General features: G+C 39.6%; 1 protein-coding gene across 11 annotated transcripts; it reads left to right on the top strand.

Moving 5' to 3' along the window:
* Nucleotides 1–50471: 50471 nt before the first annotated feature.
* Nucleotides 50472–223880, top strand: RSPO2 (R-spondin 2). Of its 11 annotated transcripts, none has more exons than XM_044928613.2 (6): nucleotides 50789–51309; nucleotides 51680–51935; nucleotides 135896–136084; nucleotides 164740–164883; nucleotides 167288–167476; nucleotides 174292–175016. In XM_044928613.2, exons 2-6 carry the CDS (start codon nucleotides 51842–51844, stop codon nucleotides 174594–174596), a joined length of 921 nt encoding a protein of 306 aa, XP_044784548.2. In that variant the 5' UTR covers nucleotides 50789–51309; nucleotides 51680–51841; the 3' UTR covers nucleotides 174597–175016. The 11 variants fall into 11 exon arrangements, with proteins under 11 accessions (XP_044784551.2, XP_044784548.2, XP_044784550.2 ...); XM_044928615.2 differs by having other exon boundaries at nucleotides 50790–51296; nucleotides 174295–175016; XM_044928612.2 differs by having other exon boundaries at nucleotides 50790–51296.
* The last annotated feature ends 64478 nt before the right edge of the window (nucleotides 223881–288358 follow it).

The raw sequence follows: 288358 nt of genomic DNA, 5'->3' as shown, positions 1-288358 counted from the left end.
TTGGTATGTTTTCTCATTTGACTCTCACAACTCTATGACATAGATGTTATTATTCTTATTTTACAAATGAGGAAACTGGCTTAGAAATGTTAAGTAACATTTCCAAAAGTGATGGGTTTGTCATTCAAATTCAAGTGCTTGGGCTCCAGATTCCAGGTCTTTACACTCTGTTACCCAAACAATAACTCTTTCTGAATTCCTTATTTCTCACTCTGGCTCTAATTAATTTTTTCTTTATCCTCTTTACTTTTATTATATTGTCCACCAGCCTGTATATATTTCCCTCATTTCTCCTTTTGGTAGTCTCTTAATATCTTCTTTTAATGACTATATTTTTAGTTTCATTTCTCATCTCCTACAGCTTTAGCCATTGTTATCTTTCCTGGACCAATGTATTAATTTACTAACTGATCTCATATTTATTCTTTCTCCTCTGGATCTCTTCTTCATACATGATTATCTTAAAAGAAATAACTAAATTATGCTACTGCTTTGTTCAAAATCCTGAGATGGGTTCACATCACAGTTTAGAGTAAAATCCTCGCTTCTGATGACCAAGACAGCTCTGTGGAATCTGGCCTCCACCTTTCTCTCTCATTGTGTCTCCTGCTACTGCTCCCCAGGCTCCCATAACTCCAGCCACACTGGTTTATCTACAGGAGCTTGCATCCAAGTTCATTCCTGCTTTTGTCCCTGGTGTTCCTTTGCCTTCCTCTGACCTTTCTTGGCTCATTCTCTTACTTCATTTAGGTCTCTGATCAAACTTATATCCTTGAAAACTTCAGAGAGGTCTTCCTTGACAATTCTAAAATAACTACCAACTAGTAGGCAATGGCACCCCACTCCAGTACTCTTGCCTGGAAAATCCCGTGGATGGATGAGCCTGGTGGGCTGCAGTCCATGGGGTCGCTAAGAGTCGGGCATGACTGAGTGACTTCACTTTCACTTTTCACTTTCATGCCCAGGAGAAGGAAATGGCAACCCACTCCAGTGTTCTTGCCTGGAGAATCCCAGGGACGGGGGAGCCTTGTGGGCTGCCGTCCATTGGGTCGCACAGAGTCGGACACGACTGAAGTGACTTAGCAGCAGCAGCAGCAGTCCTACTTTGGGGTTTCCCTGGTGGCTCAGATGGTAAAGAATCTGCCTGCAATGCAGGAGACTCAGGTTCAATCCCTGGGTCTGGAAGATTCTCTGGAGAAGGGAAAGGCAACCCACTTCAATATTCTTGCCTGAAGAGTTCCATGGACAGAGGAGCCTGGTGGGTACAGTCCATAGGGTCGCAAAGAGTTGGACACAACTGAGTGACTAATGCACACAGTCCTACGTTAATGCATTACCCTAGAATTTACCACTCACTACCTGGAATTATATTAGTCATGAACACAAAGTTATTCTCTTTGTCTTTCTCCTGCTGTGAGAATATAGGCTCCATGGTAACAGGAACCTTTTCTGTCTTGTTTATCACTGCATCCCAGAGCCTAGTAGAGTCCCTGCTTATACTCAGGGACTCAGGAAATATTTGTTGAGTGAATAAAGATATACTTTTACAAGTGCCTCAGGAATTTTCAGGGTGATCTTAGCAAACTGCTTTTCTGAACTCTAAATTATTTCTTCATTTCCCTTATTTATTTATTTTTAAATTAAACTCTTACTTTGGCATTTGATCTCATACTGCCTTATGATATATATTGTATTATTACTTAAATAATGTCTGTACAATATTATTATAGTTTGTTTTTCAATAGTAGCTTAAGGTACTACTCTTAGTATTGTCCAGAGTAGCACAGTTATTAATACCACATAGTAGGAAATCATAAATGCCTTATTATTTATTGACTGAATTAATGACATGTTATTAAATCCCAAAACAATATTCTAATGCTTTAGAATACTATTTCTTTTATCCTTATAAAGATTTATAGAAATATATTTCTTTTCTCCTTTATATCCTTCATTACTAAAAGTAGAAAATTCTTATTCTCTTGCAAATAAAACCATGGTTCAGAAAGGAGAAATGAAATGCTTCATTAAGGTTGTACATCTAAGAAAAGATGAAGTGGGTCTTAAACATAGATACTGACTTGAAAACAAATGATCCTTCCACTAGAGGCTATAACTTTGCAGTAAATCTCTATTAATGTAATTTCATTCATATGGCATAATGACTCCCAAATCCTACTGAGCTGCCTTGTCTATTGTGGGTGAAAAGGAAGAGGAGGATGTATTGCTCTTGATTACCAACTTTATGCCATGTACTTATGGTGTAGTGTGAAGAAAGACTAGAAAGGCAACTGAGTCTACTCAAAAGAAAGGTGTTTAAAAACGTAAAACAAATGGGCACAAAGGCTAAAGTACAATCTTGACCCAATCATACTGTGTTGCTTCCCCTTTTCCCTCCCATGACCATTATTCCTAACCAGGCCTGAGACACACAAGATAGTATTCAGTTCAGTTCAGTTCAGTCGCTCAGTCGTGTCCGACTCTTTGCAACCCCATGAATCGCAGCACGCCAGGCCTCCCTGTCCATCACCAACTCCCAGAGTTCACTCAGACTCACATCCATCGAGTCAGTGATGCCATCCAGCCATCTCATCCTCTGTTGTCCCCTTCTCCTCCTGCCCTCAATCCCTCCCAGCATCAGAGTCTTTGCCAATGAGTCAACTCTTCGCATGAGGTGGCCAAAGTACTAGAGTTTCAGCTTTAGCATCATTCCTTCCAAAGAAATCCCAGGGCTGATCTCCTTCAGAATGGACTGGTTGGATCTCCTTGCAGTCCAAGGGACTCTCAAGAGTCTTCTCCAACACCACAGGTCAAAAGCATCAATTATTAGGCGTTCAGCCTTCTTCACAGTCCAACTCTCACATCCATACATGACCACAGGAAAAACCATAGCCTTGACTAGACAGACCTTTGTTGGCAAAGTAATGTCTCTGCTTTTGAATATGCTATCTAGGTTGGTCATAACTGTCCTTCCAAGGAGTAAGTGTCTTTTAATTTCATGGCTTCAGTCACCATCTGCAGTGATTTTGGAGCCCCCAAAAATAAAGTCTGACACTGTTTCCCCATCTATTTCCCATGAAGTGAAGGGACCGGATGCCATGATCTTCGTTTTCTGAATGTTGAGCTTCAAGCCAACTTTTTCACTCTCCACTTTCACTTTCATCAAGAGGCTTTTTAGTTCCTCTTCACTTTCTGCCATAAGGGTGGTGTCATCTGCATATCTGAGGTTATTGATATTTCTCCCAGCAATCTTGATTCCAGCTTGTGTTTCTTCCAGTACAGCGTTTCTCATGATGTACTCTGCATATAAGTTAAATAAACAGGGTGACAATATACAGCCTTGATGTACTCCTTTTCCTATTTGGAACCAGTCTTTTGTTCCATGTCCAGTTCTAACTGTTGCTTCCTAACCTGCATACAAATTTCTCAAGAGGCAGATCAGGTGGTCTGGTATTCCCATCTCTTTCAGAATTTCCCACAGTTTATTGTGATCCACACAGTCAAAGGCTTTGGCATAGTCAATAAAGCAGAAATAGATGCTTTTCTGGAACTCTCTTGCTTTTTCCATGACCCAGAGGATGGATGTTGGCAATTTGATCTCTGGTTCCTCTGCCTTTTCTAAAACCAGCTTGAACATCAGGAAGTTCACGTTTCACATTTGCTGAAGCCTGGCTTGGAGAATTTTGAGCATTACTTTACTAGCATGTGAGATGAGTGCAATTGAGCGGTAGTTTGAGCATTCTTTGGCATTGCCTTTCTTTGGGATTGGAATGAAAACTGACCTTTTCCAGTCCTGTGGCCACTGCTGAGTTTTCCAAATTTGCTGGCATATTGAGTGCAGCCCTTTCACAGCATCATCTTTCAGGATTTGAAAGAGCGCAACTGAAATTCCATCACCTCCACTAGCTTTGTTTGTAGTGATGCTTTCTAAGGCCCACTTGATTTCACATTCCAGGATGTCTGGCTCTAGGTGAGTAATCACACCATCGTGATTACGTGGGTCATGAAGATCTTTTTTGTACAGTTCTTCTGTGTATTCCTGCCACCTCTTCTTAATATCTTCTGCTTCTGTTAGGTCCATACCATTTCTGTCCTTTATCGAGCTCATCTTTGCATGAAATGTTCCTTTGGTATCTCTGATTTTCTTGAAGAGATCTCTAGTCTTTCCCATTCTGTTGTTTTCCTCTATTTCTTTGCATTGATCGCTGAAGAAGGCTTTCTATCTCTCCTTGCTATTCTTTGGAACTCTGCATTCAGATGTTTATATCTTTCCTTTTCTCCTTTGCTTTTCGCTTCACTTCTTTTCACAGCTATTTGTAAGGCCTCCCCAGACAGCCATTTGCTTTTTTGCATTTCTTTCCCATGGGGATGGTCTTGATCCCTGTCTCCTGTACAATGTCACAAACCTCATTCCATAGTTCATCAGGCACTCTATCTATCAGATCTAGGCCCTTAAATCTATTTCTCACTTCCACTGTATAATGATAAGGGATTTGATTTAGGTCATACCTGAATGGTCTAGTGGTTTTCCCTACTCTCTTCAATTTCAGTCTGAATTTGGCAATAAGGAGTTCATGATCTGTGCCACAGTCAGCTCCTGGTCTTGTTTTTGCTGACTGTATAGAGCTTCTCCATCTTTGGCTGCAAAGAATATAATCAATCTGATTTCGGTGTTGACCATCTGGTGATGTCCATGTATAGAGTCTTCTCTTGTGTTGTTGGAAGAGGGTGTTTGTTATGACCAGTGCATTTTCTTGGCAAAACTCTATTAGTCTTTGCCCTGCTTCATTCTGTACTCCAAGGCCAAATTTGCCTGTTACTCCAGGTGTTTCTTGAGTTCCTACTTTTGCATTCCAGTCCCCACTAATGAAAAGGACATCTTTTTGGGGTGTTAGTTCTAAAAGGTCTTGTAGGTCTACTTAAAACTGGGACACTTAAAGTATCAGTTCAGTTCAGTTCAGTCGCTCAGTCATGTCCGACTCTTTGCAACCCCATGAATCTCAGTACGCCAGGCCTCCCTGTCCATCACCATCTCCCAGAGTTCCCTCAAACTCACGTCCATTGAATCGGTGATGCCATCCAGCCATGTATAGCCTAAGGGAAAAATTTCAGTCACTGCTGCTGCTGCTGCTAAGTCGCTTCAGTCGTGTCCAACTCTGTGTGACCCCAGAGATGGCAGCCCACCAGGCTCCCCTGTCCCTGGGATTCTCCAGGCAAGAACACTGGAGTGGGTTGCCATTTCCTTCTCCATTCAGTCACTAGCTGACCATATTTCAGTTCTCCATAGTTGTCCAAAGCTATATCCTTGGCAATTTTGCAAGCATGACATTGTGCAAGATACCTGGCAAAACCCAAAATTCCTGCCTGAAGAGCACATGAGAGGGAAGCAGCACACCTTAGGGGTTTGGTGATTTGAGAAGCTTGACATTTTATGTCATGATCTTTACATTTACTGCACTTTCTCATTCAAGCTGAATTTCATGAATATTATCATGAATCACTGGCAAGGTTTCAAACACAAGAACCACCACGGCATCCTATATGACAAAGCAGATTCCAGGGTCCTTGCTGCTAGAGATTCTCATTTAATTGACCTTGAGTGAACTTGAGAACCCATCTTAAACAAGCAGTTCCAGGTGATTCTGATAACACATTATCTGCAGAGATATATCCGTGTAGGAAAACCTTTCTCCCACTCAGATATTTTAACTCTGGAATTGTATTTTATGTCTCTGAATAATTTATTATTCTCCATATGAACATGAAGGACAAGTGAATATTGTTAAATATATTAATATTAGAGACTAAAATCCAAAATGATAATCAGCCAAGAGATTGTTCTTATAATGATTTATTCAAGCCTTTTTTTTTTTTTTTTTGGTCTTGTAGGGCTTTTAATGCACAATCTTTTAAATTAGACATTGGCCAAGTGTTAGCTCACAATCTATATTACTAAGTCCTGAAAGCTGGCCCAGAATTCTGGCAAGAAGGATGAACTGTGAACAGTGAGGCCTGACAACCAAAATGGTGTGAAGTGCTTAGATCACCTTGTGGGGAAATCTTGGCACTAATACTAATCCGTATTTCCCAGAAGATTCCTCTAAGTGTCACACAGTGGGGAAACCATTAGCAGACACACTGTGAGAGGATTTTGATTGCTTTGATACGTACGTGCTGCATCTTCTGGGTATTTTTGTACTGCTTTCATTATATTAACTTCTCTAAATAGTTATTGAAAACTTATATTAGACTCTATAAAGTTATATAGTCACATTCCTTGCTCAATTTACCCCATAAGATATGGATAGAAGCAGACCTGGACGTTATTAATTGCGTTAGACTATGAAAAGCACTACACAAAGGGTATGAACAAAGTGCTCAGAGTTTGGAGGCTATGAAGAAGTGGAGAGATGATATCTGAGCTAGACCATCGAGTGTAAGTAGCCTTTCAGTTGGAAGAGAAGGGAACAAAACCCTTTCCAAAGAGAAGGGCTGCTTTAGGACAGAATAATAGCAACTAATATTTATGGAGAACTTATTATTTGCTAGACACTGTTATGAGCATTTGCGTTTTATCTCATTTAATTCTCAAAAAACTATGCAATGGGTGCTGTTAGTATCTTCCATGTGTAAATAAGGAGACCCATCTGTGTGCACAGATTTGCAATATTCTTGGGTGGCAAATGGCATGGTGTGACCTGAGCCAACAGAGGAGGACTCAAGGTAGGTTGGGGCCAGGCAATGAAGTGCGTCTGTTAGATGCTTTCATTACACAGAGGATTTTGTTTTTACTTTTTTAAATTAGTGTTTCTAATTACAAAGGTGATGTCTGCATATGATTTTAAAATGTACAAAGAGCACACAATAAAAAGAATCTTTGGCACCCTTGATCTTCAGTTCCACTGCCTTCCTCCTGGGAAGCAACCATGATCACTGACGACGTGTGTATCTTTGTGGACACAGTGTGTGTAACGTCTCTTGTCTTTGCCCTTTGTTGCACACTCTAGTACACACTATACAGACCTTGCTTTGTATCTTGAGATTGTTCTGTATCAGCACATTTGGCACATTTGGCTCTCTCTCATTCTTTTCCACAGCTCCGTGTTTCCCAATTATGTGGTTGGACCATGGTTTATTTAACCAGTCCACTAATGATAGACATTAAATATGTTGCTAGTCAATACACAATGCTGATTTGAATATTCTTGTCTTTGAAAACATTCACGTTTTACTTATAGGAGATGCTCCTCAAGGTGAAATTTCTGTGCCCCAGGAATAACTGTAAACAGGGGAGTGGCATGAACAAGTTGGGCTTTTAGAGCAGTCCATCTGGCCCTTGTGTGGTGGATACAGTGGTGGGAGGAGCAACTGGAAGCAAGGAGGTTGCGAGGCTTGCTTTTCTTCAGGAGTGAGGCAGTGAGAGCTGTGGAAAGCACTGACAAGGAGTCCTGGGAGTGGAGGACAGATTGGAGTAATAGTTTCTGGATACAGTCATTGAGAGAGTTTGAACTGACCATCTGACTTTTCCTCTCCTTTACTCCTTTCTGTTTTCCACTGAATTCTTTACAGCAGATATCCGGAGCCCGTGATCAGAAAGTATTTGTACCAACATCACCACCTCTATCTTTGGGGGTAAAGCATTTTGAAATTAGTAACCACAGATAATTTAAGGATCCAACAAGCAGTGGGAGGAAACTGTTCTTAAAAATGAATTCCCAAAGGGACCGTCCAGTTACCTTCCTGGGCAGTGCATGCTCCCAACTCTGCCAAAGGATTGCAGATGGAGCTGTGTATCTGTGTATCTTTTATTGCCATCTTTCCTTTCAGTTCAGTTCAGTTCAGTCGTTCAGTTGTGTCTGACTCTTTGTGACCCCATGGATTGCAGCATGCCAGGTTTCCCTGTTCATCTTTCCTTTAAAAAATTTTTTTTCTCCTACACATAAAAGCAAACTTGTTATCTTTTTCATTTGCGTACCATACCCTACCATACCCTCATTAAGCCCCATGATTTCTTCATTTGTTGTCTAGTCATAATCTTAATTACCCCCGCTTAAAAAAGCTTAACCTACTTAAAGGAGAAATAACAAACTAATCCTAGTTTGACAACACATGTACCTTGCATCTGGCATTGGAAGCAACAAGGTTTACCCAGCATCTATCACTGTGCAGCTTCCAAGGGGAAAATGCAAAGAAGCGAAGGCTCACAGTTATCATCTTTTCTCTCTGTCTCTTGCACAGAGTCAGCTTTGGAAATGGACTCACTCACTCCAAGCCTGAGCACCAGAGAACTCCACAGCCCTTGTGCCCTAGGGCTATCCAGCTTTATGTAACAGAGAAATGGACAGAACTCCTCCTGGTGTGGTTGCAAATCAATTAGAATTTGAGAAACATGACACTGAAAGCCAGAGAGGACTGGCTGCCAGTCACACAGCATGCCTTTCTGCCAGGGCATTCCTGCGCCCAGTGACTTGGTGTGGCTCACCGTTTTGGCTAGGAAGGAACCCAGCACCCTCACAGGCCCATGCTGCTCGTCCGGCAGGCAGGTTTGATGATGGACATTGCAGGACAGTAGTTGTTGTTCATGGGGTGGGGGGCAGTGGAATCTGCAGCTCGTTGTCTTCCAGGCAAATGGCATTCACAGTGAGCTCAGGGCTTCCTAACGCTTCCGTTTTAATTACTATTGTTCGGTTTCCCTGGAGGAAGAAGAAAGGAAAAGGAAAGTTGTAACTGGGATTTTTCAGGTGGTGGGGCCTTTTTATTTGGTTTTAGTGGTGAACCTGACTTTATTCAGCACATTTCTCTCTCTATATACATATTTTTGGCTGTTCGTTGCTGTATGTGGGCTTTCTCTAGCTGCGGTGCGTGGGCTTCTCATTGCAGTGGCCTCTCATTGCAGAGCAGGGCTCTAGGGCAGGAGGGCTCGGTAGTTGTGGAGCATGGGCTTAGTTGCTCTGAGGCATGTGGTATCTTCGAGGACCAGGGATCGAACCTGTGTTCCCTATACTGGCAGGTGGATTCTTAACCACTGTACCACCAGGGAAGTCCAGCACATTTCTTTTTATTCCTGAAGACACTGAAGTTCAGAGTAGGTGGAGAAACGGAAACAGTAGAGATGAGAAGGAGGGAACATGGGGTAAGTTTTCAATTCATTTCCTGCTTATGTGCCTGGAACAACTTCTCAAATAGAACCTCTCAAACTTCTCAAAATTTAAGGATTCCAAAATATTGATCCGTTCAGCTCACAGGTGGCAGAACAAGGCCTTAAAAGGGACTTCAGCAGCCTTCTCTATGTATCTCAAGTCATTTTCAAATATAGTCCTTTTGTGCACATGTGACATATTTAGAGGTACTAAGAAAAGCTGTCTTGGAACCTAACAGTCCTAAATTCTTGGAGAGAAACACAAGATGGCTATTTGACCCCATCAAAGCTCTGGTTTGCTAGGCTGTGTGGATGTGGATGTGTGTTTACATATATATGCATCATGTACATATGTGTGTCTGTACATATATCTATATCAATAGAGAGAATTAGAGAGTTAAACATGATATATCCATATCTATAGAGAGAATTAGAGAGTTAATCAATCAAGTTAATCAAGAATTAGAGAATTAATCAAGCATATGTTCCAACAGCATATGCTTTGGAGTCCAGAAGATTTGGTTTAAAATTTCACTTCACCATTTTCTCATTGTATGTGAACTTGAGCAGGTTACTAAACCCTTTTGAACCTTGGTTTCCTGGGAAATAAATACCTACCTTTCAGGGTCATGATCTTGAGCAAGTCAAATTCTTTGTTCTTCAGTTTCCTCATGTGTAAAATGGGATAATAATAGTATCTATCTCAAACTTCTGTTCTAAGGATTAATATGTGAACTCATGTCTTAGTATATGAGTTAATATGTATATAAATTGGTTAGAACATTGCCTGGTATGTGATTCACTCTGAAGTTGTGAGTCTTCATTATCACCAACCACCATGATCAAGTAAAATGATGGGTCTCATAGACAGGATGGCTATCATTGTCATTACTGTAGGTAGCTTTGGGGAAGAAAATGGTTTTTGTTTCCATCATAGAAAACCAAAATGTGTGGAGCTCTGACAATGTGGAAAAAGCTGCTGAGAATATAGGAGATAAGGCTCTTTCTGAGTGAGTGTAACGTAGACATCATCTTTGCAGCCTAGAAGATGAGCTCAACACTGGCCTCTTATCTTGTCAAAGGTCTCTTATCTTTATTCATTCCTTCCCAGCTTCCCTCTGTCCTATTCCCATCTTTGTTAAAGCACTTATCCATTAATCCTGCCAAAAAGAAAAATGGGAATATTTGTGTTCTTTGGAATCCCTGCCTGTCCTTGCCAAATCAAAAACCCGGCTGCCAAGGAAGCCTTGCCCGGGGGCTCCCTGGCTTCCCTTTGGCGTTCCCATTCTGCTGATCTCCACATTGGCAGCTGAAGGAAACAATGCTCATGGGAAGGAGTGTGAAGAGTCAGCAAAAGCTGAGCTGAGCTAAAGTATTATTAGAAACAAAAGAATAATCAACAAACTGAGCTTTCAAACAGGAAAATGGAGACAACGGAGAACAAGTCCAGGTGGGTACCTCACAGGGCCAGGAGTCGTGGGTCACATATATTGTGGAGGGGTGTGGCATGGCAAAATGAGCCCCATGTGTAGACTTCTTGTTGCTCCCTGTCATTCCATCTTAATCCACCCCATCTCTAAGAATCTGAGCAGAGAGCAGCCCCTAGGAGAGGGAGAAAGCAGTAGTCGCCTCCCTGGTTCATTCTGCACACCCCCGCCTTTTCTCTGTGCATGCTGGATTGTCAGGGAGCTGGAAGAAGGAGGGCATGAGTCAGAACTGGAATACTCCAACTATAGTTCAGTCCAAAGCTCCCAGGATGGCAGTCCCGCCCAGGGGTTCGGACAGCCACATGGAAGTCACACGGACCTGAGTTCAAATCATAGCTCTTCTCTGTAACTGAATGAGCATGCTCAAGTTATTCATTTCTCTAAGCCTTGGGACCCACATCTGAGAGAATTAAAGGCAGTTGCACATATTACATTGTGACTGAACAAGCTAAAGTATGGAAAGAATTGCCACAGTGGGCATCACAGGTGCTTAAGAAATGCTGCTGCTGCTGCTAAGTCACGTCAGTCGTGTCTGACTCTGTGCGACTCCATAGACGGCAGCCCACCAGGCTCCCCCATAAGAAATGCTAGCTATCATTATTATCATTAACATTAAAGTCACATATTAACTGCTCTTCAATGAGTCTGTCCACTGCCACCCCTGAGACAAAATCTTTTTCCTTTTTTTGCTCACATCTGCTGACAGCTTCCTGTTTCCCTTCTTGACTCCATTTCCTCTTTGAATACTGCAACTGATGTTGCTTTAATCTGGTTTTACTTGCATGTACGCGTTCAGTCTTTGAGATAGTCCCAGGACTCTGAGCTCTCCTTGAGCCACCCTGATCGGGGAGTTAAGGTCGGAGAGGGCTCAAGTCTCAGATCTCATCTCCTGCTCTGATCCCACCGAAATCTTTCCCTGACACATCCAATCTGACTGAGGAGTCTTACAAACTGCAGATGCATTCATGTGGCACTTGCTAGGAGCAGGAGAAGGGAAACGATCCCTCCCAGTGGAATGATCTTTGGGAGGGAAGGTGGAACGGAGACTGGGTTACACAAAAGGGAAATATCTTGCTGTCAGTAGGTTCTTGCTGGCAGTTATTTTGGTTTCTGGGTTTCAAACTGCTGTGCAAAGTCAGCTACTGACAGTTTGGGTCGCCACTTGTTGATGCAAGAAGATCATAAGCCAATCCAAGGTTCCCCCAAGCCTCCTCCATGGGATTGTTTCAAGGAAAAATAAAGAGAAAAAGTGCCATTGGTATCTTGTCTCTCTGAAGCTTTGATAGTCTCTCCAGTTATCATTCTGAAAAGCACTCTGATCCAGTATTTCACAAGAAAACCTAAAGAAGCATGTAAAAATAATCTTCTGTGGACTCCCAGGGGGGATGGCATTAGATGCTACAGATGGAAATGTTGGCTCAAAGGAACTGAGCTTCAGAACGAACAGGGCCTGTTGGATGCTTGTAGACATGGGGTGTCCCCACATGTTGGAATGGGGGGAAGGTGGTTCATCCCCTTAATTGGCATGCAAAGAGGGCATCAAGATACTTACAGAGTGACCCTTCAGTCCCAGGGTTCTAAGCCTTACAAATCTAACTGATGTCTTTGGTAGAGAATTTGGTCGGCTTTGAAAAGCAGCAGAGGAAGAGTTTTCACTCAGTGTGAGGACTCAGTATTTGAAGGCTTATGAAACGAATACCTGGGTGATACTGGGTGTTTGAGACACTTTCCTTTCTTTGTTTCTGAATCCATTTTCAAGCAATGCTATCTGAGAACTTATTGAAATGGCTCAGGATATAATTATTTCTGTCTTCTTGGCCTGACCTGAGGGATTTGTTCTTTTCCATCTCCTATGTCTAATGAATTCTTGTCACTAAGTTCAATTTCTGGAGTAATCTAGTTGACAATCATCTATAAAGTTTAGTGTGTCCTGGACATATCTAGTTAAAGAATCATACCTGAATTCTTATTTGCTGTGTTGCACAGCAGAGCTGAGATCTGTATGCCCACACTAGAGGGGGTAAAACAATGCAGTGCAATGAAATAAGGTATTCTATCCTTTTAAAGACAATTTCTTGTCCAACTTAGGCACCTTAACTTTGGTGAGCTAAGGACCATCTACTTTTTTCTTGTCCCTCCCCTAACAAGGGGGACCAATTCATCCATCCAGTCACTCAACAAATATTTATTGAACATCTGCTGTGTGATAGGAACTCTTCTGGATACTGGGGATGGAGTAGAGAATAAAACCAAGTTAATGCTCTCATGGAATTATACTTTACTAGAAGATTAAAGACCAATAACCCAATGACTATGTTATTAATGCTGGTGGAGATAAGTGCTACGATGAAAAACAAATCAGGCTATCTAGCAGAAGACGTGTTTGGAAAGCAAACTACTTGACTAGAGAGAAAGTAAAGCTTTAACACTTTAGATATCATCCATTCTGTACAGTTTACCCACTTGAAAGCCTCAGGACTCTCAAATGATGTCAGTGACACTCAGCAAAAAATATACATCTTTGTGCAGACATAGAGATATGTGTACTTGCCATAAAGAGGGAACCATGTATCAAGGTCAGGTTTCACTGCCCCATGAACACCAGCACTTACCTCAGAAATGAACTGGGCATAAATAGGCCTGTGGTGCTGAACTTGACACATTCACTTTATTTCCTCTTCTTTTTTTGGCTTTAATTCTGCATTTTAAAAATCATTAACTATATGCACATTATCTACAGCAGCTCTCTAGAATTATTTCATCTTGCATCACTAAAACTCTATATCCATCAACAGCAATTCCCTGTTTCCCCCTCCCAACAGTCCTTGGCAACTAACCACCATTCTACTTTCTGTTCCTATGAGTTTATGTTGGATACTTCATAGAAGTAGAATTATACAACATTTGTCCTTTTGTGACTTATTTCACTTAGCATAATGTTCTCAAATTTCACCCATGTTGTAGCATGTGGCAGGATTTCCTTTTCTAAGGCTGAATAACATTCAGCAAATTCACATACACATACAAATATACTTTATTTTCACTGTACATATAATATACATATTTTTACTGTATATATATCTATATAATATATATACACCACATTTTCTTCATCCATTCATTCATCAGTGGACATTTAGGTTATTTCTATATTCGCATGGTGGATCCAAATTTGGATTTGTGGACTGTGCTGCAGTGACCACGAGTAACCAAATATCTCTTTGGCATCTTTTTGCAACTTTTTTGGGGACCAATTTAGCCATTCTTGAGCCTCTATGTGATGTGTTGTCCCTGAATAAAATGCATGGATCACTTTCCTCCAGCCCGCGTGCATCAAGCACCAGCTATCTCCCAGGCTCTGGAGTCACAGAGGAGAACAGTAATACAAGATGGCACTTCTGTGATGCTGTGCGCCCTTTTAAGAACCTTGGGAGGCAGGTAATATTATTGTCACTCAGAGAGAATACAGAGGCACACAGTTAACTAGCAGAAAGAGAAACAGGTTTAGTCTCAGGCAGTTTGGCCCCAGAGACTGTGCTTGTAACCCTCACACTGAAAAATCTCCTCTTTGCCTCTCAAGTGTTCAGAGTACTGCAGGACTGGGCTGACAGACAAGGAAATGACTATATTGAACCATGCAGGAACTGCAGTTGTGTAGATGCTCAAACAATTTGCTTTGGAAATAAGGAGCAAAAAGCACTGAACTCTTTGAAGTTGGGCAGGACTTTTCTCGGGGCAGAGAGGTTTAGGTTAAATCCTGACAGGTGAGCAGGAGGAACAAATCAACACAGGCACACTTAAGGCCCCTTCCAGGTAAAATAAAATCTAGGTGTTTTTTCACATCTGTTTTGTGCATACACCTGTATTCAATCCCTGCTGTTCAAGTTGTGTGTTAGACTTGACTGTAAGTATTCTATGTATTATCTTATTAATCCCAAACCCTTGTCACTGAAGGGCAAGTATAATAATCTTCATTTTACAGGTGAGGAAACAAGTTCAGAGAGGTGACGTATGGTGCCCAAGAATATCCAGCCAAAGTCAAGTTCACTGTGTTGGACTCAAGCTGGTTCTCCTGACACTGCAAAATAAAAAGGACAGATGAGGTGGAAGTCAAGCTCTTCACCCTGGGAGACCCCTGAGGGTGCAATTGCCCAAGCAAAGGTGTGGTGTGAGCTGATCCAACTTGGTCCACTGACTGATACACCTGCCTGGAGTACACAGCAGAAAAGGAAAGGCTAAGAACAAGGGCAAGATAGCGAGCTCTTTCTTTAGAGAGAAGAAAGGACGGCCGGCCCCTCCCCCAGCCTGGCACTTGGGCCGGTGGTTGCAGCGGGTGTTTGGTTGCCTCGCAGCCTCTGTTCTCCCGGGTCTAAGGTTGCAGCGCAAGGCTCCGTTCACCTGACACTATTGAAAAGTGGGGCGAGAGAAACAGTGGCTTATCACGAGGAGCAGAGGCCTCTGTCCTGCTGCGTTCTGTCGTGCACTTGGCATTCTGAAAGCACTTGTAGACGGACTGCCAAAATGCCAGCTTTTTTTTTTTTTTTTTTTAAATCCAAGGTAGGGTCAGATTTTCTCTCCATCCACCCCCCTCCCCCTCTTCCAAGGTGGTAATCGCATCACAGGGAAACCTGAGCTCTTTTTTTTTTTTTTTTGCCGCTTGTTCCTATTTGCCTGGAAAATACATTTGCTGGAGAAGAGTATGGGAGGAGCTGCCTCCTGATTTATTGCTCTTTCCCTGTGAAGTTTTCTCTTCTGAGAATCCTATTTTGTCAGAACTGGGGTGGGATTTAGGTCTTGTTCCGAAGGGATTGAGTCTTGGTAATGAGATTAATAAAGGGTATATTCTGGTCTTTTAAGTGCTGTGATGTGGCAACTTACTAAGGAGAACAGAGAAGGGACGGTTTGTTAAATTGCTTTGCTGTTCCTGTAGAACTTTAAATACTGCCCCAATGGGCAGACCCAGGTTGGAGGCTGTCTCACAGGTCCTCCTTGGAACTCTGTAGCACAGTCTCTTAATTTCCTCATTTCCTCCCACACATCAAGGCAAAATGCCTTTGACAAGGGGATGGGAAGAGGAATGAGTGTGGTTTGCCTTCAGTTCAAAGCATCCTTAGTGATACAGGTTCTCCATGAATGTGTGTTAAATGAGTGAGTTGGGATTTAGAAAAGAGTGGGTCATGGCGGAAATAGGGGCAATGGTTGCAGAGAGTGAGGAAGAGAATGGTGGTCCACAGTGGGGACACAGAGCTGGTGTTCTAACCTCCTATGCTTTCTCTACCATCAGAATGCTTCACAGTCCTGGCATGAGAAATCCAAATATGCTCAATGTGTTCACATAGAAGAGAAATTTTCTCTGTGAAAACAATAGTTGGGGAGTATTTTTAATAGAACTTATATCTGGTTTTACCTTGGGTTCGAAGAGCGACTCACACCCAGTGACATTTCCTCTTTTGTGAAACAATCATGTAGTTGAGCACTAGTCACCAGGGGCCCCGGGATGGGTTCTTTTTTGTAATTACCCCAAAGGGTTTGAAGGGAAAGGGTTTTCTTGTTTCTTTTTAAAAATCATTTCTCAAGTCCAGAAACCATATTTTGGTAGACATGGAAGAAAGGATATTTTTGATAAATACACAGGAAGATGAAACAAAGATTACCTTGATTTTAATTATTAAAATAATCCAACTGCTTTGTGTGTGATTTTTAAAACCACTTTATTGATACATAATTTACAGTCCATAAACTTCACTATGTAAACAATTCAGTGGACTTTAGTTTACTTACAGGTCGCTACTATCACCATAATCTAAGTTCTTAACATCTTCATTCCCTAAATAGAAACTCTGTACCCAGCAGCGCTCTTCATTCCTTTCAGCCCCCAGCCCTAGGCAACCACTATCCTATCGATTTGTCTCTCTGGTTTTGTCACCTTTGGACTTTTCATAAAAGTGGAATTATCTAATATGTGGTCTTTCATGTGACTTCTTCCACTTTGCATAAGGTTTTCAAGGTTCATCTGAACCATGTTGTGGCTGGTATCAGTACTTCATTCCTTTTTATGGCTGAATAATGTTATGTTGTGTGGCTATACCACATTAATTAATGTGTTTTTACTTTTAAAAATGATTTATTAAAAAAATTTTATTTATATTGGAATGTAGTTGATTTACAATATTGTATGAGTTTCAAGTGTATAGCAAAGTGATTTAGTTATACATACACAGGTATCTGGGCTTCCCAGGTATCTCAGTGGTAAAAGAATCTGCCTGCCAATGCAGGAGACACAGGAGACATGGGTTTGATCCCTGGGTCAGAAAGATCCATTGGAGGAGGAAATGGTAACTGAGTCCAGTATTCTTGCCTGGGAAATCTGATAGACAGAGGAGCTTGGCTGGCTACAGTGCATGGGGTAGCAAAAAGTCAGACACGACTAAGCATGCTTGCACATACAGGTATCTATTCTTTTTCAGATTCTTTTCCCATATAGGTTATTACAGAGTACTGAGTACAGTTCCCTGTGCTACGTAGGTCCTTGTTGATTGTCTGAAAATAATCCAATTTCTTTTAAATGACAAAATACAAAGTTATAAGCAGTTGGGATCATAATTTCTGAATGTGTGAGGTAATTATGTACATTTTAAGTGGAGTTGGACTTAACTCCTGAATTCTAATTTACTTGTGATAGAGTGTTATTTTGCAACCTTTTACTAAATTGGGGATGAGAATAAGTTGAAACACAGTAGTACCTAAATAGTTCCATGGGGGGAGGAGGGAAGAGATTAAAATGCTGCCAATTCACTGTGTGACATCACTTATATGTGGAATCTGCAAAATACAACAAACTAGTGAATATAACAAAAAGAAACAGATCACAGGTGCAGAGAACAATCTAGTGGTTGCCAGTGGGGAGGGACTATAAGGGCAGGGGATTAAGAGGTACACACTACTATGAATAAATAAGCTACAAGGATATATTATACAGCACAGGGAATGTAACCAGTATTTTATAATAACTATAAGAGGAGTATGACCTTTTAAAATTGTGAATCACTATATTCTACACTTGTAACTTCTATAATATTGTATATCAACGATAATATCAAAAAAAAACAAAGAGAGAGAAGAGTCTGAAAAAGACAAAATCAATGGTGAGACCTTGTTCCACATTGCTTATAATGACTCTTGAGGCTAAAGAAGATGGGTTCTACTTGAATAGGTTGAGGCCTAGAGGAGCAAAAATTGGATTCAGAATCCTAGTGACTTCACTGGATAGCAACGCATGCTTAGAAGATTTCCTGGTGAGACCCTGGGACCCTAAAAGAGCTCCAGTGGTCAAGGGCAATGTCTCTCCTGTTCATAGCTCTATTCAGAACCCCTAATAAAGACTTGTTCTCCAAACCAGGCTTCAGCAATACATGAACTGTGAACTTCAGATGTTCAAGCTGGTTTTAGAAAAGGCAGAGGAACCAGAGATCAAATTGCCAACATCTGCTGGATCATGGAAAAAGCAAGAGAGTTCCAGAAAAACATCTTTTTCTGCTTTATTGACTATGCCAAAGCCTTTGTGTGGATCACAATAAACTGTGGAAAATTCTGAAAGAGATGGGAATACCAGACCACCTGACCTGCTCCTTGAGAAACCTGTATGCAGGTCAGGAAGCAACGGTTAGAACTGGACACGGAACAACAGACTGGTTCCAAATAGGAAAAGGAGTACGTCAAGGTATTGTAAAGTATCGTCACCCAGCTTATTTAACTTATATGCAGAGTACATCATGAGAAATGCTGGGTTGGAGGAAGCACAAGTTGGAATCAAGATTGCCAGGAGAAATGTCAATAACCTCAGATATGCAGATGACACCACCCTTATGGCAGAAAGTGAAGAACTAAAGAGAAGAAGAACTCTTGATGAAAGTGAAAGAGGAGAGTGAAAAAGTTGGCTTAAAGCTCAACATTCAGAGAACTAAGATCATGGCATCCGGTCCCATCACCTCATTGCAAATAGATGGGGAAACAGTGGAAACAGTGGCTGATTTTATTTTTCTGGGCTCCAAAATCATGGCAGATGGTGGTTGCAGCCATGAAATTAAAAGACACGTACTCCTTGGAAGGACAGTTATGACCAACCTAGACAGCATATTAAAAAGCAGAGACATTACTTTGCCAACAAAGGTCTGTCTAGTCAAGGCTATGGTTTTTCCAGTGGTCATGTATGGATGCGAGAGTTGGACTGTGAAGAAAGCTAAGCGCTGAAGAATTGATGCTTTTGAACTGTGGTGTTGGAGAAGACTCTTGAGAGTCCCTTGGACTGCAAGGAGATCCAACCAGTCCATTCTGAAGGAGATCAGTCCTGAGTGTTCATTGGAAGGACTGATGCTGAAGCTGAAACTGAAATACTTTGGCCACCTGATGCAAAGAGCTGACTCATTTGAAAAGACCCTGATGCTGGGAAAGATTAAGGGCAGGAGGAGAGGGGGACAATGTAATTTGAGATGGTTGGATGGCATCACCGACTTGATGGACATGGGTTTGGGTGGACTCTGGGAGTTGGTGATGGACAGGGAGACCTGGCGTGCTGCGATTCATGGGGTCGCAAAGAGTTAGACACGACTGAGTGACCGAACTGAACTGAACTGAAATAATTACCGAGTTGGCTGAATGAAATAAAATGGAAATGGAAATCTGAGACTTTATTGGGTTAAGTGCTGATGATTCAGCAGTGGATAAGACTAAGTTCCTACACCAAAGGTGCTTCTGTTCTCACACAACAGTGTCGGTTGTCATCACAATCATTCCACAGGAAATATATATTTTTATTGAGAAACTATTTTTCCAGAGTAACTTGTACCAAGTCAGTTTCATTCCTTGTTGATTCCTATAGCATACAGTTAAACATTTCTAATATTTCCATTTTCATTCTTATTTAATTAACTTATTTTATTATTTTTACTGAGACTTTTTTTTTCCTGTGAGAACTTTGCAGTGAAATTTGATTCCTTGGTTAGTTTTTTTGCCCATATAGAGTATACCAGTTATGACTTAGTCTATTTGTAATTTTTGGACTTCCTTTTGATTCCTGTTTTTTAATAAGTCTAACTGTCCCAGGTCAAACTGAAGTCCTCACAATGTGGTTGTTGCCAATCTTACTTTATGTTGATTGGTTCTACCATTTGTTATAAATGAGATAAGAGATCACTAGTTTGTGTTTATGTTCCTACTAACTCTTGACATACTGCAGGATGACTCTACTGTCTGGAATTAGTCTCCCGCATTGTAAACACATTTCCTCTGATCACTTTGCATATTCTGTTCTCTCTGTCAGCAGAACAGAGTGTCACCATGTCCTGTTTCATCTCTAACTTTATCTCCTCCAGTGACACTTGAGGCATTGTGAGTTTCAGCCAAATGGATTTCCCACTGAATGTTGCTTTAACTTCTTTGTTCTTTCCAACTTGAGAGGTTTTGCTTATGTCAATTTTACCAAACTCTTTAGGTCTGTGAAAGATGTTTCCGAATCTTCCAATCAAAGGTAAAATTTTTTACTTCTTTGATGGCACAGATATTATGTTATTAGGCTATGTTACATTATATATTAAGATATGTATAGTACATATACACCATGACATATAACGACCTTGTCTTATTTTCCATAGTTATCTTGAAATTCCTTGAAGGCAGTGTTTGTGCCTTATTTATAGCTATGTTATCTAGGATTACTTAGAAAACCAAACTGAATCCCTCTTTGAACCCCTATCACAGTAGGCTGGAGGGATAATCAGTATCATTCTTGTTGCTTCCCCTCCCGTTGTAGGTCCACACTGCTACTATTGAGACAGCTTCATCCAAGCTGGAAGGGTCCTTCCATTTTTTGTAGCTGTGTACCTTCTGTACCGTATGTGGGGGTGGGAAACAGGCATGGAGGTTCCTGGGCCTGGGTTCCTTGGTAACTCATACAGACAAATCTCTGAAGCCTTGTCAGCCCCAGGGTACTCCCCTGAGATGGTCCTGTGTCCTCATCCTTTTTTTTCTGTAGAATACACATTTCTTTGTTCTACCCATTTAATATAAGCTCTTCAGTAAGTTTTTCCCAAAGGTCTTCCCTGGTGGCTCACTGGTAAAGAATCCGCTTGCCAATTTAGGAGATGCAGGTTCGCTCCCTGGCTGGTAAGATCCCCTGGAGAAGGAAATGCCACCCACTTTAGTATTCTTGCCTGGGAAATCCCATGGAGAGAAGAGCCTGGAGGGCTACAGTCCATGGGGTTGCACGAAGCAGACATGACCTAGCTAGCAACTCAACAACAACAAGTTTTTTCCAAAAGACAAAAAAAAAAAAAAAAAAAAAAAAGCCATCTTCTTTAAGTGGCTTCTGCCTTCTTAGCACAATTCTCTGCATCTCAGAATTACTAAGAGCCTGGTTACTTGCTTGGAATGGAAGGGGAAGGGAAAAACATAAAGAATAAAAATGTATTAATATTTTAGGGAAAAATCCTTCCACATTAAAAAGCTGAAAGACCGGCTCAGAGATGTGAACCTGAATAAAAATAAAGGACTAATCTGAATCAGGGTCTTAGTCAGTTGTTCAACAAACTTGACTCAGGAGACCAGTCAAATCTCAGCCATAGGAAACAGGAGAAAATAAGTATTGGCAGGTGAGCTGATGGGGATTTGGTTACGAGAAAGAGTTAGAAATGTCAACAAGAAGAGAAGAAGCATCAGAAAGGTTTAGCAAAGAGAGAGGAGGGCATTGAGACTCAAGGTTAGGACACTGGCCTTAAGGAGGACCCACGGGAGCCAGCAGAACCTTAGCTCTGGAGAGGTGGGCATTGGGTCAGGCAGTCACAACAGGGTGTTCAATAAGGAAAAACAAAACTAGAACCCAGTCACCAGAAAGGGATTCAAAGGTTAACCAGAAACAAGGCTGACTTCATGCTGGGTTGCTGAGTCATTGAGCTAGGTGATTATGGTTCCAGAATTTACCCTCTAAAAGGAGAGAGGAAGATAGAGGGTGGGCTAAGTTTCAGCCTGCTGTAGAAATATGAGTTGCCCAAGGGATGGAGAATGAGGGATGGGAAAGGAATGGAGAGTGAGTCAGGCAGGCCATTAAACCAGGGTTTCCTGCACAGCATTTGAAAAAGACACTGGCATAAAAATTAGTCTTCACACACTTCTCCACACATGGATGCTGTCAACACGTCTAAACATGTTGACCAAAATAAAAATGGCCTTCTTTTAAAAGATTACCACTTGCATTTCCTTCTCAAAAATTTCCAATTGCCACAATTCCAAGGTAGAGAATGTCTCATATGTTGAAAAATATAGTGACAATATTGTTCTGATAGTGACTGTTTAGTGAAGACTCCAGTACGAATAGCACATTTTCTGGGAGGATCAGAGAACATGTAATGGATGATTGCCAGTTTGTGAACTATTAGTCAGGAAACACTTGTGTCAAGGAAACTCCAAGACCTTCAGTTGGGCAACCACTCTAATTGATGCAGTGAAGGCCGTTGAATGTTATTCAGTGACTTCATAAGCAAATATGTCCAATCTCTTTCCACTTTTATCTGTACCACATTCTGCAACCACAAAAAGTTTTCTCAAACTATTAGTTAAACACATTCTTTCTCTTGCTTCAAAACTTTCCATAGATCCTTAATACATGTGCACACTAAGTTACTTCAGTGATGTCCAACTCTTTGCGACCCCATGGCCTATAGCCCACAAGGCTCCTCTGTCCATGGGATTCTCCAGACAAGAAAACTGGAGTGGGTTGCTGTGTCCCCCTCCAAGGGATCTTCCCAAACCAGGGATCAAACCCATGTCTCCTGCGGCTCCTGCATTGCAGGTAGATTCTTTACCACTGAGTCACCAGGGGATGCCCAAACCTTAATAGGTTCCATGTCAATTCCAAAGCCTTCACAAAGATCTCCACAACTTGAATCTCCACATCAATGTTCTCTCATTGTTCCCAGGCATAGTCTTTCCTCAATCTCTTCTCTGAATATGTCAGGCTAATCAGGCAAATCTGCCCTCCACTTCTGGTCATGTTGTTCCTGCCACTGGAGCAAACTTCTGTCTTCTTTGGGATAACCAGATCCTGACATCTTTCAAGATCAAGGACTTGTTTCACTTCCTCCATGAAGCCATTTCAAGAATTTCCTCTGTTCTTTCAATTCTCAATATTGCAGAAACAAATAGTCATCTACTTACATCAACCCTGCTTTTCCTTTTCTTTTATAGAATCCCAGTTTTGTTCTGTGGAGAAGGGAGTGGCAGCCCACTCCAGTACTCTTGCCTGGAAAATCCCATGGCCAGATAAGCATGGGGGGGCTACAGTCTATAGCGTCACAGTCAGACATGACTGAATGACAGCGTGCAAGCAGTTTTGTTCTGGACAGCTCTTTTGTGGCAAGGAGTGATAATATTCTGCCTAGTGAGACAGAAATGAATTTCCAGGAATTGCTTTCCCAGTTTAGACATGGTATCACCTTTTCCTCCTGGTGCTTCTTTCATGTTTTTTCCAGCTTTATTGGGAAAAAATTGACATATAACATTTTGTAAGTAAGAGATACATATACACATAAGTGATTCTACCATTGAAAGTGAAAGTGAAGTCACTCAGTCGTGTCCGACTCTTTGTGACCCCATAGACTGTAAGCCTACCAGGCTCCTCCCTCCATGGGATTCTCCAGGCAAGAATACTGGAGTGGATTGCCATTTCCTTCTCCAGGGGATCTTCCCAACCCAGGGATTGAACCCAGGTCTCCCGCATTCCAGGCAAACGCTTTAACCTCTGAGCCACTAGGGAAGCCCTTAATGTTACTTATATCTTTTACCTCATATAGTTACCTTTTGTGTGTCTTTTTGTGTGGTAAGAACAATTAAGATCTACTCTCTTAGCAATTTTCAAGTATACAATTATATAACATAGTCAACTATAATCATCATGCTGAATATAATTTCTATAACCAATTCATTTTATATTTGGAAATTTATTCCTTTGACCAGCATCTCTTTTCCTCAACCTTCCAGGCCCTGGAACCACCAATCAACTCTCAGTTACTCTAAGTTCAGCATCTTTAGATTCCGTACATGTGATACCAGTATATGTCCTTCTCTGACTTACCTGACTTAGCATAATGCCCTCAAGTTTTATCTATGTTGTTGCAAATGGCAAGACTTCCTTCTTTCTCATGGCTGAATAATATTCCATTGTTTATATACATCACATTTTCTTTATGCATTCACATGAAGGTTGTTGTTATCTCTTGGATATTGTGAATAAGACTGCAATGTGCATGGGAGTGCAGTATCTCTTCCAGATGGTGATTTCATCTCCTTTAACTTATACCTATAGCCAATCTTACTTTTATACTTAGGAATAGGATTGCTGTATCAAATGGTAGTTCTAGTTTTAATTGTTTTCCCTAGTGGCCATACCAATTTACGATTCTTTCAATAATGCACCAGACTTCCCTTTTTTCCACACCCTTGCCAACACTTGTCATTTCTTGTCTTTTGATACTAACCATTCTGACAGGTATGAGGTTTATCATTTATCACAAATATCATCATGATTTGCATTATCCTGATGATTAGTGATGTTGAGCACCTTTCTATGGCCATTTTTATGTCTTGGGAAAATGTCTATTCAGGTTCTTTGCCCACTTTTTAATCAAATTATGGTTTTTTTTTTTTGAGTTGTATGTGTTTCCCTCTCTGTTTTAAATATTAACCCCTTAGCTATTTGGTTTGCAATATTTTCTCTCATTCTATATGTTGCCTTTTCATTTTGTTGATTGTTTCTTTTGCTGTGCAGACATTTTTTAGTTTAGTATAGTCCTACTTGTTTATTTTTGCCTTTGTTGCTTGTGTTTTTGGTGGCATATAAAAAGAATCATTACCAAGACTGATGTCAAAGAGGTTTTCCCTACGTTTTATTCTAGGAGTTTTGTGGCTTCACATCTTCCATTTAGGCCTTTAATCTATTTTGAGTTAATTTCTGTGATTGGTATTAGATAGGGGTCCATTTTCATTATTTTGTATGGTGACTATCCAGTTTCCCTAGCACCATTTATTGAAGAGGCTATTCTGTTCTGAAAATATTCTTGGCTCCTTTGTCAAATACTAGTTCCCTGTATATGCATAGGTCTATTTGGGGCTCTTCATTCTGTTTCATTGATCTATGTTTGTTTTTATGACAATACCATACTGTTTTGGTTACCAAAGCTTTGTAGCACAGTATAGTTTGAAATCAGGAAGTGCAATGCTCACAGCTTTGCTCTGTTTTCTCAAGATTGTTTAGACTATCGAGTGTCTTTTGTAGTTCCACACAAATTATAGGAAAATGACATTGAATTTTGATAGAGGATACATTGAATCTACAGATGGTTTGGGGTAGCATGGACATTTTAACAGTTAATGTCCATTATGGATTAATGCTTTTAATCCATAAGCAAAAAATCTTTGTGTCTTTTTCAACTTCTTTCATCAGTGTTTTATAGTTTTCAGTATATAAATCTTTCACCTCCTTGGTTAAATTTATTCTTAAGTATTTTATTGATTTTGATGCTATTGTAAATGGGGGTTTTTTAAAAATTTCTTTTTCAGATAGTTCAATGTCAGTGTATAGAAACATGATTGATTTTTTTATCCAGCAGCTTTACTGAATTTATTTATTAGTTCTGACAGTTTTTCAGCTTTATTGAAATATAATTGACAAATAATAAGATATTTAAAGTGTACCTTGTGGTGATGTGATACGTGTATATATTGTGAAAAGATTCCTCCAATCTAGTTAAACACATCATCACCTCACATATTATTAACGAGAACATTTAAATTCTACTCTCTTAGCAAATTTCAATTATATAATACAGTTTTATCAACTAGAGTTGTCATGGTATACAGTATACATGTGTGTGTACTTAGTCATTCACTTGTGTCTTACTCTTTGCTACCCCATGGACTGTGGCCTGCCAGGCTCCTCTGTTCATGGGATTCTCCAGGCAAGAACACTGGAATGGGTAGCCATTCCCTATTCCAGGGGATCTTCCTGACCCAGGAATTGAATCTCCTGCATTGCAGGTGGACTCTTTACTGTCTGAACCTTATAAGGGGGAAACCCTTATTCTTCTTATAATTGAAAGTTTGTAGTCTTTTGCCAATCCTTCCCTATTTTCCTTATGTCCAAGCCCCTGGGACCATTTTTCTATTCTCTCCAAGAGGTTTTTTTTTTTTTTTGGAGAGGGATAAAGTCTTCAGGATTTTCCCTATCACCTGCAAACAGAGGTGATATGATCTTATCATCTTATCTTTCTCGCTGGTTTGGAGGTTTTCTATTTATTTTTCTTACCTACTTGCTCTGGCTGAAACTTCCAGTACCATGTTGAATAGCAATGATGGGGGGGGCACCCTTGTCTTGTTTCTGATCTTAGGGAGAAAGCCTTCAGCCTTTCAACTGTTGGGTATGGTGTTAGCTGTGCTTGTCATAAATGACCTTTATTACATTCCTCTTATACCTAAATGTTGAGAATTCTTATCATGAAAGAATGTTGAATTTTGTCAAATGCTTTTTCTGTATCTACTGATAAATGGTGTGATTTTTTTCTCTTTCATCTTCTCTCTAGAACTTGAATTATAAGTTGCAAGTGTAGCAGTCATCTCCTGGTTACAAAATAACCAAAGTAATAAAAAAAAAATGCTAAAGATGGCACAGCATGAAAAGGGAAGTAGACTGGGATGTTGGTAATATCATGGGGCTGTTGCGGCAGCAGCTCTACACTGCCTCTCTATAGCCATAGTTTTCTCTTGCACGACAATGTAATCCCCCATTCGGATAATTCAGAATAGGTTAGTGGATGATATGTATAAAATCAATTATTTATTCCCTTTATCTCTTTATCTTTTCTAATTTTCTCTCTTCAATTAGATAATGATTTCCTTGTGGATGGGTATGGTTTTATATTATTTATCAGTAGTTTATTACTATGCTTAGATACTATTAGCAGCATCTAGTAAATAAGTGCAAATAACATGCCATGTTGATTGTATAAATCAGCCAATAACTATATAATAATATAAACTATGCATCCAGCATAATAGAGATCATGTGAGCTGGGGGAGTTTGCATTCTGAAGTAGTTTTATTGTGATACTAGAAGTCAGATGTTTGCATATGGGTTTTTAATGTGCCTGCTTAAAAAGGGTCATTAAGAGTCTTTCACATATTAGATTATTATATTTCAGTATTTAATTTCATTATATTTCATTATTAAAGGAATGCTTATAATTTCAGTAAGCAGTGTTAAAAATAGAATAATTAGATGACAGAGTCAGGCAACCTTATATAACCTATTTAAACTATATCTTAATGTAGTACTTATTATGCGATGAATGATATAATACTATGAGAATATTCTTGCATTTCCATGCAAATTAGAAATTCTTACATTTCCAATGTTAATAGGATAGAAATATTCTTTCATTAGCTGTGTAACAAGCCATCCCTGCAATTCAAGAAGTCAAGAAACTGAAAGACCTAGGCGTTGATGAATTATCTATTTAAAGTTAAGTTCACCAAGATGATTAGAAGAGTGGGATGGGAGATGGGAGGGAGGCTTAAGAGAGAGGGGATATATGTATCCATATAGCTGACTTACTTTATTGTACAGCAGAAACCAACACAATATTATAAAGCAATTGTGAAAGTTTTGGTCACTCAGTCATGTGCGAATCTGTGACCCTAAGGACTGTAGCCCACCAAGCTACTCTGTCCATGGAATTCTCCAGGCAAGAATACTGGAGTGGGTTGCCATTTCCTTCTCCAGTGGATCTTCCCAACCCAGGGATTGAACCTGGCTCTCCCTCATTGCAGGCAGACTCTTTATCAACTGAGACTCCAAAAATAAAATTTTAAAAAAGATGATAGGAATAAGTGATGGAGAGAGAAACAGTGAGTCAGGTACTAAAGTGATGATGAATAAAGAAGATTGATCAAGAAGTAAATGACAGCATAAAGGAAAGTCAGTAAGGGATATTCTCAAATGATTATGTGTTGGTATCAAGTATTATTAAAATAATTGGCCCTGGAATGCTTCAGGGGACTCTTTCATTTAGAGTCTCTGTTACCACACAGATGAACAGAGTTCATCTTCTGGAAATGTGGTAACATTAATGAGTAATAGTAAGAATTAAATTATTAAATTAGCAAAAATTCTCTAACATAGTACCTGAAACATAAAAGATGCTCAATAAACACCAGTTATTCCAGGGAATGTCAATAACTTGTCTTGACTTGTTGATTTTCATCTGTGTAGAGACCCCCAAAATCCAGCTATAAATTACACAGAAAAAAAATAATCCCCAAACATCAGAAAACCCTTCTATTCTAATGCCATTCCTCAGTCCTGGGTATTTGGATGTCTATTTACATTTTAGGGTGAGATGTCTCTAAGAGCAAATGATGTACTTTTTAAAGAGAGATTAAGCTTTATTACTTTATTTTCTAGTGGCTGAAACTCTTGCCAGGCGTTTTGCTATATTCTTTTTTTTTATTATATTCTATCTTTATATGTGAAATGAATATTAGAGTAAAGGGATTGGGGGTGTAAAAGTAAGAGAGAAGTCAGGAGGAGAAAAGAACAAGAAATACCCTTTCTCTCTTAAGTTATATTAGCCCATTTGCATATGCAGGGTATCTAAGAGGGTGGTTGGTAACTGATTTCTTGATATGCACAATTTGGTAGAGTTATGGAGTTTAATGAGTGTGAAGCAGCCAGCAAACACACCCAACTCCTTCAGCATATACAGTAATTAGTATATATGAGAGAAGAGTGGGTGAAGTGGGATGAGCTCGGTGTGGAAGATTGGGGGAAGACAGAGTGGCACTGTATTTTAAGAACTGATTTAAAAAAACACTGTGGTAGTTTATCTCTTTGCATTCAACAAATTCCTATTATAGGATGTTAATAGTCGTACTACTTTAGTTTATATGTCAGACCTCCTAGGTAGTTTGTAAGCTCCTTGAAGGCAGGTACTATGTCTTATTTCTCTATACAGCCACGCCCTAGCATAGGTATTCCATAAATGCTTGATGGGTAAATGAATAAATAAATGAATGATCACAAAGTTAAATAGACTGAAGTTATTGAGGTGAATGTCCTAAGGAGGACACTGTCCTGCTGTCTGAAAAGCTGAGACTGGAACTTCAGTGAATTATTTTAAGAGGCTAACTCTGTCCATTTACTCGTCTAGAGAAATACTGTCACTCACTATCACAAACTGGAGGCCCACAGACTTAATTTGGTAAGTTATGCATGTATGCATGTATGTATATTTAAAATTTAAGTTTGTTAGCTATAGGTAGAAGTTGGGATATAACATAGCATAAAAAATTGGATTTGTGTGGTTTTCTTCATTGGCTGTACAGAGTCCATCAAGACTTGTATATTGTCACCCTGCTTATTTAACTTATATGCAGAGTACATCATGAGAAATGCTGGGCTGGATGAAGCACTAGCTGGAATCAAGATTGCTGGGAGAAATATCAATAATGTTAGATATGCAGATGACACCATCCTTATGGCAGAAAGTGAAGAGGAACTAAAGAACCTCTTAGAAATAAAGAAAGATAGCACTAAGTCATATCTGACTCTTGTGATCCCATGAACTGTAGCCTGCCAGACTCCTCTGTCCATGGGATTCTCAAGGCAAGAATACTGGAGTGGGTAGCCATTCCTTCTCCAGCGTATCTTCCCAGCCTAGGATATAAACCCAGGTCTCCTGCATTGCAGGCAGATTCTTTACCAATTGAGCCACAAGGGAAGCCCTTAATGGAAACAGTGTCAGACTTTATTTTCTTGGGCCCCCAAATCACTGCAAATGGTGACTGCAGCCACAAAATTAAAAGATGGTTGCTCCTTGGAAGAAATGCTATGACAAACCTAGACAGCATATTAAAAAGCAAAGACATTACTTCACCCATGAAGGTCCTTACAGTCAAAGCTATGGTTTTTCCAGTAGTCATGTATGGATGTGAGAGTTGGACCATGAAGAGAGCTGAACACTAAAGAATTGATGCTTTTGAACTTTGGTGTTGGAAAAGACTCTTGAGAGTCCCTTGTGCTGAAAGGACTGGGACCTTGTAAATCCTAATTGGGAAATCAATCCTGAATATTCACTGAAGGACTGATGCTGAAGCACCAATACTTTGTCCACCTGATGCGAAGAGCCGACTCATTAGAAAAGACCCTGATGCTGGGAAAGATTGAAGGCGGGAGGAGAAGGGGACAGCAGAAGATGAGATGGTTGGATGGCATCACTGACTCAATGGACATGAGTTTGAGCAAGCTCTGGGAGTTGATGAAGGACAGGGAAGCCTGGCGTGCTCTAGTCCATGGTGTCCCAAAGAGTTGGACATGACTGAGTGACTGAACAACAACAAAAAAATTCGATTTGTGTGGTTTTCTTGATTGGCTGTAGACTGATAAACCATTTCTCTTGGAAAAAGGAAAGACTTGGCTTTGATAAATCAAATGCTTATGTGAAAAAATTTGGCCAGAACTAAGTAGTGACTCTGGATGGGACATGGAACCTGTAATTCACCATAGTCCCTGTCCACTCACTTTATTCATTTATGTTACCTATTTGATCCAGAATAACTGGTTGAGTTTGTGATTTTGGCAACATGTGATTGCCTGGTTAAAAGGCAGGGGGCATCCAAGGAAGAAGGGGTTGCCTCATTGTTTTCCAAAAATACCGTGAGAAGTGTGATTGGACCTGATGAAGAGGTGTCTGGTTAGGGTTGGAAGGAATCAACACCTGCAGAGCAGTTGCATGTGGGGGCAAAGCTGATACAGCTATTTGTACACTGAGAAATGGAGGGGAAAGAAAAGAAAGATTCCAAATTCCATTTCACTAGGCTGCATAAAGATCTTTCATGATCAACAAGACCAGCCTTTCAGCAGGCAGGGGATTGCAGTTAAAGAACTTGGTTTCTGAAGGGGGAGGAGCAGAGGTGGGCTGAGATTGTGCTCAGTCTAAAGCACTACATACAACTCTCTGGTTCTTAGAAGTCAGCCAATTCAATTTACTTGCATTTGGCTTCCCCTTTCAAAAACCCATACATTGGATGACACAATCTGTTATATTAGATTTACTAATATTTTACAGTGATGCAGCAAAGAGCAGGCCAAGTCCCTTAAACACATGAGATTTATGGCCAGTGATTAATCTTGTAAAAATAATGAATTGCCACCAAAAAGGGGGAAAGAACAGATTCTTCCCCAAACAGGAAAGGAAATCTAACCCCTTTGTTTGATGGATGAGTATTTCTTAAAAAAAAAACAAAAAACTAACAAATAGGAAACGTTTAGAATCTAAAAAATCTCTTTCTGAACACCCAACCATCAGCATCTTCCAAAACCAACTTGGTGTACAGTTGGCAGACTGAATTTGCCCTCTCACCTTAAGAATATTAGCAAATTGCAATGGGTCCCCACCAGAAGAAATATAATATTCTCGTGCTAGGACTTTCCAGCAGGAATACAGCTTCTACAGTTGGCAGGCTCTAACTGACACTCACAAATAGGTCCAGTTTGAAAGATGAGGATTCAGATGCAGTGAACAGCATATTTTTCTTATTATTTTTTATGCATATCTAGCTTTTCAGAAAAAAAAATTTAAAAAGTCCCTGAAACTGAAACTCAAAAGGCTTATAAAAGCCATTCCTTTAGTTTTTTTTCTCTAATTGTTACTTTCTTTTTTCCTGTGACTTGGAAAGAAACTGGGTGTGGGGTGGGGGATAAAATTTAATATGTTTTATATTTAAAGGAAAAGGAATTTTGATTTTTTTGAAGAGGAGGACTGTGTAAGCAGGTTGGCTAAATCTATACATACTCACATATATACTGTATTCCTGGTAGTACTCTTGCTCATTATTATCACATTTTTAAATGAAAAGCTCACCTTTTCTGAAGTGGTATTACACAGTTCATTACCCTTTTTTTGAGCTTTATATAAAAATTCAGGGTAGTCTTGCTTCACTGGTTTTTCACGAAAGAAAACATTTCCTTTGCAGCTTGGAATTTTAAAATGCAACTATTGGAGTTGTTTTCCTTTTCCTTCCTCTAAAACCAAGAAACATATTTTTCTTTCTGCACTGAGATGATTACTGAACTATCAGATGACCAGTGGGTCCTGAAACCAAGATATTTATAGTCTGTAAATATTTTTATGGTGGTAGTGGTGAAGAAAGAGGTGGTCTTCTCTATACACACAGACTGCCTTATAATTTTTTTTTCTAACATTTATAAGTAACCTATTTTTCCTGCAATGAGCAAAGAAACCTAGGAAAATATATGATTATTCTCTTTTATTGCTTTCTCAGACATTGTAGATCTGTGAATTTTACAGATTATGGATTGATTTTTGTGGTTCTCTTTCATGTACAATATAGATATTGAGAAATAAAAAAGGTTTATAAACATATACACATTTATATTTCAAACATTGCCTTTTTTTTCCTGAATCAGTTTTGTCTCAGAGCATATGTACCTCTGGAAACAAAGTAACTCAGGCATTTGTTTTTAAAAAAAAAAAACAAAAAACTTTAGTTTGCACATCAAAGACAATGATGTATAAGTCAGCTCTGCTTTGGTAACAAACTGTCCCTCAATCCCAGTTGATTAGAACAACAGAGGTATCTGAAGATCAGCTATGGCTCTGCTGCCCCTGTCCTCTTATTCTAGGATTCAGGATAAGGGAGCAGCTCTTATTTGAAACATAATTTTCTTTCTTTTCTTTTTAAACTTTTTGTTTTGGATTGTGGTATAGCCGATTAACGATGTTGTGATAGTTTCAGGTGGACGGCAAAGGGACTCCGCCATATTCACGTGTATTCATTCTCCCCCAGGAAATGTCTCCCAGGTGGCGCTAGTGCTTTAAGAACCCGCCTGCTAATTTAGGAGGCAAAAGAGACACAGGTCCGTTCCCTGGGTCGGGAAGATCCCCTGGAGTGGGCATGACAACCCACTCCAGTATTCATCCCTGGAGAATTCCATGGACAGAGGAGTAGAGTCAGACACGACTGAAGCAACTCAGCACGCATGAAATGTCATTTTCACATCTAAAGAAAAAGAACAAGACAAACCATGGCTCTTAAAGCTTCTGCTTGGATGTGGCATGGGTCATACATCATGTTGACAAAATCAAATTCTATGGCCAAGACGAATATCAGTGGGCCAGGGAGGTGTGTTTCTCCCACAAGAAGTCACTGCAGACTCCATGGCAATGGGTGAGATAACTGTCCTAAAGGAAAGGGGAAGCAAATCATTGAAAACCACAGTCTCATCTAACAGGATAATCCAGAGGAGCTTACATACACTCATCATCAGTCAGGCCAGGGTGCTTCCACTTTCCATGCTACTTCCACGATTTAAATGAGGGCTCCCCCTGCCATGAAGAGTGCATCCACAGTTCATTCCTCTTGTCATTTAATGTGCACTCGGGATATTCAGAAATAAATTTTATTATTTGTGAAAGCAGAGAAAACTCAGAAGGGTCAAGATTCTAAAAGAAAGCATCATAACGTAGCTCACAACTGGCGATGCCCAGAAGTATTGCTTAATGTTTCTAATTTCTTGTATCTTCTCTTATTCTTTTTCTCTTTATTCTGTGTCTTCCAAACTCTTCTTCTCCTTTTTCCAAAGTACAGAGGTAGGTTTAGTTGCCAAGTCATGTCTGACTCTTGTGACCCCATGGACTGTGTAGCCCGCCAGGCTCCTCTGTCCATGGAATCATTCTCCAGGGGATCTTCCTGATCCAGGGATTGAACGTGGATCTTCTTCACTGCAGGCAAACTCTTTACCGACTGAGCCACCAAGGAAGACCTCCAAAGTACATAAATTTCATTCAGTATGTCTCTTTTTTCCCCCTTAATTTCTCTTCTTTATTATTGCCTTCCCTTTTTTCATTTCAACTCATTCTTTCAATTATTATTACTTCCTAAATCTATCTAAGATACCGAGATAAAATATAGTTCCTACCTCAAGTTTTATTTATTTATTTTTGGCTGCATGTTACTGCCCACCAGCTTTCTCTAGCTGTGGCAGCTGGGGGCTACTCTTTATTACTGTGTGTGAGCTTCTTATGGCAGTGGCTTTGCTTGTTGCTGAACACAAGCTCTAGGTGTTCAGGCTTCAGGAGTTACAGCACTGGGGCTCAGTAATTGCAGCTCACAGGCTCTAGAGCAGCTGGCTAAGGAGTCATGGCTCATGGACTTAGATGTCCTGCGGCATGTTGAATCTTCCTGGACCAGGGATGGAACTTGTGTTCCCTGCACTGGCAGGAGGATTCTTATCCACTGCACCACCTGGGAAGTCCTCCTTACTTCAATTTATGAAACAAGAAGTTTCTTCTAAAGCTGTCCAAGGTACTTTCTTTCTCTGAAATTCTATATGATTGTTTCCTCCACAGGTATGCAGATTTATAGAAGAGATCAGATCAGATCAGATCAGTTGCTCAGTCGTGTCCGACTCTTTGCGACCCCATGAATCCCAGCACACCAGGCCTCCCTGTCCATCACCAACTCCCGGAGTTCACTGAGACTCACGTCCAACGAGTCAGTGATGCCATCCAGCCATCTCATCCTTTGTCGTCCCCTTCTCCTCTTGCCCCCAATCCCTCCCAGCATCAGAGTCTTTTCCAATGAGTCAACTCTTCCCATGAGGTGGCCAAAGTACTGGAGTTTCAGCTTTAGCATCATTCCTTCCAAAGAAATCCCAGGGCTGATCTCCTTCAGAATGGACTGGTTGGATCTCCTTGCAGTCCAAGGGACTCTCAAGAGTCTTCTCCAACACCACAGTTCAAAAGCATCAATTCTTCAGCGCTCAGCCTTCTTCACAGTCCAACTCTCACATCCATACATGACCACAGGAAAAACCATAGCCTTGACTAGATGAACCTTTGTTGGCAAAGTAATGTCTCTGCTTTTGAATATGCTGTCTAGGTTGGTCATAACTTTCCTTCCAAGGAGTAAGCGTCTTTGAATTTCATGGCTGCAGTCACCATCTGTAGTGATTTTGGAGCCCAGAACTTTATTTTTAAATTTAAACTCTCATATAGAAGAGATAAAGATATACAAAGTTTGCTACAATACCAAGTAAAATGTTTTGAGTGCTGGGATCAGGTAATTGATAAAATGCTATGAAAATCAGTAGAAAGAGATTATTTTTAGGATGCATTGGCAATAGATAAGTCTCATTACCTGAATTTTTAAATCATATTCTCTTTTAAAAATTTCCATTCCAAGACCAACTCTCCTTCTTTCAGATATTTCATCCTTGGTGACCAGTCCAGGGCTCTGAATACTGTTCTTATATACCAGGACTCTAATTTGCAAGTTATAGAAGCACAACTCTAACTGACTTAAGCATAAAAAGGGAATGTATTACCTGGTATAAGAAATGGAGATGTTTCTGGCCTATAGGCATAGAATCTATATGTTTAAAGGATATCATCAGGAATCTATTTCTCTTTCTTCACTTCTCTTTTCTTGGTGTTGGCTCTGTCTACAGGCAGACTGTCTCCTCAAGGTCCTAAGACAGCCCTCAGACTTCCAGCCTACCAGGTTAGCAACCTCAGCAGTTCCAGCTAACCCAGGAGTTCCAGCAAAAGTCCTATGTTCATTGGTCTTTCTCAGAAAACAGTCCCACTCCTGAATCAATTACAGTCACCAGGTGAAGGGAGTGGTTCAGTTGGTCAGTCTGTGGTCTCACTGCCGCTCTTGGAGCCTGAAAGAAGGTGAGTCTTCTTTGTGGTATGTATGTTTCCTTATTAAGGAAAATAAGATTGCTACTTGAGAGGAAGGGAGTGGAAAATAGACAAGCAAAAACCACAGAGATCGGCTACATCAGTTCAGTTCAGTCGCTCAGTCATGTCCGACTCTGCGACCCCATGAATCGCAGCACGCCAGGCCTCCCTGTCCATCACCAACTCCTGGAGTTCACTCAAACTCATATCCATCGAGTCGGTGATGCCATCCAGCCATCTCATCCTCTGTCGTCCCCTTCTCCTCCTGCCGCCAATCCCTCCCAGCATCAGAGTCTTTGCCAATGAGTCAACTCTTCACATGAGGTGGCCAAAGTACTGGAGCTTCAGCTTTAGCATCATTCCCTCCAAAGAACACCCAGGGCTGATCTCCTTCAGAATGGACTGGCTGGATCTCCTTGCAGTCCAAGGGACTCTCAAGAGTCTTCTACAACACCACAGTTCAAAAGCATCAATTCTTCAGTGCTCAGCTTTCTTCACAGTCCAACTCTCACATCCATACATGACTACTGGAAAAACCATAGCCTTGACTAGACAGACCTTTGTTGGCAAAGTAATGTCTCTGCTTTTGAATATGCTATCTAGGTTGGTCATGACTTTCCTTCAAAGGAGTAAGCATCTTTTAATTTCATGGCTGCACTCACCATCTGCAGTGATTTTGGAGCCCCCAAAAATAAAGTCTGACACCGTTTCCACTGTTTCCCCATCTATTTGCCATGAAGTGATGGGACCAGATGCCATGATCTTCGTTTTCTCAATGTTGAGCTTCAAGCCAACTTTTTCACTCTCCTCTTTCACTTTCATCAAGAGGCTTTTTAGTTCCTCTTCACTTTCTGCCATAAAGGTGGTGTCATCTGCATATCTGAGGTTATTGATATTTCTCCCGGCAATCTTGATTCCAGCTTGTGCTTCTTCCAGCCCAGTGTTTCTCATGATGTTCTCTGCATATAAGTCAAATAAGCAGGGTGACAATATACAGCCTTGCCGTACTCCTTTTCCTATTTGGAACCAGTCTGTTGTTCCATGTCCAGTTCTAACTGTTGCTTCCTGACCTGCATATAGGTTTCTCAAGAGGCAGGTCAGGTGGTCTGGTATTCCCATCTCTTTCAGAATTTTCCACAGTTTATTGTGATCCACACAGTCAAAGGCTTTGGCATAGTCAATAAAGCAGAAATAGATGTTTTTCTAGAAGTCTATCTGCTACATAGTGGGGGCTTAATAGCACTTTGATGAAAGTGATGGTACTGTTATTGATTTTCTTCATTAGATTAGTATGTATGCAAATATAATCTTCCAAGTTTTCTCCCCAAAACTTTGTTGTCCTTAGCCTTGTCTCCCTACCTCATTCATAGTCAGTCCTATTCCCTGCAGATATTATCAAGCTTGTTTTTAGTATTTCTTTAAATACACTAAAGCATAATTGCTTTATAGTTTGTTTGATTGATTGTACCAATATTTATAATCTTTGTTGCTCTTTTGTCCATTGTTTATTGTCCATAGTGACTTTTTTGTGTGTGTACACTTGGTTCTCTTGTCTTTTGTTTTTCTATTCGAAAAATTATTCATAGAAATAATGTGAATTCAGGATGAATGTATTTTATTTTATTCCCTGGGCAGGTTATTTACTTATTTATGTAGTTTTTCGGTTGTGCTGGGTCTTCACTGTTGTGTGCGAACTTTCTCTAGTGGCAGCAAGCAGAAGCTACTCTTTGTAGTGGATAGGTGTCTCGTTGCAGTGGCTTCTGATGTTGCAGAGCACAGGCTCTTGGTGCATGAGCTTCAGCAGTTGCAGCACGTGGGCTCAGTAGCTGTGGCTCATAGGGCTTAGTTGCTCCGTGGCATGCGGGATCATCCCAGACCAGGGATTGAACTCATGTTCCCTGCATGGCCAGGCAGATTCCTATCCACTACCATCAGGGAGGTCCCCTGGATAGGTTTAGAATTTGCTTCTGCCAGCAGCCACAGACACTCTCAGTCCAGGATCATCTTAATGCAAATTAAATTCTGAGGGTCTGTAGACTGCTCAGGTAATGTAAATCTGAGATGCAAGAAGTGGTGGGGGCTGGTTTGCTACTGAGTCACCCTGACTCCAAGGGTGTAGCTGGAGTACCAACTTATTGAGAGGAGGGTCTCCTATTTAATTTCTCAACTAATATGTACCTTGCTTTGAATTTCTATTTCCCTTCCTACAAGACACTCTCCATCCTGAGAAAACAAAAACTCACATTTTCATGTTGGGCAAATATTTTCAGGTTGAAAGTGGCTTTTGTGTTCACTTACCATCCTGGGTTCTTGTTTGGCTTGTTATTTCTTAATATCTTCTTAGTTCTTTGTACCTATTAGAAAGATGTTTATTATATCTGGCATTTTTAGTTGGTTTCAGCAGGAGAGTTGTTCAAATAACCCAGCCTGCCATTCCCAGGAAATGGAAGTCTTCTCTCTGAAAACTCTGGTTAATGCTTCAATATTCCTGGTTTTTTCTTTCTGAAGTCTGCTCTCCTGATTTTTCTGCTCCTGTTCTTTCCTTATAGATAAGCCTTACTGCAATGGGATAGAAAAACCTGTTTCTTGACATGACATCATGGATCAGCTTTTCATTATTTTTGGTTCATATACTTTCTCTGTCGTGAGATTGATGGTACAAGTTGTTTCCAATTTTTCCAAAAAACTATTATCTTGGTCCATTTGGACTCTGGTGTATTTGTGGGATATCTACCTTTCTCCAATCTTACATCATTTCTAACATCTGAAAACATGATAAAAATTAGAGTGTGACACAGGCAAGGGGCACCAAATATACAAAGAATGTTGCATATTTAGAATTGTATAACATACATGTTTAGACATGTATTTCCTTTATTTCCTGTTCTGCTTGGGGATCATTTGCTAGCCTTTTTAGTTGTTTTTGTTCTTTTAATCCCCTTGGTTTAGTTGCTAAGTCGTGTCCGACTTGTGCGACCCCATGGACTGTAGCCTGCCAGGTTCCTCTGTCCATGGGATTCTCCAGGCAAGAATACTGGAGTGGGTTGCTATTTCCTTCTCCAGGGGATTTTCTGACCCAGGAATCGAACCCAGGTCTCCTGCATTGCAGGCAGATTCTTTACCAACTGAGTTACAAGGAAAACTTATGTAATCCCCTTAGATTTGAGTTTTTCCCCCACAATCTTCTTGGCTCTTTCATTGGTTCTCTTCCTCTAGACACCTTAATTTTTTAGTACATTTTTCAAGGTTCTATCATGGATTTTTTTGCTTCTTACCTAAGTAATCTCTTGTAGTCCTAACACTTCAATTGTATTCTATATGTAACCAATAATCAAATTTTATATCTAGCTATGGCCTCTGTTTTGTGCTTCAGTTCCGTATCATCATAATTACTGTCTATCTCTGCCAGGATGTTATCCTTGTTCTAAAATTCTATATTTCCAAAATTTTATTATCTTTCTCCTCCAGTCTCTTTTTCAGGATTATATTTTTTGGAAATAGCATTAATATTCACCCAGTCTTTCAAAATAGAAACTTCAGCATCATCTTTGCCTTCTCTCTCTCCCCATTCCCACATTTAGTTGATCAAATCCTTCATTTTTGTTTCCACTAACATTGCACTGATTTACTTTTATACATACGTAGGTATATTGGAGAAGACTCTTGAGAGTCCCTTGGACTGCAAGGAGATCCAACCAGTGCATTCTAAAGGAGATCAGCCCTGGGTGTTCTTTGGAGGGAATGATGCTAAAGCTGAAACTCCAGTACTTTGGCCACCTCATGCGAAGAGCTGACTCACTGGAAAAGACTCTGATGCTGGGAGGGACTGGGGGCAGGAGGAGAGGGGATGTCAGAGGATGAGATGGCTGGAAAGCATCACCAACTCGATGGACGTGAGTTTGAGTGAACCCCGGGGGTTGGTGATGGACAGGGAGGCCTGGCGTGCTGCGATTCATGGGGTCACAAAGAATCGGACACGACTGAGCAACTGAACAGAACTGAACTGAGGTATGTAGTCGATACTCATTATCCACAGATTCTGCTTTTTCAAATTTTCCTATTCATTAAAATTTATTTGTAGCCTCAAAATCAATATTCCTGGTGCTTTCATGGTCACTCATGGACATGTACAGAGTGGCAAAAATTTGAGTCACATGACATTTATATTCCCAGCTGAGGTTGAATGAGGTGGCATTCCGCCTTCTTCTTTCAGCTCTCATACTGTAAACAAGTATCCTTTTTGTGATCTATTTAGGGCCGGATTTTTCACATTTTGGATTGTTGTTGGTAATTTCAGTTATAAAGGTCCCCGAGTGTAGTGTTGAAGTGTTGTCTAGTGTCCCCCAGCTGGGATGTGCCTTTCAGGAAAAAATATGTTAAATAAACTTCATTCAGATGTGAATTTACAGTGCTGTTGCTGTGATTAGGATGTTAGTGAATTAATAATATATATTAAGTAAGGTGTCTTTAAACAGAAACATATATAAAACAAGGTTATGTATTGATGGGTTGATGGAAAAAGACCAGAGGCTTACAGGAATCTTACCCTGTATTTCTCTAAGGAGCAATGGGTCAGTATTCACTAATTCATTGTTGACTTTGTAGAATACCACTACCATGGAAATGAGAATCAACTGTGTGCATGTGTATGTGTGTGTGTGTATATATATATATATATCATATATATATATATGATATATATAAAATTATATATATCATATATATATCATATATAATATAGTCATAGTAATTAACCTCTGAACTGGTTTCCCTTCAATGCATTTTCAGTGCTACCAAAGTAATTATCTTCCTAAGGTAGAACTGCATGGCTTAGTGGTAAAGAATCTGCCAATGCAGGAGACACGAGAGACGTGGGTTCAATTTTTTGGAGTGCAGAACCCAGCTTAATATTCTCCACAGGCCAAATCTGAGAAAACTGAGATGGAAAATAAGTGTAATAACACAGTATAACACATTGAGCAAAATAAGAATCTGTGGGTCCGTATGATTTCCATCTACTGATCAGGGAAAAGAGAAAACTTTTCCCTACAAAATAACAACTAATAAATGTGGAAGAAATTTTGAAGTTAGAAAAATCACCATTTGACAACCATCAGAGTAATGATTTATTAATTATCAGTTAATAAACCATTAATATATGACAAAATTAGGGTGAAAGTTTGATGAGAAAGAGGGTATTTCCATAATCTCAAAGTGTTTCCTATAAGTTCAGTTCAGTTCAGTTTAGTGGCTCAGTCGTCTCCGACTCTTTGCGACCCCATGAACTGCAGCATGCCAGGCCTCCCTGTCCATCACCAACTCCCAGAGTTTACCCAAACTCATGTCCATTGAGTTGGTGATACCATCCAACCATCTCAGCCTCTGTCGTCCCCTTCTCCCATCTTCAAGCTTTCCGAGCATCAGGGTCTTTTCAAATGAGTCAGTTCTTCACATCAGGTGGCCAAAGTATTGGAGTTCAGCTTCAGCATCAGTCCTTTCAATGAATATTCAGGACTGATCTCCTTTAGGATGGACTGGTTAGATCTCCTTGCAGTCCAAGGGACTCTGAAGAGTCTTCTTCAACACCACAGTTCAAAAGCATCAATTCTTCGGCATTCAGCTTCCTCTGTAGTCCAACTCTCACATCCATACATGACTACTGGAAAAACTATAGCCTTGACTAGATGGACCTTTGTTGGCAAAGTAATGTCTCTGCTTTTGAATATGCTATCTAGGTTGGTCATAACTTTTCTTCCAAGGAGTAAGCATCTTTTAATTTCATGGCTGCAGTCACCATCTGTAGTGATTATGGAGCCCAAAAGTCTCTCACCATTTCCATTGTTTCCCTATTTTCTATGAAGTGATGGGACCAGATGCCATGATCTCAGTTTTCTGAATGTTGAGCCTCAAGCCAACTTTTAAATTCTCCTCTTTCACCTTCATCAAGAGGCTCTTTATTTCCTCTTCACTTTCTGCCATAAGGGTGGTGTCATCTGCTATTGATAGTTCTCCCGGCAGTCTTGATTCCAGTTTGTTTCATCCAGCCTGGCATTTCGCATGATGTATTCAGCATATAAGTTAAATAAGCAGGGTGACAATATACAGCCTTGACATACTCCTTTCTCGATTTGGAACCAGTCTGTTGTTCCATGTCCAGTTCTAACTGTTGCTTCTTGACCTGCAAACAGATTTCTTAGGAGGCAAAATATAATGTGTTCTTCAAAAATATCAAGGCCATCAATGAGAAAGAAAAACTGAGAAAGAGCTCCAGGCTAAAGGGGACAATGACACATGACAAGTAAATGTAATGTGTGATCCTGGATTCAAGCCCATGCTGGGGAATCAGCAGCTATAAAGGTACATTGGATAACTGAGAAAATCTGAATACAGAGTATGAATTAAGTAACAATATATTATCAATGTTAAACTTCTTAATTTTGATAATGTTGAGGTTATATAAGTGGATGCTCTTGTTCTCAAGGAGTATACATTGAGGTATTTAGGACTAACAGACCATGTTTAAAACTTACACATCAGTGGTTCAGAAAAATATACATAGCTGTAGAGGTAAAGTGAAAAGTGAATGATAAAGTCAATGCAGCAAAATTTAAATTATTAGTCGTGTTTGGGAAAGTGTATGTGTAAGGTTTTTGAATTTGCATCAAGATAAATGTACAAAAATAAACACTTTTTATTTATTAAGACAATCCCCATGTATTTAGTTTTTATCATTTAACTCTCTTCCCACTTAAGATATAGTCTCTATAAGGATCTCATCTTCCTTTCTCATGGCTGTATTCTCAGCGCCCATAACTGTGTCAATATATAGGACTTCAATTATTATTTGTTGAGTGAATAAAGGAAAAACATACAAAGGCAAGTAATAATACAATGGATTTCCATGCCTTTCATTTTTCTCTCTTCTGAAGTCTTATGAAATCTTAAGTAAAATAACTTTTTCATAAGGGGAGAAAATCACAGAGAAGGGAAGAATTAAAGACAAGACAACAACTGCCTCCCTTCAACCCTCCATCTTTGCAGAATATTGGAAAACTTTTCTCTGAGAAATCTGACCAACCCTAGTGAAAATATTTAAATAAATTGCATTTTGATTCCTTCCAATAAATTCCTCGTTCAGGTTACTTATGTTCTGTTTTTACCACACAGGAAAGTTCAAGTTGGCAAGCATCACCAAAGTGGTAAGAATTTTTTTTAAAAAGATTGGCTTGTTAATCTCTCACTTTTAAATATAAACAAATAGCCAAGAATTATAAAATATCAAGAAAAGTCTCTAAGATGAAAGATAAAGACCAAAACAAACCACAACTTGAAAATAATAAGACTATGCACAGTAAAGACAACTTTAAAATGAAAGCGAGCTCCTGAAATTAAAAAAAAAAATAAAGTGAGAAGAGCAATGAAAACTAACCAGAAGACAAGAAGGATGAAGTTGAGGGAATATTCCAGAAAGTAGAGGAAAAATGCAAAGACATGAAAAGTAGGAGAGAAAATATGGGAAAATTAGAGGGCCACTCTAGGATTCTCAAAAAAAAAAAAAAAAAAAGGAGGAAAGAAAAATGTGTGTATGGGCTTGAGAGGAATCATACACCAAGTAATTAAAGAACATTTATAGAACTAAAAAACATACATTTTCAGGGTTAAAAGGGCCATCAAACTTCTAACAAAATCAATAAAAAAATATCCATGACAAAGTAGTATCAGTGAAATTTCAGCCCTTCAATCTTCTGGGAGTGGGCTACAGAGAGGAACATGAGAAAGAATCAGTGATTAGAAAGGTTTGACCTTCTCAAAGCATTATGGCAAAGTAAAAAGCAATGGAGTCCTGTTTTCAAACTACTAAAGAAAAATGATTTCAACATGAAATTTTATACCTTATCCAAATAGTTGTGAGAGTAAAATGAGGACACTTTGGACATAGAAAAGTCTCAAAAAATGTTTACCCTTATACAAAAAGTTTCAGGAAACTCCTGGAGAATATCCTCCACCACAATGAAAATTAACTTGGAAAAAGGAAGACATGGGTCATAGGAAACAAAAAACCCACTAGAGGTGAGAGAAAAGAATTCCCAGGCACTTAGTGAAGGGACATAATGGCAATCATGTATCAGGCACAAAGGGAACCAGTTGAGCAGAAGTACTCTAGAGCCTTCAGGAGGAACTTGAAGAAGATGAAACTGATGGTCTACATGGGAAGAAGGAACATATTAAGAGGTGATTAAGATAAATGTTTGGGTTCAATTTCTGGTAAGCTATGGAAAACTCTGCAGAGGAGACAAGGTAATGATAGTTTTAGAGAAAACAGAGTTGCCCAGGAAAGCAACAGTAGTCCAGTTTACACATGACTGGGCTCTGGAAAACATAGTCAGACACAGCAACATAGCCATTCGATATTGATCTGGCCATACTTGCTGAGGCGGGCAGAGGATAGTGTTTAGGGGAGAAGCAGGAAGAAAAGGGAATAAGTTCTCATATTTAACAGTGGAAAAATCAACAGATAATACTTACGTCAGCCATGGTTCAAGCAAGAGAGTAAAGTCACTGGGTGTTACAGATGGAACTATTAGAAGAATTAGACTTTATGTGATTGGGAGAGGACCTGAAGAAGGGAAGTTCTGGAAGGGGGATTGGAGGGTTGGAGGGGCAGAGGAGTCACTAATACGTTTGGGAAGCCAAGTGTACCCCACCACCAGAGTGTGATGGCAAAGGGGGAATTTGTGGGTGGCTTCTGGAAATACACTGCCTCTGCAGCTGGTCATCTAGTAGTAGGACTAGGGGTTCTGGGTAAGCAGGGTCAGAATTCAGAAGAAAAGCAGGACATAGAGTAGACTGAGTTTCAAGCTCGTACCCACTGCATACCTTCTGTCCATCACTGGATCTTGCTGATAAAAGACCTCTGGGAAGTCGTGACCACTGTTTAATTTCTGTCCCCCAAATCCCATGTAAATTCCTCTCTTGTTGTTAAATCACAAAATCAATTTGTGTGACCCCGTGGACTGCAGCCTGCCAGGCTCCTCTGTCCATGGGATTTCACAGGCAAGAACACTGGAACTGGTTGTCATTTCCTTCTCCAGGGGATCTTCCTGACCCAGGAATCGAACTAGAGTCTCCTGCATTGACTGGCAGATTCTTTATGACTGAGTTACCCTAGAAGCTCAAATTCCTCTTTAAGCCAGCTGCAATTCAGTATCATTGCATAGCAGAGGATTTGAGAAATACAGTTCCCAACTTAACACAAGTGATAGCATAAACTACAACAATCCAGCTGTTGACAATCTGGCACCCACTACACATGTCTTTTAACCACATTTAACTTACAAATAAAGATAAACACAAATTTATGTTTCCACAGTACTTGGCACAGCTATCCACACAAAAACATATAGACCTGCTTCCCAAAAGAGGATACTCAAAGTCTCATGTGTCCCTTTATTCATCTTGGGGTGACAGTCATTCTTTTAGCTGAGTCATACTCACAGTTCTGTACTCTGTAGCTTAAATACAGATATAAGGTTGCTGCTAAGTCGCTTCAGTCGTGTCTGACTGTGTGTGACCCCATAGACGGCAGCCCACCAGGCTTCCCCGTCCCTGGGATTCTCCAGGCAAGAACACTGGAGTGGGTTGCCATTTCCTTCTCCAATGCATGAAAGTGAAAAGTGAAAGTGAAGTTGGTCAGTCCTCTCTGACTCTAGCAACCCCATGGACTGCAGCCTACCAGGCTCCTCTGTCCATGGGATTTTCTAGGCAAAAGTACTGGAGTGGGGTGCCATTGCCTTCTCCAGATATAAGGCTAGCTGCAATTTATACATTTTATGTTAAATAGTAGAGGAATGAAATTGAAAGTGAAAGTCGCTCAGTCGTGTCTGACTCTTTGCAACCCTATGGGCTGTCCATGGAATTCTCCAGGCCAGAATACTGGAGTGGGTAGCCTTTCACTTCTCCAGGGGATCTTCCCAACCCAGGGACTGAACCCAGGTCTCCCACATTGCACGCGGATTCTTTACCAGCTCTAAATAGGAATAGGAGATGACAAAATATTGATATTTGACATTTATATCAAATCAAGAAAGAAGTACTTATTGCTGCAGTATGTTTCTTCAGCTAGTTATGTGATTGTAGTTGGTATTTATAACTTACTTTTTCCTAGGACTGAGGTAGACAGGACAGACTACTGAAGTGTTATATACAAGAAAAACCTTAGTTTTGGCTTATAGAAGTATAATCTGAGTCACCACAATGGTCACCGCCTCTTCTTTTATTTAAAATAATTTTTTATTTTTTTTTGGCTGTGCTGGGTCTTCATTGCTGCAAGGACTTCTCTAGTTGCAGTGCACACGGGCCTCTCATTGCGGTGGCTTCTCTTGTTGCAAAGTTCGGGCTCTAGGGCTTCCGTAGTTGCGGCTCTTCGGCTCTAGAGTACAGGATCAGTAGTTGTGGTCCAGGGGTTAGCTGCTCTGAGGCATGTGGATCTTCCTGGATCAGGGATAGAACCCGTGTCTTCTGCATTGGCAGGTGGATTCTTTACCACTGAGCCACCAGGGAAGCCCCAGCCTCTTATCCAGCCAAGACTTGAGCCAGTTGAGAACCATAAAATGAAGAGAACTCCTTGAATGAAGAGAAGGTAAGGTCTCTTGAGGAAGGACTCTCACCATAAATCTTTTTCCTGGTCTTCCCCCACAGGACCTGGAGCCATTTACTCGGATGACTATGTTTTGGGGAAGGAGAAGTAACTAGACTTTGGTTAATTTTTTGACACCCAAAATGTCAAGAGAAGTGGCTTATGAGGACTGGGTAATTAATAGAGTCTGGGTTTGGGTTCACCTCTCAATGGGCCTAGTGGATCCCATGATTCATGTCATGGTTATTTCCTCAGTTCTAGAGTGAACAATTGGAATAGACATAGTCAGCAGCTAGAACCCCTATGTTGAACTAGAACCCCTATGGTCTTCAACCTACATATATATATTATATATATACAATATTTATATAAAATTATCTGGTGTGCTGCAATTCATGGGGTTGCAAAGAGTCGGACACGACTGAGTGACTGAACTGAACTGAATCATGTGTATAAGGTATGTATTATTATTTTTAAATTTTCTGTATTGTTCCAAAGTTAAAGCAGCTTATAAGGATGCAAATAATACTGAAAAAATACAACATTAAAAATAGGTGCAAAAAACACAGCAAAGGGAAAATAAGAGTAGAAATATAAAATGGACCAAGAAATGAGATTAGTACATAAAGTGTCTGACCACAAATTTGCTCCTGAGCAGCAACAGAGCTCATTATAACCATAAGTTAAAGACAGGCCAAATGCTTAGGAGAGGCAAGTCTATTTGTGACATGCGTACTGAAAAAAGTTCTAAGAAGCGTATTTCCTGCTCTTAGGGATTACTTGTTCTATTGTTCATCTCAATTAGCATAACTAATTGAATGTCCACAAAGAGCAAAAAGAGACATTCTCTTCTGTTAATGAAAACTGTCTCATTCTTAAAATGGCTGAGAATCTTTATCTCTTGTTATTAACCAAGTGTAGTAACACTTCCTTCCAGCAACCACATTCATACAAAAAAGAATGGAAATGACACTATTTTAGTTCAAAAGAGTTCAGAGTGCACAAGATTAAATAAAGGGAATAATTTTAAAACTTCAGGTCAAATCTCATGCTTTTTTTCTTTATGAGCTGGTCTGAGTTAGACTTCCTTTGAAGAGAGCCTCCTGGATCTCTTCCATGAGGATGGAGAACAAAATGAGAAATGGGCCTTATCACATGAGTCTACAGAAGAGTTCTCAAGTGGCAGGACATAGTATTAATATTTGGAGGAGTCAAATATTTACACATTTTTCAAATGTTAAATAAGTGATTATGATGTGGCTTTTAAAAACAACACATTAGCCTGGATAAGAACTGGTCAGTGACCTGGTTGAAGATCTTTTGTATTAATTAATTTAATTATCTCATACAAAATATAATAAATGAACATAGGCTATCACATGTAACTAGCAAAATGGACATTCAGCTTATATTTAACAGAAAAAAAATATACTATCAATATTAATACAATGGCAAAAATGCCATAATTTGTTCCAAAGTAAATAATGGATAAATTCTAGAGTGGAAGAGTAAGTATGACACCAACTAATTTCAACAATCAATAAGAAGATTGTGGGAAACTTAACTCTGAGAATATGAATATCTGATAACAGAAAAGATAAGAAGACTCTAAATCAATTAGATGATGAAAATGAGAGTCAGAGCCAAAATCAACCAAATCTGTGAACATAAATACTTAGCAAAAATTTAGAAAATGTAAACTCTATTCTAATGTAGCCACATCATACAGTCATGAAACCACTAACATCTTACAGTTTTTAACATTGAAAAAAGTGTCTTAGAAAACTCCCAAATAAAAACTAAAAAGAATGGCATGAAGAAGAGCTTTTTACAAGTGTAACACAAAGAAATTATAAAGATAAGACTGACAAATTTTACATAAAATTATTTTTAAAATTTAAGTAAAGAGACAAATGATAAACCTGGAAAAAGCATTTGCAACCCAAATAGCAAAAGATAATATATTTATATATATTTATAGTATATTGTACAAAATAAAATTAAGTGAGCAAGAGCAGAAAAAAAGGTAAATGATATCTTTGAAAAGTTGATAAAAAAAGAAATATAAATTGCCTAAGCATATTAAAGGTGCATAATTTCATTTAAAAGAAATAAAAATTAAAACCATTGATATATCATATTTTGCCTAGGAGTGCTAAAGATCAAAACACATTGGCTGGTTTATAGGGAGATGAGCACTTTCATACACTGTAATTGGATAGAATCTCTGTGGAAGGCATTCCCTCACACTCGGTTAACCTTCTCTATCACCAGTGAGTGGGATGATGTCAACCTCCTCAGTATGGTTCTCTGTAAACATACACCAGACACATGTCTGTTTATAAAGCGAGTTTAATGAAACCACCATCTAAACTCAGTTTAAAGAAAAAGTCCATTGAGTCTCTACGATGGAGAAACTGAGCACTGAGCCTCATCAACAACACTTTCACAGTTTAGAAATGAAAGGATGCAGAAATATGGGATTAAAGTTAATGATAGTTTAGGATCTGCTAGGGGTGTATTTTTTAGTAGCAAAAACATTCCTGGGTTCTTGAAATCAGGAAAAATATTCAGTGAATGGCAAAAAAGGAAAAAAAAAAATTCTGCTTTATCAACAAACTAGTCCAAAGAGATTAAGTGTGAGATCCTAAGTACCCTAAGAACAAAGTGTGAAAGATTTTTGAAGTTCCTTGGTGTCCTTTAGAGACAGACCAGGAGAGAGCACAAGGAGAAAGGAATTAGGAATCTTCTTGGCTTCCAGGGTCCGTTCTTGTCTTAACAGCATTAACCAATATTCAGCAGAAGTGATACTATTAAAATTCTTTTTTATGTGTGAAATGGATTTAGGAGTTCACTAAGCTGAAAAGTATCTCTGGTTTTAAAAATGCCAACAGTGCAATACAAATGATTAAAATTTTGGAAAGTAACCTTTAAAGACAGAAGATTGAAAGTGGTCTGTAAATTTAAGGATGACAGTGGCTAATTCTCATCTTTCTACAATGAAAACTCATCAACGATGAGTTTGTCCTCACGCTGTTGGACTCACTTCTTGACAGAAATAGAAAATTGACTGTAAATCAGAACATGGTAGGGGTAAAAGAGTTCGTGTTCTAATTTCCTAAAAGTACCGACAAGGAAAAAGATCCAGAGATGTGTCTAAAACAACCCACGTGGAGCTAGATCTACTTGGTCTTGTACTTATTTTTGTCTTTAAATATTTTAAAAGACACTGATGATCTCAAATCTTGAATGGATCCCAAGGCTATAAAGGCAGAGGGTTTATTTAGACAGGAGTTTGTTGTGTCATGGATTGAATTCCTTTGCAAGTGCAATGAATTTGGTGTGTGTATTTGTGAGTCTGTGGAAGAAATGGTATTTATGATGCTTAGGGGGTAGTCACTGCAATATCATGCCAAATACCAGGCCACTCCCTAAACTGAAATGTTTCCAATCACTTCCAAATTCTGTGAAAAAATCAAAGGTTCTGAAAGCTAAGAAACAAATCCTCTCTAGCCATTATGTGCATAACTCTGTTTGTGCCCTATGGGCCAATCTCAGGGGCTGAATTTTCTTATCTGGGAAATGGGACCAGGGACTTCAACTCAGATGACTTGGATGTTCTCAGACATACATAAAATGAATAACACTAAAATTCGTAGTCACATAAATGCTGCTATATAAATAGTAATGTCTATAAAAATAGTTACGGATAGGTATTAATGGGACAATTAATAATTGTGCTATTTTAATAGCCTTATTGTTTCTATATGATTGTTTCAAATCTCCAAACTTCTGAACATCTTAAACTGAAGGCATAGAGAAATTCAAATGGTACAAAATGCTAGCATAATAATATGGTACTTGTGGTCATATTTGCAAACATTCCTAAACCCCTGGTTAGCAGTATAAATTCTTATCTTTTGCCTAGGCAGTAAATTCATTCCTACAGTAATGACTTCAGAACCTAAGATTTCACCAGAATGAAATCTAATAGCATCAAGAGTATGTAGCACTTCGTTAAACAGAGTATTCCCTAAACTCAAGGCACCTAAAAGTTCAATTAAGGAGACTGCGAGGGTGGGGAAGGGAGGAGGATTATGAATAAGAAGTGTTTCAGTAAGACCTGAACTTCTCTTTGAAGAAGCAAGGCCCTAATTTCTAGAATACTGCAAGCAAGGGATCAAAGGTTTTTGGAAGTTTTTCTGGAGGAGACACAAAGTCAAGAAAGACTTCTAAGGGTAAGCAAAGGATTGGAACACCCCTTTCCCTCCCTAAACCGAGGACGCGTTTTAGATTCAGCTGTGCTAAGACATCTTCCTATAAAACAAAGCCAAGGCGTAAATGTAAGAGTATCAGAGGTGTGGCATCTTTCGGGCTGAGGCTCAAGTTTAAACTCCGCTTTAGAAACAGCAGTCCCGGCTCAGAGCTCGGAAAGGAAGGTCTAGGAGAAGCCATCAGTCGGGTCTTCCCGCAGGAAGGTCGGCGCTGAGGTTGGAACCGGCCCTAGAGCACCAGAGCAGACGCCCTGGGGGTGAAGACAGCTGGGCTGTAGGGCTGGCACAGCCTAGGGGTACGCCTCCATCTCATCCACTCTTCAGTTTAGCTCCCTACTCCAGGAAAGCGCAGAGGGGTCTCGCCTGGGGGTAGGCTCTCTGGAGGCTGTCAGCGCTCTTTAGGACCTCAGGGAAACCCGAGAGATTCTGGCTTTAGGACCCAGGAACGCCAAGGCAGCCCTGACTTAGTTGCCTTGGACCACAGCACCACCTACTTATAGAAGCATCCCAAGCCTGGGCCCGGCTGCATCTCCATCGGAAAGTGCGCTCGCCATCCCTTCGCCCTCCCAGGAGCGTTCTGTCTCCCACAGCTTGAAAGAGAGAAATCTTAGCTGAAAAGTGGCTGTGGAGAGAGCTCTGGAAACCGCACAATTGGATACGGATCCAGAGAGTGAGAGCGGGCGTGCCCCTCGCCTGAGGATTGCACTCACCGGCGGGGACGCAGCATCCCAGAGGCTGTGGTCCCGCCCGCCCAGCCGCGCTCCTGCTAGGCGCAGTCAGTCCGGAGGAACCTCCGCGCGCTTCGAACCCACCGCGGCCGCCCGCACCCCAGAGCTGCCACGCGCTCCCTGCGGGTCTCGGCAAACTTTTCCCCAGCCCACGTGCTAGCGAGGTGTCTCGCTTCGCGATCCCGGGATGGAGCGCCGCGCCTAGGCACGCCGCGCAGCCTGAGACGTGAGTGCTCATGGTAGGCGACCCGCGCCCGCCACCGTGGCCACAGCGCCTGGGTACCCCACTGCTGGGCCAGAGGATCTAAGAGCGCGCCTTTAACCCTGCACCCTCGGGGACCGTGGAGGTCTTTTCCCGAAGCGCCCGCGCAACGTCCCTTCCCCGGGGTCGCAGCCTGTAGGTCCGCAGAGGTTGCTAATTCACTGATTGTAATCACCTTGCTCTCCAAGTTGCCTGCAGCTGTGCGCTCCGGGTTAAGCCGCTCCGCGGCTCGCGCCAGGCAGTGAGTTCGCTTTCCCCCCTCCCTTCCCTTCTTAAATTGGGACGCGTGAAAAGGCAGCTGCCTCCCTGGGCCTCTCTCCACCCGGCTTTTCCTCCTCGTCTCGCAGGTTCAAGGCGGAGAGATGCCGAACTGACCCGCGCGGCCCCCCTGGCTAGTGGAGGCTCCCCCCTCGGCGTCTTCCCCAGCAGCGCCGTCTGCGCCGGCTCCTCGGATGAGCCCTCCAGTTTCCCTACTTTGAGAGGCGTCTCTCCCCCGCCCGACCGCCCAGATGCAGTTTCGTCTTTTCTCCTTTGCCCTCATCATCCTGAACTGTATGGATTACAGCCACTGCCAAGGCAATCGATGGAGACGCAGTAAGAGAGGTGGGTTCTACTCTGCCGGAGCCGCGTGGGGTCGGGGGCGCCGGCGGCGGCACTCGCCCCCGGGCTCAGGTGGGCAGGGCCGTGCTCTCCACCCGGCCTTTGGGCTCCTCACTTTCCGGGCCCCGGGGCGCTGCCGAGAGCTCGGTCTTTTCTGTCCTCAGGAGGCACGGCGAGCCGGGTGAGCCGGGCTTCCTGCGGGCGCTCCGGGCTGAGAGGTGCGGTCCGCACCCACGTTAGCTGTCGAGCTTCTACTTCTGAACTCTTCTCTTTAGGTCTTTTTTTTTTTTTTTTTAATCTGGCATCCTTTTTTTTCCTTGTTGTTTTTTGTCTTTTTCTCTTTTTAGTCCTCTCAACTATCTCCCCTGCTCTCATTTTTCTCTACCCTCGCCACCCACGTGCGCCCCAAACCCTGTCCCCAGATGGTTTTCGACCGGCCTACCTACAACTGTGTGTATGTGTGTCTGTGCTGTGTCTGTGTCTGCGCGCGCGCGTGGGCCAGAAAGCACGAGCGAGAGGGCTGGGGAGGGGTACCAAGTTGTCGTGGAGGATCTGCATTTCCAGGAAAAGAGCAATACTGTCTTCCTCTGGACCTTAAGACGAGGTGGAAGGACTCACTGAACTTGGTACACTGAACAGCAGCTCGTGCGCAGGTTGTTTTGGGGGGAACGCTCGCTGGCAGAATGATACTTTGGGGACAGGCCCGAGTTTGCCCTCTGCGTTTACTTCCCTCACAAGCAGCTATTTCTGAGGTTCCTGGCCTCGGTGACACTCACTTGTGGCTTTTTAGCCGCCCCTCCCTCTCCATCACATGTGTGCGCTGCCGGAAGGCCAGTGGAAGCCTCCAGAAAGGTTTCAGAGAGCTAGCTTCCCCGAAGATTTAGTGCGCCCGTGTTTGAGTCCTGCTGCGGCTGCAGCTAATCTAACTTCATTTTAGGGGAAGGGCCGCTAAACACAATGAAGTCTCCTGAAGGATTTAAACACAAACCACAACACTCCCACCGCCAACACACACGCTCACCTTGCACTACTGCCTCGCGGAAGGTGGACAGCAGCTCCCCAGAGTTTATCCATCTTGGTCTAGCAATTTGGACTTCTGCGCAGTTAGAATTTGTCCTGAGGTTGACAGATTTGGATTTTTCTGGGATGTGAACGTCTTGCTCGACCTGTGATGTGGGTTGTTTCTGACTCGTTTTATGGAATCTCCAGTCCTGCATCCAGATTTTGGAGAGAGCTTTTTGCGCCTTTATTTTTTCAAAGCTTTTTAGGACGTCGTTAAGCTGTTCTCACCTAAACGCGGGGCTGGTTGGTCTCTCATTTCTGACATTTCGAAAATGCTTATCTTCACAAGTTTTTCTGAATAAATACATTAGGGAGGAATTTCTTCCCAGAGGCTGTGAAAGTTTAATATTGTTATGTCTTGCAAAAGTCCCTTTCCATCTGCTTCACCTTCCTTTTCCTTTCTCCACCCCAGTATTTTCTTTCCAGGTATCACTTGGTAGAGCTGGCAGGTTTTGATTACACTGTGGTCAAAGTGTTTGGAGAGGTTCCCCCCACCCTCCTCCTTATAAATAGAGGTTACAGCCTATTTAATTGAAAAGACTAACATTCAACATACAGAAAGAGCTAAAACCCCTTGCCAAATTCTTGTTTATTAAATGACTTGCTAATTCAGCGATGTCTTTCTGATCCGCACTGCTTGTTGTATTGTGGTTGAATGGGGAGGAATCGAGCTTGTTGCTCTAGTAGAACTTAACACATAGATGCTGTTTGGTGGAGCATGGCTTTACAGCACCCCTGCGGCCAGAAGCGATACTGCATGCTTTTATTTGCAGTGCCATCTCCAAAGTTCTGCCTATGCCTCCTTAAGTGTCTGATGCAAAACCTATTTGTTTCAAAGCTGCTTTAGCAAAATCTCAAGGCAATTACTGCTACATCCCCAAGTGCTGACCTTTAGAAACCCAATTCTAAACTGTGCAACTTTTGCCACTGTAGTAACTTTTGCCAGACAAACCTTTCAATTTAATAAACTTCAAATGCTTTCAAACTACATATAAACTAGTAAGGTTGTTAAGGAAAAAAAAAAAAAATCAAAGTGTGTGTGTTTCCCTTAACAGATGTCCCTTCCCAAACCTCAAGCTGCTGGCTAAAATAACTTCGGTCCTTAAAAGTGACCACACTATCTGTGCCAACAAAAGGCATACTGTGTTTTTAATTAAAAGTGGAACTACTTAAAGGGCTGGCTAGACAGTGTAGGGTGATAGTAGCTTTTCTGCTTTGCAAGAAAGCTTAAGGATTGCATTGTGAGAGTATTGAAATGAATAGAGATCTAACTCAGGTTGTGTGAATTGTCCCTCTTCACAGGCTTAAGCTGGTTTTAATTGATCTCATGTCCGCTGATTGATCATACACCAATTGTTGCGCATACCAAACAATTGGCTTTCCCAAAGGAGATTGATTTAAATTAGTTCCTTGGTGAATGCTTGAGTACTAGCCAAATCATGTCAGTAGTGACAGTTGACATGCTAGAGCCTGTTGTGGTACCAACATTTCCCCTTTTCCCTTTGTTTTGGATGGTGGCAGTTAAGTATTACTTTGTAGGAAGAAAAGTGATTAGTACCGTAAAAAAAAGGTGCTCTGGCTTAGAAGACCAGTTATTTTCTTGACTTTGTGCTGTGATGTCGGCAGCAGTGATATCAGGATTGGTTAGGCTAATGCCTGGGATCTGATTCTTTTCCTTTTTTTCATATTCCATCTGCAAATAATCAAACCTTCACTGTGGAGCATTCTCAGAACTCCTTTGGCATTATGTTTAGTCTGCTCTATGATCTCAGATGCTCTATAATATCATTTTCTTAATGAAATAAAATTCTTGGCAGAGATCAGATAATTTAGTCAGTTAAAATCAATTGCATCCAGTGTAGAATAGAGAGCAAATATATCATTTAACTCTATGCTTTATTTCAAAATATGGCCAGAGGATTAGAGACTAGAATATCAGATAAAACTTAAGGGGAGACCATCATAAACAACGCTAGCCACCTACGAGTCTTTTGTCTGCTTATTTAGAAAACAACCAGACAATAGAAATGCATTTGATAGTGACTGCTGGGGCCTGGCAGCAATATATTTGAAAGTAAGGCACAAACACAATAGTGTGGATGGATTTCTTATAGAGGGGAGACACATGCCAATGTTTTGAAAAGCTGATTGACAACTTGTGTTTTGTCTATGTGGTAACAGTCATAACTCATTGGCCCTCTCACTCTCCAGTCCCTTTTGAAAATATAGTCATTATTAGCTACTGTTAACCCCTATAGCCTGAATCTGTCTTGGGCCGCTTATGATTTATTTGCATGGTAAACTGGGTTATTCAATTTGTTTTATTTGGGGAGTTGGTTGTAAGTCACATTTCAGGCTGAATTACTGAAAAGTGGATAGATATCATGACTTTATTATGGTATTCCTAGGACTTCTTGAGTTTAGTATGTAGTGATTTCATTTTATATATCTTTTGTCCCAGTGATTTTTACCAGTCACAAATTTACCAGGGATTTATGAAGACTGCTTCATGAAACTCTTAAAAGCAGCAAGGCTCCCAGACATGTAATTGTGTTTCTGGTGGTCTGATGGTAGGGGGCGCGATATGACAAGTGTTTCCTGCTATAGGCTTTTCCCTACTGAAGCTTCAGCTTCTCCCTCCATAACTGCGCATTTTCCTATGATTAGACTTGGCTTCTTCCATGAAACAAATGTTTATCACAAATAGTGTGGTATGTTTCTGGCAACTTTGGTTAAAAAAAAAAAAAAGACTCATGCTTTCTCTTAAAACTTGTAGCGCTGAATTAATTTGTATTTTTAAAAATTGAATGAAAAGATGTGGAGATATTTGCAAGTTTCACAAGTACTTTTAATGATAGCTTATTTCTCACAGTATTCTTTGAAAATAAAAATGGCACATGGAACATATTAACCTACTCTTAAAAGCTTCAAAATACATTTTGTATGCTTGCTTTTTTAAGTTCCAGAGTGTTTCAGAAAAGCTCGGTGTGATGTTTAACTTTGTAGCATAAATACATTCTTTCTTTTCTTCTGTTGTTAATGGGCTTTTCTTTCAACATAATTCTGAGTTTTTCTGGCTAGTATCTTACCAATGCACAGAGGTTAGAAAGTTGCCATGTCCCAACCAACATCTTACTCTGCTCCTGAAATTTGGAAGTGATTAAGAATAGGTGACATTTCGTCAGGCCTCCACTTAATTCTGGCTTTGTTAACTGTTTATAAATTCAGCCTGGGTAGAATCCAATGTTTGCAGAAATCACAAGTTGGAAATGACACTTCTAATTTCTTAATGAACAGCCGCCTCTTGATTTATTCGGAGACTAACTGGCCAGTTTATAGATTGTCCCGGCCACTTTTTATTCCTTTTCTCCCAACTGACTGCCGTTTGAACCACTTTTTTTTTTTTTTTTTTCCTGGAAATAAGCACTTTTACACCTCACAAGTTCAGGAAATAGATGACGGACAAATCATTCGACATAATACTTCAGAACCACCCTGCTAAAAGGAGGTAGTAAGCTCAAAATATTCTTTTTTCAAAATGTTGTGATGTTCGTTCCCCTCCCCCTCCATTATCTGCCACAGTCAAGGACTGACCATTAGATAAAGAGTGTTGCGTGTCATATTGGTAAGTTTTCACATTTTGAGCTGGAATGCATATGGAAGGCACTAATTAATAAAGTACATAATATATAATCATATATGATAGGGAAGGCATATCTATTACATGCTTATACGTGTGTGTATATGTAGGTGTGTGTGGAGGGGGGACAGTATGACCATGGATGGTTGGCTTTTTGTAACTAAAAAGGGCTTTTGCTCATCTTTCCCGTTTTTCATCTTGTTCTCAGGAGCAGGACACGGGTCAGAGGAAAGCTGTAGGTGAGGGGTTGAGGACTAGGAGAGGGAATGGGTAAGGACACAGTGTTCTTACTCTTTCCAAGGCCCACCCCTCCCCGTCTTTCTCGCCTCTAGGACCTTTCTGTATGAGTAGCCCTCTTTTCAAGCATGCTGCTATCCCTCTTGTCCTGAAATTTCCTTCTTTCTCATATTTCTTTCCAGTCTTTTGCTTCACTTCAGCCCTTCTCTTGTCTTGCCTTATGATCCTCTTTCATTCACTCACTCTGCAATCTGTCACAACCTGGCTTCTTCCTCTGTTTTATGGGAAGGATTTTCTTAGTGGTCATCCATGCTCAATACTCGCCTCAACGCCAACCCCGCCTATGTTGTTCCGGTCCTCCCGTCACTAGGATGATCACTCCTTTCCAAGGTTTTTTTTTTTTTTTTAGTGACACGGCACTCTAGTTTTGCCTCCCATATTCTGTGCATTTTCCTTCTTTGGTCTCCTTATTCACAGTCGTAATATGCTAGTATTTCCTTACTTATCTTCTTTCCCTTGGAGGATTTTATCCATCCCTGTATGCTCAACTGCTTTTTCCATGTAAAGTCCTTGAGCTCTATCCCCCATTTTTTTGAGCTTCAGGTTATATTACTTTCTGATTTCCCAGCTACTGCCATATGGATAGATACTTCACACACCCTCATATGTAGATAGATTCCATTCCGTGCACACTAAGCTTGACAACACATTCCCTCTTCTATGCTCTCTCCCAAATATGTTCCTCTGCTTGTGTTCCTTTTTCCTGTTCACGGGTTTCTGTGTGTCAAGGCTGGAAGCCTCACTACAGTCTTTGGCTTGCCTGTTGTCTCTGTTATTGGTTTATTCAGTCTTGGTAGGAGGCATCAGAAATGTTGCTTGTATCTACCCCACACTTTCCATCCCCAAAGGTATTTCCTAGTTCAGATTCTCATTCACTCCTCATCTCTCATCATCCACTTCCTCCTCACTCCATCCTTGACAATGCTGCCACACTGAATTTTTCTCAATGTGATCCACAGATCTGAGCATGTTACTTCTTTGCTAATAAACCTCAAACCTCCCAGGTCTCCATATTGACCTAAGAATAAGTCCCAGCTTCTTTCACTTTACATTCAAGGGTGCTCCACCATCTGATCGCAGCCTTTTTCTAATCTTCCACCACCATGAAAGTACTGTATGCTCTAGCTATACTAAATTATTTCATTTTCAACCATACCATTATATGTTCATGCTTTTGTGTTGTTGAGCATGCGGTGGTGCCCAGCTAAATAAAATGTCATTGCCTCTGTGAAGCCTTCCTGGAATTTTCCCTAAAAGCTTGCTTAACTTTTCATGCTACTCCTAAAAGACTCTCATTTTACCTTTATTCTGGTTACTTTGCCATATGTGCCATCTTTTCTATATATTGAGCTCCTCTAGGGCAGAACATTCATCTTCAGTTCAGTTCAGTCGCTCAGTCGTGTCCGACTCTTTGCAACCCCATGAATCGCAGCACGCCAGGCCTCCCTGTCCATCACCAACTCCTGGAGTTCACTGAGACTCACGTCCATCGAGTCAGTGATGTCATCCAGCCATCTCATCCTCTGTTGTCCCCTTCTCCTCCTGACCCCAATCCCTCCCAGCATCAGAGTCTTTTCCAATGAGTCAACTCTTCACATGAGGTGATTTTGGAGCCCCCAAAAATAAAGTCTGACACTGTTTCCACTGTTTCCCCATCTATTTCCCATGAAGTGATGGGACCAGATGCCATGATCTTAGTTTTCTGAACGTTGAGCTTTAAGCCAACTTTTTCACTCTCCTCTTTCACTTTCATCAAGAGGCTTTTTAGTTCCTCTTCACTTTCTGCCATACGGGTGGTGTCATACTTCTCAAACCAGGCCAAATAGAGTGCTTCCTCCACAAGTTGTGCCTGAACAAAACATCATTGAGATTTTGTTGTTTGCTCTTAAAATAATGCTAAAGACTTAATGAGAAATGTTTTTCTTTTTTGGGGGGTCAGCTTCCACCTTTTTGTTTTGTCTTGGGTATAGCTGATTAACAGTGATGTGATAGTTTCCGGTGAACAGTGAAGGGACTCAGTCGTACATATACATGTATCCATTCTCCCCCGACTCCCCACCGTCCAGGCTGCCACACGACACTGAGCAGAGTTACCTGTGCTTTACAGTAGGTCCTTGTTGGTTATCCATTGAAAGTATAGCCGTGTGTACGTGTCCATCCCAGACTCCCTAACTGTCCCTTCCCCCAAGAAACTATACCTTTGTTCTCTAAGTCTGTGAATCTCTCTTTGTTTTATAAGTTAATTTGTGTCATTTCTTCTTAGATTCCACATATCAGGGGTTTCATGCAATGTATCTCCTTCTCTGTCTGACTATTTTACTCAGTATGACAATCTCTAGGTCCATCCATGTTGCTGCAAATGGCATTAGAAATGTTTTTTCTTTTAAATTCAAAGTTCTTTGCACATAGTTGAAGTTTGAATGAATAATTAGATAATAGATATAATTTCAATATTTACTGTTCTTCTTTAGAGTTTAAAGATAAGCAGTGCTGACATATGACAGCATCCCCAGTCTGGCCTTATTCTGAAGCCTCTGATGGTCCTCAGCATTTCACAGAATACATGAGTGCCCTTGTGTGTTCTCCTATATCTGTTTATTATGTGGATGATAGAGGATGAGTTGGGGCAAGGGAGGGGAAACCGGGAGTAACCTGTATCTAAAGGTACTTCTAGAAAAACAAAAAAACAAATAAAAAAATTAGAAATAAATAAAAATACTTCTAAAGAAAGGGCCAAAAGGGATTTTCATTTCCAAACTCTTTGTCTGTATGAATAATTATTTAGACCAAAAAGAAAGTAGTTTTTATCTTCTTAAAAGGCAATCACATTAATAACATAAATTAGTGCAGGCAGACATTCAATCTTATATTTATGACTTTAGACTAATATAGCTATGTAGACATATCTATGAGAGACAGATGTGTGTGTGTGCGTGTGTGTGTGTGTGTGTGTGTGTGTGTATTACAACAAGTTTTGGTGTAGATGCGAATAGACTACGTAGTTTTTGTCCAGTGCCTACCAGGAGAACAGAGACATTTTGCTGCCTTTTGAAGGAAGTGAGACTGGCTTGACTGAAGAAGAAGCTGAGGTGCTTACTGAAATGTGTTATTTAAAAAAATCAATAGTTAAGTGAAAGAGAGCTAGAACTAGAACCCAGCCCTCCTGAACTCACTGACTTTTCCTGAACAAAGTACACTTTCAACATAAGCATTCATTTTAAAAAAAGAAATCACCTTTAAAATCATTCAGATATTCTTTAGATCCAGAGTTTCACTGAACCTCAGAACTTGCTGCAACTCAATAATGCTAACATAACTGGTGTTAAGGAACTTAAGGCTGAGGGGGTGAAATAACTGAGGTTTAGGACCGTAAAAGACCCTGATGCTGGGAAAGATTGAAAACAGGAGGAGAAGGGGACAACAGAGGATGAGATGGTTGGATGGCATCACCTATTCAATGGACAGGAGTTTGAGCAAGCTCCAGGAGATAGTAAAGGACAGGGAGGCCTGGTGTGCTGCAGTCCATGAGGTCGAAAAGAGTCAGACATGACTGAACTGACTGACTGAAGATTATAGTGTGATCTGGTAAAAGCTTGCATGCTTGTGTTGCTAATTTTTTAAATCATCATTCTTGAATATGAATTATAGGAACTTTAATTTCGGGTACTCTAGTAGCCAGAACCGGAGAAGGCAATGGCACCCCACTCCAGTACTCTTTCCTGGAAAATCCCATGGGCGGAGGAGCCTGGTAGGCTGCAGTCCATGGGGTCACTAAGAGTTGGACACCACTGAACGACTTCACTTTCACTTTTCACTGTCATGCGTTGGAGAAGGAAATGGCAACCCACTCCAGTGTTCTAGCCTGGAGAATCCCAGGGACGGGGGAGCCTGGTGGGCTGCTGTCTATGGGGTCGCACAGAGTCGGACACAACTGAAGCAACTTAGCAGCAGCAGCAGTAGCCAGAACAATTACGTACGTGTCTCTGAGGGTGTGCTTGTGCATTTGTATATAAATATGTGTGTTGTAGGTGTGTGTGTATGTGTATATGTATATAATATATACATATAGTTTATACATACACATTTATATCATGAAACCATCATATGATCAGAATAGCCAATCAAGGTTAGAGGAAAGCTAGTAAGTATTATTTTTACTCTTAAATGTTAAGCAACTATAATTCTAGGTAGTTCTTCACCTTATCTAGTCATTTTGGGGAAAACCTTTACAATTAAAGCCATTTGATTTTTTCGTTACCTGCTGAAATATACTAAAAGCACTTATAAAACAACTGGCTCTGTACATTTCTTTTGAGCAAAGCTTCTTGGGGTCCAGAGATGGGGCCAGGGATTTTGTGAGTCTTCAAATATTTTCTTTCTTTCCTTCTTTCTTTTTTTTTTTGAGTGTAAAGAGAGATTCTAGAGCTTTCATTGCAGTCTTAAAGTGGCCATGGTTATCTTTCCTTAAAGAAGTTAAGAAGCATTGGTTAAAGAAATAGAAGTAGACAGTATTAACGAGCATGATGCCCGTTGGCTGCTTCAGATTCACATAGACATTTGTTTCCTAAAAGTTTATTTTCAGTGTGTGGGTTTCCAGCCATTTGCCATGTGTGTACTTCATAATATGAGGACACATTGGAAACACTACCTCAAGACTTATTTCAGTAAGTAATTACTTGGCTAATAATCCCTTTCTCAAAGGCAATAGTTGTTATATTGTCTCTATTCCCTAAAAAGTTTATAAAAGTACAAAATAAACAAAATAAGGGGCTCTGTTAAAACTTCTCGTATGGTCTAATTTTTATCTCGTTAACTAAACAGTAATATAAAGTTTTAGAAATCAGTGTTGCAATTTTCCAGCTGACGATGTGCAGTGCTGGCATTGATGGGATTTGTATGTATCACGCTGCCAGTTCACAGACCGGTCAGAACCAGGCAGAGCACTCTTGACTTCTGACCAAGCATGCTTTTACTAGATTTTTGCTGCTGGGTCACCACACTTAGAATTTTCCTACTCTGATGGCCTTGGTCTCTTAACCTATCTATGGATTCAGCGATCCAACCAGCCACCAGCTTTTAAAATAGACCGATAGAGGGCGCACTTTGCATTCTTTTCCTCGTGCTTTGTTCTAGGAAGTTCTGTAGGTTTTGTACTTGCCTTGCTCTCTCTGTCCAGTAGGTTCAGGTGGCAAACCTGTGCTACAATTTCCAGTAAGACTGCTGCTGTGAATAACTTGACTTCCTCATGGAGAGGAAGGGAAAAAGAATCATAAAGAGAGCTTTCAGTTTTACTGAAATGTCTGGTTTTGGTCCCTAGAGTCCTTATGACAAGACCTTCTCACCAAAAGGCAAACTTAACCAACCTCACAATTTTAATGACTGTGAGGCAGATATTAAGCCTAGATAGAGATTGTGTTAACCTGGAAGTGCATTACAGCTTCTGTAGCTACTTTGGAAAACATTAGTTTTTATTTTTTTAAGAAGAAGGTTTACCATAAGCTACAATCCTAAAAGTGTAAGCAGCTGGTAAAATTTGGAGTTGACCAAACGACTTCAAGTTAATACTTCTCAACTGTTTGTCAAATTCTGTAGTCTTTATGTAGAGACCCATTTCATTCAACAGATCTCTCACGTTGTAACCCTTTGAAAATGGTAAAAATTGTCTGACCTTATCTTGAAAATCCAAAGTTTAATTTTTTTTCGGTTCTCTTTCCCCTTCATGTAATAAAGTCTGATAGAGAACTTAATTCTGTCCCCTTGTTGCTGGTCACCTTCCATTTGTATTTTTTCTTTTTGTAATCTATTTCATTTTGTAATGCCTTTTTCTTGTAGTCAAAAGCTAGCTTTTGAAATTCCTTGGCAGCCCAGTTGTTAGGGCTAGGAGACTAATTTGAAAAACCAAATGTTGTTTGATAGTGGACAGCGGTGGTTCCCAGAATCGTGATTAGTGGGTTGAGGTTAGTTTGGCTGCGGAGCATGGGCAGCTATTCACACCACTCCCGGTGGTCAGTAAGTCATGTAGTGACTGATGTGATTCTTGAAAGATTTCTCTGTCCCCTCTTTAAATAATACTATCCTGAAAATTGATCTAGGGCTGAGCAATTGTCCCTTGAAAATCGATTGTTTAAAGTTATGAATTTTGTGCGATTTAATCGTTCTTACGTAGAAGTGAAAGTAACTAGTTCTTCGCAGCTGCTGTGGGTGATCTCAGTGTGATTTTGACTCAAAAGTGACTCAACGTAAATAACTGTTCTAAAGGCTTTGGCAAGCTTGGAGTCGTCATCTTTTTTGTTGTTGTTGTTGAATTCTGAGGGAGTTCTGAAGAAATGGGAGAGCCTGGACCTAGAGAGAGGAGGAAAGAGCAGAAATAGGATCAGTTCTTTCCAGGACTTGAGACGTGTCATGTAGAGGCTTTATCAGAGCCTTCCTGCAAAGTGTGTTTCAATCCATTACCACTCTGTCAAATGTAATTTAAATAAAAGGATGTGATTCATTCTTTTGGGACTCAGGCAAAATGAAGGAGGCTCACAGGGAGGAAGAGTATGGGTTATATTTAAGAAACTATCCATTCATGTAAAAGACCCCTTCTTGATGCCCTGAGTCATTGGAAATGGCCCTTCTCCAACAGTAGAGCATATCTTTAAAGGGTGTTGTCAAAACAGTGGCTGTACTGAGCGTAGAGAAATGTTGGAGGGCCACTCACACTGTAAGAGCTATGGTGAGCACACTTGTAATGCATCTGATGTCTAAGAGGTGTGTATAGAAATTCGTGCTGGCAATTATTTGGATTCAAATTATTATAAGACCTAACTCTGTCCTTCCTAAATAGAGGACACTAAACAAAATTCTTTAGATTCTGCATCTCATTCCTCTGAGTTATGATTCTAAGTTTCAATGATAAATATCATCCATGTTGAAGTTTAATCTGAATTCTCAAAAAGCAAAAGATATTTCTCAATCGGTACATGACCATGATGTCAGTTTTGAGAACATTTCATTGTAAGACAGTCAGATTTCAATGCAGCTATAACCAGCATGGGTTTTACCATACCAATACTTTGCTTTCTTTAATGGGGTGACTAGACTGGAAGATAAAGAAGCATTTGACAAACAATTTATTAATCATACTACTTTGCACTTATGAAAGCATACTAGGCTTAAAAATTCTTTTGGAACACAGAAATGCATGCTTATGCAATATTAAGATTATGTTACTTGAATTACATTAGACAGAGTGGTGAGTAATGGGTTGATACACACTCTGTTACAATAAAGGACCTCTCTTCAGTCTTGTTTGGAACACTATTTTCTTAATGATTTGGTTGAATACAGATGACATGTCAACCACAGTTTTGCATAATATGAAGTTGAAGAGGACATTAAATGTTGGTTGGTTATAAAAAGATCCTGATGGCTGGGAATAATAGCAGGAGGAACTTATGAATAAAATCTTTAAAAAGTTAGTGAATTTGACTCCATCAGGTCTCAGTTGTAGTACTCGAGATCTTCAGTTTTTAGTTGTGGCATGCAGGATCTCAACTTAGGTTCAGCAGGTGGGATCTAGTTCTCTGAGAAGGGGATCGAATCTGGGCCCCCTGCATTGGGAACGCAGAGTCTTAGCCACTGGACCACCAAGGGAGTCCCTGAATGAAATCTGAACAAGAAAAATACAGAGTTTAGATCTTAAGTTGAAGACATCGACTATGGAAGAAAAGGATGTGGGAGAGACGGGGTTATCGTTCATTTTTGACTGATCCTGAGGTGACAGAGGCATATAGTAATGATATAGTTGCAAAAACGAGTCGGTTGCATTAAGAGAAATGTTTACCTACATTAAAGAATGAGGTAGGTGGAGGTCCTCAGCCCTCACCAATGTCCTTCTCTAGATGTCACCACTTTCAGAATTGGCAGCACACGTTATAATACTGCATCGATTTCCTAGGGCTCCTGTAGCAAACTACCACAAACTAGGTAACTTAAAAAGCAAAAATTAATTTTCTTACAGTTCTAGAAGCTAGAAGCACAGTATTAAGGTGTCATCAGGTCTATGCCCACTTTGAGACTACCGGGGAGGACACTTCCTTGCCTCTTCTAGCTTCTGGGAGCCTTAGATATATTCCTTAGTTTGCGGTGGCCTAACTCCAATCACCTCCTTCATCTTCACAAGGCTGTCATCCCTCTGTGTTTGGTTTCTCATCTCTTCTTACAACAATACCATTTATGTTGGAGGATACCCCATATTCTCTTAATTACAGCCGCAAAGATAATATTTCAAAAGAAACTCACATTCATGGGTACTGAGGTATATGGCTTCAGCATATATTTTAGCGAGTACCACACAACCAATAGGTCCTAAACTGTGTCAGACCTTTTAGGTTCTTTAAATCCTCATTTTCAAAACTCTGAAATAAGTATTATTAATTGTACCATAACAAGAGTATTAAAAGATAAAGTATTGGCAATAGAGGTATAATATTAATAACTAGAGTTGAGACCACTGTATGTAGACTGTGTACTACGTATAAAGCGTGATATTAATGACACCTCTGGACTTGTGCACACAGTGGCCCTGGGTGTGGGGATGCTTTAGACATGGTTTATAAGTGTATAGGTTTTGAAATGGGACCCGCAAATTCCTTTTTGCCGCTAAAATTCCATGAAATTGCATAAATCCATCTGAGTGTGTTGATTTACATTTTCAAATAAATACATGAATCAAGTTGACTTCTTGTTCAGCTAAAACTGAGAAAGAACGTGAAAGGTCGCTCAGTTGTGTCTGACTCTTTGTGACTCCATGGACTGTAGCCTACCAGGCTCCTCCATCCATGGGATTCTCCAGGCAAGAATACTGGAGTGGGTTGTCATTTCCTTCTCCAGGGGGTCTTCCCAACCGAGGGATTGAACCCAGGTCTCCTGCATTGCACAGAGATGTTTTCCCTCTGAGCCACCAGGGAAGCCAAAAAACCCCTGAGAATTCTCAACTGCCTTCTTTTTGAAATTTACAGAACTCCAGGAGCTGTTAGCCTCCTTTATGAAGTAATGTTTTCAATTACTCAAATATCAACATGGTCAACATGCTTTTGGTATTAGGGGTATCTTAAATTAGTTCCCTCTGATTTTGAGTAGTATCTGATATTGGCACTACCTGGGAGCTTCCCAGGTGGTACTAGTGGTAAAGAACCTGCCTGCCAATGTGAGGAGCCTGGTAGGTTACAGTCCATGGAGCTGCAAAGAGTGGGACATGACTGAGCAACTGAGCCCACACACGGGAGCTGCATCTGTTCATACTTGTGTGCTCTAGATAAAGGGCTAGAAGGAACATACTTAAATGTTCTCACGTTTTGAATGTGATAAGTTTTAAACATACACAAAAGCAGAGAGGGTGGCATAATGACTGCCTGTTACCCAGGTTGAACAAACATTGAGATTTCATCACACTGGTTTCATCTATTCTTCATATCCTTAAGTTTTTATTGCTATATGTTATAAAGCAAATCTTAGATATTACACCGTTTTATCTTATTTCTGAATGCATTTCTTACAAATACGAACATTTTCTTAGCAAACCATGATGTTATTAACGTACGTGACTAAATTTCTTATTCCTTGGTAACACCTCGTAATCAGTATGTCATCAGGCTTCATCAGTTGGCCCAGCAATGTCGTTATACAGCTGATATGCATGAATCGGCATTGACAGAACACCCACTCACTGTACTCGGTATGTTCCTCAAGTTCCTTTGATTCTAGAGCAGTACTTTCTTCCCACTTAGTTTTCCATATCACTGACTTACCGAAAAGATCAGATCTGTTTTCTACAGAATAGCTGACATTTCGAATTTTTCCTTTTGCTCCCTTGTGGGGGTAATTTTACATCCTCTATCTGCCATGTTTTTGTAGTCTAGAAGTTCTCCTTCAAGGTTTAATTACAGTCAGGCTCAACTCTTTTGACTAGAATGCTTGCAGCTGCTGCTGTGGACCTCGTATTATAATATGTCAGGAAGCACACAACATCCCATGCTTAGTGAGGCTAAGGTTAACCAGTAGCTTCATGTGGTAACAGCCTGATTCTTCCATACTGAGCTTCCTATTAACTTTTCATGTAATAGTTTCTCCCATTGATCTTTGTGTGAATTATCAATTACTTTAGGGGTTGTAAAATGGCTTTTTTGTTTTCTACTTTTATTCCTTCCACAATTATTACGTGAAATTCAATAGAAAGAACTGTTCCTTTTCAACCATAGTTATTTTGTTAATTATGAAACAGTTCTTAGAGCAGGCAGTACTTAATTCTTCCTCTTTAATTGCAGAGTAATGTTCAGAGTAAGGAGTCGATGCATGTTTGACTGGCCAATGGGTCAGCTTTGATTTGTGTCGAGCCATGGCCTGTCAGATGGGGGAGGTGAAGTCTTCCAGTAGTTTCTGCTTACTTGAAACATTAGGGCTGGATGACATTTAAAAAAAAAGCACCTCTTTTTTGGCTTCTGCTAACAGAAATGAAATGCAAGCCTTCTGCAAACCTGAATTCTATTAGACATCTCCTGATAATGTTCTCTGTTAACAGCTTTCAGAGAAGGTAGTGAGTGAACATACAGCAGCGTCAGCCTAATGTAATCTGACACTCATTGGGTAGAAAAACAGTACTTTGTGCTACTTAAACACTCGCTGGAAGGCTTAGGGAGGGGAGGAAGGAAAGTATTTGAGGAGATCAACTGGATATTGTAGAATAGAAGTAATGTCACCTGAGAAGGATTAAAGTTTCCTCAAAGGTTGATCTGAATGGCTGCATGCAGCTTAGAATGGGTGCCCCACACCCATCGGTGGCTAAGTTTTAGCTGTGCAGTCTTTAACTTGAAGGTATGTGAAGGAAGGATCTAGAGATTGTCTTCAGCACTTAAGTGGCAGTAAAAGTTGTAGGAAAACAATTCCTCCTACTTATCAGCTGCAGCTATTTCTTGATAATTACAGAAATCTTTCCTTTATCCATTTAAAAACCTAGCTCGTTGCTACAAATTAAGTTACCATTGGTATCATTTTTGTATTACCTGTTAAAAAATACTATAATATCTACATTTCCTAATTTTATTTAGTGAAATTGAAGATTTACTCCCACAAATGTCTATTGGGAAGAGTAGATACGAGCATGCTAAAAAGTTTTTTGAATATAAATATAAACACATTTAGAGCGTGGCTAGCAAAACAACTTGGTAGGTATGTGGTTTTCTTAGAGGTAAAGTGCCTTCACAGTGTTAAGAGAACAGAAAGTGTTATGAGCTGAAGAAGGTTATGAGCTGGTTATATTGCGAGTCAGGGAAACAGAACTGGCAAGGTGCTTCACTTCAATCTGTGTAAAGCAGGAAAAAATGAGCTATATCCACTAATTAGGGCCAGTAGTTCATGTCCCATTTTCTTCATTTGATTTGCGATTTATTTTGGTATGAAATCCCCATCTTATTGAGATATTTAGGTGTTTTGTCTTGGAAGCAAGTGGTAAAGACTTTATATTATGTTCATGTAAGTCATTCATTTAAAAACCACCAACTGCAGAGTTTATTATAGATATAATTCCAACATTAATTTATTGATGGAAATATGGAAAATAGAGAATAAAACAATAAGGAAAACAAAGCTACCAGTCATCTTTCCACTTAGCAATAATCACTGTTAACATTTTGATTTTTCTCCTTCAAGATGTTTCCTCACCTTGTACATAAATAAAAGGTTTTCAAATTTAATACATCAAGTACACAGTCATAATTATTTTAATATGTTTACTTCATAAGTCATTGTTCATCGTGACATTTTATTTATTTTTAAATTAATTAACTTTAATTGGAGGGTAATTGCTTTACAATATTATGGTGGTTTTGCCTTGCATTGACATGAATCAGCCACAGGTGTACATGTGTCCCCCATCCTGAACCCCCCTCCCGCCTTCCTCCCCACGCCATCCCTCTGGGTTGTCCCAGAGCACCGGCTTGGGGTGCCCTGCTTCATGCACTGAACTTGCACTGGTCACCTGTTTTACATATGGTAACATACATGTTTCAATACTACTCCATCATGACATTTTAAAATACATTTCCTTATAATTAGACAGTTAAACAACTTAAGTTTTCTGCGTTAGTAACACTACTGTGAACATCTTTGTCTTTTTCCACATCTTTTTTCCTTGGGAGTCATTCACAGAATGAGATATAACAATTCTTTAACCATGACATTTATCGAGCACCTACTATGTGCCAGTCACAGATCTTTGTGCTACATGTTATCTTATTTAATCCTCAAATGACCTTGGGAGGTAGGCTCTATTTTTCTCTCCATTTTACAAAGGAAGAGTTGGAGGAACAGGGGAGGAAATAATTTGCCAAAAGTTACAGCACTCACTAATCGAGCTGGCATCCATCTAGGGATTTTGACTCAGCCGTGCCCTTAACCACAAGATGGAAAGGTGAAGCTTGTGATCTTATTGCCAGTTGTTCTCCAGGATAGGATACTGATTCTTATTCTGTAGACGGGACATGGTGTGCATCCTGTCTTGAGCCTTCGATACTCTATTTTTAAAAAACATCTTGTTGGCAATACTGTAAAGCAATTATCCTTCAATTAAAAAATAATTTTAAAAAATCTTGTTGGATTATTCCTACAACTGAGAATAGAAAGAAACATCTCCCTTACTCTCAAGAAGCTCACTATTTAGAATAGATAAAACATTTTCTTTCATTCCCTCTGGAACATTATTATCCACTTAGTTGCATAAACTCTTATTTTCTTCTCAGCAATGCTTATGATTTCTTTACTCCTCTCCAGTATATTTTGAATCCTTCTTCTGTATCTTTTGCCGCTTGTTAGACTGTCACTCTTGTTATGCCACTTGCTATCACCATCTCTCTTCCGAACCACACGTATATCCTTCCAGTTCTCTCCCAGTGATCCATTCTCCACTGGCAGTCGGAGCAAGTGCTTGTAAAACAAAAGTCGGAGCATCTGATTCTGCCATAGAAATGCTTCAGTGCATTTCTGTTGTATTTGAAATAAAACCCAAATTCGACTCAGCTGGAAAGTCTATGTGTGAGCTGGTCACTTTTTATTTCTCCAGCTCTCCGTTTGTTATCTCAGTCCGGTCGGACTCTTCCTGTTTCTCAGACACCATCAACTGGTTCCTGACTCGGGCCTTGCATTTGCTGTGTACTCTGACTAACAAGTTCTTTTCTCATCCTCTTCGTGACAAATTCCTGTCCAGTGACTGTTTCTAAAGCAGCGTGGTTATCTATTTTCTGCAGTTAAACCATCAGGGCCAGGATACAGTGAGGCAAGAGGGGCACCCACAGCATGGATCCAAAGAGTGTACTTGCCTGAGACTGAGAGAGAGCGACTTTCAGTGTCTCCCGTCAGAGCCTTGCTCACCTCACTTGAGTCCCAGCCCTACTCTGTTATATCAGCTATTTATTTCTTAAACACAGTAGAATTTTCTTTGCTCCTGTGGCAGTGAACACTCCACATTCATCATTTCTATTTCTTTTGCCTCTTGGGCGTCCGTAGCTAGACTATATTTTCCAGCCTCCTTTGGAGTTGGGTGTGGCCGTGGCCTCAGTTTGTCCTGGAAAATGCGCAGAAGGGATGTTCTTCCTGCCTCTGGACTTGTTTCCCAAGCCTCCTGCCAGAGGGGCACTCTTTCTCATCTTGAGTTGGCCAACTTGGTGCAGAGGACCCAGCCCCCTTCTCTGAGCCCCCGGGGGGTGGCGGGACCACCAGGTGCATGGAGCTTAGGTCCTTGAGTGACCCCCTGTGAGCCTCTCTACTGCACATCTGCACCTGACCCCGTGTCAGCAAGAAACAAACTCCTTTTGTGTTAAAGCCACCAAGACTCTGACATTTGACACAACGTGGATGAATCTGGAGGGTATTATGCTAAGTGAAATAATCAGCCAGAGACAAAGACTGCCTGGTAGCAGTTATATGTGGAATCAAAAGAAAAATTCAGGTTCATAGGAACAGAGTACAAAAGTGGATGCCAGGGGCTGAGGGGTGGGGGAAATAGGGAGAGGTTGGTAAAGGGTTCAAACTTTCGGCTATAAGATGAATAAGACCCAGAGGGCTGGGATAGGGGAGGGGAGGGAGGCTCACAAGGAAGGGGATATATGCCTAGTTATGGATGATTTGAGTTGTACTGCAAAAACCAACACAGCATTGTAAAAAGTTTTTTAAAAGAACTAAATATGAAAAAAAAATGAAGATGTTCTAAGGGGATAATGTATAATGTGACTATAGTTGGTAACACTGTACTGTTACTGAGATTTCCTAGAACTTAAAGAGTCTCACCAAAAAAAAAAGTAAATGTGAGATGTGTAAATTAAATGTGTTAATTAACTTGATTGGGGGAATCCTTTCACACTGTATACATATATCAAAACATCACATTGTATACTTTATATTACAAATTTGTCAATTATACTTTAAGCTGGAAAAAACCAAACCAAGAAAAAGGGAGGGGCTAGCATTTCTTGTCTTAACTGATACAAGCTCCCTTACTCACACAGGAGCTTTTGAAGCATGCTCCAAATTATGGTGACCTTGTTCACATTGTATCAGTAGTACCCAGTACAGTGCTTAGGCTGTGGGTATCAAAGAAATGTTTTTTGAACAAATAAATGCAGACTATCAATAGCAGTATACAAGAAATTCAGGACAGAATGCTGAAAGGAGAATACAGATGGGAAACATCTTCTGGGTTCACAGGGGGAGGAATGGATGATGCTCTAGGAAAAGATCTCTTGGAATCTTAAACATAAGAGTCACAATTTATAAAGTGGTCCTTATATTTCTTAGTCATAGGGATTTTGGAAACTTAAATGTACAGCACAGTGTGCTCACATAAAAAGTATAAAATTTAACAACAGCTTACGATATCTAATCATTTTTACATAAACATAATTTTTATATATTACATAATTTATGTAATTTTTATATGTTTCATTTAATATAACTGGAAAATATTGAAAATTTCTTGTCTTTATTTCTTACTGATTATACCTGATGGCTCAGATGGTAAAGAATCTGCCTGCAATGCAGGAGACCTGGGTTTGATCCCTGGGTCAGGATGATCCCTGGAGAAGGGATTAGCTAGGCACTCCAGTATTCATGCCAGGAAAATCCCATGGACAGAGAAGCCTGGTGGGACACAGTCCATGGGGTCGCAAAGAGTTAGGCATGACTGAGGAGCTAACACTTTCACTTTTCCTGCCCAATATATATTTGAACTTTTGGGAATTTAAAATGCAACCGAGAAGGAATGTCTGCTTTTATTATGGATACAGGGAAATTCCTTAATGTTAAAGGTTCAGTAGATTATTTTGCTTGCCTTGTGATAAACATCAGTTTAGGGTTAGGATCTGGTGGCATTCCTTGCAGAAATGTCTATAGGCTCTGGGGAAGGGCATTGTGTTGCCTTGTACTGTTGATAATGGGAAGGATTTTTGGTCAAGATTAACGGTTTCTTTAAACCCTTTTAAGAAGAGAATGTGTTTTTATTTTCTGGGAAGTCTTGAGATTGTGGATGTGAAGGAGGACAGGTAAGAGAAGACTGATGATTGCTGCTAATGAAGTTTCCAGGCAGGCAGTGGGGATGGAAGGAGTTTTGTACCACTCGCTGTGGACACCTTTCCACCAAGAAGCCCACCCTGCGAGCCCCTGAGTACAGGATAAGCTGATGGCAGTAGATGGCTCAGGATTTATGATCCATTAGAAGATTCTGGTATAAGGCTGTGTACCAGAGTTAAGACCATTGTTTCATTGCTAAGAAGTCATGTCTGACCCTTGTGACCCCATGGACTGTAGCCTGCCAGGCTTCTTTGTCCATGGGATTCTCCAGGCAAGAATACTGAAGTGGGTTACTATTTCCTTCTCCAGGAGATCTTCCCAACCTAGGGATTGAACCTGTCTGCATTGCAGGCAAATCCTTTACTGCTGAGCCACTGGGGAAGCCCCGAATTAAGACTAGGATATATAAAATCTGAGGCTTTTATTCCTACTTTTATTCTAAAGTCACTGGTAAGTCACACTCTCCGGTGGGAATGGCTGTGAAGGTCTCTCTGCCCTACCTGAATTAGCCCTGACAACTAACTCTTCACTGCTGCTGCTGCTGCTGCTAAGTTGCTTCAGTCGTGTCCGACTCTGTGCGACCCCATAGACGGCAGCCCACCAGGCTCCCCTGTCCCTGGGATTCTCCAGGCAAGAATACTGGAGTGGGTTGCCATTTCCTTCTCCAATGCATTAAGGTGAAAAGTCAAAGTGAAGTCGCTCAGTCGTGTCCGACTCTTAGCGACCTCATAGACTGCAGCCTACCAGGCTCCTCCATCCATGGGATTTTCCAGGCAAGAGTACTGGAGTGGGGTGCCATTGCCTTCTCCTAGCTCGGCCACAAACTCTGTGTGTAAGAGACAGACCTTAAATTTACCTTTTGACCAGACATCTTGCCTATTTAAAATACAAGATTTAGACTAAATAGTCCCCAGAATCTTTTCAACAATAAAATTCATTTTTCTATCCTTCCTTTGGTCCAAATTTTTGCACTTGCAGTTCTTCCATTTCTTAATTACCTTGTAACATCAATCATATTTCATGTCTCTACCTCAGTATTGCTGTTTGTAAAGAGGAGGAAATGGGAGTTACCTAGCTGATGATTTTGTTGTAAGAATTAGAGGGTCCATGTTGAGCCACTGGCAGTAAGCAGTGACCCCTTGCTGCTGCTGGTTATGTTTCCTCCCTGCTTACTCAATGCATCTTTGCTCATATTTGCTCCCATCCTAGGTCTCTAACAAATTCTCCATTCATGGTTTTGAAAAACTCCCTGAAATGATGTCTTTTAAAAATTCATTCTAGATACTAAGAAAGAATTAATAAAATACCATTGGCTAGCTATGACCAAAAAATAAAATAATAAAAATTCATTCTAATGAATTTTCAAGGAATACATTCCTGTTGGAAGTTTGTTCAGAATCATAAGTTTAAATTTCTCAAAGGAAGGAGCTTTTTCTTTTAAACTGACAGATTTTGGTGAAGAACAGAAAATGTACATGGCTTAGAGATACCAAATGTGAGCTAAAGTGCAAAGGTCACCTTTCAAAATGTAACGAGTTCAGAGAAACTCCTTAATCTAGAACCCTAAGTCAGCATGTGGTTTATTTGCTGGCTTTCTGTATGATCTCGATACTGCTTGATCCAGTTTATATAAATAGTTTTTTCAATTTGAAAATGAGTCACATTTGAAATACTTCCCCAGCTGAAAAAGCTAAAATTTTCCTTCTTTATATTAACAGAACTTTTACTTTTTAAAAGTTATACATAAGCATGTACATTTTAACAGGTACGTTTTTTAAATTTTTTAACATTTTTTTAAAATTTTATGTACATTTCTTTAGTTTGATAAAGGTTACCAAAGAACATGGGAATGCCCAGGAAAATACTTAAAGAAAAAAAATTAAATCGACTTAACCTTGGGTGTGTATGTAATTTTAAAAACTTTTTGTTGAGACGTAATTGACATGTGAGAAGTTGTACTTGGGGAGAAGTATGTTGTGAAACCATCAAGGCCATAAAGATACACATCATCTCCCAAAGTTCCCTCCCATCTGTATCGTTATTATTATTTTGTGACAAGAGCACTTAGCATAAGATCTACCCTCTTAGTGAACTGTTAAGCATAGGATGCAGGGCTGTTAGATATAACTACTGTGCTAACGATAGGTTTCCGGAGCTTGCTGATGTGCCTGAGATTTGAATTCTTTGGAGATAGTTTAGTAGAAAACCACTGGCTTAAGAGTCAGGAGTCCTGGGTTAGAGTTCCAGTGCAGTGTCAGCTCTCACCACGACTATAGTCCTTGAATCTTTTTGGGCCTTGTGTTCAAAGACTGAATTTGAGTTCGTAAATGTTCTCCACCTTTGTCTCTAAAGACTTAACTCCCTATTAAGACTTAACTCCCTGTCTGTCTTCATTTACTGGGATAATATTCAAATTTACTTAGTTCAGCTGTTCCACTTGTCCTTTCAAAAGCTCTAATAAGGGACTTCCCAAGCACTGGGGCGGGGGAGTGGGGGGTGGCGGGGGGAGGTTGTCCTGTGGTTAAGACGTTGCTTTTCCAATGCAAGGGGTACAGGTTTGACCCTGGTCAGGAAGCTAAGATCACACATGCCTAATGGCCTAAAAAACAAAACATAAAACAGAAGCAATATTGTAACAAATTCAATAAAGACTTTAAACATGGTCCACATAAAAAAATCTTGGAAATAAAAACAAAATTTAAAAAGATATCAGACATATTAAAAACAAGTCCTGATGAGATCAGGACTCTTCTGTACCAGTCTTGAAACATTCATGCGTTTTCTCTGCATTGCTATCTAAATTGACAAGGTTTTCAGGCAACAGCTGGTAAGTATTTAAAAATTTTCTTTTAAATCATTTGACATCTCTTAGTACTCATACTTTCTGTCCAGTGAAAGAAGCCGCTTCAAAAGAAAACTTGTTTCTTTGCAGGTTTTTTTTTTTTTTTTTTCCTGCTGATGGAGCCCTTCAACCCAAATCTCAACTGGGCAGAATTTGAAGTCCTGATTTTTGCTCCCACACCCAAAACTGCTTTTGCAGTGCTCACTCTCAACTTGTTGACTGCCAGTGAGACAAGTCACAGCATCTATTGTAGTATTTAGATGAGCTTAAAAAAATCAACTACCAGTTTTGATTCTCTCCTTTCACATTTCAATGAGTTTTCTTTTTCTTCACCACGCTTATTCTTGGCGGCATAGTGGTGCAGTGGGGCTGGTGATGCTTGCTCGTTGCTGAAAGCCCCAAGGCCTTCTTCAGCTCTTGCACACAATCCTTCCATGTGGTTTTGATTTTATGGTGTAAGAGGGTACTTCACTTCTGATTCATTTGTGGTATGTTGCTGTAGCTGTTACTGTAATTAATCTCCCAGCAAGAAATCGGAAGGTTCAAGTCAGTAAAAAGGAACCCTGGACAAAGCAGCAGAGCATCAGTTTTGTTTTTTTTTGTTTTTTTTTTGTTTTGGTGATTCTTCCATGCTTGGGGATGTAGATAACGTACTCTCCTCCCTGATCTCATAGACTGTATGTGCGGCTGGTCCCCTCTCCAGCCGCAGAGGGTGATGAGATGGGAACTGGTGATCAACCCAGCCAGGTTTCAGGTCCTGTTTAACACAGACCAGGGAGTGGCAGCATTTTCCCCTGGAGCTTGTTTTATTCATGCTTGCAATTTATTTGTTTTGTTCATTCCAAATGAGATGTATTAATTCTGCCTTATAGCTTTTGTTACTTGAAAAATATATTTTTCACTTTTAATTTTGATAAACTGGAAATAATTAGAAACATAGGAATAGTAAACATCTCCATACCCACAGACGAAAATAAAGTTACCGTTTTGTTATCTCTGCTTCATTATTTCTGTATATACATATTTTTGTTACTAATTTTTAATAGATAAATGGAGCTGTTTAGTTCCATGCTCTGAAAGAAGTGACGAATTACCCAAAAGGATGGATCTTACTCTTGCATAAACTCTTAAATTTAAGCATTATTCTGATTAACTGATCTATACCTTAAGTCCAAAATCTTAAGAAAGCAAACATTCTAGCACTTAAATATGTATAAGTAAAAGGCAATTTGTTTTCATTGGAAAGCCTTTTTTTCTGGCCTGTGGAAATTGTTTAAAAATGCAATAGATTTAAAACAAATATATCCTGGAAACACAAGTGGTTTGGAGGGTTCTGAAGGTTTCCCAATGCTGACTAACTGGAGTAGAAAAAGAGCAGTGAGTGGTCTAGTGTTTTCTTTTTTATTTTGAGATTATGGAATTATGTACCAGATAGATGTTTAAAAAAACTTTATAATTACCAGCTTGGGGTAAAAAAATGTGAATAGGATGAGTTTTATGGTTCTTTCTAAACATTAGGATTTTAAAGGTACAGCAGAGAATAAGTCAGTCTAGAAAGCCAAGGTTCCAAATAAATGAAAATAATTATTTTAAGTGTTGGAACTTAGAAAAATCGACGTCCTTCTTTCTATTTTCCTGACTCTAGTAGATTTTCTGTAATTTCACGGTTTGTTTGTGGCTGTTATTTCTAAGTTTAACTATTGGGTTATCATGAAGCCTAGTGTGGGATATTAATGTGAATAAATGTTGACGGGTCAGTCCCAATCCCTTTCCCAGTGGCCCTGGAATTTACTTTCTTAAAGTTCCTTAGGAATTTGCTTTTTAAAAATTTCCTTTCTCATAATTTGACATGAGGCATTTAAAGAGAGGCAGGGTGCTTAATGGATAGCACCCTAGGGTCTAAGCTGTGTGTCTTCTTCAAGTTGTTCAACCTCTTGGGCCTCAGTTTTTCTGTCTGTTAAATGGACATTAAGAGTACCTGCCTCCTTAGGACTGGATAGCGATACTTAAAAAGTGCTTAACATAGTATCCAGCACATAGTTAAGGACAAAAAAATGTTCTGGCTATCATTAATCTTAAGCAGAAATATTTAGCAACTATGCAGAAGCAGTTCCCTTGTATATAGAAATTTTCTTTTTACAATAAAGAAATCTTTAGGGTGTCAGTCCCTTATCTATCCCATTACTTTGGGTGAATGTTATAAACACAATGAATTACAGGCTTCCTCTCTAATTGCAGGCACTTTTTTATTTTACCAAGTTATTCACTGAGTTAGAAGAACCTACCTTTGAAGAATTTTCCTGAAGTGTTTTGAAGAGCATGTTGCAATAAAATGTTCAGATTTTTCATTGGCATTGGAATATAATACTTCTGCTGACAAGACATGAGGTCACAAATTCCCCAAAGTTCCCCTTAAATGTGCTTGGCCTGGCCTCTGTCATGCACGGTGTTATAGACTACAATTCAGATACTTATAATATGCGAAAGCTTCAGATGATGTTTTCTGGTACATGATTAAATTTCACATTCATTAGTAATATTTCATGTCCTAGATAACGCCTATAGTTTATATTAAGTAGTACTGGAGAGCAGGAAGGTGGTTAAAGTCATTCCCAGTTGCTTGCCCTGCTTCTATGGGTGACCACTGGAAAAGAAATGGCTTTCTGGCTGTGGGTGGAGTCCTGCTGAACACTCAGTCTCTACGTCCTACTCTGTGATCCTGACTTATGCAGTTTCCAGTCTCCATCTTTGCTATTTTCCTTTTTTCCTCTTTTTTTCTTTTAACCTTTCTTGATTTTTTTTTTGTCCCTTAGTATTTTGTCTGCACACCCAAATGGTTTATATTATTTCTAGAAAGGTTAATGAGTATTTCCCTTGACAATTGTATTGGGAGAGGGGGTTTATAGGATGAATATTAAAGTTTTTGTCCATTTCATGTATAAGTTGGCAGAATTGCATTAACACACTGGGCCAGGCTTGAATTATGGGCTGGAAGAACACAGTGTTTCAGGTCACTGACAAACCATGAAGCTAAAGAGATGTATTTTGCAAATGATGTTTTTTGTCCCTAGGTGCCAATTTTGACCCAAGAGAAAAGTTTGCATGGCTGGATATGACTGTTCCTTCCCTAAAGGGTGAAAAAAATGACCAATGATCTTTTTCGCTGCTAGTCTCGGTTCTCTTTGTTTTTCTTCTGTACATCATATTGTATTGCCATCTTACTGGTTTTGACTGCCACTGAATAGACAATTTTCTTTCTAATCTTTTGAGTAGTCTAACAGAAGTATTTGTTAAATCTTTCATGGTGAATGTGGTGTGAGAAAAATCTATAATGGTTCTTGATTTGGACTTCTCTCAAGGCAGTCAGACCCCAGATAGTTTAATCCAAGATAAATGATAGCACGTTTTATCTTTGCATTTGTGAGATCTCATTATGCTGTTCTGCAAATGTATAAACGTTTTCTTTTCATAAGGCCTTAGGCCTAAATTATGGCTTCTCATTAACAAATGGTTTCCATATTCTGTGCAATGTGTGCAGGGGAGCCTTCTTTAAGCAGCCACTGGCATCATTCACACTGTCTGGAAAAAGCAGGCATTTAGCATTTAACTCTACCTGCGTTGGCTTTTTGCTTCTCCAAGATAAGAAGCATTTCATGTTTTATTGAATATTGACTTATGTGAACCTGAGATACAGGGATTCTTCACTTTAGTGACTAAAGATGGTGAGGTAGGAGGACAGATTAAAAACATAGCTGTGTTTTATATTACACAGCTTAATTCCAACCATATCTATGTCTCCTGGAGTGCCGACTCTATGGCGGTCTGAGTGGAGTAAGCAGTTAGCAAATTGTTCACGTTTCCCCCTGAAACTTCACTTAAGTAGATGTAGTTTGAAAAGCTCTTTTACTGTTTAAGATGTATATATCAGTGTAACACACACAGACAAGATGGCTATCTTCTAATCTCTAGAAAAGACGACTGTGATTCAGCAAGCTTGTGTTGTAGCTACACGTGAAACTGATGTTGCTTGCCACTACCCAGTGCCCCCTGCCCACCAAAAAATGTTAATGCTTGGGAGTTTTGGTATTTTTGTGAATAGTGAATGAAAGTTACTTTAGAATATTGAATGTGTCATGTTATATAATAAAGGGAGAAGGGAATTAATGTTCTGAGTGTTTGGATTTTGAATCCAGGTGTCTAACGTGTGGGCTTTATGATCAAGAGAAACATTTGTGTTTAAAATTAATCTTTTATTAGCTTTTTGAGGAATTAGAGGTGTAGATACTAGTGATACTTCTTGACCTCTAAAATCAGTTTTTCCTTTCTTGAGCACGTTGTAAATATCCAGAGTTTGTTTTTCTGGACTGCAGAATCAGTGGCATTTGTGACAGTAGGTAAGCCCATTTTAGAAGTGTGGTGTAATCATTGGGATGGATCCACTCTTCCATGGGACATGGAATCACTGAGAAAAGGTCTTTTGAGTTCCTGCTGAGTGTCAGGTGTTGTGAGAAATGATTTGTTGTCAGTCAGTAAAAACATTGCTTTTATATTAAAAAAAAATTTAGTGGAAATAAGCATTATTTTCCCTCTAAAAGCTCCTATCGGTGACAATTCAAATATAGTTCTATTCCTGTAACATCCCTTAAAATTCCTGGTTGTCAAAGAAATGATCCGCACAGTGACTCTTTCATTTCACTTTTCTCTGGAGCATCCGTGCCCATCAGAGACTCCCTTCCTGTCCTTACCTCTGTTGGGATAACCCTGGCTGGCTGCAGAGCTTCCGGATGCTTGTGCTTCTTGATTGGCTTTCACAGTTATAAATTCAGCCAAGATGTCATGGGTATATCTGTAATTTTCTTTTAAATTAAATGTGGGATGAGAGAATGTTGGCATGCTCCGGGGTGTGAGGTACTGACACTATTTTATTTTTTTTCCAAGATGCTACTCCCCACCCCCACCAAAGTATCTTGGTAAAAAGTATAACCAAATAAAAATAGCTATTCTCCTATAGTAATTTAGCAAAAAGAGTAGCATAGTGTTTTAGACACAACTTAAATACTTTCTTTCATTCCTTAATAGGACTGAAATATTATTACTTATTTGGCACCATTAGAGACTCAGAGTGGATGAAACATAATCCTTACCTTGCTGAAATGAGAAGAGACATCAGTGGCAGTCTCACCACCCACTGCCTAGATCTCTCTAAGACTTAGACAAGAAGGATTTTAGAGTGCAAAATCTTCAAGTGATGAAGCATTAACATTACCTGTAAACAGAGCAAGGGTTTTCATCAAAACGAACTCCCTGCTGCAAATTGAGTGCACTCACCATTAAGGTTTAAAAGCTCTCCTTATCAAGGCACTTGCTGTCATGCATTCACTCTCATCTTCTTCTGTCCTTCATCCACAGTCTGCCCGAGGCTGTTTTCACTTTTCACAGCCTCTGTATGAGACTATTCAGTGCCTCTTTCCTTCTCATAACGATAGTTGTCATTTATTTTTACTGCTTTTGTGTACGTAGTTTGTTTCAGCTGTGTACTTAACAAGTACTCATTATTTCATTTATGGCTTGCAACTGCCACATGAGGTTGGAATGGATTTTGGAAACTCAGAGACTAGGAGTTTAAGGGAGCAAAGAGGTAAGAGAAGTTCTTAAAGCTTACATGTCATGGAACCAGGATCTGAGGCTGGGCCTGACTCCAAAGTGTTTGACCCCCCCACCCCCTCCATTTCCAAGTTTGTGCTGCCCCCTGGTCTGCTGCTTTCATACTTCCTTCATCTGTTATCCATCACCGTTGCCCTAGACACGAAGTTTATCTTGCATCCACCGCTGTGCTAGTCATCATCTTCAAGAACCCAGAATCTTCTTCTTCCGTGCTCCCCATTTTGTCACTGTGGTTCTCCAGGTGTCAGGAGAAAGCTATGTTAATAGGGAAGTTGCTTCTGTTTCTTTACAATGACTCCTTCCATCTTCTTGCCATTCATGAACTCAACATTTAATGAGCTGTAAGGAAATCTGGGTAAAGCATACTGCCTCTTTTCTGGAGCCTGCCTCCTGTGGAGGGCCCACCCTCCTCCACCTTTCTAGATTTCCTTGGAAAAGGAAGGCCTGCTTCTCATTTCTGTGCTTCATCTTCACCACTGTTTCTGACCATGGTTATTTAACAGTCTCCTTCTTTGTAGTCTACTACATTCATTGCTTTCTGCACATTATCACCATGCCTGTAGATTCAGGATCTTCCTTCCCCATCTTTCATTAGCTGCTTCAAACTGGGATCACATGAGGTTCCTCTAAATTCAGCACCAGTAGGTATCATGTTGGTAACCCATGAGAGCTTGTCCTTGATCTTATTTTATCCTCAATTACCTGTTGAAGTGACTGCATCTCAAAACCCTTCTAACTCCTAGTTCTCAAATGTGTGTCTTCTCTTGCTTACAACTTATATAGCTTAACCTTTTCTTACCATAAAGTAATTGAGCCTGTTCTTTGACCTTTGGTAAACACAGGTCTAAAAACTGCTAATAGTCCAAAAGTTCATTTTTCTTGGACTGTCAACGTATTGGTAAACTCAGAATTCTGACTGGATTTATGGTCATTGTCCTAGTCCATTTGGGCTGCTATATCAGAATACCATAGAGAAGGTGGCTTACAAGCAACTGAAATTTATTTCTCACAGTTCTGGAGGCTGGAGGTCTGAGATCAGGGTGACAGCATGATTGGGTTTGGCAAGGATCTTCTTCCAGTGTTTCTTGTTGTATCCTCACTTGATGGAGAGAAGAGTAGCCAAGTCTCTGCTGCTTTTAAGGGCACCAGTCCTATTCTTGAGGGCTGCACTCTTATGATCTTACATCCACCACCCCCCACCCCACCCCCGCCCCCGCAAAGCTCTACCTTCAAATACTGTCACACTGGGATTACAGTTTCAACATAGGAATTTTGAGACAACATAAACATTCAATCCCTCCAAAATGCTGTCTTTATTGTCTTAATGCTTTTCGCCTTTGCCTTTTTGTGGTGTGAATCTCATGCAGCTATGGGGTATTTGGTATGCTCTTTGCCCACAGGTGGGATTTCCTACTCCATGGAAACTCTCTTCATTACTCCTTTGGGACTCTTCATTGCAGTCCTTTTAATAGTAACTCTTTCAAATGTGTTTCTGCAATCCTGGTCTTTTTGTCCATGCGTTGGAGGAAGGAGGACCTTTTTCGGGGCCCGAAAGTGGGCTCTTGTCTAACACTCAGAAATGAACTGTCCAAGGAGATGCATGTGCTAACAAAGCAAGAGACTTTATTAGGAAGGGGTGCCTGGGCAGAGAGCAGGAGGGTAAGGGAACCCAGGAGAACTGCTCTGCCATGTGCTTGCAGTCTTGGGTTTTATGGTGATGGGATTAGTTTCTGGGTTGTCTCTGGCCAATCGTTCTGACTCGGGGTCCTTCCTGGGGGTGCTCACATTGCTCAGCCAAGATGGATTCCAGGGAGAAGGATTCTGGGAGGTTGGTAGGATGCATGGAGTCTCCTTTTGACCTTTCCTGAACTCTTCCAGTTGGTGGCAGCGTATTAGTTCCATGTTCTTTACCAGGACGTCCTGTTGTAAAACAGTTCATGCAAATGGTTCCTATGGTGCCTGGCCAGGGCGGGGGGTTTCAGTCAGTTTCCCCTAACACGTGCAGTCTCTTATCACTCAGATAACAACCTCACCACTTAATTTACTGAGGAAAATCAAAGTTGTCCAATGAGAGCTCACTAATCTTTTCTCTCATTCTCACCTTATTGTACCTTTCTGTTACCATACCCTACTCTGCTTAAAACCTTCTTTTAAAAATGTAACCCTTTCTTTCATATATATATTTTCCTCCTATCTCAGATGAGTAGCTTTTGGCACTTCTACTTGTACTTTAGGGTTTCCCTTAAGCTCAGTCGGTAAAGAATCTGCCTGCAATGCAGGAAACATGAGTTCGATTCCTGGGTCAGGAAGATCCCCTGGAGAAGGAAACGGCAACCCACTCCAGTATTCTTGCCTGGAGAATCCATGGACAGAGGAGCCTGGCAGGCTACAGTCCATAGGGTCGCAAGAGTCGGACACAGCTGAGTAGCTTTCACTACTTGTACTTTTGGCCTTGTGTCCCCTTTTTGGAGTTTTTTTCCGAAAGGATCTCTTACATTTGACCTTCCATCTGTCTCTCACTCCTCCTTGACACTGTCTCCTTTTACTTATCAAAAGTCTTTAGATATCCTCCATATTACATATAAAATAAAAATACCTTTGATTCTACAATCCTTAAAATGGCCCCCTTTGCCACTTCATTTTGTATTCTTTTCATTGTTCAACCTTTGGGAAAAAAATCTTTTGCAGTCCCTGTCAGATTCTTCTTTCTTGTCACACGTTCAGGGTTTATCTGGTTCTAAAATGTTGCACCTTCCCAGGTGGCTCAGATGGTAAAGAATACTCATGCAATGTGGGAGACCCAGGTTCAGTCCCTGGGTTGGGAAGATCCCCTGGAGCAGGGAATGGCAACCAACTCCAGTATTCTTGTCTGGAGAATTCTATGGACAGAGGAGCCTGGTGGGCTATAGTTCAGGGGTCACAAAGAATAGGACACGACTGAGTGAAAAAGACCTGAATTTAGTTCATGCTTTGGGGTTCCCCTCCTAAATTGCTCCATAACTTTAAAATCTCTGTAGACAAGCCCCGTGTTTTCATTTGCATCCTGGGGAGCGTCATTTTCATGGTCAACTTAACTTCTCCTAAAAGGTGAAGTCTCTGTACCTCCTCCCCTGGTCAGAATTAAACCAATGAAATCCACACTGTACTCACCTAGCTTGTCACTGACTTTGCTGCTGTTTTTAGTGATACCTCCATTCTCTTCCCCAGGTTGAAAATTTTGACTACATCTTCAAATATTCTGTCTCCTTCTGTCTCCTTCCACACTCATCTGTTATCTTTGTTAGTTTTAGTTCATAACAAATCAAGTCCAAAATTCAGCTCACTGGTGCTCTGGCCCAAATCAGTGTTTTAGTCATGATTGTTGCAAAAGTCTCTTAACTGATCCTTGTCTCCATTCATCACCCATGTCCGTCTGTTAAGTTTTAGACATCAGACTGGATTAGTCCTTCTATTACTTCCCTTTGATCATATAATTTTCCTGCTCAGATTTTTAAGGACTTATCAGTGTCTGAATACTAATTTTCTTACCCAGTGTGATATTCCATGTCTGTTTGGTCGGTACTCAACCTACCTTTTCAGCTGTCTTCTGAGACCATTTGTGCTTCCGCTGAATTGCAGGATGGATTGTTTCCATGCATTTGCTTACATTTTTTTTTTCTGTTTAAAATACCTTAATTTCCCTTTACCTTCCTTCTGTTTGAAGTCTAGCCCACCAGACCCAGTTCAGATGCATTCAGTGATCATCCCAGTTGAGGAGTTAGTGGATTAAAGCAGGAAATTTCTGTTACAACACTTACCGCCTATTAGGACAGTAGACGATCTAATGCCTGTTCATACAGCCCTTTAGACTGGATGCTTTTCAAGGACTTCAGTTATGTCTTATATTCTTCTATTCCTCGGAGTCTTCTAGCAACAGGTGCTCAGTATTAGTTTCTTGATTAATCCCTTGTTTATACTATTTATTATTTGGCCAGCAGTGAGAAAGGGTAAATGCGCTTGGCAGCTCGGTAGTTACTGGGGCTCTTGAGATTGATGGAGGCGAGAGGAGCTGGGCTGGCCCAGTGTGGTGCTGCATGGATGATCTCAGACCTCTTCATTACCAGCTCATTCTTTTCTTTTGGAAAGGAAACTTATGAGAAATGCTCATTTTATTCATTTGTTTTTAAATACACAAGAAAACACACTTGAAGCACTGAAGCCAGGCTGCCTGGGTTTGAATCCTGGCTTCATCTCTTAGTGACTGAATGATCTTGGGCAAGATATTGGGCTGGCCAAAAAGTTTGTTTGGATTTTTCTGTCACATCTTGCCAAAAACCTCTAACAAACATTTTGGCTAACCCAATAGATAACCTTTTCTGTGCTTTACTTTAACTCTGTATAATTGGAATAATAATATATTCATAATGTACTTAAAAATAATGAGTTAATACATGCAGAGCATATTAAATATGGCAAATAGAATATTCTCAAATGCTGGCAATTAATATTACTACTATTAAGCAATGAGGGAATTGGTACAAGCAATGGATATGTTAGAATTCATTTCTGTGTACTTTCTTTTTGAAAATGAGTAGAATTTTCTCTTTGCTGCCAGTGTTCAGAAAATGCAAGATAATAGACATTGCTGCTGCTAAGTTGCTTCAGTTGTGTCCGACTCTTCGCAACCCCATGGACTGCAGCCTACCAGGCTCCTCTGTCCATGGGATTTTCCAGGCAAGAGTACTGGAGTGGGTTACCTAATAGACATTAATATGGATCTATTTTTTTCCAGTGTGCTAAGGCATTATACAGTGCTTCCCTGGTGGCTCAGATGGTAAAGAATCTGTCTGCCAATGAAGGTGACAGGGTTTCCATCCCTGGGTTAGGAAGATCCCCTGGAGAAGGAAGTGGCAACCTACTCGAGTATTCTTGCCTGGGAAATCCCATGGACAGAGGAGCCTGACAAGGCTACAGTCTATGAGGTCACAAAAGTGTCAGACATGACTTGGCGACTAAACAGCAACAAGATGATTTTAACATATGAGGATAAGAACCCTTAAGATCTAAAATCTCTTAAGATATGGAGCATAGTGAAGGAGCAGATGAATGGAAATATCAGAGAAAATTAAGGAATCCAGCCTCGTATTGGTTTGTCATATACACCGAGGGACCGAGTGCAGTGAAAGTTGCTCAGTTGTGTCCAACTCTTTGCAACCCCATGGCCTATACAGTCCACGGACTTCTCCAGGCCACAGTACTGGAGTGGATAGCCTATCCCTTCTCCAGGGGATCTTCTCAACCCAGGGATTGAGTCTAGGTCTCCCGCATCGCAGGCGGATTCTCTACCAGCTGAAGACTGTCGTATACACCAAGGGACCAAGCAACTGAGTTAATTACTTAAATCATTCTAGAACATGGATGATTATTTATGTACCACCTAGTAGACACTGAGCAAAGCATTGGCGCAGTACTTCCTAGATACTGGTAGTGTGAAGATGAGCAACACGTTGCTTTTATTTTGTGGATGCTCAGCTCTTTAGGATAAACTGTTAAATAACCACAGTTCAATGTTAAGTGCTGTGGACACAGATATATAGGATGTGCCATAGGCTTCTATGGTGTCCGAGGAGGTGTCGGAGGAGCTGAGTCTTAAAAGCGGTCAGACTTTTAGAGAGGGGACAGAGTGCATCTTTTGCTATAGACCTCAGTGATGTCAGGTGGGATTTTTTGTTTTGTTTGCTTTACCAAGATCTGTGAGGACAGCAAAGTGCCAGTTGTGCTTGACTTGATATGAAAGGAATGCTAATTGTACCACATATTCTGGGATTTTGTTGTTGTTACATAAAATATCTTTGGTTTTAGTACAAACTTTTAAAAAGTTGCTTTTTAATACTTGGAGGACAGTATGCACATATTCACAGGATGCCCTTGTATCTCTGTCTTTTTAATATGTTTAACAAAATCAAGAAAAAGTTTTCCATATTAGGCAATCCATGCAAAGATTTTTGTCTGTGGTTCCTAAACTTGATAATGGTGGGAATCATCTGGGGAACATTTAATGATGGGGGAGCCTGGGCCTCCCTCCAGATAAACTGAAGCAGACTCTCTGAGGAAAAACTCGGACTCTGCATCCAGGAATCACAGGTGCTGAAGAATTGTGGGGGAAGCCAGTGGTCACTGTGAGCTTGTGCTGTTGACATGGAAACTACTCACTGTGTCTGTGATACTAAGGAATACTCAGAAGTGAAATGAAACACAGGAAGAAGACAGAGTTGGAACTCAGTCGGAAGTATCATGAAGTCTTTGACTTGTACTTACCTGGCGTGTGCATGCATGCTAAGTCACTTCAGCCGTGTCTGACTCTTAGCAACCCTATGGACCACTCCTCTGTCCATGGGATTCTCCAGGCAAGAATACTGGAGTGGGTTACCCTGCCCTTCCCCAGGGATCTTGCCAACTCAGATATTGAATCCCTCATCTCTTTTATCTCCTGCATTGGCAGGTGGATTCTTTACCTCTGGTGCCACCTGGGAAGCCCACTTATCTGGTACCTTTTCTTAGGAAGCAGCTTCAAGAGGCAGTGATTTGCAATATCATTCAGAAAAGAGACTGAGATTTCTAAAGTTCTCTTGCTAATGCCACAGCCTCAGGTAATCATTTGGTCTTTTGTGTCCACCTTATTATTTTCTTGGAAAAGGATCTAATCTTGTCCCTTCCCATCACCTCTTTTTTTTCCCCTCCCTACTGAGCAGTGGTCAAAACTTGGAAGGTGTGTTTACCTGGAGGCACTTTTCAGTAGGTTTCAATTATTTAATGTAAAACACATACATGATGGTTGGGGAGGGGAAACCAAAGCAAATGCTTGGAGGAAAGTTAGTAATTTCATTCAAAACATGAAAATAGCTCTTCACCTCTGTGTAGGAGTCTGCTTGGTCATGTGAGGCCATGGCAAGATTGTTACATGTTCTGTGTACACGTGCACATCTTGCCTAGACTTTCTGTTTAGGACACTTCCTGCACTGATCTTCACATGACTTTAGCCACAGCCTGGTCACCCCAAATCTTCTCTGCTTTGCTGCTGCTGTGGCCTAATACCTTCTCCACTGGGTCACTGCACTCATTCCTCTGAGTTCTACACAAAACAGAAAGATAACTTTACAAACTTTTTTATTATGTACATTACAAACATTTTTATTATGAATTTTTCCTATCAAACCACAAATAGGGAATACCCCCTATAGTCATTGTTCAGACTCAATGTTAATTAATATATATATATATATTCTTTTTCTTTTTTATCTGATAAAGTATTTTAAATAAAATTTGATCACATGTATGTTAACATACCTCATCATTTAATAAAATGAGGTTATTTTATAATCACAGTGCCATTTCCAGAGTTAGCAAAATTAACACTTCGTCAGCATCATTTATTACTTACTGCAATCAGATTTCTCAGATTATTTCAAAAATGGCTTTTTACAGTTTGCTTATTTGAATTGGGAACCTGGTTTGGGAACAGGACACTTTTAGGAGTAGTACTAAGGACATGCATGAAGAACGTTTTACTCCTGATGTAATTAGAACAAGTGGGGGGAAAACCCAGAACCTCATGGGATTTCTTAAGTATTTTGTGGCAGGAACTAATACTTTCTTTAAATTTTCTGTCCTTAAGGAGCACTATGATCTATCCCCTGAGAATGAGCGACCCAAGGCAGTTTTTAAACACTGTAAACCACAGTTTCTGGTTTAATGAGAGATTACTTTTCACATTGCATTCCATGTTGGTGCAGAAACAGTGATTTCATATTCTAAAGTTAGTTCTGCAATTACCATTTTGATTGCTCTTAGAAAAATGCACACACAAAATACTGTGACTCAGCGAAGGGTGTTGCCAGTGGGTTGTCATTTTTAGCTCTCCAATTATGATGGAATTGCATAAGGAATGTTCAACTTGGTGCTGCATTTCTCTGCTCCCATGCCTTTCTTTCCACACCACATCCAGCCTCCTTTTCTTCATCTTGTTTGTTTATTTTTGTGACTTAACAAGAGTCTGAGAAGCACAGTACACAGGTGAGTAGTAATACAGGTGAATATAGATAATCTATAGCAAGAGCTGCTTCCTAATAAGTAAATGATCTCTTCCCTTGCAATTACAAAGATTCATAAGACTCTACATAAAATAATGAGTTCAAAGAAGTCTAATTTTAAATATACATTGATGTTCATGTGGTACCTTGGTCGATGAGGCACTGGAAAGTTTTTATTGCAAACATGTGAAAGGGGCACTGAGTTGGTAAGACATGGCACCTGCCTTCCAGGCATGAGTGTCTTCCAGGAGGGATAGAAGTGGGGCATGGGGAAGACGGGTGGTTTGGAGGGGAGGAAGCTGAATCAGGGAGGTTACCTGAAAGTTCTTGCTGTAAGTGCAGCACAAGTTAATTAGCAGCTGGATGAGAGTCCTAGCATTGGGCCACAAGAACAGATGCTAGAAAGGTTTAGAAGTATCCTTACACCTTGGTGGGCTTCCTTGGTGGTTCTGATGGTAAAGAATCTGCCTACTATGTGGGAGACCCAGGTTTGAACCCTGGATTGGGAAGATCCTCTGGAAGAGGGAGTGGCTACCCACTCCAGTATTCTTGCCTGGCGAATCTCATGGATAGAGGAGCCTGGCGGGCTAAAGTCTGTGGGGTTGCAAAGAGGTGGCATACAACTGAGCGACCAACACTCACTTTTGCCTTGGTAACTTACTGGATCTGAGGAATGGAAGAACAGGGTGACCAAGAATTTGTGTTGTAGTCCACAATAATATATTTACTTTGTTTTTGAGAAGAAACATGAAAACTGATGCAGGAGCTTTTTTTTTTTTTCTTTAACTTCGATGCCCTCACTTTGAAACCAGAGTCAGCCAAGAAGAAATGTTCCCTATATATCTAGGAAGTGTGACCAGGACACATGATAGATCAACTGATTATCTGATCAACCCTCATGTAATAGAGACTTTATTAAGGTGTCAGTGACACAAATTGAAGAGTGTCTGCCCCCAAGAAGTTCCTACTTGATCAGGAATGAAGATGAATGAGTAGGGAGAGGGATAGACTACATGTGAATTATGTAATTGTTAAATGTTTATAATTAGGCCTAGATATGATAAAACCAGTTTTGTTCTATAATATCCTGTCTACCTTTCTCTCCTGTTTTTGTTTTCCTTTAGAAAACATCTTAACTTTAGAGTTCGAACAGGAGTGTGCAAGATAGTCTATTGAAGTCGTTGAAGAGGCAGGATGGGGGTCCGCACTTCTATCTGTACTCCATGCCTGCGGCCTAGTCATAGTTCCTGGGCTGGGGCAGCCTCCTGTACAAGCTGGGTGCTGGTGCTTGGTGACAACTTTCCCTCTGTCCCCTCCCGCTCACTGGTCTCTGCCAGTCTAAGCCACCATCGTGGCGGCTGGGCCAGTTGGGTTATGAGTGTGGTGTGGGGCACCAATCCTTTTTTCATTCTATCACCTTTCTTAGTGCCCAAAATTGGAGACACTAGTTGCTGTCTACAAAAGATTGCCAACAACCTTGGCAGCTTAATGGATCTCTTGGTTTAAGGTCAAGGTCACTTTTTTTCTCTTTTCCATTTACAGAGCAAGGGAAAAAAATGCAGAAACAAAAGCCTAACCAAAGGTTCAGTCTTGAGCATTCCTAGCATCAGTAAATATTTTTACATTTTCACTCATGGTTGATCTTGAATTTTTCTGTATAAAATTATGGTCTTTTATTCTCCAGTTTTTGTTATTTCTTATTCTCATCCAGGTGACACTTAATACGTGTATTCCATTTATTCTGAAAAGGTGCTTACAAACATTGAAGATTTGGATTGACAGTCTACTCTCTATTTTTCAAAATGCATGGTGTTTTTAATAATCAGTAATTAACATGACAATTTATTTTTTCAACTTGGTAGCATAATAAGGCCCTTCAGTTACACCACAAGAAAGGAAAGCTTATAATGGACCCCATCTGCTGACTCTTACAATTTCCTGAGTCACGTTTTCTGCACCATGTAATGGTGATCCATTAGTGATGCAAGGTCTTTCGGATCTTTTAAGTACCCTCTTTACAGCCATCATTTGAAGAAAGATTAATCTGGTGGTAGGTTTAATCCTATAATACCATGATTTTTTAAGAGGCTAGTTCAAGTTATACTTGTTCCAGTTTGAAAATATACCTTAGATGCATATCCTGTGAGACACAAGAATAATTTAACAATGGAATTGGTCGTGTCTGAAAGAACTCAATAAATGGGAAACACTAAGTCTCTCTGAGAGCATTAAGAGTCATCTTGAGCCTCAAAAGTACTAACACAGGTGTATAATCATCAGTGGCGAAATGCTTGCCAGTTCTTTAGGGACCTCATGCAAGGATTTCAATGGAAGATACAGTTGGTGAAATATATCCCATTGTCACACTGTTCTCTTTGGAAGAAAGGAAACTGAATACCTGACAGAAATGTGGAAAGAGAATCATTTCACAATAAGCAATGGCTCTCCTTATTACATTTTTAAGAACACAACTGATCTTCCTCTGAGTTCTTTTTGACTTGCCTCCACTGGTTGAATTTGCAACCCCTCCTCTGGATTCCCACAGGAGCTCATGCAGACCTCTATCATAGCACTTAGTGCAATGCGCTAGTTTTATTTTCATTTGTATCCTAAATGAGTGGGTACATTTAAGCCAGCAGGGGAGTGACTAAAGGATTGTGGGTTTCACCCCCTATCAATTTGTCCAGTTATTTCTGGGTATCATTGGTCATCACCGTATAGCATCCTATATTAGGGCTTTCTTCTCTTAGACAGGATTAGTCAATGTCTGTGGTTTATGAAGTCATTTGAAGGAGCCTCACCACGGTCACTGCTTAGGGCAGTGCAGGTACCAGGCAAGACCAAAGACTTGCTTCTGAAACATCTCAAGTTGCCAACCTGTAGAGTTCTGGAGCCATGCTGGTTTCCATGCATAGCCAGAGAGACTGGCACTCTCCCAAACCCTAAGTTACACTTCGATCGTGTAAATGAATACTGTCTCTCCACAGTCTTCTCTGCCAGCCCATCTGGCTAGGATTTCTCTCTCCTACTTCAGGAACTAAAATCCAGTCCAAGGGGCTGGCCAGCATCACAAGCTTAGCTGTCTTGTCTTTTTGCCTGTCCTAGGACCCTTCCTTGCAAAATTCTTCCCTTTCATCCCTGATGCCAAACAAAACCAATACAGAGTTGAGAAAGTGCTTTCTTAGCTTAGCACTGAACTCCAGCTTGGAGAGTTTAGATAACTTTATTAAATGCACATTTGTGTTCCTCACTGGACTTTGAATTCTGCAAGGGCCAGGACTATCTATTCATGGCACTTCACACAAAGTTAAAGAAGTCAAAGTTAATTGGAGGAAGAATTATTGCAGTGTCTTGGTCAGACTTAATAGCTTTCACAACTTATTCTAAGCTGGAATAACTCTCATCAGTACCCTTTGCTTCTCATCCACTAAAGAATACTAAATATGTAAATATTCTTGTTGCTCAAGTTCTATTCCAAGATTCCCTTTTAGTGGAAAAAATGTTTAGTGTATCTTTTATTTCTCTTGAGTCATCATCGTTCTTGGGAACACAGTGATAAATGTTTTAGATGCTTTGCAGTGTAAGAGTTTTGTGGTCAGTAATGCTTCCTGAGCCCCATAATTTGTAGCAAATTAAAAATGATGATTCTTATGGTCTGTTTTACCCTCTTTTAGATGTGGACTCTCTGAGTATAGCATGTTTGAGCTGTTAATGTTGTATGTGCATAGAGATTTTCTTTTAAAAATATTACTTTAAATATTACCATGGCATTTAAATTGGTAACAGCCAAAAATATGCTAGGCACTACCAGTAAATAACATCTGGTCTGTAATCCTCACATCATTTCTTAGAAGAGGATTGGCTAACTTTATCTGTACACAGCCAAAGAGTAAATATTTTAGGCTTTATGGCTCATAAGTTTCTATAACAACTCCTTAATTGGGGAGAAAATGGGACTCTGATGATGAGATTTACCCAAGACCACCTTGCTAAGAAGTACCAATCCTGTTGATTGTTTTAATTGAAGGATAGTTGCTGTACAATATTATAGAATTTACTAGTACACAATATAGTGGTTCACAATTTTTTAAAGGTCATATTCCATTTATAGTTATTTTAAATATTGACCATATTCCTCATGTTTTTACAATGTATCCTTATAGCTCATTGTATATCTAATAGTTTGAAACTTTTTAATTTTATTTTATTTTAAAACCTGAAACACTGTATTAGTTTTCATTTTGAAGTTTGAAACTTTTAATCCTCTTTCCCTAAATTGATCCTTCCCTACTTCCCTCTTGAAACTAGTAACTACTAATTTGTTCTCCATATACATGAGTCTGCTTTTCTGTCGTTGTTGTGTTCACTAGTCCGTTGTACTTTTTAGATCCCACGTATAATGATATACAGTATTTGTCTTTCTCTATTTCACTTAGCATAAATTGACTTCACTCTGTCGGTAGTGAAGAACTTCAATAATGAGAGGTTATTATCTACCCATTTGGTTAGGAATGTCCACTACATGCAAGGCACTGTCCAGTATGTTATGGAGACGATACAGGCCCAGTTACAGGAACCTACAATTTAGAGGAGGTGGAAGTTGATGAATAACATTGCTTTTACCTGCCTAAGTTGTGAATGATAACAAGAGAGACTGGGATTTTCAGTAGACAAATTAAGTATCATTTTGTTAATGGTAAAGCTTACTGGAGAGCATGGCTTTGATGTTCAGCAAAAATGAACTTCCCAATCCCATACCTTGGATTTGAATGAGTCCATCTGGCTAGACGCAGGCAGCGTACGCAACCACAGGACTCCACAAAGAGGCCACTGCTGGAACACTTTGGCAACGCAAGACAATTCCAAAGAGGAAAGATGGACAAGGGTGCATGGTTTCTTGTCCCAAATTCCCCATCCAGAGGACTTCCTCTTCATTTCTTGGTAAAGAATTAGTGAAAAGGTGGAGAACGTGCACAGTATTCTATATAAAGATATTCTGCCCCCTACCCTGTGAAAAAGGGAACACCAGATGTAGGGAGTAAGCAACTCAACTCTTCCTCCCCCAACAGAGTACAAGCTCCACAAGGGTCTCAACAGTTGAGATACTTTGAAATTTATAGTGAAGAGAAATTACCTCCAGGATAGGAGAGAAGGAAACGTTTGACCAAGAAGGTGGCATTTAGACAAGTATGTGAATAATTTTCACTTTGATATGTGGAAATGCCAGGGAAGGATGAGCCAGAGAAAGGGAATATAAGAAGCAGGGGGGCACGTGGGATATCTGGAGGGCAGTTGCTAGGTCACAGAGCTAGCATCACCTAACACCTTGATTTGTCTGAGACACCTTGAAGTCTAGAATCCCAGGAAACCCCTCAGTTCTATACAAACGGGATGGCTGTTCTCTTGAGTGTCTGGCTAGGCACTTAAGTTTGTCGGATGGTACGATATATAGGAAATGGCAGCCGTATTCTTGCCTAGAGAATCCCACAGACGGGAGCCGGGTGGGCTACAGTCCATAGGGTTGCAAAGAGTCAGACACGACTGAAGCGACTTACCACACACACATGCACAGTATATGGAATGGCTATGTGTTTGGCAGGTCGTACAGTTGCTTCCTTAAGGGACTCGCTAGGCTGAAAATGAAAGGCTATCAGTAGATGTTAAGAACCAATGAAGAATTTTTGAAGGATATGGGGGTTACATTGAATCTTAGAGTATGGCAAATATGTAGAAAGGAGTTTGCAAACTATTGAATATAAACTAGATGAGAATATTTTAGAGAGTAAACTGAAACATCAAGAAGGATTCTGTTTTTGAGAAGGATGAAATTCTAAGAGCTGTATGATCCATTTGTATTGTTCGTGTTCAGAGCTACTTAGAATTCACTTCCCAAAACTACATCCATCCTGATCTGTCCGTTCTAATGGATAGAGGTTTATGTGATGTCATGGTGGTGTTAGCTAACTCAGTGGTGGTAATTACACTGCAGTATATAAATGTAGAAAATCAATGCATTGGACACCTTAACTTGCACAATGTTTTATGTCAGTTACATCACAATTAAAAAATCGAATGAATTGTGACTAGGAATGAATTGTTGTATATAATGAATTGTTGTATATAATGGATTGTTTGTTATTGTTGTTTTTAAATGCAAGCTCTCTACTGTTGTATTTTCCTGGATAAAAATGCATTGAAGGATGCATTTCTAGTAAATTCCTTGAAATTATTATTCAAGAATAGCTTTATTATCATGACTGTATTGAATGTTCTGCTGGCATGTGGTAGTCCTACCAGATTGACCAGACTGATTCATTTGGCAAAGACAGCGGGGTAACACGTGTATGGTCATTTGTTGTCCCAGAACTGGATGAGCCAGATGTAGATGTTATCTGCTTAAGCATCTAGAAAGTGTCTCTCATTCAATAACTATTTGTTAATCAGGTACATAACTCCCGCCACTGAAAAATCTAAGACGAAACTGCAATGTTAGAGTATTCTAGTCTTTTCAAGTAATAAGCTTTATTATCTAAGAAATATCAGAGATGGTTTTTATGAGTTACTCAAGAACTCCAGGAAATATAGACGTGAAATAGAGATCTGGTTCCCTGGAAAACTGGAAGTAGTTTCATAAAACTTCTTTGTATTAATTGCTATAGTTTTTTAATAGGTAATTATTATGTTAATTATTTTGAAATGAATTGGTAATTGCTATTTCTGCCTAACTTTGAATCTTTATATTGTTTAACTTATTTTAAATAATTTCAGTTATAGAAAAGATTAAAAATTGTACAAAGAAATCTTATATACCTTTACCCAGCTTCCTTAAGTGTGATCTTACCACACTTTATAATTGCTATATCATATTATCTATTTTTTCTGAAACTGAGTAAACTAGAGACATGAAGCTCCTTAAAAGACATCCAAAAAACCTCGAATAGCCAAAGCAATCTTGAGAAAGAAGAATGGAACTGGAGGAATCAACCTGCCTGACTTCAGGCTCTACTACAAAGCCACAGTCATCAAGACAGTATGGTACTGGCACAAAGACAGAAATATAGATCAATGGAACAAAATAGAAAGCCCAGAGATAAATCCACGCACCTATGGACACCTTATCACACAAAGGAGGCAAGAATATACAATGGATTAAAGACAATCTCTTTAACAAGTGGTGCTGGGAAAACTGGTCAACCACTTGTAAAAGAATGAAACTAGAACACTTTCTAACACCATACACAAAAATAAACTCAAAATGGATTAAAGATCTAAACATAAGACCAGAAACTATAAAACTCCTAGAGGAGAACATAGGCAAAACTCTCCGACATCACAGCAGGATCCTCTATGACCCACCTCCCATAATATTGGAAATAAAAGCAAAAATAAACAACTGGGACCTAATTAACCGTAAAAGCTTCTGCACAACAAAGGAAACTATAAGCAAGGTGAAAAGACAGCCTTCAGAATGGGAGAAGATAATAGCAAATGAAGCAACTGACAAACAACTAATCTCAAAAATATACAAGCAACTCCTACAGCTCAATTCCAGAAAAATAAATGACCCAATCAAAAAATGGGCCAAAGAACTAAATAGACATTTCTCCAAAGAAGACATACATATGGCTAACAAACACATGAAAAGATGCTCAACATCACTCATTATCAGAGAAATGCAAATCAAAACCACTATGAGGTACCATTTCACGCCAGTCAGAATGGCTGCGATCCAAAAGTCTACAAGCAATAAATGCTGGAGAGGGTGTGGAGAAAAGGGAACCCCCTTACACTGTTGGTGGGAATGCAAACTAGTACAGCCACTATGGAGAACAGTGTGGAGATTCCTTAAAAAACTGGAAATAGAACTGCCTTATGACCCAGCAATCCCACTGCTGGGTATACACACCGAGGAAACCAGTATTGAAAGAGACACGTGTACCCCAATGTTCATCGCAGCACTGCTTATAATAGCCAGGACATGGAAGCAACCTAGATGTCCATCAGCAGATGAATGGATAAGAAAGCGGTGGTACATATACACAATGGAGTATTACTCAGCCATTAAAAATAATACATTTGAATCAGTTCTAATGAGGTGGATGAAACTGGAGCCTATTATACAGAGTGAAGTAAGCCAGAAAGAAAAACACCAATACAGTGTACTAACGCATATATATGGAATTTAGAAAGATGGTAGCAATAACCCTGTGTACGAGACAGCAAAAGAGACACTGATGTATAGAACAGTCTTTTGGACTCTGTGGGAGAGGGAGAGGGTGGGAAGATTTGGGAGAATGGCATTGAAACATGTATAATATCATATATGAAATGAGTCACCAGTCCAGGTTCGAGGGATGATACTGGATGCTTGGGGCTGGTGCACTGGGACAACCCAGAGGGATGGTACGAGGAGGGAGGAGGGTTCAGGATGGGGAATATGTGTATACCTGTGGCAGATTCATGTTGATATATGGCAAAACCAATACAATATTGTAAAATTATAAAATAAATTGCATAAAAAAATAAAAAAACGGGGAAAAAAGACATAATTTCATTCTTAAAAATGAAAACCCAATTTATAACAACAGTGCACTTATTAAAATAAAATAGCACTGGAATACACTGTTACCTAGTTTATAGGGCTTATTCAAACTTTCCCAATTGTCCCACTATTGTGTTATGTAGTAAAAGAAGAGAAGTCTGTTTCAGATCCAATCTGGGATCACACATTACTTTATGTTTATTTGCTTTTTAATCTGGACCAACTCTTCAGCCTTTCACAACATGACCTTGACAATTTTGAAAAGTATTGGTTGGTTATTCTATATAAAATTCCTAGTATTGATAGTCTGATGTGGTCTCATGAATACATTGAAGTTCTATGTTTTTGCCAGGGCTATGACAGAAATGATGTATTTTTATTTTTCAGTGCATCATATCAAGAAGCACTGGGTACTGATTTGTCCCATTTTTGGTGATACTAGTTTTGATCACTAAGGTGTCTTGTCTGTAAAGTTACAATATCTCTCTCTGAAATAAGTGTTTTGTTGGAAATGCTTTGATGCTATAAAATCTTTTACTCATCAATTATGTACTTGATATCATTAACTAGTGCCTAAAAAAACGAAGATCATGGCATCCGGTCCCATCACTTCATGGGAAATAGATGGGGAAACAGTGGAAACAGTGTCAGACTTTATTTTTCTGGGCTCCAAAATCACTGCAGATGGTGACTGCAGCTATGAAATTAAAAGACGCTTACTCCTTGGAAGGAACGTTATGACCAACCTAGATAGCATATTCTAAAGCAGAGACATTACTTTGCCAACAAACGTCCGTCTAGTCAAGGCTATGGTTTTTCCTGTGGTCATGTACGGATGTGAGAGTTGGACTGTGTAGAAGGCTGAGCACCGAAGAATTGATGCTTTTGAACTGTGGTGTTGGAGAAGACTCTTGAGAGTCCCTTGGACTGCAAGGAGATCCAACCAGTCCATTCTGAAGGAGATCAGCCCTGGGATTTCTTTGGAAGGAATGATGCTAAAGCTGAAAGTCCAGTACTTTGGCCACCTCATGCGAAGAGTTGACTCATTGGAAAAGACTCTGATGCTGGGAGGGATTGGGGGCAGGAGGAGAAGGGGACGACAGAGGATGAGATGGCTGGATGGCATCACTGACTCGATGGACGTGAGTCTGAGTGAACTCCGGGAGTTGGTGATGGACAGGAGGCCTGGCGTGCTGTGATTCATGGGGTCGCAAAGAGTCGGACATGACTGAGCGACTGATCTGATCTAAAATGATTATTACTACGGTGATTTCCAAGTAGGGGAAATCTCCTAATTCCTTACGTATTTTATTTTAGTTAGAATTCTACAAAGAAGAGCTTCTCTTCTCCCTCATTCATTCATTGATTCTTAGCCGTGTAGATTCATGGTTTGTTGTTTTCTTCTATGTATTATAATCTATTAATTACAATTCTGTTGCTCAAATTGTCCTAGATTGGGCCACTGGGAGATCTTTTAATCTTCTGTATTTCTGACATGTTTCCAACATTCCTTGAAGACTTCTCTGCTTTCTGGCACAAGGTGTCTCAGGCTGATTTTGTACTCTGCCTGACCTCACCTTTGAATCAGCCATTTCTCCAGGAGGCTACAGCTTCTTTTAGTTGAGAATGTGCTGTGTGCTTAGTCACTCAGTTGCATCTGACTCTTTGTGACTCCATGCACTGTAGCCTGCCAGGCTCCTCTCTCCATGGGGATTCTCCAAGCAAGAATACTAGAGTGGGTTGCTATGCCCTCCTCCAGGGGATCTTCCCAACCGGGGGATCGAACCCAAGTCTCCTGCATTGCAGGCAGATTCTTTACCATCTGAGTCACCAGGGAATCCCAATAATACTGGAGTAGGTAGCCTATCCCTTCTCCAGGGGAACTTCCCAGCCCAGGAATTGAACCGGAGTCTCCTGCATTACAGGCTGATTCTTTACCAGCTGAGTTACCCGGGGAAGTTTAATTGAGAATAGAATTTGGAAAACAGAATCTGGACACTTGGTATGTTCATTGCTATTGGGAATGGCATTAACCCTAGAATTTCTCAGTAAACAAAGCTATAAAACATGTGCATGTATTTTTGTGTCTGTGTGTATACCTGTTTATACATATATAATCTATCTCTATGAACATATTAAAAATGACCTCGTGATGCAGTAGCCTCTAGTTCCAACCCAACATTACAGGGTTCATTTTAGTGTGAACTTTTTCCATATTTCGAACTCATTTCTAGCAATGAAAAACCTCTCATCTGCAATATATTTACTCATCTGTTCAATTTGAGAATCTGCATAGAAGGCTTTTAGAGATGCTAACCTGTACGGCTGTGAAACACAACCTGCTCAGAGTCAGTGTTTGTTTACAGTTTTCTTTGTCTTTTGCTTAACAATATAGAGTCAAAATATTATGTTCAAAAGTTACTTAGGTTAGATCTCTCATTTCAGTGTGGTTCTGTTCATCTGAAATTCAGTTAGATTGGGCTTTTTTGGTGGGAGGAGTCCCTCTTCCCCCTCCATACTGTTGGCATTTATTTTTTGAGTATGTCAAATATTAACATGATTATTAAATTCAGAACAGTATAAAAGAGGTGTCTGCCTTTCTCATACCCTACCCCTTCTAACCTACTTACATTCCCCTATCTTTTTAACTCCATTTCACCTGTCTAATGCAGTGACCTGTTCCTCTAGCTTCTAGTTTATCTTATGTGTATGTTGCACAAGTGAGTGGACATTTAAAAATTTTCTTATTTAGTTCCTTTCCCCTGAAATAAAAGGTAACATGCATTAGTTACCCTGTTGCACTTTGATTTCTTTCTTCTTCTTCTTTTTTTTTTTTACTTAACAGTACATTCTGGAAATCATTCCATTTAAGTTTAGAGTTCTTCCTCCCTCTTTTTATGGATGTGCTCTATCCTGTCCTGTGGCTGTGTCCTCATTTATCCACTTACTCTTCTGTGTGTAGACAATTAGGTTGTTTCCAGTATTTTGCAGGGAAGAACAATGCTACAGAGAATAACCTTGTGCAAATATATTTTCAGATTGATATAATTTTTATTTCATTGAAGCAATTTAATCCAAGTATTGCCTAAGTTTTCTGTAATGAAGAGAATTTTGGAGTTACGTATTTGTTTTTTTTCCCCTTTGGAAGCATCTTCAGTATATAAAATTGTTAAATTCTCCTACTTTTAAACACAGAAACACACCATATTGGGACTACTCACCATGAAATTTCAGTAATTTAATTCATGTTTAATGTGTGGTCAAAAGAGCCCTTATGCTTCCTGGCTTTTTATTATCTTAGGTAATCTGAGTAGCTTCTAACGAGAGGTTCTCAAAGAATTTGGGGAGCTGGTTTTATAGCTGTAATTGAGACACAGCTCTGCATAACTCCTTCCATCCACCACTTCCTCCTCCTTGTACAGGATGCAGGCCTTAAAGACCACAAGCAGGGCCATGTGCTTTTCCGAATTAATAGTTGTTCTTTTATTATCAGTAGTCTCCCAAAGAGTGTACTTTCTAAACACTTGGTTATCTAATATCTCTTATCTGTGACCATAATACAATGTCTCAAGTAGAACTCTCTACATTGTGGATTTACAAGTAAAGATGTTTTTAGGGCTGCTCTGTAGCACTTTTTACTGTTACCATTTTCCTGTTCAACTGTCACCCTGTAAGAGGAAGCCAGTCTTAATTTTATTTGTGCATCCTTTCTCTTAAGGGTTCACATTCGGCTGATTTCTTAACGTCTAATCTAAAATCAAAGCATAGCATTTTAGCTCAGATGCCATGTGTTGCGTTTTATGTGATCCTCACGCACTTGAACTCGGGTTTCCTTGACAAAGACGCTGTTGTTTCTGAGTTGATTGACTTTAACCAGAAGCTGGTGCTTCCTAAGCTTCGTGTTTGAATGGGCTCTAGAGCTAATGTGGTGTACTCCTCAGGGATGTTCAAATCCTATGAAGTTTTCCTTAATTCTGAATTTGTCATATTTGATTAAGATGATGTAATTTTATTTGTTTGCAGTAACCACAAAGAAGAATTGTTCTCACTATTTCTGAAGAGTAAATTAATAAATAGCAATGTGAACACAAAGAGTTTAACTCGAAAATTTGATCATTGAGTCATTTCATTATAAGGAAGCAATCAATCTATCTCCTTAATTTCCTCTCTTCCTCTTTCTCTCCTTTCATCCTCATTTAGTTACACTTGTATACAGATACATCTTTATTATTAAAGAAAAAAGAAAATGAAGAAAACAAAGTAAAAAGCTTGTCTCCAGTGTTGTTACCCTTCTGTACATGCAACTATTATTTTATGTCAATTTCTTATATTTTCTATACATTTGTACCCTCACAATATAAACTCTTAAAGTTGGCAAGCTTGAGGATGAAGATCCCGTGGAGAAGGGAATGGCAACCCACTCCAGTATCCTTGCCTGGAGAATTCCATGGACAGAGGAGCCTGGTGGGCTGCAGTCCATGGGGCCTTAAAGAGCTGGACATGGCTGAGTCACTAACACAGACAACAACATATAAACTCTTAAAGTTTGGGAGCTCGAGGATGAAGGGGCAGTGACTCCCCAAAGACAAGGGTGGGGGCTTTTAGAAAATCGTTCCTAAATTTTGTTGCTACTGTCAGAAAGGGGAGAATGAATTTTCCCTCCTTTGCTGGAAGCTGTTTAGACATTTCACTATTGCTGTCTTTCTGTCTGAAGAAGAGAAAGGAGACTGGGAGATGGGAACACTAAAGACACAGCCTGCATGTTTGGTTACAGAGTGGATGGGACTAGGATTATGGTCTTGATGGGACCTTTGCAGCATGGTTGGGAGGGGGTCAGGTAAAGCTTGTATTGAGGGGACACAGTGTGGACAGTGTCAGCCGGAAGGCCCAGTGAGATTTGTAAAGGAACACCTAGGGACGTTGCTCTGGGCATGAGGCCCTCCCTGACAAGGTGGCTGTTGATGAAGATGGTCTCCTCACTCTTCCATCCTGAGCCCATCGGCAATGAGACAACTAAGGCCAGCTGATGAGAGGGATGAAACTCTGTCCTTTAAGAGAAAGACAGGTCTTTTTCCTCTGTAGCTCAATGGGAAGTTCATGAAACCAGTCCCTGTGTACCCCAAGATGTTGGGGAATTAGACTTTTCCTGCCTGTTTGTGTGGAATGGAGGAAAGGCTTTGGTTTAATATCCAATTTAAATTGATTTTTAAAATAAAAAGGAACAGGTCTTAAAAATTCAAGAACTGCCATAATAAATTTATTTTGCTTTCATTTATGGACTCTGTTCAGCATGCCTAGGGAACTGATGGGGCTTCCCTGGTGGCTCCGAGCTTAAAGCGTCTGCCTGTGATGCGGGAGACCTGGGTTCCATCCCTGGGTTGGGAAGATCCCCTGGAGAAGAAAATAGCAACCTATTCCAGTAGTCTTGCCTGGAGAATCCCATGGACGGAGGAGCTGATACCCAACTAGAAAGTGAGTGTTCAGGGTAACACGATGGCAGCCACCTTGGCGGGTGGTTTATTTACGTGTCAGTCAGAGGCAATGTCACCCCACTCCAGTACTCTTGCCTGGAAAATCCCATGGATGGAGGAGCCTGGTGGGCTGCAGTCCATGGGGTCACTAAGAGTCGGACACGACTGAGCGACTTCACTTTGACTTTTCACTTTCATGCGTTGGAGAAAGAAATGGCAACCCACTCCAGTGTTCTTGCCTGGAGAATCCCAGGGACAGGGGAGCCTGGTGGGCTGCCGTCTAAGGGGTCGCACAGAGTCGGACACAACTGAGGTGACTTAGCAGCAGCAGCAGACTGTCTTAGGAAGTGGGTTAATATTTTGTTTGGAAAAGAGATACAGCTGATGTGTTTTTCAAATCTGTGATCTATCAAACACTGTTGTAAGATTGTTCAAAATGATTGAGACCAAACCTTAGAGATTTTTCTCTTTATTATTTCAGTTCAGTTCAGTTGCTCAGTTGTGTCCAACTCTTTGCGACCCCATGAATTGCAGCACGCCAGGCTCCCTGTCACCAACTCCCGGAGTTCACCCAAACTCATGTCCATTGAGTCAGTGATGCCATCCAGCCATCTCATCCTCTGTCATCCCCTTCTCCTCCTGCTCCCAATCCCTCCCAGCATCAGAGTCTTTTCCAATGAGTCAACTCTTCGCCTGAGGTGGCCAAAGTACTGGACTTTCAGCTTTAGCATCATTCCTTCCAAAGAAATCCCAGGGTTGATCTCCTTCAGAATGGACTGGTTTGATCTCCTTGCAGTCCAAGGGACTCTCAAGAGTCTTCTCCAATACCACAGTTCAAAAGCATCAATTCTTCAGCACTCAGCCTTTTTTATTGTCCAGCTTTCACGTCTGTACATGACAACTAGAAAACCATAACTTTGACTATATAGACCTTTGTCAGCAAAGTAATGTCTCTGCTTTCTAATATGCTATCTGCGTTTGTCATTGCTTTTCTTTCAAGGAACAAGTGTCTTTTAATTTCATGGCTGCAGTCACCATCTACAGTGATTTTGGAGCCCAAGAAAATAGTCTGTCACTGTTTCCATTTTTTCCCATCTATTTCCCATGAAGTGATGGGACCATATGCCATGATCTTAGTTTTTTGAATGTTGAGTTTTAAACCAGATTTTTCTCTCTCCTCTTTCACCTTCATCAAGAAGCTCTTTAGTTCCTCTTCACTTTCTGCCATAGCAGTGGTGTCAACTGCATATCTGAGGTTGTTGATATTTCTTCTTGCATCTTGATTCCAGCTTGTGCTTCATCCAGCCTGGCATTTCACATGATGTACCCTGCATATAAGTTAAATAAGCAGGGTGACAATATACAGCCTTGTTGTACTCTTCCAATTTTGAACCAGTTGATTGTTCCATGTCCGGTTTCTAACTGTTGCTTCTTGACCTGCATGCAGGTTTCTCAGGAGGCAGGTAAGGTGGTCTGACATTCTCATCCCTTTAAGAATTTTCCATAGTTTGTTGTGATCTATACAGTCAAAGACTTTAGTGTAGTCAATGAAGCAGAAGTAGATATTTTTCTGGAATTCTCTAACTTTTTCTATTATCCAACAGATGTCAGCAATTTGATCTCTGGTTCTGCTGCCTTTTCTAAATCCAGTTTGTACATCCGGAGGTTTTCGGTTCATGTACTTTTGAAGCCTAGCTTAAAGGGTTTTTTTGGGTTTTACTTTGCTAGCATGTGAAATGAGTGCAATTGTGCGGTCATTGGAACTCTCTTTGGCATTGCCCTTCTTTGGGAATGGCATGAAAACTGACCTTTTCCAGTCCTGTGGCTACTGCTTTGTTTTCCAAATTTGCTGACATATAGAGCACAACACTTTAACAACATCATCTTTTAGGACTTGAAATAGCTCAGCTGGAATTCCATCACCTCCACTAGATTTGTTTGTAGTGATGCTTCCTAAGATCCACTTGACTTATCACTCCAGCATGTCTGGCTCTAGGTGAGTGATCTCATCATTGAGGTTGTCTGGGTCATTAACATCTAGTTCTTCTCTGTATTCTTGCCACCTCTTCTTAATATCTTCTGCTTCTGTTAGGTCCCTACCGTTTCTGTCCTTTATTGTGCTGATCTTTGCATGAAATGTTCCCTTGGCATTTCTGATTTTCTTGAAGAGATCTCTAGTCTTTCCCATTCTATTGTTTTCCTCTATTTCTTTGCATTGTTCACTTAAAGAGGCTTTCTTATCCCTCCTTGCTATTCTCGGAAACTCTGCATTCAGATGGATATATCATTTCTTTTCTCTTTTGCCTTTCACTTCTCTTCTTTTCTTAGCTGTTTTTAAGGCATCCTCAGACAACCATTTTCCCTTTTTGCATTTACTCTTCTGGGGGATGGTTTTGATCACTGCCTCCTGTACAATGTTACCAACCTCTATCCATAATTCTTCAGGCACTCTATCAGATCTAAACCCTTGAATTATTTGTCACTTCCACTGTATAATTATAAGGGATTTAATTTAGGTCATACCTCAATGGCCTAGTGGTTTTCCCTACATTCTTCAATTTAAATCTGAATTTTGCAATAAGGAGTTCATGATCTGAGCCACAGTCAGCTCCCGGTCTTGTTTTTGCTGACTATATAGAGCTTCTCCATCTTCACTACAAAGAATATAATCAAACTGATTTCAGTATTGACCATCTGGTGATGTTCAAGTGTAGAGTCATCTCTTGTGTTATTGGTAGAGGGTGTTTTCTATGACCAGCACATTCTCTTGGCAGAACTCTATTAGCGTTTGTCCTGCCTCATTTTGTATTCCAAGGCCGAACTTGCCTGTTACTCCAGGTGTCTCTTCAGGCTTCCCAGCTGGCCCTAGTGGTAAAGAACCTGCCTGCCAATTTAGGAGACATAAGAGACTTGGGTTCCATCCCTGGGTTGGGAAGATCCCCTGAAGGAGTTCATGGCAACCCACTCCAGTATTCTTGTTTGGAGACTCCTCATGGACAGAGGAGCCTGGTAGGCTGCAGTCCACAGTGTCACAAAGAGTTGGACACGACTGAAGCAATTGAGCATGCGCATGCATACCAGGTATCTCTTGACTTCCTACTTTTGCATTCCAGTCCCCTATAATGAAAAGGAATTATTTTTTGAGTGTTAGTTCTAGAAGGTCTTGTAGGTCTTCATAGAACCGTTCAACTTCAGCTTCTTCAGCGTTAGTGGTTGGCGCATAGACTTGGATTACTGTGATACTGAATGGTTTACCTTGGAAACGAACCGGGATCTTTGTTATTTTTGAGATTGCACCCAAGTACTTCATTTTGGACTCTTTCATTGACTATGAGGACTACTCCATTTCTTCCAAGGGATTTTTGCCCGCAGTGGTAGATAAAATGGTCATCGGTATTAAATTTGACCATTCCTGTCCATTTTAGTTCACTGATTCCTCAAGCTCTCAATGTTCACTCTTACTATCTCCTGTCTGATCACTTCCAATACCTTGATTCATGGACCTAACATTACAGGTTCCTATGCAATAATGTTCTTTACAGCATCGGACTTTACTTTCACCACCAGACACATCCACAACTAGGCATTGTTTCCACTTTGGCTCAGCCTCTTCATTCCTTCTGGAACTATTTCTCCACTGTTTTCCAGTAGTATATTAGACACCTACCAACCTAAGCGTTCATCTGTCACTGTTATATCTTTTTGCCTTTTCATACTGTTCATGTTGTTCTTAAGGCAAGAATGCTGATGTGGTTTGCCATTCCCTTCTCCTGTGGATCACGTTTTGTCAGAACTCTCCACCATGACTCATCTGTCCTGGGTGGCCCCACATGCCGTGGCTCATAGTTTCATTGAGTTAGGCAAGATTGTGGTCCATGTGTTCACAGCTTGGTTAGTTTTCTGTGACTGTGGTTTCATTCTGTCTGCCCTCTGATGGAAGAGGATAAGAGGCTTGTGCAAGATTCCTGATGGAAGGGACTGGCTCTGGGGAAAACTGGGTCTTGTTCTGGTGGGCAAGGGCATGCTCAGTAAGTCTTTAATCCAATTTTCTGCTGATGGGTGGGGCTGTGTTCCCTCCTGCAGTCTGGCCTGAGGCCAAACCGTGGTGGGGGTAATGGTCATCTTCTTCAGAAAAAGGACTTATGCCAGCATGCTGGGCCTCCCAGGACTGTTGTAGTCAGTGTCCCTGACCCCGTGACAGGCTGCTGTCAACCCATGCCTCCGCCAGAGACTCCCAAGCACGCACAGGCAAGCCTGGCTCAGTCTCTTGTGGGGTCACAGCTCCTTTCTCCTGGGTCCTGGTGTGCACATGATTTTGTTTGTGTCCTCCAAGAGTCCCTGTTTCCCCAGTCCTGTGGAGGTTCTATAATCAAATCTGCTGACCTTCCGAGTCAGGTTCCCTGGAGATTCTCAGTCCCTTTGGGAAGTCTGTTATGGGGCCTAGAATTTTCATAGCAGTGTGAGAACTTCTTTGGTATAATTGTTTTCCAGTTTGTGACTTGCCTGCCCAGCAGCTCTATAATGGGGCTAATGGCGACCTCCTTCAAGAGGACTCATGCCACACACTGTGCCTCCCAGGACTGCTGTTGCCATAGCCTCTGTCCCCGCGCTAGACCACCGCTGACTCATGCCTCTGTAGGAGACTCTCAGACGCTCACGGGCAGGTCTGTTCCAGTCTCTTGTGGGGGTCACTGCTCCTTTCTTTTGGTTTTGGTATACACCAGGTTTTGTTTGTGCCCTCCAAGCATCTCTGGCGGGTATGATTGCACCCCTCCTACCATCTTGTTGTGGCTTCTCCTTTGCCCTTGATCATGGGATATCTTTTTTTGGTGGTTCCAACATTCTCCAGTCGATGGTTGTTCAGCAGTTCCTTGCAATTTTGTTGTTCTCGCAGGAGAAGGTGACCATACGTCCTTCTACTCCACGTCTTATGGGGGGAGTTTATTGTCAATTTTGTTGAATTAATGAATAAACTAGAACCTGATATAAGACTTGAATAACAAATATAAAGTAACTAGAAAAATAAGGGCAGATGGCGGGGTAAAGGTATTCTGGGGGTGGATGGTGAACAGTGGAAACAAACTCAAGAGTTTGGGACTGGAGCTTTGTGGAGGGTTGAGGCATAGCTCAGAGATGCAACTGGACTTGTTCTTTGGGTAGTAGAGACCATAGTGGATTTTTAAACAGGTGGAGTGACAGGATTTTAATTTAATTTAATTTTTAAAAGTCCCTCTGAAAGTTTCATGGAGAAGGGATTAGATGGAGGGGGGTGAGAGGTGGAAGCTTGAAAGTTTGTAGGCTGTTGGAATGGCACAAGTGGTACAGTTAGAAATATGGTAATAGATATGTTAAAGAGGGACTGGAGTGCAGGATGTACTGGAAAGTAAAGATTGGGCTTCCCAGGTGGTGCTAGTGGTAAAGAACCTGTTTGCCAATGCAGGAGACATAAAAGACGCACATTCAATCCCTGGGTTGGGAAGATTCCCCTGGAAGAAGGCATGGCAACCCACTCCAGTATTCTTGCCTGGAGAATCCCATGGACAGAGGAGTTTGGCAGGCTACAGTCCATAGGGTTACAAAGAATCAGACCTGACTGAAGTGACTTAGCACGTGGTAAGTGAAAATTAGGAATTGGTAACTGACTGTGGTGAGGGGATGGGCGTCTAGGATGGATAAAGGTTTTGGTCTCTGAGATATAAGCAGAAATCTCCTGGATAGGGCTTCTGGGAAAAGCTGTTGTTTTCCTGTTAAAAATAAGAGAGACTCGAATGGCATATACCTTTGTCCCTGCCTAGATGTGGTGCTAGTGATAAAGAACCTGCCTGCCAATGCATGAGACATAAGAGATGTGGGTTCGATTCCTAGGTGAGGAAGATCCCCTGGAAGAGGGCATGGAAACCCACTCCAGTATTCTTGCCTGGAGAATCCCATGGACAGAGAAGCTTGGCAGGCTACAGTCCATAGGGTTGCAAAGAGTTGGACATGACTGAAGTGACTTAGCATGCACCCATGCATAATGTGCCATGTAACAAATGCCTCCTAACTACCAGAAGGTCTGGGAAGGAATTTTTTTTTTACCGAGCATATTGCCTTCCTAAAGAGAATTGGGATCCTGAAACAAGGGTAGGTAGCTAATTAATAATGTCTGACAGGTGGTGAGTGACCTGTTCATTTTCCTAATGTCAGTATTAAACAAAGAAGCACCAAGTCTATTCTTTCAAAGAACATTTTGAGAAAAACATCCTGTACCAGTGGGGGATTACTATATTAGCAAGAAAAATGTGACTGTCATATTTTTAACATGTACTCAATCAACAGGGACTTTCACCCTTCCTAAGACAGAAAAACAAAAAAGAAAGGAGGAGATTATGGTCTTTGTCACCCAGCTTGCTTTGAATGAAAAGTAAAAAACAAAAAACCCCGAGAAAACAAAGAAACTTCCAAATGAATGTTAAAAGTAGCATGTAAATATATGATTATTATGTGGCTCAGACCAAAAGGCTGAGGGAAGCCCACCAAAAGGGAAGCTTGGGTCAGCTTTGTAGAAAATGTAATAAAGATATAAAATGGAAAGGTTTGTATGGGTTATATATATATTTTTAATAACAAGAGTCAGTGTTGGGTAGTTCACAGTAACATTTTGAATTGAATTCATTTTGTTAGGCTTGAAAATATTAGAGACTATGAGGTCCATAGACTGGGAATAAAATAATAAATCTTCCATCAAGTTTGCTTTTATATACACCTCTCTTGTATTTATAATTTATACTGTATTGGCTACACTTAACTCTACCACCATATGTCAGTTTTCAAAACTATTTCAAACGTATATGCAATAGCATATGTGCACTTCTTGGGCTGGCATAAAGTTTGTTTTCTTAAAGAATGAATTGTTAATTTGAAAACCAAATTCACTAAAAGATCATAAAGGCATGAAATTCAGAGTACTGGCACTTTGAGATTCTTCATGTTTTACAGAAAAGAAACTTCACATTTGGTGATACATGCATTTACTTTTAATGCTTTATCTGGATTTTCTATCACATCTTTACCCCCTTTCCATTTCTATTTAAGACTTTGAGACATCTTGGCAAAGAGGAACAAAGACGCTTAATTCTTACTGAATATGAAACTCCTTAGGCCTGGATAATGTCTGTATTTTTGCTAAGTCTGGAAAGATGTAAGTTTTAGCCAACACTGGAACAGCTTGAGAAACTATTGAAATCATACATGTATTGTTTTGTCTCTTATGTAGGAAAGTACTCCTGTGTGGCCTGGTTTTACTTGATGTGGCCCTAGTTAATCGGGTTGGCTGTTTGAGGTCTCTTGTGTTGACCTAAGGGAGTTTTGGGAAATACTGGTTAATACACCACAGTGTGAGAGGGATTTATTACAAATGCCATGTGTCATTAGTACAGGCATTCTTTCCTTGTAAACCCAATATTTTATATAAGAACACACACAATAACTTGGCTTCATTCCCTCTGAGTAAAATAGGAGACACCCCCTCTAAAATGGTTCATCACAGAATGAGATGAACTTTGTGTTCATCTTGAGATTTGCTTTCTGCCAAGATTTCTCCTTTAGTAGGGAAATATAAATGTGAATTAAGGGTATAATTTATCCATAATTAAATAAAAACATTATGGCAAATAATACTTTTCTCTACATCAAATAAATTGTTCAATTGCTGAATGAAGGAAGACACTGTACAACGAGACTTGAGATGCTGAAGTCTTTTTGTTACTTGCTAGCAGTTAGAACAAATCTGGGAATTTGGATATTGTGGTATTAACTGCTGACAACCCACAAAATATTACCATTCAGCTATGTATTTATTTCTCTTTGACTTTGTAAGTGCTATGTAATTAAATCTTTAGCTTGTAATTTCTTCTAATTTAATTGCATACATTTAAAAAATTCCTAAGTAGAGATAAATTACTCATTACTAATATCACAAGGAAATACCATGTCTTTTATCTTTTACCAGAGTTAAACACACATATGGTTTAGAGTCAGATAGTTCTACCAAGGTTGTCATGAAAAACTACTGTCCTTGTCCCAGTTCCCTCCTCCTAACTCTCTCTTGACTAATTTCAGTGTCTTTAGAATCTCTGGGTGTTTATGGTCCTAACTGTCCAGCACATGCTCCTATTGCTCCTGCTATACACTTTAGTTTGGGGCACTGTCTGGGGCATAATTCCGCTACAGGAGATAAGGATTTAGCCCACTTTCCTTACTGCCCTTCCTCACTATGAACAAGCTCGCTTCTCCTCCCTATCCTCCCATATGGTTATAGAATAATTTTAGAAGGATGAGTAACCGGTGTCTATATTATTATAACCATGCAAACACAGCTGACTCACATAATATGAATATATATATTTATCACATCTTGTTTCCTGCAGAACTTGTTTTTTTCTGGAGATGGTTTTTCCTTTGTATATGCATCCCTAATTCAACTCTTCTCTTCAGCTTGCCTGAATCTCTTCCTAGTATGTTAGAATATATTAACTATTTTCTTAATTGTATCCTTTGAAGAAACTTTGGAGTCTCTGATATGGTACAGTCTAAACTGATTGCTATATATGCTGCTTCACAGGTAATTGTTCTGGCGATTCCTTCTGCCTCTCATTAGTGTTTAATGTGCTGTTTCCTGGATTCTATCTTTTCCTTTCTTTCTCCTTTTTTAACTTACTCGCCTGTTTTTGTGGTTTCCCTGGTGGCTCAAATGGTAAAGAATCTCCCTGCAATGCAGGAGACTGGGGTTCTATCTCTAGGTCAGGAAGATCCCCTGAGGGAAGAAATGGCAACCCACTCCAGTATTCTTGCCTGGAAAATTCCATGGACAGAGGAGCCTGGCAGGCTACAGTTCATGGGGTCACAATGAGTCAGACACGACTGAGTGACTAACACTTTCACTTTTTCCCATTTTTGTAGAGCATATCCTTCAATAACTTACTGAGAAAAGGTGCATGCAATATATATTTTGGGGACCTTACATGCCAGAAAATGTTTTTATTCTTCTTCAAAGTTGATTGCTTTGGGTGATTCTGGATACTTTCTATAGCCATCTCCTCACTCCCATATTTGAACCTCAGGCTAGGCTCTGTGGTAGCACTCATTGTATCTAACTCTCATAATTTCCTCTCTAGTTCTTCTCTAGCACCCAGGTGGATGGTGGAAGTTAGGAGAATGTGCTTCTACTCTTGGAGAAGGGTATCTTTTCTTTCTCTGCACCCTCACCTTCAAAAGTTACCATGGTTTAGTTGCTAAGTTATTTCCAACTCTTGCAACCCCATAGACTTTAGCCCACCAGGCTCCTCTGTCCATGGGATTTTCCAGGCAAGACAATGGGTGAGTTGTCATTTCCTTCTCCAGAGGATCTTCCCAAGCCAGGGATTGAACCTGATGTCCTGCACTGCGGATAGATTATTTATGGGCTGAGCCCACCAGAGAAGCCCTTAAAAGTTACCATAGCTGCCTGTTCTTGGCATCTTTTTCTTTTCTTTGTGGTTGTCAAAGAAAACTAGAACTGGACAGTAAAGTGGTAAAAGCAGATTTTATTTAGGAACTTTTGCTATGTGACAAAAGAGACCTCAGTTTAGAACTAGGCTCAATTTTAAAGTCTGTGCCAAGCTGGGTGTCTTAAAAATTGATGGTCAATGTAACTTACTATTTTTAAAGGGTATGCAAGTTCTACTTCTTGCTGCCAATGCTCATGTCTGCCAGATACTATGAGGTCGAGCCATACAAGAAGAGAAATTTTTGCACATTAACTCATTTCTCAAGAGGTTACCTGAGAAACAGAAACAGGTGGATGAATTTATGTTCACAGTGGTGGGCAAATATAAGAGAGAAGCTCCCCAATGCCACCGGGAAAAACCAACAAACAAAAAAATTAACAAAGAAGGAAAATTGTCAGTATGGGAAGTTAAGTTTCTAGTTTGTTTGCTTCTAATTTTGATGACGGGTTACAGCATCTCTAAGAATTTGAGCTTAGTCGTAAGTTATCAGGAAATGAATTTTGAAATCAAGTGGAGAGCATTCTCTTGTCTGTGAACAAATTAGCAGTATACTGGTTCCTTGTAATCGACTGATACTCTTCTCAAAAGATCTATAATGAAATTGGAAAAGATACAAGGAATCTAAAATGGTCACAATAGAAAATGCCTGCCCATGGAGAGAGAAGAAAACAAAACAAAACAATAGGAATCAATGGACACAATTGCTGTGAGGACACGTGGCCATTTTCCATTCACATCATGGAAGATGTGAATAATATTGATAGTATGGACACTGCCTTATTCTGTTTTGTTGAGCAGTAGGACTAGAAAACACCACCTTACCCATCTAGTTACAAACTTATGGAACTGATTTCTCTAAGAGGAAGTAGGGGTAGAAAATATAAATAACCTCAAAAATGATTTAACTAACTTTGTGGATGACAGCTTCATAATGGGTTATTACAGGGAGTTAGGATGTTTTGGGTACACTCCTAACCTTTGAGGCTGACATCAAAGAACAGCCATTCTTCCCACAGCATGTCCCTTGGTGCCATCATCAGAATCCTGGACAGGAAGAAGTGTGAGTCTGATCCAATGTGGCAAGACCCAGTAGACTCTGTGCCAGGTTTGTGTGGGTTGTAAATTTAGGGTAAATTCCAATATGAGGGTTGTAAATTTCAGTGAATGAAAACTTGAAAATCTTAACTTCTATATTTCCTAATCGTTGTTACTTCTTCTTTATATAATGTACTCTTAAACCTCATTTTTCAGCTGTTTGAGAGATCTCTTATTATCTAGCTTTTATTTGACGAGGATGGTACCTGGTAACCAAATAGTTTCCTATCCTGAGGGTTGAATAGGGTCAACAAATAACCTTGGAAAATAAATCTTACACCCACGTTTCTTTTGCACATTAACCCATTTTTAATTGGCAGTTTAAGATTGAAAAACTACGATGGAAAGATTTTACTTTAATTATGATTTTCAATTTTTCTGAGAGATAAAATTCCCCTTTGAATTGATTATAATCTATGTACAAAAAGCAGGTTTAGGGTTAGGGTTAATTAATCTCTCTGAGATTAATTTTCTTTATTATAACTTTTATTTTGGAGGGAGGTGCTACATTCAAAACTTGGATCTGAATGCATTAAAGTAATGTGTAGGAGTCAAGGGAGGATCTTGTTTTGAAATGGATTTGCATTCAGTAGGTGTAGGGGGAGGCCTGAGATTCTGCTTCCAGAGGGTGCTGCTGCCTGGAGTCTAGGGACCACATTTTGCAGAGCAGGACTTGAAAGGAGTACTTGCTAATATAGCACTGTAGTTTGAAAAACCAATCTTGGTTTCAGCTTTCCCACTAAATGTTTTTGGAAAGTTTAGGGAATAATTAAAACAAATAACTTATATGAGCATGATCCAAATACTACATTTATTTGGATGTTGAACTAATCTAGAAAGTCCTTTTCCACCTCGTGTGAATTCTTCCCATCTCTCTTCCCTTTCCTTCTTGAATATTTCAGTTCAGTATTGAAAAGTGGGGGCTAAATGATACAAATGTTTCTTGATTCTATTAAGTTAAACACACACAAACACACACACACACTCCTTAGTTCTGTGTACTTTGCCTAATTACTAGCAATAAAACTCAGTAAAGAGATTTAAGGCTTATGAATGTTCTACTTGGAGGAAATTGTAATTATGGTTATTAAGGCCTTTGGGTTTCTCTGTGTATTTTAAGCAAATTAAAATTTTTATTTTTTCTAAAGAGACAGTAACACTTCCCTGAAAAATTATGACCTTTGCTGGGGTATGCATGTGCGTTCAGTGCCTATGGTGCAAACGGCACATGGGCAACTTTGTTCTTGTAGATGAATCACAGACATTAAGGACTGTTTTTCTCCACTCCACATGTGAAAGTAGGATAATGAAAAGTAGAAACTAAGAAGTGGAGAAAAGTAGTCCATTGTATTTTGCTACCAAAATTATTTTTAAAACGTAATTATTACTTTCAATTCTTGAAAACATTTTAAGGCAGAATAATTGTCACTTAACTTTTATTTCCAAAGTAATTTTGTTTTCTCTTAAGGTAACATGGGTTTATTGTAAGACTTGATGAAATGCCAAAGAGTGTACAGAAAAATGATGGATTCATTCTCCTTCCTTGCATTAACCACTGTTAATGTTGTTGCATCTGTATTTCTAAGATATTTTTTCTGTGTGTATTTAGAATATAGACATTTCCTAAGACCCATGCCCAGGGGTGCAGCAAAGTTGCTTTATTTTCTACACTTGAGTTTGGTGTCTGTCTCAAAGCCTTGTTCTTCTTAGTAGTGGAAAATTAATCCTGGTAAATTCGAGTACTCTGTCAATTAAGTGTTTTTCCATTTTCATCCCCAGATGAGCTCTGCCCTTTCCTCCTCCTCACCACTGGCTTCTCAGCAAGGTTTGCATCAGGCTTGTCTGGGGAGAAGAAGCAGTGGGGGGGCCTCTGTCATCCCAGCGCCACTCTGCACTGTTGTGCAAGGTCAGCGTTGGTCTTGACTCTTCCATGGCTAGCCCTGCACACTACTGCCAGGACCTCAGTTCATGCCCGCAAGGCCTCTGCCCTCTGGCCCTAACCTGTGGACTCTATCAGCCCCATCTGAGCTCTTCTTGGCATGTGAGGTAATTTCGGATGGTCTCCTAGACTGCTTTGGGCGTGAGAGGCCTTCGCAGGCTCTCCATACCTCACTCCCATGTCTCCATCTCGTGGCTCTTAAGTGTCCAGCTTGGAAGCACACATCTAGATATGCCTACATTCTTGGGTTTCACATATATCTTCTGGTCTGACTCTCTAGCTTATCTGGACAAGATATGAATATTAAGATTAGGGCATATGACCCTTGGTAGAGACACACTCCGCCTAAACTGAGTGTTCTCTTCTTCCTCCCCAACCTGGCAATTCATGGGGTCTTTATCCTGTCTAAGCAGGTAATTGGCTCTGATCATCTTTCATGCTTATTTAGGACACAAACTTTTGTTCTCTGTGAATTTTGCCTCCTGTTTTTGAAAGTCAAAACTCAGTGTCTCATAACATGGTGAAATTAAAGGAATGGGAAGGTTTTGTTTCTTTTAAGGGTTTTAAAATCTCATTTGGAAACTTAAAATTTGAGTATATGCACTTCTTTCTTTGAGAAACTCTTCCCTGAGCCAGTGAATTCCACGTGTTTATTTGAATAAAGAAAAATCTAAGGACTAAGAATGAACTTAAAAGAAAAAAAATCAGTTATACTCCAGAATATAATGCCATTATACACATGTATGTGTTTTTAAATCCAATGAGTCCTGTATCATTTTTATAATTTGCCTTCTCACATTTTTCTGTATCAAAAGAGCCTTCTTTGCATGATAACATTGCTATATATGACAAACGATCTTTAAAGTCGGTATTTTAGATCTAATATAAACTATTCAGTATATTCTGTTTCTGCACATTTTGGCAGTTTACCACCTTTTCGCTATAAAAACAAATGCTGTGATGTGAATTTTATACCTTTATGTGTTTGTCCATTTCTTTCTGTAGGATTCCTGAAAGTTACATTGCTGGGTCAAAGGAAAACTACAGTATTGCTAAATTATACTCTAGAAGATCTGTACTAATTCACGTTACTACCAGGAGTATATGAGGTCATCGTTTTCTAAATCCTTAAAGATAGTTTTTAATCAGCCAACTCCTAAACTTTAATATATGATGAGGTTGACTGCTTGTTTTAATTTGCATATTTTTTGTCACTAGTGAGGTTGAACATATTTTCATGTACATTTTTCCATTTCTTTGATCAATGTTTAGCAGTTTAAGTTCCCTGCTTCCTCTTCTAAGAGAACCATTCTCCATGTTGATCTACAGGTATTGAGTACACAAAAAATTGTACTCTTTTTGTGTGTTGCTATAATTTTTTTCCAATTTGTTTCTTTGTTTAATAAGTTTTTTTTTTGCAATTTCTGACTTTATCACACAGCCTTTCAGGAGATTCTTTTGCTCTGAAAACATAGATTTTAAAACAGGTAAGCCTTTTTTTTTAATTTTATTTTATTTTTAAACCTCAAACACTGTATTAGTTTTGCCAAACATCAAAATGAATCAGCCTTTTTACCTTTCACTTTTCACTTTCGTGCATTGGAGAAGGAAATGGCAACCCCCTCCAGTGTTCTTGCCTGGAGAATCCCAGGAACGGGGGTCTCACAGAGTCGGACACGACTGAAGTGACTTAGCAGCAGCAGCAGCAAGCCATTTTACAAAGTGATTATTTTTTTTTTATCACATATGTGTGAAATTTAGGTACATTTAAATGTTTATAGTAGTTTAATACTTAAATCTAATTTTGTTTTTCACTGATATTTCTTATGTAATAATACTATTTTTCTTTATGCCAACTGGTCTCTACTAGGCTACAGTGAAAAAGTTGCTATTTCATGATTATTAACTCACAGAGAGGAAGTTACAGTGGTTTGTGAGATGCTGTACATCTCCCAGGCAGTAAGTGAATTGAATGTTATGAAAATGTTATCAATGAGAGCATGAATTTGAGTGTCTTATCTCTTTTATGGAAGGTGATCCTTGAGGCCAGTTGGCTGCTCTGTGTGAAGCTGGTCACATGCTAGATCATGGAGAGTGATGAGCTGAAGTGGACAGGACATGTCTGTTTGATGGAGGCAACTGCCATATACCTCAGTTGATGGTTATTAAGCAGGAATGATGGTATGATGCCCATACCATCTGATTATTCAAGAAAAAACAAGAAAGCTGAATTTCCATAAAAAAAATTTAGGGGGAAAACAGAGTACTTCTATAGTCTGCCTAGGGCTCATGGCCATCAGGTGGGAATCTCTGCTTTATATTCTTTGGAGGCAGAACTGCTATATGTAAATAGTGTCCCCTAGAGCTTTGTAGTGTACGACTTCATGTGGTGGCCTTAGAAATGCTTCTATTCCACAATGATAGACTGGTTTTCCCAAAAAGTACCTAATGTCACCCCAGCCCACTTGCTTGGGGTGTATGGGCATGTATATATGTGTCTGTGCTTGCACAAGTGCCTGTGTGTATGGGCCTGATTAATTGCTTCTTTATTTTATTTTATTTTTATTTATTTTTTTACTTTACAATATTGTATTGGTTTTGCCATACATCAACATGCATCCGCCACGGGTGTACATGTGTTCCCCATCCTGAACCCCCCTCCCACATCCCTCCCCATACCATCCCTCTGGGTCATCCCAGTGCACCAGCCCCAAGCTTCCTGTACAATGGAGTATTACTCAGCCATTAAAAAGAATTCATTTGAATCAGTTCTAATGAGGTGGATGAAACTGGAGCCTACTATACAGAGTGAAGTAAGCCAGAAAGAAAAACACCAATACAGTATGCTATGCTATGCTATGCTATGCTAAGTCACTTCAGTCGTGTCCGACTCTGTGCGACCCCATAGACGGCAGCCCACCAGGCTCCCCCGTCCCTGGGATTCTCCAGGCAAGAACACTGGAGTGGGTTGCCATTTCCTTCTCCAATGCATGAAAGTGAAAAGTGAAAGTGAAGTCGCTCAGTCGTGTCTGACTCTTAGCGACCCCATGGATTGCAGCCTAACAGGCTCCTCCGTTCATGGAATTTTATACTAATGCATATATATGGAATTTAGAAAGATGGTAATGACAACCCTGTATGTGAGACAGCAAAAGAGACAGATGTATAGAACAGTCTTTTGAACTCTGTGGGAGAGGGAGAGGGGATGATTTGGGAGAATGGCATTAAAACATGTATAATATCATATAAAGAATGAATCTCCAGTCCAGGTTCTTTGCAGGATACAGGAAGCTTGGGGCTGGTGCACTGATAATTGCTTCTTAATGATATTGAGCAGACAATCCTTCATCATCTGTCTACTAGCTCCTTATCTTCCTCTTTGGCTCCACTTCTTTTTGAAATATGTTGCTCTCAGAGTACTATGAGTAACAATGAAAAGAATAAAGAGGAAGAAACGTGTCTCTGCAATATCAAGTTGAGCATCCCTGAAAATGAAATGGAGACTTAGTGATTACAAAGTGATTAGAAGAAGTATCTGTTGACAAAAATTCTTGACAAATATGACTCCCCATTTCACCACATCAGGAAGCACATAAGGCAACTTGTTCTGTTTTTGGTGGTGATACTCAGTTTGATCCCTTGGTTAATGTGGATTTGACCAAATCTCCTCACTATAAAGGCAACTTCCCCCTTTGGAATTAGTAAGTAATCTCCTGGGTGATATTTTTTTCCCAATAAACTTTTACCTAATGGTATTAGTTGATGATGGTCCCTGCCTGAATTAAATGATTGTATCAATGATGGAAAAATGGCATGTCTAATTGTATAGCCTGCCAGGCTCCTCTGTCCATGGAATTTTCCAGGCAAGAATACTGGAGTGGGTTGCCTCCCGGGGATAGTCCAGGCCCAGAGATTGAACCTACATTTCCTGTGTCTCCTGCATTGCAGGCAGATTCTTTACCCTCTGAGCCATCGAGGAGGAAGCCCAAATTATATGACCATAGTCATTCAAATGCAGATTAAAGGATATTCCATAAGAAAACTGGTTTTGATTCTAAAAATCTGAATGTCAAGAAAGACAAAAAATAGTGGGGAAGGTGTTCCAAATTAAAAGGACTAAAGAAACAACCAAATGCAGCCCACAGTTCTTAATTAGTTTCTGGATAGATGGAAAAACAGAACATTGGGGATGGCTGACAAAGGATGGATATAGACAGCATATTAATAATAATGTTTTGTCCATGCTAAATTTCTGAGGTCTGACAATGATATTGTGAATATGTAAGACAATGTTCTTATTCTCCGAAGGTACATGCAGGATAATTGCATGTGAGGTATTGTGGTGTCTGCAACTTACTAGTAAAATAATTTACCAAATATGAGTGTATTATTCCTGTATCTTTCTATCTGTGGATCTCTGTGTATATAGAAAGAGACAATGATGCATAGGTAGGGAGAGAAAGCAAGGGATATTATGATGTTTTTAAATAATTAGGTTAATTTTGAAATAACTTGTTCTTAGTGACTTATAAATACCAAGATAGGTGTTTATATTAATTATTTTAAGCTGTAAGTGCTTACAATGCTAGTGTCCTAAAGCATCTTCTAGAATCTGGAGTTCTTGAAATTCAGTTTTCCCAACTTATTGAAAATGAGACATTTATTCATGTCCCGTCTTTAAAGCCCTCCATTTCTTTTCAGGAATCAATTTCTTAATATTAAAAAAAGATTTACTAGGATCTTCTTGCCTATCCCATATTCACTATTTTTTCTTAATCTGTGATATTTTCTCTCTTCATGTCTTTATTTTTAATAAATATAAAATGCAAGCAGAAAATAAGTTTTCTGTCTCTTTCATCTGTTGTTACATTATATCTTAAAAGTTGAGCTTAACAATGTCATCTTGTTAATTTTGATCTTAAAAAATGTTTCCCATAAACCTTAGGAAACTTTAGCCTTCTTCACATTTCTTTGTGATTTTTCTGTTTTTCTCATGAATATATCCTTTTGTACATGTTGCTTAAATGTTTAAATTCATCAGAGGACTTCCTATGAAACCTTATTGAATTCTATAGAATATCATATCGTTCATTTTTTTCCTCATTGAGATTATGTAAGTAGAGTTTTATTTTGAAAATATCCTCTTAATTCCTTTTCTAACTTAGAAATGTTGGCTGCAAAGCCAATCCTGTATCCTTCCAAACTTAAAAAAGAAATACATTCTTAAAGTCTTGGATTTCACTTCTACTGTTGCAGTTTCTATATATTCTATACTTATAAATCCCTGAACTGTGAACTTCCAGATGTTCAAGCTGGTTTTAGAAAAGGCAGAGGAACCAGAGATCAAATTGCCAACATCCGCTGGATCGTGGAAAAAGAAGAGAGTTCCAGGAAAACATCTATTTCTGCTTTATTGACTATGCCAAAGCCTTTGACTGTGTGGATCACAATAAACTGTGGGAAATTCTTCAAGAGATGGGAATACTAGATCACCTGACCTGCCTCTTGAGAAACCTATATGCAGGTCAGGAAGCAACAGTTGGAACTGGACATGGAACAACAGACTGGTTCCAAATAGGAAAAGGAGTACGTCAAGGCTGTATATTGTCACCCTGCTTATTTAACTTATAGGCAGAGTACATCATGAGAAACGCTGGGCTGGAGGAAGCACAAGCTGGAATCAAGATTGCCGGGAGAAATATCAATCACCTCAGATATGCAGATGACACCACCCTTATGGCAGAAAGTGAAGAGGAACTAAAGAGCCTCTTGATGAAAGTGAAAGAGGAGAGTGAGAAAGTTGGCTTAAAGCTCAACATTCAGAAAACGAAGATCATGGCATCTGGTCCCATCACTTCATGGCAAATAGATGGGGAAACAGTGTCAGATTTAATTTTTTTGGGCTACAAAATCACTGCAGATGGTGATTGCAGCCATGAAATTAAAAGACGCTTACTCCTTGGAAGGAAAGTTATGACCAACCTAGATAGCATATTAAAAAGCAGAGACGTTACTTTGCCAACAAAGGTCCGTCTAGTCAAGGCTATAGTTTTTCCAGTGTCATGTATGGATATGAGAGTTGGACTGTGAAGGAAGCTGAGCACTGAAGAATTGATGCTTTTGAACTGTGGTGTTGGAGAAGACTCTTGAGAGTCCCTTGGACTGCAAGGCTATCCAACCAGTCCATTTTGAAGGAGATCAGTCCTGGGTGTTCATTGGAGGGACTGATGCTAAAGCTGAAACTCCAATACTTTGGCCACCTGATGTGAAGAGTTGACTCATTGGAAAAGGCCCTGATGCTGGGAGGGATTGGGGGCAGGAGGAGAAGAGGATGACAGAGGATGAGATGGCTGGATGGCATCACTAACTCAATGGACATGAGTTTGGGTGAACTCTGGGAGTTGGTGATGGACAGGGAGGCCTGGCGTGCTGCAGTTCATGGGGTTGCAAAGAGTTGGACACGACTGAGCGACTAACTGAACTGAACATTATAATTCTCAGCAGATGCTTCCTTGTATTCCAGTTAAGTATTGAGTGTCTCCTTTTGCTGTTTCTGCTGTTGTCTGAAAGGTAGATTGTCAATAAGATAGGCCAAGGTTTATCTGACATACAAGGACAAAGAGTTCAGCCTCCTCCAACCGTGTACAGATACCTGCACTTGTCCTGTTTCTCTCCTTTGGATATTCTCCTCCAGCTCACAAACTCCTGGTCTCTCTTCAAGACCCAGGTCTTCTTACCACCTGTATCTTAGCTCTCTAGGATGAATCTCTTTCTTCTCTACCCCTAAGCACTTGGCAGTGTGCACAGAAAATACAACTTAAAATCCACAGCACCTTAGTGAATGAACAACAACACCTTTAAAGGCTCTCAGTGAACAAATCTAGGATAAGTTGAGCACAAACATAACATATGATAGTACAATGAACAAAATCTGTGATTCCCTATGGATATAAACAAACAAGCAGACCAACAAATGAGGGAGAAGGGAAAGCTCATTCCAACGCCAGAATGCCCCCTGATAAATGGAGACGAATGATGGAGTTAGAGAATCACCTTTGAGAGTAATCCAAAGAATAGTTGATTCAGGCAGGAATCATTGGGCTACACAGGTGGATCGGTGGCAAAGAATCCACCTGCAATGCATGAGACACAAGTTCAGTCCCTGGGTCAAGAAGATCCCCTGGAGGAGGAAATGGCAAACCACTCCAGTATTTTTTGCCTGGAGAATCCCATGGACAGAGGGGCCTGGTGGGCTACAGTGCGTGGGGTTGCAAAGAGCTGGACACAACTTAGTGACTGCACAGGCATGCACATCAAGCTAGTTCAGTTCAGTCACTCAGTCATGTCCGACTCTTTGGCACCCCATGGACTGCAGCACACCAGGCCTCCCTGTCCATCACCAACACCCAGAGTCTACTCAAACTCGTTTCCATTGAGTCGGTCATGCCATCCAACCATCTCATCCTCTGTCGTCCCCTTCTCCTCCCACCTTCAGTCTTTCCCAGCATCAGGGTCTTCCCCATCATCAGAGCTGATGAGTCAGCTCTTCTCATCAGGTGGCCACATATTGGAGTTTCAGCTTCAACATCAGTCCTTCCAGTGAATATTCAGGACTTATTTCCTTTAGGATAGACTTGTTGGATCTTCTTGCAGTCCAAGGGACTCTCAAGAGTCTTCTCCAACACCACAGTTCAAAAGCATCAATTCTTCGGCGCTCAGCCTTCTTCACAGTCCAACTCTCACATCCATACCTAACCACAGGAAAAACCATAGCCTTGACTAGATGAAACTTTGTTGGCAAAGTAATGTGTCTGCTTTTGAATATGCTATCTAGGTTGGTCATAACATTCCTTCCAAGGAGTAAGCGTCTTTTAATTTCATGGCTCCTCATCAAGGAATACTAAAACCAGTGTGGAAGTTTGAAGAACAGGATGGGTACTTAGTCTCACTATATCTCCTAAAAAAATATGTCTTCCGGAGCATCAGTTCCCAAGCTTTTTGGCACCAGGGACCAGTTTCATGGAAGACAGTTTGTCCAGTGGGGGGAGGTGGGATGGTTCAGGCAGTAATGCCAGCAGTGTGGAGGGGGATGGTGCAGGTAACATGACTGATGTTTCAGGCAATGTGAGCGATAAAGTGAAAGTGAAAGCTGTTAGCCTGCTCAGCTGTGTCCTACTCTTTGTAACCCCATAGACTGTAGCCTGCCAGGCTCCTCTACATGGAATTCTCCAGACAAGAATACTGGAATGGGTTGTTATTTCCTTCTCAAGGGCAACTTCCTGATCCAACCCAGGGATGGAACCTGGTCTCCTTCCTGTATTACAGGCAGATCCTGTACCACCAGGGAGCTGCAGATGAAGCTTCTATCATTTCCTAACAGGTCTGGAGCCAGTATCAGCCCTGGGGTTGGGGCCCCTGTTACAGAGGATAAAATAGTGACCTTATAGAAACCTGGCAGGTACAACTTTAGCCAAGGGATCAAAATTAGTATCACCAGTATTGCAACCAGATTCATCAAGTGCTTCTTGATCAGCACAGAAAAGGCCATACCATCAGTTCCTACATTATTCCCCAAATGTGAGATCAGTCACTCAAATAGATATCCTGTAAATAACTGACTTGTTCTCTTCCAAAACATCAAACTCACAAAAAGGGAACTGTTCCAGAATAAGGGAGACTGATAGGTATGCCAGCCTATTGCAATGCATAATCTTGGATGGGATTCTAGTCTAGGAAGAAAGTAGATAAAAGGAACAGTATTGGGATAACTGAATATGGACTGCAGTTAGAACATAGTATTGCATTATATCAATATGGAAGATATTATAAGACAATGTCTTGTTTTAGAAATATATACTGAACACTGAAATTTCAGTGTAGAGTGTAATTTCAGTGTAGAATGTAACATCTACAACCTGTACTCAAATGGTTCAGAAAACAGTATATGAATATATTTATATATACAGGCATAAATGTGGGACTCTATATACAAATCTATATTTGCAAATGGGCTTCCCAGTTGGCGCTAGTGGTAAAGAATCTGCCTGTCGATGCAGGAGATGCCAGAGACACAGGTTCGATCCCGGGGTCAGAAAGATATTCTGGAGAAGGAAAGGGCAGCCCACCCCAGTATTTTTGCCTGGAAAGTTCCATGGACAGAGGAGCCTGGTGGGCTACAGTCTATGGGGTCTCAAGGAGTTGGACACGACTGAGTGAGCTCATGTCTGTAACGTGCACACATCCAGTTTTGCCACTTTTTGAGAGTGACCAGCTAGTATTGACAGTTTTCCAGTGGGGCATGTGCAGTTTGCTTGGAGGAGGAAAGGAGAATTGTGGCTGGGAGCAGGGGCAACCGGCTCTTGAACCCTGTCGGTCTGTCAGTCCGTACCCTTCATTGCAGTGCATCTTGAAAGTCTAGTTTGACTCATTTGGATGGCGTACAGAGCCGCTCTAATTACATAGGTACACTTGCTGTGTTACATCAAAGGCTCCTTGTCCAGGGCGGGATTTGTCTTCAAAGACAGTGCGGAGAGTGGCCCATTTGCAGGAAATTGCATGGTTTGGGGGTGATGTGTTTTTGAACTTGTCAATTGGAGATTCCAGTTTTTAAAGTGCTGGCCTTTTGCTGTATGCCCAAACTGTTAAAAGACTTTCCATTTATAATTTTGAGGATTTCTCTTTAACTTCTGCCAGAAGAAACCTGTAACTCAGTTTCCCTTATTATCCTTCTTGCTATATCAGCAGTTTGACTCTGAAGTGTTCTTGGGGATGACATCCTAATTTTGTTGATTTATGGGACTTAGTATAGTCCTAGTTACGTTAGGAAAGAATTAGCTTAGTACTCTTAGTGACTAATCATCAAAAGGATGCTTGATTATTTCCCTGTAGCTAAAAACAGAGCATGGGGCAGTGAGCAAATTACAAGGGCACAGCCTAATTTGAAAGAAACTTCTCACAGTTTTAATCTTGGTACAATGTATTTTATCCCTAGGTGCTGTACATATATCTTTTAATGAGGAAATTAAAAGCTTGGCTTTTGAAATCAGAGGTCAGAGCTGGATTTAAATTTGTCACTAACAAAGTGTATGACTTTGGAAAGGTTTCTTAAACTCTCTAATCTGTTTATTCACTTCTGATAAACAGAAATTATGAGTAATAAGCACTGCTTTCAAAAATGATGAAAGCATATAGCCTGCAATTCGTCACATAGTGTGTTCCTCTGGTTCATTTTCTTCTCCTCCCATATTGATTTTCCTCATTTTCATTTCTTCTTGTTCTGAATACACATAACTTCTTAGAACAAGAACAATTAAGTAGCTAGATTTCAAACTAAGGTATTGATTGCTATAAACTTAGCACTGACAAAGCATGTTAAAATGAACTTTGATAAATGTTAAATGCAGGTGATTGATTAAAAATTACTGAGAACTAGGAAATGGCAACCCACTCCAGTGTTCTTGCCTGGAGAATCCCAGGGACGGGGGAGCCTGGTGGGCTGCCGTCTATAGGGTCGCACAGAGTCGGACATGACTGATGTGACTTAGTAGCAGCAGCAAACCCTGTGTAGGTCTGAAGATTTAATAGTGAATCTTTCTAATTTTAATTAAGTCTGTGTGGTATTTCACCCACAGTGACCTAGACGGAGTGTAATAAAGCGTTCACTTGTTATTTTTGCATAATCGTGTATTCCTGAATAATTGTTAGGCAATAATGCTTGTCAGCCCTAAGGGTTTGCTAGTGTGGTTTTCATTAAGACAATTAAAACTTTTTTTTATTATCTTCATTTGAAGAGACCTGTCTCTAGGACAGTGTAGCTAACAGTATTCATTCTCTATTTTAAAACACAGTGGTAGAATCCACATCTAAAACACATGGATCCTTTAATCTGGTTAGTTTTGATACTGGTGGTTCTTGAGGGCTGTGTTTATGACACCAAATAAGCTATCCAGTTGACTTTCCATTTATTGTCTTAAAATTAAAATACCGAAATAAGCAGGAGTCAGTCTAGGAAGCATGTGGTCCATGAGAGACAGTTGAGTAACTTGTACACAGTGAGAATTCCATCATACCCTGTTTCCCCTTTTAAAAAACCAATTTAATCTTTGGATAGAGGGGACGTTTTTTCCTATAGGCAGTTGGGTAGGTCAGGCACCATGGCACTTAGCTTATAGTACTTAGGAAGTATGCAGAACTTATTTTGAAATACTGTTAGTATAAGAAGTATTTAAGTACTTCATGGAATAGAAGTCCAGCTCTGTTTATGAGCAGTTTGTTTTTTTCTATTTAAATAATTGGATTATCTCCTTGTGTAAACTTGGACTCATGTGAAAGTGGTGGTTTCACAATCTTCATAAATGTATATATTTAGATCTGCTCATGTTTGAGTTACCATTAGCACCAACACTCTGTCAACATTTCCACAGGGTCTTTTAAGTATGTTGAGAAAGTCCCAGCCAACCCTTGACGTGAGTAATCTATATTACACAGCAGTTTCTAGGCACGGCTCAGAGGATCCCACACATTCTAACTTTAAACTTACATATCTTCTGGCATTAGAACAGTTTGATGGAGTGATTTTTTTTTTATTCTGTCCCAGATTCAAGCTGGTGGCTTATTTTATACAATGTAAAATATATGTCTTCCTTTGTTTCAAAACATCATATAACTTTGGGCAAATGAGCAATCTCAAAGCATCTTATATTGTTCTCTGACTTCATCACCTAATGAATGTTAATGGCCATAGCTGTTGTAGAAACTGAAGAGCTTATGCCTTTGACCATGTTAATAGTTTAGTTTTGGGATGAGCATCTTAAGATCCTTAATTGTACATTTTCCCCCGTTACCTGTCAGAGTTAACATTTAGCCTCGGAATATGCATTAAGATTTTTGTGTCAGAGTTGGTGGTGGGAGTGAGGGGAAGAGGAATAATTCTTAAAGGGCTTGACTTCGACAGTGAGTGTTCATTCTGAGAAATACTTCACTCTTTGGGGAATTGTATATGCTTACTTGAGGGCTAGTGATTTTAATTTTTCGCTAGCATCTATACGTAGCTACTTTCATATTTGCTTGGGTCTTTTTACTTGATGTTGGGTGTTAATGACTGTTTTTGGAAAAATGTTTCTGGGTCTCATTTAATTCATTCAAATTCTTACTTTCTACTTGATGGTTAGTTGATGAGTGCATAGAACTGGCACATCAGAGTGCTCATTTCAACCTTCCTTGAGCTTCTAGAACTCCGTGGTGCCAAACTCTCAGGATCAGGACCTGATGGGTACTGATTAAAAACAAACAAAAACACTTAGGTACCTTGCATTGCAAAGTAACATGTGCATTCAGAAGCTCTTTTGGGAAATCTGTGGCTCACATCACCAGATGTGTAACCTGCATCTGCTTCAGCTGCTTACATTTAGGGTGAACTATGTTGAAAGGATACTGCTTTGTCTCAAAGTAAAATGTGTTGAACCAAAGTAATTTATCCTGATGATTGCAGTGACTGCTTTGGTGCAACCTTTCAATTTCCTCCAGTTTTGGCAGACTGCCTTGAATATTAATGATGATTTGTTAAATTAGAAGGGGAATGTGTTTATTGTTTTCTGAATAGGTCCATTGTGCCCTCAAACAAACCCATGTAAGATTCCATCCAGATTTATTTTGCAACCATATCTTAGCTCATCATCTTTGTTTTTGACCTGCCTTCTGAGTATTCTGGGCTTCCCTGGGACATCTCAGTTAATTCAGACTTGAAGCACTCATGACACATGCCTCATACACGCTTTCTGCTTCCTTGTAATGTGTTTTTTAAAAAATATCCCATCTGGTTAACCACACAACAGCCATGGCTAATCTTGGTTGTAAATGTATTGCTGAGGTGCCAGTCTATGAGGATTATGACTCATGTGGTGCGAGCACTCGAGAGGAATTAGCAGCTTACAGTTGTGGTCCTTTTCCTCATTTTTTTGTGACGATATTAGCACTTCATGTGTTAAAATAAACCTGTAACTCTACTTAAATTCCTCCCTCCATATTTTAAAATCTTCTAGTAGATTTGAATTTTTTTTACAGTAAGATACATACTTTGGTAGGAGCAGAAACATCATCTAATTAAATTCCTTTAATCCTGATGTCATTAAGAATATTACCTGGTATCTCAGTTGGTAAAGAATCTGCCTGCAATGTAGGAGACCTTGATTCAATTCCTGGGTCAGGAAGATCCCCTGAAGAAGGGATAGGCTACCCACTCCAGGATTCTTGGGCTTCTCTGGGTGGCTCAGATGGTAAAGAATCCGCCTGCAATGTGGGAGACCTGGGTTGGGAAGATCCTCTGGAGAAATGAATGGCTACCCACTCCAGTGTTCTGGCCCAGAGAATTCCATGGACAGAGGAGCCTGGCAGACTACAGTCCATGAGATCACAAAGAGTCAGACATGACTTTCAGAAGGTGAAAGTATAAAGTGAAAGTGAAGTTGCTCAGTCATGTTGGACTCTGCAACCCCATGAACTGTAGCCTACCAGCCTTCTCTGTCCATGGGATTTTTCAGGCAAGAATACTGGAATGGGTTGCCATTTCCTTCTCCAGAAGATCTTCCTGACCCAGGGATTGAACCCGGGTCTCCCGCATTATAGGCAGACACTTTATTGTCTGAGCCACCAGGGAAGTCCTTAGGGAAGTCATCACTTTCAGAGATGATTTCAATATTTTGGGAGGCTTAGAAAATTTTAGAAGTATTGTTTTCCTAAGGAATACTTCTGAAGTTAGGGATATATCCAGTCTTTCATTCTTAAAAGACATGTTTTAGGTGGATAAACAATGATATTATTAATTATCAACTAATAACATTTTCAGACACCCAATGAACATGGGTTTCTCAAAGCTAATACTTCTTGGAGAAGCTAAAAGTTTCATAAGTCTTTTTCCTAAAAATATTGGTATCTATTGAAGCACTCATAACAAAAGATAAAAAATGATTCTGAGAAGGTGTGTTTCAATTCTACAGGTTATGAAACTTTTGAATTCTTGGCACAAGTTTGCCCTTCTCATTTTTTTTCCCTAGACTAAACTCATGTTATTTTAGCTCCTCTAAAACTTCAGTGGACATTTAGAAACTTACCTGTGTCAGAGCTTTATTAAAATTGTTCATTTTAACATCTGTTTTCTAAGGCATGATTATAATGGTGAATATCTAGCATGTTAAAATCTGTTGTCTTTGCATCAAAGATCAGATTACATATTTCATTTTTATCAATATTTAAAATTTAATGTAAAATAAAGTAGTCTGAAAGATGGGTATTTCTCATTTTGGTCAAATTTTGCATGGCTTGATCATTCATAATCTTGATGGCTTAGTCAGGTTTGAGCTTGGTAGTATACATGATTACAGGATTTTTTATCCCAGTGATGCCAAGTTCTAGTGGAAGGATCTATGCCCAACTTGATTTGTATAGGATCTGACAGGCAAGTTCTCTATTATTGGTGCCAGAGATAGGGTTTTTGTTTCCAAATATGTATCTTGAATTTGGAATTGGGTGGAGATAAATATTAGCAATTTTGTGATAGGATGGATCAATGAAGTTAATAATAAATGTTCATTTTTTTAAAAAAGTTGTTGGACTTGTAACATTATTTAACTTGAAAATATAGAATGAGGCTGATGCTATGCTAACAGGATATTGTTCAGTCTCATTATTTTCAGAATTAGAAATCTATACTCTTTGTCAGGAATGGATGCCTTCAGCTAGTAAGAATTTAGATTTCTTCTTGTTTGGCAGGGCTTACAACAGAAACAGGGGAACACTTTTAAGAAGTATTAGGAGTATATTAGAAACAGATGGGCATTCAGCACCTACATAAAATGTTCTATGGGATAAAATGTGCATAACTGGGTTTGATTTAACAAAGGATCAAACTTAAAATATCAGGATTCGTAAAAAACCAAACTTACTTTACAATTTAAGAGGAATATAAATCACGTGACTAGAATTAAGAGTAAAGAGTTTTACTTAAGCTGTTTTTTTTCTCCTTGTGTACTTATTAGTGATATAAGGAATTGTTACCCGGTTTCTGCCTCGTGATTTTTTGTTTTCTATACCCATATGTTCCTTTTCCCGTCAAGGAGATATGTGTGGATTTGTGTTAATACCACTGTCTAACACCTTTTAGAGGATTTTTAATGTTTTATGTGATATATTTCATCTTTAGAATTTTGGGTGGGTCTAGATTTAGAAAAGTGTTTTGGTTGGAATGATGAGGCCCTGGATCTCAGCAGGCTTCAGGGTTGGAAAAGTTGAAGCTTACGGGGGAGAGCAAATAAACACGGTCTTCAAAGCTGGGAATTAAGATCTGTTTATTCACCTGCACACTTGAATTAAATCTCATAGAAATACGCTGAGCCATTTGACTTATTAAGATCCTGACAAAATAAATTACTCTAGTCATGTTTAAAGGTCTAGTTTTTGCTTGGCTTTAGATATATAGAGATTGGGGTGTGTGTGTGTTAGTCGCTCAATCATGTCTTACTTTTTGCGACCCTGTGGACTATAGCCTGCCAGTCTCCTCTGTCCATGGAATTCTCCAGGCAAGAGTACTGGAGTGGCTTGCCATGTCCTCCTCCAGGGGATCTTACCGACCCAGGGATTGAACCCAGGCCTCCTGCATTGCAGGCAGATGCTTTACCATCTGAGCTACTAGGGAAGCCCAGAGATTGGTATGCTGCTGCTGCTGCTGCTAAGTCGCTTCAGTCGTGTCCGACTCTGTGCGACCCCATAGACGGAAGCCCACCAGGCTCCCCCGTCCCTGGGATTCTCCAGGCAAGAACACTGGAGTGGGTTGCCATTTCCTACTCTGATGCATGAAAGTGAAAAGTGAAAGTGAAGTTGCTCAGTTGTGTCCGACTCTTTGCGACCCCATGGACTGCAGCCTACCAGGCTTCTCTGTCCATGGGATTCTCCAGGCAAAAGTACTGGAGTGGGGTGCCATTGCCTTCTCCAAGAGATTGGTATAGTCACCATATAATGGATGAAGAAGTTCTTGTTGAATTTAGCTTCTGATTTACAACATAGAGGAGACCAGGATAGTTGACACTGGACAGGGGTTAATTAAACTGAAAAATTTGTTTGAGGTTTGGGCCATGAAGCTTCAAACTGCAAAAATTACATGTGTTCTTATCCTTCAGCTTTGAGGAGCACTGCTGAAGGTTGGGGCAAGGGAAGAGACAGCACTCAAGGCTGGGTGTGGCTCACATCACTTTTGTTTTAAGAGGATTCCTCTTATGTAGGGTTATAAAGATATCTAAGATATGGACTCAGGTAAGTATTCCTTACTTCATTTTCATTGTCAGTTAAAGTTCAAGTAAATAAAGCAATGCATTTACTGATTTTAAGAAAACCTTTTTAAAAATGTGGAGTACACTTTGTTGACTCTGAAATCTTTGTGGTCAAGATGAAAGTTGACTTCTGATACATAAAAACAAAACAAAACAAAAAGCCTTTAATTTATAATGAGTCTCTTAGCTCTGTAATTCTCTTCTCTCCATCCTCCTTACTGTGGAGTGTGATTTATAGTGATAGCTCTGGGTTTAACTTTTGAACTTTAAGTATAGCTTCACTTAACTTTGTGATGACTGGGGTCCAGAGAACCTTCTCCTTAAACTATTTTGCTACATATGTAAATCTCCCAAGTTCTCTTTTTACTTATGAAGCTAAGTCTGGGATATGGATAACCTTGATATTACGTGTTCATATTTGTAGTTAAGTTGCAGAGCAAAAGGCAGCAGTGAACCACTGCAGAGCGCTCTGCGGTGTGCGGCTGCCTTTTGCTGAGCTCCAGCCAGCAGCTCCTGTCTTTGTCTTAGTCTCCTGGTTGTTCCTACTTAAAGGCTTTTTTTTTTCCCCCCACAAAAGAGTCATGAGAGTCATAAATTACATCTCCAAATATCATGTCATAAGGGTCTTTCTGCTTAAGGTGGGTTATGTTCTTAGACAGCCCTGAAAATTAAATGAGTTGGGTTCTCCCCAGTCACCACTTCCTCTGCCAAAGCCATTTCATCCATCATAGAGCTGCTGAGTCTTTCTAATTCTGTTCCCTTCACTCATGTTCTACACCCCACCCACCCTACTCTGTCTTTATCTCCTCCTTGCATGGAAGTTAGTCTGTGTCCCAGTTTTTGAAACTTATATACTGATTCCTTACACCCTGCTCTGAACAATAATAACAAAATCTTATAATAAAACCTCTTCAGAGGCATCTGGGAGAATTGTAAATAGTCTAGGCTTATTTCCAGGGGCTTCACTGATGGCTCAGATGGTAAAGAATCCATTTGCAATATAGGAGATCTGGGTTTGATCCCTGGATTGGGAAGATTCCCTGGAGAAGGGAAAGGCTACCCACTCCAGTATTCTTGCCTGGAGAATTCCATGGATAGAAGAGCCTGGCGGGCTACAGTCTATGGGGTGTCAAAGAGTCAGACACGACTGAGCAACTAATACATTTTTATTTCCAGTCAGCTATGTGAAAACATTTTATAAATTGTAATTATTTCATGAGAGTAAGGCATAATAGAAATCTTATAATGAGAATAAAAGCAGAAAAACTGACCCTACAGTAGAATGGAGAGAGAAGTAGAGAAAGATAGGTGGGGCAGAGGGTAGGGTGGTTAGGGTGTCTAAGCTAGAGGTAGAAAGGGCCTCTAGATAAGATTAGTGGAAATCACAAGAGTAAGGGTTCAGATTACATCTTCAGAAGATATTATCATGGGAGCTACAAGAGGAATAAAACTTTTAGTAATGGCCCAGACACAGGAGTTGAGAGGACCAGAGACTGAGAATGAGGTCTTGAATCGAGGCTCTAAAAACTGGTTGTGGTCTTCATAAAAACAGTGTTGGGCATAATTGAATGAATGGTGTTGGTGGGTAGAGGCTACAGATAAAACTGACATTTCCAAGAAACATGAGTGATATTAGTCTGGTTCATTGGTAGGAGAGGATGCTCACGACCTGATGAAATTTGAGCAAGTTATCATACTTCATGCAAAGTCTGATCACAGTTATGAAAAATCCCAGTTACATATTTTAACTGTTGTATAAGTGTACATATATAAAGGGGTATCTGGAAAGTTTGTTATGATTTTATTAGGAACTTTATATGAGGAAGTGATTTTCCATTTGATTTGATTCCTTTTTGCTCCACAGTTGCAGGTTAAAGAAAATAAGTGGTAAATAAGAAATTAGTTGGGAAGCATAGATAGGCTTGCAAGCAAGAAAAAGTCCATAAAATAGATTCACTATGTAGATAAAAGCAGTTGAACAGTTGATAGGACGAAGTCCTAGAATAGGTGGGAAGAAGCAGACCTCAATGGCCAATGCAAAGGGTTATCTTGGCCTTGGTTTCTGATCCTGAGTACCTTAGCTCTTTTTTGGCTCCTTCTCTGAAATGTTAGGTTAAGACCTTGTTTTGGGGATCTCTCTGGAGGAGAGACTGTAAGAACAATCAGGGAACCCAGGAGAAGTGGGGAGAGAGTGTTTGTGGAACTGAAACCTAGGAAGAACTGCTCCGAGTAGAGGTACACATATTGGATACTGAAACATTTTAAGGAAAGGACGGGTGTGGTATACAGCATACTTCGGGGTATTGCTGCTAGTCTGAATACTGAATGTTTATTTCTTATGCAATAAAGATTATATGTAGGGCAAATAGGATTGTAGTCTCAAAGTAAAGTTTCAATAATTGATGAATTTTCTATTCCTTATTAAGATTTTCGTGGGCTAACTCAGTAAAATGAAGTCAGTGTGGCCTTATATATCTTGTATTTATGACCTTGCTTGGTGTAAGGATAACTAAAAGTTAACATGACTTTTTCATATTTTAGAAATTGTACTGGGATTTCAGGTTGTATCATTTTTTAATTTTATACCAGGACTAGAAACGGAATGTTTTCTTTTAATTATCCTTTTTGTCACTAACTGTAGTGAACTTCATGAGGTTTATATATCTCAGATGCTATTTTTTTTCTTACATGTGTCTTACCTTTTGTGGTACAGCTCTTTAAAACTATTTTCTAGCTAAGTCCCTCTCCCAGTCTACCATTCAACTTGTCCATAAAATTTTTTTCAGCTTTAGAGTTTTAATTTCTTTCTCATTTGCATATTTTATGATACTGTTTCTTCCTGCACGTGATTTCTAGTCATTCCATCCCTTCCAATGTGCTAAAGATACTCACTTTAAGGTTATTTTCATATTGTTCTTTCTTATTCTTTAGGTATGAAATCTCTTACTCAGACTGACTGTTCCTCACGGGGGTTTGCTTGCACATGTGATTTGTTCGTTTTGATGTTAAGGTGGTTTTCCTTAAGTCCCAGGTGTCAGGGTTGTAGAAAATTTCTGTAGGGTCATTTCATACTTTTGTTTTCTTTGTGGATATTCCTGGATCTAACCTCTTGACTTAGAAACCCCATACTACATTGATTTGAACTTGGATCCCACACTCGGATGTCTCGTAAATTTGGTGTAGTTATTTCTCATGGGTTATATTTTTCTCTCCTCCTGTATGCCCCCTAATCCAGGGTTGGAAATGTTTTCTCTGGCCAGTTGGAGTTGGGGCTTCTAATACTTGTTTCATGGAAAAACAGCCTTCATCACTCCACTCTCAGTTCAGTTCAGTCACTCAGTCGTGTCCGACTCTTTGCGACCCCATGAATCGCAGCACGCCAGGCCTCCCTGTCCATCACCAACTCCCAGAGTTCACTGAGACTCACGTCCATCGAGTCAGTGATGCCATCCAGCCATCTCATCCTCTGTCGTCCCCTTCTCCTCACAGAGACAAATGTTAACTCTTTACATGCACACTTCTTTACTTATTTATATTGAAGTATAGTTGACTCACAATACTGTTGGCTTCATGTTTACAGCAATGTGATTTGTCATGCATGCTTCCTTGCTTTGGACTCAGGACCCTGCCATGAGGTCTGCCTCTGTCTGCTTCAACATCTCCAGCCATTTAGTTTGAGCTTTCAGCCTCAAGTCTGCCTCTGGGTTTCTTCTTTGTTGCTAAGTTTAGTTGTGTTTTAACCTTTTTGTTTTTTCTAAATGGCAAAGGTTATTTTGTTTAGCATTTCTATATGATTAGAGCAAAAGGAAAAGAGATACTTGTCTTTTCAGCATGTTGCGCTGACCAGAAGTCTGACCATATGCATATTTAAGCATGTATTCTTTTTTCTTTTACAGCTAGTTATGTATCAAATCCCATTTGCAAGGGTTGCTTGTCTTGTTCAAAGGACAATGGGTGCAGCCGATGTCAACAGAAGTTATTCTTCTTTCTTCGAAGAGAAGGCATGCGCCAGTATGGAGAATGTCTGCATTCCTGCCCATCCGGGTACTATGGACATCGAGCCCCAGATATGAACAGATGTGCAAGTAAGCAGTTGACTTTTGTCCACCCTATTTTACGCTTATGCAACTTAAGGGGAGTTAAAAGTTGAAAATTTTGATTAAGTATGTTTTCAATGTACTACAGAAATAGTTTAAGCTTAAACTTAAAAAAAAAAAATGAGTGGGGTGGGATAAGAACACTTTTACTTTATCTTTTGTATAGAAATGTATTGTCCATGGGGCTTCTCTGGTGGCTCCGTGGTAGAGAATCCACCTGGCAAAGCAGGAGACATGAGTTAGATCCCTGGGTTGGGAAGATTCCCTGGAGAAGGAAATGGCAACCCACTCCAGTATTCTTGCCTGGAAAATTCCATGGACAGAGGAGCCTGGCGGGCTATACAGTTCATGGGGTCGCAAAAGAGTTGGACACAACTCAGCAACTAAACAACAGCGAATATTGTACCTACACTTTTAAGAGTACGTAAGTACTTTTTCATAACATGTATTTTGGACACAAACATGGTAGGCAGATTTTTGTAAGACATACTTGCTTAGTACTTATAAAAAAATAAAGAACTTTAAATACCTTTATACTGGGAATATCCTCTTGAGTTTTACCACAGTGTCTGAAGTTTCTTTTTCCTCTTATACTTAAGTTTGTAATACCTGAATTAGTCTAATCTTTAATACATTAATTTAAAGCACCATTACTGATAAAAGATGTAATGAAAATACTTAGTTTACTTCAAAGTATTCTAAGTTTAGCAACTACAAAAAGATCATTAGGGAATGTCATTCTATGGAAAGGAATGCAAGTACAATTTTTTAATCCAAAAATCATTTATCATTTTGGCATGATTCTCAACTTCTAGTGTAGAAATTGGAGTTAAAAAATGCAATAACAAAGGAACATCCCCTTTTTTAAAGAGCTCAAATTTTAGAGGATAGAATGGGTAAGGAGAAGGGGCACATGGAGTGAAATGACAGATGGGTAAGAAGTTTAATCATAATTCAATGTACTAAGCACTAGATCAGCAGGCAACCAGTGTGTTATGGGAGTGACTTAATTACCTCTAATACATTGTGCATGACTATTAAATCAGCTGAGGTCTTTAGTTAGAAAGAGTGTTGGAGTTTTATCATCCAGGGACAATGTTATTTTGGAAGGAGGCACAACTAATAGAGGAAGATTAAATAGAATCTGGGAGGAAGAAACAACACGTTTGAAAAAATAATGTGGGCAATGAGAAGTCTCATTTATGGTGCTGTTGGCATCTTGACAAGGCACAAGTCCTGCACTGCTGGTCACTGAGCATTCTTAGTCCTTGCTCCTTAAATGATCTTCATTCCCCCAAATCACCATGGCAATAAAAATTATCCCCAGACATTGCCCAACACCTCCTAGGGGAGCAGTACCATCCCTGGAGGAGAACCACTGAGTAGTACGTGCTTTGTGTGAGGTATGGTTGGAATTGAGGATGAAAAGGGAGGCTTGAGTGCAAATAATAAAGGTCTTGAGTGCCATGTTAAGAAGTTTGGATGTTATCTGAGGGTTTTGAGCAGGCTGTGAACTAGAGAAATTGCTTTATTTAATTCTTGCAGAAGTGCAGGAGATGAGTTGGAGAAGCCTACTGTAACAATTGCAGATGTGAAATCTTGTTCTGATGAGAAGTTTGTGCGCAGTGAATTTCAGAGATTTAGAATCAATGAGATAGTAACTAAATAATTTCACAGAGTGCAGAGAAAATCAAATTTGATCATAGGGTTTCTGGCTAAGGTGATTGGGTGAATAGTTTTGCTATTAGCACAGATAGAAATATATAGTCTTACAGGAAATTTGCCTGTATTGATACTTCCATTTTATAGAATTATTTGGATTAAAAACTAGACAGACACAGCTCCCCCAAAGTATCAATACATTGATCAAATTTTTCAAATATGCACGTTATCCTTAAAGTGTATGATTTGAGGTAGCTAATAATGTGTATTCTCATAGTTTTTGAACCACCCATAGGAGAATGGGGCCAACTTGAACTGGATTCCTGTTTAGATTGCTTTAGACCATCTATGTGGTGGCGGTGGGGATTTGAGCACATGAATGGTCTGTGTGGGTGCTTATTCTAGACTAACAGTGTACAGGGAAGATGAGACAAGAGTTCAGATGGCTCGGCATTTATTCCACGTTCTATGCTTAGCATTCTATACACTGTGTATGGACAGGAGGGTGGCCATTAATGTTTTGCTCCATCTGGGACATTGGGGACTGAAAGTGGCTGCTCTTAAGAACTGTGCAGGGACATGGGGCATAAACCAGGACTGTCTTGGGCAAACTGGAATGGCTAGTCATTCAGCAATATCCCGGGCTATGAACAGGGTCTTCCTTAGAGAGACACTCTGAGACAGGGCTTAACATTTACATCTTGGCTAAGGTGATCCCTTTTCTCAGAATCGGAGAGGAGAGCAGTGACTGTAAATCAGCCTTAGAAAGAGAATCTCCATGTGAAAATGGGTTTGCCATGGTTATACTTATTGTAAGTGAATGCAATCAATGTTGCAATTTACTGACCTAGAAATCATTACTTATTTGGTACAAGCGGGAAGTGCTTATTAACAAGGCTCCTGTGAAGCAAAGTGAAAGTGGAAGATTATTTCTTAATTCTCAGTATATGACTGAGGATGACCATGGTTCATTCTTAGTAATATTGGCTCTTTTTCATAGGTACTTGGCATATGTTGCATGTTATTTATATTTTATATAGACGATGATACACTCCACTCTTTTTTATTAGATTATTTTGCCATACATAGGCCATTACAGTTTTGAGAACAGTGTCCTGTGCTATAAATAGGTTCTTATTAAATAGGTTCTTATTGGTTATCTATTTCATATATAGTAGTGTGTATATGTCCATCCTAATCTCCCAATTTATTCCTCCCCCTACTTATCTGCTGGTAACCATGAATTTGTTCTCCACATCTGTGACTCTACTTCTGGTTTGTAACTCACTGCATTTGTAGCCTTTTCTAAGTTTGCACATACACGCCGTATCATATGACACTTGTCTTTCCGAGTCTGACTTCGGTCAGTACGACAGTCTCTAGGTCCATCCATGCTACGGCAAGTGGCATTCTTTTGTTCTTTTCTATGGCTGACTCATATTCTGGCTTCTTTTCTTGACATTTTCTTTCTGTGCATATTTATGTCTTTCTTTCCTTACACATGTTTCATCCTGTCTTGTAATTTGTTTTTACTTGATGTGCTATGAACATTTTTCCTTGTCATTTAATATGAGTGCATGTTTTCTACTGAATAGATAACCATAATACATCTAGCTGATTACCTATTGAAAATTTGCGTTCAGTTTTTACCATCATAAGCAGTTATATGAAGCATTTCCTTGTATATAAATTATTTTGCTTAAACACACATATGTAGTTTTATGCATTTTTCTGATTTATTTTCATAAGATAAACTTTTAAACATAGCACATATTCCCAGCTTTATTGAGATATAATTGAGATACAAGCATAATGCAAATTTCAAAGATTTTTTTCGTATATATTGCCAAATGGTCTTCTGGGAATGTTGTGCCTGTTTACATATTTACTGATAGCAGACATTTTCCCTTCTCACCAACAAAGGGTACTAGTGACAAAAAGTATAAAACATACTTTTTCCTTTTAATATGCTTTTCTATGATACAAATGCTTAGAAAACTAATATGATGGCATCCGATCCCATCACTTCATGGGAAATAGATGGGGAAACAGCGGCAGACTTTATTTTTCTGGGCTCCAAAATCACTGCAGATGGTGATTGCAGCCATGAAATTAAAAGACACTTACTCCTTGGAAGGAAAGTTATGACCAACCTAGATAGCATATTCAAAAGCAGAGACATTACTTTGCCAACAAAGGTTCGTCTAGTCAAGGCTATGGTTTTTCCAGTGGTCACGTATGGATGTGAGAGTTGGACTGTGAAGAAAGCTGAGGACCAAAGAATTGATGCTTTTGATCTGTGGTGTTGTAGAAGACTCTTGAGAGTCCCTTGGACTGCAGGGAGATCCAACCAGCCCATCCTAAAGATCAGTCCTGGGTGTTCATTGGAGGGACTGATGCTAAAGCTGAAACTCCAATACTCTGGCCACCTCATGCGAAGAGTTGATTCATTGGAAAAGACTCTGATGCTGGGAGGGATTGGGGGCGGGAGGAGAAGGGGACGACAGAGGATGAGATGGCTGGATGGCATCACCGACTCGATGGATATGAGTCTGAGTGAACTCCAGGAGTTGGTGATGGACAGGGAGGCTTGGCATGCTGCGATTCATGGGGTTGCAAAGAGTCGGACACGACTGAGTGACTGAACTGAACTGATGACACAAATGAAGGTAAACATTTATTTTTCACATGAATATTGGCATTGTAGAATATTCACCAGAATCTTTGGCCTTCTTTTTCCATCTATTTACACAACTGTTTCCTTAGTAATATAAATAAAAACTTCAAATGAAGTGTAAAAGAGAATGATATATTCACAGATCATAAATGGAGCATTCAATGAATTTCCACAAAGTGGACACATATATGGTACTACTACTCGAGAATAAATGTTAACAGCACCCCCAGGAATCCTCATTGTATCCTTACCAATTACTCCCCTTTTTCCTCCTTCAACAAAACTGGTATCCTGACTTGTAACCAAAACCATGCAAAAGGTTATTCATGACAACACTAATTATACTAGCTACAAATTGGAAACAACTCAAGTATCCAAACGATAGCGTCTAAAAAAGTATATGGAGAACTCGAGATGAACTGCAACATGAAGCATCATAAATACATCCCATAATCTGACATTGAATGAAGGAGGCTATAAAATAATATGTACATTTACATGCTTTTCAAAAAATAGGTAAAATTCATCTATGGTGCTAGAGATATGCATTTATTGAATACTTACTGTATGCTGACTTCAATCCTAGATACCCAGAGACAAAATAACGAGTAATAATTAGTTTCTGTCCTTCGAGTTGCTTATGGTATAGTGCAGTGATTCTCTACCAGAGATGATTTTTGCCCACTAGAGAATATTTTAGTAGTGTTTGGAGACATTTTGGCTTTTACAGTGCTCCTGGCATCTAGTGGACACAGGCCATGGGTACCACTCAATGCTGTGCTGTGCAAAGGGCAGCCTCCTGCAACAAAGAACTACCTGGCCCAAAATGTCAGTACTTGTGATGTTGAGAAAGCCTGGTCTAGTGGAAAGACAGGTAGTTAATAAGGTGTATTATGTGGTAGAGGCTGCCAACTATTTAGCTTCCATCCTGTGCCAACTATGCTATTAGATGTACTTTTTCTCATTTTATCTTTCAAATAAATGTGGAAAGTAGGTTATAGTGTTTCTATTTTATGAATGAAGTTACCAACTGAGTAAAATACACTTTCTAATGTTTGGGGTGGATTTTAACAATGAAGGAGATGCCACTTATAAAGACTGTGTGTTTCCAGAATTATTAGGATTAAGTATTATAGGAAGAAAAAAAGGGGAAAAATACATGGAAAGGTATGGAGTTGCACCAAAAAAATCATTCATTTTGAAGTAAGATGCAGGAGGTTGAGTACATTTCTACTGTAAAACCAGAAATGGTGCTAGTTAGGTTGGTGGGGGCTAGGTCAGTGCAAAACTTATGTGCTAAATTTAGGTAGTAGAAATATCCTGAAAGCCACAAGCTGTTAATGAAGCATGACAAGTAAGGGAACGATAAGCTTATGATTTGGGGAAATATTTTTCTTTCAGTTGGAAAATGGGCTAGAAGAGAGTCTGCAATGAAGGTAGCAAGATCAAGCATCTGGGTTAAAAAAACAAACAAAAAAATCAGCTGCATCCTTGTTAGACTCTCCCTGGCCAATCTATATAAAATTTAACCTTCCCTATTGCAATATTTCCTTTTCTTTATCCCTTCTACTCTTCTTTGCTCCCTCTTTCAGTCATTCTTTCCCTCCCTTCTTCGCTTAGCACTTATGGGTAACTAACACACGGTATATTTTGCTTATCTGTTATATTCACCTCTCCCGCTAGTATGTAAGTTCCAAGAAGGAAGGGATTTTTAGTCTGTATTGTTCAGGCTCATGTTGTGTATAATTGTGTCTGACGTATTGTGGGTGTTTAGTAAATACATTGAATGAATAAATGACCTAAGTTAATTATAGTGGAAGTGGAGGAGTGGAGAGAGATATTGAGGAATAATCAATAGGACTTCTTAATCAATTGGAGGGTGTTGGCCAAAGGCGAAGGGAGAAATTAAGATTACTCTTATGACTCTGACTTGAGAGCTGGAGAGTAAAATTCATCGAGGTACACAATATAGGAAGAGGAGTATATTTGCTCGAGAGAAGGATGGTGGTGGAGAATGGTTGATTTGAGGCATGTTGAGCTTGGAGAAGGAAATGTTCTTGTCTGGAGAATCCCAGGGACAGGGGAGCCTGGTGGGCTGCCGTCTATGGGGTCGCACAGAGTCAGACACGACTGAAGTGACTTAGCAGCAGCAGGAGCTTGAGAGGACATCCTGGGGAGGATGTCCAATAAGCATTTAGATGTCGGGGGCTGGAGCTGTCAAAGGAGAAAGAACTGAATTATTGACAAGAAGAAAAGAATATCAACAGAGGGAAAGAGTTCTGAGGATTGAAGCCTGAAGAGTGTGGACCTCTTACAGCAAGCAAAGCAAAGCCTGTAGTGGAGGCTCGGACAGAAATACCAGGAAAATGGGAAATTAGAGAATGATGTCCCAGAAGCAGGTAGGGAGACTTGAAGTATCAAGGGGTCAATGCCAAAATTGTGCCGTTGAAACAACAGTCGTTGACCTTGGTGGAGGTTGTTTCACTGTTGTTGTTGGAGTGCTAGCCTAATTACTGTGGTTTTAGGGAGTACATGGAGCCTTAGGGAGGAGCCACGATTATAGGACACTTTCTCTTTCCCTCACCACTAAGCTTGTTGAAAAAGACTCTCTGATGATAGGTAGAAGGTTTACAAATTAGGAAATCGCGTGTGTCTGGGAGGGGGAAGGTGGAGAGAGGTTTGAACAGAATATAGCCAGTTGAGATGGAGAAAGGGATGATTAAGGAAAACAAGATCATTTAAGAGACAGAAGAACTTAGGATCTAAAACCTAAGTGAGGAAATTAGCCTTGAACAGAACAGTTGTTTAATCAGCAGTCTACAAAGAATCTATCTACCTCAGTGCGAGGAAGGGGATCAAAAATGCACCAAAGTGAAAGAAAAAGCACTAGTAAATATTTTTATGTATAAGAAAATAATATACGTGTTTGTATTGCCAGGGACTATATGTTTTAACAAAATCATTTGCAAACAAAAATTACAGAATTGAGATTTCAACTTTTGTATCCAGTAAACTGGCTACTTTTTTTTCACTCTATTTTATGATTCCGTCCTTGTTTTGACACTTTGTGAAAAATGTGTTATGGGCTGGGAGAATGTTATAGTTTGTTTCTAAAATGAAAAGACACAAGTTTAAAAAACAGGTAATTTTGAATGTATAAGCATCCCTTAATTGATTAACCCTAAGGTCAGCATTTCAGTTCAGTTCAGTTGGGTCCAACTCTCTGAGACACCTGGACTGCAGTATGCCAGGCTTCCCTGTCCACCACCAACTCCTGGAGCTTGCTCAAACTCATGTCTATCGAGTCAATGATGCCATCAAACCACCTTATCTTCTGTTGTCCCCTTCTCCTCCTGCCTTAAATCTTCCCCAGCATCAGGGTCTTTTCCAAAGACTCAGTTCTTTGCATCAGGTGGCCAAAGTACTGGAGTTTCCGCTTCAGCATCAGTCCTTCCAATGAATATTCAGGGTTGATTTCCTTTAGGATGGACTGGTTGGATCTCCTTGCAGTCCAAGGGATTCTCAAGAGTCTTCTCCAACACTACAGTTCAAAAGCATCAATTCTTTGGTGCTCAGCTTTCTTTCTAGTCCAACTCTCACATCCATACATGACTACTGGAAAAACCATAGCTTTGACTGTTTAGACCTTTGTTGGCAAAGTAATGTCTCTGTTTTTTAATATGCTGTCTAGGTTGGTCATAACTTTTCTTCCAAGAAGCAACCATCTTTTAATTTCATGGCTTCAGTCACCATTTACAGTGATTTTGGAGCCCAAGAAAATAAAATCTGTCACTGTTTCCATTGTTTCTTTATCTGTTTGCTATGAAGTGATGGGACCAGATGCCATGGTGTTAGCTTTATGAATGTTGAGTTTTAAGCCAACTTTTTCACTCTCCTCTTTCACTTTCATCAAGAGGCTCTTTCATTCTTCTTCACTTTCTGCCATAAGGGTGGTGTCATCTGCATATCTGAGGTTATTGATAGTTCTTCTGGCAATCTTGATTCCAGCTTGTGCTTTGTCCAGCCCAGCATTTTGCATGATGTACTCTGCATATAAGTTAAATAAGCAGGGTGACAATATACAGCCTTGACGTACACCTTTCCCAATTTGGATCCAGTCTGTTGTACCATATCCAGTTCTAACTGTTGCTTCTTGACCTGAATACAGATTTCTCAGGAGACAGGTAAGGTCGTCTCGTATTCCCATCTCTTTAAGCATTTCCCACAGTTTGTTGTGATCTGCACAGTATAAGGCTTTGGAATAATCAATAAAGCAGAAGTAAGTGACTTTTTTGGAATTTTCTTGCTTTTTCGATGATCCAATGGATGTTGGCAATTTGATCTCTGGTTCCTCTGCCTTTTCTAAATCCAACTTAAACATATGGAATTTTATGGTTCATGTACTGTTGAAGCATGGCTTGGAGAATTTTGAGCATTACTTTGCTAGTGTGTGAGATGAGTGCAATTGTGCGGTAGTTTGAGCATTCTTTGGCATTGCCTTTCTTTGGGACTGGAATGAATGCTGACCTTTTCCAGTCCTGTGGCCACTGCTGAGTTTTCCAAATTTGCTGGCATATTGAGTGCAGCACTTTCACAGCATCATCTTTCAGGATTTGAAATAGCTCAACTGGAATTCCATCACCTCCACTAGCTTTGTTCATAGTGATGCTTTCTAAGGCCCACTTGACTTCACATTCCAGGATGTCTGGCTCTAGGTCAGTGATCACACCATCATGATTATCTGGGTCATGAAGATCTTTTTTTTTTAATAATTCTTCTGTGTATTCTTGCCACCTCTTCTTAATATCTTCTGCTTCTGTTAGGTCCATACCATTTCTGTCCTTTATTGTGCCCATCTTGCATGAAATGTTCCCTTGGTATCTCTAATTTTCCTGAAGAGATCTCTAGTCTTTCCCATTCTGTTGTTTTCCTCTATTTCTTTGCATTGATCACTGAGGAAGGCTTTCTTATCTCTCCTGCTATTCTTTGGAACTCTGCATTCAAATGGGTATCTCTTTCCTTTTCTCCTTTGCCTTTCCAGTCTCTTCTTTTCTGAGCTATTTTTAAGGCCTACTCAGACAACCATTTTGCCTTTTTGCATTTCTTTTTCTTGGGGATGGTCTTGATCACTGCTGCTGTACAGTGTCATGAACTTCCGCCCATACTTCTTCAGGTACTCTATCAGATCTAATCCCTTGAATCTATTTGTCACTTCCATTGTATAATTGTAAGGGATTTGATTGAGGTCATACCTGAATGGTCTAGTGGTTTTCCCTACTTTCTTCAATTTAAGTCTGAATTTGGCAATAAGCAATTCATGATCTGAGCCACAGGCTGCTCAGCATTTAGGTATTTTAAAAAAATTACTACATTGTCAAGTTTCAGTCATTTTGGAAACTCCTGCCATTCTTGAATCATACAGTGTAATGATGCATTTGAAAAAAAAAAAGTCAAGGTATTAGAAAAATGGTTAGAATGTTTTTTAAAAAATCTGGATAACAACTATAAATAAGGGGATATAGATATTACTTTGAGTACCATAAAGGCTTTATAATTGTTCAATGATCTGTGAAGATGCAGACCTCTAGCAGATATGTTGGTGTAACCTCAGTGTTTGTGGGATTACAGGAGAAATAAAATAAAGTTAAAGTCTTTATTTGGAAAATACTTACAAATTGTCTGAATGTACAATTGGGCTGCACATGTGAAATTGATACAGAGTTAGACAGTAGTAATATACAGCAGCATTACCTAAAGTGCTGCTGATGCACACAGACAAGTAGGGTTGGTGTGTCATGTAACAGAGGATAGAGAAAGGAAGGCTTCCCAGGTGAAAAGTGAAAGTGAAGTCGCTCAGTTGTGTTCGACTCTTTGCGACCCCGTGGACTGTGTAGCCCACCAGGCTCCTCCATCCATGGGATTCTCCAAGCAAGAATCCTGGAGTGGGTTGCCATTTCCTTCTCCAGGGGAATCTTCCTGACCCAGGGATCAAACCCAGGTCTCCCACATTGTGGGCAGACGCTTTAATCTCTGAGCCAGCAGGGAAGCCCCTCCCAGGTGGGACAGTGGTAAAAAATCTACCTGCAATGCAGGCAACCCGAGTTCAATCACTAAATGTGGAAAATCTCCTGGAATAGGTAATGGCAATCCTCTCCAGTATTCTTGCTTGGGAACTCCCAGAGAGCCTGGTGGAATATAGTCCATGGGGTTGCAAACTTAGCAACAGAAAAGAGAGAAGTCAGTGGTTAGGTGAGAACAGTCATGAAAAGCTCCGTAAATTGTGACTTAGGTATATTCTCTCCTTCTGTCACCATCTAGCCTGGGTGGTTAGATCAGTAGTGAAGAGCTAGGAGGAGTTCAGAGGACATACATGAGCATGAAGTATGAAAGGGCCAGTAATGAGACCTTGATGTGAAATCTGGAGATAAGTGATATAGCTCCAACTAAAAATGATATTCAAATTTAGGGACTGAAATTCTGATTATATACTTAAATGAAACCAGAAATGTCCTACCACAACTATTGTGTTAGAGTTGTTTTGCTTTGGGTTTGATCTTCAGCAAACTAGCAAGTGGATTAAGGATACACTGAAGGAGTCTCTCATAGTCTTTATTTTGGAGTAGAGGCTGTGCTAGAGTCAAGGAAGCGTAATAATAAAGGAAGGACTTCAGTAATTTTCCTAGTGCTAATAGTAGGTATTTATCTGGTGAGGAAAGAGGGCACACTGTAATTTGGGAGTTGGTTTAGGCTGTGTAAAAAAGTGTGCAAATGTAGCAAACACTTGATGCTTACCTTATATACACTATACAAGGGCAATGTGTGTTTTTAGGGAAAAAGTGCAAGGGAATACAATGTGGTAAGAACCTCGATAGTGATGCCCTGGGTGCTCAGGGAACCCATGGACATCAGCTAACATGCACTTGGACGTGGGTAAGTCTCAAGATTCTGTAGAGAGTGTATCGTCTGAAATGATCCCAAAGGAGGAGCAGGGTAAGTAAGAGCAAGAGAAAAAAGGGCATTCACAGCGGGAGTCCACTGAGAGTTGGAGAAAGTTTGAGAGTGGAATCCTAGAAAATGAGGATGGAGGATCCATAAGTTGGGCAGGCAGTCTACTTGTTTGAATTTTCTCTAGTGACAGCAAGGAGTTAAGTGAGGTGATTCTTAAACTGCAATGTACATCAGAATCATCTATAAAAACAGAGGTTGCAGGGTCCTCCCCTAGAGTTTCTGCTTAGGTAGATTGGACGTGGTGCCCTAGAACTTGCCTTTTCAATGAGGTTCCAGGTCATACTGCCATGGCTGGCTTCGGGAATCACTGCTACAGTGTAATAATTACGTTGTCTCTATCACTGATTATGGAAGAGAAGGCTTTGATTTAGTAAAAGACACATTTTAATATGCATAAACACATAAGGATATTGTGATGGGTATTCTTCCCCGCATCCCTCATTAATCATCAGTGTATTAAAATCAGTGATCATATATCTGATTGTGGATTCTACTAAGTTGACCATGGTGGAATACACTGACTTTTGGATCAGGCTTCCAATGCTCCTGACTCTGTGCTGGCTCCCTTCTCTGCCTCCTCCACTTTGTCATAATTCCCTCTTCCTAATTCTCTACGATTCCAATAGTGTATGTATTCTGGCACATATGGTATTCGAATTTATAATTGTGTTTTACTGTCTAGGAATCTGATTCCCATATGCTTTGATTTTGTGGACAGAGTTTCTGACAAAAGATTCTGATTTAAAGTAGCTTTTCTTTTAAAAAAAGACTGAGTCCCTAGCTTTTCTAGGGACTCAGACAGTAAAGAATCTGCCTGCAATGAGGGAGACCCAGGTTTGATCCCTGGGTCAGGAAGATCCCCTGGAAAAGGAAATGGCAACCCACTCCAGTACTCTTGCCTGAAGAATTCCATGTATAGAGGAGACTGGCCTGGGCTCGCAAAGAATGGGACATGACTGAGCAACTAACACCTTCACTTCTACTGCACTAGTAGAAGCATTATAAACTTTTATTTTGGACCAGACTTTAAAGGGAAGAGCAGGGGAGTGTTAACTGGCAGAAAAGCAGGATCATGGTGACTACCCAGGTAGAGAGGGGCCTTCTGTGGGCCTTGTCTACAGCTGGCTCAAGAATGGAGATGGATCAGGTATTACAACTTTACTCTTTGACAATGGATGACCCTCATATTGTGAGCTCCAGTGTCCTTATCTATAAAAACCAGGGGAGTCTATGAAAAGTTTACTCTAACATGCTGGGATTCTGAATGCCTTCATAAATCCCTTTTGTTAGTTTATAGAAATTCAACAGATTCTGTGTATTCATTTTGTATCCTGTGACTTTACCAAATTCATTGATGAACGTTAGTAGTTTTCTGGTAGCGTCTTTAGGAATTTTCTGTGTATAGTATCGTGTCATCTACTCAATAATGACAGTTTTACTTCTTTTTCAATTTGGATTTCTTTTTTTTCTTCTCTGATTGTTGTGGTTAGGGTTTATAAAACTATGTTGAATAAAAATGGCAAGAATAGATACCTTTGTTTTCTTTCTGATCTTGAGAAGAAATGCTTTCAGCTTTTCACCACTGAATATGTTGTTAGCTGTGAGTTCTTTTCTATTCCTTTAAACTGGGTATACTGTGAAGACATTTCCTATCTTTTCATTCTGTAAACAAAGTTCAGATAAAGATAAGCAATAGCTTATTGTGCTGTGCTGAGGAAAGCAGGTAATAACAGCATATTTCTAATAGTTCTTAAAGGAGAGGATGTTTTATTCAATTAATAAACACTTTCACTGATTAATCTGTGTGTGTTCACAACCCTACAAGGCCTTTGGCAAGCATGTAGAAGTTCCTTTAAACTAATTAAAAACTACACATAGATCTGGAAGAAACCTAATTGATTCTGTTCCCTCTCCCCCTTCTCCCCCCAACCCCAATAAATGTGCATATTGAGGCTTATGAAAGAAGTGTTTCCCTAAAGTCACACAATTTGTCAGTAGCAGAGTGGCCTCAGTGTCTGAGATAGACTCCAATGGAATATTCTTTCCATTATACTATTCCTTAAAAATAAACCATGTAATATAGATAAAACTATTATGTATAGTTACAAACCTGAGCATTATAGAAAGATATCAAAGTTTCTTTGACTAGTTTTTAAAATTAATGGTTAGTTTAAATGTTTTAAATCCCATTGACAGTTGCAAGACATTTGGTTTTTCTAAAAGAAATCAATTTGTGGAAAATCACTTTAAAAGAACACTGTATTACAAGGAACTCCTGGGCTCTGATTGGGCTTTTGCAGTAAGTTTGTAGCTTTGCAAGCTTAGACAAATTATGTAACACACTCTGAAATAATAACCTTCTAGTTCATAGTAACCTTCTAATTTGTAATTCTAATAACAAACTTCTAATTCATAATAATTCTCATATCTATAAAAAACTTGGTAATGGAGTACTACCTGGTATTGGCCATTCACTTCTCTAATATTGATTTCTCTGTGACCTTATATATATTTTAAGTCTATTTTCTGCTGTGTTCAGTCTCTCCTTCCAAACCTTATCTTTACTTGGTTTACACGAATATGCATACTTTTATTTCTTAAAGACAGAAAATGAAACATAGGCGCTTCAGTGTAGTTTGTAATAAATTGATGCCTAATTTGGAAAAGGAGCTCTTTATTATTTAAGTATTTTTGTTTGTAACAAAATCATGTTATTGCATTAAAGTTCATGAGGTGGATTCTGCTTCAGTGTCTATTCTAACCTGAAAGAGATTCAGTTATATTTGTTAGTCATTCAGCAGATACGTCTGTAGTCATCTGTTGTGTCAAGCACCTGTATCCTGTGAATACTGAATAGAATAAGACATGCTCTGTCTTCTTCGGGGCTCTCCATTTAATTGGGTGATTATAGTGAAGAGTCGGACACGACTGAGCGACTTCACTTTCAGTTTTCACTTTCATGCACTGGAGAAGGAAATGGCAACCCACTCCAGTGTTCTTGCCTGGAGAATCCCAGGGACGGGGGAGCCTGGTGGGCTGCCGTCTATGGGGTCGCACAGAGTCGGACACGACTGAAGCGACTTAGCAGCAGCAGCAGCATAGTGAACATAGTTATTAACAATAATGAAAAGAATTACCATCATGGGTATCTTGGTGCTGGGAGACTTGAGGGGTTTTGTGGAAACTTCATGGCTTGGGTGAAAGGTACACACGTGATGAATGAAAGTAGTACTAATAGATGGGTATGTCTAGCAAGAAGGATCTTGTGTTTGAAAACTGAAGGTTTGAACTGATTCCAGAAGTGAAGGAGAGCCACTGAAAAATTTTAAAGCAAGAAAATGACATGACTAACTTGTGTTTTTGAAAGATCACAGATGTCCTCAGGTAGCTGCAGTCAAACAGTCTTAGTTTGATCATTGTGATCTGAAACACCAGTATGGTTACACCATCAAGGATTTAAGACGTAGGCCAGACTGGAGACACTATTAACAACTCCAGTTATGGTTATTCAGCTTCACGCTGCAGTTGTTTACTATGCCGACCTAGGGTAGCCATGCTGTGACTACTTATAGCAAGAGAGACTCTGCTGTAGTGGTATCAGATAACCTCTAGAGAAAACTCAAGGGGTGCTCTTTCTTGCTATTTGATCTGGAAGACAGATTACATTAAATAGATATTCTAAGAGCTTCCTCTCTGCGGCAAACATGGCTATGTGATTTTCAATACTACTTATAAAATATTTAAAAATTTTAAAGTATGGTAGCAAGGTTTGGAAAGAGCCTATCCTGATATTTAACAGAAGAGCTCTTTTTCAAGCTTACATTTAATTTTCTTGTGGGTTTTGCAGCTCTCTTGAATGAGCCTATTATTTCAGGATACACCCAAGTCCGACAATATCATTCTCTGTTAAAGACAGATGCTACCTTGCACTATTTCCCTTTGTGTATGGCACCTCTTTTGCACTTTCATTTTTAAAGTGCTTTCCAGTACATTCTTTGATTTGTTCTCAACAATCCTATGATGGTGATAGTATTATTCCTACTTAAAGAGCAAGGTTAGTCCACTGACAAGCCTAAGGGTTGGCTGCCACCGCATGGCACAGCAAAGACCATATCTACTTTTATCATCAAACGAGGTAGCAGACATGACAAGGCTACTTTCACAAACAGAGCTGGGTAAATATATCAGATCACTAGATACAAACACGATGCAGGTTTTAGCCAAAATCTTGTTTCGTAAAAGTATCCTTTTTTGTCCTCTTCAGTCAACCCCTTCACTGACAAGTGAATTCCACACATAATTGAGAAAGTAAAAGCTTATTAAAATAGGGTGGAATTTTGACCTGTTGCAAACTGATAAGTAGTCGTCCTTTTAAATTTATCAATATAGTGTGTTGAACATTGAAGTAATATTGTCCCATGCTGAAATAACTAAACTGTAGCATCCTTATATTTGTTTGATACTGTATTTGTGTTACACAGCCAGTGTGTATAAGACATCTCTATGTCTCTCTAAGCTTAAGTGCTTTCATTTGGTGTTTTAAAAATGAAATTCTTTTATTTTTTTCCCCCTTTCTAATGTGCCCATGAATTTCCATCATTTTCTAGCTTTCATAGTCAGCATCATATGACCAGCAGCAAAATCAGGCCTGTCACCTTTTTGGTAGGACCCTTCAGGTGAGAATAATTTTCAGATTTTTTTATTGGTTGGAGAAAGTCAGAAAAATGGTATTTTATGACACATAAAAATGATACTGTAAGGTTTGGGGTTCATGAATAAAGTTTTATTGGAAAACAGTCATGTGTAATCATCTAATCTAATCATGTATAGACAGAGACTGTAGGGCCCACTACACCTGGAATACCTACTGTCTGGCCTTTCACAGGAAAAGGTGAAAGGCTTTTACCTCTTTGGAGTGTGAAGGAATTGAGAGATTCTTCCTATTTTCCTTGGATGGAGGTTGAGTGGAGTACAAGGCAGATATTAGCTTACATATGCTTTTCCATTTAGTTGGGTGGAGAGATCTGCATTTTCCAACATTTGGAAAAGTTCAACTAAGTCTCAGGTCTGAAATTTATTAAACTGCTTTGGTTCCACCTTAATATAAAAGGGTAACAAGCTACCAAAAAAAGAAAAGCACAAGGAGTAACCTACATGAGAGGTTGGCTACTGGCAGGAATTTAAAATCTGAAAAGAGATACTCATTTAGTTTATAATTTTTGAAACTTCATTCACTGTTATCACATTCCTTTTCTAATTTATTTTGAGGTAGTGTCCTTTTCTTTCATAATCTTTAAATGGGAAAAAAAGCCCTTTAAACATCTAGCTATGTATTCCCATTGTTTTTTTTTCCCTATTGTTTTGAGAGTTATTTCAAGTATCCATCACTTGAACATATGAGAAATGAAACCAACACTTTTATAGTTCCTTATTATTTGACCACATGATTTTACACAAGGCTCAATGTTTCTTCAGATTTCTTTGTGTGGGTGGGCAAGATATAATTTTTAAATAGTCAGATGTTGCAGTGAAGGTACCAGCAACATATTTTACAAATTTGAGGGTTTTTCAAAAGAAGTGTTGTAACACTTTAAATCAGGAGAAAACAATTTTTGACAACATATATATACTCTGAAGTTTAAATAAGGCTTCAATTCTGATATTGGGCTTCACTCATGGCTCAGCTGGTAAAGAATCTGCCTGCAATGCAGGAGACTTGGGTTGGGAAGATCCCCTGGAGGAGGAAATGGCAACCCACTCCACTATTCTTACCTGGAGAATTCCATGGACAGAGGAGCCTAGCAGGCTACAGTTCATGGGGTTGCAAAGAGTCAGACACAACTGAGTAACTAACAACACACTTTGTTAAAAAGCATATAAAACAGAAACACATGAAAAGATGCTCAACATCACTCATTATCAGAGAAATGCAAATCAAAACCACTATGAAGTACCATTTCACGCCAGTCAGAATGGCTGTGATCCAAAAGTCTACAAGCAATAAATGCTGGAGAGGGTGTGGAGAAAAGGGAACCCTCTTACACTGTTGGTGGGAATGCAAACTAGTACAGCCACTATGGAGAACAGTGTGGAGATTCCTTAAAAAACTGGAAATAGAACTGCCTTATGATCCAGCAATCCCACTGCTGGGCATACACACTGAGGAAATAAGAAGGGAAAGAGACACGTGTACCCCAATGTTCATCGTAGCACTGTTTATAATAGCCAGGACATGGAAGCAACCTAGATGTCCATCAGCAGATGAACGGATAAGAAAGCTGTGGTACATATACACAATGGAGTATTACTCAGCCATTAAAAAGAATACATTTGAATCAGTTCTAATGAGGTGGATGAAACTGGAGCCTATTATACAGAGTGAAGTAAGCCAGAAAGAAAAACACCAATACAGTATACTAACGCATATATATGGAATTTAGAAAGATGGTAACAATAACCCTGTGTACGAGACAGCAAAAGAGACACTGATGTATAGAACAGTCTTTTGGACTCTGTGGGAGAGGGAGAGGGTGGGATGATTTGGGAGAATGGCATTGAAATACGTATAATATCATATATGGAACTAGTTCCCAGTCCAGGTTCGATGCACGATACTGGATGCTTGGGGCTGGTGCACTGGGACAACCCAGAGGGATGGTATGGGAAGGGAGGAGGGAGGAGGGTTCAGGATGGGGAACACATGTATACCTGTGGCGGATTCATTTCGATATTTGGCAAAACCAATACAATATTGTAAAGTTTAAAAATAAAATAAAATAAAAGCATATAAAACAGAATTCTGTAGTTACCTGAAAAAACAGTGTATACATTTTTGGACTGAATCCATTCATTCTACCAAATTGCAATTTGAGGATTAAAATTGCTGTCAGGGCAAGATTTTTCCCATCCTTGTCACTGCTCCAAAGGCCATGCCATCTTTAATGCACTTCATAAACTGAACATCTTTATAGTGCTTAGAAAGGGATGCTGAGTATTTGAAGCAATCTGCTGAAGGTTAGGTTTATTTGGCTGTAGAATGTAATGCAGATTTAATGTGGTATCTTTTAACCTTTTGTGTTCTGATCTTTATCTTGATACTCTGATATAGGTAAGTCAGATATTTTCTCCTTGTATTTTATAAGTGAAGGGACCAGGGCACAAAGAGGATGTAACTTTCCCCCCACCAAATTCACAATTACATTTAGATCTCAATTTCCCTAAATCCTGGCTCTGAATGTTTGAAGTAGATGACTTCCCATGTCGATACTCAGCAAATGATCAAATTCAGTGTGTTTAGCTGTGTGACCTAAACAAGAGTAAGGATATACTATGTTTATTATAGACAGTGGTCTTTGGATAATGCCTTTCATTTGAGTAGTACATATATATGGAGAAGGCAATGGCACCCGACTCCAGTACTCTTGCTTGGAAAATCCCATGGATGGAGAAGTCTGGTGGGCTGCAGTCCATGGGGTCGCTAAGAGTCGGACACGACTGAGCAACTTCACTTTCACTTTTCACTTTCATGCATTGGAGAAGGAAATGGCAACCCACTCCAGTGTTCTTGCCTGGAGAATCCCAGGGACGGCGGAGCCTGGTGGGCTGCCGTCTCTGGGGTCACACAGAGTCGGACACGACTGAGCGACTTAGCAGCAGCAGCAGTACATATATATACATATATACTCACAGGTATATAGTTAAAATTTATATGAATGTATAGGATATATAATTAAAATATATACACATATACCCATACACACAGTATGCTGATATCTTATTTGAGCTTCCTTCCACATGACATCTTAAACTATCCTTGTTGGCAAGTTTTTACACTTATAATAGTTCACATTCTTTTCTTAGATATTGTGCTGAGATCTTTGCCTCTGTTAAACCTCTGACTCTTCTCAACTCTGAGATAGGGCCTGATGTTACCTGCTTTTTAAAGGTGAGGATACTGAGGCAAAGAGAGCTTTACTGACTTGTTGACAGTCACACAATGGTAAGGGAGCCAAGATTGTAACCTCAGCTCTGCTAACCACTGTACAATTTGCAAGAACACTATATTCTCAGCATAGTTCTTATTTTCTGCCTTTGGTTCTTGTTCAAAGTGTCCTCTTCTGCACTTGACACAGTTGAATTTCACTCTGTTTTAACTCGCCTAAATAATAAATACACTCTTGACTTAAATCCATTCTGGTGGGCTTTACACAGACTTCTATCCTGGATCTTCTCTTAATTTAGTGAAATTAATGCTGGGTTTCTGCATCATCATTCAAATAGCACAGTTGTAAGTATCAAACACTGAGTCCTGAAGCCTCTGAATCTGTCCTTTTTTTTACTTTAGGTTGATCTATAATGAAGTTTCTCATGAGCTATGTGTAACTAGACCTTACCAGAAAAAATTTAATTTTAGATTTTAAGTCATAAGTGTTCATCAGCCCCTACTCGAATGGGATCACTGCAATAGTGCACATTGCAGAGGAGTGACCTGGGTAACATAAAGCTGAAGAGCTTTATTTAGGGATATTTATAAACCATTGCATGTTTTGAGAAGGAATTTTAAACAGCAGTATTTGAAGTTGTTAGAGAAGCCTAAAAATATTTAAACAATTTTAAGAAACCTCATATGAAGTCGCACAGTCTACTACTTTCCATGTGAAACAGCTGCTTAAAGTCTAATTTCAAATGTCTTTTGAAACAACCTGTTCCTTTAATTTCTGTTCAAAGTTGAGTGAAAACTGAGCCTAGAAACCTCTAGTTTTCCAGGGGTTGACTTGATGTTCTTTGATCCTTGCAACTGCAACCTGAAGACCAAATGCCCTTACCCCCTGCACCCTGTTTCTGTGTGGGTGTGTCTGCCAGGTTCTGAATCGAGGTGCCAACACTAAAGGATGATTAGAGAACCATACGCGATCGGATACTCATGACGTACTGAGGAGCCTGAGGCCCACAGCCCTGGTGACCAAGAAATAACAGGTTCCTCAATGTGTGTCTGAGGTCCTCTCTACCTCACTGATTCCTCCCTTTCTCCAATAATTGATTGTAACCTATAGAATTACGAATTATATTTTCCACAGTTGAGTTGAGCAAAGGTTGATTTTTTTGTTTTTCATTTAAGGTTTTCATTTTTCTGTTTATATTGTTAGCCACACCGTGATATTCAAATAAGAGATGGTTTTTGTCATCTAGATTTTGCTGGGGAGATAGTAAACCCTCTCGGGGTGTCAAGGCCCTGAGTAGTGAGGCACCAATGGAAGAGGAGAGGGGTGGGGGGGATCACCTTCTCCTCCACCCGGTTTGTTGGTTCTGTTGATTCATTGTAACTCCTTTTCCCGTGACTGTTAGCTCTTAGAGTATGAACCTCTCAGTGGTTTTTCCTTACTTCCACACTCTTCCTGCTTTCAAGAAGCTTGTATGCACGCGTGCTAAGTTGCTTCAGTCATGTCTGACTTCTCACGACCCTATGGACCATAGCCTGCCAGGCTCCTCTGTCCATGGGATTTTCCAGGCAAGAATCCTGGAATGGGTTGCCATGCCCTCCTCCAGGGGATCTTCCCAACCCAGGGACTGAACCTGCATCTCTTATGTCTCCTGCATTGGCAGGCAAGTTCTTTAATTCTAGCACCACCTGGTTAGCTGAAAATAAGCTCTCCCCAGCTCACCCTGTATAAACTTAAGCATAGTTACATTATTTCCTTGTTGCCTGTCTGGGTACCTTTTCTATTAGTAGACAGAAGATCCTGAAGTGCAGGAACTTTGCTTTTTTATCTATGCCTCTAGGTTGCAAAGAGTTGGACACAACTGAAGCAATTTAGCACGCATGCACTAGCTACCATCCTGATGTCTGGCCCTGAGGGGCTCTTATCTGTTGAAGTGAGGGGATAAAACAGCCATGCGCAGTCTATGGGGACCTCTTACATCTAGTTAGATGAAGACCTAATCTGGAACTTCATTTTTCTTCATTTGTTACTCAAATACTTAAAACCACACAAAGTAGAGGTAGTTTACAATTTTACCTCCTTTTTTGAAACTAAACAAAATAAGAGGTGAAATTCCCCACCCAGATCCATCTAAACTCAAGTAACCCCCTCCATCTAACCTGCAGTTCATTCTCGCCCTCCTTCAGGGACCATCACACACCATGGGAACCATTTCCAATATGTTTTATAGATGGAGTTGCCCTCTTTGGATTCTTCTCTCCCCTTTATCTCACACCTGCTCAGCAGAGGTTCCAACGTCCATAGCTCCTATGACCTGCCACACTTGCATATTTACGTTCTCATTATAATTGTTTTCAGATGTTGGACTATTTGTTCCTCCAATACGATTTGTAGTCTTTTACTAGCAGCCATGGTTTTTATTTTTATATTAAAGACATTTACAGTGCATGTGCAAGCCATCTCATATTAAACATTCAAATGAGTTTTTAAATATAAAGGAATTGAGTTTTTAAATGGCATTCTCTTGGCAAGCACTAAAACTCAACCATGTGTCCGGCACTGTGTTAGAAACAAGGAATTCAGAGACTGGAAAAAAAAAATCAAGTTTGTAATAGCAGAAGAGAAATGGATCTTTCTTCTCTGCCTCTAATGTACCCAGCACATGCTTCTGATATCTCAGGCTATGTTGCAATGCCCTGAAAGTGCCACATGGCCCCTTCTCTTTAGCTTTTGCACCTTCAGGACAGGGAACGAGTCTTATAATTTTATGTTCTCATAAAATGGCACAATGCCTGGCACATTCTCCCATTTTTTTGAGAATGTTTGGAATGAACTATTGAACTGAACTAGAGCATAATTTGAGAACTGTTATAATGGAGCCAGTATGGATACTGTGGGAGGACAGAAGGGATACCCGGGCTATTTTTCTGTTTCTTGGCTGGAGCGAGCCTCCCTTGCCAAATGACAGCCCTATCAGTTAGCATTTGGACACAGTTTTACTTGGACAGTGTTTTACTTAAACCGACACTGGCAGTCCTCCTTCGGTGGATTACATTTTTGAGGAGGCACTGTAATTTAGAAACGTGTACGTTGGATAAAGCAGGGTCTTGTATTTCTGAACAGGGACTTAAAGCCCAGATTTTTATAGACAAGACTCATGTTTAGTCAAGTTTGATAAACCTATTTTCTTAGGCAGTATGAAGTTTTATAAAGCTTACCAGTGTATTGAATGATCCCATTGGTATTTTGAAACTCACTTGTTTACAAAATGGACATAAAGATTTTCCTGAAGTTTTAATACAGAGGCTATTTCTGGGGAGTAGACATGGTGTGTCATTCAGGTAAGAAAGAATATTTCTGTATTTTCTGTTAAAGCTTCTGTATTGTTTTGAATTTTTATTTGTAATGAGGATGTTTTACTTTTATATAAAAATATACTTTTGTATAAAAATGAGTTAATAGAATTGACGTGAATATGAGCTGTTTAAAGCTTAAGAATTTTGGGGAGAGGCTTCTGGCTGGAGGGGAAAGGACAGATCTATGAGGCTGCACAAATGGTGGTTTTCTAGAACGCGCTTCAGTTTCAAGACAAGTGGCTGACCTGGGCAAGGGGTTGTGGATGGACCTGAAGCCAGGGAGCAAAGGCTTTCAGGGGCTGAGGTGTGTTATGCAGTTGTTAGCTTTAAAAAAAACTTTCGATTCCAAGGTGTTCACGATTAAATTACTTGTGTCAGTTCAGGTTGCTCAATGTGTAGCTGACCTGCTTTGGTTTTATGTTATGGCAAAGAGTGACTGAGACCAGGAAGGTGTGAAGGTCAGAGGAGCTTTGGATCACATTACAACTTCAGTTCAGTTCAGCTCAGTCATGTCTGACTCTTTGCAACCCCATGGACTGCACCATGCCAGGCAGGGGTGATGCATCCAGCCATCTCATCCTCTGCCGTCCCCTTCTCCTCCCACCTTCAATCTTTCCAGCAACAGAGTCTTTTCCAATGAGTCAGTTCTTCACATCAGGTGGCCAAAGTATTGGAGTTTTAGCTTCAACATCAGTCCTTCCAATGAGCACTCAGGACTGATCTCCTTCAGGATGGACTGGTGGGATCTCCTTGCAGTCCAAGGGATTCTCAAGAGTCTTCTCCAACACCACAGTTCAAAAGCATCAATGCTTTGGCACTCAGCTTTCTTTATGGTCCAACTCTCACATCCATATATGACCACTGGAAAAACCATAGCTTTGACTAGATGGACCTTTGTTGGTAAAGTAATGTCTCTGCTTTTTAATATGCTGCCTAGGTTGGTCATAACTTTCCTTCCAAGGAGTAAGCATCTTTTAATTTCATGGCTGCAGTCACCATCTGCAGTGATTTTGGAGCCCAGAAAAATAAAGTCAGCCACTTTTTCCACTGTTTCCCCATCTATTTGCCATGAAGTGATGAGACCAGATGCTATGATCTTAGTTTTTTGAATGTTGAGTTTTAAGCCAACTTTTTCACTCTCCTCTTTCACTTTCATCAAGAGGCTTTTCAGTTCCTCTTCTCTTTCTGCCATACGGCTGGTGTCATCTACTTATCTGACGTTACTGATATTTCTCCCGGCAATCTTGATTCCAGCTTGTGCTTCATCCAGTCCAGCATTTTGCATGATGTACTCTGCATATAAGTTAAATAAGCAGGGTGACAATATACAGCCTTGATGTACTCCTTTCCCGATTTGGAACCATTACAACTTGGCACCAATCAAAAGTTAAAAGTGAAAGTGTTAGTTATTCAGTCATGTCCAGCTCTTTATTTCCTCATGGACTGCAGCCTGCCAAGCTCACCTGTCCATGGAATTCTCCAGGCAAGGATACTGGAGTAGATAACCATTTCCATCTCCACAGGATTTCCCCTACCCAGGAATCGAACCCAATCTCCTATATTGCAGGAAGATTCTTCAACATCTTAGCCACCAGGGAAGCCTGTAGTTCTAGCAAAGGCTGTTATTGGATTCATGCTCAGTCCCTCAGTCATGTCTGACTCTTTGCAACTCATGGACTGTAGCCTGCCAGGCTCCTCTGTCCATGGGATTCTCCAGGCAAGCATACTGGAGTCAGTTGCCATTCCCTTCTCCAGGGGATCTTCTGGACCTACGAACTGAGCCTGTATCTCCCTCATTGCAGGTGGATTCTTTCAGTTCAGTTCAGTCGCTCAGTCATGTCCAACTCTTTGCAACCCCATGAATCGCAGCATGCCAGGCCTCCCTGTCCATCACCAATTCCCAGAGTTCACTCAAACTCATGTCCATCGAGTTGGTGATGCCATCCAGCCATCTCATCCTCTGTCATCCCCTTCTCCTCCTGCCCCCAATCCCTCCCAGCATCAGGGTCTTTTCCAATGAGTCGACTCTTCACATCAGGTGGCCAAAGTATTGGAGTTTCAGCCTCAGCATCAGTCCTTCCAATGAACACCCAGGACTGATCTCCTTTAGGATGGACTGGTTGGATCTCCTTGCAGTCCAAGGGACTCTCAAGAGTCTTCTCCAACACCACAGTTCAAAACCATCAATTCTTCGGCACTCAGCTTTCCTCACAGTCCAACTCTCGCATCCATACATGACCACTGGAAAAACCATAGCCTTGACTAGATGGACCTTTGTTGGCAAAGTGATGTCTCTGCTTTTGAATATGCTATCTAGGTTGGTCATAACTTTCCTTCCAATGCATAAGCGTCTTTTAATTTCATGGCTGCAATCACCATCTGCAGTGATTTTGGAGCCCCCCCAAAATAAAGTCAGCCACTGTTTCCACTATTTCCCCATCTATTTCCCATGAAGTGATGGGACCAGATGCCATGATCTTCGTTTTCTGAATGTTGAGCTTTAAGCCAACTTTTTCACTCTCCTCTTTCACTTTTTTTTTACTTTACAATATTGTATTGGTTTTGCCATACATCAACATGAATCCACAATGGAATATTACTCAGCCATTAAAAAGAATATATTTGAATCAGTTCTAATGAGGTGGATGAAACTGGAGCCAATTATACAGAGTGAAGTAAGCCAGAAAGAAAAACACCAATGCAGTATACTAACGCATATATATGGTATTTAGAAAGATGGTAACGATAACCCTGTATGGGAGACAGCAAAAGAGACATAGATGTATAGAACAGTCCTCTTTCACTTTTATCAAGAGGATTTTTAGTTCCTCTTCACTTTCTGCCATAAGGGTGGATTCTTTACCACCAATCAAGCCTATTATTTAAATGCTTCAGTGAATAAACAAATATTTAGCTTTTTTCCTAATGATTTAGAAAGCACTGCTGAACATGTGAAAACAAAGGATACTGGCAGGAGATGGTCAAATGATTATTTGGAAGGCTAAGGCAGGTTTACCGTTATCATATACAAGATCCTTTCCTGATCGTTACTGTTACCTGTAGGTCCCTATCATATATAGCTTCCCTCGTGGCTCACATGGTAAAAGCATCTGTTTGCAATGTGGGAGACCTGAGTTCGATCCCTGGGTGGGGAGGATCCTTTGGAGAAGGAAATGGCAACCCACTCCAGTACTCTTGCCTGGAAAACTCCATGGATGGAGGAGCCTGGTGGGCTACAGTCCATTGGGTCGCAACGAGTTGGACATGACTGAGAGACTTCACTTTCACTTTATAAGGGGTATAATTTCATGCTCCCAAATCTGAAAAAAAAAAAAAAATTGGCACTGAATAATTTTTTATTCAGTCTTTCCTGGTAAAAATCAAAAGAATTTCATTTGGAATGTTAATATAGTGGTATTTTCTGTATATTTAAGTAGGTCACAAGTATGTATTGAAATATCATTTTTGTTTTACTTTTAGTACATAAATATATTACAATTAAAAAATTCATAGCTCAGAAATATAACTTTTAACATTTCAAAATTCCACTATTCCCAGTCCCAAATTAACTTCTCTAAGCTACTCCATACAGACATACATAGTCTCGTGTCATGGTTTTATTGCATCGTATTCTATATACCCTGCACTTGCCTTTTTCATTTAATGATGTGGCTTAGAGCTTATTCTCAGTCATTGCTTATAATTCACCTTGTGCTTTTTCATGGTTGAAGTGTTTTACAATTTGAATGCATCAATATTTTATTGTACTTATATTTGAGAACAAATAATTAAACTTTCTTTTAGCCAGATTTACACCTGAAAAAGGGACTTTAGAGAGAATGTGGAATTTCTGGAATACCTATCATTCTATGGACTGGTATTAGGAGCATGGGATGAAATGAGGAAAGGGACCTACACGTAACAGTAATGATTAGGAAAGGATCTTGTAAAATTATTTCCAAATGCATACTGTTATAACTTTTTGGCCAAAAGGCTTGTTGGTGCAGACCACGTTAGAATCAGATCTTATAGATAACAGCTGATTTATGAAGTGTACAGTCTTCTCTTTTTTAAAATACAATGCATTGTTCTCTTCACCATTTAGTTCTCTTTTATACTTTGGAATGTTTATCATTACTTCTTGGAAAATAATACTGCTAACAAGAAAGGCAGCTTGCTTTAAAAAAAAATGTAGCAAGAAAGCCAACAATTTGTGGACAGGCTGGTCATGTATTTTGACCATGGTTAAGAAGCTACTGACCAGCAATAGATCACTGTTCTATTAAAATATAGGTTACAGCATTTAAAACTACAAATGAACATTTTATAGGGTGATAAACTGTTCTTCTATGCCCACCATCCTCTCCGAAAAGAGCAATAGTATAATTTGACTATGGACTTTCACCCACACATAGTTGGTTTTCCAATTGTAAATTTGTGTAACATTTTAGAAGTTGAATTAGCTGCTTCAGGGTGGTCATTTAATACATAAAGTCCTGTTTAGACTCAAAATTAAAAGGTGATGAGTTGCCACTGTCTTTTTATAAGTCTAGAAACTGTCATTATTTATATTGTAATTGTTTTAACAGAAACTTTTTTTAGTGTTTATAGTCCACATTCTGGCTTTGCCTTCTTAATTTTTAAAATTTTGGAATTCAATGATTTCATGTTTTGGTTACATTTTTTTATTCAATTGTATCTTTGGTTGCAGAAACTAGATTTGAAAGCTTTTCTGAATCATTAAATCACCAAATACAGTTACTCAGAGGCTTGTTAAATGAGTAAAAGGGTTGCCAGGGAGTTTTCATAGAGCTTTATGTGCTGTTAATTGCCAGCAATTAAATCAGTTACAAGTAATAATGTACTGTAATCTGTTGAAAACCTCACCTTTCAATTAACCAATTCTCCAACCTTTCCTTCCTTCTCCTTGAAGAGTAGTTGAGAGTCTATTTATTTTCACTTATACATGCCAATTACCTCTGGCCCAGATGTTACTGGCATACCAGGGAATCTGCTCTTGAGTACAAGTCTAAATTATTGCTTCTCTTTATACCTTGTTGTAATGTGAATGGTTTGATGGAAAAATACATGTTTCTAATCCACTGGTGCAGACCACCTATTATAAGCTAGTCAATTTACATGTGTTATTTCAAATCCTCACAACAGCCTTACAAAGTTAGTGACACCCCTGTTTTATACAGAGGAAATAGAGACACAGAGAGGCATGTATAAATAGCTGTTCAAAGTCAAGAACTGGGAAGGTCAGAACTGGGAGTCAAGGTCAAAACCATACCTGGCAGACGTGAAAGCACTTCTTTTTCATCAACTGTTTCCAACGAAATGCAGCTAATGTGTTATAGAGAACAGATTTAGAAGGCAGTCTGTGTAGGGCTCTCAGCACCGACTCAGCCACTACCAACTTCTTGACTTCGTCTCAGGCTTCTTATTTGCAAAATAGGAGTACTACCGCTCACCCTGACAGACTGTCGTGAAGTGGAAATGTATGGCACATTGTGGGTCTTCCACAAAATGACCTACAGTCCCCCTCCTGGTTGACACCCGCTGATGAAAGCAAATTCATTACAGAATTTTAATTAACTGTCTTGGACCAGAAGAGACTGATTAGATTGTTTCCATTGCATTTTTCATAGTACGTCTTTGGAAGAGCAGAACAGACGACAATCCCAGCAGCAGTGTCATTTGTAGTGGGGGTGTTTTTCTTTTTAATCTTTATTTTAATCCCATTTATAGTTGCAAAAATTTCTGCAGGATCTCATGCTGCCTAGGGCCCCGGGCTGCAATTTTTTCTCAGCCTATTGATGTGGTGAGCTGTTGGAAGAGGTAGGAGTGATGTAGAAGGAGATGGCATCAGGAAACTAATGAGCTAAACACATATTTCTCTGACCACTAGAATTCCAATGGTGAGTTTATGAAAGTTTTACTTGCAAAACCAGTAAATTGTTTGACTGAAATTTTCTTTCTCTTTAAAATTGTTTTTAGGATGCAGAATAGAAAACTGTGATTCTTGCTTTAGCAAAGACTTTTGTACCAAGTGCAAAGTAGGCTTTTATTTGCATAGAGGCCGTTGCTTTGAGGAATGTCCAGATGGTTTTGCAGCATTAGATGAAACCATGGAATGTGTGGGTGAGTAGTGTTTCATGTAACTTTCAAATTTCCACTTTTATTTTAACACCTGTTTCTTGGGGGAAAAAAATGCATGCTGGATGTATCCATCCTAAAAACGAATTGGTTCTCAAGTTATTAATTAGAACTGAAAATTATTGAAGTTCTATGCTATTGAGTTCTTTAGTCATTCTGCCATTGGGTAGTATCATAAATTACATTTTGCTACAAAATTTGCTGGTAGAACATTAGGTTAAACTACTGAAATGTTTAGAATAATGTTTTTATGATCTGTGTAATATATCCATTTCTTAACTATCTTTTTAGTAACTGTTAGAGAAGAACATTTTGTTTAGAAGGAACTTTTTAAGCAGGGTCATGTGGTTAGTCTATCATTTTCATTATGTGTATTAATTTTGTATTTTCTTGCTTAGCCACACATTTGTATTAAAAAAATCAATTAGGAAGAGATTTTTTTTGTGCCACATATACTTTGTTGATGATTAACTGCATGTTGCAAAGTGCATTAAAACAAGTTTGCTAAATTTAGGTATGTAGAATGCATAATTTAATCTGCACATATATGCTGTTTGTAAATAATAATTAGGAATACATATTTTTACAAATTTTGGGGGGGGGTTTGTGTTTAAAAAACCTTTTGGCACTTTTTAATGCCACTGATTAAAATGTAAAGCTCTGTCAGTACCTACGTTTTGATAAATGGCTAAATCTAATCAAGTGTAATGGCATCTTCACCACCCCCACCCCCAACATGCCTGAATTTTATTTGCCATGTTTTATATCTGGTATGGTGTACAACAGAGCAATGTATTATGAATGAGACTTTCCATCTTTTTAAAATGGAGACTTCAGTTGAGAACTTTTTTCCTGCATAAATACCAAAGTAGTCTGTAACTATATTTGAAAGCTTGCAGAGAACACATTTAAATGAGAGATTTTTGAAGAAATGTGTGCTTATGTTCCTATATATGTGTGAATTAATACATGCATATAAGCAACACTCTATTAAAAAATATAGAAAAGTCACCAAAAGAGCACATTCAAAATGTTGGATTTGTTTTTGAGAGGCGAGACTCATAGCAATTATTGAAGTCCAGAGGAAATTCTTATGAAACTTTTAAGCATTAACAAATTAACACCCTGTGTACAAGACAGCAAAAGAGACACTGATGTATAGAACAGTCTTATGGACTCTGTGGGAGAGGGAGAGGGTGGGAAGATTTGGGAAAATGGCACTGAAACATGTAAAATATCATGTATGAAACGAGTTGCCAGTCCAGGTTCGATGCACGATACTGGATGCTTGGGGCTGGTGCACTGGGACGACCCAGAGGGATGGTATGGGGAGGGAGGGGCAGGAGGGTTCAGGATGGGGAACACATGTATACCTGTGGCGGATTCATTTTGATGTTTGGCAAAACTAATACAATTATGTAAAGTTTAAAAATAAAATAAAATTAAAAAAAATAAAATAAAATAAAATAAAATAAATAAACAAAAAACCAAATTAACAGTAGTCCTAACAAATTAACAGCAGTCCTATGCATTCCCCTGGATAAAAATCTTAAATAGCTTTGAAAAACCTTAGAGTCACCATGATGCCTTATAAGATCTGGATGAAGAAATATTCATTGTGTGTGGATTCTGTGCCTGCGTCCTCTTCTGCTATTACACTAGCGGCTTTTAATGGTGAATTTGATGAGGTTTAACTCTGTATATTTTTATTCTTTTATCCCAGGGGAGTTGCAGAGTAGCCTACTTTTTCATTATATGAAGTTAAAAAAGGAGGATGCTAAAAGTTTTTACATACCTGGGAAAACATACATTTTCAAATATCTGATATTTGTTTACTTTTTAAACTATGGCATCAATTTAGGGAATAAGAAATACCTACTGTGGTTTCCAGACACCTATTAAAGGAAATGAGATAATCAGAAAATGCGAAAACATTCCCTATCCTTTTCATAAAGTATTAATATTTACTTCTAACTAAAACTAACACACTTGTGAATTTCAGTGGGGGCATGGAGAATTTACCTGTAAAATTTTGTCTCCTCTTCATGGTATGAAAACAGTATATTTTACTGTAGGTTTTAGCTGTTGAATCTTTTAAAGATAATATACTCAGTGTCTTTAGAGTGGACCAGTTAGCATCCCATCAAAAAATGAACCAGGACAAAAAGAAAGTAATAGTTTTTAAATTACTTATGTGGCAGTTTTTTACTTCCATCTGTAACTCCATAATGCCAACATTTCCCAAAAGGTATATATAGATCTTGTGGGCTGTACAGCTTAATTTTTGGTATCTGAAAGTGAAGGAGTAGAGAAATACTGCTATATAAATTTTGTAACAATGGAGAAATGTATACCAAATTGTTACCTGTGTTTGTTTTTTCTCTCTTAGAAGGATGTGAGGTTGGCCACTGGAGTGAATGGGGAACCTGTAGCAGAAATAATCGCACATGTGGATTTAAGTGGGGTCTGGAAACCAGAACACGGCAAATTGTTAAAAAGCCAGCAAAAGACACGATACCCTGTCCAACCATTGCCGAATCCAGGAGATGTAAGATGGCCATGAGGCATTGTCCAGGAGGTGAGTTCAGATAATCCCTATTGTGGACTATGTGCTTTCTGGATTTTCCTCCTCCCTAATCACCCTTGCTCCCAATAAAGAGTATTTATCCAAGAAGGAAACCTGATAATAACATTGGCAAGAGGGTAAAATTCCACATCGAGCTTCCTTAGAGACAAATGCTTAAATTGTGAAGAATATAAAATGACTGTTTAATTTCATGATACCTTGAAAGTAATTTAGAAGACAACTTTACAAATCAACTTTCAAAACGAGATTTCTAAAAGTGTGTGTATGTGTGTGTCAGTGTTTTTCTTTTTCTTTTTTTCACTAATGTACCATAAAAGCCAGTTCTTATGAAATCAGGCCTTTGCAGATGTTGCTCTAAGAGAAGCAGCCAACTTTCAGTTGAGAAGAGTTTAGATTAGAAAAGTTTATGGAATCCGTAAAATCATCTGTATCACTACTAGTTGAAGATGACAACTTAAAATAAACTTGCCCAAACACTGGGAGGAATAAACATTGTCTTAATGTTGCCACAATTAGCCGGTTCTCTGTTTTGGTAATAATTTGTGGAAAACAGCTACTAGTATGTGTATGTTTATTTGTGTCTTTGTAGTAATTGTGCTGATTTGCAGTAATTATTCTGTAATAACAGGATTAGGCCCACTTACAAATTGGGAGAAGTGTACATAGCTCAGGTGCTGGCTGGAGCCGAGTCAGTATGTTGAAATGCAGTTCTTAGCACTGATGCTGTGCTTCTGAAAGCATAATCTCTTGTTACTGTTTATTTTATCACTAGCGGATGCCGCATTGCCAAAAATGAAGTTAGGATTTTTCAAGTGCACAAAATAGAAGAGCAAAAAAAGAAAGCTGCATGTAGAAAATTGCCCTATGAAACAATCAAAACTTTCGTTTGCCTTCATTCTTGCTGTTGGGGCATAGCTTTCAGCTTTGTGGCTGTAGGCCAGAGAAGAATATATATATCTGCTTAGATGGATTTATATCCATATTCTGCTGCCTCCTAGAGAATGTCTGTGATCCATGGAGGAAGACAAAACTTTTAAGACTTGAAGACTCCAGTCGGCCTTTTGAGAACTATTAGATCCAGATTCAGAAGCTACTATTAGGAAAGCAGCTTTTCCTCTTGAATTAGTTTTGCTTTTCTTTGCTGAGTCTTTGAAACAAAGTTTTTTTGGGTCTGCTTTGCACTAACAAGGATGGTTTTGTTCAGTTAAACTGGGTATTTTTCAGTCAAAATAAAAGAAAATATTTTCTTACAAAACTAATAAGCCACTTCTTGGATAGCTGAGAGCATTTAACCTGCAACCTTGTGCCTAAAAACAAACCTGATGTATTCAGGTATTGGGAATAAAGGCTTTCTTTGTTGTATATTGTTTATATAACTACCCCCCACTTCTTTTCCAGCAACATGGTCCCCCAATTGTGGTTTACGTTAATAGCAAAAATTAACCTGAAAATGCTCCTATAACAAACATGCTTATGTGTAACAAGAACCAGCATGCCCCCCTCCCCTCAGAAACTATTTTGACTTAGCCCTGGTCTTGCTGAGAATTTTGTAGATAACAGCTAGATTTTTAACCTATAATGCTTATTGCATTTTTTTTATGCTTCCAAAAGCAGTGTACTGTCTTAAGAGATATAACCTGACACTGTCAGCAATTAAAATCATGTCAAAACAAAAGTTTATGTATCATCTGTTAATATTTTCTTTGACAAGTGAACCAGTAATGAACTCTTATTTAATTTACATTTAGGTTTTGCCAAATATTATTTATTAGGATAGACATTTGCAGAGATAAGCTATTGTCTAATCCCTGAATCAACATATTCAGCTTAATAAATTCAATTTTTAAGTAACCTTTACAGTTAGTAGGTTTAAAAGTTATACTGGAATTTGTTTTCTGTTTTATAAAAAAGAAACTAACATAAAATTGATAGAAATGGAAAATGACTCTGCAATAAAATAACTTCTATTTACAAATGTAGAAAATGAAAACTAGAAAATTAATTTTGGAACTTGAGCACCAATTGATAAAAATTGGCATAACTTTCAGTGGAGTATCCCACCTTGCCTCAGGTGAGAGAGGAAAAGGTTCCTTTCTTCTGTAGGTCATGGTGATTAATGGAAGAATGGAGAAGAAAACCACTTTATCCCATTTTACATCTTGACTTGATTTTAGTGATCTGCTTTGACAAACCATGCAAAAATGTAAGTCGTAATCAGGTTGGGAATACAGGCATTTTTCAGATCTTTTCAACATATGTATGGATTTTCCTCCTGTTGGAGCCAGTCTTAACCTGATTGCACACAAACGCAGCCTTAACCTCCTTCACACTAGAGCACGGACACATTAAAATCAGCTGCTTTTCATTACTGGAAGGCATAAGTTAGAGGTCAGCAAAATGGAGTAGTCCTAAGTAAATATATAAGATATTACCCTAAGAACTATTACAAATGAAACAATAAATGGCTGTAAGATTTAAAAACAACAATGTAATGCTTTAGCCTATTTTTCCTTAACTATCAGTGCTTATTTGCTTTAAAACAATGAAAGGATATTTGAAAATATCTTAAGTCATGAACTGATATATGACATGAAGTAAGCGTCCATTTCCAAACTTTTCTTGATCAGTTATCTTCTCTTTCATTTCTGATGATGTAATCTGTAGAGTTCCTTGGGCTTTTCTGACACTCATTCTTCAGGATTCTGGTCAGGTGATCAGACGATCTGGGTCTCTGCACCCTGTCAGCTCATTAATTCTATGATCCTTGGCAAGTCACTTAACCTCTCCTGGCCTCTATTTCCTATTTTAAATTGAGGGTATTGGGGTAGGCAATCCTGAAGATCCAGTCCAGTTCTAAAATCCAATGATTCTAAGACTAATTGCCAAAAATGACATGGATATATTTTGTGGTTGTCATGTGAAGGGTGAGGAAGAGAATCGTAAGCCCAGGAATATTGTTTTATGACCGAGAACTGAACACTTTTCCAATAGCTACAACTGTGCGTTCACGCAGCCTTTTCCATCTGGCAGCTCACACTCTTCCTCTTTCCTCCTTCCTTTTCTAAGACTCTCAAAGAATGAGCAAGATTCTTGTAAAATCTTCAAATGACTTATAGTTTAGTTAGTGGGAGATATGGAGAAAGAGAGAGGAGGATGGAGAAGGAAAGAGGAGGGGATCATAAAAAGATAATGGGAAAGGGTGACAATGAGTTAGAGGGAAAAAACTGAACAATGAGGATAGGAAGCAAGGGATAAAAGAACAGACTACCAAAAATGAAGACTTGGCCTCTAGCAGATGTAACTGTCTTCACTTCTGTCCCTCCCACCCTGAGCTCACTAATAGAATTAATCATGTTGGGACCAAGTTATCCTATTCATATATAACCTGCAGCTTTAAATGGAATAAATTTAAAGTCTGCACTATGTTGTACATTAGGCAATATATTAATAGAAAAATATGCAATTATCATATTTAAGTGATAAATGGAAGAACAAAATCATGGCTACTCAGCTACAAAGTTGGGAGACGTTCATGTATGGTGGGGGGAAATGTCATTTGCAGGGGACAGTAGTCTTTCACAGGATTGACCAATGCCCCCTCAACCTGAAATAGTCTGTCCTATTGGTCAAGTCCCATGACAACTAATTTTAATTTATTCATCAGGTGTTTACTGAGCAGTGCTGTGTACCAATCATCAGTACACAGTCCTAACAGTGTTTTTCCTAGTGGGTATCATGGCATTAGAGAAGTGGATGAGTGCCTTATTTCATGTGGAGGTGGGAGCCATGGGAAGAAAAGCAAAGCAGGATAAGGAGCGAGTGAAAGATTGGATTGAGGGTGTTCAGGGAAATTGAGGGAGTAACATTTGATCACAAATCTGAATGAAGGACATCTTTTGAAGACCTAAGGAAAAATTTCTTCTTCTTCTTTTTTTTTTTTTAGCTCTTGACTTAATGGCTATGTTTTTTGAACATCATTGATTTTCCCATTACCTATTAGAGAAGAGCAAGGAACTGAGATCTAGAATTCTTTTCCTGGGCCACAGAGATGTAGCAAGTTATTAATGGTAAAGCCAAGAGTGGGAAGCTCATGTTTACTTGTACCTTTCCCTTGTTCCTTATTATAAAATGCAAAGATAAACCCATAGTTGTCTAACATCAAAGTAGCTGACTTTATTTCTCCCTCCACCTCAATGCATCATTTTATTTTTATTTTACTAAATGTTTCTTAAAAACATGACACTCTGCCATCACTATCACCTCCCAACATCTTCCCGCTTGAGATAGCTAGTGAAACATACCTCAAAGGTCATTTTATAAATGCAAAGTGTTGAGTCACTGGCTTTGTTTCGATTCCACCGTTCCTACTTACAGCCATTCCTGTAAGCCATTCCTACCTTACAGGAGAAGGCCATCTTCTTCCCTAATTTTAGTATCATTGACCCTCAGTTTGTTGGGGGGAAAAGTGCGAGTGCAAGATTGTTCTTTCCATCCTTAGTCTTTCAAGGTCGCCCTCCCATTGAGGCTGTCCCCACAGAACCATACCGAGCACTCTTCTCTGCCCCTTTGCTTCCTGGCCTGCCCAGAAGCCCTGGGATCTGAACCCAACCCCACTTCTAGTAGCTCGGTGCCTGGAATGGCTTCTCTCTTTCTGACACATCTAAGCAATCAGGTGGTTAAAGTAATTTAGGTAATGCTTGGACAGATGCACAGATGGCCTTCTGTCTTTTGTTTACGGCAGCCTCAGCATACCATACTGCAGCTGTTAGTAACAATATGGAGCAATTCTTTAAGCCCTCGGTCATATTTTCTCAGGACTGTGCTAAAATTTAAATATAAAAACTGCTACTACTTAGGATTTCAACTTGAAAATAACTCACTCCTCCTCTTATGTGACATTATTTGACCAGCATCTACTTTGTGTTTTTAAGTGGCTTTTAACTTTGTTGTTCTTTAGTCACTAAGTGGTGTCTGACTCTTTTGCAACCCCATGGACGGTAGCCCACCAGGCTCCTCTGTCCATTGGATTTCCCAGGCAAGAACACTGGAGTGAGTTGCCATTTCCTTGTCTAGGGCATCTTCCCACATCAGGGATCAAACCCACATCTCCTGAATTACAGGCAGGTTTTTTACTGCTGAGCCACTGGGGAAGCCCTGGCTTTTAACTTGATAGGGTCTAAAAGAAAATACTATTTAGCAAGCTAGAACTAGAATCTCATGCAAACATCTACTTTTTAAAGGCAATATTAATAAGACCTCTTTAGTTTTTGTTTTCTGTGTATGAACTGACAGCAACATGTGGATTAGGTATTAGATACTATAACTAAAGATGATTGTAGATTGTGATGGATTAAACCAAGAGCAGGAAATAAGCACATTTTCAGTAGATGGGGTCAAGAAAATATGCTTTAGACATATGTTCTTTATTTCTGTACATTTTGTTTACATTTGAGTTGCAATTTATGTGGTCTGTTTTATACATGCCAACCTCAAAAGTAGTTTGGAGGAGAGAGGATAAGAGAAAAACCTCTTTTCTTTTGAAACTTTCAGAGTTGTCAAGAATGTAGATATTGACATTTTTATATGAAGAAGGGAGCATCTAGAAAAGGAATTCTTTTTGCCCCTTTGTTTGCTATGCTAAATTGTTTCTTTTAAAATCAGTGATTTGTGTTAGTCGCCTTAAGAAACTTGTACTATTTCCTGGCTACTCTGGGCACACGGCAGCAAATGGTAATGTTTATTTTGATTATAAGTTGGGGTGGTCACTCATAAGCAGCCACATCTTAAATGTAAATGTATGCTTATCATATAAAATTGACATTTAACAAAGATCCACCTGCTTCCCAAACATTTCTCTCAGTAAAGTATCTGTAAGTCCTGCTTCATTTGTCTTAACAATGAGCCTTCAGGCTGTCTCTTGGGGTGTATCCCCTCTCGCTGCTGTCCCCACGCCCACACACTATTTTTACATTTTTAAACTTATTTCTGGAAAAGTGGGTAGGGGATAACCAATGCACCTGGTGGTGGGTGGTGGTGGTGGTGGTTTTTGTTCTTCCTTGTCTGGGCTTTTTTCTGGGTGTGGGGGGCAATGATTTTTTTTTTTTTTTTTCAGATTTTTCAGTTCTCACATTTCAGAAGGTAAGGGTCTGAGGAATGGGGGAGCAGAAAAGTGGGGCCTGGTGTGCTGTGCACGGGAGCTCATGCAAAGTCCAGAGAGGGTGAGATGCAGTGCAGCCTTGGACTCAGACACAGAAATTCAGGGGCATGACCAGTGCCCCTCACATGGAGTGAGCGAGGGGATTTAGGACAGCCTCTTCTCCCAGCTGCATTTTGAGCCTGTCCTGGGGCCAGGCTTGCTTGCCCGAGGGGTCAAGGAGCGAGTGAGTGAACCCACACCTCTGTGCCATTCTCTGCAGCTTCCCGTCTGGAATCTCTATGAGCCCCATGTAATTAGAGTCTGGAGCAACATGTACTAGTCTCTTTTATGGGCGCTCGTAAAAAGGATTTCTCAACTACGTATGCCACTGAAGGTCTATGTGTGACAAGGCAAGGATAGGAACGTTTTGGAGGAGGCTTTCTTTTATGAATTCTACCCAGCAGTAAGCTATTCTGATCTTAATGTAAAATATATAAAACAATTTTTACAACACTCTAAAATAAAAACACCTTTAATAGGACACACATGGTGTCAGTGGTAGATTTTCTTTTTTTCCCCTTCTTACAGACTTTTTTTTCCCCCTTATGAGATAAGGGAGTCTCAAGTATAAATCCCCTAATGGTTTCTTGGAACAACTTATTTTCCTCAGCAGACACCTCTCTGGGCTCTTTAAACGGTGTTGATAAAAAGAGCACAGGCGGGTCGCTCGGTGAGATTTCCTGTAAATGCTCCAGCTACTGGATTGACCTCCAGTTGGACTCATGGATCTCCTCCAGGATTAGGACGCAGAAAGAAAACATTTTCATGGAAACGATGACAGAGTTCTACTCAAATCCCAGCGTGGTTCATGTTGTCATCGTACAGAAGTGGTTAAGACGACAGAATTACTTGGTGCAGCAGAGGGGGCAAAGTTCAGGTGGAAAACTTGATTCCAGTTTAAACTCAAAATGTTAAGGGCAGTAGATTTTGCTTTACAGTTGACTTGTTTGTGTAATATTTGGACCTAATATTCTGTGTAGCAGCCTTATTTTCTTGTTTTTAAGGACTTTGGAAATGAGTAAAATTAATTGAACTGGTGTCGTGCAGAGACGTTAATAACTGGTGTCATACCCTACAGCCTGCCCATTATGCAAAGGATTTAATGATAACTTAATGTAAAAAGTATTGATAACATCCTAAAACAAGACAAATTTTTAAAGATCAGAACTAGGAAAAACTTAGAATAAGAGCTCAGGACTGACAAGGAGAATGGACCATATGAATGTGTTGGGTGAAATAATTAGGCCAAAAATTTGACCTTGGGTTTCCTACCAGGTAGTGGGAAAATGTGGCTATGATTCTATCTTAATTAAAAATAAATGGTTACTTATAAAATATAGTGTCAATTTAATAACAGCTTTTGGAGAGAAAATCACCACACGTACACATATGTATATACATACAGCACATATGTACCTATACATATACACAAACACATGAATATATACACATGCCCACATACTGTTGCTCCTAAGTCACTTCAGTAGTGTCCGACTCTGTGTGACCCCAGAGATGGCAGCCCATCAGGCTCCCCCGTCCCTGGGATTCTCCAGGCAAGAACACTGGAGTGGGTTGCCATTTCCTTCTCCAATGCATGAAAGTGAAAAGTGAAAGTGAAGTCGCTCAGTCATGTCTGACTCTTCACGAGCCCATGGACTGCAGCCCACCAGGCTCCTCTGTCCATGGGATTTTCCAGGCAAGAGTACTGGAGTGGGGTGCCATTGCCTTCTCCGTTCATGTATACATGAATGTATATGCATATTCACACATTTATACATGACACACACACATGTATGTATACTTCACCTTCAGACACATTATGGTGTGCACAGGGGGTGAGACTTACATTGTAGAATTAAGGAAACTAATAATTCTCACAGTAAAGGGAATATTCTAGTTCCATGAGAAGGTAAACACTAAACAGATTTGTCAAGTGGGAAATCATACCAAGAGCAAGGAGTAGTACGGCAGACAGTGTCTTCAACAACACACATGTCAAACATATGTATGTTTCTGGAGGTGGAGGGCAACTTGGGAGTGTGTATCCCTCAGTGAAGGGAGAAGGTTTAATAGTGAAATATGAGTCTACAGAGGAACAGGCATCATGGAATCAGGACTTTCTGACTTAGCAGTTACATTTGAATACAGTCACCCAGTAGGATCTTTTAGGGAATATTGAATCTGCTGAGAACTTCATGGTATCCAGAGAATCTAGAAAGTGTGCATTTGTACTGAGGGCCAACTATGCTTTGAGCTTGTTCAATGAGCCAAGTGTCTTTTCTACCTGGTAAGATGTTCTTAACTAAGTTCAGAAGTCGTGTACTTAGATGCTGAGTTACTTCTGGTGATTACCTCAGGCCCCACACTAACATTTTAAATACCTTTTTGTGATATTTGTTCTCTAAGCCTGGCCTGCAATTAGTTTAACCTTTAAACGTGGTTTGACATGAGAGAACCACGTGGATTTTGAGTAAATTCTTACTGAGTTGACTTTATTTTTAAAGATTTTTAAAAATATATTTATTTGACTGTGTTGGGCCCTAATTGTGGCATGCGGGATCTTCTTCATTGCATCATGCAATGCATGGACTCTAGTTTGTTTGCTGTTTATCTCTCTATGGAACTATACAATCAATCAAGATTTAGCGGTCCCATGGCATGTGGGATCTGAGTTCCCAACCAGTGATTGAACCCATGTCTCCTGCATTGCAAGGCAGATTCTTAACCACTAGACCACCAGGGAAGTTCTGAATTGTTAAATTCTGAATTATTAAAATATGTTACAAGCTACCTTCTAATGCTTCTTTCAGGTTTACTTCCCTTATATAATTCAGGTATTAAGTGGTGGAGCTGAGTTTCGAATGCTGTGATTTTCCCCTACCTATGTCTATAGGTTCATCAAATCAATTATTTAAATCTTATGTTTTAAAGAAATGGGCAAATTGGGAGTGGGAGGTGATAGAAACAAAAGCTTATAGTCTAGTTGTGGATGAAGAAAATGCACATTACAAAATAATATAAAGAAACATGTAATGTAAAGTAACCAAAGAAATAAAATTGAATTTGTAAATATAAGTATTATTATAGGCCCTGAAATGATAGGAAACATATCCTGTTTTAGCTATTGTGCAAGGGAATGCTTCCTGAGGAGCAAAACATATAGGAGAGGTGGGGGGAAAACATGTTTGAATAGGGAAATCGTTTGAGACAGAACATTGTAGGAAAAAGATACAGATGCCAACGAGTACCTCTTGTGTCCAAGGGAGGCTGAGCAGAAGAGCCTGGCTGGAGTTCAGATATCGAGGATGGCAGTCGTAGGCAGCTCACAGCAAAAATACAGGTTGTAAGCTGAGTGTGTGAGGCACCTCTTTGGAAAGAACAGGATTTTGAATTTTATCTTGAACAAAGGGAAGTCCTAGGGGACTTCTGAGTGTGGGAGTATTTTGGCAGAACGCTGATTGAACGTGGCAGTGGCTGAGGGTGTGTGGGTACAGTGCAGTGGGCTTCCCAGGTGGCGCTAGTGGTAAAGAATCTGCCTGCCAATGCAGGAGATCCAAGAGATGAGGGTTTGATTCCTGTGTGGGGAAGATCTCCTGGAGGAGGGCATGGCAACCCACTCCAGTATTCTTGCCTGGAAAATCCCATGGACAGAGAAGCCTGGTGGGCCACATTCCATGGGGCTGCGAAGAGTCAGACACAACGGAGCACATACACACAGAAGAAGGTAAACCGCATGTCTCGACTTGGGGCGGGGCATCACGCAGAGTCTGAGTTTGGGAGAATTCCCAGAGAATACTTCTGGGTTCTGATGTTTATGCATTTTTCTGTGATGCTTGCTTCTCTAAAGAGCACAGGATTTTGCCTTGACTCGCCGTCCACTGTGACCCTTAAATCTTTTTCTGCCAACTTTCTAAGCCAAGCCGTTCCCCAGTTTGTATTAGTGTGGTTTATTTTTTTAAGATCTAGACACATTTTGCATTCGCCTTAACTGAACTATGGGCTTCCCTGGTGGCTCAGATGGTAAAGATTCCACCTGCAAAGCAAGGAGACCCCAGTTCGATCCCTCAGTTGGGAAAATCCCCTGAAGAAAGGAATGGCTACCCACTCCAATAGTCTTGCCTGGAGAATTCCATGGACAGAGGAACCTGGCAGGCTATAGTCCATGGGATTGCAACTTTAACTGAACTAGATTTGCTTTCTAACTGCCACTTCCATTTGCCACTTACCAAGACCCTTGGATGTATTTTTCCCTATTTTCTAATTTATGATATTACTCTTCAAATGGATGTCCCTTACCAGCCATCTTGGAGTATTCTGAGAGTTTAAAGTATGCAAATCAAATATTACTCAGGGCAAGGATAAAATGATTCTGCCGGATCCTGTTTCAATTGTATAATCTAAGATGGTTTTATCTAGCATGTTTACTAGCAGCTGCCTGGAATGCTGGGTTGAGAAGGAATCTGAGTTAAATGCTGTTTAGGAGAAAAGTGTATAGTTATCAATTTGCACTGTTTGTGGTGTGGGATGGAAAATAATGTTGTATTTGTTCCCACCAATTCTCTAACCCTCCAAGCCCCCAACACAAACTTGGCTATCTTTGATAAATAGCCATCAACCTTCTATCTTATACCTTCAATGGTAGTGAATGAGTGTATATTGGAAAAAAGCAGTATGAAAAACTAGTGAAAAGAGTTGTAAATTTGGTTTATACTGGTCTTGGTCCCATATTGGTTGAATGGCATTAGTCAAATTACTTAATTTCCTAAAACTTGGTCATTTATGAACTGGGGATATTATGTCAAGGGATTGTTGTAGGAGTAAATGAGCATACATGCAAGTTGATGAATTCTTATTATTCTCTACATTTTGTTGTAATTTCCTTGTTAATTCTGCTGTATTTTCCATTCTCCCCAGGGTTTACTCTTACCTAGTCATGCTCTCATTCAACATGAATCATCCGTCTCCCGTTGAGCCCCAAACCCACAGATCTGGCCATTGATGCTTCCTTAGATATCCTTCCAGCATGTCAAACTAAGCACAGCTGAAACCTACCTTACTATCCTTGCAAAACCTTGTTTTTCTGGGAATGGCATCACTAGCTTCCCACTTACCTAGGACCTCAGCCCTGCCTTTAAATCTCTTCCTCATATTCACACAAATCAAGCTCAGATCTTTGCTCAGCCACCTAAAAAGTTTGAAAACTTGAAAAGTTTACTTAATCTTTCTACGCTTCAGCATGTATTATATTTGGAATATAATAATAGATGCCTGCTGCCTAGGATTTCTAAGAGGATTAAACATCATTTGTACCTGGCTTTGCATGGGATCAAGGATCAGAAAATATGGGTTGTTATTATTTCATCTTTTTAAAATAACTGCTTATCCAGTTCTGTTTCTCCACTGTTCCTTTTTTTTTTTTTTTTTTATTTTATTTTATTTTTTAAACTTTACATAACTGTATTAGATTTGCCAAATATCAAAATGAATCCACCACTGTTCCTTTTTATTTCTGTCATCTCTACTCAACTTAAACCCTTTTTACTCTCTTTACCTAGAAGATTGTAATATCCTTTGGTAGTCGGAGAGAATGTAGGTTAATTTGCATTTCAGTTAACAGTGGTTTCAGCATATTCAACATTAAACTCTCTTAACCTCATTTTGGCAACCCACTCCAGTATTCTTTCCAGGATAATCCCATGGACAGAGGAGCCTGGTGGGCTACAGTCCATAGCGTCACAAGGAGTCAGACACAACTGAGCAACTGAGCATCCGTGCGCACATAGTGTAATCTAGGTGGTAAAACTGAAACAGTTCTAGAAGTGGCTGGGACAGCCACTGAGAGTCCTGATTAGCACAGGGCCTAGGACAGAGCAAGCCTCAAATGTTGAAAGGGATGAAGGTTGCAGTATAACTAGGAAAGGTTAACAGTGGCTGAAAAGGTGATACATTCAGAATATAGATATGGAGTCATGGGGGGATTTGAGTAAGTAAAATTGAGTACAGGGAGAAGATCAAATGAGCAAAAACATAAAAAATGGATGTACCATATAAGTAGACATGGGGCATCTACTTGATATAATGTATGTGTCAGGAAGCAAAAACAGGAAAAACTGGGGCAAAATGAATAGAAAGTGAACTCAGTATGTAAAGTTTAAAAATAAAATAAAATTAAAAAAAAAAAGCAAGCTGCATCAGATGTAAAACTATTTAAAAAAAAATTGACTTAGACAAAAAAAAAAAGTGAACTCAGTAAATTCTTCAAAATTAATGTTACCAAATTGAGCCTCATGGATTGACTGCTGCCAGAAAAAAATTGAGACTAACTGAAGAATTAACACAAGGAACAGAGTTTCTGCTGATTTATGATAATCCATTTAGAAACCTCAAAGCTCATCCTCAGAAAGAAGGATGGGTACAGGGTGTGGATGTATAACAGACACGGTAATGTGTGTTGCTTCACTGACCTAAAGACATTTTTGCTATGGGAATTCAATTTCTTCAACCCATTATGTATCAGTCATTTAATCTTGAGAGAGTAAGATCCATAGGTTGAGGGGAGGATGGGATCCATAGAAGGGAAGAAATCTCTAGACATAGATCCAGGAGCAGCCAAACTAGATTCTCTGCAGGATTTCACAGGACGTGGGTTGCTTCATGGCTTGTGAGGAGGAGGCCCGGCAAGGAAGTATCTGGTCTCTCACCCTGGCTAAGAGAGAATAGCTTTACTTTTTTCCTTTTTATGTTTTGGGTTTTTTTTTTTTTTTTTAATGAGCTTTCCTTTGGCGGTGGGGTAGGGGGTGGGAACTTGTCTCTCTAAAACAAGTTTAAGTTGCATTCATTCACATCCCTTCCTTTACATGGCAGAAGCTAAGGTGCAGAGAGGATGAGTGAACTCCCCAGGGTAATAGAGGATAAGGGCAAAGCTTGGTTCTGGCTTAGACACCAAACCTAGAGCTCTTGCTTCCATACAGCCTCCTTTTTTTTTAAAAAAAAAAAAAAAGTGGAGTCGAGTTTCTTTACAATGTTAAGTTAAGTTTCTGCAGTACAACAGAGTGAATCAGCTATAAGTACATATATATCCCCTCCCGCTTGAGCCTCCCTCCCATCCCACCCCTCTAGGTCATCACAGACACCCACACAGCCTCTTTTCTGTTCAGCATATAGTTATCTCTGGGAATTCCTCAGAGGTGCTGTGACTAGGGTTTTAATGTTCTTGCATACATACATCTCCTGTATTGATTGGCACTTTATTTTTGCAGTGTTTTCTCTCCAAATAGTGGTATAAAACTCAGCTCAGGCTGATTCAATAAAATATGTGCTTTTCATTAAGGTGGACTGTGCAAGATTTTGTGATGGACCAATAAGACAGTCCCAATCCTGCCTTTAGCTAGTTTACAGTTTTTCAACTGGGTGTGCAAATTACATAGAGTTAAATACGCTTTTAGATGGACAAGCACATGATATGCTCCAAACACAACTTTATTTCATCTTTAGCAGCCTCTCTAACATTTTTGCTCCGTAGGTATTATCTTCCCTTGTTCCTAGGGGAAAATCCTGGTAGGTCTTACATCTTTTCTGCTCACTTTTTGGTGAAAAACTCCTATGATCATTTGTCATTGATATAGCCTTGATTTAATTATTAGATAATAACCAAAAACTAGAAACTTGAATTCATAATAAGCCTTTGATTATTATCTTGGAGAAAATGTACAACAGACTTTGGCTGATACAAAGAGCCTATTTTTAAAAATATCTACGTATATTAAAAAAATCTACTTTCCAAACTATCCCTTTCTTGAAAACTCTAAAGGAAATAAACCTCTGGTGAAAATGAAATGGTAAAAAGTAACTAATGCTAATTCCTGTAAGATGTATACTGTGTAGACTCCTGTTCCTTTCGTCTCTTTTCATTTTGCATCAAAACCATAGGAGGAAACCACACGCATGTCTTACATGTGTGCAAAGATTTCTTGTAGTAGTCTTGTATTTTCATGTTGAGAGTGGTATTGATGACCTTAGTAATTTAAAGTAATTTCTGCTTCAAATGTCAAGTGTCAGTAGCATTTCAGATCTTCCTCTATTTGGTGTAATTGTCAGCTCTAAGCTCACAGACTGACCTAATACAGTCATCAGATATGCTTTGAATTAAGAGTTATTTGGCTAACTTCTGTAGCCCTGTTTGAAGCTGTGCAGTGTGTTGCCGTTACCAGTTTGCTTCTGCTTTATCAGAAACATAAGACCTGTATATCCCAAGAAGCACTATGTGAAATTTTCCACCAGGTGGATGACATGTGAGCATATCTGGTTGCAAAACTATAACATCGGTAGTAGCCTAATTTGAACCATGCCTTTTATAATAGCTTACATTTATTAAGAACTTGCTTAAAGGAGTTCAAACAAGGGTGGTGACCTCTTGGACACCCATATTTTAAAACCCTTTTTTTTCAATCGGACAGTCTTAAGTTGTTCATCTCTTATGCAACTTTTAGTATTTGGTAACCAATGATTCCACAATCAGTGTTATGCAATGAATGCCCGATGAAAGATAGATTGAAAATTCAAAACTTTTGGTCATTTATTCTTGTACACACACTTATGTGTGTGTGTGTGTGCGTGTGTGTGTGCATGTGGCGGGGATGAGAGCTAGTGCTTTCTGTGCCGCATTCAGGGAAATGTTCAATGTTGCGCTCGGCATTTTGTTTGACACTTGTCACGTTGTTTTCATTGTCTCTCCATTTTGTTTATTTCCCGGCTTCTTAAGCAGCCTGATGAAATCGCATCAGCTAACTGGGATTGAATTTTGATGAGTGCCAAGTTGCTTTGATGAAATCTAGTGTGCTTATCTTAAACTCGACTTTATTTGGCTTTAATGCTGGCATTTTCCATATTGAGAAGATTAGAGCTTTTGTCTGCTACTGGAGATAGAAGCCCTGTAGGAAACAAAGGTAGCTCAAACACAAAAAGGAACGACAGGAGAAGTTCATCTTATACCTTCGTTCCAGAACTACTGTTCACACATTCAGACTTCTTTTAAAAGAAGTGTTAGCATCCATTCCTTTTAATAGTGATAAAATCAGAATTAGCTCTTAGCCAAAACTACCCTCCCCTGTGAACTTAGAGAAATAGTTTTCTTGTTGACCAAGAAAAAAGCTTTCGTGTCCCATTATCTGGATTTTCCCAAGGGGGACAAAAATATTTTGTATATTAAATACAAGATGATATTCCCTTTTGTCAACCAAGGAAACAACTGAGCTTTTAAATTGTACCTCCTAGTGATATTTTAGGCTACAAAGCCAGTACTATAAAGGAATTAAAGAATTTAGGAGTCAAAAGACTCCTAAATTTAAATCTTATTTTCTGTCTTATCACATAGAGGAAATTAAACTTGCTGAACTTTTGTGTGATTAAATTAGGTGATTCCATTGTTACCAATGTCTCTTTTTGGAGTCTACGGCCATACCACTCTGAATGGTGCCCAACCTCATCTGATCTCAGAAGCTAAGCAGGGTTGGGCCTGGTTAGTACTTGAATGGGAGACCAGTGTATCTCTGGAGATCATTATAATGCCAGAATTTCAAGAGGTTTAGGCCACGATTGTACAATAGGATCTTCAGAATGTTCACAGAGTCTGAAATAGGACATTTAGCTCTTCAGCTAATATATCTTCCCCTTTTGCATAGGATGCCAGCAGCTTCTGGTGTCCCCAAGGCTTCTAAATCTAACGTGTATTGGTTGTAGAATTGGAAGAGATAGCTGCTTTTATTCCGTAACCATGGACAATGAAGCCACCCTCATTAATTCTTAAAAAGACTGGGGCTGCTCTTTGGACACTTGGAGATACTTATCTCAGTTTTCTGATTTGAGTTGATTCCCTAAAGTGATTTTAGAATTTTGACTTGCAAAATCTGGCACAGAACATGCCCACTCAAAAATGCTTATAGATGGTGACAGTTTAATGGAAGACAGATAATTAGTGGTAGATAATTCAAGGCAGTTCTATAGCCCTGAAAGAAAGTTACGTATGTTACGTTTCTTCAAAATCATCTGTTTCTGTACCTTCGCATAACCTAATTCAAATTATTTCCTTTTTCATGTTTTTTCTCTGGGTCAGTTTTCAGTGGGCATAACCTACCTGATCTATTAAACACTAACTATAAAGAGTTCACTTCTTAGTTTTACTACATTGTATATAGAGTGTTCAATCAAGGACCACTTCAGAGTTACAGAATTACTGGGTTCTGCCAACTGTGAAACCAGGCTGCTTTTCTATTTAAAAACAGAATGTGTGTGTTAGTTGCTCAGTCATGTCTGATTCTTTGAGAGCCCATGGACTGTAGCCCACCAGACTCCTCTGTCCATGGAATTCTCCAGGCAAGAATACTGGAGTGGGTTGCCATTTCCTTCTCCAGGGGATCTTCCCAACCCAGGGATCAAACCCAGGTCTCCTGCATTGCAGGTGGATGCTTGACCATTTGAGCTACTACTGCTAAGTCGCTTCAGTCATGTCCGACTCTGTGGTACCCCATAGACGGCAGCCCACCAGGCTCCTCTGTCCCTGGGATTCTCCAGGCAAGAATACTGGAGTGGGTTGCCATTTCCTAGCCACTAAAAACAGGATAGGATCACCTAAATGCCAACTCCTCACTTGTTAAATTTACTCGTGGTCTGACTGATTTCCATTCTGATGGAAATAAGCCTTTATCAGAGTGGTATCTTATGGTGGAGTAAATTTCATTGCATTTAATATTTTAAGTAATATATGAATTATCTGGCAAGGGTTATCTTAGTGGATTTTACAGATGTAGCCCCAAAACACAAAATAAAAATGTTCCATATTTATTTATGTACCACGTACAGAAATTACCTCTGTATACATGATTTCAATGTACTCTTTATTATACTGATTTTTTTTTTTTGTACTCATTTATTTAGCTGTTGTAGGCTTTTCTGGTGGCTCAGATGGTAAAGAATCCTCCTGCAGTACAGGAGATCGGAGTTTGATCCCTGGGTCAGGAAGATCCCCTGGAGAAGGGAATGGCTACCCACTCCAGTGTTCTTGCCTGGAGAATCCCATGGATAGAGGAGCCTGGCAGGCTGCAGTCCATGGGGTCGCTAGAGTCGGACACGACCGAGTAACTAACACATTTAGTTGTTGCAGCTGTTACTCTTATCACCATAATCTAGACCAAAGATCTGGTGAAGCTTCTGTATACCCAAGTCCTAGACTTCCATGCAGCTTGATTTAGAGAAAGCCACAACAGAAGATAATTTCTAGATGAAGAATATAAGAGAGTGAATTGTAGCAGCTCTGTTCTCAGGCTCTTTAATGGGTTTTCTGACCGTGGTCTACGCCACAGCTCCAGATGAGTTGAAAATAGTGACTCTGGAGTCTGAATACAATTGCTGTCTTCTCGGTGTAAGGGTTTGTTGATCAACAGGCTTGAAAGAAATTAACAAAATATGCATTTTTTGTAAGATGCATGGTTTCTCATTATAATAGATATTCTACAAACCATGAGCCGTGTTAGCAATGTGATTCAAGATTTGAGAAGTTTGAAAGCGGCTACAGCTGAAATTATAAAGCAAGAACCAAATGCTGAAAGAAGGGAACAGGCACCATAGAAAAATGTTGATGGCAATTTGCTTGAGGTTCATAAAGGAGGTATATTATACCTTTTTTTTTTTTTAATTGGAGGATAATTGCTTTCCAATGTTGTGTTAGTTTCTGCTGTACAGCAACATGAATCAGCTGTAAGTAAACATATATCCCCTCCCTTTTAAGCCTCCCCCCCCCACAACAATGGTGCTCTTTCAATTCACTCCCTCTAACCCTAAAAAAAAAAAAAAAAATTATCATAAGGGACATATAATTGGTGTTTTCATCAATAGCTAAAACAGTTCAGTGTATTTGATTCTTTTTCATCTGTTAAAATTTTTCAAGTTGCTTTTTCTATATAATGACTCTCCTTTCAAAACTGTGCTTACGTTCTTCAGATCTCCAAGTTCTTTTAAAATACATTTTAAAAATTATGATAAAACAGTACATATTTCAGGTATACAAATCTTCGTTGATATCCTGACTCTCCATTTGAGAGACCCAACTTCAGGAAGGGGCTTGTTGAGGCAGATCATAAATGGCTTTGGGCCAAGAGACCATGAGCAAAACACCCACAGGCACATACTGGGAACTGAAGCTTTTCTCAGAGAAACAGACCATCTGACTTTTTAATTAGAAAACCATCTAAGTCTACACCTCGGTGTCATCTCTTGGGACTTCTAAACCAGAAACTAGGGTATCTTTACTAGTGTTTTTCTTTTATAAAACATGCCATAAAAATGTAGAACCATAGCCAGGGGAGAGATCAGGGGTAAGGGGGTGTGTCTCAAGGGATTGATAACAGGATTAAAACTTTACAGAAATCCTTTGCATTTCTGGCTAGCATCTGTTATAAAGCACACATACTTAACTTGGCTGGAGCTGTGAAACCTGGTGTTTCACATTTCAGGTTCCTTTTAGGCAAAATTCAACACTTGACCTTCTAAGCAGAAACGACCACCTCTGTGAAAATTTAAGAACTAGCCCTTAGCTCAGGAAAGGGTAGACCAAAGTGAGGGGAAACCCCCTTGGGACAAAGTGGTTTCTTTAGCCAGGTCAGTGGCAAAAGGCAGGATGCCTTTCAAACTGGTTGAAATCGAATATGATGTTATGATAGCAAAATGAAAAGGGTTTGGGGGTTACAAGCTATGAGGTTGAGGAAGCTGTGTTCTGCTGTGTTGAGTTCTGAAAGGTCAGTTTGGATCTGTTGGTATCAGAGATTTCCTTAAAGTTATCTCTAGTTCAAAGATGATATTAAGCATTGTAGTTTGTTTTGTTTTGTTTTGGGGAGAGATGATGTTTAGAGAAAAACACCCCAAATAGGCACTTTATTTTTAAAACAGCTGCAGAAAAATCAAGGATTTTTTTTTTTTTTTTTTTTTTTATTACCAAGGTTGTAGCCCACACTGAAGCAACTTAGCAGCAGCAGCAGCAGATGCTGCTCATCTCCTCATCACCTTTCCACACTGGCCTTTGAGATTCTAGATTTTTTTTTTTCTTATTATGTTCAAAGGACATAATACTTGGCATTTAACTTACTTGGCATCTTTTACTTCATGTTTCTGTACAGATGAGCATGTGCTTCATGGAGGTCAGTAACGTGAGGAAGATTACAACAAATTTATTTTACTTCTTTATGTTCAGTGTTCCAGGCTGTGCTCTTGCAAATGTTCTCTGTTTTGTGTGACTGAACAGCAAAACAGAGGCTAAGGCACAACAGAGACAGTCTTAATGCTCATAATTAAACTGCTGTTCCGTGTAGCTGTCCCAGAATAACTTTTAAATCATTGTGCCCTTTGGTCTAGTAACTTTCTAGGTACCTTCTCTGCCACCTCATTCTCCCTACTAAACAGTTTGTGAGGGATCAGCTGTACTACCAGGCCATCAAATGTATTCAATTTTGGAAGCAAACACTTCATGGTTGTTTAAAAATCCAAAGTATTCACATGGGGGAAAGTGTGGGAGGTTTCAAGTTTCTGAAACATTCTGCAGAAAATGAAGTGATAACAGTTCCTGCCGGTGGCCATATGACTCAATAATAACTGGAAGAAAAAAAAATGTTTGTTTAGGCTTGGCCAGAGTTAATAACAAGAGTTGTAATCTTATTTTTGCTCACAAACATGTTTCCTTTCTCCACAACACCTTTCCTCATCTTCTGTAGACACATCGGTCTTTGCTGAGACCTGGCTTCCCTCTTTGAGAGATGTGTTCAGCATGCATTCTGTGCTGATTCAAAGCTTTGTTTTGATTCCCACCATTCATTAAAAACATAATAACAGCAGAACCTCAAATCTCTTGCCACAGTACAATGTTAGCCTGTGTTATGGCAAAATGCGGGGAGCATTTGTGGCCGGCAGGCAGGGGTAGGTGCTTAGAAGGTTTTCATTTCAAGTCCATGACTTACAGCCTCAGTTCATCAAAATGCTTTTACTCACAAAGATTTCAGAATACATTTGGCACCAACATGTGCTAACGTGAGTTTTTGTTGTGTTTAAATTCCTTCTCAGCTTGGTCAGCCAGATCTTGATTTTATTTTGGTGCACAGACACATCTGTCACCCGTCTCCTCAGAGACTCTATGCCTCTTGGGAGGGGCTCCTTCTTCCTGAACCCATGCTTTGTGTTTAGCTTCCAAATACATTTAACATTGCTAGAGCCACAATCAGGTGAGTTAACCCAATTTTTAATCCATTTGGTGGATAGGCTGGGGTGTTATGGTCTGTTTTATTGTATTTATTTATTTTCACTAAGTGGGTGGGATATTACAGCTTTAATAAATGACCTTTTGTGCTGATAGTGTTGTGGGCAAAGAGACTGTATATTTTGAAAAGAAAACCTTTAACTTCAATACATTAAGTAATTCTGCAGGAATTCATAACTGGAAGGTTTAAGAGAATGTATTTTAAAGAGGGCTCCAAGAGCATTGCCTCGGAAAATGGTGGGTAGTTGTGAGCTGTCACAAGAATGAAATTACTTGGACCTTTCTGGGTTAATCTTAATTTCTTAATATATTCAAGCTCTGAATTCATATACACTTGACAACAGAAGTCAAATATTTGATTCAATAAACATGCCAAGAAATGCAGCAAAGCTAACATTTTTATTTGTAACAATAAAACTGCTGAGTCTATTAAATGTCTTAATCTCTTCTAACTTGACATTTAGACTCTAAAGGACACTAAATTTTTATGTTACGAGAATGTTGCCTGAAAAAGCCCTATTAGGTTGCAATTTCAAGAATCCTATTGTGGACAGGTTCAGGATTTTTAGTGAACATACAAGAAATATCAGTATTTATATACCTCATTCATTCATATTCCCTCTGTATGTGTATATATGACCAAGATGTATATTTTCTTAAGTGGTCTGCTGAAAACATGGAGGGGGAACTCTCCCTGTAATATGGATCAAATCCATTTGGTAAAATACTCAGTTACTAAAAGGCTTGGTGATAAAACTATCCAGAAAAGTCATAATGTAGAATTGCAGCTTACATATCCAGGGGTAAATATTTTGGTGTTCCACGTGTGAACCGTCTTGCTTCTCGATGGCCTGGCATCTCCAGTTGGTGTCACCCTTTTCAGCCTTGATGCCACCACCACCTGGGCTTCCACTGTGGGGCCACCTGCTATTTCTGTTTCTATGTTTTGCAGCCCTCAAATGATGAGAGGCAGAAAGAGCAAAGGAGTAAAGAGAGCAAAGGCTTTGCAGTTGCACATCCGGAGACTGTCTCACCAGGGCTACCACTCATTAACTATTTGCCCTTGGACCCATGTCTGAAACTCTTGTTCTTTTCCGTGAAGTGGGACCTTTCAGGCTTTAGGGAGAGAGAGCACATAGTGTCTGTGTATAGCTCGTGTTTCCCGATGCTTACTGTTTGTTAGTGTGGGTCTGTCAACTCCTCCAGCTGACCCTGCATGACTTGCTAGGATGCTAGAGAGCTTCAGCTTCTAGAAAGCAGTAATACTATTCCAGATTCCTAGTCCTTCTCTCAGACACATGAACCTAGGTCATTTATTCATGAGGCTCAGGGCACCTTCTGCCACTAAGTATTCAGTACTATTTTGTGGCTCTGATGCAGCACTCCTACGCCTTTATGTCTTCCGATTCTGCCCACTTAGTCGGGCAATTGTCTTTAATTCAGACCTGGTCACGGTTTCCCCCAATCTTGACTATCTTCCCACAGGTGTAAGGACTTCCCACAAATCCAGGACTCAGCAGGAAGCCAGGAGATGGCAAAATTCAAAGATGAATATTCAGATTATATCCACTTTGAGCCTTATCTCATGATAGGTATCTTTTGTACTACTACTATGTTTTCTGAAACAAGTTTTAAAATTACTAGCTTATAGATTTGCAGTAGTACATAATTTATGTGTATCTGGACATTTTTATCCATATTAAAGTCTGACTATTGTGTAAAATATATATTAAATTATATATCTAATTACTTTACACATATTACATATAAGTATCATAGGAAGATATGATATAATCATAAGAATAAGAAGACACCTTGCAGGTAAAATCCTTTTTTTTTTTTTTTTTACCATATCTAAATATAAATTTGAGCACTTAAGATTTTCCTGCATTTGGGGAGAGTTCTTTTTTTTTTTGGTCAACAAGGCTCCTAAACAAAAAAAGAGTTGTCATGAAAAAAATCAATAGCATCCCTAGTTACAAGTATTAGTCAATCAACCATAAGCCAACATGGTTTATGTTTCTGATGGAAAGGATTGTCACACCCACTTCTCAGTCCTCAGTGTTTAATTAAAGTGAAAGTCACTCAGTCGCGTCCAGCTCTTTGCGACCCCATGGACCATACAGTCCATGGAATTCTCCAGGTCAGAATACTGGAGTGGGTAGCCTTTCCCTTCTCCAGGGGATCTGCCCAACCCAGGGGTCAAATCCAGGTCTCCCACATTGCAGGTGGATTTTTTTTTTTACCAGCTGAGCCACCAGGGAAGCCCAAGAATACTGGAGTGGATAGCCTATCCCTTCTCCAGTGGATCTTCCTGACCCAGGAATCAACCCAGGGTCTCCTGCATTGCAGGCAGATTCTTTACTGAGCTATCAGGAAAGCCCTATATAAGTAGGAGTCAGTAAATATCTGAATGAATGTAGCTATGTAAAATGTTCCTCCTTTTTACTTTTTTGAAGTTTTAAAATTTTGTATGAATAACATTATCTTAGTATTATAATCAGGAAAAAATACCCTAAAGTTATTTTACAAGAAAATATTTTTGTGATTATTATTATAAACGTACTAATATTTTGAACTATTTTCTTAGATCAAGTAGTAGAATTACTATATCAAAGAATGTTTTTTTAGCCAAAATTCATATTGCCAAATGTCTTTCCAAAGGACTTGTGTGTATTATTGTGCTACTGGCAAAATAGTATTAGCCTTGTGCTACAACTTGCCAGAACTACGTGTTCTATTTTAAAACAGTTATGTTTTGAAAAATATTTCATCTGTTTTCAGTTGTATTCATTTATTAACGAGGGGGCTCCCTCTTCTACTCCTTTGTTTACCAGCTGCGCTTCGTCTTCTGTGAATTGTCTTTGGAACCTTTGCCCATGATAGGCAACGAGCATAAGAAGCTTAGGAAAAAAGAGGTATAAAGAATTATGTGGTCGTTTTATTTTTTAAGATGAAGGTCTAAAACCTGCACAATGGAAAAGAGTTTTGAAATGATCACAGCTGGTTTATGACTAGATTGTCCAGTCTAAGTATAAAGTTTTTAACTTTTAGATGGATTGAAATGAGTACAAAGTTGCATTAAAATGTTGAATTTCTAATCTTTTGTGTTGTACAATGATAGTTTTAGCTTCTGCTCTTGTCTTCTAAGCTTTCTAAGTCTTGAGTAGTGCCGATTAAAACAAACAGAATTAAGGGGCTAAATTAAGCGGCTAAAACAAAAAGAATTGAGCTTTTCTTTTGAAAAATTGTTCTAAGAAAATGAATTTTAAAATATTCCTTTGAGGTAAAATTTGGCATATGTGCTCCCCCAGAAATCTGTTCACAGGTTTCAACATTTTTTAGAATTGTTCATGTGATGGTACTTACAATTTTTTTTTTTTTAACACCAATTTGTATTATTTATGTGGGTGATAAATTGGAGATCCGCATTTCTTTTAGGAGCACTGATGTAAAGGAAAGAGATTGGATCATTTCAATAAATGTATATTTCATATGTATTTGAAATATACATGGCAGAGGATGAGATGGTTAGATAGCATCACCAATTCAATGGACATGATTTTGAGCAAACTCCGGGAGATAGTGGAGGATAGGGAAGCCTGGAGAGCTGCAGTCCATGGGGTTACAAAGAGTCAGACATGACTTAGAGACTGAACAACAACAATATTTCATATGAACAAATATGCAGTCTTTTTGGCCAGTTTCTTTTCAAAAGTTGACTGTTTTATGTGAGCTTAAGTTTACTTTTACAGCAGACTTAACATGTATGTGGGTTTGGTTGTAATACTGGAAAAATTATGCCATCTTTTTCATGTTGATAGTGACAATGTTCACTTAAACTCAGCATCAGATCAGAGAGGCATGTAATATATAAGTAATATATATTATAATATATATATTATTATATATAAGTAATATATGAGAGGTATATATATATAAGTGGAAACTCCATGAGGCAGTGTTCTGAGGAGGTTGCATAACGGCTGTTAGTCTTTCTGTGACTGAACAACAGGCTCAGTGGGATAGGCTGGAACTTAGCCTCATCTTCTAATGCTTCCCTGGTAGCTCAGATGGTAAAGCGTCTGCCTACAATGCAGGAGACCTGGGTTCGATCCCTGGGTCGGGAAGATCCCCTGGAGAAGGAAATGGCAACCCACTCCAGTATTCTTGCCTGGAGAACCTCATGGATGGAGGAGCCTGGTGGGCTACAGTCCATGGGGTCGCAAAGAGTCGGACACGACTGAGCGACTTCACTTCACTTCACTTCTAATGCTTCAGAATCCTCCAAACCTGATTCAGTCTAAGGTTGAGGAAATCACAAGCCATGTGGACAGAAGACCTCACAATCCTAGTGAATTCCTCAGCCCAGCTGGAAGACCCTATTACCTCTTAGTCTCTAAGCTCTTTCTCATTTTTTACAGAAGTTATTCCTAATCTTGACTCTTCAGATGACAATATCTTCCCTTTAGGACAGACAGTTAAACTTCCTTACCTTTCTTTCCATGTGTATATTTTCAAATACTGTACCTACTCAACTTGTATTTTCTCATGAAAAAGACAAACCTTTTTCTTTCCAGGCTACCCCAGTATTCCTGAGTCTTGGCCCTTCTCCTCAAGGTGTTATTTGTCTGTTATGACCTTTTCTTTATTATACCTTCCCTCTCAGTGACTTCATCACCCAATACATTTCTACATGTATTGACGTACTTCAAATTTTAAACATTTAAAATGACTTCTAATTCTTCTTTCAAATAAGCTCTGCCACCTACTATGTCCTATTTTAGAGACTGGAATCACCTCCTGACTCATTTTGGCCTGGAAATCATCCGACTCCTCTGTTATCCTTATTTTCCATATTCATTTGGTCACTGATTCTACTTGATTTGAGCTTCCTTTGTGGCTCAGTTGGTAAAGAATCTGCCTGCAGTGCAGGGGACCTGAGTTCAATCCCTGGGCTGGGAAGATCTCCTGGAGAAGGGAACGGCTGGGTACCCACTCCAGTATTCTGGCCTGGAGAATTTCACAGACGGTAGTCCATGGGATCACAAAGAGTCGGACATGACTGAGTGATTTTCACTTTCTATTTGATTCTACCACCTCAACAACTTATTGAGCACTCCTTGTCTTTGTTCAGTCCCACTCTTCCTTCGTCTTTCCCACCTTGACTACTTTAGTAGTTTCTTGACTGGTCTTTTCCCCTCTCTAACTTTAGAAGAGTACCTATTTAGTATGTGAAATTAGAATCTAATTTCATCCAGGTATTACCTTGAAACAAATATACACATTTTTAAAATGTTGCTGACATTTTTAGATTAACTATTATTTAATGATAGTCTTTTTTAAAAAATACATGTTGCATTTATTCTGTTAGTATCACCTTACTTTAAATTTTAGCCAACATCTTGTTTCATATTCATTGTTAGTTCCTAGTTTTATGTAACTGGACTTTTGTAAGGTTTATGTTGCTTTTCTATTTTTGGTATAATATTTGTTTCTGTAACTTGACACCAAAAATGATTCAATTCGTTTTGGGAGCACCAGGCATCCAAACATAAGTAATGTGGAGTGATAACATTCATGTGTTTTGACAGCATTTAAAGGGAAAATAAAGGAGGCTGTGTCAAAAGTGTACTACAGATCTCAAATTACCAAGGGCATTACAGGACTTTGGCTATCTTGGAGCTATAAGTGTTGCAAAGCTATGATTTGGAGGGTATGTGAAGAATAAAGACCTACTTTATATTAACATTTCTTTTTACTATAAAGGAAGTAGCATTAATTTGAAGAGAGTTAGTTTACACAAAGTAACTCTTGTCTATTGTTAGCTTCAATTTTCAGTGTAAGATTAATAAGAATTATTAAGTAGTTTAAACCTTAAGTTTGCATCTCGTAATTAGCTTAATTTTGTGTCACAGGTTTTAATGGGAGCCATCTCAGCTTTTTTATTCCCTGGCAAAGTGCTATCACGTTTCTAGCCTGGGTAGAGGAATGCTGGATTTTATGTATGTCCTGAAACAAGTTAGCACAGTTTGGTTAAAACAGCTGCCTGAATGATGAGCAGCAAATTGGATTATAAAATCCTACTTGGTGGTTTAGCATGTCAGGATTTGAACCATATCATAGTCACACAGTGGTCAGGACCAGTCTGGTAACAGTTCAACCTCAGTGCATGGCTCCGCTATTGATGTAGGGGATGGTGTTTGGGCCCCTGACAGGAAGCAGTTTCTCCAAGTGCAAGATCAGAGTTGTGTGTTTTCAATAAGGCTTTGTTGAGTGCCTGCCATGAGTTAGATGACTTATTTAGAGATGAAGCAACATTCTTCAAAATCATTACAAAACCAAGACTACATAATTTTGGGTGTTTTTCTTTATCATGGTTCAGACTGCTTCTGTCATTCACGAGAAATCCTGGTGGCAACATGGTGGCCAACATGAAGGACATTTATTAGGTCAGATGTCTGATGGACTCACCATGTTCATCAACTGAGCAATTGAAAGATTCATGGTCCTTCAGAACCGGAGACAGTGGGACAGTACAGCAATTAGAGTGACAGAGATTGGGCTAACAGAGCCTGGAAAGTTGAAACCCTCTTCTTTTATCTTTGTTATTCTTTCAAATCTGGTTTCCTATTCTCCACTCCTACTGTATTTCGAACTCTTGAAACTTTCACTTAACCAGGCATGATGACATATTGTTGAAGCTTTGGAATTTAGGTCCTGGTTCCTTTACTTGTAGCTGCTTAACTTCAAGTCCTTCGTTTACTCATTTGTAAAATGATAACACCCACCTCCAAAGTTGTAATGAAAACGAAGTGGATCAATACATGTGAAATGCCTGGCATAGTATAACCTCACATGGATGTTAACTAATAAGGATATTGGTAATATCAGTCCAATTAAAGAAGACAGATAAAACAATTTTAATGGCACTCATCTAGAGAGAGGATCCAATATAAGGAGAGCACAGCAGAATCATCCAGATGACTTAAAATAGGTAGCAAAATAGACACACAGATTTTTTTCTATGAATACCCTAGCTGAAAAGAGATCGCATAATCCCCACTGGCAAAATTTTCCTCGCTGGTAGATACTCTGCCTTACAGCTTCTTAAAAAAATCAGAGTTAATAGTATAGACAGAATGGCTTCGCGTTTCCCTTCAGAGTGGGAAAACTATTTGGGTGGGTAGAAAAAAGTAGAAGAAAAAGCAGCTATTTAAAATACTAAATTTATCTAAATTTCCTACAACCTACCTTAGCTAGTTGTAAGATGGGAGAGACAAAGCAAGAGAAGAGAGTTTTAAGGCATCCTTTAGAGATTTTGAAAACTTAATTGAATGTTTCTACCTTGGCAAAACTGAACCCATTTATCTATATAATCTCTTCAAGCTTGGAGTTATTGAAAAACTTCTGTCTTTTCTCTCTATTCTTAGCCGAAAGCAGTTTGCATGTTATTTGCTTCCTTGGGTGCAGTTCTGCAAGTCCGTGTATTTAAAGTTTGTGAGGGAGCCAAGCCGCAGGACCTGGCTGCCTTTCAGCTGCTAGACAGGGGGCGCATAGCTTGCCATCGGCCCCAGCTGCGGGAACTGTGCATGTATCTCTTTTTGGTCGTCCATCCTGAAGTGAGTTTATCTCCTCTACACTTCTGTTTTCCTTTGGGTGTTTGCCTTTTGTTGCGTGATCCTCACTTTGTTGAACCCAAGTACTTCTGTAGGGTTACTTATCCTCTCAAAACAAGGAAAAATTACTTTTGCAAAGCTGTTTAAGTCAGAGGATGTAACGTAAATCCCATCCAAAGCAGCAGTTCCCATCCATCCAGAGGTGGGAGGAAGAGCAACTTCTAATACAAGTCAGAAAGCTAACAGTCCATCCGAGCTGGAGCAGAAGGGCCCTGACGGGCTTATGGCAGTGTTGGGCATGTGATCAAACCTCCCCTGTGGTTTGGCTGTGAGTCAGCTTGTTGCACGTGGCTGGTTTAAGGGATGCTAAGGAGATTTCTTCCTATCTGTCTCATGAATAGTCTTTTTGTTATTATCATCATCATCACCATCACCACCACCACTACTAACATACATTCAGCGCTTACTATTTGCATGGCCAAGAGTTTGTTCTGGTTTCCCTCCCCCCCCCCCCCCCCCCCCATAATATCTTATGAAAAAACCCAAATAAACTTTCTGGGCAGCCCAGTACTTGCCATGAACTGGGCTAAAACTTTATTTCCTTGTTTAATCATAACCCCAACTTTATTTGGTAGGAACAACTATTTCTTACATTTTAAAAATGAGAAACTGAGGCTTAGAAGACACCAGGTATGAGGCTGTGGATGAATGAAAGTGGCAGAGTGAAGATTTACGTTGGGTTTCTCAGTCTCTAAGGAGCATGTTCTTAACCTCCTAGGCAATGTTGCTTTCCTGAACTCAGATGACTGTTGGAAAGTATCCACTTAACAAACTTATCACTTTTAAATGCTGTATACATAAAACTTTGGAATGGCATTTCTCCCAGTTCCCTTACTTTTATATAATGTAAGTACCTCCAGTAAAAGGAATCAAAAGGTGAGGCTAGAAACAGTGTTGGAGAAATCTTTACATAATTTGGCAAGACTAAACTTTTAGTTTCTTGTTACAATAAATAAGAGATTTCCAAAGAAGAATGGGTGGTATTTACATAAGCCTAATTATTTATGCAAACTTTCTCAGTTAAGCAGTGCCTCTGTTAACTATCTGGAGAAGGAAATGGCAACCCATTCCAGTATTCTTGCCTGGAAAATCCCATGGACGGAGGAGCCTGGGTGGCTACTGTCCATGGGGTCGCAAAGAGCTGGACATGACTGAGCGACTTCACTTTAAGTGACTGTTAACTATATACTTGAGAAAAATGGCAGTAAAGAATGATAAGGTTTAAAGAACATAAAGATTACACAGAACCTGGTGGCCAACTATTTTTCTTTCTGAAAAACGGTACTTTTATAACCATAGGAGAAGGCTTAGAATTCACATAATCAAGAGCTCCTTGGTACTTAAGGTTTTTAAGAATACTTAAGTATTCCTTTGGGTCTCCAATATGCTTTTTTCCAGGATAAATGGATATAGACACATTTTAAGGCAGATTGATGGAGTAGATACGTTCTCCATGTCCTGGCCAGCACTGTGATATTTTTAGGGTCCACATTTAATAATTCTGATTACTGAGAGGTGGTTTTTAGAATTTGACATCTGCCATTGGTGTAAACATAAAAGAGTTGGACTTGAGAGCTGCCCTTAGTTATGTAAACTTGAGGTTTTAGCATTTGAACATATTTAGGATTAATGATCAATGGCCTCTGGTTTAGAATGGTATCTAAATGGATTTGCCTTTGCGACCCCCCTCCTGACTTCTCCCTAAAACCCTGATAAGGATGAAATGGATGACACTGTAAACTAAAACCAACCATCAGCTTGTCATCAGAATCCAGAGGGAAGTTTCAGTAAGAACCAAAAGGACTATATTTAAAAACATAAGTGGAGGGTCATTTACATTATGCTGCTGATGACTGTGTCTCCCTGAAAGCTAGAAATACTTTCTGCACTTGCAACCAACTGGCTCCTGGGTCAGAAATGAAAGTTTTGTGTCAATTAGAAAACTGGAGGGATGTCCTTTTGTTCTGTGGCCTCAGCTTAAAAACAACAAAATGATAATTGTAACTAATAGTGATATACCTAATAGTGAATACTTACAATAGTCCATTAAATACATTAGCTTGTTTAATTACTATAATAATTGTGTGAGTTAGATTCTGTTGTTGTTCTTGATTTCCAGATGAGGAAATAGAGGCACAGAGATGATCAGCATTAACTGTGTGGTTTGAGCAAGTTGACTAATGAGGCCACAATTTGAATCTGCACTGTCTGGTTTCAGGGCCTCTGCTCCTAGTGACAAGGATAAACTGCCTATGAAGCCAGATTCCTCTTCCCTACATCTTTCTCTCTAAAGTCTATTGGTATTGCTCTTCTTACAAATACCAGTTCCCAGAAAATAAGCATTTACATAAGCATGCACATTGTGTCCTGGAAAACGTGGTTCCTTTAACTTCGGTAAGTCAGAGGGTGCCGGGAACCTGATGGGAGTGATTGTTAAAGATCATAATTTAATGTGTTTCTCTTTATTGTGTCTGAAATCCAGACAGTCATTTAGAGAAGGTTCCATTTTAGTTCAGCTAGTCATAGCAGAGAACAAATGCCTAAGCATTGGATTAGGTTGTGTGTGTGTGCTCAGTCATGTCTGATGACTCTTTGTGATATGGACTGTAGCCCGCCAGTCTCCTCTGTCCATGGAATTTTCCAGGCAAGAGTACTGGAATGGGTTGCCATTTCCTTTTACAGGGGATCTTCCCAACCTAGGGATCAAATCTGTATCTTCTGCATCTCCTGCATTGGCAGGCAGATTCTTTACCACTGGCACCACCTGGGAAGCACAGATTAGGTTGTTGTTCAGTCGCTCAGTCGTGTCCAACTCTTTGTGATCCCCTGGACAGCAGCACACCAGGCTTCCCTGTCCTTCACCATCTCCTTGAGCTTGCTCAAACTCATGTCCATTGAGTCAGTGATGCCATCCAGCCATCTCATCCTCTGTCGTCCCCTTCTCCTCCTGCCCTCAATCTTTACCAGCATCAGGGTCTTTTCCAATGAGTCAGCTCTTTGCAACAGGTGACCAAAGGATTGGAGCTTCAGCTTCAGCATCAGTCCTTCCAATGAATATTCAAAACTGATTTCTTTTAGGATTGACTGGTTTGATGATCTTGCTATCCAAGGGACTCTCAGGAGTCTTCTCCAAAAGCACAGTTTGAAGGCATCAATTCTTTGGTGCACAGCCTTTTTAGGCTGATTAGGTTGGGAGCTGGCTAAATCAAGTGTTGTTTAAGAGTTGAGATGAATATGGAATTTAATCAACACCAAGATGGGCAAAGAGAGGCTCTAAAGGCAGTCCCACCAATTCATCCCTTAAATCTGAGTAGACTATACTTTTTTGGAGGAAAATGTGAATTTATGGAATAATTACAGTACAATAAGAGGGAAATCATTCTAAAACTTAGCAAAGTTCAGATTCCTGATATTGTATTATAAGACAGAGGAAAAAATTAGGGGGAAAGTTTGTCCTCAAAAAGATAAAGGGAAAACATAATATTCATAAAATAGGTTAGAAAGTAATAGCAAATAGACTGAGATAAACAGAGGTCAGGCAAGATAAAAAGTTGAAGCAAACTGAACACAGAATGGTCATATTAACATGTTCATTGGAGAGTGTCAGGTACCGAATTGATCATTTGGGAAATAGAATAATTATATAGGGGAGAAACTTGGGAAGTGAATAGAATTTTAGCAGATAAGGACAAATTGCTAAAAATGGTGATGGAAAAGATGATAGATATTAACAGTAAAAAATCTGAGTTGAAAAGTGGCCTGGTTTTATAGAGACAAATAACTTAGTCTGTTAAAGAGAGATCTACCTATAGTCATAGCGGCAAAAACATGACTGATTCATGTTGAGGTTTGACAGAAAACAACAAAATTCTGTAAAGCCATTATCCTTCAATAAAAAATAATTTTAAAAAAAGGATAAAAAGAAAATTCTAAAGAAAGTACTTTACATCCAAAGGACAAAAATCAAAGTCTAGCTGTCCTCAAGCTTCCAGTGTTGGTGTTTTATTTTGTTTTTTAAGTAGTGGAAATAGCATTTAAAATTTGAAAGATGAAGAATCTAACCCTATAATCTTGTAACCCAGCTAAGTTATCTTTACTGACATATCGTGTTACCTTAGTGACAGTCATGAATTGTCACTAAGGGGATATTTCTGTAACTTGCAAAAGTTTTACTCCAAATTTATGAGTCAAACTCTGTCATAATGGATTCACATGCACTTGCCAGCAAAAAGATTTCAATGATGTGACTCCAAGCAAGGAGTGCCTTTCAATCCTACCTCAGTTAGTCTTCTCAATAGGATAGTGCATTGCTGCATGACAAACATTCCAAAATTTAGTAGCTAACAATCAAGAAGTTTATTATAATTTTGCATGGATCCAAGCATAGACAGGTTGCAGTGAGGAGGCTCTCATTTGAGGGGGTGCTCATTCTGTTGTATCAAGTCACTCCTGAGGGTGCATCCATCTGAAGGCTTCTTACTCTCATGTTTGAGTCCTAGGCTGGTGTCGTCAGAACAGTTGGTATTAACTGATGTCTCTCTATCCACATAGTCTCTCCACATGATTAGCTTGGGTTTCCTTACAGGATGGCAGACCTAGAATGGAGCTGTAATGATTCTAGTGAAAGAAGTTCCAGAATACCATGTCTGTCATGCAAGTCCAGATTCAAAGGGAGTGGAGGATCAGACTCCTGTGGGTGAGAGGATGGCATATGGGTATAAAAAAGGAAGAAAATGACGGCAGCTATCTTGGGGTCACACCACTATCCTGTTTCTTGCTGCTCACTTCATGTCCCAATGTAGAAGGCTTTCAGCACTATACATGATAGACATGAGTTTGAGTAAGCTCCAGGAGTTGGTGATGGACAGGGAAGCCTGGTGTGCTGCAGTCCATGGGACCACAAAGAGTTGGACATGACTGAGCAACTGAACTGAAGTGAACTCAGCACTATGCAGCATCATTGCTTGGATAACACAAACACATTAAAGAGTTTGTTGGATTTTATTAAACAAGTCGTTAGGTTATTTTTTTTTAATACAGAAAGCCTTGGCTGGATTGTTACACAGATATTTTCAAGGATTTTAGAGATATTCTGGGAAAGTATTTGGGATATTTTCATAAACTGGGAATAAATTACTTTATCCATTTCAAAAATGGAAGACTGGCCCCCACTATCCAAAAATTTGCCATCCAGCCTGTTTTTCAGAAATGAATTAGATTCAGATAGTGAGGATTACTGTAGTGACTGGACAGCGATACACTTAAATGTACGACAATTACAAAGTATAATGCCAGTGTATTCATTTCTTGAAAACACATTGCAAAACACTGTAAGAAACCAGGTGGTTGATTAGCATTTATGAATGGCAACACTTTTGTTTACAGAATGTGTGTGTGTGTGTATATACAGATACATACACTTTTGGTTAACAACGGTTATTTCTGAGGGTTGTTTTTCTATTTTGGGGGGATATTTTATGGTGATTTTGTATTTTTTTAGAGAAATATTATACCTACTGAAAAGTGCATGTAACCTCTATGTACAATTTAAAGAACAATGGTAAAGTCATCCTTGCGCTCTACCGTTCTGTTTATAAAGTAGAGAGTTATCAGCGATTTCACTAAGATGGCAGAGTAGGAGATCCCCAGCCTCCATCCCTCCACAAAAATCAATCAAGTAGAGAGCTATCCACAAACAAAAACAGCACTGGGAGAGCTCTGGAATCAGAGAAACTTCAGCAACTCAGTTGACTAAAACAACTTGAGAACCCAACCCCACAAAAAGGGAAGGAAGAACGTTTCTTTTCTGCCTTCATCATCCTGGCCCCCAAGGCCACATTCTTGGCACCAAAGGAGACTCCCCAGCTGGAAAGAGTTCCCCCCACAGGGAGAGAAAGAGTGGGCTGAGTGACCAGCTCCCCTGCCCTTTGGGGGTACTACTCGAAGGACCCACTTCAGTCACCCCCACCAGAGACCAGCAGAGCTGGGGCGTGACCCTCAGATGGCTGCCAGTGTTCCAGTGTCAGATCCACAGAGGAAGAAAGCACAGTGCCCAGTGGCCTGTCCTGCGGATGAGAACAGCAGCTTTCACTACCAAAGAAACCAGGGCCCCGCACAGTCACCACTGGGCTGTCACCCCCAGGTTTTCGTGTTTGCTGACACCAGCCACCTGAGTCACTCCTCACTCCCCTAGCCCCTCCCACCCCAGCAAAAGCCTGGGACCCTCTGTGGCTGTGTGCCTGGCTGACGCCAGCCTGGAGCCCCCCAGCTGACCTCTGCTCTGTGTGCTCTCTGGGCTAGCCCCTCCTGCTGTGCACTTGCACACTGCTTTTCTCACACCCATCTTCGGCCTCCATGGCCATATGTGCATGTGATGAGGTCTTACAGCCATGCACGTGCACGCTGATAGCCAAGACCTCCAAGGCTGCTTGTCCTGGATCTGGCCTGGTCACTGGCCTGAACCACTTGGGTGGGCTCATCTGCAGCTAGCCCCTCCAGCTGCACAGCTGCATACCTCTGGCCCAGCCTCCATCACTGGCCTCTACTGCTGTGTGCACACCCACGGAGAGACCACGCAGTCAGGGAGGATGAGCTGATAGCACGGCCCCTACAGCTGCTTGTGGATCTGGATCTAGCCCTGTCTGCGATCACTGGCCTGCACCACTGCACACCTGCAGCTAGTCACTCCAGCGGTATGTCACATGCTGCCAGCTTGACTCCTGACATCAGGCTCTACTCCTGTGCCCTAGAGACCAGAGTCAGCAGCTGGGACGGTCACACTGACAGCCAGACCCCTCACAGCTGCTGGTGCACCTGCAGCTGCGACCGCAGCCCCTCCGCCTGCCCTGGCTCCACCACTGTGTGTGTGTTTGCAGCTGGCCCCGCCACAGCCGAGTGTGTGTTCACAACAGGCTCCAGCCACTACTGCTGCCTGCCTTGGTCCCTAGCCTCTGAACTGGGCTCACCTCTGAGAACCCCAACTGCCCTTGTGGCCACTGAAGATATTCTTCCTGCAGCATCACTAAAGACCATGCGGTTGAGACTGTGCTTCCTTGCCCCACCCCTGTTCAACATATTACTGGAATTCCTAGCCAGAGCAATCCATTAGACAAGGAAAATAAATAAAAGGCATCCAAATTGGGAATGAAGAAGTAAAATTGGCTGTTTGCTGATTGTATGATCTTGCTCCTAGAAAAAATTTAAAACTCCACCGAAAATTTTTTTATACCTTATAAATGAATTTAGTAAACTTTCAGGATACAAAATGAACATACAAACATACCCTTCTGTACACTAAGAATGAACTACTGGGAAAAGAAATAAAATAAGTCCATTTACAATAGCATCAAAAACAGTAAAAGGGAATACCGTTGAAGTAAATTTAACCATGGGAGTGAATGATCTACACACCAAAAATTATAGTAGTGAAAGAAAGTGAAGAAGACACAAATGGAAAGATATCCTATATTCAGGAATCAGAAGAGTTAATATTGCTAAAATGTTGATACTACGCAAAGCCATCTGTAGATTCAGAGTAATCTCTTATCAAAATTCCAACACTGTTTTTCACAGAAATAGAAAATGCAATCCTAATTTTCATATGGAACCATAGAAGAACCCCAAATAGCCAGAGCAATCTGGAGGCATCACACTTCCTGATTTCAAACTATGGTACAAAGCAATCAGAACAGTTTCATACTGGCATAAGAGCAGACACAGAGAAGTAAACCCAAACATATCAGGTCAACTAATATTTGAGAGAGAAGCCAAGAATGCTCAATGGGGAGAGGAGAGTCTCTTCAGCAAATGGCTGTAGGAAATCTAAATATCCATATGCAAAAGAATGAATTTGGGCCCCCATTTTACATCACCAGAAATGAACTCAAAATGGATTAAAGATCAAAATGTAGGACCTGAAGACATAAAATTCCTAGAAGAAAACAGGTGAAAGTCTCTTTTCAGAAGGATTGTATTACTTTACACTTAAGCCAGCATATATGTAAATACTTCATTATTTTTTTAATCTACTTCATACTTATTGCGCTTGCTTTTGAATGTATACATGTTATGCGTGCATACCAGTTGTAGTTGACAGTATATAAAATTCCCATGGAGTAACACTTAGGGAAAGAGCACTTTACCTGCATAACATTATACATTCAGATAACCCTTAATGGGAACGGATCTAATTTCTACCTATAAAATAGAATTTTGCTGGCATTAGGGAGTAGTTATTACACAATGGAAAAGCCACAGTATTTCATCAGTGTACTCAACTTGTGTAATGCACAATTTGTGGAGTTACGTGAAATGAATTTGGAAAAGGATTTAAGCTCAAATATTACTTTTCTTTTTCCTTTATTTATTTACTTTTTATTATCACAGTTTGGCACAGAGAATACATTAATTCAATTTTTTCCTGCTGGAAAGACCATTAATTTTTTGGCTTTCTCTTGTAAAGAGATCTAAGAATGACAGTATGAGGAAGGGATCAGGAACCAAAGAAAGTTATTAAACATGTCCATGGTCTCTGGATTTCCCTGCACTCCAGATACAGAGTGAATTACACAGGAATTAAATAGTTTTCTTTGCTTAAGTCTAATATTACCAGATAAGGTGCTAATGCAGTTTTTCCTGGAGAGAGTCCCTTCTCTGCTTTTTTTTATCCCTTTGATCGTGTGAACGTGGCCAGACACATCATAGCCATAGAAAGCATCTCCAATCTGTTGTTTGCTTCTCTTCTTCAGGTGTCAGTAACCTCGGATTTCCCCATTCTGAAGAATCCCTTGGTCGCTCCTTCCATCTCTTTCTTGGAACAGCGCTTTCTAGTGGAGCCTTTACGCTCTCTGCTTCACTCCCTCATTTCTGACTTAATGCAGCCAGCCTGGTTTCTGCATTCAGCATCTCTGAACTCCTGCTTTAAAGGTCATTGATGGTGTCCCAGGGACCAAATCAAATGGCCATTTTCTTTTCTTTAGTTTTTAAATAAGAATTGTGTATCTTTAGCGGGGGAGCCTGGTGGGCTGCCGTCTATGGGGTCGCACAGAGTCGGACACGACTGAAGCGACTTAGCAGCAGCAGCGTGTACATGATAACTTGATTTACATATACAAAATGATTAGTACAGTTTAGCTAATTAACATATCTTCTCACATACCTACTGTTTTGTGTGTTGGATGGGAGCACATGAAATCTACTCTTAGCAAATTTTCCCCAGTGGTTCAGCAGTAAAGAATTTGCCTGCAATGCAGGAGATATGGGAGACATGGGTTTGACCCCTGGATTGGGAAGATCCCCTTGGATGAGGAAACAGCAACCCACTCCAGTGTTCTTGCCAGGAAAATCCCATGGACAGAGGAGCCTGGCAGGCTACAGTCCATAGCGTTGCAAAGAATAAGACATGACTATGCACGCACACACACACACTACAGTGTTAGTAACTAAAGTCATCATACTGCCTTTTTACTTTAATGCTTAGAACAAAATGCAGAGGACCCAAATGCTGCCATTTTGTTTCTGTAACATCTTACTTGCACACTTCCCTAGCAGATCATGTTCAGAACCTCCTTATGATCTAGTTTCATTGGTTTTTTTATAATGGAAATCCTTAGGATAGGACCTATGACAAAACAATCTTTGTATAAGCTTATAAGCTCTAACAAGTAGTAGTTTAGTAAGGCTTCAAAAATCATATCCTATCATGATGAAAATGTCTCCTTGTCTTTGAGTTACATCAGTGATTGATTTCTAAATGAGGAAATAGTTCTAAAATGGTCTCCTAGACCAATTTGCATTTGAGTTGAATGGTAGCCATAATGATCAATCATTTTCCTCTCCCTCCTTTTCTTTCCTTCCTCCCTCTCTTCTTCCCTGTCACCACACAACTTCCTCTTGTCCATATTTTTGGTTATTTCCATATTTTATTTATGAGCACAGGCACTGGAAGAGAGATCTGAAGTTGTGCTCTGTCCTAAGTTAATAGGAATCATTTTCCTGTATTTTATGGATGAAAAACTGGCCCCTTAAAGAAACTTTGCTGTTCAGTGCAGAATATTCTTTGTTAGAGCCAGAAAAATAGCATTGATTATTGATGACTCCAAGTCATAAACTTTTACCATAGGAATTTTGCAAGCCTTCTTCAGTTTACCATTTTTAAATTCCCCAGAATTCTTTAGTCTTATTTTAAAAGAAACTTATAATTTGTTGGTCATAATCCAAAAATATATAATTGTATGCTATAAGACATATTTACATGAAAGTAAGCTGGCCTCTTAACTAATATGCCTAGTCTATGGAGGAGGATATATTTTGGATACACATGCACTTAGGAATACACACATACCCCTCAGAGAAATTGTCCCTGGTAATTTTGATTGCATACCTCATTGCTACTGAGACTTTCACTGAACCAGAATTTAGATATTTCAATGGCATTATTTGGTAGAATTTTAAATTCTTCTACAAGAAGACTTGGAAACACGTTGTTGTTGTTCAGCTGCTCAGTCGTGTCCTATATTTGCAATCCCATGGATTCCAGCACGCCAGGCTTCCCTGTCCTTCACTGTCTCCCAGAACTTACTCAGACTCATGTCCATAGAGTTGGTGATGCCATCCAACCATCTTATCCTCTATCATCCCCTTCTGCCCCTGCCTTCAATCTTTCCCAGCATCAGAGTCTTTTCCAATGAGTCAGCTCTTCTCATCAGTTGACCAGGTGGAAACACATTAGGGTAATTTAATATTACTTCTAAAAAGGATCAAAGTATAAGTAACAATCTTACATTTATCACCCACACATTTATTTCTGTTTTGTATTAGAATCAAACTGACTGGAAGTGATTTCCAGAAGTGAGTTCTAATTAAGCTACTGTCAGAAAAATGGTTACCTAATTTTTGAAAAATGGTAACCTAATTTTTGAAAAGTGGTAAAGCAGAAAGCTTTTCACATCTGTTCTCAGTAACTTTTTCTCTAACTTCTCCAATAGATAAAGAAATTATTTTGGTTGTATTCCCTGATAGCTCAGTTGGTAAAGAATCCGCCTGCAATGCAGGAGACCCTGGTTCGATTCCTGGGTCAGGAAGATACCCTGGAGAGGGGATAGGCTACTCACTCCAGTATTCTTGGGCTTCCCTTGTGGCTCAATTGGTAAAGAATCCGCCTGCAATGAGGGAGACCTGGGTTTGATCCCTGGGTTGGGAAGATCCCCTGGGAGAAGGGAAAGGCTACGCACTCCAGTATTCTGGCCTGGAGAATTCTATGGACTGTATAGAAGGGGTCACAAAGGGTCAGATGTGACTGAGCGACTTTCTCTTCACATGGTTGTAATGATAGCTTTGTAGCTATAATTGTATTAATATCTATTTTTGATTAGCAACAAAGTAGAAAGGTTGAGAACAGTTCTATTTTAAAAGATAATTGTTAATATATCCTATGACTATTTACATCTTGTTTGATTCTCTGTAATATTTCCCAAAAGTCCTTTTTAAAATAACCATTTTCATATTGAAGCTTTAGGTCAAGTTTCAGCACAGGACCTCGAAATGTAGTTTTTATCAAATTTCAGGTGATGTCTTTACTGAAATTATAGTTGTTTGGATGGAAGTCTCCTCTTGGATATATCTTGTTTGGTGATGATTTATTTTAAATCATTTACATTAATTTTTTTCATGTTATGTGTAAACTTTTCACCTCTCAGGTTTTTCTTTAACATAAGTCAAACCTGACTAGAACGTAGTGATACAAGCAGGAACATAAGCAGTGCTGGGGAAATATGACAGATGTTTATGTGTATATGTGTGTGTACGTATGTGAAGTAGTTTATTTTGATTTTAGCTTATATATTTAACAGTCTAAGTATACTTTCAGGAGAGTGAAATGCCATTTTCAGTTGTGGGGAAGTAAACTCATTTTATTAAACAGTAGGATACTTGTGGAAAATATAATTAGCTATGTTCTGCTCTTTTGATATCTGGTAATCAAATTAGAGATACCAAGGGAACATTTCGTGCAAAGATGGGCTCGATAAAGGACAGAAATGGTATGGACCTAACAGAAGAAGATATTAAGAAGAGGTGGCAAGAATACACAGAAGAACTGCACAAAAAAGATCTTCACGACCCAGATAATCACAATCGTGTGATCACTGACCTAGAGCCAGACATCTTGGAATGTGAAGTCAAGTGGGCCTTAGAAAGCATCACTACGAACAAAGCTAGTGGAGCTGATGGAATTCCAGTTGAGCTATTTCAAATCCTGAAAGATGATGCTGTGAAAGTGCCGCACTCAATATGCCAGCAAATTTGGAAAACTCAGCAGTGGCCACAGGACTGGAAAAGGTCAGTTTTCATTCCAATCCCAAAGAAAGGCAATGCCAAAGAATGCGCAAACTACCACACAGTTGCACTCATCTCACACGCTAGTAAAATAATGCTCAAAATTTTCCAAGCCAGGCTTCAGCAATACATGAACTGTGAATTTCCAGATGTTCAAGCTGGTTTTAGAAAAGGCAGAGGAACCAGAGATCAAATTGCCAACATCCGCTGGATCATGGAAAAAGCAAGAGAGTTCCAGAAAAACATCTACTTCTGCTTTATTGACTATGCCAAAGCCTTTGACTGTGTGGATCACAATAAACTGTGGAAAATTCTGAAAGAGATAGGAATATTAGACCACCTGACCTGCCTCTTGAGAAACCTATATGCAGGTCAGGAAGCAACAGTTAGAAGTGGACATGGAACAACAGACTGGTTCCAAATAGGAAAAGGAGTACGTCAAGGCTGTATATTGTCACCCTGCTTATTTAACTTCTATGCAGAGTACATCATGAGAAACACTGGGCTGGAAGAAGCACAAGCTAGAATCAAGATTGCCAGGAGAAATATCAATAACCTCAGATATGCAGATGACACCACCCTTATGGCACAAAGTGAAGAGGAACTAAAAAGCCTCTAGATGAAAGTGAAAGAGGAGAGTGGAAAAAGTTGTCTTAAAGCTCAACATTCAGAAAACGAAGATCATGGCATCTGGTCCCATCACTTCATGGGAAATAGATGGGGAAACAGTGGAAACAGTGTCAGACTTTATTTTTCTGGGCTCCAAAATTACTGCAGATGGTGATTGCAGCCATGAAACTAAAAGACACTTACTCCTTGGAAGGAAAGTTATGACCAACCTAGATAGCATATTCAAAAGCAGAGACATTACTTTGCCAACAAAGGTTCATCTAGTCAAGGCTATGGTTTTTCCAGTGGTCATGTATGGATGTGAGAGTTGGACTGTGAAGAAGGCTGAGCACCGAAGAATTGATGCTTTTGAGCTGTGGTGTTGGAGAAGACTCTTGACAGTCCCTTGGACTGCAAAGAGATCCAACCAGTCCATCCTAAAGGGTATCAGCCCTGGGTGTTCATTGGAGGGACTGATGCTAAAGCTGAGACTCCAATACTTTGGCCACCTCATGTGAAGAGTTGACTCGTTGGAAAAGACTCTATGATGGGAGGGATTGGGGGCAGGAGGAGAAGGGGATGGCAGAGGATGAGATGGCTGGATGGCATCACGAACTCGATGGACGTGAGTTTGAGTGAACTCTGGGAGCTGGTTATGGACAGGGAGGCCTGGAATGCTGTGATTCATGGGGTCACAAAGAGTCAGACATGACTGAGTAACTGAACTGAATCACAAAGATACCAGGGTTCAAGATAACCCAGCAAAAGTTGCAGACTTTTTACAACCTTAGAAATGTGATGTCTCTAATCATCATTAATTGTGTGAAATGTTATTTAGAGTACCTTGAAAAGTATTTTTCTTCTAATTGAAATCCATTGCTGCTACTCTGGTGGTTGACATAGATTCACAGTGACCAAAACATTTGATCTTTACTTGTAGAGACTATATATTTTGGCAAGTGTTTTTTTACTTTCCTTATCTTGTAAGAATAACAAAGAAAATATGCCCTTGATCATCTTGGTCTTGTAACAAACCAATGATAGTCCCCGCCCCCATTTTAGGAATTTAATGGTTCAACTGTTTAATCAAATGACCTAATCATAGGATTTGTGGGAGTTTATGATTAAAGGGAGGAGTGTACTACTGACTCCATCTTACTTGCTTCCCTCTAAGGGGATCACAGTTATTATACCACAAAGGTGATGAGAGAAAGTGTAGCATAAGGGATAATAAGAGGGTAAGCTTTGGGACCAGACTGAGTTCAAATCCAAACTCTCCTATTTACTGGCTGTGTCACCTGAGGTCACCTTACCTCTCTGACCTTCTGGATCTTCTTCTGCAAAGTTGGACCAAAGAGAATATCTATTTCATAGGAATATTTTTAGTATGAAATGAGATAATGTACATAAAACACTTTGTCCTGGCACACAGCTAACAGAGCATCGTGGTGATGATTTAATACCATGAAGGAAACTCATAGTATCTTTCTGAAAGAAGGAAAAAGATTTGTTATATGTCTCCTCCTTTCTGTGATACAGCCAATAACATTTTAAGACCCCTGGTCTTTGCGTCACCAGGTGTGAGGGGTACTTCTCTTGTTTTTCCAATGTTTAAAGTGCCAAATCTGTACCCAAGTAAGGCAGAAGCTCCAAAGTTGATCATAGGTTTAATTTTTTTCAACTATAATTTTTTTCTTTTTTTGGTCCAGTTCTAGAATTTTGGCAAACCAAATAGATTGTCTTTCAAAACAGAATATATTGAGTGAATTGATAGATTCTATAGAGTGAAGCAAGTTTGTAGGATATAATCACAGGAGAAATGAACCTGCTGTAACCTGAGTGACCTACAGCATGAATAACCCAGCTTGAATGAAAAGATACGGTGTGCGCATGCCTTCCAACATGGGTAGCTTGATCTCTGCTGCTTTCTTTGGGCATCACCACAAGCAGAACCTTGGGAGGGGAGTCCAGGCACAAAGAAGTTTGCCTCATTTCATAATTTGGAAGTGACGTCTCAGCTGAGTTGGAAGGAGGATGCCATTTATTTTAAAGGGATATTTAGCACTCCTTGGGCCTTTCCTGGTGGCTCAGTGGTAAAGAATTCACCTGCAGAATAGGGGTTTGATTTCTGGGTCAGGAGGATCCCCTGGAGGAGGAAAAGGCAACCCACTCTAGTATTCTTGCCTGGAGAATCCCATGAACAGAGGACCCTGGTGGGCTACAGTCCATGGGGTCGCAGAGTTGGACATGACTGACGCGACTGAGCACGCACACACTAGCTCTCCTTTCTCTTTGCTGTTCCAAAGCTCTTTCTCTCTACTGCCCACACCCTTTTCAGCATAGCTTCATGTTCTAGACTTTCATATAATCTTGATTTTGCACTGAATCATGCCTGAAGCTTAGCCAAAAATTCTGGATTTTCCCTCCTGAAGGTTTCATTCAGAAGTGAGTGTATGGTTAGGGAACCTACATTAAAAAAAAATAAATAAAAAATAAAAATAAAAACACCTCCCTGGAGGATTCTACTGTCTCTGGCCCATGATCTAGCTTTTGGAACTCTCAGCTGAAAAAGAAACATCCCTGTGTCGTCTTCCCTTGAGTTTTACCACGGGCGCACTGTTGATACTGCGTTCAAAATGCTAAGTGTGTTGCTTGACCCCAGGAAACTGAGGCTTTAAAGGCCTTTAACCCCAGAGAATAATTAATATGAGAAATGGAGGTTGTAGGCCAGGTCCACTGGGGAGCTAATACAGCTCACAAGCACCCTGATGTGTGGGGGGACTGGGTGGGGAGGTTGATGCCTTTCTTCGGTCTAGTATTTACTGATTAATTTGTTTGTTCAGCAGCCATTTAAATGATTATGAGATCAAAGACATTTTGCTGGGCACAAGGGATCCAAAGAGTATAGTGGAGAGAGTACAGGTTTTAGAATCTGCCAGATGTTGGTTTGACTCACTGCCGAGCCGTGTGATTCTGAGCTATTTACTTAACTTCTCTAAACCTATTTCCTCATCAGTTCAGTTCAGTCACTCAGTCATGTCTGACTTTTTGCAACCCCATGAATTGCAGCACGCCAGGCCTCCCTGTCCATCACCAACTCCTGGAGTTCATTCAAAATCACGTCCATCAAGTCGGTGATGCCATCCAGCCATCTCATCCTCTGTCATCCCCATTTTCTCCTACCCCCAATCCCTCCCAGCATCAGAGTCTTTTCCAGTGAGTCAACTCTTCACATGAGGTGGCCAAAGTACTGGAGTTTCAGCTTTAGCATCATTCCTTCCAAAGAACACCCAGGACTGAACTCCCTTAGAATGGACTGGTTGAATCTCTTTGCAGTCCAAGGGACTCTCAAGAGTCTTCTCCAACACCACAGCTCAAAACCATCAATTCTTCGACACTCAGCTTTCTTCACAGTCCAACTCTCACATCCATACATGACCACTGGAAAAACCATAGCCTTGAGTAGATGGACCTTTGTTGGCAAAGTAATGTCTCTGCTTTTCAATATGCTATCTAGGTTGTCATAACTTTTCTTCCAAGGAGTAAGTGTCTTTTAATTTCATGGTTGCAGTCACCATCTGCAGTGATTTTGGAGCCCAGAAAAATAAAGTCTGACACTGTTTCCACTGTTTCCCCATCCATTTGCCATGAAGCGATGGGACCAGATGCCATGATCTTCGTTTTCTGAATGTTGAGCTTTAAGCCAACTTTTCCACTCTCCTCTTTCACTTTCATCTAGAGGCTTTTTAGTTCCTCTTCACTTTGTGCCATAAGGGTGATGTCATCTGCATATCTGAGGTTATTGACATTTCTCATCTGCAAAGTGAAAATAATGCTTACCTTGCAGGCTGTCATAAGGATTAGAAAACACACGCGAGGCACCTCATCTGGTGCTAGAAGTGATTTGTCATGTACTGCCAGGTAGAGTATCTGAAACTTGACATTTTCTTTACCCCTACAGCAATGTCAAGGTGGATACCATTGATATTATCAGTCCAGAAAAGAGAAAACTAAGCCTTAGAAAAAGTTGATCAGTTGATCCAAGATCACTGGCTTTGGAGAGGCAGAGCTCTGGTTTGAATCTATGACTACCTGACCCCCAAACCCATGTCCTTAACCATGTGTCCTAGACGCCTGGCCCATCCAGTGTCATGGGACTCGCCTGCCCCTCCAGGCTGGACCTGGCAATGACCTATCTGTGGAGTGGCCAGGCATCCATGACTGTGTGTTTTAGCTCAGCGGGGAGCAAGGCACACTGAATTCTTCCCTTGGGAGTATGCAATTCAGGCAAAAGAGATTGAGGCTGTTGTAAGGGGGAGGTGAGCTAAAAGGTCATGGGATTTTTTTCAGGGCCAGAGGTCTCTTAATAGTTCATGTGTAAGCTGTAGTTGAGGGCGAAAGCCCTGTGGAGCCCAGGAAAAGCAAGAGAGTTCACTTGATGATGGACTACAGAGACCCTATGGTTTTGGCTCCTGACCATATTCAGTGTTAAAATCTTTGCTCTAACTCACCATATCAGTTGAGATCACTTTGAGTGAATGTCTGTAACTTGATTTTTAGAAAGTCTCTAACCAGTACTCTGTGACACATATTGGCATTAAATTGTGGCTATTTGTACTTATTCACAAACTAGTAGCCATGAAATACAAGCACACATAAAATTGCAACAAAAGGTGGCAAATATTTTAGGGAGGGACGTTAAAAGTTCTACAAGGGCACAGGGGAGGGGGCACATTTATGGAGGCTGGAGTGCCCATCCCCTCATGTCATCCCGTGTTGACTGTCCTCATGTAGGGCCTGACACCTAGGTGTGCCATAGGCTAGACGGATAACCCACGCTCTGATGTGGCTACCATACAGAAACCATTACTTACGTTCTTTTTACTTGTATGTCTTCAAGTTCCAAATTGTGTTGAATCCAAATTAAATAAATGCTTGCCATATGATGATAGTCCTAAATATCATTTCTTGGACTTCTTTTTTCATTTACTTAATGGCTATTGATTGAAGATCAAGACAAAGGGATTAAATCATCTTATTCAAATAGAATTATCTTAAAAGGTACCTTCCCTTACAGTATGAAGTCAGCTTTGGAGCAACTTGAAATTCTTCTCTGCTTATCCTATCACTCCTAATCAAGTGAAATCAGTATCATTTTCTCTGAAGAACTTGATGTTTTTCTGACTTAATTTAAGACTGGCAAATGAGCATGATGGTTTTCTGCAAATTTTACTTATTTTGAGTAAACTTAGGGTACGTGGTTGTACATCCTAGCAGAATGGTTTGGTTCTTACATTTTTTGATGATGTTCAATGACATGAGAATGTGCATGAAGTGCTTAAAGTGCGTAATCTAGAGAAGAAATGTTCACCAATCCACTTACCCCCTCAAGAAATTTTATAGGTTGCATCTTGATAAAAGGTATGGAAAAGAATAAGCAATGAGTCTATGCAGTGTAAATTTACAGAAAGTCTAAGTTACAGATAAGCTACCATGTACGCTGTACTTACCAGTTCATAAAGGGTTTTCAGTTATGATGAGGTCATGGACTTTCCTCCTAGAAGTCTGTCAGAGCAATATTAGTTGTTGTCTAACGCTTTTCTGTCTTTTGAAAAGTAACTATTGCTGTGTCCTTATCCAGGGACTTTTAAAGCTGTAAAATTGAGAGAGAAATACTGAAAGCTGGTTCCAAATCCAGTTCTGCTGCTGATTAGCTGTAGGAACTTGGATGGGTCACTTGAGTTTTTGTGTACCTGGCCTGCTTCATTTCTAAAGCATTTAGCAGAGCTGGACTAGAGCAGAGAGTAGTGATGTCAGGCATACTTGCTGTCTCTCCACTGTTTTGAACACAGCCCACTGACTGAGGCTGGGAAGCCAATGCCAGCAGAAGCCTTGGCTAGGAATCATCACCTAGTGATCAGCTTTTGTACTTGACATTAAATCTCCGTGCATTTCCTGGACCAGAAGTTAATGAAGATCATTTTTAGATTTACAATTCCATTCTCGTAGATAAAGAGATGTGAGAGGAAAAGACCTACTGTTTGCAGGTAGTTTATGGTAACTTTCCTCATAAGAAAATGGAAACCTGAGTTTATGAATAATGCTTTTTTCCTCCTAAATCCATGTTTGCATAATTTCAGCAGATTTCATCTTAATTGTTTTCTTTCTTCTTCACCTCCTTTACCTTCAAACATCTTTTTAATAGAAATGTAATTACTATATTTTTCCTCACCCTGCATTTGGATCTTGCTATGTATTCTTTAGTCCACTACAGAGCTTACCATTGCCAGCCAAAAAAAGAACAAAAAAGACCTTCAGTTGGGGTTAAAAGAAAGTGTTTAAGAAGTGAGAGCCTAAAACCGCCCCTGTATATATATTTTAAACCAGAGATACTCTTACAGTAAAAGTGAATTATTGCCCCCTTGTGGTAGAGTTATATATTTGTTTTTTTCACACAAATGAAATTTTGGACAGGGTATTTCAGGCTTCACTACCCCGAAACTCTTTGTCCTTACAGTGAATTTAAAGTAGTTATGAAAACAACTTGAGATATTTTTGAAGCCACCTCTCTGTTTATTCTCACTCATCTTAAACTCTATGGAACTTGGTCTAAATTGATTTTACTTTTCTGTTTGAGGTACCAGATAATCAACTGGAGTGATCAATATTATATGGAACAAACTCAGATATTATTCAAGTTACTTTTCTGTAATCTTGATGGCTTCACATGAGTTGATAAGGACTCAGGAATAGAAGTTGTGTCCTATACCTGAAGCACTATAATTTTATCCAGAGCTACTCAGGAAATTTTGAAACACCACTTGCAGGACATCTTAGTGGTAATACACTTAATTCATAAAGGTTTAGGTCATCCTCAGGATTACTTTTTCTCTTCTGCTCTCATCAGTTTGAACAATGAAATAAGATTTTTAAACTAAATGAGACTTCCCTTTCAGTGAAATAGGCAGCAGACCTCATGCCACTAAATTGTTTCTGAGAAGAGTAGAGAGGCCTCAGAGAGAAAGGAAGCCATTTTGTAATTGTCTTTTTGCAACAGAGAACAGTAAAATTTTACAGATAGTACACAGAATTGGTTTATTGAATTAGTGCTTACAAGTTAGTATAAATCTGCATAGGTAGTACGTATTCTGAATTCTGAATCATTTTCATGTTATATGTTCAGAGAAACCCATTTTCTTGGTTATTTTTTACTTTGGATGGTTGTCACTCTCCACCAATGGCCTTGTAATATGAACAAGATAACTAGTAAGTTATCTCCAGATTGTGTGTATATTTTTAAAAGCATATGCTCTTTTTTTTTTTTTTTACATAAAGATGAAAAGACTAAGTGACTACTTGGAAGTTTCAAATTATGACTTGAAATTCAAGATGTCTAGTGAAGTTTCCTTAGTAGGTGGCTGGTTATTTTTCAACACCATGACGTTTATTGGATTGTCCCTAAAATTTTCTCAAAGAAAATTTGATCACAGTCATCAAACAACTGTTGAACAATTTGCCAGTCCTTTAAAAAGACAACGGTCTCTCTGTGAGATGTTTATTTTTTTTTCTTTAGTGAATTCACTGAATTTTATTTATTTTTTTAAATTTTATTTTATTTAACTATATTTTTGAAAAACCAGATAAAAATACAATTAATGAACTTTGTACTACTGTTATCAAGGAGCCAAATAGACTCATTTCCTTTACTCATTCTACCTCACTCTCTCTGGCTTTCCAGATGATGTAAATAAATAACCATCACTATGTTGTTCTGAACCATTATGAACAGTGGTAAGATTTTTATCTTGGGCTGTGTAGAATATAGAGGGGTAGGTCCCAGTCATGTTCATCATATTTGCCTCTTTGGACTCCTTTCTAGATAAAAAAAAGGTTTGTGAGCTTAATGTCTAAAATATTTAGGTAGTAGTTCTTAAGGTTTCACAGCTTAGATACTTTTGTGACTGATGCCCCTACTGAGGAACATGCTTACCACCACAGTATGAATGCTTTTGAATGACAGCTTTTCCTTATACTCATTATGATAAGTTTTAGGGACAAGTTATACTAGTACTCCTAGGAATAAATTTGTCATGGCCTTAAAATACAAAAAACTTCAATTCATAGCTGAAAACAAACTATTATTTCTGTAATCATAAAAAAGTCATGAAAAATTATAGTAGGACATTTAGGTAATTTGCAGTTTTTCTAGAATAATAGTAAACATCTCTTACGTGTATATATCTGTCCAACTTTAGGTCACTTTCCTAAGATAGATTTCTAGATATAAGTCAAAAGTTAAGAATATTTTTAATGCTTTTGACACATTGCCAGATGGCTTTTCAAAAAGGCTGTATCAATTTTATATTCTCATAATGCATCCTGATGCCTATCTTATCACAGTCTCACTAGCTTTCACATATTTTAAGAATTTTTGCAGTGACAACTCATCCTAGTTGGAGGTTTTAATTATGAGATTTGATTCTTGAAATATACTTAATAGCTATTTTACTTCCTTTATGAATTACATTTGTCTTTTGTCTGTTTATTTTTAGCTTTTAAAGTATTTCAGGAAGCAGCTGGCACTTTTCCAGAGAATTATCAATCACTCTTAAATAAATAAATCTCAGTTTCTTTAGTTTGCTATTGGGCAAACTAAAGTTGCTCATACAAAAAAAGAGAAATAACCCAATTTCTGTTTGTTGTCTACATCTCAGGCCTTGTGGCTTTAGATGTTGAAGCAACCTTATGTTATGCATCCAGCACCCCATCTGAAGTCTAAGATTCATTGAGTCAGTAGTTACAGACTTCTAGTCCTCAGTTTCAGCTGCTTTGAAGGATCACTGGAGGTGACTCCCAAGTCCCCATAGTGAATTTCATAAATACAGTGAAGCCCAGGTTCCAGTCAACATCACAGACTTATCATTAAAATTTAGTAAAAATTGGTACTGGTTTCAGGTGATTAGCCTCTTCATCATAGTTGTGGCTATAACAATGGTAATTATGGTCAATTACATTTGCATGATGTGGCTTACTTTGTTCTGTTGTGTGTGTACATGTGTGTCTACAGAGAGAAGCTTTTATCTTTTTCCATAGTCACAGCTACTGAATTTATTTTTCAATTTTTTTGTATTGTATTTACCATAAGGAAATCTTTCTCAAAGCACTTAGTAATCAAGATGCAAATCCTAGACAGCCTTTGTATGTTATGATGTATGTACAAGAACCATTGTTCCAATGATGAAAAGACTCGTAGCTAAATCTAGTAAGAGGAAAAATCATTTGAAGACCTTCCTTGAATTAGGGAGCTTATGAAAGAATGAAATTCATGTTTGATTGGCAGTGGAGCCGATATTTTCACAGCTTCATGTAATTTGTGACTCTGACTGATACCTTGGTTCAAAATCATCTATCCTATTTCTGATTCTAATAGCAGCAATCTACAGCTAGATGTTACGAGTATTTCCATAAGGGACTGCTCACTTTTTTTCTGTAGAAGAGTTGATAGGTTATCCTGTTGGACCATTTCCACATGTGTGCAAGTCAATGTCATTATGTTGGTTAGTGTAGCTTTGATAGCATCCTTCTAACTTTGTTCATTTCGATGATAATCACGTCTCGCTCGTGATATTTTACACATCTTTTCATCCTAGGGATGCAACCTTTTTACATAATGCCTCATAAGCTTTGAGGAGAAAGATGGTTGTAGTATCTTCATTTTATAAATGTAGAAACTGAAAGTCACAGCCATAATGTGTTACTAGACAACTCAGTTACAAGACTGCCTACCTACTGGGTTTCTTTCCTCTCAGAGGGGCCTTTCTCTATGAAATGCAATGTTTTCCTTAAAAATTGTAATATCTGGGCCAGTCATCTTCTTGCATTTACATAACAGGGCTGTTAATATTTGCTCTGTAGATCAAATTCTGCCTGATCTTGAAGAGATTCTTCTAATAGTGACTTAAGGCCACTCTGAAGTACCCAGGATATGCAGAATTTTTCACTGGAGTTGAACATACCTGAAGGCTGACAATCTCCTCATAAAACTCAAACCTTTTCTGCTCATCTTGGGCAGAACATTTTCTCTTGTGAACTAAGAAAGTTTGGTTCACGAGTTGAGTTACTCTTTGGGTGACTGGCATCATATTTGCCCTTAAATGTTCAGGGTGAATGTGCTTGATAATGTGAAATAATCTGAAGGTACAGAAGTCATTCTCTTAGTCTAATTTCATAGTCACAGATGTTGAGAACTTAAGTGGAAATGAATTAACAAGCTCACATGTCCAATATAACTTACCTTCAAATATATATATATATATATTATTAGGCTTAATCTTCCCAATTCTTTATATCTGAAAATCTTAGTAGAGTTCAGAAAATGTGTGCAAGACCCATTTCATACCTAATGGTAGGTTATGTTTTAATAGTTTATTACTCAGAGTTGGCTTAAAGTCAAAACAACCTACTATGGACCACAAAATGTTTTCAGTTCATTTAGGACTGTCCGTGGTCAAATCTGGAGAAGGCTATGGCACCCCACTCCAGTACTCTTGGCTGGAAAATCCCATGGACGGAGGAGTCTGATGGGCTGCAGTCCATGGGGTCACTAAGAGTCCGACACAACTGACCGACTTCACTTTCACTTTTCACTTTCATGCATTGGAGAAGGAAATGGCAACCCACTCCAGTGTTCTTGCCTGGAGAATCCCAGGGACAGGGAGCCTGGTGGGCTGCCGTCTATGGGGGTCGCACAGAGTCGGACACGACTGAAGCGACTTAGCAGCAGCAGCATGGTCAAATCTTGGCTAACCAGCTTTAAGCCTTTGGCGTTTGCAATATATCCTACATGAGAAATAGGGCTGACCAAAAACAAAACCAAGCAATGAACCAATAGCACAGAGATGTCATTTAAGAGAGAGATCTAAGGCAAATTTTAGGGTTGTAATAAAATCTCCCAAAACATCTCTAGTTGGAACCAGTACCATATAACTTATTACCAGTGGGATAATCATACAATCATATAAACTAAGTGTTCAGAAGCATTTCTGAATTTTCTGCCACAATATGAACTGCCTTATGCAGATACTGAATAACTTCCCTACCACACAGTGTTCCATCAGCCAGCAAACACAAAAACCACTTGGCACTTACAGTTACATCACAATCATACATTAGGTAAGTGACATGAAACTAACCTTCTCTTTTCAGTCATTAAGCATGGATTTGCTGTTAGTGAAAGTAGGGAACATTTAACATTCAACTACATAATTTATATGAAGAATTGAAATGGTGATTGTGAAGTTTTATTTGATGTATATTCAGCATATATCTTAACAAATTTTAAAATCTAGGAATGTTTGCATAAATATTTTTTCATTTAATTTTGTTTTGATTCTAAAAGAAATTCCAGCCTTTAAATAAATGAAACAGAAATGGACTGAATTTTTAAATGATAGTCAGCAGTGAATTTTTTTAACAAAATATTTTTTTGAGAGAGAACATAGAACTAAGAAAACCTTCATAAAACTTTATAAGTGGAGCGTCTTTTAAAATATGCTATTTTATTTTAAGTATTTCTCTGCCCTCATTAGGTGAGTCTCATCATTAGATACAGTGTTACTAAATAGTTGTAACTTTACAGTTTCTTTGATTAATGAAGCCATCCACTAAAGTTTCATTGGGTAGGATTAACTACATTTAAAGATGGCAAAATGCCATTATAACATTAATGCTAGAATTTAATGAGAACCAGAAGTTAACTTCAAGGACCTTTATAATTTAATATGAGGGTACCCTTATATTCTTATTATTTTACTGTAGCATCCTATCTTTGTTCTCGTGATAAAAAGTTTAACTCAGCAAAGTTGTACTTATTGAATACCAACTATGTGCCTACCAGGTGCCAGCATCTCATGAGTGAGACTATTTTCCATTCTCAAACAAAACAGACCATTTCTGATCAGAAAGAGGAGAAATGAGAACCACCTTCCTCACTTAAAAGTCCCATGACCTCCTTTAATCTTGGATGACTCTAGTTTCCTACAGCACGTATCTATCATCCTAACCTCTGGTCTGTTTATTTTCCATGTCGTGTCATCAGCCACCTTCTCCACTGTCTGGATTGAAAAGCTGACCAGCTATGTCTGTGTAATAAAAGGATCTCAGGAATATTGGATTTCTTAGATGTAGGAAGAATGGAGATCATGGATTAGAATGGAATGTTCTATTTGTGGTACCGAATAGCTATACCTCACAGGAAGAGAAGCTTATGTTTTGTGCAACTACATGATAAAATTGGAAGTAGGGACAGGTAGAAGAGGAAGAAGAGCTGACAGGAGGATTCTTTTCACTCTGTGAGGAAGAACCTTCCTGTACTGAAGGTGTACAGTACCAAACTACAAGTGCAGATGAACTTTCAAGCTCTTTCCTGTTCTAAAAGTCCCATGATTCCTATGTGCTTAGAACCCAAAGAGGGCAAAGGACCTAAAGCAAACATCTATGTTCCTTATTCTTTTTTCTCACAGTTCTATGTAGACATACTTGCAAAGAAATGTTGAGACCTTATGAAGACTGGAAATGGTAACCACAAAGTGGAAGAAGTCAAATACAGTAGAGACCAAGGGAAAACTGCATCCTCAAACTCCTGATGGAGGAAAACCTCAACTATTTAGCTGTGGTCTGGGCTTCCTAGTGGCTAAGGTGAAGAGGAGAAACAGGAATAACGGGGTGTGATTGTTTTTTGGTAGTAAGACACACCCCTGCTAGTTTCTCAGAAACGAGCATTTTTCTTGCTCTCAGTAAGAATACCTTGGTTAGGAGGATTTATATAAAAAGCCATAAACCACATAATAAATGATGTCCTCATGAATTTTTATAGAAAATAAAGAGGTATTCCACATATGTCATTTCAAATATTGGCCTTTGGAGAACAGTGAGGGAATAATGTTAAAAGCTAGACATTTTTTTCTCCCTTGGGGCAGGGAGAGGGGTGTTTGAAACTTCTGGTATATTTACTGTAGATAAATGCTTATTTTCTTTTGACCCACTGACATGTGGAGCAGTAGAAAGATGTAAAGATGTCTAGTACAGGGAAGCATTGTTAAAAGGAGGAGGGGATAAATGGAATTTTTGTGGCAGAATGATATTTGCAAGACTGATCAGGCCACTGGGAGGTTTTTAAATATGCCAGTTCCCTGTAACGGGAAGATCAGTCTCTGAGACAGCATATCCAATTTAGTAAATTATTATTATTCCGTCAAAATTAATGTGAACAATTTTCTCTTTGAGGCTGCTTTTTCCATAGGTGATGTTTTCCAGATGGGCTTTGTGTAAAACTCTTAATGTTTTGTGTTTTCTTTCCGAGAGCAAGAGCCTTTTCTGACATGTCTTCATTTCTTTCTCTTCCGGTTTTTGTAGGGAAGAGAACTCCAAAAGCAAAGGAGAAAAAGAACAAGAAAAAGAAGAGGAAGCTGATAGAAAGAGCCCAGGAGCAACACAGTGTCTTTCTAGCTACAGACAGAGCTAACCAGTAAAATAAAAGACACAGAGGGTGGAGGTTTGGTTTTGTTTTGGGTGGAGGGCAGGGGGTGGTGTTTTTTGCAAAAGTGCACACAGCTACTCTCCACTCCCGGAATAGTGGTGGCATTTGTGCTGCTCTGACCAGTAGCTGTTCCCAGTAACCTTGTGAAAGGAGGAGCCACAAGCGTGAGCTCTGTGTTATTTATGCTTTGATTTGCATCGGGAGACTGTGAAGGTGGGTGATTGCAACCTGCAGCCAGGGCAGCAGGAGTGAGTGCAGAGCATGTGACTGGGTTCCCTGTGTGCCCCGAGGTGGAGGGGCTGCCCGCCCGGAGGTGCAAGGCTGCAGACCCCCCACCCCCCAACTGGAGAACTGACTTGTGCATATTTATGGAAGGACGACCCTTGGCAGGCAAAGTGCTGTTTCACTTGTGACCTGTGTTTCCCACGCTGTGCATTTTCAAGGATCAGTGTATGTGGATATCTGCCTAGTGTTACCACACGTTGTTCTCAGCATCTGTTACCTTCCAACTGTTGTGTCCGGAGACTGCTCTTAGCGGCAGGAATTCCTGCTCAGTTTCACAGCAGCTCGGATGTGTACATACCCTGCTGGGGCTGCATATAAACCTCTTATTTACTGTATATTTATGCTTTTTTCTGTGTAACAAGTCATACCCAATTAATGTTATGTCTCCCGTTTCTAGTGGTTCCTAACCATCGTCCCGTAAATGACTGTTCTAGTTTTGCAAATTGTTGAATGTTTTGCTGCCCCTTGAAACTTCTCTTTGTGGGCTTATTTCTCATTGTAAAGATAGGATAAGCTAGTTTGTACATAGGATCAAATGACCCTTGTCAGAGAATTTGAGTATCAATAGACCTTCCCCACTCCTCACCATAGCTAAAGCATGAGGCATCTGGAGGTCAGAAGCCAAAAACTGCCTTTGAGTCTAAGATGTGATGACTTTATGAAACACAACTGCATGAGCAATTATATGCAGTTACTTATACTACTACTCATGCAGTTTCACAGGCCAGCTAGAGAATTTTTCAAGTTTTTACTTTCAAACTTCAATATGTATAGTTTTTATTTAAAGCAATTCCTGACTTGCAATGACAGAGCACCTACCAATATTCTTGGGTCAGTGTAGAAATGACCACCTCATGAGACCATGCATAGAATTGGAGGAGAAAACACGATGAATTCCTACAATTACTGGTCAGATCTTAACAGGGCCCCTTTAAGCCAGAATTTCTGATTCAAGACTGAGAGAGGAACCCTGCGGAAACTTCCCAGGTGACTTTCAGAGTAGTTGTTTCCAAAAACACCATTGTCCACTAGGGGGTATCAGTTCTTAGAGGGTTTTGATAATGATGCTTCTTAGAACCAAAAGGAATGGTGGAAGATTTTTTTGAGGGAAAAAACAAAGCAAGGTAAAAGCCTTTTTTCTCACCTTGCATTGGCTAAACTACCTCTTTGCATTTTTGTTTAACTTTTGAGTCAAAAGCATCTTACCAATAAGTATAAATGTCATGTACATCATTATGAAAATAATATTGCTATGAGATAAGCCATATATGAATGTTGTATACAACTTTAGGGTTTGCATTTAATCCTAAAGTGTTCACCTCCTTTCACATCTATTTAGACTATATTCCTATTTACTAAGTGGGGAGGGGGCTTCTTTATATAGTGCTTCATCGTTAATAAATCAATACTTGTTCTGTTTTTGGGATGTTCTTTTTGTGCATTAAAAAAATTCAAAATTATTTTTGTGGAGTTATTCTTTTCTTTAGAGATACATTTAGGGGGAAAAGCAATATTTTAGCAACTGTACCCCCAAATAGTGGTCTTTAAAAAGAAGCAACTTTTTAAAACCTGTGTTTGTAAGTATATCGAGGAGATTAGTTTAGCTATAAATTGCATTGCAGCAATGGAGTTGGACATGACTGAAGAGACTTAGCATGCATGCAGAGTGATTAAGAGTGGGGATTTTAAAGCCACACTGCCTGAGGTCTAATTTGGACTCTGAAGTAACCTGGACTCTGAAGTAACCTGGAAGAACCTGTCTTAATAGGCCTCAGTTTTGTCATCTGTAAAATGGAGGTAATAGTATTACCTACTGTGTAAGGTTGTGTCTTAAGGTAAACTGTGTAAGGTATGGTCAGTACAGCATGGTGTAGACTAAGCAATACACAAGTTACCTGCTACTCTTATTACCTGTGTCTTTGGCTATTTATTCCCCAAATTATCTTCCTTATCAACCAAATAGAATATATTTATGAAAATATCCATTCCCTTCAAACTATTTTTGATGTCTGGATATTCTTTGCTCAAACTTTTATAGGAATTGATTAAAGCTACTTGATTTTTAAGCCTCTAGTTATAAGCAAACTGCATGCATGCACTCAGAGAGAGAGAGAGAGAGAGAGAGAGAGAGAGAGAGAGAGAGACTGACTACAGGGTAGTGCACAGCTTCAGGGTAATTATACAAAGAAGATCTGGTGGTTTTCCACAAGTGGCTATACCATTCCTATACTTCGTACAGTGTATATAAATAGAACATGTGAAACTGCTTTTCTTAGTATTTTCAGGTATCTTAGCATCTGTAGAAGTAAAATATGGAACTACAACTTTCTCAGTTAAGAAGCTTGAGTGGTATTTTGATAGGGATTGCACTGCATTGTAGGTTGCCTTCAGTAGTATGGCCATTTTTCTTTCAATCCAAGAAAACTACCTTTCCATCGGCTTATGTTGTCTTCAATTTTTTTCATCAGTGTCTTATAATTTTCTGATTATAGGTCTTTTGCCTCCTTGGGTAGGTATATTCCTTTATATTTTATTCTTTTTGATGTGATGGTAAATGAGATTGTTCACTTAACTTCTATTTTGTTTTGTGTTGTTTTTTAATTTACTTTAAATTGGAGGTTAACTTCTCTTTCTGGTAGTTCATTGTTAGTGTATAAAATGCGGTATATTTCTGTACATTAATTTTGGATCCTGCAACTTTATTGAATTCTTTGGGCTCTAATAGTTTTTTGGTGGCATCTTTGGGATTTTTCTATGTATACTCTTATGTCATCTGCAAAGAGTAACAGTTTACTTCTTCCTTTCCAATCCCTATCAAAATAGCAATGGTATTTTTTACAAAAACTAGGGCGATTTTTAAGATTTTCATGGCACACAAGAGACTGTAAATAGGCAAAAAAAATCCTGAGAAAGAACAGAGCTGGAGGAATCCCATTCTGACTTCAGACTATATACGACAAAGCTACTAATTAAATCCAGTACAGTACTGGCACAAAAACAGACACACAGATCATTATAAATATATATGCACCCAACATGGCACCACATATGTAAGGAGAATGCTAACAAGTATGAAAGGGGAAATTAACAATAACGCAATAACAGTGGGAGACTTTAATACCCCACTCATACCTATGGATAGATCAACTAAACAGAAAGTTAACAAGGAAACACAAATTTTAAATGACACAATGGACCAGCTAGACCTAATTGATATCTATAGGACATTTCACCCCAAAACAATGAATTTCACCTTTTTCTCAAGTGCACATGGAACCTTCTCCAGGGTAGATCACATCCTGGGCCATAAATCTAGCCTTGGTAAATTTAAAAAAAACTGAAATCATTCCAATCATCTTTTCTGACCACAATGCAGTAAGATTAGATCTCAATTACAGGAAAAAAACTATTAAAAATTCCAACATATGGAGGCTAAACAACATGCTTCTGAATAACCAACAAATCATAGAAGAAATCAAAAAATAAATCAGAATATGCATAGAAACGAATGAAAATGAAAACACAACAATCCAAAACCTATGGGACACTATAAAAGCAGTGCTAAGGGGAAGGTTCATAGCAATACAGGCTTACCTCAAGAAACAAGAAAAAAGTCAAATAAATAACCTAACTCTACACCTAAAGCAACTAGAAAAGGAAGAAATGAAGAACCCCAGGGAAAGTAGAAGGAAAAAAATCTTAAAAATTAGGGCAGAAATAAATGCAAAAGAAACAAAAGAGACCATAGCAAAAATCAACAAAGCTAAAAGCTGGTTCTTTGAGAAGATAAATAAAATTGACAAACCATTAGCCAGACTCATTAAAAAAAACACAAAAACAAAAACAGAAGAATCAAATCAACAAAATTAGAAATGAAAATGGAGAAATCACAACAGACAACACAGAAATACAAAGGATCATAAGAGACTACTATCAGCAACTATATGCCCAAAAAATGGACAACTTGGAAGAAATGGACAAATTCTTAGAAAAGTATAACTTGCCAAAACTGAACCAGGAAGAAATAGAAGATCTTAACAGACCCATCACAAGCACGGACATTGAAATTGTAATCAGAAATCTTTCAGCAAACAAAAGCCCAGGACCAGATGGCTTCACAGCTGAATTCTACCAAAAATTTAGAGAAGAGCTAACACTTATCTTACTCAAACTCTTCCAGAAAATTGCATAAGAAGGTAAACTTCCACACTCATTCTATGAGGCCACCATCACCCTAATACCAAAACCAGACAAAGATGCCACCAAAAAAGAAAACTACAGGCCAATATCACTGATGAGTATAGATGCAAAAATCTTTAACAAAACTCTAGCAAACGGAATCCAACAGCATATTAAAAAGATCATACATCATGACCAAGTGGGCTTTATCCCAGGAATGCAAGGATTCTTTAATATCCACAAATCAACCAATGTAATACACCACATTAACAAATTGAAAAATAAAAACCATATGCTTATCTCAATAGATGCAGAGAAAGCCTTTGACAAAATTTAACTTCCATTTATGATAAAAACTCTCCAGAAAGCAGAAATAGAAGGAACATACCTCAACATAATAAAAGCTATATATGACAGACCCACAGCAAACATTACCCTCAATGGTGAAAAATTGAAAGCATTTCCCCTAAAGTCAGGAACAAGACAAGGGTGCCCACTCTCACCACTACTATTCAGCATAGTTTTGGAAGTTTTGGCCACGGCAATCAGAGCAGAAAAAGAAATAAAAGGAATCCAGACTGGAAAAGAAGAAGTAAAACTCTCACTGTTTGCAGATGACATGATCCTCTACATAGAAAACCCTAAAGACTCCACCAGAAAATTACTAGAGCTAATCAATGAATATAGTAAAGTTTCTGGATATAAAATTAACACACAGAAAACCCATGCATTCCTATACACTAACAATGAGAAAACAGAAAGAGAAATTAAGGAAACAATTCCATTCACCATTGCAATGAAAAGAATAAAATACTTAAGAATATATTGACCTAAAGAAACAAAAGACTTATATATAGAAAACTATAAAACACTGATGAAAGAAATCAAAGAGGACACAAATAGATGGAGAAATATGCCATGTTCATGGATTGGAAGAATCAATATAGTGAAAATGAGAATACTACCCAAAGCAATCTATAGATTCAACGCAATCCCTATCAAGCTACCAATGGTATTTTTCATAGAACTAGAACAAATAATTTCACAATTTGTATGGAAATACAAAAAACCTTGAATAGCCAAAGCAATCTTGAGAAAGAAGAATGGAACAGGAGGAATCAACCTGCCTGACTTCAGGCTCTACTACAAAGCTACAGTCATCAAGACAGTATGGTACTGGCACTAACACAGAAATATAGATCAATGGAACAAAATAGAAAGTCCAGCAATAAATCCATGCACCTATGGACACCTGATCTTTGACAAAGGAGGCAAGAATATACAATGGAGAAAAGACAATCTTTTTAACAAGTGGTGCTGGGGAAACTGGTCAACCACTTGTAAAAGAATGAAGCTAGAACACTTTCTAACACCATACACCAAAATAAACTCAAAATGGATTAAAGATCTAAACATAAGACCAGAAACTATAAAACTCCTAGAGGAAAACATAGGCAAAACACTCTTGGACATAAATCATAGCAGGATCCTCTATGACCCACCTCCCAGAGTAAAGGAAATAAAAGCAAAAATACACAAATTGGACCTAATTAAAAGCTTTTGCACAATGAAGGAGACTATAAGCAAAGTGAAAAGACAGCCTTCAGAAGCGGAGAAAATAATAGCAAATGAAGCAACTGACAAAAATTAATCTCAAAAATATACAAGCAATTCTTAAAGCTCAATTCCAGAAAAATAAATGACCCAATCAAAAAATGGGCCAAAGAACTAAATAGACATAAAGAAGACATACAGATGGCTAACAAACACATGAAAAGATGCTCAACATCACTCATTATCAGAGAAGTGCAAATCAAAACCACAATGAGGTACCATCTCACACAGGTCAGAGTGGCTGCTATCCAAAAATCTATGAACAATAAATGCTGGAGAGCGTGTGGAGAAAAGGGAACCCTCTTACACTGTTGGTGGGAATGCAAACTAGTACAGCCACTATGGAGAACAGTATGGGGATTCCTTTAAAAACTGGGAATAGAACTGCCATATGACCCAGCAATCCCACTGCTGGGTGTACACACCAAGGAAACCAGAATTGAAAGAGACACATGTACCCCCATGTTCATATCAGCACTGTTTATAATAGCCAGGACATGGAAGCAACCTAGATGTCCATCAGCAGATGAATGGATAAGAAAGCTGTGGTACATATACACAATGGAATATTACTCAGCCATTAAAAAGAATCCATTTGAATCAGTTCTAATGAGGTGGATGAAACTGGAGCCTATTATACAGAGTGAAGTAAGCCAGGAAGAAAAACACCAATACAGTATACTAACACATATATATGGAATTTAGAAAGATGGTAACAATAACCCTATATGTGAGACAGCAAGACAGATGTATAGAACAGTCTTTTGGATTCTGTGGGAGAAGGTGAGGGTGGGATGATCTGAGAGAATAGCCCTTAAACATGTATATTATCATACATGAAACAGATCACCAGTCCAGGTTCGATGCATGAGACAGGGTGCTCAGGGCTGGTGCACTGGGATGACCCGGAGGGATGGGATGGGGAGGGAGGTGGGAGGGGGGTTCAGGATGGAGAACACATGTAAACCCATGGCTGATTCATATCGATGTATGGCAAAAACCACTACGATATTGTAAAGTAATTAGCCTCCAACTAAAATAAATAAATTAAAAAAATAAAAATTAAAAAAAAATTAAAAAAATGGAATAGAATAGAGAGCCTAGAAATAAACACACAGACTTCTGGCCAATTTGGGACAAGGCAGGCAAGAACATACCTGGTAGAAAGACAGTATCTTCAAGTGATGCTGGGAAAGATGGACAGCTACATGTAGAAGAATGGAATTAGAACATCCTCTAACACCATATACAAAAAATAAGCACAGAATGAATTAAAGAACTAAATTTAAGACCAGAAACCATAAAACCTTTAGAGAAAAACACAGGCAAAACACTATTTGACATAAATCGTAGCAATATGTTCTTGTATCTGATTCCTAAAGCTTCAGGATAATTTCCTAAAGGAAATAAAAGCAAAATAATGTCCTAAATGAAATAAAAGCAAAAATAAACAAATGGGACCTTCAGTTCAGTTCAGTTCAGTCGCTCAGTTATGTCGAACTCTTTGCAACCCCATGAACCACAGCACACCAGGCCTCCCTGTCCATCACCAACTCCTGGAGTTCACTGAGACTCACGTCCATCGAGTCGGTGATGCCATCCAGCCATCTCATCCTCTGTCATCCCCTTCTCCTCCTGCCCCCAATCCCTCCCAGCATCAGGGTCTTTTCCAATGAGTCAACTCTTCGCATGAGGTGGCCAAAGTACTGGAGTTTCAGCTTTAGCATCATTCCTTCCAAAGAACACCCAGGGCTGATCTCCTTTAGAGTGGACTGGTTGGATCTCCTTGCAGTCCAAGGCCTAATTAAACTTAAAAACTTTTGCACAGCAAAGGAAATTATTGATAAAATGAAAAGACAACCTACCAAAAGGGAGAAACTATTTGCAAATTAAGTGACCAATAAAGGGTTAATAGCCAAAATATATAAATAGCTCATACAACACATCATAAAAAAAATCTCAAGTTGTAAAATGGGCAGAAGACCTGAATAGACATTTTTTTTTTTAAAGAAGAAATGCAGATAGCTAACAAGCACATGATGATTAACGTCACTAATCATCAAGGAAAAGCAAATCAGAAGCATAATGAGTTATCACTTCACACCTGTCAGAATGGCTGGCATCTAAAAGAACACAATGGTGGTGAGGATGTGGAGAAGACGGAACCCTCATGCATTATTGGTGGGAATGTAAATTGGTGCAGCTACTGTGAAAAATAGTATAGATGTTCCTCAAAAAAACTAAAAATAGAACTACCGTATGACCCACCAGCTCCACTCCTGGGTATATATTTGAAAACTGTCATTTGAAAAGATACATCCACCCCAATGTTCATCAGTTCAGTTCAGTCACTCAGTCGTGTCTGACTCTGTGACCCCATGGACTGCAGCATGCTAGGCCTCCCTGTCTATCACCACCTCCCGGAGTTTACTCAAACTCATGTCCATTGAGGCGGTGATGCCAGCCAAACATTTCATCCTCCGTCATCCCCTTCTCCATCTGCCTTCAATCTTTCCCAGCATCAGGGTCTTTTCAAATGAGTCAGTTCTTTGCATCAGGTGGCCAAAGTATTGGAGTTTCAGCTTCAGCATCACTCATATTCAGCATCAGTGAACATTCAGGACTGATTTCCTTTAGGATGGACTGGTTGGATCTCCTTGCAGTCCATGGGATTCTCAAGAATCTTCTCCAACACCACAGTTCAAAAGCATCAATTCTTTGGTGCTCAGCTTTCTTTATAGTCCAACTCTCATGTCCATATATGACTACTGGAAAAAAGATAGCTTTGACTAGATGGACCTTTGTTGGCAAAGTAATGTCTCTGCTTCTGAATATTTTGTCTATGTTGGTCATAACTTTTTTTCCAAGGAGTAAGCATCTTTTAATTTCATGGATGCAGTCACCATCTGCAGTGATTTTGGAGCCCCCCAAAAATAAAGTCTGACACTGTTTCCACTGTTTCCCCATCTATTTGCCATGAAGTGATGGGACTGGATGTCATGATCTTAGTTTTCTGAACATTGAGTTTTAAGCCAACATTTTCACTCTCCTCTTTCACTTTCATCAAGAGGCTCTTTAGTTCTTCTTCACTTTCTGCCATAAGGGTGGTGTCATTGCATATCTGAGGTTATTGATGTTTCTCTCAGCAATCTTGATTCCAGCTTGTGCTTCATCCAGTCCAGCATTTTCATGATGTATTCTGCATGTAAGTTAAATAAGCAGGGTGGCAATATACAGCCTTGACGTACTCCTTTCCATGTTTGGAACCAGTCTGTTGTTCCATGTCCAGTTCTAACTGTTGCTTCCTGACCTGCATACAGATTTCTCAAGAGGCCAGTCAGGTGGTCTGGTATTACCATCTCTTGAAGAAGTTTCCAGTTTGTTGTGATCTACACAGTCAAAGGCTTTGGCATAGTCAATAAAGCAGAAGTTTTTCTGGACCTCTCTTGCTTTTTCAATGATCCAGCAGATGTTGGCAATTTGATCTTTGGTTCCTCTGCCTTTGCTAAATCCAGCTTGAACATCTGAAAGTTCACAGTTCACATACTGTTGAAGCCTGGCTTAGAGAAGTTAGAGCATTACTTTGCTAGCATGTGAGATGAGTGCAATTGTGCAGTAGTTTGAGCATTCTTTGGCATTGCTATTCTTTGGGATTGGAATGAAAACTCACCTTTTGCAGCCCTGAGGCCACTGCTGAGTTTCCCTAATTTGCTGAATCTAAAAAATACAACTAGTGAACATAAAGAAGCAGACTCACAGATATAGAGAACAAATCAGTGGGTACAGTTGGGAGAGTGAGGAGGTGAGAGGCATAATAGGGTAGGCGATAAGAGGTAAAAACTATTATGTGTAAAATAATCTACAAGGATAGATTGCACAACATAGGACATATAGCCAATATTTGATAAATATAAATGAGTATAAATTTTAAAATGTGAATTACTATATTGTATACCTGTAACTGAAGTGGTTTGCCAACCACTTCAGTATTCTTGCCTTGAGAACCCCATGAACAGTATGAAAAGGCAAAATGATAGGATACTGAAAGAGAAACTCCCCAGGTCAGTAGGTGCCCAATATGCTACTGGAGATCAGTGGAGAAATAACTCCAGAAAGAATGAAGGGATGGAGCCAAAGCAAAAAGAAAACCCAGCTGTGGATGTGACTGGTGATAGAAGCAAGGTCCGATGCTGTAAAGAGCAATATTACATAGGAACCTGGAATGTCAAGTCCATGAATCAAGGCAAATTGGAAGTGGTCAAACAAGAGATGGCAAGAGTGAATGTCGACATTCTAGGAATCAGCGAACTGAAATGGACTGGAATGTAATTTAACTCGGATGACCATTTTATCTACTACTGCGGGCAGGAATCCCTCAGAAGAAATGGAGTAGCCATCATGGTCAACAAAAGAGTCCGAAATGCAGTACTTGGATGCAATCTCAAAAACGACAAAATGATCTCTGTTCGTTTCCAAGGCAAACCATTCAATATCACAGTAATCCAAGTCTATGCCCCAACCAGTAATGCTGAAGAAGCTGAAGTTGAACGGTTCTATGAAGACCAACAAGACCTTTTAGAACTAACACCCAAAACAGATGTCCTTTTCATTACAGGGGACTGGAATGCAAAAGTAGGAAGTCAAGAAACACCTGGAGTAACAGGCAAATTTGGCCTTGGAATACGGAATGAAGCAGGGCAAAGACTAATAGAGTTTTGCCAAGAAAATGCACTGGTCATAACAAACACCCTCTTCCAACAACACAAGAGAAGACTATATATGGACATCACCAGATGGTCAACACCGAAATCAGATTGATTGTATTCTTTGCAGCCAAAGATAGAGAAGCTCTATACAGTCAGCAAAAACAAGACCAGGAGCTGACTGTGGCTCAGATCATGAACTCCTTATTGCCAAATTCAGACTTAAATTGAAGAAAGTAGGGAAAACCACTAGACCATTCAGGTATGACCTAAGTCAAATCCCTTACGATTATACAGTGGAAGTGAGAAATAGATTTAAAGGCCTAGATCTGATAGATAGACTGCCTGATGAACTACAGAATGAGGTTCGTGACATTGTACAGGAGACAGGGATCAAGACTATCCCCATTGTTTCTTGATGAGTCTGGCTAATGGTTTGTCAATTTTATTTATCCTTTCAAAGAACCAGCTTTTGGTTTTGTTGATTTTTGCTATGGTCTCTTTTGTTTCTTTTGCATTTATTTCTGCTCTAATTTTTAAGATTTCTTTCCTTCTACTAACCCTGGGGTTCTTCATTTCTTCCTTTTCTAGGTGCTTTAGGTGTAGAGTTACTTTATTTATTTGACTTTTTTCTTGTTTCTTGAGGTGTGCCTGTATTGCTATGAACTTTCCCCTTAGGACTGCTTTTACCGTGTCCCACAGGTTTTGGGTTGTTGTGTTTTCATTTTCATTCGTTTCTATGCAAATTTTGATTTCTTTTTTGATTTCTTCTGTGATTTGTTGGTTATTCAGCAGCGTGTTGTTCAGCCTCCATATGTTGGAATTTTTTTGAATCAGTTCTAATGAGGTGGATGAAACTGGAGCCTATTATACAGAGTGAAGTAAGCCAGAAGGAAAAACACCAATACAGTATACTAATGCATATATATGGAATTTAGAAAGATGGTAATAATAACCCAGTTGTACGAGACAGCAAAAGAGACACTGATGTATAGAACAGTCTTATGGACTCTGTGGGAGAGGGAGAGGGTGGGAAGATTTGGGAGAATGGCATTGAAACATGTAAAATATCATGTAAGAAACGAGTTGCCAGCCCAGGTTCGATGCACGATACTGGATGCTTGGGGCTAGTGCACTGGGACGACCCAGAGGGATGGTATGGGGAGGGAGGAGGGAAGAGGGTTCAGGATGGGGAACACATGTATACCTGTGGCGGATTCATTTTGATATTTGGCAAAACTAATACAATTATGTAAAGTTTAAAAAAAAAAAAAAAAAGACTATCCCCATGGAAAAGAAATACAAAAAAGCAAAATGGCCGTGTGGGGAGGCCTTACAAATAGCTGTGAAAAGAAGAGAAGTGAAAAGCAAAGGAGAAAAGGAAAGATATAAACATCTGAATGCAGAGTTCCAAAGAATAGCAAGGAGAGACAAGAAAGCCTTCAGCTATCAATGCAAAGAAATAGAGGAAAACAACAGAATGGGAAAGACTAGAGATCTCTTGAAGAAAATCAGAGATACCAAAGAAATAATTCATGCAGAGATGGGCTCGATAAAGGACAGAAATGGTATGGACCTAACAGAAGCAGAAGACATTAAGAAGATATGGCAAGAATACACAGAAGAACTGTACAAAAAAGATCTTCACGACCCAGATAATCACGACGTTGTGATCACTGACCTAGAGCCAGACATCCTGGAATGTGAAGTCAAGTGGGCCTTAGAAAGCATCACTACGAACAAAGCTAGTGGAGGTGATGGAATTCCAGTTGAGCTATTCCAAATCCTGAAAGATGACGCTGTGAAAGTGCTGCACTCAATATGCCAGCACATTTGGAAAACTCAGCAGTGGCCACAGGACTGGAAAAGGTCAGTTTTCATTCCAATCCCAAAGAAAGGCAATGCCAAAGAATGCTCTAACTACCACACAATTGCACTCATCTCACACGCTAGTAAAGTAATGCTCAAAATTCTCCAAGCCAGGCTTCAGCAATATGTGAACCATGAACTTCCTGATGTTCAAGCTGGTTTTAGAAAAGGCAGAGGAACCAGAGATCAAATTGCCAACATCCGCTGGATCATGGAAAAAGCAAGAGAGTTCCAGAAAAGCATCTATTTCTGCTTTATTGACTATTCCAAAGGCTTTGACTATGTGGATCACAATCAACTGTGGAAAATTCTGAAAGAGATGGGAATACCAGAACACCTGATCTGCCGCTTGAGAAATATGTATGCAGGTTAGCAAGCAACAGTTAGAAGTGGACATGGAACAACAGACTGGTTCCAAATAGGAAAAGGAGTACGTCAAGGCTGTATATTGTCACCCTGCTTATTTAACTTATATGCAGAGTACATCATGAGAAACGCTGGACTGGAAGAAACACAAGCTGGAATCAAGATTGCCGGGAGAAATATCAATAACCTCAGATATGCAGATGACACCACCATTATGCAGAAAGTGAAAAAGGAACTCAAAAGCCTCTTGATGAAAGTGAAAGTGGAGAGTGAAAAAGTTGGCTTAAAGCTCAACATTCAGAAAACGAAGATCATGGCATCCAGTCCCATCACTTCATGGGAGATAGATGGGGAAACAGTGTCAGACTTTATTTTTCTGGGCTCCAAAATCACTGTAGATGGTGACTGCAGCCATGAAATTAAAAGACACTTACTCCTTGGAAGGAAAGTTATGACCAACCTAGATAGCATATTCAAAAGCAGAGACATTACTTTGCCAACAAAGGTCTGTCTAGTCAAGGCTATGGTTTTTCCAGTGGTCATGTATGGATGTGAGAGTTGGACTGTGAAGAAGGCTGAGCGCCAAAGAATTGATGCTTTTGACCTGTGGTGTTGGAGAAGACTCTTGAGAGTCCCTTGGACTGCAAGGAGATCCAACCAGTCCATTCTGAAGGAGATCAGCCCTGGGATGTCTTTGGAAGGAATGATGCTGAAGCTGAAACTCCAGTACGTTGGCCACCTCATGCAAAGAGTTGACTCATTGGAAAAGACTCTGATGCTGGAAGGGATTGGGGGCAAGAGGAGAAGGGGACGACAGAGGATGAGATGGCTGGATGGCATCACTGACTCGATGGACGTGAGTCTCAGTGAACTCCAGGAGTTGTTGATGGACAGGGAGGCCTGGCGTGCTGTGATTCATGGGGTCACAAAGAATCAGACACGACTGAGTGACTCATCTGATCTGATCTGATCTGATACCTGTAACTTGCATAATTTTACATCAACTATATTTCAGTTAAAAAAAAAACAAATGTGAGTGGGGGATGGGTGAAATGGGTGAAGGAAGTCAAAAGCAATAGACTTCCATTTATAAAATAAGTCATGGGATGTAATGTACAGTATGGTGACTGTAGTTAATAAATTTGTATCGCAAAAAAAATTGCATATTTGAAAGTTGCTAAGAAAGTAAATCTTAAATGACCTCATCACAAGAGAAAAAAGTTTGACAGATTAGCACTTAGGAAAGCCAATTTTATGAATATATCTGTTCTTTCTCATGATGCTCATATCACCCATTTTAAATGTGGAATTTTCATGTCTTGGTGGAAACATTTGGAGAAGAGTTAACACTCAACCTTAAGGGTGTGATTTATATATAAAAATGATCATGATTCTTTCAACGGACTACTTTTTTGTTGTTGATTTAGAGGGGAGCTATGAGTAGGAGAGCAAACGTGAATGGTACTTCCATTCATTTTAGAGAAATCTGTGCATGATGGATACTACTTGATAATACCATGTTAGAAAAAGCAGGCTTAGTAACTTTGAACATGTTGACCACCCATATTATCCTCCTTATTTCAAAAGGGATAACCATTCTACTTCTACTCCTGACCCATCTCCTCTTCAGTGAGACCTTCAGTATCCACTCCTTTCATAGCTGCAGGCCTTCCTCTCCCTCCAACTTAAGGTATTCTTTCTTTCAAGGTCTTCATCATTCAGGATCCTGAAAAAGTAGCCTACGTTCCTTGACGTGTTTAACCTCTTCCTATTCTCATTTGTGTCTTAACTCATAATCTTGTTTCTTTCCGCCACTGTATTATAATTGTTCTGACAGATATAGCGATACAGTCCCTTTGCTAGACACAAAGGAAAATATTTGCTTTATTTGCCTCAATCCTTTAATGTGTTCTATCTGCTATTTTCACCAATTTTGACTCAACTGGGCCCTTTCCTTGAGGACTTTTGTTTCTCATTTGGCTTCTGTGACATTCCTAACCTGGGTTTCTACTTCTCTGGTTACTCCTTTTCAGTCTTCAGTTCTTTCCTGATTTAAATGAAAAAATATTGACTTTTCAGGGGTTAGCCCACTGCTTAATCCTTTTGGTTTAATCTTTCCACCTCCTCATTCCACCTGGGAAATCAAACCTTATGGCTGTAACTACCACCTGCAGTTGTTGGCTTGTAGGTCTGTTATCTCTGTCTCCAGGGCTTTGTTAACTATTTCCAAGCCTCCACTAAATATCTTTACCAGGGGGCCCCATACTTATCTGAAGCTCAATATTTCTAGAACTGAATTTATTACTTTATCATTTAGGTTTCAGTTAAGGGAAAAAAAACAGTCTAGATATTTCAAACAGGAAATTTAATATTGGGAATTGCTTATACCAGTGATGAAGGAGATGAGAAACTAAAATTGGGATGACAAGATAACCAGATTAGCAACAGCAGAAAGCCACTATCAAGAGGGGTAACAGGATGAGTTGGAGTTTCCAAAATCCAGAAGGCAAGGCCACCCAGCTAGAGCTAGAGTTGTAGCTGAGGCTAGAGCTATGGCCACTAGGGAAGCTGGAACCAGACAGAGCTTGTCTAATAGGAAGTGAAATCTTGGAAAAGATTCCAGTCACCAGGAGAAATGCTGCCTGAAGCAAAGTGAGAGACTAAGAAATACCCTAGCTTCTCCCTACAGTCACTTCCAGTCTTCCAACAGCACCTGTCTTATCTTGCTTGGAAACCAGGGACCCTGGATAATGTAGTTCTTTGTGATGGTATGGCATAATCACTGGTTTACCCACCTTCCCAATCAATTCCTCTTCCTGCTTTCCCCATTTAATAATTAATGTTTTTACATACCTAGTTGGTTAAGCTAAGACTCTTGTATTCACTGTTTACTATCATTGTTCTATACATCAAATCTGCTACTAGATTCTAATGAGTCCACATCAGAAACATCTCTTGAATTTCTCCCTACCTCTTCACTTAAGCCTGTTTGATCCTCTTTGTCTCTCTTCTAAACTTTCCCATTTTTATCCTAAATATTCTTGCCCCAACTTCACTCAACTTTTCATTTATTTTTGTATTAATACATTTATTCTGCTAGCCTCTCAAATGCTATCCTATCCTTGTATAATAAAATATTTAAAATTTTCACATGGAATATAGTGTCTTTTTAATTTTCTTATGTATTTTGTGGGGATTAAGAATGGACTCGGATGATAGTTACTGTAAAATTTTCAAGGGTTCTTTTATGGTAAACTTGGATATGCTTGTCATGTTTGTTGATACCCCTGAATCATGAAGGCAGAGACATAAGGGCAACTCTGGCTTTGAAAGTAGATGCTTAATGTAATTCTGATTAAGCAGTAAAACAGTATGAAAAGTGTGTCAAAGATAATAGATTCTCATATTAATCTATGGTGAATCATTAAAGCAAACTGCCATGGATCACCTATCCAGCATTGGAACACATTGCTAATCTAAACACTGCTGAACTAAACACAAGTCTCAGAATCCCTCCCAGCAAAGCTCTTCCAAGGAAACACTACCAATAGATTGGAGTTGACAGAGGAGTCATAACCTTTTGGAGGTATAATATTTTTGATTTCCAGGTCAACTTAAAGCCTTAGATGGTGGCAACTGCTGTCTCTCAGAAATACCCTCTGGAGTATTCCATGTCCTGTTTTTCAAACCTTCCCATGAAAGTACCCTTAAAGACAGAGAAAAGTGAATTTACAATTCCAGGATTTTAACATGGAGCCGATTTATTTAAAATTTGAAGTGTTTCAGCATTCTGATTTAAATATACAAATTATTTATGCAACATAAAAATTTTAACATGAAACATCATACAAATTTTGCATTCTACTCAGTAAAATGTTTATACATAAAGCCACTCCCCCAGCCTTTAGCGTTCCCCCACCCCCCAACAAACCTGGAGTGAAATCATGTTCCAAGATGATGTTTCATGCTTATTGGGTCCTGTGGCTTCATATACTCCTTGGCACATAGTCACTTATACTTGAAGCAATGCATATCCCCCTTTAAGTAACTCAGCAGTGGCCCCTTGCTGGTGTTCTGAAGTTCTCTAGTGTCTTAACCAGCTCTCTCCTCCATGGGTTTTATAACCTTAGCTTCCGTGGCAGCATACTGTCTGGGTGCACATCCAACTCTAATTCTTTCCTACCAGTTCCCTTTCTCCCTCCTACTTTAGTTATCAATATAAAATTCGACCACAACCCTTCCTCCCTATGTCTGTTTTGGAGAAGAGAGGTTATCAGATTTTTTTCTGTAAAGGGCCAGAGATTTAATATTTTAGATTTTACAAGCCACATGTCTCAGTCACAACTACTCAATCCTGTGCTCTTGTAGCACAAAGCAAGCCTTAAGACAATATATAAACAAATGGCTATGGCTGTAGTGCAATAAAATTTTATGTACAAATACATATGAATTTCAGTTTTCACATGTCCTGATATATTACTCTCCCTCTGATTTTTTTCCACCCATTTAAAAAAATGTAAAATTGTTAGCTCACCAGTTATATAAAAATAAGTGGGAGACTGGATTTAGCCGCAGGCTGGGTTTGTTGACACTTGTTGGTCCAGGACTATCCTGAATCCTTGATACAGAAGATAACTTGTTGGCTCGTGGACTCCCTTTGCAAACTCTTTGAGAGGCTGCCTCTAACTCTGCCTCAGCTCTTCACACTCTGCCTCTGGAGGCATCCAATAAATGCATTGAATGCATATGCCACTTTAAAACCACCCCGTGTATGGCGATTAGTACAGAATTGATATTTCCACTCTTGATATCTCACTCCAATTCCAGTTTTATTTCTTACTGGCCATAGACTCTTAGTATATTTCCGGCCCAAACCTGAAGTAAAAACTCAAAAAGCAAAATTATTTGTTCTAAGTTCTCTCCTTTATAACTTCATTGTGGCAACTATTTTGTAGCATAGTGGAGCCCTTGTGTTCTGTTTAGAGAATCATATCTATACTTTATCTTCTGTCCCTTCAACATCAAGACCTCCCCATCTTTCTTTTGTAACAGGTGTCAGTGGTGTACTCTTTGTTCTTATAGAAGTGGACTCATTTTAGACACAGCAAAAGACACTTTTCAAAATGATTATTTGATTACACATATTGGCTTATTTATACTTCTAGGGTCTATAATTCTTAAATTGTATTCCCCCATTATCTTAGTGCCTTTTCTTTTCATTAGAGTTTGGCTTCATTTACCATATTAGCCTGTGAAAACAGAATATGCCATGTCTTTTTAAAACTGAAATCTTATAGACTGATTGTAGTGCCCCTATTTTCCGGCTTATTCATTTTGGCTGCTCAATGATTTTTAGACTGTGTTCTCCTGTGCTCTTCTACTATGGACAACAGAACGGATTATGTGATAATGGCAGAAGTGTCAAGGAAGATCTCTCTCAATAGGTGGACTCTGGCATGAAGCCTGGACCCTGGGTGTATGCCGATCTGGGAAAGAAGTAGCCCAGTCACTGGAAACAACCAGTGTCTTGAGGTGCAAAGGTCTTGAGGTGCGAAAGGGTCAGCATGATCAAAGTATAGACCAAAGGGAGAAGTTGCTAGAGGGTAGTCAGGAGGAACATGGGATAAAAGAACAGAATATGTCCCCTAGGTTTCTTCCCCTATGCAACAGGATATATACAGAAGTAAGGAAAACTGGAGCATAAATAAATCAATTTTCACATGCTTAGTTTGAAATGCTTGCTAAATAGCTTAATGGAGATACCACATAGGCAGCTGAATATAAATATGGAGTTTAGGGAAAAGGTTAGGGCTAGAGATATAATTGTGAGCTGTATCAGTGTACAGATGGCACTTGGCACCAAGGAACTTTGTGGGCTAATGCAGAGAATGAATGGACAAAGAGGAGCAAAGAAACATAGATTCACTCAACCTTCAGACATCAACCAAAAAAGGAAGTACCAGTAAAGAGACAGTGAGAAAGTGTCCAGGGAGGAAAACCAGGATCTGTCACTAAGAGAGACTGCAAGAGCTGGGATTCAAGGCTTACATGGTTCCTTTCCCCTTCATTTTAGGAAAAGTCACCAGAAGTAGTGAAGGACAATTAGGAAAATTTTGTAATAATCAAGGAGTTTGGTCTTTTCAATTTTTCCCCCCTCATTTTACACTCCAGAAGTGAAACTTACCAATAGTTTTATTTCTCCTTGAAAACAGTATTGTTACAGAATGAACTCAAGTAAATTCTTAAAAACTATAGAAATTCTTTACATAAATGTGATAATGATACTTAATTTCAGGTTACCATATTTTACGATACCAATTTCATCTACATTTATGATGAAATAATTATTTCAATGACCCAACTAAGAATTTTCTAATTTCTTTAAAATTTAATGAAATATATCAAATGAATAGCAAGAAACAGACTTCTGAGAATTATAGGTCCTTAGGCTTGTAATTTTCAACAGTGAGGATTTTTTAAACTTGTAATTATTGGGCCACTTTTGTAACAGCTTTCTGATGTAAGACCATACATGTCTGAACAGAGTTAGGTACTGCACACACATACATAATCATGGTACTTGACTGGAAAACAAGACAAGTGTTATAGTACATTTTTCAGTGTTCATTGTATAAAATAGGATGGCTAAAGTTTTAAGTACTTCTATTACATTTGTATATTGAAATAAAATGTTTCTAACTTTTTTTTGTTTTTCTTTTTCTTTTCTAATCTTTTTTTCCCATCACACATGCTTCTCCTAAGTTTAGTGTCTCCTACATATTACTACTATCTGGAAAAACTAAACGTGGTAGAGAACCTAGTGCTTACTTATATCCGGTTCTCTCCTTTCTTACCTTCAAGGAATATTCTATTTCTCAATCCTCTTAGTTATGTGGGGTCTTGTGATTGACTTTAATCAATAAAATTTGGCTGGAAACTATATGTGTCATTTCAGGGCTGGGGCACTTAAAAGCAGATATATGCTCTTCATGATTTCTTTTCTTCTTTGGCTGTGACTAAAAAGGCAGAATCACAAGATGAAATAAGCCTGGATTTCTGAGTCAAATGCACAGAAAACACTTGCCTTGGGTAGTTTGTCAACCTAATTCTGATTTTGCACAAGCAAGGAATAAACCTTTATTGTATTAATCCACTGAGATTCTGAAGTCATCAGTTACCTTGTGTGGTCTGGCATTACTCTGTATAATGCAGTGTTTCAGGGTTCAGTTCATTTCAGTCACTCAGTTGTGTCCGACTCTTTGCAACCCCATGGACTGCAGCATACCAGGCCTCCCTGTCCATCACCAACTCCCGGAGTTTACTCAAACTCATGTCCATTGAGTCGGTGATGCCATCCGACCATCTCATCTTCTGTCATCCCCTTCTCCCACCTTCAATCTTTCCCAGCAACAGTGTCTTTTCCAATGAGTCAGTTCTTTGCATCAGGTGGCCAAAGTATTGGAGTTTCAGCTTCAGCATCAGTCCTTCCAATGAATATTCAGGACTGATTTCCTTTAGGATTGAATGGTTGGATCTTTTTGCAGTCCAAGGGACTCTCAAGCGTCTTCTCCAACACCACAGTTCAAAAGCATCAATTCTTTGGTTTCAGAGTAGTGTTTCACTTTTTATTAGGATCAAGAAACTCTTACTTATTAGTTGAAACCTAAACAGTAGATCGGAGAAGGCGATGGCACCCCACTCCAGTACTCTTGCCTGGAAAATCCCATGGACGGAGGAGCCTGGTGGGCTGCAGTCCATGGGGTCACTAGGAGTCGGACACTACTGAGCGACTTCATTTTCACTTTCACTTTCATGCATTGGTGAAGGAAATGGCAACCCACTCCAGTGTTCTTGCCTGGAGAATCCCAGGGACGGGGGAACCTGGTGGGCTGCCATCTATGGGGTCACACAGAGTCGGACACAACTGAAGTGACTTAGCAGCAGCAAACAGTAGATACACAAAAGCACAAAAATCAAAAGGATATTTGACCAAAATAATCAGCTTGTGTACATTTAGAAATAGAACAATAACATCTACTTTTAGTGAATTGTCTCATTTTGATGTAGGAGATTGACATTCTGATAATCATGGTGCAGTAATTTGTTGTCATACTTTCTCAAAGGCTTATAAAATATTCTTAGATATTCAAGGCAACACATGATTGCCATAGTTTGTCTCCACACACCTACCCTATGCAACAAGTGTAGGCAGCCTAGAAAACGCCAATAGTGGGGGTTGATCAAGAGTTTCAGTCCTCCTCCTTCCACAGACACACTGAATGTACAGCTACAGAGTAAAACCTCTAAAAGAGATCCATAAACTAGAGGAATGACTCCTCCACATCGGGCAAATGAGAAAATACCCACTGTGAAATGGATAGGAAAGGCTAAGACATACGTTTACCATAAACCCTACTCCCAGGACAGCACCATACAATTGAGAGGGTGCTTTAAACTCCCAGCTTCTTCCTGAAGATGGAAGAATTTTTGACCCTATAATTTAGTACCTCAGCTTTTAAGACTCCCACCAGAGGGTCAGGCACCCAAAACACCTAGCTCTGAAAGCCAATGAAGCTTGTGTCCATGAGACCCACAAGACTAGAGCAAACAAAGAAGAGGTTGTTAACTGGTACAAATGCTCACTATGGCTATCTACCCTAGGCTCAGTGCAGAGGGAGCAGAAGAAGCAAACTGCTCATCTCCCAGTTTTTACCTGAGAGAGGTCCATCTGCATAGTCTGAAAGCTGCTACCTGAGGCCTCCCTGGCGGCTCAGATGGTAAGGAATCTGCCTGCAGTGCAGAAGACCTGGTTAAATCCTGGGGTTGGGAAGACCCCCGGAGAAGGGGATGGCAACCCATTCCTTATTCTTGCCTGGGGAATCCCATGGACAGAGGAGACAGGTGGGCTACAGTCCATGGGGTTGCAAAGAGTCAGACTCCACTGAGGGACTAACACACACACTTGAGGGTTACGTTCCTAACTTATCACACATCCAGGGGCTGTCTGTGATCACCCCTGAAGACCACAGACACCAGTGGACACCTCCCTGTCTTCCTGCAGCTGGCTACAAATCACTAGTATCTCCCCGGAAGGAGCTTCTAGACATACCTGCACCCCTGCTGTTGTGCTGCCACTTGAGGAACGGATCCCTGGATTGGCTGGCTCTGACAGCCAACAGAGCTTCCACCCACGGAACCCATGAAAATTGTTCTTAAATGGCTATACCCCAAGGTTCAGTGCAAAGGGAAAAGGCAAAACTGCCCATTTCCTAGTCTCCCAGAAAGGAATAAATCTGCTTACTTTAAAAGCTTCTGCCTGACGGCCAGGCGTTTAACTGAACATGCACTTAGAGGCTGACAACTATTGTTCCTGGAGACCAGGGAAGCCGATGGACACGTCCTCCATTTTCTCCCCATAGGCCACTCCAGGTCACAAGTATCTCCATGAGGGGAGCCATACTCACATCGGACACCCCAGCTTTCATGGCTGCTGCCTGAGGGACAGGCCTCTGATCTACTGGCTCTAAGAGCCAATGGGGATGGCACTAATAATCCCACACTAATACAGCAAACAAAGAAGTGATTCTTAATGCGTATAGAAGCACACCTTCTTCCCCTCCCCATGACGGCTAAAACCCCAAGCCCAGACTGAGGGAACAGGTGAAAATGACTATTCCCCAAGTTCTCCCAGGAAAGGGCTTACCTACATAATTCCCCATATATATATATATATATATATATATATATATACACACACACACACACACATACACACACACACACGTATGTATATATGTGTGTATATATATATATATATATATAGCTGGTTTATTTTGTTGTACAGTACAAACTAAAACAACATTATAAAGCAACTATACTCCAATAAAAATTAATTTAAAAAAGTTCATGTCAAGGCAAACATCACTATGAACAGAGCTAGTGAAAGTGATGGAATTCCAGCTGAGCTATTTCAAATCCTAAAAGATGATGCTTGAAAGTGCTGCACTCAATATGCCAGCAAATTTGGAAAACTCATCACTGGCCCCAGGACTGGAAAGGGTCACTTTTCATTCCAATACCAAAGAAGGCCAATGCCAAAGAATGTAAAAAGCACCACACAATTGCACTCAATTCACATGCTAGCAAAATAATGCTCAAAATTCTACAAGTTAGGCTTCAACAGTATGTGAACTGAGAACTCCCAGATATTCAAGCTGGATTTAGAAAAGGTAAAGGTACCAGAGATGAAATTGCCAACATCTGTTGGATCATACAGAAAGCATGAGAATCCCAGAAAAAATATCTACTTCTGCTTCATTGACTACACTAAAGCCTTTGACTGTGTGGACCACAACAAACCTTGGAAAATTCTTCAAGAGATGGGAGTACCAGGCCACCTTACCTGCCTCCTGAAAAACCTTTATGCAGGTCAAAAAGCAACAGTTAAAACCGGATATGGAACAACTGACTGGTTCAAAATTGGGAAAGCAGTACATCAAGGCTGTATATTGTCACCCTGCTTATTTAACTTATATTCATTCAGAGTATACCATGAGAAATGCTGGGCTGGATGAAGCACAAGCTGGAATCAAGATCACAGGGAGACATATCAATAACCTCAGATATGCAGATGACACTACTCTAAAGCGAAGAGGAACTAAAGAGCCTCTAGATAAAGGTGAAAGAGAAAAATCTGGCTTAAGACTCAACATTCAGGCTGCGATCCAAAAGTCTACAAGCAATAAATGCTGGAGAGGGTGTGGAGAAAAGGGAACCCTCTTACACTGTTGGTGGGAATGCAAACTAGTACAGCCACTATGGAGAACAGTGTGGAGATTCCTTAAAAAACTGGAAATAAAACTACCTTATGATCCAGCAATCCCACTGCTGGGCATACACACTGAGGAAACCAGAGGGAAAGAGACACGTGTACCCCAATGTTCATTGCAGCACTGTTTATAATAGCCAGGACATGGAAGCAACCTAGATGTCCATCAGCAGATGAATGGATAAGAAAGCGGTGGTACATATACACAATGGAGTATTACTCAGCCATTAAAAAGAATACATTAGAATCAGTTCTAATGAGGTGGATGAAACTGGAGCCTATTATACAGAGTGAAGTAAGCCAGAAAGAAAAACACCAATACAGTATACTAATGCATATATATGGAATTTAGAAAGATGGTAACAAACTAATACAATTATGTAAAATTTAAAAATAAAATAAAATTTAAAAAAATAAATAAATAAAATGAAGACAAAAAATAAAAAATAAATTCCATATATATGCAATATATATATATATATATAAGGTTTAATTAGTAATTAAGTACTATGTACACAAAATCATTTGGTGATTAGTAGCAACCCACTCCAGAAAAAAAAAAAAAAAGAAAGCTGGTAACAATAACCCTGTGTACAAGACAGCAAAAGAGACACTGATGTATAGAACAGTCTTATGGACTCTGTGGGAGAGGGAGAGGGTGGGAAGATTTGGGAGAATAGCACTGAAGCATGTATAATATCATGTACGAAACGAGTTGCCAGTCCAGGTTCGATGCACGATACTGGATGCTTGGGGCTGGTGCACTGGGACGACCCAGAGGAATGGTATGGGAAGGGAGGAGGGAGGAGGGTTCAGTATGGGGAACACATGTATACCTGTGGCGGATTCATTTCGATATTTGGCAAAACTAACACAAGGAGGGTTCAGGATGGGGAACACATTATACCTGTGGCAGATTCATTTTGATATTTGGCAAAACTAATACAATTTGTAAAGTTTAAAAATAAAATAAAATTAAAAAAAATAAAATAAAATATAATTATTAAAAACAAAAACAAACAAAAAACTCAACATTCAGAAAACTAAGATCATGGCATCTGGTCCCATCACTTCATGGCAAATAGATAAGGAAACAACAGAAACAGTGACAGACTTTATTTTCTTGGGCTCCAAAATCACTGCATATGGTAAGTGCAGCCATGAAATTAAAAGACAATTGCTCCACAGAAGAAAAGCTATGACGTAGAAGAAAACCTATAGAGTGTGTTAAAAACCAGAGACATTACTTTGCCAACAAAGGTCTGAAAAGTCAAAGCTATGGTTTTTTCCAGTAGTCATGTATGGATATGAGTGTTGGACCATAAAGAAGGCTGAGTCAAAGGAGTGATGCTTTTGAACTGTGGTGCTGGAGGAGACTCTTGAGAGTCCCTCAGACCGCAAGGAGATCCAACCAGTCAATCCTAAAGGAAATCAGTACTAAATATTCATTGGAAGGATTGATGCTGAAACTGAAGATCCAGTACTTTGGCCACTTGATGCAAAGAGCTAACTTATTGGAAAAGACCCTGATGCTGGGAAAGATTGAAGGCAGGAGGAGAAGGGGACGAGAGAGGACGCGTTGGTTAGATGACGTCACCAACTCAATGGACACGAGTTTAAGAAAGGTTCAGAAGATGGTGAAGGACAGGGAAGCCTGGAGTGCTGCAGTACATGGTTCGCAAAAAGTCAGAGATGGTGAAGGACAGGGAAGCCTGGAGCGCTGCAGTACGTGGTTTGCAAAAAGTCGGACACAACTGAGCGACTGAATTACAAAACGACAAGTACACAAAAATTTTCTCATCAAATAATAAACGACCCTGGCATATCAGGAACTTAATTTATTGAAACTATTCTTTAAAATTTAGTGAGTTTTATATTGCACCTGAAATGCAAAAAGGCAAAATGGTAACCTGTGGAGGCCTTGCAAATAGCTGACAAAATAAGAGAAGCAAAAGGCAAAGAAGAAAAGGAAAGATATATACAATCCAAATGTAGAGTTTCAAAGAATAGCAAGGAGAAATAAGAAAGACTTCTTCAGTTATCAGTGGAAAGAAATAGAGGAAAACAATAGAATGGGAAAGACTAAATATCTCTTAAGAAAATCAGAGATACCAAGGGAATATTTCATGCAAAGATGAGCACAATAAAGGACAGAAATGGTATGAACCTAACAGAAGCAAAGGAGATTAAGAATTGGCAAAAATACACAGAAGAACTATGCAAAAAAGGTCTTAAAGACCCGCATAACCACAATGGTGTGATCACCCACCTAGAGCCAGACATCCTGGAGCATGAAGTCAAGTGGGCTTAAGAAAGCATGACTACGAACAAGGCTAGTGGAGGTGATGGAATTCCAGCTAAGCTATTTCAAACCCTAAAAGATGATGCTGTGAAAGTGCTGCACTCAAGATGCCAGCAAATTTGGAAAACTCAGCAGTGGCCACAGGACTGGAAAAGGTCAGTTTTCATTCCAATCCCAAAGAAAGGCAATGCCAAAGAATGTTCAAACTACCACACAATTGTACTCATTTCACGTACTAGCAAGGTAATACTCAATATCCTATAAACTAGGCTTCAGTAGTAATGTGAACCAAGAGCTTCCAGATGTACAAGATGGATTTAGAAAAGGCAAAGGAACCAGAGATCAAATTGCCAACATCTGTTGAATCATAGAAAAAGCAAAAGAATTCCAGAAAAACATCTACTTCTGTTTCATTGACTACACTAAAGCCTCTGTGTAGATCACAACAATTTGTGGGAAATTCTTAACAAGAAGAAAATACCAGACCATCTTACCTGCCTCCTGAGAAACCTGTATGCAGGTCAAGAAGCAATGGTTAGAATCAGACTTGGAACAACAAAGTGGCTCAAAATTGGGAAGGGAGTACATCAGGCTGTATATTGTCACCCTGCTTATTTAACTTCTTTGCAAAGTTCATTGTGTTAAATGCCAGGCTGGATGAAGCACAAGCTGGAATCAAGATTTCTGGGAGAAATATCAATAACTTCAGATATGCAGATGACACCACCCTTATGGCAGAAAATGAAGATTTAAAAAGGCTCTTGATGAAAGTGAATGACGAGAGTGAAAAAGCTGGTTTAGAACTCAACATTCAAAAAACTAAGATCATGGCATCTGGTCCCATCACTTCATGGCAAACAGATGGGAAAAAATGGAAACAGTGACAGACTATTTTCTTGGACTCCAAAATCACTGCTGATGGTGACTGCAGCCATGATTAAAAGACACTTGTTCCATGGAAGAAAAGCTATGACAAACCCAGCAGGGACATCATTTTGCCAACAAAGGTCCATATAGTCAAAGCTATGCTTTTTTCCAGTAGTCATGTATGGATGTGAGAGTTGGATCATAAAGAAGGCTGAGCACTGTGGGGCTAGAGAAGATTCTTGAAAAAGTTGGCTTAAAACTCAACATTCAGAAGATGAAGATCATGGCATCTGGTCCCATCACTTCATGGCAAATAGCTGGGGAAACAGTGGAAACAGTGAGAGACTTTATTTTAGGGGCTTTAAAATCACTGCAGATGGTGACTGCAGCCATGAAATTAAAAAACGCTTGCTCCTTGGAAGAAAAGTTATGACAAACCTAGAGAGCATATTAAAAAGCAGCAACATTACTTTGCCAACAAAGGTCCATCTAGTCAAAGCTATGGCTTCTCCAATAGTCATGTATGAATGTGAAGGTTGAACTATAAAGAAAGCTGAGCGCCAATGAATTGATGCTTTTGAACTGTGGCACTGGAGAAGACTCTTGAGACTCCCTTGGACAGCAAGGAGATCAAACCAGTCAATCCTAAAAGAAATCAACCCTGAATATTCATTGGAAGGACTGATGCTGAAGCTGAAGATCCAATACTGTAGCCACCTGATGGGGAGAGCTGACTCATTGGAAAAGACCCTGATTCTGGGAAAGATTGAGGGCAAGAGGAGAAGGGGGCTGCATAGGATGAGATGGTTTGATGGCCTCATCGACTCAATGGACATGAGTTTGAGCAAACTCTGGAAGATAGTGAAGGACAGGGAAGCTTGGCATACTGCAGTCCATGGGGTCACAAAGATTTGGACATGACTGAGCAACTGAACAACAGCAACACTCCTAAAGTTTTAAATAAAAACTATGAGATTTCTACCTGTGTCTATTTTTATCTATGTGTGTCTGTGTGTGTGTGTATGTGTGTGTGTATATATATATATATATATATATCAAATACTGATTCGACAATTAAATATAAATTCTAAAAATATAATAAAGCTAAGCAAAATATTTTTGAATTTCATATGATCTAGGATTATTTTTGGTAAATAAAAGCTAGTTTAACTCTGTTGGTGAAATTAATATAGACATGTCTTTAAAGGTATCAGTATTATGCATATTATGCATGTGTATTGTACCTTTGTCAAGTAAAATCAAATAGGCTCATTTTTATCTGTTACAAAATTTGTCAGTAAAATGAAAAAAAGATCTTTAAAATAATGACTTATTTAATGTCTCATACAACTTTCATGAATACCTTATGTATGATAGTTAAGAACAAATAAATTATGCGGATGTAAATTATATCAATTTTTAAGGAAATTTTTTAACTATAGTTTTTTTTTAAACAGTGTTTCTATCAAATAGCTTCTTACATCTCTTGGTAATGTGCAGCCTCATAGTTTTGCTAAGCTAAATTAGGGAGAGTCATAATGTTTTAGTGCTCACTTTGTTGTGCTTACCTTGACAATATATTTTGATGAACATTATGTAAAATATTAGTATATCATTTTGATATATAATCTTTTGTCTCAAAAACATATACAACTGGAACTTTGACTTCTAACAGGCAGAACAATTCTCAGAGCTTTCTGAGAATCTGTCTCCTACGTTATAAGCCTCAATTTGGCTCAGAAAAAAAATCCCTTTATTTTAACTGTTAAAAAAACAAACAAACAAACAAGTAATGATATAAAGATGCTCCCTGAGGAGATGAGAGCAATTAACAAACAAAACAAGAATTTTGACAAAGAGAAAATATAGAAACATACGAGAGTCACAGAGCTGAAAAATACAATAACTGAACCTAAAAATATAGAACCTTCTATGGAACAAGTGATTGGTTCAAGATTGATAAAGGAGTAGGACAAGGCTGTCTGCTGTCACCCTGTTTGTTTAACCTGTATGCTGAGCACATCATGAGAAATGCTGGGCTGGATGTGTTGTATGCTGGAATCAAGATAGGCGGAAGAAACATCAACCTCAGATATGCGGATAATATCACTTTAAGGGCAAAAAGCAAAGAGGAACTAAAGAACCTCTTGATGAGGGTGAAGGAGGTGAGTGAAAGAACCAGCTTAAAACTAAATATTAAAAAAATGAAGATCATGGCATTTGACCTAGTACTTCATGGCAAATAGAAGGGGAAAAGGTGGAAGCAGTGACAGATTTCCTTTTCTTGGGCTCTAAAATCACTGTGGATGGTGACTGCAGCCATGAAATCATAAGACATTTGCTTCTTAGCAGGAAAGCTATGACAAATCTAGACAGTGTGCTGAAAAGCAGAGATATTACTCTGCCAACAAAGGTCTGTATAGTCAAGGCTATGGTTTTCCCAGTGGTCACGTACAGTTGTGAGAGCTGGACTGTAAAGGTGGCGCACCAAAGAAGTAATGCCTTCGAGTTACGGTGCTGGAGAAGACGCCTGACAGTTACTTGGACAGCAAGGAGATCAAAGCAGTCAACCTTAAGGGAAATCAACTGTGAATCGTTGAAAGGACGGATGCTGAAGTTGAAACTTCAGTATTTTGGTAACCTGATGCAAATACCTGACTCTTTGGAAAAGTTCCTGATGCTGGGAAAGATTGAAGGCAGAAGGAGAAGAGGGCATTAGAGGATGAGATGGCTGGACGGCTTCGCCAATGCAATGGACAAGAACTTGGGCAAACTTTGGCAGATGGTGAGGGACAGAGAGGCCTGGTGTGCTGCATCCTATGGGGTTACAAAGAGTCAGACACGACTACACAACTAAACAACAACAAAAATTCAATAGAGGGGTTCAATAGCAGACTAGGTAAAACAGAATAAAGGATCAGTGAACTCAAAGACAGGGCAGTCATCCAATTAGAGGAGCCAAAAAAAAAAAAAAAAAAGAGAGAGAGAATAATGAAGACAGCTTAAGGGACTTAAGGAACACTATCAAGTGGACCAATGTATATACATTATAGAGAGTGTCAGAAGGAGAAGTAAGAGAGAGCAAAAAACTTATTCAAAAAATTAATGACTGAAAAATTGCATAACCTGGGGAAAGAAACAGATATCCAGATCTAGAAAGCCCAGAGAGAACCAAATAAGATAAATTTAAATAGACACACACCAAGAAACATAATGAAATTGTCAAAAGTTACAGAGAAGAAGAGAATTTTAAAAGCAGTAAGAGAAAAGCAACATGTTATGTGCATAAGGGAACTCCCATAAGACTATGAAAGTTTTCAGCAGAAACTTTGTAGGCCAGAAGGGACTGGAATGACATAATCAAAATGCTAAAAGAAAAAAAAAAAAAAGCTGTTAACCTATAATTCTCTACCTGGCAAAGTTGTCCTTCAGAATAAAAGGAAAAATAAAGAATTTCCCAGCCAAAGAAAAGCTGAAGGAGTTCATCACAATTACACTGGCCTTACAGGAAATGTTAAAAGGAATTCTTCAAGCTGGGACAAAAGGATGTTGTTTAGTAACAAGAAAATATATGACAGTATAAAACTCACTGGTAAATATATAGTTAAATTCAAAATACTATTATATAATGTGTGTGGGTAAATCACTTATAACTCTTGAATAAAGATTAAAAATAACTATAAAGAGAGGTCCAGGCCAAGATGGCAGAGTGGGAAAACCATGAGTTCACCTCCTGTCATGGGCACACCAAAATTTTAACTATTGATAAGAAAGACCAGAATCTAGCAAAAAAAATCTTCTATAACTAAAGATATAAACAACTTGTGGTATAGTCAAGTATGATACCCCAGGATGAGTGGCCCACAAATGGGAGGATACTTAAACTTGCAGAGGTTCCTCAAGGAGCAACGGGCCTGAGCCCCACACTGAGCTTCCAAACTTTGGGATCCTACACTGCAAAGCTGATTCTCCAAAATGTCTGACTTTGAAAGCCAGTGGAGCTTACTTTGGGGAGACCCAGAGGGCTATGGGAAATAGAGCCTCCACTCTTAAAGCGCACACACAAAATTTCACACATTCCGAGACCCAGGGAAGAAGCAATAATTTGAAAGAAGCAAGGGTCAGATCCATTTGCTGCTCTTGTAAAGTCTCCTGAAGAGAAAGGAAAAACTACAGTTCATGTTGTGGACACAGACCCTGGTGGCAGGCATTATAGAGAGCTCACTCTATCAAATGAACCCTGGTGCTGGCAAGCATCATTTTGGAAATCTCCCTCCAGCTTATTAGCACCTGGTCCCAGCCCCACCCACCAGCCTGCTGGCACCAGCATTGGGACACCTCAGGCTAAGCAACTAGCTGGGCAACAACACAGCCCCACCTACCAGCAGGCAGGCTGCCTTAAGACCTCCTAAGCCCACAACCATGCTGGGATACAATCCTGATCACTAAAGCACCCAGGACCCAGCCCCACATACCAGTGCGTAGGCAGTGGCCCGAGGACACCCAGGATCCTACAGCCAGAGACACTGGGACTCAGGTCTGACTGCCAGTGATCCAGCTCCAGTCTCAGAACCAGTCTCACCTACCAGAGTGTGAATACCAACCTCAGGAAATCCTAGGCCCCAGCCCCACCACCAGGAGGCTGACACCAACTCCAGGACATGCAGGGCTCTGTAGCCACAGAACTTGAGACCTGGCTGCATCTACCAGTGAGCTAGCATGAGCCCTGCAACCTCTTGGGCCTTGGCCCTACCCACCAAAGCCTCGCCCTGGGATCAGCCACACCCACCAGCAGGCAAACAGTAGTTCTGATATACCTTGCACCCCTCATTCAGGAACCCTGGGTCTGATCCCAGCAACCACCCACTGAGACAAGCTCTTGGACACCCCAGAACCCCCAGAAAGCTGTCAGGAACCAGTCCACCTACCAGCAGGCCTACACTAGCTCCTGGCCCTAAGGGCTGTGCAGACAGAAATCCCAGGACTCAGCTTTAACAGTCAGTTTGAACTACACCCAGAAACCCCTGGGCGTTGGACCTACCCACCAATAGTTTTAAGCCAGCTCAGAGACACCTAAGCCCTGCACCAGAGACCCCAGGATTTGGCTCTACTTGCAAGTGGGCCAGCACTAGCTCCAGGACGCAGCTTTTCTCACAAGTGGGTGGACACCAGCCCCATGATCACCTGAGCCTCTGCAGCCTGCCTTACTGGGACACAGTCAACACAGTAGCAGAATGGCATCAGACCTGGGACCCCTCAGATCCCAACCTTGCCTACCAGCAGGCCTACATGAGCTCTCAGACAACTAGAGTCTCTCAACCAGCAATTCTAGGATCCAGCCCCACACACCAATGGGCTGACACCAGCTCTGAGACCTCCAGGACTCTACAGCCAGAGGCCCTGGGACTTAGATCTATCTACCAACAAACAAAAGCTCTGAGACACCTTGATCTCCTTCAAGGAGATGAGCCACACTAAAACTTAGCCACACTCACCGGTAGACCAGCATCAGCTTTGGGATACCTCAGAACTCAAAGCCAACCATGTCTGCAACTAACCCCACCAACTAGCAGGCTGACACTAGATCTGTGAATCCAGACCCTGAAAACAACCACCTCAGGAGTCAGCTCTACCACCAGTGAACCAGCTGTAGCCCTGGGTGTCCCTGGGTTTCTGTAGCCAGCTGCCTCATGACCTAGCCCTGCCAACTAGAAATGGCAGCCTCTGTACAAGGAAGGGTCTGACAACCAGTTGGACTGGGGGCAAGCCATGTCTATCAGATAACCCATAGCAGCCAGGCCACCACAATAGAAGTACCCACACACCCCACAGGGGGCTACCCTTGGAGAACATATCTCTGGTGATCAGAGTAGAATGTGCTACTGGGACACATAGGACAGTTCTACATAAGGCCATTACTCCAAGTCAGAAAACATAACCAACCTACCAGATACATAGGAAAAAAAACAGCAAATTAGGCAAAATGAGATGACAGAGGAACATTTTCCAAAGTCCATGACCAGAGAGTAAATTCTACGAAACATTTAGAGAAGAGTTAACACCTGTCCTCACAAACTATTACCAAAAACTTCAGAGGAAGGAACACTTCCAAACTCATTCTACAAGGCCAGCATCACCCTGATATCAAATCCAAAGATATCACAAAAAAGAAAATTACAAGCCAATAAAAAAGAACAAAGATGCAAAAATCATCAGCAAAATATTAGCAAACCAATTTTAACAATACATTAAAAAGATCATGAATCATGAGCAAGTGGGATTTACCCAGGGATGCAAAGTTGGTTCAATATCTGCTAATCAATGAATGTGATACACCAGATTAACAAATGAAGAATAGAAATCCTATGATCATCTCAACAGGTGCAGAGAAAGCTTTTGGACAAAATTCAGCATCCATTTATGATAAAAATTCTCAATAAAATTGGTATAATAGAATTTTTCTCAACATAAAAATGGCTGTATATGATAAGCCCATAGCCAGTCTTATGCTAAACAGTAAAAAGTTGCAAGCTTTAGGATCATGAACAAGACAAGAATGCCCATTTTCACCACTTTTATTCAACATAGGGGCAGAAGTCCCAGTTAGACCAATGAGCAAAAAAAGAAAAAAAAAAAAGGATAATAAGGTGTCCAAATTGTTTGCAGATGACATGATACTATATACAGAAAATCCCAAAGACACTACCAAAAAATTACTAGAGCTCAATGTATTTGATAAAGTTGCTACCTAGAAAATTAATATACAGCAATGTTTCATTTCTATACACTAACAATGAACTGTCAGAAATAGAAACCCAAAAAAAATTCCATTCACCAAAATACCTAGGAATAAATCTATCTAAGGAGGTAAAAGGAAAATTATGAAACAGTGCTGAAGGAAACTGAAGAGGATCCAAACAGATGGAAAGATATACTTTGTTCATGGACTGGAGGCAGTAATACTATTAAAATGATGATATTACTCAAGACAATATACAGATAAGATTTAATGCAATCCTATTTTTCACAGAACTAGGAATAATTCTAAAATTTTATAGAAATATAAAAGACACTGAGTAGCCAAAGCAATCTTGTGAAAGAAGAACAGAGCTGTATGTATCATTTTCCCTGACTTCAGACTAAACTACAAAGCTACATTAAGTAAAACAATATGGCACAGATCCAAAAACAAGCACATAGCTCTCTGCAACAGAATAGAGAACCTAGAAATAAACCCATGTATGTATGGTCAATTAGTTTATGACAAAGAAGTCAAGAATATATGACGCAAAAGGGTTGTCATTTCAATAAATGTGTCGGAACTTGTCACATGAAAAAGAATGAAACCAGATCCCTAAATTATACCACACATCAAAATAAACCTAAAATAAATTGAAGACTTGAAGATTTGAACTGTAAAATCCCTAGAAGAGAACATATGGGGTAAACTCCTTAACATTGGTTTTGGCAGTGGTTGTTTTTTTTTTTTTTTTTTTCCGATTTAACTGAAAGCAAAGGCTTCTTAACAAATGGGATTACATCAAACCAAAGTTTCTGCTCAGTAAAGGAAACCATTAATCAAATGAAAATACAACCTGTGGAATAGGAGAAAATATTTGCAAAACACACACCTAATAAGGCATTAATATCCAAAATACATAAGAAACACATTAAAAACCAATAGCAAAAAAATAACCAAATTAAAAAATGAATAATGGACCCAAATAAACACTTTTCCAAAGAAGACATACAGATGACCAGGAGATATATGAAAAGATACTCAAGATCACTAATCATTAGGAAAATGCAAATTAAAAGCAAAATGTGATATAATTTTACATCTGTTAAAATGGCAGTCATAAAAAACCAGTAACGGATAACAAATACTAGTGAAGACAGAAAAGAGAACCCCTGTTCACTGCTGTACTGAAAACTTGTGTGACATCGCTTCAAAAAATTAAATAAAGAACTATGTGATCCATCAATGCCACTTCTGGATATTCAACTAAAGGAAAGTTACTACTCAAAGAGATATCTCCACATCCATGTGTCTCCGTGTTCACTGCAGTATTACTTAAAATAGCTAAGACATGGGAACAACCTAAGTGTTTATCTAGAGATGAATGGATAAAGAAAAATGTGATATGTATATGTATACACACAATGAAATAATTTTCAGTAATAAAAAAGATGGAATTCTGTCATTTGTGACTATATTTATGGAAATTGAAAGCATTCTGCTAAGTGAGGAAAATAAGACAGAGAAACACAAATACTGTACGATCTCACTTAATTGTGGAATTTTATAAAATCTGAACTCATAGAAACAGATAACAGATTAGTGGTTGCCAGAGGCAGGGGGTTGACAGTAGGGGAAATGGATGAAGGTAGTCAAAAGGTATAAACTTCTAGTTATAAAATAAAAAATTAAGGGGATATAGTCTATAGCATAATTACTATTGTTAACAACACTGTACTATAAAGTTACAAGTTGCTCAGTTCAGTTCAGTCAGTTCGTCACTCAGTCATGTCCTACTCTTTGCGACCCCATGAATCGCAGCACTCCAGGCCTCCCTGTCCATCACCAACTCCCCGAGTTCACTCAGACTCACATCCATCGAGTCAGTGATGCCATCCAGCCATCTCATCCTCTGTCGTCCCCTTTTCCTCCTGCCCCCAATCCCTCCCAGCATCAGAGTCTTTTCCAATGAGTCAACTCTTCACATGAGGTGGCCAAAGTACTGGACTTTCAGCTTTAGCATCATTCCTTCCAAAGAAATCCCATTCCTGATCTCCTTCAAGGAGAATTGGATCTCCTTGCAGTCCAAGGGACTCTCAAGAGTCTTCTCCAACACCACAGTTCAAAAGCATCAATTCTTCAGCGCTCAGCCTTCTTCACAGTCCAACTCTCACATCCATACATGACCACAGGAAAAACCATAGCCTTGACTAGATGGACCGTTTTTGGTAAAGTAATGTGTCTGCTTTTCAATATGCTATCTAGGTTGTCATAATTTTTCTTCCAAGGAGTAAGCATCTTTTAATTTCATGGCTGCAGTCACCATCTGCAGTGATTTTGGAGCACAAGTTGCTAGGAGAGTATAATTGTAACTGTGAGGTGATGAATATTAACTACACTTATTGAGATAATCCTTTCACAACGTAGACATAGCTAATCATTATGTTATATATCTTAAACTAATGCAATGTCACATATCAATTATAATGCAGTAAAACTGGAAAAAATATTGAATAATAAAAATGATAATCCCAAGAGTGAATTAAAAAGACAACACTTCACACTCACTTTTACTAATATTACCTTATTCCAGAATCCAATCTCTTCACTGTCTCCATTAAAATGATTCTTGTTACCAAAACAAAACTAAACTAAAAGGCCAACAATAAGATAGCATCTCACACCTGTTAGGATGGCTCTTATCAAAAAATCAAGATGATAAGCTGAGAAAGGAATGCTTATATGATGTTGGTGATAAAGTGAACTGGTATAGCCATTATGGAAAACAGCATGGAGACTTCTCAAGAAAATAAAAATAGAACTATCATATAATCCAGCAATCACACTTCTGGTTATACATTCCAAGGAAATGACATCATTATCTTGAAGAAATAATTAAACTCCCATGGTGTTTAGAGGTAAAGAACAGGCTTATAGGTAGAGAACATGCTTAGAGGTAAAGAACCCGTCTGCCAATGCAGGAGAAATAAGCAGACCCGGGATCAAACCCAGAGTTGGGAAGATCCCCTGGAGGAGGGCATAGCAACCCGTTCCAGTATTCTTGCCTGGAGAATGGACAGAAGAGCCTGGCAGGCCAGAGTCCACAGGGTCAAAAAAAGAGCTGGACATGACTGAAGCAACTTAGCATGCATACACATTGACTGCAGCATTATTCATAATAGCCAAGGTATGAAAGTAACCTAAGGGGCCCTCAACAGATGAATGGATAATGAAAAAAAATGCATATATATGTGTGTGTGTGTATATAATGAAATATTATTCAGCCTTAAAAAAGAAGAAAATTGTGGGGCTTCCCTGGTGGCTCAGTGGTATAGAATTTGCCTGCTAATGCAGGAGATACAGGTCCAATCTCTGGTCTGGGAAGATTCCACTTGCTGCAAAGCAACTAAACCCATGCACCACAACTGTTGAGCCTGTGCTCTATAGTCCAGGAACCACAACTATTGAAGCCCACGTGCCCTAGAGCCCATGCTCAGCAGTAAGGGAAGCCACTATATTGAGAAGCCATTGCAACTAGAGAGTAGCCCCCACTTGCTGCAACTAGAGAAAAGCCAGCGCAGCAATGAAGACCCGGCACAGCCAAAAAAACAAGAAACAAATTTTTTTTTAATATATTTTATTTTATTTATTTTTTTAGTTATTTATTTATTTATTTATTTTTAATTTAATTTTATTTTTAAACTTTACAATATTGTATTGGTTTTGCCATATATCAAAATGAATCCGCCACAGGTATCCTGAACCCTCCCCACTCCTCCCTCCCCATACCATCCCTCTGGGTCATCCCAGTGCACCAACCCCAAGCATCCAGTATCGTGCATCGAACCTGGACTGGGGACTCGATTTTTTAAAAAAGAAGAAGAAAATTCTGTAATTTGTAACAACATGGATGCATCTGAAGAGCATTATGCTAAGCAAAATAAGCCAGACAGATGAAGATAAATACTGCATGGCATCATATGTGGAATCAAAAAAATAAAATAAACTCCTAGAAACTGAGAGTAGAAAAGTGGTTGCCAGGGGTGGGGGAAAAGAAATGGTTGGTAAAAAGGTACAAATTTTTAGTTACATGATGCATAATATCCAAATATATTCCTTGACTTACATAGTTAGGTCCCCAAAAACCCATCATGAGTTGAAAATATTGTCAAAATACATTTAATACATTTAACCTACCAAACATAGTTTAACCTGAGAAAGAGTGAAAGTGTTAGTTGCTGAGTAGTGTCTAACTCTTTGCAACCTCACCAGGCTTCTTTGTCCATGGAATTTGCCAGGTAAGGTTACTGGAGTGGGTAGACATTCCCTTCTCCAGGGGATCTTCCAGACCCTGGGACCGAACCTGGGTCTCTCTCATTGAAGGCAAATTCTTTACTGTCTGACCTTCAGGGAAGCCTAGTCTAACCTAAATGTGCTCAGAACACTTGTGGTAGCTTATAGTTGGGCAAAATTATCTAACACAAATCCTATTTTATAAGAAAGTATTAAATACTTTATTAATATAAAGTTGATGTAATTTACTGAATACTATATTGAAAGTGAAAAACAGAAGGGTTGTATGGGTGCAGAGTAGTTCTCCTCAAGATTGCATGGTTTACTGAAAGCTGTGGCTAGCTACTGTGGCCCAGCATCATGAGAGAGAGAAAAACAGAGAGAGAATTGTACCGAATATCAGTAGCTAGGGAAAAAATCAAAATTCAAAACATGGTTTCTACTGAATGCATATAACTTTTATACCACTGTAAAGCTGAAAAATCACAAGGACCATCTGTATTTAATGGTGATTTTCAATTGATAACACTATTGTACAGTTGGATTTTGCTGAGTGTAGAACTTAAATGTTCTCTCACACAAAAAAATGATAAATATGTGAGGTGATGTATGGGGGGAATTCTTTCATAATATATACCATAATATATATCAAATAATGTACAATTATACTTCAATAAAGCCAAAGAGGAAAATGACTGAAACTAATAACCTGCAATTATTCTACATTAAGAGGCTGATCTTTGACTGCCTTATCATATCATGTATCCCATCACTGACCACTCATCCCACAAAATATCCCCATCCAAATCCCACCTATTACACACTGAATTATGCACCATCAAAATCCATACGTTGAAGCTCTAACCCTCAGTGTGACTGTATTTGGAGATAAGGCCGTCAAGAAGGTGATAAAGTTATAAGAGGGCACACAGTTGGGATCTAAATCCAATAAGACTGGTGTTCTTATAAGAGGAGAAACACCAAAAGCATGCATGCCCAGAGGAAAAGCCGTATGAGTTCACAATAAGAAGATAGCTACCTGTGAACCAAGGGGAGAGGGCTAAAGAAAAATCAAACCTTCCAATACCTGATCTTAGACATTTGGCCTCTGAGCTAAGAGAAATAAATTTCTGTTATTTAACCACCCAGTCTATGGTATTTTGTTACAGTAACTTTAGAAGACTTTTCACCAGCCTTCACAAGATTCTTATCACCTCCTCCATGTAACCTTACTTTCCTGACTTACAATACCTTCCTTCTCTGAATTTCTACTGTAAAAATGATTTGAGATTTAATACAACTTTTTTCAAGTGAATAATCTCACCAATCGATTGTAAATCCTTGAGATGAGAGTCCATGCTATATATTCCATCCTTCTATTTCTCAAAATTGCATACATCGTGGGCTTTCACTAAAGGATTTGGTTAATGGTACATCTTTGATTTTTTGATTATTAAAATCTGACTTCTCAGAACCACAAGAAAGATTTTATGAGATTCACAGGTTATAATTTTTATATTAATTGCAAGATTTTTCAATTATATTAGATTTCTATACTATAAATTATTTTCTATCATATTTATAAGACAACTGGGTTTCCATGATTTTGCTCAATGTTTAAAGGAGGTAGAAAAAAGGAAACAGGGTGATTTATCTGTATTAATTGACTTCATAATTTATCATATTATTTCTCCATTCACTGTAGTTTGCAACATGATATTTGGTCAGTTAAAGCTTTAATTAGGGATGTAAAACATCTGTTTTAAATATAACATCTTTATTTTGTGATGAACTAAGTGATTTGGGATGAATAGCTATGGGTTTCTATTACAACAAAGAAAAAACATGGACTCACCCATTTTCAATCATGAACCATAGAATTATACTGAAGTAGTCTGAACTCTTTCATATACATATGCATTAAAATAAAAGGGACAAGGCCCTGTGTATGCTTCTCTGTTCCCGTTTGTGTGTCTTTGTGTGTCTCTCACCGCCTTTCTACTCTCTCTCTCTGACTCTACCCCTGCTAGTTTTGTCAATATGTATTTGCCCCTGAAAACACTAATTATTTTCTCCTAGATGTGTAGGACTCCTGAAAAGCTCTTGGATCTTAGTTTGTTCTGAAATTACACTATTAAGAGCTTACTGAGCAAAACTCAACATTGATCAAATGGAAAAAGGAAGCACCACGAAGCTATAGCTCCAAGCAAAACCACTTTATGAGTGTGTGGCTGGACTGCCCATTAATGACACCAGTGCCCAGGTGGCCAAATTTATGTCCACCCTCTTGATCTGATGACACAGAGCAGGGGATGAATTGGTAATGAACCAGGCAGAAAACAGATGGTGATGCCACGTGTGTTTGCTGCTGAAAAGCCTACAAAGGGGAAACATTAAATATGTGTCTTTAAATTTAAATTAGTGCATTTCAAAAACACAGGCAATTGAGCTTTTGAAAATAGGCTGGCTGAATGTGTTTCATCTTATAGTTTTGAACTCTGATGTGTTTTGTGGAATAGCAACAGGCAAAATGGATGGTATGTCAGTTACCCTTTCTTTAGCTTTTCAGTATCAGTGGTGCTGCACTATAATTAGGTGCTTGTGTGCAGTTCTTTGTCATTAAATTTGCTACACCCTAATTAGGAAATTTAGAAAATTCAAAAGACCACCATCTAAAAATTGGCACCAATTATTAAATATATTTTCTCAGATTATGATTTTTTTTTAACTTCACAGTACTGATTAAGTGCTGACATGATTTGTTTTTAAAACTTTTTTTTTGATGTACAAACAGTATTTTATAAAAATAAAATAAATAACATTCTACTGACTGCATGTATACTTCAGCTGTGTTGGAGATATTTGGATCTGGCTCTACCCAGAAATGATTATTTCTTTGATTTACACTCGGAGACAAATAAAACTGGTGCTCAAATGCCAATCCAAACACATTCCAGAATAATTTGGGGGAAAAGCTACCACAAACTCACCCTATGATTCTGTGAGGGCCTTGGATGATTTAATATAAAACTACATAAAAATGAGTATAGTTGAAGGTTGGGTAAAGTTTATAGTGAGTCCAGAAACTGGTCTGGACTCCCTAGACAATGGAGTTACAGGAAATTGGGGCCCAGATAAAAGAAGGATAGGAGTGGTTTTTTCCCACTACCTCACATCCCACATCTGCTCTGCATAAATCTCTGGGCTATTATTACCTGAGCAATTCCTTCTGTGTTCTTCCAGGTAAAACTCAAACTGTCCCGGTTCAAGGCAGATTCAATTTATATCTTAGACATGCCCAAGTTTACCTAAAGTGACAGAATTTCTTAGTGGTGCCAATTCTATACTACTGTATAGACTTATTCCTTAAATATAACCTCTTCCTTCCTCTGGTAGCAATGATGATAATGATTTTGAGAAAACTTATTATAACTTAAAAAAATCTTTTATACGAAGATATTAAATGTTTACCAAGTGTCCTCATCCAGGAAATACAGTAAATTTTTCACAAGCCTAGGAGATAAGAGGATGAATATAAGATGCTAATGCAATCTTCGAAGACAGTCCTGATTCTACTCTATCAGCTTCCCACCCTCCCTTTCTGCCCCTCATATTCCCTTTCTCTCTTTCTTCCTCTCTCTGTTTCTTTCTTTCCCACTCCACCAGCCCCTCTGTTTTCCCATAATCTGTCTCAATTTGAGAAAAACAATTCAGGAAAAGTTATGGTCCATGATTTTTGTTGGAAATTATATGTTATTCAAAGCAGAAAAAACTCAAAAAGAACAATAAGAATCTTTGCCTGTCATTGTTTCAAATGTGCAAAATTACAAAAATTAAGGTTCCAAACTGTCTGAAAGTCTGAGCAGCTAAAAAGCACAGGTTCACAAAGTCTATAGTAGAAATAGGTGGCTTTGATGGATTGACTTATCATGGAGGTACTTCTGCTCTGTGATCCAAAAAAACAAACAAACTGCCCCCTCATTGTTAACCACTCCCCCACCATTGTTAGACTGAACAATTCAAACTTGTAATTTGATTATAAATTCCCTGAAGATAGGACTTTGGGGTTTAAAGCATTGCTTTCCCAGAGCATTTAACATGGGACTTATAATAAGTAATGTTTGCAGAGCTTTGTTATTTTTTAAAGTTGGCCTCTACAAGACTGTGAGGTACAACAAGCAAATAGTGGTATTCCCATTTGACACAACAGGAAACAGACTGAGTGAGTAATTTATCTACATCTATGGTTCTTTTTATACCAGGCTATCAACTAATATTTGTTCAGTAATGAATCTGAAATTGGCAGCCAAATGTTCTGTGAAACTGTAGAGGTGTTTCCTCTAGGACTAAACAGCTAGTATAACTAAATTTAAGGCCTATTTCCATCATCTTATTCAAAATTTTGACACCAAAACTTGGTTCTGTTTAATTTAAATATACAAAGCACTTATAAAGCTTTATTGAACACCAAAGGTCAAGCAATATGACCCACATTAGGATAAATAAGTCTTGCCTTTGCACATTCCTCACTCATTCTCAAAACATATATAGTGTCTTATTATCTGCCAGTGCCTGTGCTGTGCATTAGGAAGAGTGGTATGTGAAAAATACGTGGTGCATGCCCTCAAGCAGCATGAAGTTTAGCAATGAAAACAGACCTGCAAAGTGATCCTTGAACACTTCGAATATGAAGTGTTAAAAGTGAGCTGTGAATAAATTACTCTGTTAAAACAAAGGTTCTGCCACCATTTGTAAAGAGACCAGTTCAATAGACCCAGTCTTACATATTTACTTAGGGATCTGTCATTATAAAGTTCTTTCCCAAGTCCAGGGAATGTCTGTTGCTTTCCTACAGTGTTAAGGTGACTTGCAAAGTTGGACAGTTGGTGTTTGCCCACAGTGTTGATTCTCAGGCAATGTTTTTTGAAAGAATGGAATAAGGGAACCCTTTCCAAGTTCAACATCATTGCATTTAAGGATTCATTGGGGTTTACATCCATTCCTAAAAAATTCATATAGAACTTAAGAGTTTTTGTAGTTTAAATACAATCTTTGATACACAGGCATATAATTTTAGATTAACATCTTTAACAAAGAAGGAGGCAACCTCAAATGTGGAAAACTAATTTTTAAAAACAAGTAACAATCATTTTAATATAGTATGTATTGCTTAAAGACTGAATCCAACATTTGGAGGACAGAAGAAAATCATTTTCATTTATGCAGAATAGTGAGGTGGACATATGAGATGAACACCGAATATGTTTGTGATTTTGTTCTCTCATCTATGGGAACCAAGGAAATTTATATTTTACTCCTTTTTTTCCCTAACCCAGTCAATAAAATATAATTCTAAGAAAGCAAATGAAAAATATTTTAGCACAGGACATCGATAGTTTTTTTACAGTAAGAGTGAAGAGACCAACAGACCTTTTGGCTTTTAGTGCTTGGATTAACTTCAATGTCTAAAAGTTGCTAAGTAACACTTTTAATAATAAGAGATTGCAAGGCCAGGCAGGGAATTAATGATCCATGACCCTATTTAAGAGAAATATTAGTGCTTCGTAAAGTGAGATGGCTGAATACAGTAATGGGAATTTTGGGTAATAGGCTTAACCACTTTTATGTGCTACTTTTTCATTGCTGCTCAGGGTCAATTTGGCATGACACTTTTTATTAGACAATTTACTGAGATTATTTCATCATTATTTCAAGTTAGGTAAGAATTTCATGGGGAAAGAATTATATATAGAGAATAACCATTGTATAGTCCTTACCATTTGGAAACAAAGTTATTTCTAGATCTGATACATAAATGTTTAGAACATACTAAGCACACAATTAAACTTTTCAATACATATCTCCTGGGTTCACTCCAGTAAAACCAAACCAGTGCGCGCGCACACACACACACACACACCCCCACACCCACACCCATGCACACCACACACACACACCACACACACCACACACACCACACACACCACACCACACACACACACACCACACACACACACACACCACACACAGCACACCACACCCACACACACACCACACACACCCCTCACACACACACCACACACACACACCACACACACCACACACACCCCTCACACACACACACCACACACACACACCACACATACACCACACCACACACACACACCACACATATATACACACACACATACCACACATACCACACACACATACCACACCACACACATATACCACACCACACACACACATACACCACACCACACACACACACCACACCACACACACCACACCACACACCCCACACCACACACACACCCCACACCACACCACACACACACACACACACACCACACACACACCACACATACCACACACACATACCACACCACACACATATACCACACCACACACAGACACATATACCACACCATACACACACACCACACCACACACACACACCACACCACACACACACACACCACACACACCCCTCACACACACATCACACATACACACCACACATACACACCACACACACCACACACCACACCACACACACACACACCACACCACACACACACACACACACATACACCACACCACACCACACACACACACCACACCACACACACACCACACACACCCCTCACACACACATCACACATACACACCACACACACCACACACACACCGCACCACACACACCACACACACACACCCCACACCACACACCACCCCACACCACACCACACACATACACACACACACACCACACATACCACACACACATACCACACCACACACACCACACACACACACATACACCACACCACACACACACACCACACCACACCACACCACACACACACACACACACACACACACAACCCTGTCATCTCAGAGTGAAAGGAAACTTCAAAGGAGTAAAACATCTTCTATGGATTAGCGGTCAACTGAGTTTTAAAGATGAACACCCACCGCCACCCCCCACCACCAAATTGGCTTGATTCATTCTGCTGAAAAGCACAAAGGGTTTCAGAGAGAACAAATTACCTTTTAAAACACACGTTTAATTTTTTTTTATAAAAGACACTGAATTTTCATCTGAGAAACTTCTTTTAGTAGTAATTAACCTTTTGGCACTGGCAGTTAGGGCTTCCCTGGAGGTTCAGTGGTAAAGAATCCGCTTGCCAATGCAGGAGACATGGGTTCAATTACTGGATCAGGAAGATCCCTTGGAGAAGGAAATGGCAACCCATTCCAGTATTTTTGCCTGGGAAATCCCATGGACAGAAGAGCCTGCCAGGCTCCCACTGGACAAGAGCTATACAGCCCATGGGGTTGCAAAAGAGTTGGACACTACTTAGCAACTAAATAACAACAACTGGCAGTAAGATCCTCAAATTCACACTCAAGTACTTCTCACAGCCTCTGAGAAAGGAGACCTTGGGAGAGTGGGGAATGTTTTAGGGAACCCCGAAAGAAAATCCTGGAGGAGTTCATTTTGGCTAGCATATGCAAGTGTGGGATCCTAGAGCTAGGTTGTTAAAAATTCCTTGCAGAACTGAAAATTGCCAAAATCTGAGGTTTCATCATTTTTATGATAAATCCAGAAAGCTGTGATGTAAGAGTAACTTTTCCCTCTACGTGACTGAGGATGATAACACTAAGGAAGAAGTGCTATATGTTTAGAAATGTTCAACTGTTTGGGCTTCCAGTCAGATCTTTCTCAGTGGTGACCTGGCATCCACCTTTCTGAGATTTATATACTCTGTACATATGATACCTTCATTGTAAAGAAATGCTATGTGAGGTGTGGTGTGAAATAACCCAGCCATTTGCCAATAAACTGGTCATTCTCACTTGCAGGTGGGTGAGTCAACAACTTTAACTTGAGAATAACTAAATTCTCCTTCCCAGTGAATTTTAAATGAATCTAGACTTCATCACAAGGCAAGCTGTAACATATCGGTTATGACTATGGGTAAACTATTCTCTAGTATGAACCTCAGGTTTTTCATCTGTGAAATGGTTCAATAATCTGTTAGAAGTATTGATAAATCCAATGAGCTAGTGTCCAAAGTATTTCCTATATAACAAACAATAAATACAAGCCATAGGCATATTATTCATTATAATGTCAGAGAACCTTGAAGCAACATCCATCATGTTGCATGACTCAACAGGCTTTGTAAAGAAACTCTGGATACCAGGTATGGACTCCCTCATCTCTGTACAGCCCAGTGTTCTTTACCTTGTATACAGACAGACAGATTCATACCCAAGCTGATGGGTCCCAGGACTGCTGTCCTCAAGGACAGTTCCAGCCTAAGCTCTCCAGTGGGATGAGACCTTCCATTCTCAATTTTCTCTGTGACTTTCAACCATCAATGACCATTCTCTCTCCTTTATTTTCACCCTGTCTCTCTGCACAAGGATAATAAATGCCTTTTGACTGACTCTGGTCTCTCTAGTCCTTGAAAAATTTCCACAGCACCCTAAGTTTCACTCTACTTACTATATTCCCCCTCACTGCACAGATGGAACAATCACCAGGTAAAAACAATAATCCCATGTGTTGCTTACAGATTCCAGATTTGAAAACAAGTTAATTACAAAGAGGAAAACTGGGTGGTTGGGGATAAAGGTGGTAGGAAAATCTCATTTTTTTTTTAATGGTAGCAAGCAAATAGGATTTATTAGAAAGAAGGAAAGTACAGAGTTCTCAGCATAGACACTGACACCGGGTAGAGAGTCCCCCCAAAGGCAGGACTTACAGAATGACAGAGTTGAGAGTGAGTGTCTATGCTTGAGTTGGCACTGAGGAATCCCAGATGAGCGCCCAAAAGATGAAACAGGAATCTGAGTTCTTATTCACGCAAAGAATGGAATCCACAAACATGCAAACATTCAAGGTAGCAAGTGAATAGGATTTATTAGAGAGGAGGAAAGTACAAAGCTCTCAGCACAGACACTGAGAGGGCAGAAAGAATCCCCCTCATTTATGTTTTTAAAAATATATATTCCAAAAGATTCAATTGTATCCTATTCTGCTATGAAGACACATGGAAGAAACTGGCAAAAATTATTCATACAAGAAGAAACCCAAATGACCACTAAGCCCATGAAAAGATGCTCAGCTCCACCGGTAGAAAGGAAAATGTCAGTTGAAACCATATTGAATTACCATTTCACACCCTTTCATTTGAAAATGTTTTTTTCCACACTGTACATTTCATAACCCTGACTCATTTATTTTGAAATTGAAAGTTTGTATCTATTAACTTCCCTCATCTATTTCTCTCACCACCCACCCTCCTCCGCTCTGGCAACTACCTGTTTGTTCTCTGTCTGTATCTATGACTCTGTTTCCGTTTTGTTGTAAATGTTCATTTGTTTTGATCTTTAGATTCTACACATAAGTGAAAGCATATGGTATTTGTCTTCTCTGTCTGATTTATCTCACATAGCTTCATACCCTTTAGGTCCATTCATGTTGTTTTCAATGGCAAGATTTCACTCACTTTTTTTTTTTTTAACCACTGAAGTCACCTCATTTAAAATCTGTTTGGAGACACAAAAGACACAAAATAGCCAAAGTAAACGTGAGAAAGAAAAACAGAACTGGAGGAATCAGGCTCCCTGATTTAACACTTATACTACAAAGCTCTAATCATCAAAAATAATATGGTATTGGCACAAAAACAGAAATATAAATCAATGGGACAGGATAGAACATCCCAAAAGAAACCTACACACTTACAGTCAATTATTCTATGACAAAAGGGGCAAGACCATACAATGGAGAAAAAACAGTCTCTTTAATAAATAGTTCTGGGAAGATTGGACAGCTAAATGTAAAAGATATGAAACCAACATTCAATACCATACACAAAAATAAATGAAAATGGATTAAAGCCCTAAATGTAAGGCTGGATACTGTAATACTCTTAGAGGAAAACATAGGCAAAACACTCTGACATAAATCACAGCAGTATCTTTTCAGTCTGTCTACCAGAGTAATAGAAATAAAAAGAAAAATAAACAAATGGGATCTAATTAAACTTAAAAGTTTTTAACAGCAAAGAAAACCACAAACAAAACAAAAACAATCCACAGAATGGGGGAAAATATTTGCAAATGATGTGACCGACAAAGTACTAGTCTCCAAAATTTATAAAAATTTTGTGGCTTAATATCCAAAAAACAAACAACACAATTAAAAATGGGCAGAAGACTTAGACGTCTCGCCAAAGAAGACAGAGAGATGGTTAAGAAACACATGAAAAGATGCTCTAAATTGCTAATTATTAGAGGAACGCAAATCAAAACTACAATGAGATATCACCCCACACCAGTCAGAATGGCCACCATCAAAAAATCTACAAACAATAAATGCTGGGAAGGGTGCGGAGAAAAGGAAACCTTCCTACACTGTGGGTGGGAATGGAAAGGGAGAATCCCAGGGACAGAGGAGCCTGGGGGCTGCCGTCTATGGGGTCGCACAGAGTCAGACACGACTGAAGCGACTTGGTGGCGGCAGCAGCCCTATGGAGAACAGTATGGAGCTTCCTCAGAAAACAAAAATAGAGCTACCATATGATACAGCAATTCTACTCTTGGGCATATACCAGAGGAAAACATGGTTTGAAACAGTACATGCACCCTAGTGTTCATTATAGCACTGTTTACAACAGTCAGGACATGGAAGCAACCTAAAGGTCCACTGACAGACGAAAGGATAAAGACGAGTTGGTACATGTATACAATGGAATATTACTCAGCCACTAAAAAGAATGAAATAATGTCATTTGCAGCATGGATGGACCTGGAGAGTATAATACTAAGTAAAGTAAGTCAGAGAAAGACAAATCTTATATGATTTTTCTTATAAGAGGAATCTAAAAATGAACTTACTTACAAAATAGAAACAGACTCACTGACTTTATTTGCTTTTGTATATTCTATTGTGTATTTGTGTGTGTATCATAACATATCTTCTTTATTCATGTATCGATGGGCCCTTGGGTTGTTGCTTACAACAACAGTTTCAGGGCAATTTGGTAACATCTACACAATGGAAGCTGCATATATTCAATAACCCAACAATTTCACTTCCGAGTACAATGCTAAGAAACACATACATTTGCATATGACATCTTATATAGGAACATTTATAGGTAGCAGTGTAGGAGTAGCTTTTGTTAAAAGTCTACCAAGCATAGCAGAAATAAAGAAATCATGGAATGTTCACAAAGAAGACCTCAGAGAAGTAATTGAACCAGTTCTCTATATATCAACAAGGATGCGTCTTACAGACAAGTTTGCAGGAGAATCTTGATTTTCAGAATACCTACAGTATGAAGCTATTTATGTAGTTTTACAAACATACAAAGCAACATTGTACACACATGCAGTATATGTGTATACATAAGTAGTAAAAATACAAAGAAATGCATGGGTTGAAGGCTGCAAATTTTGGATAGAAATTACTTTTGGAAGGGGTTACTATTAGGAGAGGAGCAACCCCACGTCCAAAGTGCAGTGGCTGCATGGGCGCAGGAGGGCCGAGAGGAGCTACTCCATGTTCAAGGTCAGGAGGGGTGGCTGTGAGGAGATACCCCTCATCCAAGGTAAGGAGAAGAGGCTGTGCTTTGTTGGAACAGCCATGAAGAGATACTCCACGTCCAAGGTAAGAGAAACCCAAGTAAGACGGTAGGTGTTGCAAGAGGGCATCAGAGGGCAAACATACTGAAACCATAATCACAGAAAACTAGTCAATCTAATCACATGAACCACAGCCTTGTCTAACTCAATGAAACTAAGCCATGCCATGTGGGGCCACCCAAGACGGGAGGGTCATGGTGGAAAGGTCTGACAGAATGTGGTCCACTGGAGAAGGGAATGGCAAACCACTTCAGTATTCTTGCCTTGAGAACCCCATGAACAGTATGAAAAAGGCAAAAAGGTAGGACACTGAAAGATGAACTTCCCAGGTCGGTAGGTGCCCAATATGCTACTGCAGATCAGTGGAGAAATAACTCCATAAAGAATGAAGGGATGGAGCCAAAGCAAAAACAATACCCAGCTGTGGATGGGACTGGTAATAGAAGCATGGTTCCATGCTGTTAAGAGCAATATTGCATAGGAACCTGGAATGTCAGGTCCATGAACCAAGGCAAATTGGAAGTGGTCAAACAGGAGATGGCAAGAGTGAATGTCGACATTCTAGGAATCAGCGAACTAAAATGGACTGGAATGGGTGAATTTAACTCAGATGACCATTATATCTACTACTGCGGGCAGGAATCCCTCAGAAGAAATGGAGTAGCCATCATGGTCAACAAAAGAGTCTGAAATGCAGTACTTGGATGCAATCTCAAAAATGACAGAATGATCTTTGTTTGTTTCCAAGGCAAACCATTCAATATCACAGTAATCCAAGTCTATGCCCCAACCAGTAATGCTGAAGACGCTGAAGTTGAATGGTTCTATGAAGACATACAAGATCTTTTAGAACTAGCACTCAAAAAAGATGTCCTTTTCATCATAGGGGACTGGAATGCAAAAGTAGGAACTCAAGAAACATCTGGAGTAACAGGCAAATTTGGCCTTGGAATACGGAATGAAGCAGGGCAAAGGCTAACAGAATTTTGCCAAGAATGCACTGGTCATAGCAAACACCCTCTTCCAACAACACAAGAGAAGACTCTACACATGGACATCACCAGATGGTCAACACCTAAATCAGATTGATTATATTCTTTGCAACCAAAGATGGAGAAGCTCTATACAATCAGCAAAACCAAGACCAGGAGCTGACTGTAGCTCTGATCATGAACTCCTTATTGCCAAATTCAGATTTAAATTTAAGAAAGTGGGGAAAACCACTAGATCATTCAGGTATGACCTAAATCAAATCCCTTATGATTATACAGTGGAAGTGAGAAATAGATTTCAGGGACTAGATCTGATAGACAGAGTGCCTGATGTTCTAACTGTTGCTTCCTGACCTGAATATAGGTTCTCAAGAGGCAGGTTTGCGTCATTTTACAGGAGACAGGGATCAAGACCATCCCCATGGAAAATAAATGCAAAAAAACAAAATGGCTGTCTGAGGAGGCCTTATAAATAGCTGTGAAAAGAAGAGAAGTGAAAAGCAAAGGAGAAAAGGAAAGATATCAGCATCTGAATGCAGAGTTCCAAAGAATAGCAAGGAGAGATAAGAAAGGCTTCCTCAGCGATCAATGCAAAGAAATAGAGGAAAACAACAGAATGGGAAAGACTAGAGATCTCTTCGAGAAAATTAAAGATACCAAAGGAACATTTCATGCAAAGATGGGCTCGATAAAGGACAGAAATGGTATGGACCTAACAGAAGCAGAAGATATTACAAAAAGGTGGCAAGAATACACAGAAGAACTGTACAAAAAAGAGCTTCACAACCCAGATAATCACGATGGTGTGATCACTGACCTAGAGCCAAACATCCTGGAATGTGAAGTCAAGTGGGCCTTAGAAAGCATCACTATGAACAAAGCTAGTGGAGGTGATGGAATTCCAGTTGAATATTTCAAACCCTGAAAGATGATGCTGTGCAAGTGCTGCACTCAATATGCCAGCAAATTTGGAAAACTCAGCAGTGGCCACAGGACTGGAAAAGGTCAGTTTTCATTCCAATCCCAAAGAGTGGCAATGCCAAAGAATGCTCAAACTACCGCACAATTGCACTCATCTCACTAGAATTTTGAGCTAGTAAAGTAATGCTCAAAATTCTCCAAGCCAGGCTTCAGCAATATGTGAACCGTGAACTTCCTGATGTTCAAGCTGGTTTTAGAAAAGGCAGAGGAACCAGAGATCAAATTGCCAACATCCGCTGGATCATGGAAAAAGCAAGAGAGTTCCAGAAAAACATCTATTTCTGCTTTATTGACTATGCCAAAGCCTTTGAGTGTGTGGGTCACAATAAACTGTGGAAAATTCTTCAAGAGATAGGAATACCAGACCACCTGACCTGCCTCTTGAGACACCTATGTGCAGGTCAGGAAGCAACAGTTAGAACTGGACACGGAACAACAGACTGGTTCCAAATAGGAAAAGGAGTTCGTCAAGGCTGTATATTGTCACCTTGCTTAATTAACTTATATGCAGAGTACATCATGAGAAACACTGGGCTGGAAGAAGCACAAGCTGGAATCAAGATTGCCGGGAGAAGTATCAGTAACCTCAGATATGCAGACATTACCCTTATGGCAGAAAGTGAAGAGGAACTAAAAAGCCTCTTGATGAAAGTGAAAGTGGAGAGTGAAAAAGTTGGCTTAAAGCTCAACATTCAGAAAACGAAGATCATGGCATCTGGTCCTGTCACTTCATGGGAAATAGATGGGGAAACAGTGGAAACAGTATCAGACTTCATTTTTTGGGGCTCCAAAATCACTGCATGGTGATTGCACCCATGTAATTAAAAGATGCTTACTCCTTGGAAGGAAAGTTATGACCAACCTAGATAGCATATTGAAAAGCAGAGATATTACCTTGCCAACAAAGGTCCAGCTAGTCAAGGCTATGGTTTTTCCAGTGGTCACGTATGGATGTAAGAGTTGGACTGTGAAGAAAGCTGAGTGCTGAAGAATTGATGCTTTTGAACTGTGGTTTTGGAGAAGACTCTTGAGAGTTCCTTGGACCGCAAGGAGATCCAACCAGTCCATCCTAAAGGAGATCAGTCCTGGGTGTTCATTGGAAGGACTGATGCTGAAGCTGAAACTCCAGTACAAAAGGGCCACCTCATGCAAAGAGTTGACTCATTGGAAAAGACTCTGATGCTGGGAGGGATTGGGGGCAGGAGAAGGGGACGACAGAGGATGAGATGGCTGGATGGCATCACTGACTCGATGGACGTGAGTCTGAGTGAACTCCGGGAGTTGGTGATAGACAGGGAGGCCTGGCGTGCTGTGATTCATGGGGTCGCAAAGAGTCGGACACGACTGAGAGACTGAACTGACTGACTATTAGGAGAGGGATGAAAGAGTCAGATACATAGATGTCAACTATATTGATATTGTTTTGTTTGAGGCTAAGTTTACTGATTTATTCCTTAAGCTCTTTTGTATATGAAACATTTCATAATTTTGTAAACCCTCTGAAATGTAAAATAAGACATGATTTTTAAGATGAGTAAAACATGGGGGAAAGTAACATCGGTTGTACATTTAATCTGTCAGACATTTTATATTTGTTGTATATTTTAATTCTTATTGCTACCTATTTCCAACTTTATAGGTAAACAGCTGGAAGACATTTAAAGATATTTAAAGATATAATAGATTTGTTGGCTCCAAAGAGCTAAAGACATGGTATCACAGCGAGGGGAAAAAAACTCCACTCACAAAAAGGTGACCAAGGACACCCATAATAGTGGGCATGACAAGCCACCTTTCTCCTTTATCTTGTAAGTCAACATCTCTGACAATTTCATGTCTCACTTATTTACATGTATCTACTAAAAATACATGTAAATGTATTTACATTTATATGTAAATACATTTACATATAAATATATGTAGAAGACATATATTTACAGGAGACAATATTAGCCATTCAAGTTCAAGGTCTATGTTTGATTCATTTCCGTAGCCTCATGCACAGAGCACAGTAGGGGCTTAGTACATGCTGGCTGGATGGTAAATGGTAGACAATAACCCAGGGGGGCCAATATGCTCAGACAGAAATGATCTCATCATTCATTGATATGAATGTGTTGATTTCATCACATAAAAGTTAGTACAGACAAGAAAAGGTAAATAAAAAACAGAATGCTTAGGCTCAGCTGCAAAATGAAAGGGAGCTACATGTTCTATTATGGGGAGCAAGGTAATTCCTTTCCAAGTTGTAATTAAAGAGATGATTCTAATTTGAAACTAGCTCCCTAATTGGTGTCTGGCTTTTAGAATTCTCACAGGCCTTTAATTTATATACATTTTAACTTTTGTTTAACTTTCTGTAGCTCACTCCCCTACCACCAAACCCCCCAAATTCTTACTTAAGATAGAGGAAGTGAGTCACATAAAGGATCAAGGAATTATAAGTTGCTCTCCAGAACATTATTTCCCTATCCAAAATTTCAAAAAATGAAATTATGAAAATTTGTGAATTAAAAGCATTGATGTATGAAAAAGGTTTTATGCTCAAACGTTACCTGTCAGATCTTCCCTGAGCATCCAAATTAAAATAGAAACCTCTCCCTGCAACCCCGCATCGTTCCTGTCTATCTGCTTCCCCTGCTCTACTCTTTCTGACAAAAACAGGGAATCAGTTTGTCTATGCAATAAGTATTTCATCTCCTCTACCCCTAAAGTTTAATCTCTGAGAAAGTGGGAACTTTGCCTTCATTATTCAAGGATATATTTCTGGTGCCTAGAACAGCGCCTAGAAGATAATAAGTCCTAAATAAGTAGATACTAAGTGAATGAATGAATAGGTTCCCTGGTGGCTCAGACAGTAAAGAATCCGCCTGCAATGAAGGAGACCTGAGTATGATCCCCAGGTCGGGAAGATCCCCTAAAGAAGGGAATGGCAACTCTAGTATTCTTGCCTGGAGAATCCCATGGACAGAGGAGCCTGGCAGGCTACCGTCCATGGGGTCACAAGAGTTGGACATGACTGAGAAACTAAGCACAGCACAAGTGAATGAATGAGTCAATCTTACATTTGCAGCAATAGTCCTTAGTCAGATTTTCATTAAAAAAATGCAAGTCTTCCTCTGTGACTTATATTTATCCCTATGATTGGTATCTTCAAATACAGTGAAAGTAAGAGTTTTCCTTTTTTTTTCTCTTTTTCTCAGGTTTATGAAGGAATAATTGACATACAAAGAACTGCATATATTTAAAGTGTACAACTTGGTAACATTTGACGTATGTAAACATCCATGAAATCATTACTACAATGAAGATAATGAACATATTCATCACCCCTGAAAGCTGACTTATACCCCTTGGCAATACTCTGTCCTCAAGCAACCAATGACCTGATTTTTGTCACTATATATTAAAGTTTCTAGAATTCTATATAACTGGAATAATACAGTATGTATTCTTTTATGCCTGGTTTCTTTCACTCAGCATTATTATTTTAAGATTTAATATATGTTGTTATACTAGTCCATTTTTTTTTTTTTTGCTGAGTAATATTTCACTGCAAATACAATGGAAACAGTGACAGATTTTATTTTCTTGGGCTCCAAAATCACTGTGGATGGTGACTGCAGCCATGAAATTAAAAGATGCTTGCTCCTTGGAAGAAAAGTTATTAATAAACCTGGACAGCATATTAAAAAGCAGAGATATCACTTTGCCGACAAAGGTCCATATAGTTAAAACTATGGTTTTCCAGCAGCCATGTATGTATGTGAGAGCTGGACCATAAAGAAGGCTGAGCACTGAAGAACTGATGCTTTTGAACTGTGGTGTTGGAGAAGACTCTTGACAGTCCCTTGGAAAGCAAGGAGATCAAACCAGTAAATCAAAATCAACCCTGAATATTCACTGGAAGGACTGATGCTGAAAGTGAAGCTCCAATACTTTGGCCACCTGATGTGACAAGCCGATTCACTGGAAAACCTGATGCTGGAAAAGATTGGAAGCAGGAGGAGAAGGGGACAACAGAGGATGAGATGGTTGGATGGCATCACTGACTCAATGGACATGAGTTTGAGAAAATTCTGAGAGATAGTGAAGGACAGGGAAGCCTGGCAAGCTGCAGTCCATAGGGTTGCAAAGAGTTGGACATTACTGAGCAACTGAACAACAAATTTCATTGCAAGAATATACCATAATTTGTCCATTTACCAGCTGATGGATTTTTGGGTCCTTTACAGCCTTTGGCTATTCCCAAAAATGTTACCATGAAACATCTGTGTGCAAGTCTTTGTGAGAATACACACTTTTTTATCCCTTGGTGAAACTTGCTCAGTCGTGTCCAGCTCTTTGCAATCCCATGGACTATACAGTCCATGGAATTCTCCAGGCCAGAATACTGGAGCGGGTACCCTTTCCCTTCTCCAGGGGATCTTCCAGGGATCGAACCCAGGCCTCCCACACTACAGGTGGATTCTTTGCCAGCTGAGCCACAAGGGAAACCCTCTTCCCCTTAAATAGATTCCTAAGGGTAGAATGGCTGGGTCTTATGGTAGGTTTATGTTTAAGATTTTAAAAACTGACCAGTTATTTTCTAAAGTGATCTTACTATTTTACATTCTCAGTAGTGTATGAGATCCAGTTGGTCTACATCCTTACCAACACTTGATATGGTCAGGTTTTTTTTTTTTTTCATTTTAGAAATTCTAATAGGTGTATAGTAGTATATCATTGGGTTTAGTTAGTATGCTGTTGGCATATTTTTCTGTGCTTATTTGTTATCTTTATATCTTCTTCGGTGAAGTGTCTGCTTGACTCTTTTGCCCATTTAAAACATTGGATTGTTTGTTTTCTTATTAGTGAGTTTTGAGCAGTTCTTTGTATTTTCTGAATGTGTGTCTTGTGTCAGTTGCTCAGTCATGTCCAACTCTTTGCAACCCTATGGACTGTTTCATGAGGTCTGAATACAATTGCTTAACAATTCATTGGCCACTATTTTCCCCAAGTCTGCGGTTTGTCTTAGTCAGGGTTTCTTTATTGGACAAATGTACTATATGCAATGCTCTTTGCTAGGATCTAAGAATCCAGATACTTGAAAACAAGGTCCCACCCTTTGGTGTTCTTATAGGCTAGTCTAATGAAGAGTTACCATCAATCAGTGCAAGAAAATGGGATTACTACTAGCCACATGTCAATCTTCTGCTAATCCTGGAGATGAAGATTATACATCCAGGTAAGGCCCAGCCTTTCAGAGTCAGAGTTATAAAAAAAATCCCATGGAGACAATAATGTTGTAAAGAGTGGTCTAATTTAACTTGTATGTATAAAAATAAGCAACAATGAAACAGTTCTTCTGAATTGCAAATGACTTATGTATTTTAGGGGTATACTTCCATTTTTCTATTTTATTAGCTGTTTACTGAAATGGAGAGAAATGAATTTCCCTCTCAGTAGCTGTAGAGAAATATGGTCAAAACTAATTTACATTGTGATAAAGACTATAATTAATAGGCAACAAAACTTTAAAATAAAAAGTGTGGATGTGCTTATATGAAGAAATAGAAAGAGAGAGATTGAGGGATACTGTATCCTACTCTTTAACTGTACCCTACTCTTCAGTCCTCAGGAATAGAGTCAACAACTAGGAAAGGTGGGTAGAACATTTCTTTAAGTGGATCAGAGAACATTAGAAATAATGAACCAACATGATCAATGATTAATAATTTCTCAGGCTTGAGACACAGTACATCAGTGGTGACTACCAGATTTTGTGACAAAATCACGGAAAGAATAAAATGGTGCTATTGATAGAAATATAAAATTTAGAAACAGTAGTTAGTTTTGAGTTAAGGATAAATTTGATTAAATAACTTTGGAAAGACAGCAAGACAACCAACTGGACATATCCAGCAGGCAGCATGATGAGTGCTTAGAGGGGTAATCAGGACTAGAAGAAACCACTGAAGAGTCATCATCAAACAGGTGACTCTGAGAACAGGTCCATTTTCAAAGCAATGGGAAAATAAAAACAGTGCTGGGTATAAAATGAACACTGGATAAAGGACCTAGAATTGTCATTTCATACAAATATTGAGTTAAAAACAACTCAATTATTTTTATCTCTTACAGTAGGGTGAAAAAAGAAACCCACTAATTTTTACTATATCTGATGTGGTCAGTAGATATCTAGTTGACTAATGGAGTATTCATAGGTTTTTCAAGATAGACTAGATGATTGTTAGAGAATTCAAACTGGAAAAAGCCTTTCTTGTGTGGAGCCCCATGGGACCGAAATATTATCTTCAATCTTGGTTACAGTTCCTGGCAGATTAGGAACTCAAGCTATGTTTGTTAGGCGACCAGATGATTCCTCTTGTGTTTCTCAGCTAATTCCATAAGTCTACTCTCTTCCATGTATAAGCCAGATGGCTGAACAGTTACATGAACTTTTAGCCATATATAGAAGCAGTCTATCATTGTAATTGTCTATTGTGTACCTTGTGTTCTCACTTTCTGTATTTACAAAACAGTCCAATCATGGTATGATATCAAGACACATTTCAAAGAAGAGAATTGAGGAAATATGTCATATGGCTTCCTTCTCAATACAAGTAGGTGGAGTTATTTAATCTGAGTGGAAATATCTGGGGACCTTTTGTATAGTGGCTGTGGAGGAGGGTATTTAAGAGCCAATAAAATAAGTATAAAAATATTATAGAACATCAACTAAGCTATATGTATCACGGATTTTCAGTGAATCAGAATGGTTCTATAATTTTCTCCAGAAAAAAAATTATGGGAATTATAGAAAAGGGGGACTTTGAGAATACTGCCTAGTTTAGCAGAGTGAACAAGTTGGGTTTAGAAAAGGCAGAGGAATCAGAGATCAAATTGACAATGTTCATTGGATCAGAGAGAAAGCAAGGGGATTCCAGAAAAAACCCTCCTCCTGTTTCATGGACTACTCTAAAGCCTTTGAATGTGGGGATCACAACAAACTGTGGAAATTCTTCAAGACATGGGAATACCAGAACATCTTACCTGTCTCCTGAAAATCTGTATACAGGTCAAGAAGCAAGAGTTAGAACCAGATGTGGAACAACAGACTGGTTCAAAATTGGGAAAGGAATACATCAAGACTGCATATTGTTATACTCTTTATTTAACTTATATGCAGAGTACATCATGTGAAATTCTGGGCTGAATGAATTACAAGCTGGAATCAAGATTTCTGGGAGAAATATCAACAACTTTAGATATGCAGATGATATCACTGTAATGGCTGAAAGCTAAGAGCAACTAAAGAGACTCTTGATGAAAGTGAAAGAGGAGAGTGAAAAAAGCTGACTTAAAACCCAACGTTCAAAAAACTAAGAACGTTTTTGGCATCTGGTTCCATCACTTCATGGCAAATAGATGGGGAAACAATGGAAACAGAGACAGACTTTTTTCCTTGGGCTCCAAAATCACTGCAAATGGTAACTACAGCCATGAAATTAAAATATGTTTGCTCCTTGGAAGAAAAGCTATGACAAACTCAGACAGCGTATTAAAAAGTAAATCACATTGCCGACAAAGGTCCATCTAGTCAAAGCTCTGGTTTTCCCAGTAGTCATGTATGGATGTGAGAATTGGACCATAAAGAAGGCTGAGTGCCAAAGAATCGATGCTTTCAAACTATGGTGCCAAAGAAGACTCTTGCGAGTCTCTTTGACAGTAAGGAGATCCAACCACTCAAATCTAGACAAATCAGTCCTGAATAGTCGTCGGAAGGACTGATGCTGAAGTGAAACTCTAGTGCTTTGGCCACTTGATGTGAAGAGCCGACTCAATGGAAAAGGCTGTGATGCTGGGAAGAACTGGAGGCAAAAGAAGAGGGTGGCAGAGGATGCGATGCTTGGATAGCATCACCGACATGATGGACATACACTTGGGCAAACTCCAGGAGACAGTGAGGGACAGGGAAGACTGCTGTGCTATAGTCCATCAGGTCACAAGGAGTCGGACACAACTTAGCAACTGAACAACACCAACAACCAAAGCAGAAAGAGTGGAGACAGTATAAAATGTGACACTCATGAGTTGGACCATGAAAGGTCTACCTCACTGGATTTCTTCATAGCAGAATCCTACGTGTTGTTCTTTTATTCTGTCAGTTTATCAATGGGTTGTGTTCATCATGTATGGACCTCTGTAATGGGGAAAAGTCAGGAACTGAAACTCTGCTGAAGAGTCGTGAATTAGGATATGCCCAAGTTCAGATTTCTATAAATAGAAAGATATATGATTAATGGAATGCTCAACTTCAGTTAGGAATGGCCACAGATGAACTACCAGTCTTTCTTGAGTAGTTTCCGCTACTCAGAATTATCTCTGTTTTGGAAGGGTTGGCTGCCAAATGATCGTGGCTAATTGTTTTAGCTTCTCATCCACTAATCACTGATATGGCATAGTGATTAACAGTACACATTTGAGAGTCAAAGAAACCTGTGTTTAAATTCTGGGTGTGTGGCTTACTAGTTTGTATACATGGGGCTTCCCAGGAGGCACAGTGATAAAGAATCTGCCTGCCAATGCAGGATATGCAACAGATGCAGGTCTGATCCCTGGATCAGGAAGATCGCTTGAAGTAGGAAATGGCAACCTATCCCAGTATTCTTGCCTGGAAAATCCCAAGGACACAGGAGCCTGGAAGACTACAGTCCATGGGGCCGCAAAAACTGAGCAGGCACACATGTAGTTTGCATAGGTTATATTAAGTTACTTAACATTTCTGGTTAAGTAGTGAGGTGTTGAAATTCTCATCTGAAGTGAGGATATGCTATTTAGGTTGTTTTAAGTTTTAAATGGTTAAAGAATTAAATGAGGTAATATAATCTAAAGTGCCTAAAGCAATAGCTAGAATTATTTTTTTTTTTAATAAATTGTTGTTGGGTTCCTGGCCTTCCAAAATCCCTAACCTTCTTTTTACCTGGGGAGTTTATATTCTCCCATCTTCATTCTAAGGGATGCTCATGGGGATCATTATCAATATAAACACTCATGGTTCACAATAGCAAGACACTTTCAGTATTATAGAAACTGTCACTTGAGGAAAAGTCTTAAATTTGTTTTTGGTTACCCTGGAATAGAGAAGAGGTTTAGGGGAGGGGAATCAATGAATAAAACAGTGAGCCTTACACAAGGACTGAGGTAATTAAAGAAGAAGTTAAGTTTATCCACTACTGCTGCTGCTGCTGCTGCTAAGTCGCTTCAGTCGTGTCCAACTCTGTGCGACCCCATAGGCTGCAGCCCACCAGGCTCGCCCGTCCCTGGGATTCTCCAGGCAAGAACACTGGAGTGGTTTGCCATTTCTTTCTCCAATGCATGAAAGTGAAGAGTGAAAGTCAAGTTGCTCAGTCGTGTCTGACTCTTTCGGACCCCATGGACTGCAGCCTACCAGGCTCCTCTGTCCATGGGATTTTCCAGGCAAGAGTACTGGAGTGGGGTGCCATTGCCTTCTTCAAGTTTATCTACTAGGTACAGGCAAAAGCAGTTGCAAAACTGCAGAATTCCCCATCCTTCAGACCTACTTTCTCTTGCAGGGTCTGACCTTCCCCCACTAACCTTACTATAGAGAAGCAATCAGAGAAGTAAAGACTATATGTGGAAAAATATATGGATATTTGAAACTTCCCCCAAAAGGCAAAGCCCAGAGGAAGCTGAGCTATACATGTATAATGCTCAGTTACTCCTCAAGTCTTGAGAAAGATATGAATGTAAGATTGATTAAAAAATGGACAGCATTTCTTTCCAATACTTCTCAGAGAGTAGGAATTCCCATTTTACTGGCCCTGTCAGGAACATGGAGAATTTGAAAGGATAACTGATACTTCTGTGTTTCAAATGGGGATGACTTAGGGGAAGAAGAGACCCTTTCATCTTTTGTTTCTGTGTCTTGTTCATATTTGGTAAGGATATGGCCATGGCCATTTATTTAAGTACTGACTCATGTATGGATGTGAGAGTTGGACTGTGAAGAAGACTGAGCTCCAAAGAATTGATGCTTTTGAACTGTGGTGTTGGAGAAGACTCTTGAGAGTCCCTTGGACTGCAAGGAGATCCAACCAGTCCATTCTGAAGGAGATCAGCCCTGGGATTTCTTTGGAAGGAATGATGCTAAAGCTGAAACTCCAGTATTTTGGCCACCTCATGCGAAGAGTTGACTCATTGGAAAAGACTCTGATGCTGGGAGGGATTGGGGGCAGGAGGAGAAGGGGACAACAGAGGATGAGATGGCTGGATGGCATCACCGACTGGATGGATATGAGTTTGGGTGAACTCTGGGAGTTGGTGATGGACAGGGAGGCCTGGCGTGCTGCGATTTATGGGGTCTCAAAGAGTCGGACACGACTGAGCGACTGATCTGATCTGATCTGACGACTACTTTCATACCACAGTTGAGTTGAGTAATGTGACAGAGAACATATGCCCCACAAAACCAGAAAAATTACCTGTTCCTTTATGGAAAAAGTAAAGACCCCTCATCTGAATCAATTACCTAGGCAGAACAGGGGTAGCCTGTTCCTTCCTGTTTGTCAAATACCATGAAAATCCCCAATGGCAATGGTCAGTCACAGTTCCCAGTTCAATGCAGCAGTTGCTATGCCCCACTGTGGAAATATTTCTCTCTTGGGGTGCTAAATTCTCCAAACAGCAAAGCTCAGAGTTTGAGGACTGAGAGGAAAATTTTTGCAAGTGAGTAATAAGGTATAATAATGGGAGGTGTAATGTTCACATCCAACCCTGGGTTTCCAGAGCCAAGTGTTCTAGCTCTGAGGGTAACAGCACCTCATCTCAGTCACTGGTTCAGAGTATATGCCATGTCCCAATCTTGCAAGGTGTTGATTGCCAACTGATGCTGTACTGAATCTTTGATAAATTTTATTTCATGTGTGTAATGAGATACACAGTAAGACTCATGAGCTCCATGATGATTAGTGACTACAGGCTCACTTCTTTTGCTGAAAAAATGAGTTTCTTGATCAAGATATTTGTGGAGAAGAAAACTCTAACAGAGAAGAGGTTTAGATGTAATTTTTAGCCTAAGTATGGTGGGTAGGGGAGGCGAACCCAAATGTAGAAATATCATAAACACAAAACACTTTCTTCCATGATTGCTGTGGTCTTAATGGAAGTCTTGCCTCAAAAGTCATATGGTGAAATCCTGATTCTCAAGGTGATGGCATCAGGAGGTGGGGCTCTGGGGAGGTGGTTAGCTCTCTTATAAAAGAGACCTCACGGGGCCCCCTAACCCCTTCCACTATACATGTAAGGACACAGCAAGAAGTCTGTGACCTGGAAGAGGGCCCTCTCTTGAACATAAATTAACCTCAGACCTGAAGCTGCCGGAACTGTGAGAAATAAATTTCTGTTGTTTATAAGCTACCTAGTCTGGGGAGATGTGTATATATATATATATATATATATATATATATATTTTTAGAGCAGTGCAAACAGACTAACACAATGATGGCAGGGTTGAAATATCATTTCACCGAATTACTGGCTGATTCTCCAGGGACTCAGTTTTGGCTGTTTTTAGAATATGGCATACCCAGGAGTGGGGGTAATCTGACTAGGCTTGATGAGAGCAGTCTATGTTGTTGACCTTGCATACAATACATTCCTGCCATCATGGCACTTTTCAGATCAGATCAGTCACTCAGTCATGTCTGACTCTTTGCGACCCCATGAATCACAGCACGCCAGGCCTCCCTGTCCATCACCAACTCCAGGAGTTCACCCAGACTCACGTCCATCGAGTCAGTGATGCCATCCAGCCATCTCATCCTCTGTTGTCCCCTTCTCCTCTTGCCCCCAATTCCTCCCAGCATAAAAGTCTTTTCCAATGAGTCAACTCTTCGCATGAGGTGGCCAAAGTACTGGAGTTTCAGCTTTAGCATCATTCCTTCCAAAGAAATCCCAGGGCTGATCTCCTTTAGAATGGACTGGTTGGATCTCCTTGAAGTCCAAGGGACTCTCAAGAGTCTTCTCCAACACCACAGTTCAAAAGCATCAATTCTTCGGCACTCAGCCTTCTTCACAGTCCAACTTTCACATCCATACATGACCACAGGAAAAACCATAGCCTTGACTAGATGAACCTTTGCTGGCAAAGTAATGTCTCTGCTTTTGAATATGCTATCTAGGTTGGTCAAAACTTTCCTTCCAAGGAGTAAGCGTCTTTTAATTTCATGGCTGCAGTCACCATCTGCAGTGATTTTGGAGCCCAGAAAAATAAAGTCTGACACTGTTTCCACTGTTTCTCCATCTATTTCCCATGAAATGATGGGACCGGATGCCATGATCTTTGTTTTCTGAATGGTGAGCTTTAAGCCAACTTTTTCACTCTCCACTTTCACCTTCATCAAGAGGCTATTTAGTTCCTCTTCACTTTCTGCCATAAGGGTGGTGTCATCTGCATATCTGAGGTTATTGACACTTCTCCCGGCAATCTTGATTCCAGTTTGTGTTTCTTCCAGTCCAGCGTTTCTCATGATGTACTCTGCATATAAGTTAAATAAGCAGGGTGACAATATACAGCCTTGACGTACTCCTTTTCCTATTTGGAACCAGTCTGTTGTTCCATGTCCAGTTCTAACTGTTGCTTTCTGACCTGCATACAAATTTCTCAAGCGGCAGATCAGGTGGTCTGGTATTCCCATTTCTTTTAGAATTTTCCACAGTTTATTGTGATCCACACAGTCAAAGGCTTTGGCATAGTCAATAAAGCAGAGGAATCCATTAATCAAACTTTAGGGGGATTGGGAGTGGTTGACTTGATGAACATGGGGTATATCATTTTGTTCATGTTATTACCGAAAGCTTCTTTCACAAAGGGGACCTTCAGTGAACACGTATGATGCAATTATTCTCTCATTCTGTGCCCATTCTGAGAGGACCACCATGTGATCCTTTCCAAAACATCTTTATCACTTCAGTTCAGTTCACTTGCTCAGTCGTGTCCAACTCTTTGCAACCCCATGAATCACAGCATGCCAGGCCTCCCTGTCCATCACCAACTTCGGGAGTTCACCCAGACTCACGTCCATCGAGTCAGTGATGCCATCCAGCCATCTCATCCTCTGTCGTCCCCTTCTCCTCCTGCCCCCAATCCCTCCCAGCATCAGAGTCTTCTCCAATGAGTCAAGTCTTCGCATGAGGTGGCCAAAGCACTGGAGTTTCAGCTTTAGCATCATTCCTTCCAAAGAAATCCCAGGGCTGATCTTCTTCAGAATGGACTGGTTGGATCTCCTTGCAGTACAATGGACTCTCAAGAGTCTTCTCCAATACCACAGTTCAAAAGCATCAATTCTTCGGTGCTCACTAATCGGCTAAAATTTCTTGCTTTTGACTAAATGGTCAAACCATGCCTAAAGATCAGTATAGGCTCTTACCTTTGACCATGTATCCTTCAAGGCAAACAAAAAAAGTATCAGTGGTCCTCCCGTGGCATATAACTATGCAGACTCTAACTTACATGCACAAATTTCAGTTATCTCAGTTTAACAACAATCCCCGAATAACACAGTTCAAATTTCAGTTACCATGGTCTATTGCCCCTGAGAGACTGCATAAAGTACAAACTTCACTGCCAGCTCTTGGTCCACAGATCACTAAGGAAACAACAGACACACCTAATAATCAGTGACTGATCATGTCACTTCTTTCAATGTCTATCAATGGTCATTTCTCATCTGCTATTCAGTTCACACAAACAACACAGCATGTCATTTGTTGCCTCCTCGTCTCCCAGTGATAAATCTGTGTGATTTACAAAATTGGATAATCCTAAAAGGAAATTGGCCAACAAAAATGGATGTGCAGCAAAGAAACAAAAACTGATAACCCTGGGAGTGAAATTCAAATAAAATATAACTGGAGCTATGGGGGAAAATGGCTAACCTTAGGAATTTTGAGATTTTTACCATTTGAGAGACTCTAGATATGTAGTCAGAGGAAGTTACTGAAGGCAAACTAATGGACACAAGTGAGGAAAGTGGTTATGACAAGAGGTAGAGTCCGTTGGACTGCAAGGACATCCAACCAGTCCATTCTGAAGGAGATCAGCCCTGGGATTTCTTTGGAGGGAATGATGCTAAAGCTGAAACTCCAGTACTTTGGCCACCTCATGCGAAGAGTTGACTCATTGGAAAAGACTCTGATGCTGGGAGGGAATGGGGGCAGGAGGAGAAGGGGACGACAGAGGATGAGATGGCTGGATGGCATCATTGACTCGATGGACATGAGTCTGAGTGAACTCCGGGAGTTGGTGATGGACAGGGAGGCCTGGCGTGCTGCAATTCATGGGGTCGCAAAGACTCGGGCAGGACTGAGTGACTGAACTGAACTGAAAGACAATTTCAGAGGAAGTGGTGCTGACAAAAAACACATCACAGAGATAACACTCAGATATATTTCATGACAGTGTACGTTCAAAGAATAAAATGTTAGAAGGATGAAAAGGAGTTTGGCAATTCACCAAGGCATAGAAAGATGCTC

The sequence above is a fragment of the Bubalus bubalis genome, chromosome 15 (assembly GCF_019923935.1).
Source record: "Bubalus bubalis isolate 160015118507 breed Murrah chromosome 15, NDDB_SH_1, whole genome shotgun sequence".
NCBI classification, from domain to species: Eukaryota; Metazoa; Chordata; class Mammalia; order Artiodactyla; family Bovidae; genus Bubalus; species Bubalus bubalis.
The sequence above is the reverse complement of the archived record's forward strand: the minus strand, read 5'-3'. Positions and strand labels throughout refer to the sequence as shown.

Bases quoted from the DNA above. Each gene is read 5' to 3' on its own strand.
- RSPO2 (XM_044928613.2), top strand. From the start codon at position 51,842: ATGCAGTTTCGTCTTTTCTCCTTTGCCCTCATCATCCTGAACTGTATG. The intron at 136,085-164,739 runs GTAAGCAGTTGA...AATTGTTTTTAG, and splicing joins AGATATGAACAGATGTGCAA to GATGCAGAATAGAAAACTGT. The intron at 167,477-174,291 runs GTGAGTTCAGAT...TATTTTCCTCAG, and splicing joins CATGAGGCATTGTCCAGGAG to CAGACACCTCTCTGGGCTCT.